The sequence below is a fragment of the Dreissena polymorpha genome, chromosome 9 (assembly GCF_020536995.1).
Source record: "Dreissena polymorpha isolate Duluth1 chromosome 9, UMN_Dpol_1.0, whole genome shotgun sequence".
NCBI classification, from domain to species: Eukaryota; Metazoa; Mollusca; class Bivalvia; order Myida; family Dreissenidae; genus Dreissena; species Dreissena polymorpha.
The window spans coordinates 92,254,622-92,542,979 of record NC_068363.1 but is presented as its reverse complement, the minus strand read 5'-3'; the positions used below and the strand labels follow the sequence as shown (position 1 = coordinate 92,542,979).

The following is a 288,358-nucleotide window of genomic DNA, read 5'->3' as shown; positions in this document are numbered from 1 at the left end:
GTCGGCTTTGCTGATCTGTGTATCGAGGTTCACATCGAGGCTGGTTGTTGTTGTACCTGTTGTTTTTGTCGTTGAACTAACCGTCATCGCGTTGTTGTTTCTGTTGTTGTTGTTGCTGAATCCGTCGTCATTGCGTTATTGTTGCTGGTGTTAAATCTGTAAACATCGTTTTTCTTGGGACATTAAGGTCTTCATTTGGTCAAAAGTCTTTCAAGTTCATAGCTATGGTAGTTCCCCATGATTTCTTTACGGCGCCAGATATATAAGGTTGAAATCCGGATGCTTTATATAAGCACGTCGATAAGATGAACCGCTGCATCATTCCATAGTGTTAGACGTCACAATTATTTTGTACATATTTGCGTCACGCAATGTCTGTTCGAAGATTCTCCGGTGTTGATTTCATCTCAGCAATAAGAACCATGTATTATGCTTTGAGAGCAAAACACAGTGATGTCCCCATGGTATTCGCGTAGTATGGTCTACAATTCGTTGTGGAAGGCGTTGTCAATTTTCATCTGCGTTGTGTTGATATTCTTCTATTAAACCGTTATTCATAATGATGGCACACATTTATAAATATTCCTTAAAATTATTCCTTAATATCGTCATGACAATTTCCTAGAACGTATAAGTAAATACATTCTTTGTTACATCAATTAATCTCGAAACATGCAACTTTTTTTGCCTGAAGTAAATTTTATAATGACATACCTTATCTATTTATACCGTTATCTAAAAGACTATCAATTGCCGTTTACTCTATTTGCTTTGTTGTGAGACAGACTGTTTTCTTTTTATATACAATCAGTATCATTACTTTTATTCCTACCTTTTGATATATCTCAATTTCGGGTCTTAATCTCTAAATTATGAGGATGCCAAGATTTTGATTTACAATCCTGGATATGATATGATCATACGCCGTATTGACAGCCATGCTCATATAAATTAATGCAAAAGATTCGTCTTCCATGCATACAAGCAAATGGCGGGATCTTTTCAGTGAAGCTTAACACGCTTACTGACAGAATTCTCTATGTAACCTAAAGCAAGGGTAGCCGATTAATCGTAGATCCGTGCATCCTTAAACTATAAGGTACATTTATATTAGAAATTTAATGCGCACATATCGTTAGATTTTAACTGCGCTATACGCAACAGAATCAAATTAAATTCTATCCCTAAATTACATAAGACCTTCGATATATGTATATACAACTTTTCCACCAGCTCATACCAATACGCAAATACATTATATACATGTATACATTATCTTTTTTATTGTCTGTCTCACACATTAACCATACTTTCCTATTTTGTTTACATTCATTATTTAGTTATCTTAAACTGCGTTATTATTGTATGTTTTTTGTGCTTTATTTGTACAACTCTAATTACTCATTTATATGCTTGTCCCTATCTCATTTATTTTAATAATAAAACGCTTTTGGGAAATTCATTAAATTTGCTTAATCATCTGTATATCGCAAATTTCTTTATTTATTTTTTAAATAACGTACAATTCTGTTATTTCCTAATTTGTATTTGTACTTTCTTACTTTCTAAATCAAAATAATACAAAATTATGAAAAAATCTTCACACAAAATCCTAAATTATTTGTGCACCTCTTATTTCTTTATTTCTATAATGTCAAAATCTATTTATCACTCTTCAAATTTTGTTTTAAAATGAAACTTTATAAAAAAAACAATTAAAAATTAATTTATTTTATCCTGAAACATGTGCCCGTACATGATTCCATATTCTAATAATACAAAAATTATATCTTTTTTGTCATCCTCTCAATTATCTGTTCCCCTCTACTTTCATTATTTCTAAAACTCATGAAATAATGTAAAATACAAATACTGTATTAATGTATTGTATTCTCAATTCATCAGAATCTTCAGAAAAATGTACTGATCAATGCAAAATATTATTAATTTCATGCTTGCAAAATATCTCCGTACATAATTTCTTATTATTTTTCTTCTTTTCAGCATCTAAGTACGTAACATTCTTTAAAACAATTCTTAAAAAATTCGTTATCATGACGCCTTTTACTTTATATTTCTAACATTATAAATTTTGAAAATCCCTTCCCGTTAGCCATAATTAATGAATAAACTGGCCTCTTAATCAAAGTTTTCCGTTTTCCGTGGCCTCTTGTCACCCGATACGACTCGAGTTAGTCTGTTCAACAGGCCTTAGGTTAACGGAGTTAGCCTGTACGGACAGGCAATGGTATTACCATCATACCATTTGGTATGGGGTTAGCCTGTAAATAACCTGGATAAAAGATCTATAAATAAATAGTTTATTTATAGATAACGAAGGAAAAGGGATTAGGTCACGGTATCTCGATCTCTCGATTATTTATTGAAACAAATGAAGAAAAACGCCCTTTTAGGTCTTGAACTTAATAAATATGTGAAATATGGAATGCAAATATTTATTTTATTCAAGGAATTTAGAACATTTTAAGATTGAATATAATAAATTCTAAACTGAATCCATCTTGTTACCGCGTGGTTTATTTGTAATACCTGTGTACAATAGATTCATAATATTGAAAAACACTATGCATTTGTTAATACATGTAGTTAAATTATATTTAAGTATGCAATAGCAAAAATAATAACAAACAAAAAGTATGAACGTAATATTATTTAATTATTTTTTTTATTATTTACCCATCTATTTATCTTATTATTAATTAAATCCTTCATTTTTCCTTCCATCCGTCCGTCATTTCGTCAATCCGTTAGTTTGTTCGTTTGTGCGTTCGTGCGTGTGTTTATTGTTTGTTGATTGGTTGGTTCGTTTTTTCTTTGTTTCTTTCTTTGGTTCGTTCCTCGGATCGTTCGTTTGTTTGTTCTTTTGTTATTTCGTTCTTTTTTTGGTTTGTTCTTTGGTTAATTCTTTTTTTCGTTTGTTCGTTCGTTCGTTCGTTCGATCATTCATTCGTTCGTTCGTTCATGCATTTATTCATTCATTTATGTATTTATGTTTTAAACATTTTTGTTTTGTTTTTTTATTTTATTTAATTATTCATTCGTTCATTCATTCATTAATCTTTCCATCCCTTCGTCCGTCCGTGTTTTTTCCGTTGCTTTGTTCATTGGTTCCTTCGTTTGTTCATGAGTTCGTTCGTTTGTTCTTCCATCCATCTATCCATCCATCCATCGATCGATCCAACCTTCCTTCCTTCCTTCCTTCCTTCCTTCCTTCCTTCCTTCCTTCCCTCCTTCCCTCCCTCCCTCCCTCCCTCCCTCCCTCCCTCCCTCCCTCCCTCCCTCCCTCCCTCCCTCCCTCCCTCCCTCCCTTTCTCCCTCCGTCCCTCCCTCCGTCCCTCCCTCCTTCCCTACCTCCGTCCCTCCCTCCGTTCCACGCTCCGTTCCTCCCTCAGTTCCTCCCTCCGTCCCTCCCTCCGTCCCTCCCTCCGTCCCTTCCTCCCTCCGTCCCACCCTCCCACTCACACCCTCCCTCCCTCCATTCCTTTCTTCCTTCCTTCCTCCCTCCCTTCCTTCCTCCCTCCCTCCCTTCCATCCATCCAGCCAGCCAGCCAGCCAGCCAGCCAGCCAGTCAGCCAGCCATTTATTCATTCATTCATTTTTTGATGTATTTAATAATTTATTTACTTATTTTGTGTTCAACCTTTTAGCTTTTTTTAGTTTATTAAATGTATTAATTTTCTTTTTAAATATATTGTTGTAACAAACATACAAAATAAAATAAAATTATAAAAAACGTTCTAAATTGAAATAGTGTAAATTACTAAAATTAAATAGAAATAACATCGGTGAAGTACCATGGGTGCTTTTCACAGTATAATACAAGTTTAAACTCTCACAGACGAGAAAAAAATCCAAGGCACGTTGTTAAATAACTTAATAATTTATGCGCAAAGTTGGTTTCTATCACAGCACATACTACATTTGAAATAAACATTCGCTTGAAAGACATCTAATTGGACAGAGATGCAATTATGTACCTTTATAAAATACGATTTTTAGCCTCAACTTATCTGTTGACTTTTAAGTAAGATATAATCTGCCTCCATAGGATGCTTATTGGTTGTTTTATTATTTACTTAATTGTATGTGTCGTCCCCAGTTGTCTCCAGGTGTCTAGAAAATCACTTCTTTGATGTCATCTATACTCTTCAATTAACATGTCAACGGCGCTATTTTCAGACGATTTTTTATTTCAAAATTGGATACCATATTATTTTGGCCATGCTTTCTAAACAAACATGTTTCAAAAATAAAACAGCGGAAGTCTACATTGTGTATTAGCAACCTACTGTGGTGATCCCTTTCTTATCTATTTGAGCGTAAAGTTATCTGATATAGATCAGACATCGGCCGGCTATTAGTCTGACTTAAATTGGTTGTGATCCTAAATCTTATCCATTTGAGCGTCAAGTTCATTCATATAGATCAGACATCGACCAGCTCCGTTATATATAAGTCTGACTTAAATTTTCTGTCGTAAAGTACAGGTTAGATTGTCCAATTAAGAAACGCAAGTAGTCATACATGTGTGATTAGAATGTGTGGAAAGACAACTGCGTCTAAATGAAATACTTAAATACCATATAGTTCAATTTTTGAGAACAGACGTATGCTACATAAATAAAATGCCATATGACTGATATTAGGATGCATTTGACAGTGCTTAATGTAGTTTAAGTTATATGTACGCACACAAGTGTTTAGTTTGATTACACTTTTGCATTCATTTACTTGATACTTCCTATATGGTTTTATTTCCCGCCAAATACTTTAATTAAGTGTTTAAAAGTGCACGGGTAATATGATATGCCCTTTTTAATGATTTATAAATTATATCAGCACGACTTCAAACTGTCATACGTAAATATACAATAAATAAACAAAGAAAGAGTCAAATAAATAACCTGTGGCATTTGTTTTCGCAGTCTCGTATTGTTAAGCAATAGAAATTACAGTTATCATCATTATTAAAAGCGGCTTTATCGTATTTAGGGTCCAATAAACAGGACAATATACAGGGACCTATACAAACAAATGTTTGTATAGGTCCCTGCAATATAGCATGGCACACCGACATCAATCACCCTGTCGGCATGAGATGTCATAAAGTACCCAAGGCACCCTTCCTCCTGCTATGTGACGATATCACCAATCGATTTTTGTAACTTGATTCAACATGCATTTTATTTTAACGTGGCAGCATTAACATAATATGCATTTAATATAATACAGTACAATACGTAAATATACAATAAATAAACAAAGAAAGAGTCAAATAAATAACCTGTGGCATTTGTTTTCGCAGTCTCGTATTGTTAAGCAATAGAAATTACAGTTATCACCATTATTAAAAGCGGCTTTATCGTATTTAGGGTCCAATAAACAGGACAATATACAGGGACCTATACAAACAAATGTTTGTATAGGTCCCTGCAATATAGCATGGCACACCGACATCAATCACCCTGTCGGCATGAGATGTCATAAAGTACCCAAGGCACCCTTCCTCCTGCTATGTGACGATATCACCAATCGATTTTTGTAACTTGATTCAACATGCATTTTATTTTAACGTGGCAGCATTAACATAATATGCATTTAATATAATACAGTACAAATAAAACAAAATATATAAAGAAATGAAATAAAAAATAAAAAATATAAAAATGATGATGATGATAATGATGATCATGTTGTTGTTGTTGTTGTTGATGATGATGATGATGATGATGATGATGATGATGATGATGATGATGATGATGATGATGATGATGATGGCTCGCTCGCTCGCTGACTGACTGAGTGACTTAACCGACTGACTGACTGACTGACTGACTGACTGACTGACTGACTGACTGAAAGAAATTACGAACGAACGAACGAACCAATAAACCAATGAACAAGCCCACGTACACACAAACGGAATGAATAGATAAATAGATAGATCAATAAATAAATAGATGAATGAATAAAGAAAGAAAGAAAGAAATACATGAACGAATGAATAAACGCATAAATGAACGCATGAATGAATGAATAAATAAATAAATACATAAATACATTAAAAAAAATACATTAATACATAAATAAATACATTAATACATAAACAAATGATTGAATGAAACCATGTTATGTTTACAACAATTTGATTATTATTTTTGGTATTTTATACTTAAATATAATTAAACTATAAACAAATCCCTAGTGTTTTCAAAATTATTAATCTATTCACTGTCAGTGTGCAATATATTTAATCTTAAAATGTTCTAAATTCATTGATTAAAATATAAATTTATAACCAATATTTCCATTCTTTATTGGTTTAAGACCTAAAAAGGCGTTTTTCTTCATTATTTTCAATAAATAATCGAGAGATCGAGATACCGTGACCTAATACCTTTTCCTTCGTTATCTATAAATAAACTATTTATTTATAGATCTTTTATCCAGGTTATCTACAGGCTAACCCCATACCAAATGGTATGATGGAAATACCATGGCCTGTCCGTACAGGCTAACTCCGTTAACCTAAGGCCTGTTGAACAGACTAACTCGAGTCGTATCGGGTGCTCTTGTATAGTGGTTTTACTGCCGATTCGACCTGATTGTCACGAGCACCATTAAAATGACTGTGTGACATAGTCTTTAGTTTAAACCTATTTATTTTAGCTCGATTGCATAGAAAGTAATTCCTACTTATTTGAAATGCTCTCGAGTCCGTTTCCTGGGCCTAGAACCAGTACTTGGTGTCTATATGGGAGATCGAAAGAACGCTCCCACAGCGGGGATCGAACCTGTGACCTCCCTAGTCTTTTGACACACATAATAATAATAAACATTATTTCATTACGAGATTTTATTTTTCCTTTTTAGTGTTTCCAATCCATTTGAATTAATTAATACACGTGTAATTATTTTATTGCAAAACGGGATCAATTAGTACATGTGTGTTGTATATGTGCAAAACGAGTTTATTGCGAAACGGGCTGTTATTTCTTTTTTTACATCGCAATGAGACACTGCAACCCGTTTTGAAATAATATTATTGGATTTCTGGGTTAAATTCGCTTAATCATGAACGTGTTTAGATCGCTGTCTATATACATTGTGTGTTTTTATATCATATTTACTCATGAAATTGGTCACTTTCTATGTCTGTTTTTGGTCGAATCTACACCTCTGTCTTATTATATGTATACAAACTCCCTAAATACGACATTTAAATTGTTCTTTTCAGCGTTTCAAATCGATTTGAATCAATAAGTTCATGTTTAATGAGTTAATTGCAAAACGAGTTTAGTGCACAGTGGGTTGTTATACAAAATGCACAGTGCAATAAAACACCGCAACCCGTTTTGCAATCAAAATATGCATTTCCGGGTATTCTTCACTTAATTCCCAAAATTGGTGAACATCACTTCATATATACATTCAACCTTGTTTTATCATATTTACGTTAGAGACGACATTTGAAACTTCCTTTATACCGTTTCAAATCAGTATATATGTTATGATTTAATTTCGAAACGGGTTGTTACACAAAATTCACATTTCAATAAGATAGTTCAACAGGTTTTTCCATACATTATTGCATTTTTGCGTAATCTTAACTTTATTACTTTATACGGGTTGTTACATAGGTCTTCTTCTCTTGATGATTTCAGCAAATGTAACAATTTCTTGTGTATAAGGGCAGTACCAGAACAAGTGTGTTATGTTTTCTATTTAATTATGACAGAAAAGCCATGGACAGTTACTTCAAACAACACAACATAAGGACCAGAGCTCGTACATAAGAAAGTGTTCGCTTATGGTTCCAGTGCAAGGCAATACTGCTAATTGAAAATATACACCCATGAAGTTTCATATTTAAATCTTGTATCGTATCTTAGATATAACTATGAAAAGTTACGTCATACAAAAACAACAAAAGCAAAACAAACTAAAACTATAAAAAAAACAAATGAGAAACTTTCATTAAATATGGTGAAAATACTAAGTATTCTTGTCATCATTGCTTTAGTTTAGAACATAGTACATTTTCAAGAATATTTGTATTCCCTAGATTAAAGCTAAGAGGTGATTACATAGTACGGATTCTAATGTATGGAATACATACACATGACCAACAGCCGTAATAATACTTGTCTTATTTCATATAAAATCTTATAATTAATCGAGGTGATTACATAGTACGGATTCTAATGTATGGAATGCATACACATGTCATACAGCCGTAATAACACTTGTTTTATTTCATCTAAAACATTATAATTAATCGAAGTGATTACATAGTACGAATTTTAATGTATGGAATGCATACACATGTCCTACAGCCGTAATTACACTTGGGTAATTTCATCTTACAAATGTTAATATTAGTAAATCCGGGGCCCGTCTTTACAACGATATAATGACCAGATTAAGTTACGATTGAATATTTGCTTAAAAGTAACAGACATTGATGATAAATATGTGCCTAAACATACGAACATGTGACATTTAAAAAAACATGGAAAGGAATTTTTTTAAATGATATGAACTTAACATAAACTTGTATCGTATTAAACAATCGTACGCTATTTAATTAGGCATTGCAATATTTTTAAGTGAATTACCTCCTTCTTTCGATTGCTCATGTACTGACGTTTCAAGTGCATAATTAGCCTCTCTTTGATCTCAGATACACATGTTACGTCATTTATGTATACTTCGTATTTTTCTGCTAACTCAACCGCTTCTCCTATATCCGTGATTCCCTCGATTTTTGCCAATGTAAGAACGTCCTTGCCGTCAGAAATAAGATTAACCGAGTCCACGCTCAATAACCGTTGCATCTCCATTTTGTGATTTGGCATTTCTGTTTCAATTTTAGCTTTCAACATGTCCACATCAAACTCCGTTTTCCCCTTTTTCTTGTCTCTTGCGTTTGTCGGTATGCGTTTCCCAAGATTTTTTTTATCGAATTATAAATAAATCAAATCAATATTTTATTCCCTTATAAGAAGTGTTTAAATAAATTAATATTATATAGCTTCCACCAATCGCAAAACGAAACACGTAATTTATATATATCTCTTAAATCGTATTGTATAATGTATATTATTATATATCTCTACAGAGTGTGAGTTATGTCCTTACAGAGTTCTAAACCATGTTGATGATCAATGTGTTCGCATCCACTTGTTAAAAGTTATTGGAGCAATCAAATGTCATATTCGATCCTAACGAATCGTTGAAAATTATTTCCGTTGCTTGCTAATACCACGACAATTTAAGAATGAAATCACATAACCATAAAGCCGGTAAAACCGTTTTAAACTTCGTAATAAAACGAGCGCTCTCCTCAGAAAAGCGGCTATTTTGTAAAACGACCGTCGTCGAATGACACTGCTTTTAGTCCAATTAGTTAATGCGACATGGCCCGTTGCTTTCGTATTTAGTTTGAAAGCGGTACAAGGAAAGATCACTTAGTTAGATTAAGGGTTTCTAATGTGAAAGTAGTTTTATAGTTTATTAACGTCTCTTCAATAGACACATTTAACAGCTGTATTCACAAACTAGTTATTAAAAGTGTATTGCCAATCAGTTCAGAGTTATACGAGACAGTTCTCTATCTAAAACATAGGCAGTAAATACTTTACACATAGATATATTTAAATTTTAACTAAAACATAAGCGTAAATTAAAACAAGAGCACCGCCTTGCGGGTGCAGACCGCTCATCTATTTTCCTTTTTAAAGGTGAAGGGACCTATCTCAATACTCCAATAAAAAAAAGATGGAGGGGTGGGGTGAAGAGGGGTGTGAGTGGGTGTGTGTGGTCATTTATTACATTATCTTCCAAAAATAAGAAATAAAAATGAAAAAAATGGGGGGGGGGATTCTTGGGTGGGATATTTGGACGGTCTTTCAAGAATAAAACAATAAAAATAAATATTTTTGTTTTAACCATGTTTCAAAAAAAAAAAAAAAAAAATTGAGGGGGGGGTGTGGTGGGGGGTATAGTGTGAGGGTGTGGTCATTTATAAGATGATCTTTCAAAAATAAAAAAAAATGAAAAAAATACTTTTTGGGGGGGAGGGATTCGGGGGGGGGGCATGGGGGATGGTTTGGGTGGAGTCTATTGTAGTATGTCAGGTAAGAGTTGTTTTGTCAAAGTATCAATCAAATCTGATCATAAATAACGAAGTCATGGCAATTTTAGCAAAACTTTATTATTTGACCTTGAGAGTCATGGTAATTCAAAGGTCAATGTAAAATTCAACTTGCCAGGTACAGTACCCTCATGATTGTATGAAAGTATTTGAAGTTTGAAAGCAATAGCCTTGATACTTTAGAAGTAAAGTGGATGTAAACACAAAATTTAACCACATATTCAAAGTGACTAAGTCAAAAAAGGGCCATAATTCCGTACAAATGACAACCAGATTTATGAAGTGTTCCAAGTCTGAAAGCAATAGCTATGATACTTTAGGAGTAAAGTGGACCAAGGGTTAGGGTTAGTATAAAGGGGCCATAATTCTGTCAAAATGCCAGTCAGAGTAACATAAATGTCTGCACAGACCCCTTATGATGGTTAGTAAGTGTCGCAAGTATGAAAGCAATAGCTTTGATACTTTAGGAATAAAGAGGACCTAAATACAAAACTTAACCAAATTTTCAATTTTCTAAGTATAAAAAGGGCACATAATTCTGTCAAAATGCACAACAGAGTTATCTAACTTTGCCTGCCCAGTCCTCATGATTGTAAGTAAGTGTACCAAGTTTGAATGCAATAGCTTTGATACGTTATGAGAAAAGTGGACCTAAACACAAAACTTAACCGGACGCCGACGCAGACGCCGACGCCGACGCAGACGCCGACGCAGACGCCGACGCCATGACAATAGCTCTTTTTTTTCAAAAAATAGATGAGCTAATAAAATCAACTTAACATCCAGATAGGTCATGAGCTCCAGTCGACAAATTAACAAAAAAAGTGTAGTTTATAAACAGCATGAGAGATTTTCAATATCTAGCTTACATAAGGGACAGATACGCAGATTTTCTGGAATATTCTCATACCTTCCAGCCTCTAATCTAAGTGGAACAGTTCCACATCTTAATTTAGCAAGAACTGATCTATGTCGTAAGGGTCGTGTAGATGTAACATACGTTTCTACAGCAAATGTTTCTTCAACTGTCTTTAAGTTCTGTTTATTACGCACCTTACCAGATGGCCCGACTTCAGCATTAACAGTATTTGCCCATATGCTCACATATTTATGAATGGTGTGGGACGACATTTGTTCACACACATCTGTCAGGATTTTGTCACTGCAGTCATTCAATGGATGTAACAAACAGATAACGTTAAAATGAGTTTAACATTCAAATTGCCAATACTTTCAATTTCTGCTCATTATAACCGAACAGGAAAAATCTTTTTGATTCATTCTACCACTGTCCATATTAACAATTCAACACCAATGGTGTGCAATAGATTTCCACTGTTTAACATGTGGTGGTTGCCAGGCAGTGCCACCCTACAAAGTATTTATAGGTTTTTATCGGCCTGTACTAAGGAAGAATCGAATGCTCGACTTTCTACAGCATTATTAATACACGAAAATGATTTAGTGCCCTAAATGGCCGTACCATGTGAAATTATAGGCCAGGGGTTGTATCATTTAGTTTGGTAAATACTTTATATGACAGACCGCCCGCCGATTAACATTTAGCAATTAGAAGACCAAGGGCTCTGCCAGCACTTTGTGCCACACACTTATCAGTGGCACCATAACCTAAATGCTCATCTAATAATGATACCAAGGTACATGTGCGTGTTCACAACTTGCAGATTGTAGTCACCTCATGTAAATGAGATTGTGTTGTTCTATTTTTACATTTAGGTTTTAAATGCACCATTTGGCTTTTAACAGGATTCACAAACATACAATTGGAGAAACACTATGTATTTAAAACATTTAACATAAATTGCAGATCGTGCTCATTATTGGAGGTAAGAACAAAGCGTCTGCATAAAGTAATATAATCACATCTTTCATTATCACTAATGGGTATTCCTTTGTCCGGGGCTTTAATTGCAACAGCTAGATCGTTCATAAAAAGATTAAAAAGTAGGGTGACAGGCCACAGCCTTGTCGAAGGCCAAATTGAACTTCAAACTCTTCAGTATAGAGGCCATTTACTCGTACATGTGATGTTACATTATCATATAACGATTTGATAGCTGTGACAATTTTGCCATTTACACCTATCACTGTAGTCAACTTATTCCTCAGGATGTCTCTTTTTACGAAATCGTACGCCTTTTTGAAATCAAGAAAGGCACAGAAAATAGACTGCCTTAAACGCTTTCTTGTTTCAACAACATTTGTTAGAGACGACCAATGATTAATTGAACTCCTATTTTTCCGAAAGCCATTTTGCTCATCAACAATGACATCATTATCCTCAGACCATTGTGATATCCTTCCATTTAGAATGGAGCTATACGATGTATACATGTTACTGGATAATGCGATGCCTGTGTAGGACAGTGGGTCTCGTAAATCCGTTGTACTTGACTTAGGAATGGGACTATAATTATTTACCCCTCTCAGATGGTACTATGCCAGAGTTGAAACAAACATTAATAAGAATATGGAAAAAAGAAACAAAGACCTCATTTTAGCACATCTACAGGTATTGAGTCATTAACACATGCTTTGTCACGCTTTGTTTAACCCTTTGCATGCTGGGAAATTTGTCGTCTGCTAAAATGTCTTCTGCTCAATTTCTAAAATTAGCATTTTCTTTGATCTTTTTCAAAGAATATTATCAGAATAGCAAACAGTTTGGATCCTGATGAGACGCCACGTTCTGAGGCGTCTCATCTGGATCCAAACGGTTTGCAAAGGCCTTCAAAATTCGGTTCCCGCACTGAAAGGGTTGATAATGGCCTTCCATACTTCAGATAGAATTAGATTTTCATTTAAATTGTCACAATTTAGTTTGTTCCCAAGATTGCTATTTCCTTACCATAATTGAAAAAGGAGAGAATTGTTTCTGTTGTTAAACAGACAGCTAAAATCATTCTTCCATTTGGACAAAACTATGTCAATAGTATCTGATATAGAGCCATCATCACAGAGAACTTTTAAAATATAGCTTTATTTCTAGACTGAGCAATACCAATTTTTCCAATGGATTTCCCAAATTCCAACTGATTCTCTTCACATTGAGAGGCGAGATTAGTTTGAAATGAGACCCAGTATGCCCGTTTACTTTTCTGAACGTTACGGTCAAAAGCACGTCTTGTCCACAAAGAAGTATTTAAGATGAGTTTTGGCATTGACCTCTTGACAATTTATCCAATCCTTTTCTGCCTTAGATTGGGAATTCCATAAGTTAGACAGTTATTAATTCCACCACAGTTTGCCTATTTTTCTTTTCTCATTATCTTTACTTAAAAGTTTACTAACTTTTTTAATATTATAGTTTGCTGTACATTTCTTTTCCAATAACAGTGCATGTATCATCATAGGCTGAATCAACATCTGTTTGCAATCTGATACTCTGTTCTAATTTAAATCAGTATCATGTAATGACTTGATCACACTGTCTGACGTAAAAAAAATCATTATTTATATTATCTACATTAAATCTATTATACGAGGCATTCAAACCTGATTGATGATATCAGTGCAGCAATTATGTGCATAGAATTGATCATGGCCTTTTAAAATATAAGTCCACGCCAAAATAGAATGATCAGGAATAGATGAGGGTAGAATACCAAACTGAGCACGTAGCCTATTTCAAATGTGTGTGCTTCGTTTGACTTTGAAATCTTGAAACAGATAAATATTATCATGATGAATAATGCAATAATCAACCACTGCACAGCCTTTTATAGATACCGGGGTAAAATCATTTTTAACAAAGTTGAGACCATTTAAAACACACATATTACTGTCAATTAGAAAATCAATAAGTTTATCCATAGGAATTTTTTGTAAAATTGACAACATCTCTCACGACGATCTCATCAACACCAACAATATTATTCTTATACACCCCAATTCTGCTGTTGAAGTCACGACATATACAAACAGTGCCAGAGTTATGATATTCATATACATTAGAAAGCAAAGTGTCATAAAAATCGCAAACATCAATCTGTCTTGTGAAGTTATTTGGTGGCAAGTAACAAACACAAGCATAAAAAGGATAATTAGTACACTTATCATTAAATTCTAACCATAAAACACCTTCATAATGTACGTTATGATGTTTTATTTTATTTATAGACTTTTTGGTGGTTTGGGTTTGGGAAAAAATAAAGGTAGGTTTATCGAGAATGCAATAAAATCTCATTATTAGGTAATGTTTTGATTTAAAAATGCATCTTTGTAACCACGGTGACATTTTTCCGCCTCACAATGGACGCATTAATATAATATGTAGGCATAGTTTGCATTTTATAAACGCTTTTCAACAAATGATAAGGTCGTTTGTGGTTAATTATTTAGTAAAACATACACATAAAGCTAACCAAAGTACCTTCATTATCAAAAGTAGCAATATTTAAATACCCGAATGAAAAAAAACACAGCCTATGTCATGGATGGGTAATGTTTTTAAATAAAATTTAATCTCAATAAAAAACAACACTATACTAAATTTAAATATATCCTATTACATTTCCACGAAAGACGGCGAGTAAGAAAGGGTTGTTCATTATTAAACGACAAATGCAACCTTGTCGCCCAATCCCCGTTTGCGGATATACCGGTGTTTCATGCAAATGTAACAATATCGCGCAATCTTTGTTAGATGTCACACATATCAAATACATCTCAGTATGTAGCGGCGCGGGCTTGGTAAATTTGCAAAACATGTCGAATAATTATATAATTAGTGCTTACAGTATATGAAAATAGAATTGTAAATACTCCTTGTAGAAATCAGTATGCAGAATAGATACTAATGCATTTATTTAGATAAGATATATAATTTGCATGCTGTAGCTTTACCTTTACTTTTTTATTAAGTATTGTTTCATTAACAACACGATTAAAGTCATGTGCTGGTATTTGTTGCGTGCATGATCTTTTTGACACCCGATTTGCGAAAACTGGGTGTAACGCCGTTTAATGTCGCATCGCCGTGTTACGTCGCAAGCTACGAGATTCGTCGCAACGTTGACAATAAATGTCGCAAGAAACGATAATTGTCACAAATCCTACTGACGATATATGTCGCAACTTAAACGATATATGTCGCAAAAATTTCAACTACCGATATATGTCGCAACATTAACGATAAATGCCGCACACCTTTGAAAGTCATGTAAAAAAAAATGTGTGTAACTATTTTGGAAATAAAATATGTTTAAATTAAATACCCGACAAGGTTCATTGGGCCGACTTCCATCAAAATGGTCAGTTTTAATTTAGTATTGTCAAAAATGGTCAGTTGTTGTCAATTTTGACCCAATCAATTCTTATAATTCTTGGCTGGTGTAGCCAGCTGTTGATTTCCCTGTGCTAAATTGACTGCTGCTATCAAGATTGGCCAAAGGTTGTAAGATGTAATAAACCTAACATTAGTACAGCTACACACATAACGATAAAATTGTATTGAATATTGTATGTTAGTTACATGACTGTAGTGCGTGTATCATTTTCTTGGAATGACAACTCGTGTCAGATCGTTTTTAGTCGTTCGCTTGCAAACAACTAAGGTTAACGGCAAGTTTTTCAAGCCAGATTTGTTAGAAATCGAAAATCTGATAAATGCCGCATTCGCGCCGAGAAAGAGTTTGCGGCGCGGTTTATGTTCTTGAACTAGAATCATTTACAAATCGACACATACTATATCGTGTTAAATGGAATAATTTTGAACGGATGGTATATAGAGAAAATAAAAAACAAATATTTTTTTAACTAGACGTGTCGCGGAAGAGTAAGTTTATGAATTGTCCACTATGTGCTACGCCAGTCAAGTGGTTTTCTTTTGCACAGCACAAGTCATTCCGAATCTGATTATATTAATAGATAGATATATATATATATAAAGTCTATGATTTTTGTTCGATTATTGTCCCCTACCGGTGAAACCGGGGGGGGGGGGGACTTATGGTTTGCGCTCTGTGTGTCCGTCAGTATGTCACTCAGTCAGTCAGTCAGTCTGTCACACTTTGCTGGATCCTGCGATAACTTTAAAAGTTCTTAATATTTTTTTCATGAAACTTTAAACATGGATAGATGACAATATTGAGATTATGCACGTCATTTTATTTTGTTCCTAAGTCAACAATTCTGGTTGCTACGACAACAAATAAATAAAAAAATCTGACAATGGTGGAGTTTCATATTGGGGACCATATTTCTTGACAATAGTCTTGTTTATTCCTTAAAAACAAAGCGCATGGGTAAATATACACGTATTATAAAATCGTTAGAACGTGCAATACTAGTTTTATAAAGAAACTTAATAAATAAACGCTTAGCGTTGGCCTAACTATGTTTTGAATGTATAAGAAATACATACATTTACCATAATTAAATGTGTACTTGTTTCAGTAACACACGCTTATTACTTCTGCCAGGCAATACTTTGCTTTCTGTTCAATCAACGTTATGATCAATTTGAGCCCCTTCGCCAGCTTCCAAATTGATATTCGTGTATTATTCATAAAGGCCAAACAGAATACTTATTTCATTATATGAACGCCATTACATTCAGATTTTAACACAGCGTGATGAAAATTGTGTAACTGTGAATTAAGTTCTAGTTTGGCGGCTGTAGATACTATCATTCTTCATTTAACCCGATTAATCTAAACAATTGTGAAAATTAACATAATAAAATATGCACCAGTTATTGGTCTATGTTGTTCAATTGCTGTATGTTTTTATTAGTAATTAAAAGTGGCCTGAAGGCATTTAACAAAATTAACAACAACAACAATAACACTCGATATTATTCAGTTGAACGTTCTAACGTATAGTGCTTTTAGCATAACATTTATCAATGTAAGCATTATGAGTACGATATACATAACATTCTCGGATGGGTGTTGTAATTATTTTAGCACATATCACGAAATTAAAGTGAAACATGAGCTTTGCTCGATAAATATACATGTAATCATGTTTTACTCGAGAAAACTTAGTTCTTTGATAAATTCAATTCGAAGACTCCATGGTTATTGTTTCAATATCATACTTTAAATTATTCCCGGTCTGACGCTTCTATAACATCCGGCTAACAGCGACAACTCTTTGAGTGGATGTGTGGATTTTATTTTAATTAGCTTTGGACTTTACAGCGCTGTTTGCTTAAAGGAATTTCTGTAAGAAATATTCTAAATATAGAAATAAGTATACCAGACACCCCTAATTTTGGAAATAAATTGATCCAATTTATAAGGGTGGGAGAGTCCACTCGGAATAAATGGGTTAAGCGACACTTATTTAGGGATATATTTGCAGTAATTCATTTAAAATCCTTAATCGCAACGCGAGATTAAGTGCAAGAGTAATTTCGGAAGCCACCAACAACCGACCTATAGAAAGAACAAGCGAATGCAAAAATCATTATTACATATAGAAACCGATACCGTTCTATTATTTAGAGCTAAGGACACCGCCCAACATGTTCTTGAATGACTATTTACCGATTGATTAAAAATCATTGATATGATGTTTCCCTTGATTTCCTACAACTATGCAATCGTGCACAGATTGTGACTTTTTATGTTTGTGTGATATAATTAGGCATTAATTTAAGCTCGACATCAATACAGACGTTAAGTTGACAATGTATACAAGTGCGTTATCAATTGTCTGCAAGCATATAAGAAGATGTATTTACCCAGCTCGTACTCCAGTTTAAGTTGTCATAGAAAAAAGATTTTTTCACTTCATACTTAAAAACAATTTTACTGAAAAATGTAAATAAATATTAAAACGCCAGAAATTGTAGCAATTTAAATTTGATGTTAGGATTTCATTACATGGTATAAGTTGTTTGGCTGCTTGTTTTTTACAGGATATAGGCGTTGGAGAAAACTGTTTAGGAATTTATATAACATCCGTTTGTATATCAATATATATCAAGCGTGTTAACAGTGAGTTTTCTTTTGTTTAAACGGTTAAAACGAAAACTAAGGCATTGTTGTTCGTTTTTGTTAGTGAACGACATGTCCATATATAAACCAATGAAATCAATTAGGATTGTGGTGACTTATGTTGCGGATGTTTTTTTATTTCGTAAATGTAAACTGAATCCCACCCATATCTGTACGAGGTGTTAAGCCAGATTTGAATATGTATTTATCAATATTATATATTTATGATAATTTAACAATAGCTAAAATGCACAAATGTGTAAAATGCAATCAAAGCAATAGGTTACCGCACAATCATGAATCACCCATACATATTTTAAATATGTATACGCGCGCGTTCTTTCCATACATGTTGGAGTTGTTTGCCATACTATTTGACTGGTGCTTATATTATTTATACTATCGTTTATCAATTTAATTATGATAACTACATTCATTAAGTTTATATAATATACTTAATTAAATAAACAAACCTTTTATAGTCATATCGTACTGTCGCCATCGTATCATCGCAGTGTCGCCATCGTACTATCGCATTGTCGCCATCTTACTATCGCGTTGTCGTACTGTCGGCATCGTATTATCGCATTGTCGCCATCGTACTATCGCACTGTCGCCATCGTATTATCGCATTGTCGTCATCGTATTATCGCACTATCACATTGTCGCCATCGTACTATCGCACTGTCGCCATCGTATAGTCACACTGTCGTCATCGTATTATCGCAATATCGCATTGTCGCCATCGTACTATCGCACTTGCACCATCGTATTGTCGCCATCGTACTATCGCATTGTCGCCATCGTACTATCGCGTTGTCGCCATCGTACTATCGCATTGTCGCCATCGTATTATTGCGTTGTCGCCATCGTACTATCGCATTGTCGCCATCGTATTATTGCGTTGTCGCCATCGTACTATCGCATTGTCGCCATCGTATTATTGCGTTGTCGCCATCGTACTATCGCATTGTCGCCATCGTACTATCGCGTTGTCGCATTGTCGCCATTGTTCTATCGCATTGTCGCCATCGTACTATCGCGTTATCGCATTGTCGCCATTGTTCTATCGCATTGTCGCCATCGTATTATTGCGTTGTCGCCATCGAACTATCGCATTGTCGCCATCGTACTATCGCACTATCGAATTGTCGCCATCGTACTATCGCACTATCGAATTGTCGCCCTTTGGATTTTAATATGTAACCACGATGGCCCTAACGGTATTCCGTAACAAATCCTTTTACCAAGTACGGGTCTTTGCCTTAAAAAGGTTACTACGTCTTGCCTATGCGTTTGCTCCGACCTATGTATTCCGCATTGGCTTAGGTTATTGCCGTCAAGTTTTTAAGCTTAGACGATTTTGTTGTAGGTATGCAATACCGTTGTCGATGTTACTGTTGCTTGTTGCATGCACCAGTTAATGTACACGAATATTGCGTGAGGTTGTTTACATGGTAGCATTTTTTCCGAACGGACAGATTGTCCTGCTCGAGAAGATTCGAAGACGCGATATTTAATGTGTACATGTTTGTTTCAAATATCGTGTGTGTATCACCCGATCTACTGCATGTATTGTCCTATTCAATAAACCCTTTTTTCTTATAGCATAACAGTCTCCAATATTATTTATCGGTGTTTTGTTTGCCATCTTGTGAGCTTTGTCATTTCGGCTATTACAATTTAGTGTTGCGACTTTGCGGCATCTCTTAGTTTCTTTTTTAGCATTTTGCAATTTTGATTTGAATTTTCATTATAAGGATCCCTTCTATAGTAAATTTCATGCGTTGACTTCCATGCTGGACGCTGTTTCGCCCAGTTTGAACCAAAGCTATCCGCAACGCGTAAAATCGTATGCAATCTTTTACTTCAATGTTTTATGCATCATTTCAACTTTCCCTCACTTTGAGGGTGATAAGGACGACCTTTGCTAATCTTTATATTGAGATCTTTCAACAACAGTTTTACTTCCCCATCGAGTTCACGTCCTCTTTCATGCTGAATTATTTTTGGTTTATTAAATTCTGCAAATATGCGACTCAAATGTTAAGTCATTACATCGGCTGATTTGCTAAGTAAAGCTCGTGACCACACAAACTCTAAACCGGTTTAGACTTAAAGGCTACACTCCACTAAATGATAGCTGAAGAATACTGTAAAAATGACACTCCGAAGATTCCTTAGCAAAATTATAATTTGGGTGTATCATAACGACCTCCATGTTAGAATTGCAAATGATTTGTGTTTTTTTTATGTTGATGCCACATGAAATATGTTATATATATTATAAAATCAAGAAAGAATATTGAATAAGATCGAAATGCTGCAGCTATCAAACATAATCCGCATACAGTAAGTACAAAAAACAAATACGAGTTTATAAACTAAAAACACAGATTTTTCGTTTGTCCGCGCCAAACACTAATTTAATCGTTATGTTTGAATGTTTATTTCAATCGTGATCGATGATCCGTCCTTCACCTTATGTTATTTATCCAACTATTGGTTCCAGGCCTCAGAGTTACCAAATATCTGAAACTGAGAACCGTATTTACCTTGGGCATCTGATCGACATGGAGCTGGACTCGAAATTTCCGATAAACAACCTGATTTTTAACGATTTCGACGTTATAACGCAAACAAAAGGACAAATATGTGTTGTAAGTTGATAAACTCGTATTTGTTTATTGTACTAATGTGGATTATTTTCCATAGCTGGGATATTTCGATAGTTTTACTCTTGTAAAAATCGGCACTGAACGGTCGGTCAGACGAGAGCCGACCATTTCTAAGAGTTCGAGAAGTGTTTTCTGGTAGTTTATGTTAGCAAGTAGCCGTTCGTGGTCATTTTTCGTCACGAGGCAACCTTTCCCAACATAATGGTACATAGTTTACGAAAATCTACCGCAATTTAGGCACTAAATAGCTTAAACATGTACATGTAGGTGATTTTCCTGTGTCAAGAGATACCTACCTTGTATATATATACGTGACCAACACCTGTCATTTAGCAGTTCTTCTTTGTTTTGAAAAGTGCGGAAGTGGAAATCACGTGATATTGGCGCTCACGTGACCCAAAGCGTGTATACGTCACACGTTAATAATAGTTTGAGGATTCCGTTATGTACATGATTAGGTGTCGTATTTTTGATGCTTTTGGCATTTTTTGGCACATTGTTTTTGCGAAAATTAGTATGGAAGAGTTTAATAAGCTTTAGAATGAATCTGACGAAAAGTGATCTATTCTTGTCAGTTGAAAAAACCAAGTTGTTGTGAGAAATATCAACTCGGACGGCTTTAATCAAAAGCACCGTTTACCAAGATTGACATAAAAGTACATTGTATGATATTATTCCCATTATATCGTGATGGTTACGACGTTATTTCCCTCCCCTGACCTGTGCCGTCCGACCATATGAGACCTTAATTGTGCGTTCCCTTATTCCATTGCAAACGAAACATATTTTTCCCATGCGATCGCACATGTAATAAGCATTAATTTTGGTAATACGATGGGTGGACACATTGTAAAGTAAATTTGTCAGGTACTTTGATAATGATTGAAACACTCTTGATGCTTTGGGGCTGATCCTCGTACCAAGTTATGTCAACAGTTTACAGTTTTGTTTAAATTAAGGTATCGCGAGCCACGCGCACTGAGTTAAAGGACGAATACTGTACTGATGAATCGGAGCAGAAGTCAAATCTGCCTCCGGGTTGAATATTATCGATTAGTTCTTTTTGCTTATTTAATACAAAGCGCGTGATAACGAATTGCGTTATTGAGAAAAAACGCTAAAGTATTTTAGTCCGATGGCAGCATTATACTTCTGCAACGACGCCCTTTAACGCTCGCGATACGTTTATTGGCGACGTCGATGGCTTTTATTTGAGATCATGGATGTCGCAACATTTCCGCAAAAAAATGAATAATTACAATATATGCATTCAGTAATTAAAATATATTTCGCCATATATACATGTAAGTGATAGTTTACCGTGCAATAGGAAGGCGATGCAAAGACGATCCTTTTTGCATTTAAGATTTTCATTTTCGCATATAAACATTTTTACAATATGTTGAATACATATAGGAAATAAATAATGAAATCGATCCTGGTCTCGATGTATTAAGGAAAATACTAGATGCGACAATTATACGTTCTTTTTTTCTGAAACATATACTTTTCATGTTAAATGCAGTTTATAATTACAGTTAAATCATTTAGTAAATAGACGGGATTTATGTACCAATTTAAATATTTCGTTTTAAAGACTATTGGCAACGTCTCAAAGATACAAAAAATGAACAACCACAAATATTGCACTCGTGCCATACGTTATGTAGAAATTAAATGTTAGACTCGGATAACAACAAGTAATTTTAAGCGTCATTGTTTATCATTTTTGTTATCGCCTTTCAAAATTAAACTATCTTCTTTAACATTAAAAAACGTAAAAATTCACAAACAAAGCTCATAAGATCACATTTACTTTATGTATATGACTTTGCAAAGATTTTTTATGAAATCAGGGTTCATAAAGGTATGCTAAAGTTACCATGATTTAATCACACGAGCAATCGTTGTATTTTCATGCTCTACTAAATAATTACATCAAAATCAGCATCGCTGTCTTCGTGGTTTTTTTCTAGCAAGTTTGCCAAAATGAAATCCCAGAAAAGGCAACTGCTGGATTAAAGCCTTCATCCTATTAAATCTTACTTGCGAATCGTGTTCTCATCTTGTAGAAACATGTCTAAACTAAATGTTAACCGGATGGACGATCTCATTTTGCTTCCATTTTTTTTAAATAAATAGAATTGTCAAATAAAATGATTGTTAGCAATAAGACTTTCGTACTGTGGCTTACATCTGAACATCTGTACATTCGTGACGTCATGTTTGTGACATCAAAGCTGGTGAGGATCTAGGGTTTTTGAATGGGGGGTGGGGCGTAGGTCAAGTTTAACAGATGGCGGATACTTAAGTAAAAAAATGTTAACCGTTAAACGGTTGATAGTAGCTTATGATATCCAATTTCTTGCGCCGCAGGTATATTTGCAATCGATTTAAAGGCCTTAAATATGCACATTGTAATTTTAGAAAAGCTTTGTTGATTAAGGGAAGGGGTCGAACGCCGCTTCCGCCCTCCTAAAACCGCTCTTGCAAAGATTCCAAATCGTTCAGGGTAGCACCAAATGCCACATATATTTAAAAACTGTGAAGATTTGGAAATAATCTGGTGAAATTAACATAAATGGAATGCAGAAGATGTCATAAATATATTCCGATTTCTATGAAGAGTTGTCGTTTGTACCTAGTTTTTGGCAATGACAACAGTAATGTATATGTTGCTAAAGAGATTTTACAGCTACTGAACTTATCGCCATACAAGAATATTGAGTTGACACAGACCCTAGTGCACGCCTTTCATCAAATTAGATAGGAAATCGGATAGCATGTTCAGTTAGCTGGTAATAACGACCGACAAGAGAACCCGTAATTTCCGGAAGTTTTCATAAAAAGGCATTTTCTTTTGCCAGCCCCATAATTAGCCAAAGAGCTGAAAACAGACATTTAGACCAGAGGTACCGATGCGATCCTGGATCGATGATTCTATCCACGAATATTCGCCTTCTATCACTGATGCAAAGATAGCAAAGCTGTCAGTATCCAGCAAAAATACCGATAAATTCACATTTTGTTCTACCCAGACGGTTCCTGTAAGACTAACCTTATATAACCAACCTTGTCGAACGGCCTTAGACCTAAAACAAAAATTTACAGGCACCCCGCTTTTCCGATTTCCGATCAAATTAAAACAATGATTTTTGTCATTTTTGAATACAGCTTTTTTGGTCGGAAATTAATAAATATGACCGCTTCGGCCGATCTTCACCACAGCTGACAATTATAGACAATACTGACCACAACTGACCTATCCGGACAATAATAACTAAAAACTGACCATTCTGGTTGAAGTCGGTCCAAAGAACCTCGTCGGGTAATCTAGATCTAACCTGAAAGTGTTAGTCAATTTTACTTCAAGTTTCCATTTTTGACATGACATACACAGGTGTGCGACATTTATCGTTAATGTTGCGACATATATTGTCAGTTGAAATATTTGCGATATTTATCGTTAAAATTGCGACATACATCGTCAGTAGGATTTGCGACATGTATCGGTTCTTGCGACATTTATCGTCAACGACACATCTCGTAGCCTGCGACGTATAAAGGCGATGCGCCATTTAACTTCGCTTTAACTACAACCTCACTAATCCGTAATTATTTCTGCTTATAAAACAAAATTGCGAAAAGCACTTAACTTTATGGCATGTCAATTGGATCGGGATCGGTGGGTTTGTTACGAGGAAATGTTAGTTAAATAATATGTTATTTATGTAATCTTTTAGGCGCTGTGCATGTAAAATAATTACCATAACATCTTTAAATGCAGCACATGTAATAAAATAACCACAAATAACCACACATTTACCATGTTTATTTGAAGCTTCTAGGAATGATGCATGCGTGTCTGAATTTATCTGTTTTTAAGTCAGCAATACTTCAGGCCATCAAAATGTAGGTATGTATTTTCTTGCATGTTTAATATGTTCTTTGGGTAAAAATACCGTGGGAAAGAAAACACATTTTTGTATTGCCTTTTAGCAAATGTGAATATTAATAAAATCTCAACCACGGATTGATAAATTTGTCTTAAGGTATTTGGACTGAGTGATGATGGGTTAAAGCCGCTACTGCATATATTCAGGTATGTACCTCGAACTTTGTTGCAAGCGTCTGCTATAAGCATTTGCGACGAAAGCCACGCGTCGGCAGTTATATCCAAATGTGAATAACATTCAGATTCTTTAACTGTTTCACTTACGAGCCTAAACAACAAACTACGGAATATGCAAGTGCAAAATAGTAATACATTAACTAAAAATGGTGCATGTACTGCAGTCATTTAACTAACATACAATATTCAATACGATTTTATCGATCTGTATGTTGCTGTAATAATGTCACAGTTTTATTACATCTTACAACCTTGGCCAATCTTGATAAGAGCAGTCTATGGAAATCAACAGGGAAATCAAACACTGGCTACTTGAGCCAAGAATTATAAGAATTGATTGAGTCAATAATGACCACAACTGACCTTTTCGGACAATACTAACTAAAAACTGACCATTCTGGCGGAACCTCGTCGGGTAATCTAGATCTAACCTTTAAGTTTTAGTCATCTTACTTCAACTTTTCATTTTTACATGACTTACAAAGGTGTGCGACATTTATCGTTAATGTTGCGACATTTTTCGGCAGTTGGCATTTTTGCGACATTTATCGTTAAAGTTGCGACATATATCGTCAGTAGGATTTTCGACATTTTTGTTCCTTGCGACATTTATCGTCAAGGTTGCAACGTATCTCGTAGCCTGCGACATATAACGGCGATACAACATCAAACGGCGCAACAGAGAATACAGAAAATATAGTTTACATGTATTCAGCTCAAAGCCGACATTTACCGGATAAATAGGTATCCCGAATCTAGAACACTTTCAAGATGCCTGGTAAAAATGATACTATGTTATCATATTGATTAAAATAATGTCCTGGTAAATTATAATTACTTGCAAAATAATGAAATATGATATAGACCAGTTCATTGTTATTGTTTTGATTCCGGATTTTCGCGCATGCACTGTGCACTGGTAGGCAAAAGCACTGGTTACAGTAACGCAAACATATGGATAACGACACAAGTTTAGTGAATAAATCGAAAAGAAACTCCGAAAAACAACACATTAATATTGTTTAAAAAAATATCATATTTAGTGCCAAAAGAATGTATTAATACATTAATTGGCATCTTAAAAAAACGCGTCATTAGCAACGCAGTAAAGATGGTCTGAAGACCGAAACACCGACAATTTGACACAAAAAAGAGCTCTATGCATTAGCCGTATTCTTTTTTGCAGAAAAGCTTGAAAAAATACGGATAATTACGCTAGTCAATTGTTCTAAGTGTTTGTATCATTCGAGTGGCTTGTGTGATGATGTATCACACGAGAGGCGGAGCCTCGAGTGTGATGCAAAATAGCACAAGCCACGAGACTATTACAATCTCTTGGGACAATTGACTAGCGTTATATTCCTTTTATTATATACAACAACTAACGAAACAAGTTAACAATTGTATTTTTTACTTTAACAAAACTGACAAAGCAATGACTAAAACGGTACGCCATAGTTTATTTAAGACTCGTATGAATACAGTTTTATGTAAATTAACGTGTTAACATTTGAACCGGGAAAACACAGGTTTCCGACACGCTTACCTTAATGACATCGTTTATCCAATGTTTATAACAATTACGTTGACAACTTTAGTTCAATGTTTATAGCAAAAACGTTGATACGATATGCACTTTCACTAATATTCTTCCATGTCTTTATCGAACCTTAGTATAAACCACATTATTTTATTCTATTCCTATCTAAATTTACATTTATGCATGATAAACACACACTTCGAAATACGTTTTGCATTCGTTCGATGTTTTAAACATATACTGTAGTTAACTGTTAAAAAACAACACGTCCGATATGTCCTTAAATTCCAGAGAGTTTAAATACAACCACTGTGTTTCGTCACAGAAATGACGTCGCGCGATGCACTACGTAATATATATATATTTCGTAATATAAAATAAGGTTTTCTTATTTTCGGTGCGCGTAATGTGACGTCATTAAATGGGTCGAAGAAAGTAGTCCGGCTAGTATGGTCATACAGAATCGGGAAACAGCGAGTAGCATAATATGGGATTAAGCTCAACGATTGATGCAACCTTTTGTTCAAAGCATTAAACAGGTATATAATAGATTACAATAATAATACTTATCATAAAATTATAATTATTAATTGCATGAGTACGCTAGTGTGATAAAAACATTAGTGATATAAATTGTAAGAGGTGCATTTAAAATAAACGTACTACAAAGCCCTATTAAAAGCAAAGTGCACGACGGTATTTACATTTTATTTTAAATTGGATGGGATTTGTTTCGAGAATGACACTATTGAGACATATTAACATACAACTGAAAAACACAACCTCACATGATGCAAATTGAACTGTGGATTCATGCATATTAAAAACTCGTTACTAGTGAGTATGAGTGACAAATATTTCACATTTTAACAAACACATATCTATATACATATTGTTTTTATTTGTTTGAAAATATTATTTACCCGGGTCCCCGTGGGTGTAAAACGCAAATTCTTGTTTGTATGATCCCAAAGAAGAAAGACAAAACACCATCTGATAAATCCACCAACAAAAACCAAAAGATCAATATTGGTATGCCATACATCCGGGGCGCATCAGAAGCTCTGCACAGAACATTCAAGAAATATGGTGTCAACATGTACCATCGACCATATAACTCAATCAGACAACAATTAACTCACGTTCAACTGACCAGCACATCGCTGATTAAGACTATGTGATATAGTCCAAATATTCGAGTAAGCAAATATTGCTCTGAGTTATGGAATTTATTGACTCAAATGTTTCATACTTTTTTTTATAAATTAAAAGGGCTCCTATCTTTTACGGTGTACAATAATCTATATTGGACATGACTTTTAATTTGTAAAATATGTAACACGTCTAATTTAAGCAACTGTTAAGTATGTTGGCTGTAAATGATTCAACCAAATGACTGCGTAATACTACCAGACAGACAATACATGGTGGCATCATCAATTGTTGTGTTTTTTATGACCAGACTGTCAAATGCCCCCCGGTGTGGTTTATGGCATTATGTTATTCCTTAAGTCTTGACAATATCTGACCAAAACGAGATAATCGGTTTATGCAGAACCAAGGGACAATTAAACTCCAGAATGCAAAGGCTTACACGATTTTACGATTTATGCAAACAATCAAATGAAAACAAGTACATAACATGTTTATTTAATGTGTCAACGTGTTAGTTTTTCCAGACAAATACCATAACGGTTATTTTTTTTTATGTTTTCATTCATTTATTTAATATTTTAACAATTTGCAAAACATGGTACATAAAGCATATATTACACATAAAATAAGTTGTATCTGCTTATGGCACAATAAATAGCAAACCTATAATTTAAAATATCATCACAGCTGATAAATCAAGAAAACATAGATATAGGTTTGTAAAAATTCAACAAATTATATAACTTAATATTAAAAATTTGAGACAGTATAATAATAATACAATTATTGGTAAATAAATGTTTTATTTTATGTATGTGCATACTAAAAATTTAAACCATGTCACAAAAATTAAAATACAAGGATAGCACAAAAAAGGAAGTAAATCCTTTTTTCCACTGTGGTCCTTAATAAATTTAATGTAGTCGACCTTGAAACAACAACTAATTAAAACTGTATGAGCAACATGCTAAATTAATCTCAGAGATCATTATCACAGACATGAAGTAAGTATCACATAATTTACATAGCATTACTTTGCACAATTAAAATACAAATAAAACTAGAAAAAAACTCAAATAGTAGCAAGCAGATGGGCTTTGACGGTGTACTTGAAATTGGGGAGGTTCTTAGCTTGTCTTATATGTTGTGGCATTTCATTCCAGAAGGAACAACCTTGATATGCAAATGACCGTTTACCAAAACCTTTAACCTTGGGCAAACAAAATCGTTCAGTGTCTGTGAATGAATCACTGGAAGCACCAACTGACACTCTAACCTAATGATATAATTATGAGCTGAACTCAGTGAAATGAAAAGCTCATTTAGGTAACCTGGTGATCTACCACTGAAGATTTTGGACACATGACACAGCATGATTTGATCAACCCTTTAAGGGACAGGTAACAATTTAAGCTTGACAAAGTGACTTTGATCTATATGAGCCCTGTTTTCAAGATCAAACACAAACCTGATCATTCTGTTCTGGGTGACCTGTAATTTATTCCTAAGTTCCTGAGTCAAGCTGTTATACCAAGTCGAACAACCACAATCAAAATGACACTGGATAAGCGATGTGACCAGTAACCTTTTAGAGTGGGGGTAAAGGAACTTACTTTTCCTGTACAAAAAACTTCAACCTAGCATAAACTTTCTTGATAGTTGACCTGGCCATTGAATCAAACGATAGACTGTGATCAAGAGTGGCCCCAAGATACTTAACATAATCCTTAGCTTCACTAGGATTACCATTGCATACAACATTAAGATTTGGTCCAGACTGTAACCTTGCTTTGGAACAAAACAAAACAGACTCAGTCTTACCCAAATGCAAAGATAGCTTATTACAAATTAAAAATTCACTTCGAACATTCATTTCGGAGCTCAAAACTGATTCAAGTTCAGACCTATCCTTACTAGAGACCAAAATACCAGAATCATCTGCGTACAATAACAACTTATTCTTTACTGCAACAGAAATGTCATTGACGTAGATTAGAAACAACAACGGTACTAGAATAGAGCCATAGGGAACACCACATGCTATCGTTGCTCGAGAAAATTGACTACCAAGGACATCAACAAATTTGTCTTTGTTATAGTTTTTTAAGGATCTTGCTTTCACTATGTTGTGTTTGCCAATAACGGGTTTAGTGACTTTTCTGGTTCAAAATATCATTTGATGCACTAAGTGCACAGTCATTTACACCACTATTAGAAATTTTGTCCTCATCACATACCAATATGAGATCAATAATAGAAGATGGACATACTCGTGTTATATTCTGAATTAATTGCTTCAAACTGAAAAGGTCACACATACTAAATAATGCTTTACACAAAACATGCCTTTTGTTACAAATATTTGTATTAAAGTCTCCTAATAAAATGCCTTCATGTCATTTGAAGATAAAAACACATATTCCAGTGCACTATAAACATTATTATGTGATGGAGGTCTATATATTGCTGCTATAAGAATATGTTTGGTCTTTGGTAATAGCTAATCAATAAAAACTGATTCAAATTCTTGATGATCCATGTCATTCCGGTGGTTGAAGGTAAGGTCACTACGTACGTTGATACACACACCTCCCCCATGACGGTTGCTGTCCTTGCGTGTAATAACATAATTTTCTATTGAGATTTCATTATCTGGCACACTATCGTCCAACCAAGTTTCAGAAAAACACAAAACTGCGGCGTTGGATTGACGAACAAGTAAACGAATTTCGTCCATTTTTAGTATTAAACTGCGAATGTTCAGGTGAAAAATATGTAAGCCTCTCTCTCTAAACGCTGAAAACACATCCGACGTATTGTTTGGAGTACTTGCATTTACTGGTCCAGGACAGGGGTGGATATCTCCACACAAAAGCAAACACATTTTAGTCCAGTACGATAATGAGCTTCTAGAAGAGAAAGTTGCATGTTAAGATTTACCAGCAATGATGGAATGGAACGATGAGATGTTCATAAAATGTATTTTCTCCGAGTAAGAACGAAGAGAGATCTATTGTTTGACCGAAAATGGAGTCATCCGAGTACCACTGCACTTCATGATTGACATGTGTTTGAAAGTTTCTCAGATTAATTATTACTAGAACTACTGTCAAAATGATCTTCGGCATGTTTATTTTTACCTGGAATGTTTATTGTTAACTGCTGTAATTGGTAAATATCAGGATTTTCTGGTTTGTTTACAAATTTTCCTTGTTGTTGTTTCTATGTTACACTACTAAATATGTTGTATTTGGAACTAATGTACCGGTATTTATTGCTTGTTTTCAATGTTATTTGTTTCAGTAAAGAAGAACTACTTGTTGGCTTGTTGAAAAATAAAAGTTAAATATAATCGTTTAAATATAAACGATAACGCTCTATTTCTCTCCAATTGATTGTGTCTTTCTTTTGCCTACCAATGTAGTCCAGATATAAACACGCAGGTGCGCGTGACGTCACGCGTGAACTGGTCTATATGTTAATTTGATGATTTATTTTACCTTGGTGTTTTTACCACGTTAAACTTTAAATCATGTGTATTTGTGTATTATCTTACTCACGTAATTGTCTCACGCGAAACGTTTATTTTTCGAAAATATCGAACCAACGCTTACTTTATGGAAAGTCAGAACTGCATATATTAGCCTCGCGTATCCAACCACGGCGCGGAGATTAGACTGGTTCCGAGCATAGCTTTATATGAAATCAGGGACCTATACAAACAAAGGGATGCGCAACTTCAAGGATCCGAAGAACAAGCTAACGCGTTATTGCAAAAAAACTGAAACGAGACTTGCGATCCAACGAGACTTCGTGCGAAGAGGCAAAATTTCACAGCCGCCATTTTGACAGACCGAAACCGTGAAAAAGCGATTCAGTCAGCGTAACGATTGCCAATTAAACAAGTGTTGCTAACAAAGAAGTATTCATTGCAAAGGTTTGTTTAATTTGAGACATATTATTGTTTTATGTTTTATCGACAATACTTTGTATTAACTAATAAAAACAACGGTGGGTTGTTTCGCCAAAACATGCGAAATAAAACAATGAAACATGATGAGTAAACTGTTCTGCGTTATTACACTTGTATTGACATAAGATAGCGATCGTCTGATTTTATCGTTATACAAATCGGTTTAGTTACAAAACTTAATAAACACAATGTAAAACAAACTGTGATACACATTTTGACCGAAAAAAAAGACATCCGCTTGCTCTAGTCATTATTTCTTTACTAAGAAGCCATTTGAAGGGAGTCTTTTAATAAACTTGTCAAAACAAGCTCCACATTTAATGTATTATCATAGAGTTTGTCAAAATTGTACACTTACCGTCTATGTGTTTAATTCACTTTTATATGTGTTGCTTTTGAAAACATTTCTTATTTGATATATCAGATATGATGAAATTTCAATACACTTGTTTACACTTCAATAATCCGATTAGCGTATGTTAAGGCTTTTTTTTTAAAGGCTCGGTCAAATCAAGCTGTACACTATTCATGTGGGTATTTTCACAAACGTAAAATGTCAGTGCATTATGTGGTGACAATTTTATTTAGATTATTTGACAATTCATAATTTTGTATAAGCTCAAAGACAATACAATTTTTGTCCTTTTGTGTTACCACTATCAATTAGATCAACACATGTCCGAGTTTTTTTCGAATGGCTCAATCAATGCTAGCCCTTTATTAATCATGTAGGTGTATTTACAAACGTTACATGTCAATCCAGTGCGTGGTGCAAACTTTATTTGCCTTTTTTGCAAATTCATAATTTTGTATAAGATAAAAAAACAATACAATTATAGTCATTTTTTTATTTTTTTATGTCGCAGCATTTATCGAAAGGCTCAGTCAATACAAGCCCTATATTAATCATGTTGGTATCTTTACAAGCGTTACATTTCAACCAATTGTGTGGTGCAAATTTAATTTGCATTATTTGAAATTTCATAATTTTGTATTAGCTCAAAAAATTATAAATATTAGTCATTTTTAGCGAACCTGGACACAATATGTTCATGGTGAGCTTTTGTGATCGCCTTTTGTCCGTCGTCCGTCGTGCGTTGTGAGTCGTGCGTATTCAACATTTGCCTTGTTAAAACTCTAGAGGCCACATTTATTGTCAAATCTTCATGAAATTCGGTCAGAAGATTGATCTCAATGATATCTTGGAAGAGTTCGAAAATGGTTATGTTTGCTTGAAAAACATGGCTGCCAGGGGGCGGGGCATTTTTCTCTATATGGCTATATATGGCTATAGTAAAACCTTGTTAACACTCTAGAGGCCACAAATATTGTCCGATCTTCATATAACTTGGTTGGAAGATTCATCCTAATAATATCTTGGACGAGTTCGAACATGATGTCGTTTGATAGAACAACATGGCCACCAGAGGGCGGGGTATTTTTCCTAATATGGCTATAGTAAAACCTTGTTAACACTCTAGAGGCCACATTTATTGTTCGATCATCATGAAACTTGGTCAGATGATTGGTCTTAATATTATCTTGGATGAGTGTGAACGTGGTTCTGGTTGCTTTAAAAACATGGCCACCAGAGGGCGGGGCATTTTTCATAATATGGCTTTATATGGCTATAGTAAAACCTTGTTAACACTCTAGAGGCCACATGTATTGTCCGATCATCATGAAACTTGGTCAGAGGATTGGTCTTAATATTATCTTGGATGAGTACGAAAATGGTTCTGGTTGCTTTAAAAACATGGCCACCAGGGAGCGGGCCATTTGTCCTTATATGGCTATATATGGCTTAAGTAAAACCTTGTTAACACTCTAGAGGCCACCTTTATTGTCCGATCTTCATGAAACCTGGTCAGCAGATTTTTCCCAATGACATTATCCACAAGTTCAAAACTGGTTCTGGTTGCTTGAAAAACATCAAAAGGCTCAGTCAATACCTGCCCAATATTAATCATGTTGGTATCTTTGCAAACGTTACATTTTAGTCCATTGTTTGGTGAATATTTAATTTGCATTATTTGCATATTCATAATTTGTGTCAAAAACAATACAATTTTAGTCATTGGTTTTACTTTGTAACCACTATCAATTTGATCAACATGTGTCGCTGCTTTTTTCAAAAGGCTCAGTCAATATTAGCCCTATATTAATCATGTTGAAAGTTTTGCAAACGTTACACTTCAATGAGTTGTGTGGTGCACATTTAATTTGCATGTATTGCAGAGGCATTATTTTGTATTTTCTCAAAGATAACACAATTTTAGTCGGGTTGTATTGTTCAACCACTATCAGCTGAACAAAGAGAGGCAATTTTACCACTTGTTTGCATATGCAGGTGGTCTTTATATAAGGCTCTGTTCTAAAAAAGCTTTTCCTTCAACTTCTAATCTTTAGTCTTTATATTTACCCATTAATCCTGATTTCTAAATGAAACAATCCCTAACGGTTAAACAAATTCAGTTAGATCAGGGTATGTGCCTTTTTGTGGAGAAGTTGTTTCTAGAACCTCTGTGAGCACTGAATTTTGGGGCATTGACAAACTTTTTAATCTGGCAACATCATGACCTGCAATCGTTTGATAAGCAGCAAATACTCATGTGATATAATAATCTTTAACAGTTAAAGTTGTTTTATCTATAAAATAATTGATTACTTGAGTACTAACGACAGACAAATGAATAGACAAACAAACCTGTGAATCATTTTTTTAAGGTTAAATTAGAATATTTATCTTTTGTTGCAAGAACTTCATTTTGCCTTAATTAATATACTTATATTGCCATACTTCTGTTTTTAAATACATATTGTTTTATATTTTCAGTGCGCTTATAAGAAGAACACAGGGTCTCTTGCGATTTAGACGGAAAGTTTGACCCTGCCAAAGAAAATGTCATGACGCCAGAGAAACTTACGCGTACAAACCCAGGTCATTTCCACATTTAGAACTGATAATGCTTGCAAAACATTGTGGACTTAAAATAGTGCTGATAAACATGGGTGCCAAGATAACTGATACAGATGAAACACCGAAATGTGATTTTTTTTCTTTTCCTGAGACATACCTTGACCATCCCAGCACTAAGATGATGTTACTAAATTAATGTCTACTAGCGGTGGCGACAACAAACTTCACAAACCTTCAGGCTTGCCTAAGACCGAATACAAAAGAAAAGTCAATCTGAATTAGTTTCAAATATTCAATTGATTAAATGAAACTGTTGCATTTTTCACAAATGAATACATTCCAGCAGTGAATATCTCTGCTTAACTCAAAAGTGACATTTAGATCTTTGATCGTGTTAATCAAAAATGTGTTCCCAGAAGTCATGATAAATTTACATTTTCCAAACTTGTTTAAACTTGTTTAAACAAGTTAATTTGGTATTCAATTTTAATGAGCTTTTTTGTGTATTGCTGTAGGATTTAAACAAATCTACTAAATCTACTGCATCACCGTGTCAGCAGGAACCTTAGTCTTTTGTTGTTGAAATAATAAATTAGTTACATGAAATGATTGTTACACATATCCTTAAAATAAGATAATACCAAGTTTACCTATCATGCATGTACTAATGTGTATGTTTCAGTGATATACTGATTTATACTGAGAAATAAAAGATAAACGACTTTTCTGAATTGCCTTGCCTTCAAATTCTGCTGATTTTTTTTTCAATACTTGAATACAAAATCACGTATGTAGACGTGACGAATTCGGATGACGTGTGCCTATATTAGCTATATATTTTTTTGTGTTCTCTTCGAGTACGTGTTCATCCATAGACCGGGAAATACCTTAATTGGGACTTAGGATTCTACAATTTGGTCGCTGTACATTACCGTATAAATAATTGCGCTGTAAGCAAATTGGCATAATGGTCTGTCACGTACACCGACATTGCAGGGACTTGTACTAGTCATTAGTCCAGGAACTCTCAAACACGTGGGTAATGTGTACAGTTAACACTAGATAAAAAAAGTGTAGACGGATAAAATATTTTCACGTACAGTGCCTTTGTTTTAATAACCAAACGACACTAGCAAAATTACGTGTAGATGAGACAAACTGCTTTCATGGTGCAAAAGTCACGTGGCTGTCATGTGTTCTACTAGCACGTATAATCTTATGGTTTGAAAACTCTTGTATGAAACTTTTGACAACTGAAACATTGGCACTAAACGTTAAAAGTTAAAAAGGAAGATTTACGTGCATTAATGGTCACGTGAATGTGACGAATTCAGACGACACGTCACTATCGGCGTGGTGGTCGTTTGTATTCTCTACAAGATTCGGATAGTGAATTGTTCGAGAAAAATCTTGAATCGGACTTTTGGCACTGAACTATGGGCGCAGGACATTGAATAAAATAATAAAAGCGACAATTTGAATGTTTGACCACATACATTGAATGTGTGACCTGTATCTAAATATTCGAAAGTGGTATTTTAGCAAAATATGGTCAATCGGCCTAATCAGTTGAACATTGTTTCAGATTTAAAGACACATGCATCAATAACGGTATATTACCTCAATCGGATACATTCGTAACTTCAATTACATACAAGCGACACGCTTCCATACCAAGATTATTTGCGTTAGTTTGTGTGTGACACTCTAGAAAGTTACATGAAAATCCGCCTATCAAATAAAAAATGATACAACGTCTAAGTGCAGCGTCAGGTAAAACACAATGCAATCAAATTGACGTTCAATAAAAGTTGAATGAAAACCAAAAATGGTAAAGCCTGTTAAATACTATTACAAGGTTGATGAGCCAAAATACTACCATTATTGCGATTCAGATTAAGTGACATGATTCGGAATACCTGACGCAACCCGAGATGCATATTACCACATAGGCTAACGTAAGGTGTTTATTTATTGATTTTCTTTATTAAACTAGTATTGCACGTTCTAAAAAACTTTGATTTTGTAAATTAAGTAGTTAATATTTATAAAAATAGCACATGGTTTAGAATACATGTGTAATTCCCCATGCGTTTTTTTCACGCATAAATAATCGAACAAAAAATCATAGACTATATCTTTATATATAACACAACCTAGAGAGTAATTTTCTGTCGTTTATTTAGCAAAATATATTGTTTACAAGTTTTTATAAAATGAAAAAAAATCTTATCCTGGTAAGCTAAATATTGCGACTTGCTTTGAATATTTAATTTTGTTTAAACTGATAACAAATGTATATTTCCTCAATATATAAAGATAATATTCCAAAACCACTTTTAATCATGGTTACATAACTAAACGCCAATGCATGAGCAATCCTGAATATTAAAATGGCACTACATAAAATTTAAGAATTAACTTAATGTATGCAAGTAAAATATGTAAATTCTCTAGCAACCCTGGGCATAAGACTAAATGGGAATATATAAAAATACTTACTTAAAACTGACCATTGTGATGGAGGTCAGCCCAAAGAACCTCGTCGGGTAATCTAGATCTAACCTAAAAGTTTTAGTCATTTTCACTTCAACTTTTCATTTTAGCATGCCTTACAAAGGTGTAAGCCATTTAAAGGGGCCTTTTCACAGATTTTGTCATTTTTTAACTTATTCATTAAATGCTTTATATCGATAAATGTAAACATTGGATCGTAACAGCTCCAGTAAAAAATCAAGAATAAAATTTAAAAAAGGAAAAGATCATTGCCCGGTCCAGGTTTCGAACCAGTGACCCCTGGAGTCCTGCCAGAGTCCTGAAGTAAAAACGCTTTAACCTACTGAGCTATTCCGCCGAGTACACAGAGTTGACGTATTTTATACATTATATAAGCCATCTTCGTAGTTTCACAAAATTTAACGACAAAAACAGAACTCTCCAAATTATTCAATCGTTTCGCGTTGCAACGCTTTATACTTTTTAGGTTTTAAAATCGTCAAAAGATGCATATAATGGCTATATTAGACCATGGTAAATGTTCAGTATTATTGTTTCCTCACAAATATCATAACTAAAACGAAAATTTGCGAATCTGAAACAACTTTTTTCAATTTTGTCAATTTACCAAAGCGTGAAAAGATCCCTTTAACGTTAATGTTGCGACATGTATGTTGCCATTAACGTTTTAAACAATCTTGTGCCACCAATTATTTGATCTTGCAGCCAGGTTGGCCCTATAAAGTTTGATGTAAAGTTTAACACAACACGTGACACTATGTTTCCATTATTGTGACTGAACACGCACTATTGAAAGTAGTATGTCTTAATTTTCATGACTTAACACGCAATTTTGAAAACTATGTCGAAATTATCATGTCAAAACCTTCATTAACTTTTTTTGTTGATTATCTGCCAATAAAGAACTGACAGTCATTTGATATTGGAGGGGGGGGGCATGTTTAATATGTGTAATAAAGTGATAGAGAAATCATAAGGAGTTTGAAAATGGTATAATCCGAACCTATTATTAAAAGAATGATATTACTTCTATGCAAGAAAAAATAATCAAATACCGTATATTTGAAACATGTCAAGGTTTTTTCTCACAATTCTGGTATTAAGACCTATATATGTCAAATCGGGAAATTTAGGTCTAGTCAATTAACTTTAAATTAGGATTTTTTAAATTTTTATTTATACTCTTTCAATAATTATTGGTTAAACTTAAATAAAACAGACAATACTTATCATTAAGATATAAGTTTAATGATTACTTTTTATTTGAATACCTAACAGCTTTATTATTTAGTATATTATGGTCAAACAATAAACGGGAAATAATAAATGGTATATATCAATGAGCATTTTTACTTAAATTTCACACACACACAAATGTGTTATGAAAATCTTTTTTTTTTAAATCCTAGATGTTAATGTAATGGGGTTTCACCTTAGAACCCATTGTTTCTGTTACGTAAATGTAGAAATGTGTGGTACAAAGCCAAATATAATTGACCATCACACATCGATGTAATTGATCCCTAAAAAAACTCTCCTTTATGTAAATCACAAGCTCATATAAAAAAAACTATTATTTGAAAACAACAACAAGAACATTTATATATAATGCTATTTAGAATTGTTGTGAATGCTGTTAATGCTTCAAATAGTAAAAAACAAATGATTGATTGAAATGTTTGTTGACAATCACGCAATTGGGTTAAACATGCTTCAACTATTGTTTTAATGAAATTAATTTATATTACAAAATATAGTTTAGACATTAAAATCATTTAATTATTAATACTAGAACCGAACAAGCTTCACAAGGCATCATGACAACAATCAATTTAATTTGACGCCTGTTATTATTTTTAAGATTTGTGTATGGTCAGACTATGATCACATTTATTCTTTAACCCTTTGCATGCTGGGAAATTTGTCGTCTGCTAAAATGTCGTCTGCAGAATTTCTAAAATTAGCATTTTCTTCTTTTTTTTTCAAAGAATACTATCAGAATAGCAAACAGTTTGGATCCAGATGAGACGCCACGTTCTGTGGCGTCTCATCTGGATCCAAACTGTTTGCAAAGGCCTTCACAACTCGGTTCCCGCACTGTAAGGGTTAATAGTACAAATTATTTCAACCATGAACTCCACAACTCTTTGATAGTTTGTTTAAGTTGTCGTACTTCTCTGAACCTTGGATGATTTTGACAACAAAGTTGAAGAAAAATCCACATTATTTTTGATAACATAAACACACGAGGCATGAAACGAACTATATGCTTTTTGCTGAAATAAAGTTTAAAACCGAAATCACCGTTATTTTCTGATTTTACATGAACTCGATATGGGTAAAGTCTGCCAATAGAACATTAAAACAAACCAGATTGTAGCGCCGTTAAATCTCGCATCGCCGTTATGGGTCGCAGGCTACGAGATATGTCGCAACTTTTACGTTAAATATCGCACGGAACGATACATGTCGCAAATCATACTCAGGTAATTTGTCGCAACTTTTACAATGAATGTCGCAAAAATTTTGATTGCCGAGATATGTTTCAACATAACGATAAATGTCGTACACCTTTGTTATTCGTGTTAAACATTAAAAATTGAAGTAAAGTGACTAAAACATTAAGGTTAGATCTAGATTACCCGACGCGGTTCTTTGGGCCGATTTCCACCAGAATTGTCAGTTTGTTCGAAACGGTCAGTGGTGGTCAGTATTGACCCAATCAATTCTTATATGTCTTGACTATGAATGTGGATTAGCACTAAAAGAAATGCAAAATAACAAAAGTCCAGGCTCTGATGGTATCACCATTGAGTTTTATAAAATATTTTGGAATGATATCAAAACACATTTAATTAATTCACTAAACTATTCATAAAATAATAAAAACTTAACTACGCTTCAAAAACAAGGTATAATATCACTCATTCCAAAACCTGGAAAAAACTTAGAATCCTTATCGAACTGGCGCCCAATTAGTTTACTAAACAATGATTATAAAATTGCAACTAAAAGTATAGCAAACAGAATTAAAAAATATTACCATCAATCATTTCAAAATCTCAATCTGGTTTCATAAAAGGACGTTACATTGGTGAAAACGTTCGTCTTATCCAAGAATGCATAAACTATTTCAACAATTCAAATAATCCTGGTCTAATATTCTTTGCAGACTTTGAAAAGGCATTTGATTCGCTTGATCACTCATTTATGTTCTCTTGCTTAGAAAATATGAACTTTGGTGAAAGTCTCATTCAACGGGTCAAACTATTCTATACCGATATTAACAGTATAATCATAAACAATGGCTTCTTTTCAAACAGTTTTAACATCGAACGTGGGGTTCGACAAGGATGTCCACTCTCATCATCGCTATTTATTATTTGCATCGAGTATCTATCACATCACATTCAATTAAATAAACACATAAAAGGCATATCACTAGAACCTGACGAAGAAATCAAACTGTCCCTATTTGCTGACGATGCAACTTATTTTTTAAACGACAATTACGATTCTTTCCATAACCTAATAGAGTCGTTAACCCTTTACGGAATGACATCGGGTCTTAAACTAAACAAAAGTAAATGTACTGTGCTACGAGTAGGTAAATTAAAACAAAGTAATGTCCAATATAAAAAAGAAATGAAATTTAATTGGACATCCGATGAAGCCACAACGTTAGGAATTACTTTCACAAATAATGAAAATGATACAGTTCTTAAAAACATACTTCCTAAATTACAGAATTTTAAAAACTGCTTAAAATCATGGCATCACCGTAAACTTACACTAATAGGAAAAAACACAGTATTGAAAACGTTTTCACTTCCTAAATTAATTTATGTATTAACAGTTCTCCCACATCCACAAAATGATGTTATTAACTATATAAAATCAGCAATATTTAATTTCATATGGGACGGTAAGCCTGATAAAATAAAACAAACTCAGTTAATTCAATCCGTAGAAAATGGAGGTATCCAATTAACGAACATTGACTCATTCTTGAAGGCAATCAAATGCAGCTGGGTTAAAAGATACCTAGATAATACCAATACGAGTAAATGGAAATCATTCTACCAGAAAATCCTAAAAAAATATGGTGACTCCTTACTCTTTGAATGTAACATCAGCAATACTATCTTACATGAAATTGCAAACGAAAACATATTTCTGTATGATGTTCTATCAGCATGGAGTGATGTCACTCATAAACTAGAAACCAAAACCAGCAGTAAAACTATTTAATGGAACAATAAAGACATAACTTCAAACAATAAGACGTTTTTCTATAAAGATTGGTTTGAACGAAGCATTAAATATATCGACCAATTATATGACTTCAGAATTAAGGATTTTTACTCTTTTGATGATATATGTTATATATACGGAATACCTTCAAATAATTTCCTGAAGTATTACACACTAATCAAAAGCATACCCATACATATTAAATCTGAAATCAATACAAATAATACACCATGTACTCAAACAAAATTCGTAGAAAACATACTTGGAAGAAAAAACAAAACAAATAAAATATTGTACACACTACAAATTAAAAACCCTACAGAAAACTCCAAAACCCAAAATAAATGGCAAGTCCTTTTCGGAGAACATGAACTTAATTGGAAACACATATTTACCATGCCATATAAAGCAACTGTTGAAAGCACACTGAGAAATTTCCAATATAAATACATCCATAGAATTATAGCTACAAATAAATATCTCTTTAAATGCAAATTATCTAATTCAAATCTGTGTGATTTCTGCAGTGAAAACATCGAAACTATAGAACATCTTTTTTGGGAGTGCAAACAAATCCAGCCTATTTGGAATCAATTAGCATCTTTTCTTGAACAACAGCAACTAAACGTTAAACTATCTTTCTTAAATGTAAGTTTCGGAATTAACTCATTGAAATCAATAGACTGTAATAATATTGTGAATTTTATTCTTATAGTGATGAAAAATTGTATCTTTATTATGAAGTACAAAAAACAAGTACCAAATTTTAATTGTTTTGTCCATAGTCTTAAACTAAAAATCCAGATTGAGAAAGAAATAGCCCTCAGTAATGACAGATTACAAATCTTTGAACAAAAATGGAATCGGATTAAATTCTCATAACGTTTGTCCACTTATATACATTTCACTCTAATGTTAGTTTATCTTTCTAAAATATATATTTATTTATTTTTCTCAATCGTTATAAGATCATTGTGAATGTTCAACAAAACACACAAGTCCAGTATGCTTTCTTCCGACTTTATACAACTCATCATTCTTCATAACTATTCTTCAGTTGTTCTTTTCTTTTCTCTTTAAAAAAATTATATATTAGCATATCTTGTATAACATGTCTGAATTTATTGCTTTGTACAATCACTATGTTGTATGATCATATACATGTATACATTGTATGTATTATATTGAATAAAAAAAAATTATTTCTGGAATTTAAAAATCTAATCTTGTTAGCGTCACATGGATATCGATTATAAATTCGTTTACATTCATAAAAAAAAAATGTCTTGACTCGAGTAGCCAGTTGTTGATTTCCCTGTTCTAAGTGGACTGCTGTTACAAAGATTGGCCAAAGGTTGTAAGATGTGATAAATTTGTAAGATTATTACAGCAACACAAATAACGATAAAATTGTATTAAATATTATTATATGTTAGTAACATGACTGTAACCAGTAGATTATACGTTATATAAACAATACGTAATGTCTGTATTACATTAAAAACAAGGTACAATATTGATAAAATATGATTCAAGATATGAAAGTCTATTGCAAGGAAAATCAACACGACACAAAATAACGAAAAATTAATTTTTATTTTACACTAAATTGAAAAACAACAAATAACTTCATGTTTCTACATATTGCAAGCAATAAGTAGTAAATGAATCCAATAATTACGTAAACAATAAATGTAGACATTATAATCATTTTTAAATAAAATACTGTAAAATAAAAATAAAATGTCCGTGTTGATATGACAAAAACAATTAGTCATTCTTCGTGGATAAATGCATTAATATATATAGAAATAACACGAACTATTTAATTACTGTATTTCCAAAAAACATCGTTTTATGAAAAGCTGTAAAAATAATCGGATTGGTAACACGTAGTGTGTATTCAGATGTAATGTTTTAAGTATATCCATTACTGCAGCTGATCATATAACGCTATGGCATTAATTCCGCAGTTGCCGTCGATACCATATGCCTTCCACCGTGCACCAGCCGCATAAAGTAGATACACGCAGAAATAGCCACACATTTTACCACGAGGAATGCCTTTTAAGTTGACGATTCGCCTAGACCAGTACACTGCCAGAGCCAGATATTGCGATAATCTTTGGAACACTGATGGGCGCTAAAGCAACGTTACCGAACCAACCAGGGCATAGATACACTCTTGGAGGCGGTGTCTTACATACTAAATCTCTAAACATCCTTTTTACCCGTTAGAGGGAGTATCATGACAAAGGGATTAGTTTTAGAACAATATCACCCTCTGGTAAGTGTCCAAGTATTATTAGAGAGTAAGGGCTAGACAGACATGAACTCCTAACCGGACTTATCAATGTAGTGGCACTATCCCTAGTCGACACTATAAAAATCTGCATATTATACAGCTGCGACATCGTTTGCAATGTTATTTTATCACCGTATTCATATTCTGTAGAAATCTGCGACAAATAATATCGGGGTTGCAAAAGTATTGAGTTCCACCAGTTTGCCCCTAAAATCCTATTGCAAAGTACGGGTGTTTGCCTCAAAAAGGTTACTTCCTCTTGTCTAAGCGTTTCTTCCGACCTATGTATTCCATAGCGGCGTAGGTAATAAAAAACGGCTGCAAACTGACAGTTTCCGTTCCCAATAGGGTGCATTATGACGGGCAATCCGATACGATTTTGTTGTAGGTTTGCAATACTGTTTTCGATGTAACCGTTGCTTGTTGGATGCACCAGTTGATGTTCACGAATATTGTGTGAGGTTGCTAACGTTGTACCGTTTTTCTTCCGAACAGGCAGAATGTCCTGCTCGAGCAGATTCTGGGACACGATATTTAATTGTGTAGATGTTTATTTTTAAAGATCGCGTCTGTACCACCCCATCTACTGCCCATATTCTCCTATTTTACAAACATTTTGTCTTTGAGCGTAACGGCACTGAGTCTCCAATAATATAAATCGGTGTGTTGTTTGCCTTCTCTTGAGCTCTGTCGTTTCGCCTATTACACTTTAGTGGTGCGCCTTTTGCGGCATCTCTTAGTTTCTTTGTTAGCAGTTTGCGATTTAGGTTTGCATTGTCATTATAAGAATCCCGTCCATAGTAAAGTTCATGTGGTGACTTCCATGCTAGACATTCTTTTGGGTCATGGTTTAATATACGTTGATACTCTGGTAGCTGTTTTGCCCAATTTATACCAAAGCTATCCGCATGCGTCAAATCGTATGCCAGCTTTGTCTTCAATGTTTATGCATCCTTTCAACTTTCCCCTGTCTTTGGGGGTGATAAGGGCGACTTTTGATATTCTTTATATTGAGAACTTTCAACAACCGTTTTACTTCCCCATCGAACTCACGTCCTCTGGCATGCTGAATTAGTTTTGGTTTACCAATTTCTGCAAATATACGACTCAAATGTTTAGTGATTATATCGGCTGATTTGCAAAGTATAGTTCGTAACCACACACACCGACTAAATACATCCATTACGCTAAGAATGAATTTACACTTTTTGTTATTGTATATAACTGCATGTCTATGCATATCAACCAGATCGATTTAAAGTATATCGTAAACAGAACTGCTGCACACATGCTTTAGAGAGGGGCTTTGTTCGAAAACTTCGCGATTGCCTTCTGATAATTTGGCAGTTTAGAAATAACTTGCTTTATCTTTGCCTCTGAAACTCAAGTATATCTTCGTTTTAACTGATGATATATTTTTCTCACACCAATGCCCTTACTTTTATGGTAACTATTACTTTGCTGCATTTTGATTCACACAAAAGCTCTTTTCCCTTATAGTACAGTCAATTATTTTAAATCGAATAAAAACTCCTATACTCTGTATCAGACATTATCCCGCACGTCCGCCAGCCCTTTGCTAGCGCCATCAAATTCGGCAACAGCAAACATATCAACCTGAAATGCAGCATTAATAATATGTTAGTTAACAACAATAAACTAAAACTCTGTTATAGCTCGCGATACGTTAATTGGCGACGAACGACGACGGCTTTTGATTTTAGTTAATGGATGTCGCAAATTTTCCGCCAGAAAATTGAATAATATATGCGTTTCAAATAATTAAAATATACTTCGCCAACGAAAACTTATATTTCACGGTGAAATAGGCAGGCGATGCAAAAACGATCCTTTTCTGAATTTAAGATTTCTCATTTTCGCATGTAAACTTTTTAGAGTATGTTGAAACCAAAAAAGAAATATATAATGTAATCGGTCCTGGTTTCGATGTTTTAAGGAAATTACTAGTTGCAACAATCATACGTTTTGTTCGGTACATATTCTTTTCATGTTAAATATTTTTATAATATCAATTAAACGATTTAGTAAATAGACGGCATTTTTGTATCATTAGAATATTTCGTTAAAATAATTTTGGCAACGTCTTTAAGTTACAAAAACATGAGCAACCAATAATATTGCACCCGTGTCTTACCTTTTGAATAAACTAAATGTTCGCCTCAGACAACAACAAGTAATTGATTGCGTCATTGTTTTTTTTATTTTTTGTAATTCCAGGCCTTTCAAAATTAAAATGTATTTTTAGCATTAAAAAATACTTTAAAAAGTCAAAATTCACCAAAAAGGCCATGCAAATGACGTTTACTTTAGGTATATGACTTTTTATGAAATCAGGGTATATAAAGGTTAGCTACAGTTACCATGGTTTAATCACGCTAGCAATCGTGTCATACTAAAATCAAACATACAATAATATTTACCTCAAAATCAGCATCGCTGTCTTCATCCAATCAAATTGTAATCGCGAATCGTGTTCGCATCTAGAAGCAAACACCAATTGTCTAAAATATCAACCGGATGGATGATCTAATTTTGCTGCCAATTTTTTTTTAATAAATGGAATCGTCTCTTCAAAATGATTGTTAGCAATAAGACCTTCGTACTGTGATGCCTATGTTGTGACATCAAAGCAGGTGTGGATTCAGGGTTTTTGAATGGGGGTTTGTGGGTTAAGTTTTACAGGTGGGAGATACTTTAGTGAAAAATTGACAACACTAAAACGGTTGATATTAGCTTATTATATCCATTTCCACGAGCCGCAAATATTTTATTTTATTTATTTATTTATTTATTTATTTATTTTATTTTTTTTTTGGGGGGGGGGGTAAAGCAATTATTGGCATTCGATTTTAAGGTCCAAAATATGAACATTTTAATAAAAAAATCTTGGCTTATTTTAGGAGCGGGGACCCACGCCGCTTCGCCCTCCGAAATCCTCCAAAACGACACAGTTGTTTCACCAATGGGAATATTGGAAAATAATCTGTGAAATTAACATAAATGGAATTCAGAAAAATGACTTATTTTCCGATTTCTATGAAGAACTGTCGTTTGTATCTTATTGTTGTCAATATCAACAGTAATGTATGTGACGCTAAAGAGACCTTTTTCAGCTACTGAACATATCGCCGTACAAGAATATTGAATTGACACAGACCCTAGTGCAAACCTTTCTTCGATATAGGTAGGAAAAATCGGATAGCGTGTTCAGTTGACTGGTAATTACGACCGACACGGAGTCCCTACTATCATTTCGGCCTGATTTCTGATGTTGGGTGTAAAGCCGTTCACAGACTAAAGTGAGCTGTATTCGGTGATAATTTGATTATGGGTTTAGTGTCTGATGCATTGCGCAGCTGTATCCGAACGACGAAGAGAACCCGTTATTCCTGGCAGTTTTTATAGAAAGGCCCCATAATTAGCTAAAGAGCTGAGCACAGAGGTTGATACCAGAGGTCCTGTAGCGATCCTGGATCGATGATTTTATCCAAGAATATTCGCCTTCTATCGATTGATATTGATCTATTGATTCAAAGATGGCAAAGCTTACAGTCTCAAGCAGTAATACCGAGGAACTCACATGTTGTTCTACCCAGACAGTTGCTGTAAGATTGACCTTATATAACCAAACTTGTCGAAACGGCCTTAAACCAAAAGCAAAACCTCTCGGGCACCTCGCTCTTCACGATTTTCGACAAATTTAAAACACGGATATTTGTCATTTTTGACTACAACTTAACGTGTTTAGTCGAAAATGAATAAATATGACAGCTTCGGTCCATCTTCACCGTAGCTGACACTTATGGACAATATTGACCACAACTGACCGTTTCGGACAATACTAACTAAAACTGACCATTCTGGTGGAAGTCGGCCCAAAGAATCTCGTCGGGTAATCTAGATCTAACCTTAAAGTTTAAGTCAGTTTTACTTCAACTTTTTATTTGTAACATCACTTACAAAGCTGTTCGACATTATCGTTAATGTTGCAACTTTTATCGGTAGTTGAAATTTTTGCGACATTTATTGTTAAAGTTGCGACAAATATCGTGAGTAGGATTTGCTACATTTATCGTTCCTTGCGACATTTATCGTCAACAATGCGAAAAATCTCGTAGCATACGACATATAACGGCGATGCGACATTTAACGGCGCTACACAGATGCACTACATTCCGTTTCATTTAATACGTAAAATGAAAATTGTCAATGCAACGAAAACAGTAATTGCAGTTTTTTAACAGATAGGGTGTCGGAAGACGCCCCATTAGTTTACCGAGGCAACTTAGTAGGGAAATAGGGCGGTAGTTGGAGGGTAAAGAAGGATCTGATTTTTTAAAGATGGGCGCGACGGAAAAGTGGCGGAATTAGCTACTCACCACCAAGACTGGCAGTGTTGTGACAGGTCCGCAACCAAACTCAACATGCGCAAGGAGTGGGAAGCATGTCTTGAAACTTGAAACTTGCTTATTTGATGAAACGCCTATTTAAGTAATTATATTCAATGGTGTTGTACAAAACATATATATGTAATTGATACATATAGATTGATTGATACTTTTGTGAAGCATTAATTAAAGGATATTTAATCTTAAATTGTGTGATATAAATAAAAATGCTGTAAGAAACTTAAGCAATTAAACAATCCCGGCTACAGTATTCAAAACACAGTAAACGTTTAATATTATGTAATAAATTGATAAAACTACGGTTAAGACAATAATTGTAATGCTATTATGAGCAAATTTTTTGGGAACATAAAGACACTGTTTTTCTTAAACTGAAAGGATATGTAAAAGTATATTTCTGCACTCTGGCTGTCGAATTCCGAAGCAACCGGTCACCTGTCACCCTAACGGACACTTCTTTTAGGTTTTAACCTTATTTGAACTATTGTGACTATACGTCACAAATAGACTGACCAAGTGTGACTAAAAGACACAACTTGAAGGTTATATTACAGTGTGACTTTAAGACACAAAAACACTGCTATACTACCACCATGTGAGTTAAAGACTGGAGAAATCAAACCCCGTCAGGACAACCTTCGAACTCGTAAATTATCATAACTTATAATAAATCTATAACGCCGACTATTTTTAAAATCACAGGTTTTCAAATACAAATAGGTTGTTATAGTCTATGAAGAGAAATGTTTACAAATTCCTTTTGAAAATGTCTATTGAGACTGAAGTTCGGATACTTGATGGTAGGTCATTCAACAGTTTCGGACCAACAACTCCGAAACTACTGTCCATAAAAGTTTTTCTCTTTAACATCATAACATCCGTCATACGAGACTGTAGATCGTAGGTTACGTGCTGGTACTTTTTCTGTTCAAAGTTCTGTGAGGTTTTTTGGCGCGTGACCAACATACCAATTATACACGAAGGTCAGTAATTTGAATGTTATTCTGGCCTTTACTGGTAGCCAGTGTAGAACATACAAAGCATCTTTTGAACTGACATATTTCTGTCGGCCGAGTTCCAATTTGGCACACATGTTGGTTACGTTGCATTTTGTTTATTTCGCATATTGAGCTGTTCTATACAAGATGATATTACAATAACCAAGAAGGGATATTAACATTATTTTAAGGTAGTTGTACATGGCTGTACGGCACTTAATTTTGAAGTGTTCTTTACAATTCAGTGTTTCATCAAAATATGCACCCAAATACCGTATGCATTTTTCTGCTTTAAACGTGTCACCAGCAATATCTATTTCATTAGATTGACATTTATTTAATTGGGTTCTACTACCGAACATGACGAATTCCGTTCTCTATAAATGGCATAGAATCTCTTTGTGTCGAGTTATCAACAGGTAAACACATATTATTGTTGGGAGGCATTTACCGTCCTCCGGACGCAAACAATTACCACTGGACGTTAATAGAACATAACATTGATCAAGCTTTTTCAATCTATTACGATAATATCATCATCACTGGATACGTTAATATGAACGTCCTCAGCCAATCCCCAAATAACATCATAAACCTTATGACATCATAAAACGCTGAACAACTTATCTCCTCACCAACTCACATCACAGAACACTCTCGCTCACTTATCGATCTAATTGTTGTTAAAAATATATTGCATACTATCCAGCTTTATTGCAGACCCTTTTATTCCAAACTTAACTCGTTTTCACTGTCCAGTAGTGGTAGTTCTTCATTTTCATAAGCCCAGAACAGCTCCATTCAAACGACGTATATGGGTCTACGACAGAGGAAACTATGATGATTACAGAGCCGGCCTACGGACGACGGACTGGAAAAGCCTTTTCGACAACGACGACCTAGATGATATTACCGAGAAAATAACAGACACAATCCTATCAATAGCATCCCAAAATATCCCAAACAAAATTAACACAATAAGACCTCATGCTATTTCATGGATGTCAAACCTGATTAGAACTCTTAAAAAAAGGCAAAAACTTCATAAAAAAGTCAAATACGCCAGAAGCATGGTCAAAGGTTTAAACACGCACGAAATGTAGTCACTGAACATATACGTCAGGCAAAACAAAACTATAAAAATAAATTACTTGAGAAATAAAATCAACCTAACACATCTCCTAAAACATTATTTAAAACAACTAAACAACTAACAAACATAACACAATCGAAAACAATACCAACATTATACGACCACAATCACGAGGCAACTGCTGACGATGACAAAGTCGATCTTCTCAACAACTACTTTACCTCTCAGTCAACTGTCGACGATCGAGATCACTATCCTCCACCAAAAAATCGTGTTACGGAATCCTCTTTGAGAAGGCATCACCATTACGACCCAAGACGTTCAAGACGCTAGTTCTCTTCTTGACCCAAGCAAGGCAAGTGGCCCAGACATGGTCAGTCCTATGCTTCTAAAAGAAGGCTTACATGCACTTTCTATACCCCTTTCAACATTTTACAATAATGCTCATGCAGAATTCGCATTTCCATGATTCTTGGAAGCTTGCAAACGTTGCGCCCATCTTCAAAAAATCAGATCCTTCTTAACCCTCCAACTACCGCCCAATTTCCCTACTAAGTTGCCTCGGTAAACTTATGGAGCGCTGCATACAAAAATACATATATACTCGTAATTACCTAACGACAAATAATCTAATAACCCCTTACCAATCTGACTTTATCAAAGGCGACTCGACCGTTAATCAACGTACATGTCTTTACAACGACATATGTCAGGCGATGGACGAGGGCAATGAAGTACGTGCTGTACTCTGCGATATTTCAAAAGCTTTCGACCGAGTCTGGCATTGTGGTCTGATAAAAAAACTTTCGTCTTTTGAAATATGTGACTCTCTACTTTACTATATTATGTCTTACCTGTCAACTCGCAAACAACGCGTTGTGTATGCAAATTCTACATCATCCTGGCGCCATATACAGGCGTCCCTCAAGGCTCCGTCCTTGTCCCCTTATTCTTTCTCGCCTATATTAACGATATCGTATCTGCTGTTTACTCAAACATCATGCTCTTTTCCGACGACACCAGTCTCTAAACTGTTGTAGAAGATCCGATAACTACATCAACTACGCTAAACAACGACCTTGCATCCATACATTACGTGGTCCCGGTCTTGGCTTGTATCGTTTAACCCTGTGAAAACTGAATCTATTATTTTCAGCAGAAAAAGGCGTAAACCACAACACCCACCTTTAATAATGAATTCTCTATATATCGAAGAAGTTGACACCCACAAGCACCTGAATCTTACCCTTTCCTCTGACGCAAAATGGAACGCACATATCTCAATTACTCTGACAAAAGCTTGGCGACTTATCGGTATGCTTAGGTCGCAAAAATTCTTCCTAAACCACACATGTCTCGAAAAAATAATTTTTTCACTTATCCGCCCTACACTGAAATACTCCGATGTTGTCTGGGACAACAGTAGCGAATACCTAAAGCAAGAACTTGAATCTGTTCAAGTGGAAGCTGTCCGTATATGTACAGGTGCAACAAAATATTGCAACATCCAAAAGCTACTGAACGACATCAAATGTGATACAGTCTCGGAAAGAAGGAAGCAACATCGCCTACTTCTTTTTACAAAATGGCACATAGATTATAACCACCCTACATGTCAGATCTAATTCTACATATTAATCAAACCCAATCAGACGGATACAACTTAAGACACATTCACCATGCCAGAGCACGCACGCAAGCATATAGTTTATCTTTCTTACCCGAAACAATACGTGAGTGGAATCAACTGCACATAACAATACAAAATTCACCAGACGTACAATCATTCAAAAACGCGCTAAATAAAGCTAAAAAGGAATCCTCACCTCTTTTTTACTGCGGTTCACGAACTGGACAAATCCTACACACGTCTTCGACTCGACTGAAGCGGTTTGAACCACGATTTATACAGAGGGTCTCTAGTAAACTCCCACTGATGTTTCTGTGGAACTTAAGAAGCAATCGAACACTTTCTCTTAAGATGTCCACATTAAACAAACCTCAGAACCCACTGCTTTGCCGATATACGGTGCCCTATTACTACATATAATCTCTTAAATGGCGTTGATCGATTCTCTCTAGCAGAAAACAACTTCTGTTCCGCGCTGTACAGCGATATTTCATAGCAATGAAACGTTTTGCGACATACGTGTAAACGGCTCTCTCCTGCTCTACAACAGACCGTGTACCAAGTTATCATATAAAATGACGTTTTTGTCTTGTTTGTTTTTTGCCTTCCATTTTAAATACTTCTCTTAGATAATGTCTTCTCCAGCCCTTTTAACATGTAATCTAAACACTTACAGTTCGACTTCTGACCACAATCATTACAGTCGCAACTCAACACAAACAAAAAGGAATTTATATAAGTGTCACATCGACCTTGTTATCCAATCCAAAGCACATTTACTTTTGGTATATGTATATTTCGAATTATGTTTACATGTGTACCGGTACATTTTTACATGCACCATTTGCTTGAAATAAAGTTTAAACTAACAGAATGACAGTTCAATGTAAGGCAAGATATTTTTGCATTTAGACCTTTGAGTGTATTGCATGTCTTTGGGCATGAGAGGTTGTTTAAGTTTGCACCTGAAATGTTTTGTGTGCTGTGTCTTTTTGAAGACGTTACTGTTGGAAATTGTGATGGTAAACGTTGTAGATTAATTAAAATTACTCCACTATTTGTGCCCCATAGACGTAACTCTTGATTACTACCACCTCGGGCACCTCTATTTTTCAAAAGATTGTAATGCTTTAAAACGGTTAACGTTCCTTTGTTTTGAATTGTATGATTTCTTGATACTGCAGATATATCCAGTAAGTATTCTCTATTATATCTTATCAGACGCATTGTGATTGTAAGTATGTTAAACCGTTGAGAAAGTGTTATCACATGAAAATTTTTAATCCGTTGAGAAAGTGTTCACCACTGGTAAAATATTATTCCGTTTATAAGATATTCCCAAAATATTTACACCGATCAAATCGTTTCTACTAACATATCTTTTTTAGCTCGGCCGTTTTAGGAGAAAACCCGATGTATTGCCATAGCCAGCACGTCGTCCGCCGTCCGCCGTCAGCCGTCCGCCGTAGGCGTCGTGCTAAAACCTTAACATTGGCTCTAAAATCAAAGTACTTCCACCAAAAACTTTGAAACTTCATATGTAGATGCACCTTGATGAGTTCTACACGCCACACCCATTTTTGGGTCACTAGGTCAAAGGTAAAGGTCACTGTGACCTCAAATATATAACTTTAACATAGGCTCTAAAGTCAAAGTGCTTCCACCAACAATTTTGAAACTTTATATGTAGATGCACCTTGATGAGTTCTACACGCCACACCCATTTTTGGATCACAAGGTCAAAGGTCAAGGTCACTGTGACCTCTAATATAAAACTTTAACATAGGCTCTAAAATCAAAGTGCTTCCACCTACAACTTTGAAACTTCATATGTAGATGCACCTTGATGAGTTCTACACGCCACATCCATTTTTGGGTCATTAGGTCAAAGGTCAAGGTCACTGTGACCTCGAAAAAAAGATCTGACAAGCTTTCGCAGCCGAGCGTGGCACCCGTTATGCGGTGCTCTTGTTTAAATTAAAGTATTGCATCCGTCAAACATTAATGAATATCACTGACAAAAACCAGATTTATCCTGTCACTGGTATTCTCAAAACAATCTCAAATATTAGAGCACACATTTTTGGTAGCCTACACTTTGGCAAACCATACAACAGCTGTCATATTTTGCTATTTATTGAATGTTTTTTCCAGCATTTTATCGTGCCTTGCTATTAAAATGCAATAAAATATCGAATAAAAACTGTAAATAACATACTTTATATCGCACTTATTTCGAAACACTCCTATAATTATAATCTCTTGAGAACGACTCAAAATATCAACTAGAAATATCGTAAGTTTTCTCGGAAAACATTTTCTATATAGTTTCATGAACACCATTCATCCACGACGCTCTGACATTAGGACGTGGTTTTCTTGAGGTACAGAATTTTCTTCACATAATATTCGTTAAATTCGACAATCTCATAGAGAAAAAAAAACACAACATATTCGCTCTAATGTTTTATTGAACATGTTTGCATTGAGGCACTTTGTTGTTTGTCGACCGTTAAATCATGTATGTAATTGATCACCATCTCATACCGGACGTGTAGCACGTGTGTTGAACAAGGATCCAATTACACATAGCGAACGTTTGCTTTGAAATCAAAATTATCAGATCCAAACAATTGTGTGAGGGGTCTAAAGTCACGACCTGCAACCCTGTTTAAATTACTTGAACATCAAAGGGTCCATATTTAGGGTCCACCGGCATTAAGCAAATATGGGTTCGCAACGGTAATCTGTCATCAGAACTATGAGGTAATAACAAGATGATATATTTATTTATATTTGAATATATTAATTAATCGATTGATAATTATTCAAGAAATCTAGAAAATTGTATAATGGTGTTAGAGGTGCTTGAAGTATTTGGTCGCGTCGCCAGTATATACCGGGTTGTAGTTCTTTCAATGGGGTAGACTACATCGGTACATTCATCATTATGCAGCCTGTCAGGAAATGCAACGCGCCATTCGTTTTTAACATAATTTTCAAATGAAACGCGTTCTGAAAAAAACTGGGCTTAATGCATGTGCTTAAAGTGTCATCCCAGATTAGCCGGTGCAGTCCGCACAGGCTAATCTGGGATGATTTTTTCCATTTTTATGGTAATTTTAGTTTCAAGGAAGTCCCTCCTTACTGAAAATCAAGTTTGGGCGGAAAGTGTCGTGCCTGATTAGCCTGTGCGGACCGCACAGGTTAATCTGGGACGACACTCATCTTTACGCACATGCATTAAGCCCAGTTTTCTCAGAACAAGGCTCAAATAATCCAAATGAACCCATACAATGTATATGAACACTTGGAAACCCGGACTAAATGCACAGTTCACACAGACTAATTAACGACGACACTTTAATCTTTTATTGAATTTTTGTTTCAATAAAAGAATATATATAATTGAATTGAGTTCAAGCGTTTATCTTAATTCGATCGAACAGCTGTTTCGCAGATGTTTCATAAAAGTTCAATCCTAAATAATGCATCCATCCATCTTCTGTGTGGCAGATATTAGCCAAAACTTCATAACAACATACCATTTTACCTTACATATGTGTAACTCAATAGCTAATTCACAGCCATGTTGGAGAGTTTTACTAAAATTTCACGCGTATATACATGACATCGCTTAAACGGTACTGTTGCATGTTTCGTCCATTAGATCAAACTTAAATTAAAATATAAAATAAGCACTAAAGAAATCCTGATACTTCAAATACAAAAAATGTATATCATGAAAGCCATAATAAGAATACTTCCCGTTTGAGATTGATACATTTCAAGCATTTTTGCCACCGTAAATATTTTTTAAGTTTTAACATCCCTTTGCATGGGAACAAAGCGAAGCAATCTCTTATTCATATCTTCTTTCACTTTTATTTCATTTAAATAACAAGACATAGTAAAATGCTGGAAAAAAACATTCAATAAATAGCAAAACATGACAGAGATAAACAACCGTTACGCATAAACATGATGCACAAAGTATTTGCATAATGCATACAAAATGCAAATTGGTATTATAGTCACACCTGCAAGATACTTTGAAATCGTGTCGCTTTTCATATGAATGTATATCAAATGACAGCGTCCTGCATGGAAAAGGAGTACGTGATTATGAGTTGCTGAAAATGAAATACGCAATACTTAAGTCATTGGTGGTATTTAGATGACAAACACATGTGTGTTAGGACTGAACATTTTTACAGCTATGACAGATACCCATTACGTTGAATGTATATTTCGCAGTTTCCCCGTAGGGAAGCATTAAAGACGAACCAACTTTAAAAGTGCATGTTTGAGTCTTAACAGGGTTTAGTGCAAAATTCTTTTAGCGTAGAACTTTGTATTCACTTCAAAAGTCAGTCAACGAATACTTTGCATGTATTTATGTTTTTAAACTTAACCCTTAAAGCGCTGGAGCTGAATTTTAAAGGCCTTTGCAAACAGTTTGGATCCAGATGAGACGCCACAGAACGTGGCGTCTCATCTGGATCCAAACTGTTTGCTATTCTGATAGTATTCTTTGAAAAAAATGAAGAAAATGCTTATTTTACAAATTCAGCAGACGACATTTTAGCAGACGACAAATTTCCCAGCATGCAAAGGGTTAACATACGTATTATAAAAGTGCGTCTTAGTTTGTTCTATAACATCTGGTTAGATGCGATAAATTGTATGTCTTCGGAACTGTGATAGAATGAATGCTTCTCTGAAATACAATACCTTGTTTTTGTGATTTTATAATTCAAAAGGCGTATGTATTTTTTTAACTTATAGAAAAGCAGATCAGGTGTGTACGTTATTTGGCTTGTGAAGTTAAAAATAAGAAAGCGAATATAAAACAAAGTTAATAGAACCACACACGAAGGCATTTGAACAAGATCTAGGCGTGGGGCCAGTAAAAAATATTTTCTCTCGTGTTGTACCACAACTAAGATAACAAGTTAATAATTGCAACAATGGTACTTTTCACTAAATTTGATTATATAAATAAATGCGCAGTATCCTTGCGTACCATATTTACAATGAATAATGCGGATAAATATATCTGTATCAATACAACACAAGTATCCACTATCATTTGTACCCGGTAGTCAATATTAAGACACGTGTTAGATGATACGTTTTCTCATAAATCCATGACATGTGCAGATAATTTCTGGAAAAGGTAGGCCACAGTTTACTTTTAAGAGTAAATAATTAATATTTTATCTATGTGCAAAATCATGTCATAACTTTTTATCCATTGATTTTCTTAATGTCCTATCAAATGAATAACTCTTCACATGTGCCCTGGTTTTTCTCGTCGGGAATTTATCCAGAGCATCGAGCTCATACTTTATGTTGTCAGTATATTCAACTACCTCACGCATATGAGGCCGATCATTTGGGTCCATCTGCAGACAGTTTTCTATTAACGCGCGCGTTTTTACTGTGTAAATATTTACCGTTTGCTCTAAATTTAACATAACGTCCGGTTGAACTCTTTCCGTAAAGTCATAAAGTGTCATCTCCCGTTCCTTCGCAAATACTTTCGGCATGTCGTTATTGGTCAATTCAATTACAAGAAGTCCGAACGCATAAATGTCGGCTGTCGGTTTGTAGACGTCGCCCGTGAGCACTTCTGGTGCCAAATGCACGAAGTCTCCCGAGTAAATGGACTCTCGGTATGTTGGGAACACAGCTTTACGAGGTAGACAGGCACCCGTGAGTCGGACTTCACCGTCTTCGTCCACCTGTAAACACCCATTACATATGCATTAAAACGAACATGTCTGTTTACATATATTCTATCTTTATCTCCAACTTAACTAAACAATAACATTGTCGATTTTTTATGCTGACTGTAATTTACAGCAATTGGGTCAGAGTGTACTTGTTGAAGTCCATGTACATGATGTTTAAGTTTGTTGAAAAGACCAACTTTTCGAAGTTCTGAAAGCATTGAAAGCACACCGTCTCGCATGTATACACATAGTAATTAAGTATTATGACCATTATTTTTGTGTACTTAGCAAGTTCAGTTTACCGTGACTGTGTCTTGCGTGAGTTCCATGTGCACCATGCCTTTGTTGTGCAGATACTCCAGGCCGCTGGCGACCCCAAGCAGAACTTCTGGTATGAGCTCCCGCATGTTCAGGAACGTGGAGGCGAGAGTCTTCCGCAGGGAGCGCAGGTCGCCGTCGTACACGAAAGCCGGGCAGATAGCGTCTGCGTTATGGATTCCGAGGAACTCCGCTACACCCGTATCCTTCCATGTCAGACACCTAGTGCAAATGTACAAACTTGGTGTTATGTAACCGCCATTTTTATTTATGTTCTTACAAAAGAATTGATTAATATGTAAAATGCGTACAGACTCACCTTTTAGTTTTTGTCGTGAATGTATGCACAGAGGAATAGCTTAAATAGTTAATACAATTGTGTTTGTAATCAAAAGGCTGCTGTCGAAATGTAAAATTCCTGTGAGCACAAGCTAAGATGAACATGTAACAATTTGAACACATACCTCAGTCTAGCCACCTCGTTGAGTGTGCACTCAACGCCGGAAGACGGCAGGTACACTCGGATCCCTACTGGCCTCTCCACGCCGTTGCGCACCAGGACGCCACTGTACGTAACTGTCCAGAGTCCCCGGATGTCCCGTCGTTGCGAGGTGTCCAGCCCACCGGAACTAGAGCGCATGAACTCGCAGGCGTTAAAAGGCTTTTTACCATCCTCCGTCTGATCCCGCTGAATCTGAAGTTCACCTCTGGAGAAATCTTCTACTAAGATATAACCTTCGCCATATGTTCGTAAAGATTTACGAAGTTGCTCGATGCCTATCATCGTCTCGATGTACTCCGATTGGTGTTGCCGTTCTGACTCAAGACTGTCCTCAATGTGTCTTAGATAAAGCTGGTTTGAAAGAATCATATCCGGAATCCGTCTTTTAATAGCGTCTAGATAGTCGCGCGGTCTTTCCACTAAATAGTTCGCTATGACCAAAAGAGGCGCATCCGGGCCGTTTTGTGTAAGGCCAAGTTGACTATACATTATCTGAGAGTACTGTTTAGCCACTTTAACAGGGTTGTTTATGAAATCACTTACTTTTATTTTATTCGTGATGTGTTCCAAAACTGCTTTGAAAGGTTTGGTCACGCGAGCCGCCAGTTTTATTGGCAGTTTAGGTTCCGTTAATCTATACTTAAGTTTTATTGGCGTTAAATTGAGCAAGCTTTGTCTTCTAGACTTTGTCAAGGCCGATATTTCACCGTCTGAAGAGTTGGAGGACGAATCGCCACGTATTTCACTCTCAATTCCATCAAGCTCATCTTGCAGAATGTCAAGTTTTGCTTTCACCTCACATGCGATATCGCTCTCTATCCCGTCCACAATCTCCTCCTCGCGCTCCCAGATCTCGATGTATGTCATCAGCCTGTCGAAGAACGCTTCCTGGATCCGCGTTCGTATCCACTGCCAGTCTCCAAGGCCCCCGTCCACATCCGGCACGTCACGTGTCGACCAATTGGAAGTTAAGTACTCCATGCACTTCGGCGTCTTCACCACACTTTTCATTACCTCGTTCAGCTCTCTCGCCTTAGTGTCCACCTTGTCGTTCAGTTCCTGTAGAACCCATTGCGACTTCTTCTGGAGGTTCTGCAGCTTCTTCAACGTCACTTCCGACTTCTCGTTCAGGTCCATGTCCGTCATGTCAAGACGTTTCACGATCGTCCTCAGGTAGTGGTCCGACCGCTTGAGTACCGACTCTATCCATCTAAATAGTAAAGCTTATTATTATTTGATAAGGTTATTCCGGTATATAAGAAAGCAGAATGTATACTCAGCTCTTTTTTTTAAAGAAATACGCTGACCAAATGTTTGTTATTTCATAAAGAACACAGTAACGGCATGCACAACCAGACAATCAAAAGTATTTTAGTATACACAGAATATTGCTACCAAGTATGCAGTACTTTTACTTGTCTACGGACTTTAACGAACGCAAAAATTAACTTTGCCTAGCTCTGGGAAAACGGAACTAAATGCATATGCGTAGTGCAACCCGCCTTTCTTATCTGGGGCGACATTTTCCGTTTCATGATATTTTTCGTTTAAAGAAAGTCTTTTTATATTGAAAATCCAGTTAAGGCGGAGACTGTCGTCCCTAATCAGCCTGTGCGCTATGCATAGGCTACTATGGGGCAACAGTTTACGCACATTCATTAAGCATAGTTACCCAGAGATAGGCTCACTCACTTGTACGAACTCTTGACTCGTTTCTCCAGCGCGGATATGAATAGATCTTTGAGTGCGTCTAACAGCTGTTTGTAGTTGTCGTTGATGTAGTCTGTGTCCGCCTGCACGTCTCGCAGAGCTTTCTCGGTGGAGAAGAACACCACTTGTGACTCGTCAAAACTCGGCCAGCAAGCCGAAAGCTTTTCTGTGGAATATAGGTAGGATAAATTGTCGCATGGTTGTGTTATGTTTATTCCACAACAAGTTGGTATGCACTTTCTCGGGATTAGACCGAAAAAATTGAAGCGAGCGACAAAAATATTATGTTTTCAATGTTCGATATTTTAAATCAGAGTCGAGCGAAAAGCGCAGTTACGACAACAAAAACAGTTTGTTCTTATCAGTTGAACATTTCTTCCAAACGTATTCAAAGCTTAATCAATCACACATTATTAACTATGTAAGTTACTTTGCCTTTGTTGTACACGCATTCAAATGTGATAGAGATTGGTCAAATGTCACCCTGAATGGTTCGGTTTTTATTAACAGCATACAGCAAACAGTAATCGTCGCATAAAACACTTAGTATCATTCATATCCATTTATTCATACCATCCATGGCTTTTTCTACAAAATATATTTTAGAAGAGTATTATTAATAACATATATGTAGAGTATGGTCATGAAAAGCGCGTAAATAAATGGATGCGATAAGACCGCAGTTATCCAAAAAAAACAAATTCCGTTTTCTCCTAAAATATGTTATTATGTTTTAATGGCGGAAAATGGTGGGTGAAAATCTGATACGAGGAGACGATGTATCATAACCGCGACCGCCATCACCAGCAAAACCGACAACACAATCACCAGCACCCACATCATTGTGTCGACTTACCTATTGCGTTCTTCTTCACTTTCTCGAGTTCGTCTTTCGATACAAGATCGACGCGGTTGCAGACGAACAGGGCGGACTTGGGGTCAAAGGTTGTGTGGCGCCCCGTGAGGTCCGATCTTGATCTCTGCTGCTCTATCACGATCTTCAGAAGGTTCAGCAACTGAGGTGAATAAATTGTGGGTGAATTATATTTGCATATGGCTAAGCATCACTGACTTTACATTTATTATAATTATAATATTATCATCATGATCATCGTTATCATTATCCTCCTCCTCCTCATCATCATCATCACCGCCAACCTTATTATCGCCAACATTATCTTCGCTATCATAATCATCATCAACGCCATCACCATTATCCTCATCATATCATCATCATTAACAAAATAATTATCATTATTTTCACCAACAGTATTATAAAATATATCCAATTCATCATATCCAGCATGATCATCATCATTATTCTCAAGTGCAAGTTACAAAAAATCATATATGCTACCCTTTGTGAACTAAATAAACTTGCAATTTTGGTAAATTGTTCATCATATTATCAAAAACAAGGGACACTAACGGTGGACACCTTTGTTCCTTGTTTCTAATTGCACGTTATCACATTCTTCAATGTTATTAAAAAGAAATGCCCCAATGAAGATGCATTTGAGGAATAAGTGACCCGTCGCTCAATGTTGACTTACATAAATGCATCAGTTGTAGGCAGTCATTTTAATGCTCTGCAAGCACGTGCAGCAGATTAAAAAGACGTGTGTTTTTAGGTATGTGTTTATATTTATAAAAGTAAAGTAACGTTAATGATAAAGAAATGTATTACATCTGATCCGAATACCTCAGATTGAAAGCCAGCAGAGGAAGTACTATGTTCAATGATTCTTTTTTATTAAACCCTCGAAGAAAAAGTATAATAAAACGTTCAGGTGTAATTATTTATTATAATTCTAATTTAAGTAATGTCCGGCCCCTCAAAGGGTGTTCTAATGGGTGTTTTTTTCTGCAACTGTGTATGCATCACCTCTGATAAGCCTCGCTGTGACAACAAAAAAGGTGCTCATAAACAAAGATAAGTAAGTAAAAATAAATAAGGCATAGTCTAGGCGTTTAAGATAGAAGTCAACTGATATAATACAAAATTCAATGAGCCATACCCTGTCCTCCTGTACTCCGCCCGCGTTGTCTGTCTTGATGATGTACACGAATCCCCGGATGTGGTGGCTTCCTATGAAGTTCATAAGCTCCGCCTCTAAAAACTCGTTTTCTCCGATTCCTGGGGTATCCACCAACACCAGACCGCCCTGAAAAAACACACAGGGAAGAATATAGTCAAAGGTGTCTGCGGTGTCAACCACAAACCACCCACACTAAAGCAGTGCAAGTCCGCAGCGGAAAATAAACAGTAGAGGTAAGAATCACCGATATCTGGTGTAAACACCACCACAAGCCCGCTCTGAAACAACAAACAGGGGTCGGAGTCAACAAGGTCTAGTCTCTATATCGGGGATTAACATGCCAGGATTCAACAAGGTCTAGTCTCTAAATCGGGTTATAGCAGGCCAGGAGTCAACAAGGTCTAGTCCCTATATCGGGGTATAGCATACCGACGTTCGGAGTCAAAAGGTACATGTATAGTCTCTATATCGAGGTTTAGCAGGCCAAAAGTCCGAGTCAAAAAGGTCTAGTCTCTATATTATTGTATAGCATACCAACATTCCGAGCCAAAAAGGTCTAGTCTCTATATCGGGGTATAGCATACCAACATTCCGAGCCAAAAAGATCTAGTCTCTATATCGGGGTATAGCATACCAACATTCCGAGTCAAAGAGGTATAGTCACTATATGGGGTATAGCATACCAACATTCCGAGTCAAAAAGGTCTAGTCTCTATATCGGGGTATAGCCTGCCAACATTCCTAGTCAAAAAGGTATAGTCTCTATATCGGGGTACAGCATACCAACATTCCGAGTCAAAGAGGTCTAGTCTCTATATCGGGGTAAAACATACCAACATTCCGAGTCAAAAAGGTCTAGTCACTATATCGGGGTACAGCATACCAACATTCCGAGTCAAAAAGGTCTAGTCTCTATATCGGGGTACAGCATACCAACATTCCGAGTCAAAGAGGTCTAGTCTCTATATCGGGGTAAAACATTCCAACATTCCGAGCCAAATAGGTCTAGTCTCTATATCGGGGTACAGCATACCAACATTCCGAGTCAAAAAGGTCTAGTCTCTATATCGGGTTACAGCATACCAACATTCCGAGTCAAAGAGGTCTAGTCTCTATATCGGGGTACAGCATACCAACATTCCGAGTCAAAAAGGTCTAGTCTCTATATCGGGGTACAGCATACCAACATTCCGAGTCAAAAAGATCTAGTCTCTATATCGGGGTAAAGCATACCAACATTCCGAGTCAAAAAGATCTAGTCTCTATATCGGGGTACAGCATGCCAACATTCCGAGTAAAAGAGGTATAGTCACTATATCGGGGTATAGCATACCAACATTCCGAGTAAAAGAGGTATAGTCACTATATCGGGGTATAGCATAACAACATTCCGAGCCAAACAGGTCTAGTCTCTATATCGGGGTAAAGCATACCAACATTCCGAGTCAAAGAGGTGTAGTCTCTATATCAGGGTAAAACATTCCAACATTCCGAGCCAAACAGGTCTAGTCTCTAAATCGGGGAATGACATGCCATCTTCTTCTATGGAGCATATTGAATAGTTTTACAGCTCCCGGAAAACTGCATAAAACTCGTATTTAAATGACACTTATACGCATATGTAATAACATGTAATAACACTCTTAGCATAATTAACTGATGGAACTATTCAAAAAGTATAGAAATGCAACATCATGCAGCATATAATGAAATTTTACGCGTTTTTAAAATAAATAATCTTTTCATTAAAATACCATTCAATTCTTAGTAAACACTTTCCATGAACATAAGACAAAATCCCGGAAACTCTGTTGTTCTTCATAAAAATAAACATGATTTATGATTATGTTAATACTAAGATGTCAAAATCCCCAACTGTCTTGAGAGACAATCCCTGTTTGAATTTTAAAGCTATTTACACCATATGTGCGTAACTTTAAACTTGCGGAATAAAGACGGCATTAATGATGAATCTAATAATGTATCTTAAGATGGTGATGGCGATGATGTTGGCGAAGCAGCTGTTGCAGCTGAGGAGGATGAGGAGATGAATGTGGAGGATGGCGGATTCTATGTAAATTACAAAACAATTAAGAACGCGGAAGAAATGAGAACACAACTATAGGGGAGTGGCTTTCTATTCTGTGTCAAATCGAATTGCACAATAAGTATTCAAATTGTTGGTAAAATGTTCAGAACAGTCACTGTGGATGACATTAACCCCTGTATTTCCGGGTGTAAGCAACCAAAATCAGACGTATTGCGTTTTACAATATGACGTATGTTCAGTCAAGTTAAACTGAGAGTCGAGGACAGGAATCAATGATTGGGTATACGTGTATCGTGAATAAATGATTGGGGTATACATGTTACGTGAATAAATGATTAGGGTTTACATGTAACGTGACTTAATGATTGGGGTATACATGTAACGTGAATAAATGATTGTGGTATACATGTAATGTGAATACATTATTGGGGTTACATGTAACGTGATTTAATGATTGGGGTATACATGTAACGTGAATTAATTATTGGAGTATACATGTAACGTGAATAAATTATTGGGGTTACATGTAACGTGATTTAATGATTGGGGTATACATGTAACGTGAATAAATTATTTGAGTATACATGTAACGTACATTGATGATGGGGGTATACATCTAAGGAGGCCTAAGAAGCACTATCAGTGCAAATCAATCACAGAAAGCAAAGAAATAATAATTATGGACGTATGAATTAATCCATATGAACTACTCCAACATTAAATTAATTACCTGTAGTAACGGAAGTGGTAGATACACCTGCACTTCTCTGACTTCATGACCTTCCCGCTCTATTGCTGTTTTCATGAAAGCTACATTTTTTAGCCTTTCCATGCCCTCGGGGTCAAGGTCGAACTCCTCGCTGGGGCGGTCTGATTTGTAGACGATGCGTGCGTGTCTGTTGCTGTGGTATCGCACCACAGTGATGGTGGATGTTGAACTGTTGTTATGCACTGGCAGGATATCGTGCTCAAACAATAGATTCAGCACGCTGGATTTACCCGCAGAGGTTTCACCTACGAGAAACAAGCTTACGCATGAGAACTTTTCAAACCCCTATACATCAAATTCCATCATCTCGGACTATAAGTTGACAGGAAAGTTTCCAGAAAGCCGACTTGTTGGATATATATAAAAAATTTTGTGCTTGCTTAACGAAACTTATATCCCGTATATAAACTAAGATGTCTGAAAACAGCGAACACGCATAGTGTAGCGACGTCTTGGTATTTATTTTCATTTGATGGTTATTATGATGTTTTATTTGCTTCTCTTTTTTACCGATGTTCGCATGACGAGACTTAATTATATTGTGAAACAGTATTAAAAGCGTCGCACATGCTAATCAGGGACGACATTTAACGCTTTTATTGAATTGTTGGAGGTCTCTTTTCCACGGATATCAGTGTATGCGGGAAGTGTCGTCCTTTATTAGCCTGTGCGGACTTCACGTGCTAATCTGAAACGAAACTTTACGCTCATGCATTAAGTTCACTTTTCCTATACCTAGATGCAGCACATGATCAAACGCTGCGTCTCTAATCGCGAAAAGCATTTATGCACTCTTTATGGTTACTCAGCGATCATATCAATATCAGACACATTAAATCAACATGATAAAGCGTTTTACTTTGATATTTTATTACAGCTTTTAAAATGCATATTGCCGTTCAATGATAACGCATAAATAAGTGGGTCGATTTATGGTAAAGCATTACCACATGATGTCATGGTTGTGCACATGTGCACATATGCACATACTTCCGCATATATTACACCATCGACACTGTCTGCGGAATTAAGCTAATGGCCGCGTTAAAGCCCATCCTCATACAGTACACAGATAACAAACACTACACTTCAGTTATTGTCATTTTTTTTTATTAAAACACAAAAACAATCATAAACAAATCGTGAGACTAATACCGATTTTGTAACAATTTAATAGTTAGTTTTTTGACCTCCGGAAGCTTGTTTCTGGAGTGGTTAACATATTTTCTCTAGCATTTTATCTGGTGAGCTAGTTATTCTAACTCAGTTGACCCATATTGGAACTTGGACTTAACATTATTAAGAAATACATTCTGACAAAGTTTCATGTACATTGGGACAAACATGTTGCTTCTAGAATGGGAACAATTTTGTACAAAACATGACATTGGCCTAGGTTATGTCAAGATAAACATTCTTACAAAGTTTCATAAAGACTGCCACACAAATGGTATCTAGATTGTTAACGAGTTCAAATTTGACGACGAACACCGATATGTGGTTTCACAAAAGCTCATGAAAAGCATTTCGCGCTCAATTGAGCTAAAATATATGACAGTCTCTCATAAGGACCCAACATTTGTTTAAGTACCTGTGCCTCGACGATGGTAACTTTCAAAACTTATGATCTCCAATATCGACAAGTGTTTGCTTTGTAGCGGCTTTCAATGTATTCAATACAAAGAACTTGACAAGTGTTTTCATAATGTATGGTCGCTTATTATGCTATATGAGAATGATTCTTAAGAGTGTATCCTTGTGCAAATTCACAGAAAACGGTGGTACTCAACCGCACGCGGGTAGAGGGGAAATTTAAAAGTTTCAAATATCATTTCAATGCCGTTACAAGGTGAAAAAGAAACTAATTAATTCAACTTCCTAGTTGGGAAGGTTTTAATTTTTCGTAAAATATCGAGGCTTTACATGTGCAAGTGTTAATTCTCTTTTTATTAAAGGGTCGAATGTTTAATTATTGGAAAGATTAATGTCTTATTCATTGACAGCCGATCAAAATAACTAGTTTTGTTTAAATATTTGGCGCATATTTTTGATAGTGTCAGACATTTTTCATAAGAGGTTCACAATTGGTATTTATAAAGGAAGTTTGAGACGGTTTAACAGTAATTATTGAATGAACTACCTTTATTTATTTATTTCATTTTGTTTGGTGGGAAAACACAAGAACCAGCCGATACATTCGTCGGTAATTCATTTGTACAAGACGTTGAAGCGACTTCAGATGACGCTTTTCCAAAAAAAAGAACGTAAGCGTTATTGTTGAAAACACAGGAGGGAATCCCGTATTATATATATGTTAATATAAATATATAATGTTAATTTTTCCTAATAAATTATTTTATTAGCTTTCGAAAACAACCAGTTTGTAGTTGATCCGTTAAAAAGTGTTCGAGTCACATGGTTTACAGTAAAGAAGGTGTAGTTTTACGGCAAATGAAGTTGCACTATATATATATAATACGGAATTCCCTCCTGTGGTTAAAAACAAAAACACATTACTGGTAGCATTCCTGACTAATACAGTTTTGAAATATATTTGTTCGTTTATGGATGATTGATAATCGAAACCGGATTAATATGAGTTATATCGCCGTACATCGATAGTTCAGTAAAACACAAACATATAAGCGTTTACACTAATTTCAGTTGTGTTTTTTTTTCACCACCCTAAGAACAACTTTTTGTACAACATAAACAATTACATTACATACAAAACATGCTGTGCATAATCTGTACAAAGCAGTAAACTTTGCCGAAAATAAAAGCACATGAAAACACGTGGGTGACACGTTTAAATAATGCCCACGCACTGCGGTTAAAGAAGACGTCAAAGCTCAATCAGTATTCGAAAATTACATTATCGTATGAATTTAATCATTTCTAACATCATCTATTTTAACCACAAAGTTTATAAATTAATCAATGGTACCCTTTATTTGTTAGAGCTCTTCGTAGGAGCGTCGTTTTCACAAATCGTATTGTCAAACATCTGTTGTGAAATAGTTTATGTACACACAATCTGATGAAATATCGTCAAACGTGGGTTATTCGTGAATATAATTAGTTATTAGCATTTAAAAAACCAAATGAATTACAAAAAAAAATCAAATGCAAAATCCGCGCGTAAGAGCTAAACTTTCAATCATGTGATGTTTGTTTAAATTGCGAATATATTATTTGAAAAGCATATTGACCGCGTCATACGAAATTATACGGAAAGATCCATTTTCGCAAGACGCGGTTCTATTATTGTCTGTTACGTATACACGATGCGTTAGAGCATCGACAGCTGAAGGAAAAACAGGTGTTAAAAGCCAGGTCACCATACAACTGTGTGTTTTATGATTTACAAGGAATAATTATTTTTAAGTTTCGAAATGCAGAAACTGCAAGTCATAGTCTCAAAAAAAATCGCAACACATGCGAACGAATATACCCCACAACAAGTAACCCACCGCACAAACGCCCAGAAATTCACTTTGTGCACGCACACACATAAACAAATGCACGCCAACGCACATCTGAAGTTAAACTCGCATGAACCCTCCTTCACGCACAGGCGCTCAGAGAGCCGCACTTACAAATTCGTCCACCACTCACCGGCAACAATGAAGAGACACTCGTTTTCCTGAATAGCGGATATATGGTCCCTGCAGTCGGCCTGGAAGTCCCGAGTCGTGCCCTCCCGTCGGAGGTTCTCCTCCACCAGCTCACCGCCGGAGATCCGGGAGCCCGTCCCACTCTCTCCTCCTCCTTGTATAAGTGACGTCAGTGTCGTTATGAACTCTTCAAGCTTCTGTCGGCGATTGGCGTCGTCCTGACTGGCCCTTAACATCGATTTCTCGATCTGGAAATACATGTAGACATCATCATTATCATAGCTGTCGTCACCCTCCTCCTCATCATCATCATCATCATCATAACCATTGTTATTGTTCTTATACAACAACAACAACAACAACATAACCTTTATTAAGCTCAAATCACAAATATAGTGACACATGAGTATTCAGTGACAATGCATCTTTTACAAAGAGTTATTAACAATTGTGACATGGTGTTAAACTTTACATAGAAAATAGAAAAGAGAAAGGGAAGTGGAGATGAAATAAGATATAAGACATAAATTTGAATTGAGTGGGGGAATGATGATGTTGAACTGAGAAATAAACACTTTTTCCTTTGGCCTGAATAACCTGTTTGTTTACATGGATTACTGATACTGACTATACTGTAGTTATGGTTTTTTCCATTCGGTTCTATTTAAAACCTGGTGAATTTGATTGGTTAATTTATTTTTGTCTGCGGCGCTTCACTGATTCGTGTGTAAAGCCTGGAATTAGGTCAGAAATGTGCGTTTTGTTTGTGTTTTCACTGTTTCCTCTGTAAGGAGAGTGTTTCATTTATCCTGGTCTATCGTAGATAAATGACATAAAGTCATGGATGGGTGATGGAGAGGGGGCGGGGGGGGGGATGAGTAGAAGTGCTGCAATAAGTAATAAGTGTCAAGTGTCATTGATTAAAAAACATATTATAAAGTATTCCAGCAAGGTTAACAATAAGCTTGAGATACAAACATGTACATTGCATATAATTTGGCTAGTGCAAGGTTTAAAATATAAATCATAATTTGCTAACAACATTTATGAGTAAATAAGTAATTTGTGACATTGATATTGGTTGCCAGATTAAAAAAATATGCATAAAAATATTTTAAACATGCATAGTGAATGAAGTAAGGTATTCAACATGAACTATGATGTAGTAATACCAATATGTAAGATATGCATTCATCTTATAAAATATTAATTGATTGAGACGAAATGCAAAAAGTACTGCATTAGACAAGATTTTGTTCTCTACATAAATAAATTTATCAACGTGTTAGCGTTAAAATAATATCTTTTGTGGATATGAATTAGTCTTATGAAGTTTAATTGTTGAAATACGATGCTGTCCGGTAATCTTGCGCAGTTAAAGGGACTGTCCAATGGATTATTTTCCTGAATTTAGCAGGCTATTATTTTGATATTAATTAATAACATTCGTTAATTTGAACCATATCCAACTCAACCTTTTGCTAAAAACTACAAAACTAAAGAGCAACAGCCAAATTGTATTACGACTTTTGCGTCTACCTTGGGAAATCCCTTTCTATTTGTATTTCGCGCTTCGTGTCACGTGATTCACACACAAACAAACAAAATGGCGGAGGCTTCGAAATCTACAATGAGCGTACCAGTAAGAAAATATGTTTTTTTGATTTAATCAAATATAATATATTAAGATTCCGATCTTATTTTATTTAATTCAACAAGATGATTTTATCTGCCGTTGAATGTTAGCGGATTGTTGGTCTTTACCTTGCAATTCGACGCTAAATGTCGCTGGTTTACAAATTAGACGATAGTAGACGACTCCAATGCATGAAAATGAGAATCAATTTAACGTATTTTGATTTTATGATTTTCTCGTTTTGACTTTTGAATTTTGTGTTGTTTATTTTGCAATGTACGTGTTACATTAACGTTTAAATTTTGCTAATAGAAGCCAGTGGATTCTTCCACAGTAAATTCGTGCCCAGATCCTAGAGCACAAATAAGTCAGTGTATTATTTATGTTTTTTTATTTAGGCCAAAACAGAGGGAGAGATGAGAAGAAGTAAATGCGTGAGACAGCCATCTAAGAGAATGTTGTTGTATTCTCAGGACACAGATTCAGTAAGTTTATTTTAATGCTCTTGTGTGTACACATTTTAATTATGTGCCAGTTATTCGATAAATTCTCCCACCTGGTCAACCGGAGGGGTATAGTGAATTATGTATATCTATTTGTGACCAGACGAACTAAGAAGAAATAATAATATCACCCTTGTCCGCTCTGTGTTGATAAATGCAGGTTTGACTATAACCCATTATGATTTACAAGTTAGAACTATTATTGTAAAGGCCTGAGAGTTGAACAGTCACCTTGGCTAAGAATAGTAGGACTTTTTGCTTTTTTTTTCACAATATTTAGGTCCGAAATCTGTGGATGTAGGCTGTGGTTGCAAATAACATGTAGTAAATCAAGAAATGCACTATAACTCATGTGATTAGGTCATGACATTGACATCATGATTTTGTCATTTTAGGGTTACTCTTTTTGCTATTATTTATTAGATTTTCTGCATTACTTGGTTTTTTATCAAATGCATGATGTTTTATTTGTTACACTCAGGATTCAAGTCTACAGAAGAGTTAAGGAAAACGTCCTGCCAGAAAGATCCAGAAAGTTGATACATTAGCAACAATAACTAAGTGGTGCTCTTGTCACAGATGCCCACAATACGAGAGAGTGGAAGATCGAGTTTGCTGTGGGATGGTCCCAGAATTATGCTCAAGTCACAGACCTGTGAGTAAGATTCATGTATTATGAGTGTTATAACAAGGACTAAGAAATGGGTCAATAATGTTCTACCATGCAAACCTATTAAATATCCCATCTTAAAAATTAATCCTGCTATAAAGGCAATTTTGTCATGTGGGAAAATCTTTTACTGAATCATTATTGGCTTATTAAAATGAATTTCAGCTAATGCCAACAAAGATGCTAAGTTCTAAGACATTGTGTAGTTGTTTGTCATCTTGCTAATTTATTCAATGCAATTTATGTTTTTACATGAGTAAAGAAAGGATTACTCTTTTTTTGCTTAAAAATTGTTAAGTTTGCATACCATTTCAATATTTTGTACTCCATTGATCCATTGCATTGATACCATCAACACCTTTCCACCCCTTTATATGAGTCGCGTCCTTAGAAATTTGGGCATAATGCATGTGCGTAAAGTGTCGTCCCAGCTTAGCCTGTGCAGTCTGTACAGGCTAATCAGGGATGACACTTTCCGCCTAAATGGGATTTTTGCTAAGAAGAGACATTTTAACGAAAAATGTCATAAAAGCGGAAGGTGTTGCCCCTGATGAGCCTGTGTGGACTGCACAGGCTAATCTGGGACGACACTTTACGCACATGCATTATGTCCAGTTTTCTCAGAACAAGGCTCATATAATCTAGTGTGCTGTCTCACTGACTGCTGATTGGAGTTACATTTGCAAGAAGTTTATTGTAAAATCTGTTACAATTTCTTTGTAGGAGATGACTCTTTCGGTGCTGGATAGGATGACCCTCTACAGTCAGCAGCAGTATCAACAAGATGTGTTTTCCTTTTATGCAGAGACACTAGAAGATGTCAATAAATCTTTCAGACATGCTGCATACAGACAATTTACCATCTTAATGCATGAGTATAACTGTCCCAGCATGTTGTGTTAAATTAATAAGGGAGAAGTTTCCTAGTCCTTAAGGCCAGTATACAGGCTTCGTACCAGGTGAAGGCCCAGTGTTCTAATAATTTTGCATATTTATGCCCCCCTTCGAAGAAGAGGGGGTATATAGTTTTGCACATGTCGGTCCGTCCACCAGATGGTTTCGGGATGATAACTTAAGAACGCTTAGGCCTAGGATCATGAAACTTCATAGGTACATTGATCATGACTGGCAAATAACCCCTATTGATTTTCAGGTCACTAGGTCAAAGGTCAGTGACTCGAAACAGTAAAGCGGTTTCCGGATGATAACTCAAGAATGCATACGCCTAGGATCTTGAAACTTCATAGGTACATTGATCACGACTGGCAGAGGACCCCTTTAGATTTTCCGGTCACAAGGTCAAGGTCACAGTGACTCAAAACAATAAAATGGTTTCCAGCTGATAACTCAAGAATGCTTACGCCTTTTGATCATGAAACTTCATAGCTACATTGATAATGACTGGCAGATGACCCCTTTTGATTTTCAGGTCACTAGGTCAAGGTCACAGTGACTCGAAATAGTAAAATGGTTTCCTGATGATAACTCAAGAATAATTAGGCCTAGGATCAGGAAACGTTATAGGTACATTGATCATGACTGACAGATGACCCCTATTAATTTTCAGGTCACTATGTCAAAGGTCAAGGTCACAGTTACAAAAAACGTATTCACACAATAGCTGCCACTACAACTGACAGCCCATATGGGGGGCATGCATGTTTTACAAACAGCCCTTGTTGCTGTTCTTTTTCATTTATCAGACATAGAACTTTTCTTAGTTTTGATTATTTTTTGTTCTGGCTCCTTTTTTGAAACATTTATATTTATGCAAATCATTTGAGTTATGCTTAATCATTTGGATTTTTCAGTTCTATGCATTTTGTTTTGAAAAATCAATTTGTGTGAAATGTGCTAGTTTATTATTAAAACTTGCACAGCAGTTTTTACATTTGTATGCTTACTTTGGTGTCATTTGAATGAAATGCCACGAGTACTCTGGATTGTAAGATGAAAGAAATAAAAGAAGCAATGACATATTTCTTAAGAATACTATGTAAATAAACTAATTGAAAATCAAAATTCATTTCTTGTATACTTATTTTATTTTCTTGTTTGAACTTAATAGTTTGATTTTTACACTTTTTAGCTCACCTGAACACAATGTGCTCATGGTGACCTTTTGTGATCGCCTTTTGTCCGTCGTGCGGCGTCTACATTTGCCTTGTTAACACTCTACAGCCGTAAAATAAAGATTGGTCTCAAGGATATTTTGGATGAGTTCAAAAATGGTAACGTTTGCTTGAAAAGACCGTTCATTAAAAAACAGTCAATAGTGTATTACCTGTTTTTATTTTTATTTTTTATATCTTTTGCTTTTATTCAATTTTAAGTTTGCATTTTGATTTTTTTATTATGCCCCCCTTCGAAGAAGAGGAGGTATGTTGTTCGCTCATGTCGGTCAGTCGGTCCGTCCGTCCACCGAATGGTTTCCGGATTATAACTCAAGAACACTTACGCCTAGGATCATGAAACTTCATAGGTACATTGATCATGACTGGCAGATGACCCCTATTGATTTTTAGGTCACTAGGTCAAAGGTCAAGGTTACGGTGACTCGCACAGAAAAATGGTTTCCGGATGATAACTCAAGAACGCTTAAGCCTAGGATCATGAAACTTCATAGGTACATTGATCATGACTCGCAGATGACCCCTATTGATTTTCAGGTCACTAGGTCAAAGGTCAAGGTGACTCGACACAGTAAAATAGTTTCCGGATGATAACTCAAGAAAGCTTACGCCTAGGATCATGAAACTTCATAAGTTCATTGATCACGACTCGCAGATGACCCCTATTGATTTTCAGGTGACTAGGTCAAAGGTCAATGTCACAGTGACAAAAAACGTATTCACACAATGGCTGCCACTACAACTGACAGCCCATATGGGGGGCATGCATGTTTTACAAACAGCCCTTGTTTATTTTTATTTGGAGTCATTTTGTTTCACACTTGATATTTGTTAGATTAGGTTTCTTAAAATACATTTTAAACATGACATATGCTAATGCATGATTAAACATTTCGAAATCAATAAAAAAGCAACAAGTTGCTGTTGAAATTAAAAAAAATAGTATCTTATTATTGTTTAACCATGTTTTGTATATTGTGTGCTTTCTTTATGTAGTAACCTGTGCAGACCGTCTACATTTTAGCTCAGCCGATTTTTTCCTATCTATTAAATTGATATAAAATTGAGGTATTTTATTCAGTGTGATATGAACTTGATCCATGCATTGAAGTTTGATTTTTTTTTACAAATTTTGTATTATATTCATCTGGTGTCAGAAAATGGATCGAACTCAATACATGCACATAGAAATGTGACAGGAGTTGAGAACTCATTGAAGTTGGTTCGAGTGTATGATGCTGGCATTTAATTATTTAGGTGATTTGCATTTCAAATGAGTATGGCCATTAAAAAGTATTAAATGTTGATGTGTAAATAGAACACTGAGGCATATCTGGATACACTATCACATTCATAGTATCGATAATTAAAGAGGAAACTACTCTCGAGGTCAATTATAAGAGGCTTAGAGACATTGACTACAATGGTTTATTAAATACAGGTAATAAAGAAGGCAATGAAAAACACATATCGATAATCAAACAAAAAACTAAACATTTTGTAAGAAAAATTGTGTTTTTTACATGTGTAACAAGAAACCGGTGTAGACTGGTGATGCTCCCCAAAAGTGTTTTTTTGTCACAATATTGTAATATATATTCAGATAAAAGGAAACGTCTTAAGGGGCATAACTGTGGACAAAATTATACGATGGATGGATTAAAGCTTCATTGAATTCCGGTCAGTAGTTGGGGAGAAATAGCCTGGACAAGAATTGCACTATATGTACAGTTTATAGAAAATTTCAAAGGGCCATAACTCTGTGAAAAATCATCCGACCAGAACCGGCTGATAATATGCAGATCTCCTGTTGGTAGTGAAGCTTCCCATCAAGTTTCATTGAATTACTGTAATAAGTTGCTGAGAAATAGCTTGGACAAGCATTGCACTATATGTGCAATGGAAAATTTCAAAGGGCCATAACTCTGTGAAAAATCATCGGATGAGAACCGGCTGATAATATGCACATCTCCTCTTGGTAGTGAAGCTTCCCATAAAGTTTCATAGAATTCCAGTCATTAGTTGCTGAGAAATAGCCCGGACAAGAATTGCACTATATGTACAATGGAAAATTTCAAAGGGCCATAACTCTGTGAAAAATCATCTGAAGAGAACCGGCTGATAATATGCACATCTCCTCTTGGTAGTGAAGCTTCCCATAAAGTTTCATTGAATTCCGGTCATTACTTTCTGAGAAATAGCCTGGACAAAAATTGTGCACAGACGGACACACGGACGGACAGACGAAGCGGCAACTATATGCTCCCCCCAAAATAAATTTTGGGGGAGCATAAAAATGTATTGATAAAAAACGCACAACATATAACATAAAAAAAATATTTTATGCTAAATTCAATATTAAAACTTCCTAAAAAATGTAATTGCATTGTACAACCAAGAGCATTCATTATTTATAACATAATGTAAGATTGTACATTTTCAAAACACTTCTAAAATTATATTTACACTAAAGATGTGAAACTTAATAGTTATCTAACAAAGATAACTTCTGCGTCAACTTCAAATGAATATCAAACACGTCTTGGGCAACAATTCATTTTTTCGCTTTTCTCAATCTAGAGACATGCTGATCTCCAAGTATTGATGTAGGTGGAGGGGTGACGGGGGCTATAGTTGACCTTATTCTTTTGGAGTCTTCAGGCAGCTGTTCACATTTGCCACTTATTCATTTCTTGCCTATGGTGAATTCATTTATAACTTCAGTGATCAAACCGGTTATGTATGTTTTTTTCACAGGCCTTGTGCTCCAATTACAAGCAGCTTTTGAGTACACCTTTTTTCTCCTGAAAGATTGTTTTATAACTGACATGATGTTTGAAAAAATGAAATGACAGTTGCTAAAACAAAACAAAAGAATAAAGATCTATAGACAATATATATGCCATAATATAAATTTACTGATTCAGTGCATACTTTGCTGCAGTAGTTCTTTTATGACAGGAGCATTGTTTGCAAAATGTATACTTATTATTCATATCACATGAATGTGTCAAATTTGAGCTTAAATACATCATGTTTGTAAATTCAATTTAATTATTAATAATAAAAACTTTCAATAAGTAATCATAAATCTGTAAATTGATCCGTACAATTCAAAATTTAATAAAAACAGGAAATGTGTTTGTCAGAAACACTATCTCCCCTACTGCGCCACTTTGATTTTTTTTTTTTTATCATTTGGTAGGTTCAGATGAACTCTTTAAAGCTTATTACTTCTCTTGAATTTGTTTTTTTTTACCTTGACCTTGAAGGATTATCTTGACCTTTCACCACTCAAAATGTGCAGCTCCATGAGATACACATGCATGCCAAATATGAAGTTACTATCTTCAATATTGCAAAAGTTATGGCAAAATGTTAAAGTTTGACGCAAACAAACACACAAACCAACATACAGGGCGAAAACAATAATATAAATACCTCTCATTTCCTTCTTTGTCCAACAAAACAGGAGATTCAAGTGTTTTGAATAATCTATTGCTGCTAACTGACACCTGCACAGCTGAAAAAAATAATTTTAGAAATGAAACTCAGAAAATATCATGCAACTCATCATGTGAAAATCTGCCTTTAGGACTTTGATGATGTTACACTAGATATGAACTAATTCAACACCAATGACTTGACATATTCATAATCAGAATTCATTTCTTGATTAACTACTAGTTGTTTAAACATCCTGTGAACAAAAATACAAAAATCCTGTTCATAAATAATTTTACTATCACATGATGAAACAAGAGCACCGCATTACGGGTGCCACGCTAGGCTTCGAAAGCTTGTCATAATTTTTTTTTAGAGGTCACAGGGACATTGACCTTTGACCTTGTGACTGAAAAATGGGTGTGGCGTGTAGAACTCATCAAGGTGAATCCACATTTGAAGTTTCAAAGTTGTAGGTGGAATCACTTTGATTGTAGAGCAAAATGTAAAAGTTTTAGCACGACGCCGGCGGACAACACGACAACGAGCAGCTGGCTGACGACACAACGACGAGCTGGCTATGACAATACCTCGGGTTTTCTCTGAAAACAGCCGAGCTAAAAATATATTCATATTTTAGTCATTCAGGCAGTTTATTACGAGACTTGTCACAAAGGGTACATCATTTTTACACTATTAAAATGTAAATTCTCAAAAAGAAAGAGCATAAATTCCTTTGTTCAATGAATGAGCATGTGTTCATAAAAAAAGAAACACTTTAACAAGTGTATTTTTTAAACATTTAACTTTTTATTTACCTGAAAGCATTTCGCTTTGGTTTGGAGCGTATCAAAAGATGATTGTTGAAGCTCTCTAGTTCAGAAGTAGTTCTGAAATTTAAAAGCATTGTACATTTCTAAAACACATCTTTTATACTAATAAGGGTTTGTGTGTGTGTAAGTCAAATCGTGTTCATTATATAGCAAAATAATTAAGGGAATTTATAGAAAAGTAGCTATGAAACACAAACTGAAAATGAAGAAGACTTACGCATCGATCAATATTTCCATCATTTTCTCGTCCTTTTCAATCCCAGTAGCTTCTTTAACTCTTCTCCATCGATCACACTGAATACCAATGTCTATTATCCTTTCCCTTTTATTACGCCTGTACCTTGCATCTCTTGTTTTTTTTTAGTCTTAGCGCTTGCACTTGTTTTTGTCCGAACCATCTTGAATTCTTTTCGACCGCATATTCGTATTTGTGAAAAGTGATTTTCCAATAAAAATATTGATTTAAATATGAAGTATATTTTATTGGTTTATCAAAAATATTCAATGAAAATCAATTATTTGCTCAACAAGCTAAATCTCTTTCTTTAGAAATAATGTAATTTCTATGCCAAAAATAAATGACAGTACCATGCACCACGTGACTTGTCAGCTGATTTTCAGCTACATTTATTTTTAGGTCAAAAACGTCGAGCGGCGTTTTTGAAATATAATATGGAATTCCCATCCGCTTGGGCTTATGTGTTGGTTTGTGTTATACTTCCTTTAGTCTGCTTTGAGTTTTTATATCCTTAAATCAAAGGCGAAAATCGTTTTTAATATCTAAAACAATAATTTTATATTTTGTTCAGACCATAATCCATTGGACAGTCCCTTTAAGGGTCAATTGGTTTAAAACATGTTCTTTTATAAATTGACAACATAATATCTAAATTTATTATGGAAATAATAAATTGATGTGCTTATTAACACAAAAATATCTGGTTAATTCAGTGAAGAACTGTCCGATTTGATTTCAAAACAAACATGACTCACCTCATTTTCAAATTATCACAGTATCCGGTAATCTTGCGCACTTTCTGTAATGACCTCGTTAAGGCAAAATTGTAGACATATGGTGTCCAATTATTGACAAAAAACATTCCAGAAAAATATTTTTTTTAAATCAGTTTGTAAAACCATTGAAATTAAATGTGGATTTCTAGTGCAGTTTTTGTTCACTACAAATCAAAAAATAATATAGTCACTAGTAATAGTGTACAATTAATAAAAAAAGTACCGGTATGCGTGAAAAAAAATGTTTATGCATAACGGGTTTGCTTTTATTACGATCATGCTTCCATAGTTTACAGAAAATATCAAAACTAGGCCATTGCGCATGCGGAGATCATACCAAATTGGTTTGACAGAATGGCGGGAAATAATGACTACGGGAAATAATGGACTATGTCGGTCTGATGCGATATATTTTCATGGCCAAAAATACCATAACTGATCGGATATTGTGCAATGGAATGCTAAATTACACGTTGGATTTATGAATTCTTATTTTAAAGTATGAAAACGCTAAAGACTGCAGGGAATTCGTGATTCATTTCGAATTTTTCGTAAGTGGGCCAGTGTTTACGATGTATAGGGATGACGCAACCGTCGTTTAAATGTAATGATCGAATTTTATTTTGCATGGAATACGTACCTTTTAAATCCGTTAATTATTAAAAATGTGAAATTCCATCTTGCATCACTAAAGAAAATCATTTGTCGTCTGCGTGATTCGCAAATGCGAAGTGCGCAAGATTACCGGACGCGCAAGATTACCGGACTTAACTGTACATAAAAGATTACAAACATAATTTAACATATACACCAAGTTAAACTTATCAGCTGGTTAATGTTTGAAATAATACTTTTATGAATTTGACCTTGTTGTCAACAGTTCTTAAAATTTTAGCGTATTTGTTCTACAGTAGTAGTATCTTTTTATAAACTTCCTTCTATGTTCATTAAAAAGGGACATATAAGCATGTAGTGAAATTCATCGGCCACATCTCTGCATGTACAATGAGGGCATGTTCTCTCATTTATGTCTTGACTGGTCCATCTACCTGTCTCATTTGGGAAAAATTGATTTCCAGTTCTAAGTTTAATAATTAAGATGATTCATATTTAGTTAATGTGATTAAATATTTCTCTAATTCAATCTTATCCTTAAATATTGTATAGTTTAAGCCTGTTGTTGAGTTTTGAAGTGAGGTATGCCAGGTTTGCTGGTATTGATCAAGTAATATGCCCTTTATAGTGTACTTTATATTTTTATTTTGGATTTGATCTTGATTTAGCCAGATGTCATTTCTGCCAGTTTGTGTGAAGATTTTTTTTTTACGTAATTCATCCATTTAGATTCAAAGTTAGGAAGGTTTAACATGTATTTATATATGAGATATGTTAATTTATCCTGTTTCCCAGTTATTAATCTATTCCAGTATGCAATCATTCTGCATTTTATAGTGAGTTCTGTGGGGTATCTTCCGAATTCTGCGTATATCATATATAGTGGGGTGCTTTTTCTTAGATTGAATTTTTTTTCTGAAATTCATTGTGTATTTTCTCTAGTAAATCAATGCTTTCATAGCCCCAAACCTCTGCTGAATATGTTAATATTGGCAGGATAGTGTTATCAAAATGTTATTGGTAAATTATGGTTATTAATTCTTGAATAGAGTAGGTGCATTGCTTTCCTTGCTTGTTGTGCAAGATGTTTCTTTGCAGTTAGGAAGCATACAATAAAATTCTCCTCATCTCCTCTATACAACAATGACGTTTCATGTTGATATCTTGTCGGGTATCTGAGATATAGCCCTGAAATTTGTGTGTGCGCGTGTTTGCGCGTGTGTGCTTGCGCGCGGGTGTGTGTGTGTGTGTGTGTGTGTGTGTGTGTGTGTGTGTGTGTGTGTGTGTGTGTGTGTGTGTGTGTGTGTGTGTGTGTGTGTGTGTGTGTGTGTGTGTGTGTGTGTGTGTGTGTGTGTGTGTGTGTGTGTGTGTGTGTGTGTGTGTGTGTGTGTGTGTGTGTGTGTGTGTGTGTGTGTGTGTGTGTGTGTGTGTGTGTGTGTGTGTGTGTGTGTGTGTGTGTGTGTGTGTGTGTGTGTGTGTGTGTGTGTGTGTGTGTGTGTGTGTGTGTGTGTGTGTGTGTGTGTGTGTGTGTGTGTGTGTGTGTGTGTGTGTGTGTGTGTGTGTGTGTGTGTGTGTGTGTGTGTGTGCAAATACATTTTTTTGCCATATAGTAATACATACATTCATATAACATTCATGACAAATTCGTGGAACATACACAGCAAGTGATAATAACATACGTATATGGTGTGTATAGCCAAAGAAGTAATAATCCAAGATTTAAATACAACACATCTTTCAAATAAGACAAAAAAAAGAAAAGAAACAAATCCTGTATATACTTAATAGATTAAAGATTCGCATTAATTGATATTAACATAGTTGCAATCATATCCCATTCAAGTTTGATAATTTACATATATAATAATATTATTATTTTACAACAAAAACAAACCAAAAGAAAAAAACATTGGTTAGCTTATAAAAATCAAGTAACACCTGTATGAATGCATATCTTTTTCTATAAATAATATGCACATAAGAAAGATGAAGTAAATAATTGCTGAGTTGCATTATGTGTATTACACAGTTTTATTTCAGATTTAACAAACTGTAGATATGACGAACTATACATATATTAGGTGTTATGATTAATAAAGTAGTTTTAAGGGATGTCTGAAAATGTTTTTACTAATGACCATTTTTTCTATTCTTCTTCTGTTTTATTGTAGTTTTGTATATTTTAAATGTTTGCTTCATGCTATTTACAAGTCGCATTTTTGAGGGATTTCTATTTTTCTTTTGAAAATCAAAAAATGTACCGTTTAATTTCAAGGCACACAAGTCATTTTTTAATTTGTAATCCCAAGTATACGATCTTGACATGTCAGCTGAGTAAGTTAGCTAGGTCTACTTATCTTGATGATTTCAACAGGGAACTTAACAATTTCTTGGGTAAAGGGGCGGTAACAGAACAAGTGTGTTATGTTTTCTATTTCGTTATTACAGAAAAGCCCTGAAAAGTTACGTAAAAAAAACAAGAATGGGACAGAGCTCGTACAAAAGAAAGTGTATGCTTATGGTTCTAGTGCAAGACAATTCTTATCAATGACAAATATACACCCATGAAGTTTCATATAACAATCAATAATATTTGTATTCCCTAGATTAAAGCTTTGAATTAAGCGATGTGATTACTTATTACGGATTCTAATGTAATGAAATGCATACATATTACATACAGCCGTAATAACATTATATATGTCGGACCACGCCTGAGGAATAAAATTCCCCTGGACATTCGGAAATTACAAACAATTGAATTTTTTAAACGGAATCTGAAAACACGGTATTTCTGAGACTTCTAGGCACTATTTTTAACGATAATGAAAAAATGTATTTGTATGTCTACGCACAAAACAAAACTGTGATTACAATTTTAGCTTTTAAATTATAAATACTATCATTAAAGTTTTATATAAAATAATAACTATTATACTATAAGTATTGTAAAATATTTTATATAATATATTTTTTATCTAAGTCATTGTCAATTGATATTTAGCAATAATTATCTATTGGAAAAGGTTATTTGTTCTAGTCATATCAGTTGAACTGTGTTTTAATTATCCTGACGATCTTTCGTTTAACATTGCCAGTTGTTGAAATAAGTTTTATTAGTGTTAGTATTGTTATAAAGTGCTGTATTGTATCAAATGTCATTGTACAACGCCATGAATATTTTTTTTTTAGAAATTGGCGTTTAATCAAATACAAAGTTTCGAGTTTCAAATGTTACTTTTAGTATACATGTATATCCGGGGCCCGTCTTTACAACGATATAATGGCCAGTTTAAGTTACGATTGAATATTTGCTAAAAAGAAACAGACATTTATGATGAATATGTTCCTAAACATACGAACATGTGATATTTAAGATAACATGGAAAAGAATTTAAAAAAAAACTGAAATAAACTTTACACAAACGTGTATCGCATTTTAAAAAATCGTACGATATTTAATAAGACGTGGCCATAGTTTGTTTTTTTGTTTTTTCATTTTTTTTTCTTTCGTAAACATAATACACTTTGCATATAACATAATATGTCAAATATACACATAATTAGTACGTTTGTTTCACAATGTTTTTCTATGTTATGGTACACAGCATTTGTTGAAGACTATGATTGGTATGAATAAAGCATGTGTATTTTGCATATAACATATTATTAAAAATACATACATTGAGCGAAATGTTTCACAAAGTATTTTATAAATTAACACGAAAGACACCATTAGAACAAATCGTAACGTTGTTTGAAATGACGCTATCAACTACAGATGACAAGCGCCTGAAATCTCAATTAGCTATCCTATTGCTGAGATTAGTTTGTTAGTTTTTGAGTGTGCTTATTATAAAATCATCTCTCTATTGTTGTTTGTATGCATGTACATATATTAATATATATATTTATTTATCTATTGTATATATCAATGATGTAAATACATGTTGTAAATGTGTTATGCTCTCAATGAATGGAGGAAATAAAGAATCTATCTATCTATGAAGACAATTGACAGTGACCATAGTTTTAAGTGAATTACCTTCTTCTTCCGATTGCTCAGATACTGACATTTCAAGTGCATAATTAGCCTCTCTTTGATCTCAGTTTCACATGTTACGTCATTTATGAATACTTCATAGTTGTCTGCTAATTCAAAAGCTTCTCCTATATCTGTGATTCCCTCGATTTTTGCCAATGTGAGACCGTCCTCGCCGTCAGAAATGAGGTCATTTAAATCGAAATTAGCCGAGTCCACGCTCAATAATTGTTGCCTCTCCATTTCGCAGTGTGGCATATATGTTTATATTTTATTGTTGAACATGTTTTACACAATCCACATCAAACTCTTTTGCCACTTTTTCTTGTCTCTTTTGTTTGTCGGTGTGTGTGTGTGCGCGCGTTTGTGTCTCCCAAGATTATTTTTTTATCGAACTAAACAAACGTCAAATCGATATTTGTATTGCCTTATGCCAGTGTTTAAATAAATAAATGTTATATAGCGCTCACAAATCGCAAATCGTAACACATACTTAATTTCATAGGTATGCCCAAACAGAGTTCACAAACGTGCTGATGATTTATGTGTTCGCATCCACTTGTTAAAAGCTTTTGGATAAATCAAATGTCTTATTCGATCCAAACGAATCGTTGAAACTTATTTCCGCGGCTTGCTAATACCACAACAATTTAACGATGAGATTTCACAATCATAAAACCGGTAAAACCATGTTTTAACTTCCTAATAAAACGACCGCTGTCCTCAAAAAAGCGGATATTTTGTAAAAGGCCCGTCGTCGAATGGCACTCCTTTCTACCCGAACCGTTAGTTAGCGCGACACGGTCCGGTGCTCTCGAAATAAGTCTAAAAGCGCTACCAGGAAAAGATCAATTCATTTGATCAAGCGTTACTAACTAATGTGAAAGTACGTTATGATGTTTTACTTTATTTATAGGCTTTTTGGTGGTTCGATTGGTTTGGGCAAAAGAGTAGGTGGATGGAGAATGCAATAAAGTCTAATTATTTGGTAATGTTTTGATTTAATAATGCATCTTTGTAATCACGGTGACGTTTTTTCGTCTCGAAATGATATTTATGCATACTTTGTATTTAAATAAACGATTATCAACAAATTATATATGGTATGTTGTGGTTATTTTTTCAGTTAAACATACACGTAAGGCTAATCAAACAACCTTAATTATAAAAAATTAGCAATTCTTAAATGTGTCTTGTTCTGAGAAAATTGGGCTTAATTCATGTGCGTAAAGTGTCGTCCCAGATTAGCCTGTGCAGTCCGCACAGGCTAATCAGGGACGACACTTTCCGCCTAAACTTGATTTTCGGTAAGGAGGGACTTCCTTGAAACTAAAAATACCATTAAAGCGGAAAGTGTCGTCCCTGATTAGCCTGTGCGGACTGCACAGGCTAATCTGGGACGACACTTTACGCACATGAATTAAGCCCAGATTTATCAGAACAAGACACAAATACCCGAATGAAAATAACACAGCCTACGTAATGGGTGTGGAGCGTTTTTAAAAATTAAAATGTAATCTCAATAAAAGACAACATTATACTAAATTTAAATATATCCTATAACATTTTCACGAAAGAAGACGAGTAAGAAAGAGTTGTTAATTGTTTAATGAAAATGCCACCTTACACACCCAATCTTTTCCTATTAACGGATATACCTGTAATTCATGCAAATGTAACAATATCGCTCAATCTTTGTTAGATATCACATATATCAAATACATCATACCTTGTAGCGGTGCGGGCTTGGTTTATTTCCTAATCATGTCGAATAATTATATAATTAGTGCTGACCGTACATAAAAATAGAATTAGTAAATACTCCAAGTAGAAATCAGTATGCAGAACAGATATTAATGGATTTATTTAGCTAAGATTTGTAATTTGCTTGTTGTAGCTTTACGTTTTTCTTTTTTATTTAGTATTGTTTTCTTAACAACACGATTACAGTCATGTGCTGGTATTTGGTGCGGTCATGATCTTTTTGACTCGCGATTTGCGAAAACTGGGCTTCAAGCACATGCTAATCAGGGACGAAACTTTACGCCTAAACTGGATGTTTGCTAAAAAAAGATACTTCCTTTAACCCATGCCTAGCGTCTTGAAAAAAGGCATTGGCAAACAGCGTAGACCCAGATGAGACGCCGCATGATGCGGCGTCTCATCAGGGTCTTTGCTGTTTGCTGAAAGGAGTTTCTGTAAGAAATATTCTAAATATAGAAATTAATATACTAGACATTCCTAATTTTGGAAATCAATTGATCAAATTTAGAAGGATGAGAGAGTCCACTAGGCATAAATGGGTTAAACAAAAGAAAAAAGGAAAGCGTCGTCATAAGAAGATCATAAATCTGCTGCCACCCTCTCCTCGACAATAGCAAAACAAGGAAGTTATTAAGACTTCTTTATTTGTTCTGAAAATCAACGACCTTATATGTATGAAAATCAATACAAAGTTGCAATATAGTCGTGAAAAACATAGATCAATACTCAGCTACATTGGTGTAATCGTACAACAATTTAGAGTAAATAATCATTACGGATATTCAAATATTAAGTTATTTATATCTTTTGATCTTTCTTAATAAAACCTTAACAAGTTGTGTGTACGTTTACCTGAATTTCAAACAAGCATACAGACAAAGGTTCACGGATAGAAATATATTGTAATTTTTGAAGAGCCTCAACGTGTTCATGGTTTTAATGCTTTATTTTTTGTTGAAACCAGAAACCATGATGTAACATTCTACACAATACATTCAACGATGTACGCAAATTATCAAACGCAATCTTTTCTTCCACATGATGGTACAATGGCTAAACACTATGAACAATTTGTGCAAAAACACGTTAGCAGAAAGACGAGAATGAGGAAAAAATAAGACACGTCAGACACGCACACAGACAAATACCATGAAGAGACACGCTCATGCATCTTGACGGATCAAATAACGTCCGTTCTTTTCAACTTAACAAAGTCGGTTTAAATCTCAACGCATTCAACTGGAATGCTTTGTCCACTTAATTTATACAAATTCATTCGAGCCAGCCCTATACCGGAAGAGCTGTCAGTCACGCTGGATAAGGCCATGATAGCTCTTAATAACAGAAAAGATCCAGAAAATTCATTCAAAAATCTAAAACATTTGAGCAACGCTCTGTGAAACGGGGCTTCATGCATGTGCGTAAAGTGTCGTCCGTGTGAAGTCCGCACAGGCTGATCAGGGACACTTTCCGCTTTAATATTTTGTTCCTTTTAATGTTAGTCTGTTCTTAACGAAAATCTAGTGTAGGCGTGTTGTCCATGATTAGCCTGTGCGGACTGTCCGGAAAATATGGGAGGACATTTAACGCACATGTATTAAGCCCCGATTTCACAGAGCACGTTTCATTTCATTAAATCTGGATTGCATCGCCTACAGTATTTATTAACACGATTGAGTTCATTTAGTCGGAAACCCATACTCCCGCCCACACTCATCGCAATGGTTACCTCTCACGTAGGTCCCCGTTGGTTTCAGGACTGAAATCCTTCTGGATCTTGATTGATGTTCGGTTTTCAACTTATATATTTAATATATTTAATGCAAATCATTTAAATTTTGTACACAAATGCGTTGTTTGTGTATGTTTATGGTAAAACGATGTCAAAAAATCAACAATGAAGATTTTAACCCTTAAAGCGCTGGAGCTGAATTTTAAAGGCCTTTGCAAACAGTTTGGATCCAGATGAGACGCCACAGAACGTGGCGTCTCATCTGGATCCAAACTGTTTGCTATTCTGATAGTATTCTTTGAAAAAAAATCGAAGAAAATGCTAATTTTAGAAAATCAACAGACGACATTTTAGCAGACGACAAATTTCCCAGCATGCAAAGGGTTAAATCGTGTAAAATAATCTCAATATTTGAATCGATCGACAGGGATCAAGAAGAGCTGTGCTCGAAACTGCGAAATGGCCAAAGAACAGTCTGTATTAGTTTGCCTGTTTATAACAAACACGAGAACGTTATTCGAAGAAATCGAACCCGGGACCACCCGGTACGTGACTAGCAAACAGGCTAATCAGGGACGCTTTAATGACATTTTTCATTTAAATGAAGTCTCTTCTTAGCAAAAATACAATTTAGGCGGAAAGTGTCGTCCCTGATTAGCCTGTGCGGACTGCGTAGGCTAATCTGGGACGACACTTTACGCACATACATTATGCCCAGTTTTCTCAGAACGCGACTCAAATATTTAAGTACTGCATCATCATATCCTACGTACGTATTTCTTTCCGAAAATCGATCAAGATGTGAACGTTCGCTTAAATACACAGAGGATATGCGTTTGCTGTCGGGGCAAGTACATTCTTTACCTTAGTTAAGTGACAAAATAACTATACAAGAAAACGTGTACATAGTCTTACTTTACAGAGCAAACTAATTCACGGTCTTACCTAGAAAGCAAACCAATTTTCGTGTGGGTTAACCCATTCATGACCAGTGGACTCTCCCATCCTTCTAAATTGGATCAATTTATTTCCAAAATTGGGGATATCTAGTATATTTATTTCTATTTTTAGAATATATCTTACAGAAATTCTTTTAAGCAAACAGCGCAGACCCTGATGAAACGCCGCATCATGCGGCGTCTCATCTGGGTCAACGCTGTTTGCCAAGGCCTTTCTTCTAGACGCTAGGCATAAACGGGTTAAAGAGCAATATGAATATGTGACAGATAACATGAAAATGCACATACAATAGTATGCTTATTTGGTGCGCACAGAACGCTTATTGAGCTACGTCCCTACTCAATGTACCAATTGTATGATAGTTGTACGATACCTTCAAATATTTTGTTTCGCAACACTTCATTCAACATTCCGAAATCAATACGCAACCACCAGTAGAACACGACAAGTATGTGTATTAATTTGCGGGTTACATGTGGCACTGAAACGTATAAACTTGTAACAAAGAAGGGTGTGTTACATTTTCAACGGAATAACTTTTTTATCAGTGCTTTAGAACGAGGAAGTAATTTGAATACAATGTCCTTCAATGTCCTCCATAAACACTATTCTAGGTCACACAAAGCGGACCATAACCGCGTCAAACCGATATTATTATGTATGATATGACAACTCGTGCCAGATCCTATATTTAGCAAATTCTCCTGACAAAAGAATATAATTGCGCAACTCGTACCCGTGCAGATTTAATGCTTCAAGCATGTAAAACCATTGTTAGAGCCAAGGCTTTTTTAACTCAGCATAATTATCTATGGTATGTAAAATGCAATTATCACCGGCGACAATTATTTTGTTTTCTCGTATGGATAACTGTAGCAAACGAAAGACATATTCGCGATATATTAATATGACTGACACATATCTCTGTACAATATTGTTAGAATTCGTTTTGTTATGTTGCCCTTATTGTATACCTTGTATACTTGGGTGTAAATAAAGAGTTGTTCTGTTCTGTTCTATAACCAGAGGCGTATTTAGGTGGGGGGCTAGGGGGCTAAAGCCCCCCCCCCAGCTGGCTGGCTAGATACGATTAAAAAAAATATGAGCCCCGTAAAGTTTCAAACATATCCACTTGTGTATTTCCTGTCATATGCCCCTAATTAAGCCATAAACAGCTGTCGATTTGTGTGATTTAGCTCCCAGGCATGTGTGCAGACGATCTAACCTTCGCCAGCTAGACTGCACGCTTCATTGACTGTCAGTGATAAACTGCGCTATTTGATTCGCTGAAGGAGATAATTCAACAAATGAAATTCATCGATACATTTAGCAATAGGTAAATGTATACAAATGGCTGCCGCATGGGACTTGTGAAAATCAATATTTCAATTTGTAGCAATTAAAGCGATTAGACGAATGCAATAGACAATCATCATTAATTTTTCGGTAATCTTCTTTGATAAATTTAATTGGTATTCAACGCAAGCGCCTTATTCACAGAGCTACGGAGGCGGAGTATGAAACTTAATCATTTTCAAAATGAAACGCCTACATGCAACACTCGAATCCATTTGGAACAAGAAACAAAAAGAATAATGAACCAACTGAAAATGAGTCTGTTGCTGCTATCAAGTACTTTCCAAAAAATGCATGTGTTCAAATTTTACTTTTAATTTATGAAAATAAAATTTGTTGAAAAAAAAAATGAATTCATTAATTATCTTCGATTGCTTTATCTATGCATAGGGACATGGACATTAACATTTGCAATGTTGTACGTGTGTTTGCTCGGAAGCATCCTAGGCGGATGGATCTTCCTGACATCATGTCTGAGTTGTATATTGTAACCAGTGATAGTACTAAGAGATATATGAATTATCAAAATGATCATTTTTGAGAAAGTACAAATATCATAACATTAATTGAATAGTTGTAAGAACATACCTGTGCATAGATTTGTTTGTATTGTTTTGGTTACAAAATGACATAACATTTGATAGAACTTGAAAAAAAGAGTGTTGCTAAAAATGTTATTTGTAAATTTTGTAAAAAGGTTTATGAATGACTTTGCCTTTTTTGACAGTTTTTGAACCACAAGTCTTAACAAGGTATACATAATATGATTGCAACCAAGTTTGATAAATATCCACCCATCCAACAGGGTGACCAAGTAGGATATCCAACAAAATTAAATAGGAGGTCCACCCATCTAACACTGTTAAAAAAATTCTGGTCATAAAGATTATGTCTCCCACCACTTTAGTGGTTTGGGAGACATTTGATTTACCCCTGTGTGTCTGTCTGTCACACTTGAGGTCTGAACTCAAGTTCTTGTTTGTTTTAAATGCACTTTTATCATTCAAAATGCTCATTAGATAGCAAGAAATTGCATCATTTCAAGGTGCCATTTCAAAAAAAATCGACAACAGGAGGGGACACCCCTCCCGCACCCTCCCCATCTGAGCCACCCCTCTGACAAACTTCTGGATACGCCTCTGGTAACAATCCATGAAGGTTTCGGTGGAATATCTGGTATCCATTTATTGGAGCACAGGTTTATTGGAGCACAGGGGTCAGTAGTCCGAAAAAGGAAGCATTCTTTCATGCTTCCGATGTGGTTACGTCGTTGTTTTATGACAAAAAAAACTTCTTTTCATAGAGCTGATATTGTTTTCATGTTTAAATAATTATGGTAGCAATGCATACACATTGACGCTAGTTTTGCAATAGTAGTACATATAAACTGTAGTCAACCCATTTATTCAGACATATACATATTACACTGTTTACTCTGCTAAAAACAGGATAAACTGCACCGGGGCCACATCGAGGCGCCACTTTGTGGGGTAGTCGAATCAACAAAGTTGGCCTTAAGAGCCATTGGATCAATAAGCGGTGACTTTGTCCCAGTGTTTGACTTTGGCCCAGCTTTGAATTTGTCCCAGCTTTGACTTTGCCCTAGCATTGATTTTTACCCAGCTGTGACTTTTCCCTATGTTTGACTTTGCCCCAGCGAAAATGGGATTAATTCGGTTTTTATGCGGGTGTTCCCATATTGGAAATCCTACAATGGTCTACTGTCCCATACGCATCCATCAGGGACATTCCCATATGGGTTAACACGATTGGCCCTACATACAAATAATTTCCGGAAAACTTTGTAAAAGTGGATCATTCAGAAGAAATAAATATATTTGATTAGGTATTTGACTAAGCTGATTAAATCAGTTACGTGCCTGTCTGTAAATTATAATTCTGCACATAATGGTGTTGAATTCAATCCAAATCTGGCCAGTTCGGAGCCCATGTTGGCAACCCGAATGCAATCTTACTAAAAACAACGGTCCTAACGAGGTGCGCGAAATAAAATTCATTTGTATTTATAAAGAAGTATTTTTTATGAATGGACAAACCGATATATAGTTTTTAAGAATACATTACAATGAAATGCATTGGTAAGTAATGAATTATGTCCAGAATTTAAATACATATATAACAAAAACAATAACAGAGATCATGCTTTCGGTGCCGACATTTTGGAAGTCAAATGTCATTTGAATGCAATCAAACGATAAATTGTTGACTTTTTTTTACCAAAGTACTATCATTTTCCAAATTCACAATCGATAACACACACGCATTCTGACATATAAAAAAAAACTTTGCATTTTGTGTAAAAAGCTAAACACCGAAACAAACTGATATTAGTTTTACCAGCTTTTCATGGCAAAGAGTACATCTTGAATGATGAACTTGCTTTATATGTAGTGATCACATATTTATAAAAATTAAAAGTTAAAAATTAGGCTGCCTATATCAGATCACTTACATGGCGTTCTCTGTTTAAGTGCGTCATGCTAAACATATGTAGATGTTTCAATATTCGAATTAAACATAGCAAAGATCATCTGAGTAAGTGCGGAGCGTTTATGAGGTAACAGATTGTTAAAAACAAATGTGTCGCAGTTTAGTTTACCACATTGTATTCTTACGAGTACCCGGGTACATTTAAGTAGTACCCGAGCCGACAATGACCAAACGAGCGACAGTAGCTGACTATTAGCACCAAGAGTCCGCATATCTGGTTGTTTGTGGTCAAAGACGTTGGCTAGTTAAATGCACTTTAGTCTGGTCGTGAGCAGGTCCTTGGTCTAGTGGTAACACTATGGCGCCTGCACCCAATGATCGTAGGTTCGATTGCAAGCTCAACCCTAGCCAAAGTAACCTACTATAACGAAGACATTAAACCGAAATATTGTGCTAATGGTTCTTCACATCGGGCACTTAAAATAACCAGGATTGTCTCGTCAATGAACGGGACGTGACATCTTTTAATCTGACACTACCCCCGTACCCAGCTAAAAGACTTCTAGGCGATGACCAGATATGAGAATCCCGAACTATTCGATACAAATTTACACAAACAAGCATGTACCGTTGCACCAAACGAGCTATTTCCAATTCACATTTGATACAGGCGAATGCAGTTATCAGACCGATTCAGAAGCGCAGCATGGAATCGGCCTACATTGACATTAAGAAAGCATTTGACTTCATAGACCGTGACATGCCACTTCACAAGTTACTGTTGATGGGTATAGAAGGCAACGCCTACGTTAATATTAAGTCAATATATGCGAGCAAGGCGGCAACCATAAAATATAAAGCAAACTGACAAAGTGTTTGACAGCAGACTGGAGAAGCTCAGGGAAATAATTTATCGCCGACGTTATTTCTACCTGCACCAACAACCTTGTAAACAGTAAGCAAAAAATGACATGAGTTTCTGTATAGGAAACACTACCATGTCTATCCCTCTACGCGCAGTCGACATTGTTCTTCTAGCGGACAGTGCATATGATCTGGAATGCATGCTCAACGTTCTACTAACATGGATACTCAGGGACGAGACTATCCGTTTTGACCTCACGTTCTACTAACATGGATACTCAGGGACGAGACTATCCGTCTTGACCTCACGTTCTACTAACATGGATACTCAGGGACGAGACTATCCGCCTTGACCTCACGTTCTACTAACATGGATACTCAGGGACGGGACTATCCGTCTTTCCCTCATGTTCGTTTATAAGGAACTTCCTTTCAACAACAAAATACGAAAAAAAAAAGGTTCGTTAAGCACCGTTTTCCCAGATCGGCGCTCAAATACATTAAAAGGAATGCACTTCAGAAAAGGCTTGACGATGCAAAGCACGTATCAATTTATTGTGACGGCGTCTCAAAGACATTATCCGAATAGTAATATGTCGGCTTGTAAACTTAAACGTGCTTCGCTTATGGAACAGGATAACAACAATCAGCGATGATTTAATCACAAAATGCATACTTGTTTTTGAAACAGACTTTAATTCGAATAAGAATAACTTGTGTAGTGAGAATAAATCCATAATGCATGAAACATCGGTTACCGGTTGGTATAATGATCAGCACACCGTGGATTTAATGAAGTTAAAGCTAAGCTAGTCACGTACGATACGAATATTACTACAGTGCTTCTTTTCAGCATTCACAGAAAAATATGGGTCGTAAACATAACAAAACCTGTTAGATCTACTACGGCACAAATTTGAAACGGAATTCTTCCGCAACGAAATGAAACTGGTCACCACATAAATGAAGTCTTCGTTATGTGCAGTAACAGTAAACTATAATTCATAATGCATTTATGATTCGGAGAAAAAACACTGTAATTACCTGACTAAATATGATTGTACTTAATATGAAATGTATTTTATGTTTTAAAAATGCACTGCCATTTTCTTTATTTGTTCGTTTTCAAATGTAACTACTTAAAAAAAATCTTATTCGCGATGTTAGATAACACAATATTTATAGGTTATTAGACGTTTCACTGTACAATTCGGGGATATATTTGGACGAGCACACAGTTTAAGTCATATTGGACGAGCCGTTAGGCGAGTCCAATATGACTTCAAACTGTGTGCGAGTCCAAATATATCACGTATTGTACAGTTTAAACGTCTAATAATCTTTTTATTCTATATCCCTTTCTAACGCTTTTTTGTTTCTTCTTTAAAATATATTACCAAACCAGCTTTCTGTATTTTTATTTTCATTCACCTGATTACGCAATTTATGACGTATCTCGTGTGACGTCATTTCTCTGACGAAACATACTAGTATAAGCAAGACTTTCTGCATTTTCGGGACAACACTAATCACTATGGACGTGTTTGTGTTTAACAGTAAATTAATCATAATATTTTTTTAAATCATCGAACGAATCCAAAACGTATTTCGGATTGTCTGTTTGTAATGCATAATTGTTAACTTCGATTGGAATAAACAACTCGCTCCGACAGGATTACGAATTCGTAAATCGTGTTTTGGGTCAGAATGGTTAGCATGGAATACAAACGCTTTCAAAGAAAGTGTGGATCTAAATACATTTCGATAAAGGGATGGAAGAACAGAAAATGGAAGGGCATATCATTGAACTGTGTTTCTATAAGCATTGGATTAAAGCTGTCATTGAGGTTAATAAAATAGAGTTTTTGTTTTGCTGTTGCATTTGTTTTTCAATTTCAAACAATAACAATATCACTTGCTGTTGCATTTGTTTTTAATTTCTAACATTTATCTAATTTATTTATTTAAGAAATACAATCTAAATATCGCCCCCGTGAATCGAATATTGTACATTCGGATACTTTTTCTCGGTAACGGCTTTTATCGTTATAAAACAATTGCTTAGTGCACTTGTACTCAACTATCCAATATGGAAAAAATACAGACTTTTTGGATCCAATACCGGAATATATTGGACGGTCACGTGGTACTTATGAAGAATGCCCATTGGATGAATTTATTGGATATAGAATAATGAATGAAATACATCTACGTGTATGTTCTTGTTATTTAGGATGAGTACAAAGGAATATGTGTCAACGAACAATCCAACAAAGAAAGATGTGGACAAGGATGTAAGCAAGTGGCTACGGAAAAAGACAAGTTAATGAGATGGAAATGTTATAAAGAAACTAATTTCAAACATTGCGTCATTACTTTTTTGTCACTGGCAAACAAATACAAACACATGGTAGAAGATTCGTTATTAAAAAGAATATTTGATTCATTATATTTGTATTGCATAGTTTTTATTTATATAATGTATATCAAGGAGCTCGCTATATTTGAGTCGCGCTCTGAGAAAACGGGGCTTAATTCATAAACGTAATGTCGTCCCAGATAAGCTTGTGCAGGCAAATCAGGGACGAAAAATTCCGCCCGAACTGGATTTTCGCTAAGAAGAGATTATTAAATTCCATTTATGTGAAAAAAGTGTTGTCCCTGATAAGCCTTTTTCGAAGAGCGCGGATTATATGTTAATGCTTTTGAAAAGCCAATTGTGTTAATTACTTAATTGCTTTATTGAATGATTCATATAAATATTTGACAGTAAGGAGAATTCGAGTTATAATGATGATAAAAATAATCATTCAGCTAATCATCGTTTAGCTTCTGAAAATTTAAAGGAATACGGTTTCTTTCTGTTCAAATACGTTTTACTTTTGATTGCGCAAACTTCAATGTGGGTGAAATTGGCTTGTTTTTGTTTATAATTATAAAATGTAATATACATTAACCATAAATTGACTTTTCATTTAGTTAAAAAGTAGAACTTGTTCATATAACTTTTTCGCTACACCATACGGGGTATATACAGAATTCCATAATAAAAGTGTTATACCTTTAACGTGTCTCACCTATTAAGAACATATCACATCTATATACTTCGGCATTATAATTAAGTTATTATTTTAGCTGTTCTAATACAAGTGTTGCAATGCTTCCCTTCTGTTATGTGTATGATTCACGTTCCTTGCTCTCTTCATATATGAGGGCTTAACAATAAATATTAAAATCTTGAAATCTTGAAATCGTGTTCTCATGCAGAATGTATAAATCATAATGAAGTTACAGGTCACTGGTGGTAGATACTGTGTTGGTCAATCAGATTGAATTCTGAATTCACGCATTTAACAATAAAAGGCAGAATCTGCTTTAAAAGGAAAGTATATGGGTTACCAATACATGGCGCATTATAATGCGCAAGAGCTTCCTATATAGGTCCTATATGAATCCTATACATATTTTATGAGAGACGGCCCAGTTTGGATCAATCAAGAACCCAACTGCATTTTCAATATGAGTCTAATGAGTCATATGGGACTCAGATAGGTGCCCATTTTGACCCACTTGAGTCCACATGAGTCCAATACAGGTTGTCTTAGCTTGGACCTACCCTTGTTTTCCTGGACTCAGTGTTTCGCTGCTTGATAACGTGAAGCCTCAGACGCTCTATAAACTCGTCCATGTTTTCAAGACCATCGTACGGAACGTTCCTCGCCTCGCACAACTCCATGGCGTCAATGACGTCATTTATACCATCGAAATTGACGTCATAAAGACAGTCGTCGAAAGGTGCTGACATCGTGCCGGCGAGGGGCCTGTGACGGAATTCTCGTGATTCCGACATTGATTCTGTCCGAATTATTGTCACCAGCTTGTAAAGTTATCGTTAAGTACTTGGATATCCAAACTTCAGTGGCGGTTAACTCAGATTCATTTTTAAACCCCGAGTTTAAATATTTGGGAATGGTTAAACCACAATCAAATGTTAATTCCAAAAGATACCAAAAGAAAAGAACACACATTAACACCTATATCGTATAAAACCGCAAGTGGCAAAATAAACATTCGTTTGCATGTTGATGATCAAACGTATCACGTTTACGATCTATTTCATCCACTAGGTCTATGTATGTAATCGTGTTAAGTTGCGGTATGAGATCTAAATATGAATAAGACTTTACCGCATGGGCGTCTTAGGTTGCAAAATCTACCCGCATTCAGACTGTCAGACGAGCAGCGGATTTGTCGAGAGACAGGGGGATATAAACTCGTCCATGTATATCCCCCTGTCATTGAATGAATTCATGGCTCATTTGTTTTTTTAATACTACATGTTTACAGTCAATATAAATATAGCTTTAAAGGAACCTGAGCACACATTCACGAGTCTCAAATATACTTGACATTTATTTAAAGAGCACGTTGTTTAATAATAAGTACCATAACAATCACTGACTAGGATACGCCATGCTAATACAAGTATTTTGGAAACAATGTGTCGTTGATGAAATAAAAATCATAAGAAAATACATGTGTAAATAGCATTATAGAGATCTTATATTTTTTTAACTGTGACAAAAATGTGACACGTGCTTGTTTTATTTATGTCGTTCCCACGAATATGTATCTGGTTCCCACGAATATGTAACTAGTTCCCATGAATTAACCCATTTATGCCCAGTGGACTCTCCCATCCTTCTAAATTGGATCAATTTATTTCTAAAAGTAGGGGTGTCTAGTATATTTATTTCTATATTTAGAATATTCTTTCAGAGATTTCTTTAAGCAAACAGCGCAGACCCAGATGAGACGCCGCATAATGCGGCGTCTCATCTGGGTCTACGCTGTTTGCAATGTCCTTTTTTCAGGACGCTAGGCATGAATGGGTTAATGATAACCTGTCCGCGACTACTAGTAATTAACGGCATATAGAAAATTATGAAATAGTAATATTTGTGCCAGCGTTCTAATCCCTCGAAGGTATATCCCAGATTGAAAAAGCTCACGATTAAGGACGTCCTACATTTGAGAGCCGCGACATGAGAATATGGGTCTTACGCCATTTGTGGCAGGCGCATCTCAAGACCAGCCTCGGCATTCACGCAGTCTGGTCAGCTACCCTGTTTGCTTTAAAGTCACGTAAGATTTCGGGTCGATCTTGAACTACGCTGGTCGTATATGACATAATAGCCATTTATGCATGACGCGCCTCATTGTGTCTCTCACGTTGAGTGCCGCCATGGTTAACCCATTTAGCGTCCAGAAAAAAATGCCCTGGCAAACAGCGTACACCCAGATGAAACGCCGTAAACATGCAGAGCAGAACATAAATATATAACGACGTGTTTATAATACCTTGTCAGTCTTAACCATGTAGTAATTCACATATTGAAAGGTCGTGTGAAGAGCAGGTGATCATACAGAAATAACTAGGGTACATGCAATCTAACGTTATACATGGCAGTAGGTTGGAAAAACTCGCATTTTTACAAAAATGTAAGATTTTATATTAAAGCGATTATTTGTCCAACCTGACATGAACTGTAAGCACGTTAATTTAAAGTGTTTAAATGAATTTACACGCCTAAATGCGTGTCACGGATCTTTAAGACTTCCTGATTCCAACTTGTGACGGTGAAATACTGAGGTGGGCCATTATTTATTAGCATAACTTTATGAAAATAGCACAATTTATACATACACAATTAAGTTTGAAATTATGCAATCTTTCATATGTTTCAAAGTAGGTATATCGTTTAAAACAATTACGTGTAATTTTTATACCATGAAAGTATAAATCTGTAACAAGTTTCTTCTGCATCTTTACATTAGGCTATTGGAATACTAGACCTAAACGTTAGACATATTATTCATAAGTTTCGTGTACAGTGTCCGTTTTTATGGTAATGTTCGTTTACAGAAAGTCTCTTCTTTGTAAAAATCCAGTTAAGGCGGAAAATGTCGTCCGCACAGGCTAATCTAGCGCGACACTTCACGCACATGTATTAAACCCCCTTTTCACAGAGCACGGCTCATATATGTTATGTTTTGGAAGTGTACCATTAAAATTCATGCATCTGATGTCGCCTATGACTGGGCGTCCTTCAGTTTGATGCAATGTCTGGGGACATAATCATAGTCACGCATACACACTAAACATGTGGTAAAGCACTTATGCTTTTATGATAATTATTTGGTGTTTTCACAGTTCATTCATCATTTGTAACACAAGCACCTTGAAGATTGCAATATTTTAATACAAATAAATCTTTAAGGTTTAACCCATTCATGCCTAGCGTTCTGAAAAAAGGACATTGCAAACAGCGTAGACCCAGATGAGACGCCGCATAATGCGGCGTCTCATCTGGGTCTGCGCTGTTTACTAAAAGAAATTTCTGTAAGAAATATTCTAAATATAGAAATAAATATACCAGACACCCCTACTTTTGGAAATAAATTGATCCAATTTAGAACGATGGGAGTGTCCACTGGGCATAAATGGGTTAATGAAAGGCATTCGTGTGAGGTTCTACCCCTTTTTATACATTAGTAAGGCTCGATTGGTCATTGTTGGCTCGGGTATTATTTACATGTATACCGGGTTCACTAAAGTATACTTACATGTACCCCGGGTACGGTAAATATACTAAAACGTACCCGGCCGATATAAAACTGTACCCGAGGTTTATTACCGCCCAAAATCCGATGTCGTTAACGCGCAACCGATGACCGTAATTACGAAACAATTTTTATTTAAAAAGTAACTGCATAACCATACTTTTTGAGTATGAGCTTCAATAATTCTTCCGGAACAAGACGAAATTATTACGCATTGAGCGTAATAAGTCCACACAAAATAGTTCGCATAAACTACTAGCCATTTAACAGAAAGTTAACATACATATGATAATTAAAAAAAATAAAGCCGACAACGACCGATTTAGCGTTAAAATTCCCGGGTACGTTTTAGTATATTTACCGTACCCGGGGTACATGTAAGTCGTACCCGAGCCGACAATGACCAATCGAGCATAAGTAAGGCTTATAAATAATCGAGGAACTCGCTATTTCACCGTCAAGGTTTGCCATCAGGAAGTGTTCACTTACGCCTACTTAATTTTATAATGGTACACTCCCAACTACTTAATGATCCGGAATAAAATTATATGTTTTATACATCAAGATAATCATCCCCCATCTTCCATTGGCTCCAACCAATCCTTTTGAAGCAAACCAAAATGCAATCCACCAAAACAATGCTAGTTTATAATGTTTATGTTATTTTAAAGGTCATAAACTTAATAGAGATTTTTAAATTTTTAAATCACGTTTCGATTACCAATTATCATGCTATTATCATAAATATTTTCGTGGGATTATAAAACAAGAGCACCGCATAACGGGTGCCAACGCTCGGCTGCGAAAATATTTTTTTAGAGGTCACAGTGACTTTGACCTAGTGACCCAAAATTGGGTGTGACGTGATGAACTCACCAAGGTGCATCTACATATGAAGTTTCAAAGTTGTAGGTGGAAGCACTTTGATTTTAGAGCCTATGTTAAAGTTTTATATTGGAGGTCACAGTGATCTTGACCACCTAGTGACCCAAAAATAGGTGCGGAGTGTAGAACTCATCAAGGTGCATAAACATTTAAAGTTTCAAAGTTGTAGGTGGAAGCACTGTGATTTTAGAGCGAATGTTAAGGTTTATGTAAAAGTTTTATATTAGAGGTCACAGTGACATTGACCTTTGACCTAGTGACCCAAAAATGGGTGTGGCATGTAGAACTCATCAAGGTGCATGTACATTTAAAGTTTCAAAGTTGTAGGTGGAAGCACTTTGATTTTAGAGCGAATGTTAAAGTGGCCTTTTCACAGATTTTGGCATATTTTGAAGTTTGTCATTAAATGCTTTATATTGATAAATGTAAAAATTGGATCTTAAAAGCTCCAGTGAAAAATCAAGAATAAAATTAAAAAAATGAAAAACAAGTAGCGGGTATCAAGGTTCGAACCAGTGACCCCCGAAGTCATGGAATTAGTCTGAAGTAAAGACGCATTAGCCCTCTCGGCTATTCCGACTCTCTCGACTTAATACTCAGCTATAAAAATATGCACATATGCGTCCTCAAACTAAGCTTTGAGTCAGACTAAATATTTAACAAGAGGGCATGAAAGGCCCAAAGTCGCTCACCTGAGATTCAAAGAACACAGCCCAAGATGTCATTAGAACAAATGTTCTTACCAACTTTCATGACTAGCGAACACCCCGGCAGCCACGTTTTTCAACAGACCAGAACCATTTTCATTCACATCCAAGATATCATTTAAACAAATATTCTGACAAAGTTTCATGAAGATTCATGAATTAAGCCATATCAGGAAAAATGCCCCCCCCCCTGGTGGCCATGTTTTTTAAGCAACTGGAATCATTTTCGAACTTGTCCAAGATATCATTGGGACAAATCTTCTGACCAGGTTTCACGATGATCGGACAATAATGTGGCTTCTAGAGTGTTAACAAGGTTTTACTATAGCTATTTAAGGAAATATGCCACGCCCCCTTGGTGGCCATGTCTTTCAACCAACCGGTAACATTTTCAAACTCATCCAAGATATCATTGGGGTAAATGTTCTGACCAAGTTTCATGAAGATCGGACAATAAGTGTGGCCTCCAGAGTATTAACAAGATTTTACTATAGCCATATATAGCCATATAAGGAAAATTTCCCGCCCTTTGTCAGCCATGTTTTTGAAGCAAACGTAACCATTTTCAAACTCATCCAAGATATTATTGAGACCAATCTTCTGACCAAATTTCATGAAGATTTGACAATAAATGTGGCCTCCATAGTGTTAACATGATTTTAGTTTAGCCATATATAGCAATTCAATGAAAAATGCCCCGCCCCCTGGTGGCCATGTTTTTCAACCAACTGGCATCATTTTCCAACTCGTCCAACATATTATTTAGATGAATCTTCTTACCAAGTTTGATTAAGATTGGACAACAAATGTGGCCTCTAGAGTGTTAACCAGGGTTTACCTTAGTCATGTATAGCCTATAAGGAACAAGGGACGAAATTGTCACAAAACCAGGTTTTCAATTTGAAAAAAAGTCTGATAAAGGGAGACAACTCATACTGAACTGATTGTTCATAGTTACCCCCCTTGTTTCAAAATAAATTTATTTTAAGTCTTGGGATCTTGACCTTGGAGATATTGACGTAATTCTTTCGTGCGACACACCGTCCAATGATGGTGAACAAATGTGCCAAACGATTTTAAAATCTCACAATGAATGACATAGTTATGGCCCGGACAAGCTCATTTATGGCCATTTTTTACCTTTGAACTCAAAGTGTGACCTTATATGATCTTGGAGATATCAACGTAATTCTTCGCGCGACACACCGTCTAATGATGGTGAACAAATGTGCCAAATAATTTTAAAATCTCACAATGAACGACATGTTATGGCCCGGACAAGCCCGCGAGCCCGCCAGCCCACCGACATTCGCCAATCTAATGACCAGATTTTTCCTTTGGTTAACCTGGTTAAAAATGCCCCGCCCCTTGGCAGCCATGTTTTTCAAGAAAACGTAACCATTTTCGAACTCATCCAAGATATCATTGAGACCAATCTTCTGACGAAATTTCATGACGATTGGACAATAAATGTGGCCTCTAGAGTGTTAACTAGGTTTTACTATAGCCATATAAGGAAAAATGCCCCGCCCCCTGGCGGCCATGTTTTTCAACCAACCCACATCAGACATTATTGGGATGAATCTTCTGACCAAGTTTCATGATGATCAGGCAATAAATGTGGCCACTAGAGTGTTAACAAGATTTTACTAAAGCCATATATAGCCATATTAGGAAAAATGACCCGCCCCTTGGCAGCCATGTATTTTCAAGCAAACGTAACCATTTTCGAACTCATCCAAGATATCATTGAGACCAATCTTCTTACCAAATTCATGAAGATTGGACAATAAATGTGGCCCCTAGAGTGTTAACAAGGCAAATGTTGACGCCACACAACGGACAAAAGGCGATCACAAAGTTCACCATGAGCACGTTGTTGGGAGTTTAAAAAAACGCTGTGAACAAAACTTGAGAATCATGGTCAAACTCATCTCAAAAATTTAAAAAGCTCAAACTTGAGCAGAATATTGACTGAAGTATGTTTGTGATACCTGGCACGTGTGCAATGTACATATCGAACCGTGACTAGAAACAGGCATTTGTTTTGTCCGATCATTGTGTGTATTGCTTGAGTAAGTGCTCGTCGTACTGCTTACGGTCGCCCGAATGAAGGGCGAGTATCATGCTTGCGTAGCATAGGACAAGAAACGATCACCTAAGATCGTCACACGCATGTTGTTCTCAGGTGAGCTACAATAGGGCATCTTCGTGGATCTGGATTTTTACGTTGTAAGGCAGTTCGACATAAGCACAGCAAAATAGCGTGAACTTATTTAATTCCTCTGTAGAACGGTTGATCTAAAGCTGTTTAACTGCACACACACAACAGTTTCCTTTTTTACAGTTTATACCAGGGCTGAGCGCATCAAGGCCAGGCACTGCGGCAGGAATTATGGCAGTGTTGAAGTTTCCGCGGTAGTAAGACAAATGTGGAGTTATCTTTTAATTTATCGTTATAATATGCAAGTTATTTTCTAGCTGGTAACATATTGAGGTCCATGGTCAGGCTGTTGCACTTTTGGGCGTCGAAGCACATTCCGTTGATATTGACACTGTCTTATAATTGCTTAAGGTCTTGCTGTAAGATATCATTGTTATTACGACTTCTGATTGTGCGCGTACATGTATAGTAAGTTTACAATCGTCTGCCAATAGAAGCACGGAGCAGATCCTTTATGTGGCAGAGGGGAAATGTCAAAGGTAGGGCATGGTTTTAAACTTTGATTATGATAAAATACTCACCTATAACCGACTTTGATGTATACCCCACCCCGATCACTGGGATATAAGTCGTTCGTTTACATTCGTAGCAGTATGTAGCCACGGCACATGGGCTTAGTTCCATCACAGGTACCTATGTATACTCTAGGTTGGAGAGCATGCGTGGGATATTTTTTTGCTCAGGAAAATTACGTGGTCATAGCGGGATTGGAACCAGGGTTCCGATTCCTAGACCAGCATCCTATCACTAGACCACGGTCCCTTGGACATTGCTCTAGGGAACACTGTAGTCATGTGTTGCGGTTGTTGCATGTTTGGTTCATCTCCTTACACAACCTTAATGCTCTGTCAGGTATTATTGGGCCAATGGTTGATGCTACCAGTGACGTCATGAGTAATTCTACCAAAATCGCCCTCATTATGTCCCTTGTGTTTAAACCATTTCTGAGAACATCTAAAATGCGTAATTTAAAAGAATTCTGTGTTTCACCTACCATTGTTAATAAATATAATACATTCAAAATATAAGACTGTGTTATCCCATTATATATAGGGATATTTTACTCTTTGATTATAACCACTCTTGCAGTTTTGACATGTCCCCGACAATAGTTGTCTTAACAAATGATTTTTTTTGTCAAATATTCCTCATGTTTTTTGTGTGTGTTTTTTACGGAACAATTTTGAAGACGTATTTAAGCAAATGATTGCTTTTTATTTCAAATGAATAACTAAAACAATTAGAAAAATATGGTTGTTAAAAGAATGTCCTCTAAATTTTACTTCACTACCGTCACAATCACTTATTTTGTAAATTGAATGCATGTCAATCAAAGATATGACGACACACGTGTTGGCTTATGACGTCACAGTCTATGATATTCCATTGGCGCGATACTTTGTATGGTACAGCGGAATGGCGGCCAATGCAAAACAAACTGAAGGTAAGATAGTTTGCCCGTATACTTATTATGATTCACTACCGAACGCTGTATATACATGATGTGAATATTTTTTTTATCTTTTCTGCAATTATTTCATCACTTTAGTTTTGGGGTAAAGTTTTGTAAACATTGAATTACATGCAAATAGTACTGATCAGGATCATTAAGGAGATTGTTGAGCAACAATTTTCACTACCGTCACTATTCACAACCATCACACGTATTTATGTTGCGGTAGTGAACATTATGTGACGGTAGTGAATAATATATCTTTTTCATGACAAATCAAAATACAACATATATTTCAAGCAAGAGATATGACATTAATTTATGAAAATATAAATAAAAGCAATTTTAAATTGTTAATTCACAAAATGTTATAGACCAACCGATCACTATAGTATATATAAGGGATACTAGGGAAGCCACAAAGGTGTAGGTGTTCGCTTTTAGATCGGACATATGATATAATTCTGCAATTGCCTGAAACTTTATATAATTGTTTCGTAAATGAGAATACATGAATAAGAACAAACACTAAACATAATTTTCTGTTATTATAAATCAATAAATTTCAGATAAAAGCTGAAAATAAAACCATTCAAAACACGTACAAAGATGCCTTTGAGTGCCGCCGAAAGGGCAAGAAAATATAGAGAACAATTAAAACAAAACCCAGAATTATATACAAATTACCTTAAGAAAGAAAATGAAAGATACGAAAAAAGAAAAGCAGAGGGAACCATTAAGCTTGTTAGCGAAATGACCAGTCGAGAAAAACGAAGTACGCGTAAAGCATGGCGAGAGAATAAAAAACGCCAGAAACAAAGGCAAAATTTGACAGAATCTCTGACACCACCGTCAACACTGACAACATCTCCGCCGTTTGAAATTAAAGCGAGGCGCGAGTCCAGAAAGGCTGCGTGTTCGAAAAGAAAGATCAGCAGTATACCGCCACGTTGAAAAACTTAAAGTAAAATTGCAAACAAAAACAAGAGAGGCTGAGAGATATAAAACGACTTAAACGTCATGAAATAAATATGTTGGACAAAAACTCACCTCGTACAAAAACAAATCTTCTTTTAAGGGGACAGAAAGTGCACAGCAAAACAAGAAAAACTCGTTTGTTTCACAATGTTCTTATTCGCGGCTTACGAGAAAAATACAAATCGACAAGGGAAAACAAAACAAAACGACTGCTTGACAAAGTATTTTTGAAATCTTTATTAAAGAAGTATCGTGTGAAAAGAATGGCTACACATGAACTAGGAACAAACATGAAACGCTTAAATAGAGCTAGAATCAGAGGAGCATTCACATGAAAAAGAGAGACAGTTATAGGTAAATTGAAGAATTCAGTTGAAGAGTTTCTGTCCCGTGATGATAATAGTAGAATCAAAGCAGGAAAACGCTCAACTATTACATTAAAAAAGTACAATCAGCAAGTGCGTCTTCTTAACGACTCATTAAAGACATTACATGTCAAATATTTGATAGAGACAACTAGCAAGATGTCGTATGCCCTTTTCTGTCGTCTCAAGCCCTTTTTTATAAGACACCCAAAACCCTCAGACAGAGAAACTTGTCAATGCAAACGTCACGAGAATGTGAAATTCAAAGCCGAAAAGCTGAAACAGTTGTCAGTATTAACAACGTCTGATCTAAATGAGATTGCAAATACCATTGTTTGCAGCTCACGACAAAAAGATTGCATGTATAGAGACTGTTTAGTCTGCAAAGACAAGAAAATGCCTTTGAGGAAGGTAAGATAACGGAGTGGTACGAATGGCAGACGAAACATTTCCCAAGGAAAAGTGACGTTGATAAAGAAACCAAAATGGTTACAATGACTGTTAAGGAAAAAGAGAAAGGAGCAATTGGTAACCTCGTTAATGATTTTCAACAAGAGATGGACAAATGTTGCAAGCACCTGTTTAACATTCAAAATCAGTACGAATCTATCAGAAAACTGAAAGAGAAACTAACCAAAAGAGATCTCATTTGTCACATCGATTTTTCTGAAAACTATTCGTGTAAATACAATGAAGAAAACCAAAGCATTCACTTGGGGGCGTCACAGTGTCAGGTTTCTCTTCACACCGGGGTCCTTTACAAAGAAAATGCAATCCAAAGCTTTTGTTCTTTGTCGGACAACCTTAAGCACGGACCTGTCGGGATATGGGCACATCTTAAGCCCGTTTTGAAATATGCAAAAGACAAATATCCTGAAATCCAGAACTTGTACTTTGTAAGTGACGGCCCAACCACCCAGTACAGGTGCAAGGATAACTTTTATCTGCTCAGCACACTTCCATTTGAGGAAGGCTTCAAATGCGATTGGTCGTTCATGGAAGCTGGCCGAGGAAAAGGTGCCCCTGATGGGATTGGGGCAGTTATCAAAAGAGCTGCTGATGGGGCCGTGCTACATGGCGAGGACATTGTAAACGCAGTATCTATGTATGACACACTTACTAAGAAGGGCATTGCTCCGCACCTGTTTCTTATAACGGATGACCAGTTTGAGGAACAAGAAAAAACTGCACCTAAAGATTTACAGGCGGTAAATGGCACCATGAAAATTCACCAGGTAAATATTTATACATAGTTTACAGTTAAAAAATATTAATAATGATAATTATATTAATAATGATAATAATAATAATAATAATAATAATAATAATAATAATAATAATAATAATAATATAAAAATAAATAAATAATAATAATGATAATAATACTAATACTAGTAATAATAATAATGCTTATAATTAGGGACGGGAACGAATACTTGAAATCATATTCGAATATTCGTTTGTCATTATTCGAATATATTCGAATATTCGATTTTTAAACCTTATATTAAAATGTCCGATTTTATGACCGTCCGCAGCAAATTAAAATTCCTGATTGCCACAAATGCAACTATAAATCGTATCTTATGTGCATCTTTGAAAAGTTGGATAGAGTAATATTTATTTGCTTAAGAGCATTGATTATTATGCTCTTCTTTTTAAATAAATACTGTTTAGCTTCATAAGATGTAAGATATTTCAGGAAAACACATTACCGTAATTCTAATTTACTTCAATACTTCTAATTGAATTGGATTACTTTCCATCGATCATATGCATGCTTTTGGTTTCGCTATTTTTTTCTTGAATTAAGAACAACGACGATTTAATTGGTAAAAATTTGAGAAAATAAATTCTGATTAGATAATCATTGATTTGATATATGGATAACGGAATTAAAACATACATGCCAGATCTCGACGGGACCGCGATTTGGGTGATTGTGTCGGCGTCCCGATATAAGACAATATTCGTTTAAACCTTCTATAAGTTCACAAAAAAATCGCTATTCAAGCTATATAAGGCACGGTAAGCTTAATTAATTAAACAACAAGTAGACTTATCAACTATGCAAGAATTAAATTAAATAAAGCTTAACTGAAACATACTTTTAGTGATGGTACGCATATTAATTCGGTAACCTGAAACGAATGTAGTTATCATTTTAAGTCCCCTATATTTAATGCTCAATGGCATGAACATTAAATACATATTAGCTTCTAAAATACAAACTGCAGTTAATTTGATGTTATATGCAAGTGCTTTCGTTCCAACGAATTATTTTATGTGTATTTTACTCATTTCATATCTCAAATATAGAAACTATCTTGAAAACGCAGTGTTGCAAAACGCACATTTTTATTGTTTAAAACATTAAACAAGTGGGATAGATAATAAATTTCGTGAAATTATGTAAAAAGTATGTTTAAGTTTCGTTTTATTGCTGCAAAACGTGCACTGCAATTGCATGAAACTGTATTTACCCGGGATTCGATAATAAATCTTGTGACAACATATATTAAACATTATGTGTTCGTTTCGTCTTAATGCTCCATACTATTGCTACGTTGCACCATACTTCGGCCCATGCGAACTGAATCCGTGTCACTAATGTAACTTTACCAAAATAGTTATATCATCACGATAAATAAATGAGTTTTGCGTTTTAATGCGTAAACATCAAAACCAGACAGATCCTTTTAAAGCCCCATTAACACGCAAAATCAACGAACATTTCGTAAATTATTTCGTAAAATAAAGTGTACCCATAAAAAAATCAGTGTTACTTATAATAGCCAAATTCCAACGATAGATGTGGTCTGGTAACATTGTATCTTGTTAAATCTATTTTACCAGACCACATCTAGCGTTCAAATTTTGGCTAGTGTTTTAAGGAACACTGATTTTTATGGGTTGACTTTATGTTATGAAATAGTTTACGAAATATTCGTTGATTTTGAGTGTTAATGGGGCTTTAAATAATGTCTTGTTCCAAGTTTCTGACTACAACGAGCATGGTGTCCATTACTTATTAGGTAACGAGCACAGGTGGTTAGCGTGTGGCTATGATATTAATTAGTGAAAACATCATTTTGAATGATAAATAATCATATTATAACGAAAAATTAACTTTTCTGAAAAAAAAAATTTCACTATCAAATATATATATAACAAGGTATGCAACTCAAAATCACCCCAAAACGGGGTGCATCGCTTTGAACAGCCATATCTTCATCAATTGTGCAGCGATTTTCACGATCTCGGTCTTATTCAACGCAGAAATGAATTTCCTTTCTGGAAATGTATATGTCTTGCAATATTTTTACAAATGCTGGGTCAACTTTTAAGAAATAACACGATACACAACACGCATGACCCAGTTGACAGTGATCATGTATTCTTTATGAATGAAATCTCCAGTTGTAAAGACACACCTCCGCATTGGACCAATGAAATCACTCGTATGTTTAAAATGTCAGTTAGTTGAAATGTATGTAAACAAAGGTTTCAAACGGCGCTGGACAGTTAGTCTTGATGCAGAATGTAACGACAAGAACGGTTATAATGTTTTTTCATACGTTTTATTGAATTATGGTATCGAACTACATGAACTTTGTAGGGAAGTTGCCCTTTACTCCGTGAAGATTTCAGTCTTAAAGACAGCATGATCACTGTCAACTGGGTCATGCGTGTTGTGTATCGTGTTATTTCTTAAAAGTTGACCCAGCATTTGTAAAAATATTGCAAGACATATACATTTCCAGAAAGGAAATTCATTTCTGCGTTGAATAAGACCGAGATCGTGAAAATCGCTGCAAAATTTATGAAGATATGGCTGTTCAAAGCGATGCACCCCGTTTTGGGGTGATTTTGAGTTGCATACCTTGTTATATATATATTTGATAGTGAAATATTTTTTTTTTCAGAAAAGTTAATTTTTCGTTATAATATGATTATTTATCATTCAAAATGATGTTTTCACTAATTAATATCATAGCCACACGCTAACCACCTGTGGTAACGAGTGACAGCTTTTATTTGCTTTGATTTTATGAAGATTTTCTTCCAATAAGTTCTTAAAACGTCCACCTCTCGGTCACTAAAGGTTTAAGCCCGGTGTTCGCTTATTTCTTTTGGGACAGAGTCAAATGCTGTATTGGACAATGTTCGTCTGACAAATTGCGCGAAAACGACGTCATTTTCAGGATTGCGTTGTTGGTAACCACTGTTTATACAATTGACCGCTGAGGTTAAAAAACCTGTAAAAACACAGATTTTTAAATGTTTATCAATAAACGTTAATGTTTCACATTTCAGAAAATAATTTGTACATATTGCATAACTCTGAATTGTTAGTAAATTGACGATTGGTCCCTCTCCTTATACCCTCCCGTTTGCCAATTATCATCTCGTTCATTGACGACAGCTGTTATCAAAGCAATGACTTAAAATGGAACCCAAAACTGAGACTTTGTACATGTACTTTTTGGAAGTGTCTTTGCATAAAAATAGAATATAAGGTATAGATAAAAACTACTTTAGACGTTTATTCAAATGAAATCAAACATCAGTATGAAAAATATTATTATTGCAAATAAATATGAATTTTAATTAATGTTACGGAAGGGAAAAAATGTAAACATTAATGTGAATTTATTTGATTGTCAGCAATAAATATTGAAATGTTATCGTTGCAGTTGCTATTATACCACAGATAAAGAGTACACGTATTAAATTACACAAATAAATTTATCACTTCTTAAACTTGGATTTTTTATTTTTTCAAAAAGGACATTTTCTGAAAAATGGCTCTCATACTGCTCTAGCTTATGTAGAGGCTTTCTATATAGGATGATATAAAAAGCCCTGCTGAGGTCCAATAAAGTCATGTCTATCTTTGTAGCAGACTGTCACTCGTAGTTGGTGAGGAAGTCAGGGACAGAGGTCAGAAATTGTGTTTCACGGGAACATCCAGTTCGGAAGCCAACGTCTAAGTTAGTAAGGATGCTGTTTTTCTACAGGTATGTAATGTGGTGTTTACAAATGTTACGTTCACTGGTCAATTTGGATAAAAAATATTTGATTGGCGAATATCTGGGCAGCGGGTTAAATTTGAACTAACAAATTCAGCAATAACCTGCAAATAAACATCTGAATTACACACACAAGCACGCACACAAACACGCACGCGCGAGCGCGCACGCACACACACACACACACACACACAAGATAGTTGACAAGGACAGGTCTTCAGATCAAGGTTTGGGATCATGTCCGGTCTTTGAGCTTTAGCAGTGTTGATGTTGCTAAGGATTCAAAATAAGCACTGACAATTGTGAGTTATCTTTTAATAGCAGTAACAATTTATTTTGTTAATATACATTCCAAATTACAAATTCAACAAAACTAAACACAAAGATGGCAAATGAGTTCAGTTTATGTACAGCTGCTACAAATCATGAGTGGAGCCTTCTTCTGACAAAACTGGGTATAATGCATGTGCGTTAATTGTCGTTCCAGACTAGCCTGTGCAGTCCGCACAGTCTAATCTGGGATGACACTTTCCGCCTAAATTGGATTTTTGCTAAGAAGAGACTTCATTTAAACGAAAAATGTCATAAAAGCGGAAAGTGTCGTCCCTGAAAAGCCTGTGCACAGTCTAATCTGGGACCACACTTTAAGCAACTGCATTATGCCCAGTTTTCTCAGAACACGACTCAGTTAATTATAAAACATGTTTACCTTGATCAAACAATAATAACTATTTACTACAAAATATAACAAAATCAAAATGAGACATGTACACTTAAAAATCAAGGCTGATCAACAATATATTTTTTAAGGAAACAAACTGATAGTTTTAATGCACAAATGGTTGGCTTGCCAATGGAAGTTATATTGTTTTTGTACTGTTTAATGAGAACAAAAAATGAAACAAAGTTGATAAAGGATGATTTCAAATGTCGCCTTGCATAACTATAACTATATGTTCATAACCTGCATTTCATAATTTTCTTCACAATATCATCTCAGCCACTTCCAAAACCCAGAAGTTAAATATAGATGACAGTGTTGTTGAACATATCAGTGGGTCATATGAGCAGAGGCATATCTAGGACAATACTTTGTGCTTTACAGAATTGTTCACGGAATGGGGTTCTCTTCATAACAACAAACCAGTATAGACAGAAAATGCCGCATATGCAGAATCCTTTACCACTAAGATAAATATTTACATGCATTTGTAGGCCCTTAATAAGTAAATTTAATTTAAGACATTTTGTACTAGATTCAAGTTTTTAAGGCTGCATTTCCAGTCCTAAGATACTGGTGAGCAGCAAACAGCATAAAACCAGAACAGACTGCAAGTTACTCGAAGGCTGTTCAGGTTTAATGCTGTGTGCACAATTTTCACTTTGCTTCTGAGTGGCAAAGGGCTACACCAAACCAAGCTGATTGCATGAACAACTGCATATGCTGCTGAGTCTATTACAAGTAAGACAAATTTGTTTTACATTTTTCAAGAAATGTATGTATAAATGTACAAATAAATATGTAATAATGGTTTCTTTTTGAATGTGTAATTAAAATTGCATGGACTCAAATAAAAGGCACAATAAAATAGTTCTGCACATATTTTGGCCACAGAGTGTGTAACTGATATGACAATACATGTGAGCCTTGATCTGCAAAATGGGGGTTTAATGCATGTGCGTAATGTGTCATCCAAGATTAGCCTGTGCAGTCCACCAAAACTGGATTTTTGCTAAAAAGAGACTTTCTTTCAATTAAAAATATCATTAAAGCAGAAAGTGTTGTCTGTGATAAGCCAGCACAAACTGCACAGGCTAATCTGGGACGACACTTAAAGCACATGCATTAACGACCATCCCCCGTTTTTTGGACCGCGGCTATAACTAACAATATACACATGTGACCTTAGAGGTAATTAAGACCCCTACATGATAATTATGCTCAGGTATATATGCTCAGGTATATCACATATTACAAGCTTAACAATGGCATAGCATCACATAAGGCCTTTTTTAAGTAACATGTTCATCAATAACCTTATAACATGATATAAACGATGTTATGTAGTATAAGCCAGATGAATAAAGAAAAATAAATATTGAAATGAATCATATATATTATGTAAGATATACCACACATTCTATTATATATTGCCCAACTTCGATCCTATTCCAAACATTGTACAGAAATCAAACACTTCTTGTTGAATTCATTACCTCACTTTGCTTTTAACAATCAACCTTCAATAAATGTTTCTGAAAATGTTTGAAGATCATGGATAGCCGTAAAAAAAGTACTTAAACATTACAGACTATACAGTTAAAGTAAGTTAAACATTAAGAACATGGTAGAGAGCTATTTGTGTGATGAGATGTCCCTGTGCAGACGCTCTAGGTTGAAAGTGCCATCCCTGATTAGCCTGTAAGCAGACTGCACAGGCTACCTAAGCAGACTGCACAGGCTAATCTGGAACAACACTTTTCCAAAATACATTAAGTCCAGTTGTTGTGAGCAAGGTCATTTAAAAGTGTCCAGTCCTGTTCATAACCTCCAATTAACCATAATTACTTCCAGTCCTGTGCATAACCTCCAATTAACCATAATTACTCTAAGTTTTAAGACAGAAAATTTTCAGACACCCCTGTTTGTAGCCAAAATAATTATTGTTTGTGACTCTTTAATTTTGGACATACCGGTAACTAATAGACAAGGGTTTAACCAAAAAGGTGAAACAGTAATTTATACTTAACAGCGGGCAGCGGGGTATTTTACAAGCACGTACCATCATTTGGCAAAACTATTGATGCTATAAACATTTCATAAACGTATATAATCGTCAATGCCATATTAAAAGTGTCTACTCATTTTCGAATACATGTCTTTTTTGTCTCTAAATTTTCAGACACCTGTATTAAAAAAAATTGTATCTAAATTTTTAGACACAGAATTTTTTAAATTATTTTTAAGTATCCGAAAACGTATCGCAATTACGATAATAAAGGATTTTATACAAGAAATAGTATCAGAAGCACTTCAATACATAAACAGAAGAAAAATGTTGCATACATGTATATAAAACAACAACAACAACAGAGTAACCAAATATCACAATAAGGAATCCAATATCACATTCTTGTAGTTTTATAACTAAGTCAATACAAAAACAACACTTGATATATTTACAGGAAATGTACATATATTTATACATTGATATATTGCATACTTATGCTATCAAAAAGCAACTGCTTTGTCATGACTTTAGTAACAAGAGGGCCAAGATGGCCCTAGTTCGCTCACCTGAGAGGAGTCGGTTCATTTAATCTTTACCAAACATCAAACTTGACCTAGATATTGTCCAGACAAACATCCTGGTCAAGTTTCATCATTATTGAACCAAAACTCTGGCGTATGGAGTGTTTTTGTTTTTGTAAGATTTTACCTGGTGACCTATATTTTGAGTTGACCCCCCTTACCAACATCAAACTTTGCTTACAAAAATATTTTGACCAAGATTCATAAAATCTGAAACAAAATTGTGACCTCTAGAGTGTTTACAAGGATTTCGTATAATATAGTGAAAATTTGGACAATCTAAGGGCAATAATTATGGCATTAATTATGTGATTTTGCTCATTATCAAACTTGACTGAGATCTTTCAGCAAATTTCATAAAGAATGCTTGAGAAGTGTGAATGCTAGAGTGTTTACAAACCAAATGTGAACGAACGGACAGCGGACAAAGACCAATTCTAAAACCTCACCTGAGCAATCAGGTGAGCTAAATCTGAAACACCAATCTGAGCCATTTTCCAACTTGTCCGAGAAATCAATAAAACCAATGTATTGACTAAGTTTCACAATGATTAGGCAAAAAATATTACTTCTATAGTTTTTGATCACAAGGTTTCTCTCTAGTCACATAAGGAAAATTGCCCCCCCCCCCTGGCGGCCATGTTTTTTTACAGATCGGTACCATTTGCGAACTCATCTGAGATATATATAAAACCAATCATTTTACCAAGTTTCATGATGATTGGGCAAAAAATGTGCCTTCTAGAGTGGAGTGTTCACAAGCTTTTTTTACTATATAAATATAAGAAAACTCCCCCACCCCCCCCGGCAGCCATGTTATTCAACTGACCGGAACGATTTTTTAACTCAACTCTTGTATCAAGGAAACAAATGTTCTGACCAAATTTCATGAAAATTGGGCCAAAAATGTGACTTCTAGAGTGTTCACATGTGTTCACTATATACATATAGTGAAAAAGGTTTCTTTTTTTTTACCTAGTGACCTAGTTTTTGACCCAGTTTCCAACTCCATCAAGATATCATTGGGACAAATCTTCTTACCAAGTTTCATGAAGATCAGACCAAAAATGTGGCCTCTAGAGTGTTTACAAGGTATCTCTATAGCCAAATAAGGAAAACTGCCCAGCCGACTGGCGGCCATGTTTCTCAACGGACCGGAACCACTCTTGAACTCAACCAACATATCATTAAGACAAACATTTTGACACAGTTACATGAAGATTGGGCATGAAATGTGACTTCTACAGTGTTTACAAGATTTTTCCTTTTTTTGACCTGGTGACCTAGTTTTTGACCCGGCACAACCCAGTTTCGAACTTCACCGAGATTTCATTGGGACAAAGCTTCTGACCAAGTTTCATGAAGATCCGACAATAATTGTGGCTTCTAGAGTGTTTACGAACAAATGTGGACGGACGGACGGACGAACAGGTGACGGACAAAGACCGGTCACAAAAGCTCACCTGAGCAATCAGGTGAGCTTAAAATATAAACACAAATTGAATGAGTAGTAGTTCTGTATTGTTTGGGACAATTTACAGTTATGCTTCAAATGTCAATATGAAAATAAGAGTTTAGTTCCACACATAGCAATCTGCATAAGAGAAGCAGATTTGCAACTTTGTCCACAAAAACATAACCATATCATTTGACCTCAACCAATCTTACCTATTGTTCTGCATTGTAATCATTCAAGTAACAGCCATATTTATAACTACAATATTATCTTCTGCTGTTTAACTACATTTGCAGATATAACAAGGCTATTGTTAAGCAATATGGTCCCTTACCGGCTCCACCTGATTGTCAGAAATTCCAACATTTTCAGAATATTATTATTTTTTGTTGCCTTAGCAACCACAATTTTTGACGTAGGAACAAAATGAAATGATGTGCATAATGCCCATATTGCCATCCATCCATGTTGCAAGTTTCATGAAAAAATATGAAGAACTTTTTAAGTTATCACAGGATCCAGAAAAATGTGACAGACAGACAGACTGACTGACACACTGAGCGCAAACCATAAGTCCCCTCCGGTTTCACTGGTAGGGGACAATAAAGGTACCAGTATAAATACACCTCACTTAATTAGATGCAGTACAGAACCCAATATTCTATTCTGAATGTAGCAGGAACAGCATAAAATTGAAAGAAATTAACATAATAATTATGTCCATTGTGATGTAGTGAAATTTTATTAACGCTTTACCACTTAGATACATATTTTCATGCATTTGAAGTCCCGCAGAAAGTTGAATTTAATTAAGGACCATTCTTAATAGATTCATATTTTAAAGGCTTCATTTCCAACTCTTAGATACTGATGAGCAGCATACAGCATAAAACCTGAACAGACTGCGAGTTACTCGCAGGCTGTTCTTGTTTTATTCTGTTTGCACATTTTCACTTTGCCTCTGAGTTGGAAAGAGTTAAGTCTTTGTGACAAATTCTCACACTAAAAATAACGAAAGTAACTCAATTACAGTGCATAAAATAAAGTCTTAATTCTCATAATCAATAAAATGTCTTTATTTTTTAAATATATTTGTCTTCTATATGTTGCAAATATTGTACATTATACTTTTCTGTGGTTAAAAGAGAAATATCAGTGATATAAAAACAATAATTTACTGTTTTGAACGGTGATAAATAACAGTGAAAGTTATCAATAATTTTCAGTTTTTTGACCTTATATAGTATGTAATTATTCCATCCAAATTGTTCAATTCAACTCTTTTAAAATAGTGAATTTATGGTGAAAAAACATTTAATAGACTACTGGTAGGAACAAATATTTAATGTCACTCGTGAAAAAATTAATTTTTCTGATCACTTGTGTTTGAAACGTGTAATCTACCTAAACCAACAAAGTCCTCTATTTGCTTCTGTTTGGGGAAAACATTTAGAACATGCTGGTAATGATAATGTTTGCGGTACAAACTTTATCTCAAGACAAAAAGTTGCAGAAATTGCATATAACATAATCACATAGAAGCATTAATTATCTGTAATTTTTGGCATAAAGGAAATTCAAACTACATTGAAGTAAACTGAACGTTTCTGACTGACTGATATAAATGATCCTCATTGAGGGAAAACTGGGCTTAATGCATGTGTATAAAGTGTCATGGGAAAACTGGGCTTAATGCATGTGTATAGTGTCATGGGAAAACAGGGCTTAATGCATGTGTATAGTGTCATGGGAAAACAGGGCTTAATGCATGTGTATAAAGTGTCATGGGAAAACTGGGCTTAATGCATGTGTATAAAGTGTCATGGGAAAACTGGGCTTAATGCATGTGTATAAAGTGTCATGAGAAAACTGGGCTTAATGCATGTGTATAAAGTGTCATGGGAAAACTGGGCTTAATGCATGTGTATAAAGTGCCATGGGAAAACTGGGCTTAATGCATGTGTATAAAGTGTCATGGGAAAACTGGGCTTAATGCATGTGTATAAAGTGTCATCTTAGATAGGACAAGGCTTATTGCATGTGTATAAAGTGTCATCTTAGATAGGCCAAGGCTTAATGCATGTGTATAAAGTGTCATCTTAGATAGGCCCAGGCTTAATGCATGTGTATAAAGTGTCATCTTAGATAGGCCCAGGCTTAATGCATGTGTATAAATTGTCATCTTAGATAGGCCCAGGCTTAATGCATGTGTTTAAAGTGTCATGGGAAAACTGGGCTTAATGCATGTGTATTAAGTGTCATGGGAAAACTGGGCTTAATGCATGTGTATAAAGTGTCATGGGAAAACTGGGCTTAATGCATGTGTATAAAGTGTCATCTTAGATAGGCCCAATGCATGTGTATAAAGTGTCATCTTAGATAGGCCCAGGCTAAACTGGGCTTAATGCATGTGTATAAAGTGTCATCTTAGATAGGCCCAGGCTAAACTGGGCTTAATGCATGTGTATAAAGTGTCATCTTAGATAGGCCCAGGCTAAACTGGGCTTAATGCATGTGTACAAAGTGTCATCTTAGATAGGCCCAGGCTAAACTGGGCTTAATGCATGTGTATAAAGTGTCATCTTAGATAGGCCCAGGCTAAACTGGGCTTAATGCATGTGTATAAAGTGTCATCTTAGATAGGCCCAGGCTAAACTGGGCTTAATGCATGTGTATAAAGTGTCATCTTAGATAGGCCCAGGCTAAACTGGGCTTAATGCATGTGTATAAAGTGTCATCTTAGATAGGCCCAGGCTAAACTGGGCTTAATGCATGTGTATAAAGTGTCATCTTAGATAGGCCCAGGCTAAACTGGGCTTAATGCATGTGTATAAAGTGTCATCTTAGATAGGCCCAATGCATGTGTATAAAGTGTCATCTTAAATAGGCCCAGGCTAGTCTGGGACAACACTTTCCGCCTGAACTGGAATTTCATTTAGAGGAGACTTTCTTCAAACAAACAATTCCATAACATTGTAAAGTGTCGTCCATGGCCTATCTGGAATTTCACTTTAAATGCATGCATTTAGCCCAGTTTTCTCAGAATGAGGCCAACATAAAACAAGAGGGCCAAGATGGCCCTAGTTCGCTCACCTGAGAGGAGTCCGCTCATTCAATCTTTACCAAACATCAAACTTGACCAAGTTATTGTCCAGACAAACATCCTAGTCAAGTTTCATCATTATTGAACCAAAACTCTGGCATATGGAGTGTTTTTGTTTTTGTAAGTTTTGACCGGGTGACCTATATTTTGACTTGACCCCCCCTTACCCAACATCAAACTTTGCTTACAAAAATAAATATTATGACCCAGATTCATAAAATCTGAAAAAAAATTGTGACCTCTAGAGTATTTACAAGGATTTTGTATAAAATAATGAAAATATGGACAATCTAAGGTCAATAATTATGGCATTAATTATGTGATATATATAAATCCAATCATTTCACCAGGTTTCATGATGATTGGGCAAAAAATGTGACTTCTAGAGTGTTCACAAGCTTTTTTTACTATATAAATATAAGAAAACTGCCCCCCCCCGGCAGCCATGTTATTCAACTGACCGGAACCATTTTCAAACTCAACTCTCATATCAAAGAAACAAATGTTCTGACCAAATTTCATGAAAATTGGGCCAAAAATGTGACTTCTAGAGTGTTCACATGTTTTCACTATATACATATAGAGAAAAATGCCCCGCCTACTGGCGGCCATATTTTTTCACCGACCTGGACCATTTTCGAACTTGTCTAAAATATCAATACACCAATGTTTTGACCAACTTTCATGATGATTGAGCAAAAATCGTGACTTCTAGAGTGTTTACAAGGTTTCTCTATAGCCAAATAAGGAAAACTGCTCCCCCCCCTTGGAGCCATGTTATTCAACTGACCGGAACCATTTTCGAACTCCACTCTCAAATCAAGGAAACAAATGTTCTGACCAAATTTCATGAAAATTGGGCCAAAAATGTGACTTCTAGAGTGTTCACATGTTTTCACTATATACATATAGAAAAAAATGCCCCGCCCACTGGCGGCCATATTTTTTCACCGACCTGGACCATTTTCAAACTTGTCTGAGATATAAATACAACCAATGTTTTGACCAACTTTCATGATGATTAGGCAAAAATTGTGACTTCTAGAGTGTTTACAAGGTTTCTCTATAGCCAAATAAGGAAAACTGCCCCGCCCACTGGCGGCCATGTTTTTCAACGGACCGGAACCACTTTTGAACTTAACCAACATATCATTAAGACAAACATTTTGACAAAGTTACATAAAGATTGGGCATAAAATGTGACTTCTACAGTGTTTACATGTTTTTTCTTTTTTTGACCTACTGACCTAGTTTTTGACCCGGCACAACCCAGTTTCGAACTCGACCAAGATTTCATCGGGACAAAGCTTCTGACCAAGTTTCATTAAGATGGACAATAAATGTGGCCTCTAGAGTGTTTACGAACAAATGTGGACGGATGGACGGACAGACAACGGACAAAGACCGGTCACAAAAGCTCACCTGAGCAATCAGGTGAGCTAAAATAACTAACCATAAAGTTAAACCTTAAGAACATAGAGACGCATTTTGATGCATTTGTAGTCCCTTGAAAAGTTAAATTTAATAATTATTACTAAAGACCTTTCTAACTAGATTCAAGTTTTAAAGGCTTCATTTCTAACCCTTAGATACTGGTGAGCAGCAAACAGCATAAAACCTGAACAGACTGCAAGTTACTCGCAGGCTGTTCTGGTTTTATGCCGTTTGCACAAAGCCATTTTCACTTTGCTTCTGAGTGGGAAAGGGTTAACAATTGCATCAAATACCACATTGGATATCACAGGGTTCCGAGCAATATAACATCTTTATTTTGTCTCATTTCATTTCCAGGATACAGAATTCACTCAGTTGTATAAAAGCATGTCTGTAAGTACAGCTTTATGATCATCAATTGTGTTTTACTGTAAAAAGATTCAGACACCTAATACACTTGAGCCGCACTCTAGGAAAACAGGGCTTAATGCATAAAGTGTTGTCCCAGATTAAAATGTGTAGTCCACAAACGCTAATCAGGGACTACACTTTCTGCTGTTATGGTATCCAGTTAAGGTGGAAAGTGTCATCCTTGCAGAGTGCACAGTCTAATCTAGGACAACACTTGATGCACATGGATAATGCCCTTTCTAGGACAACACTTAATGCACATGGATAATGCCCTTTCTAGGACAACACTTGATGCACATGGATAATGCCCTTTCTAGGACAACACTTGATGCACGTGGATAATGCCCTGTTTTCCCTACAGGGAGGCTGAAATTGAATGTTCAGGGTAAGGGAAAATATATTTTTATGAGAAATCACAAACTTGCTGTGTAATTGCAAGCCGTTCACCAACTAAAAAGCTCATTTATCCTTAAGCCATTTCATTCCATCACACTAACATTAAGCTTGATTGTTTTAAATTATTCAATAAATAACCTGAAAATTCAACAACTAAACAACACTTAACAAAGCAGAGTACACCTGAAGCTAGTATACAGTATGTTAATCTACTGATAACAAACATATGAACAACACACTTTGAAAACCAGGCTGAATAAGTGGCCCCTTTTATGGAATTATTTTGTATGGAAAGTAACTTCAAATAGAATTCCAGTCTAGGTGGAAAGTGTGGGCCCTGCTATGTGCGGACTGTGGAAAGTGTGGGCCCTGCTATGTGCTAGGTGGAAAGTGTGGGCCCTGCTATGTGCGGACTGTGGAAAGTGTGGGCCCTGCTATGTGAGACTGTGGAAAGTGTGGGCCCTGCTATGTGCGGACTGTGGAAAGTGTGGGCCCTGCTATATGCGGACTAAAGTGTGGGCCCTGCTATGTGCGGACTGTGGAAAGTGTGGGCCCTGCTATGTGCGGACTGCACATGCTTAACTTGGACAACTCTAAATGCACATGCATTAAGCCCAGTTTTCCCAGTCTGCACATGCATTAAGCCCAGTTTTCCCAGTCTGCACATGCATTAAGCCCAGTTTTCCCAGTAATGCACATGCATTAAGCCCAGTTTTCCCAGTCTGCACATGCATTAAGCCCAGTCTGCGGCTCATATAGTTATTTTGACTTCTTGAAAGAATATCTTATGTTAACATTCTATCAATATGCAGAGAAAGTCATGCTTCACGCTAGTAAGGATAACATCCTCAAAATTGACATTATTTTGCAAGATTAAAAAAATCTCGTCTATTTGATTGATTAACTTTTGTTTAGAAACAAAAACTGTTCAGCGCATATATAGAGACAAGTGAAGCAGTCACATCCATCTTTAAATGAATTCCTTAACTTATCATATTTTTTTCTGAATGCTTTGTGCATTAAAGCCCAGAGTCCCAATATCAAGGGAAAAAGGCATTTTTGCAAAATAGTGGATAAAAGAATGCCCGGACAACTGATATTGATAAGCCTATTGTCCCAGGCTACATATCACACTGTCCCTTAAGACGCTGTCCCAGGCTACATATCACACTGTCCCTTAAGACATTGTCCCAGGCTACATATCAAATTGTCCCTTAAGACATTGTCCCCGGCTACATATCAGTCTGTCCCTTAAGACACCAACCAAGGCTACTTATCACACTGTCCCTTAAGACACTTTACCAGGCTAAATATCACACTGTCTCAAAAGACACTGTCCCAGGCTAAATATCACACTTTCTCACAAGATGCTGTCCCAAGCTACATATCACACTTTCTTTCAAGAAACCTCCCAGGCTACATATCACACTTTCTCACAAGAAACTGTCCCAGGCTACATATCACACTGTCTCACAAGACACTCTCATTTACATCTGAATCAGCAAGCAGCACTTCGTCGGATGTTGGGGTTTTACTCTCCCTTTTCCTCTTGTCCTTTTTATCCTTACTTCTACTTCTGCTTCTGCTTTTGTCTTCACTAGACTTCATTTCACTTCCTTTCTCCTCTTTTCTTTCTTTCCTGTCTTTTCTATGCTTTTTGCTCCTATGGCGATGCTTTGTAGGTGATGACACACTTTCACTGTCTCCTTTACTTGGAGACGGGTGTGGGGTGGTGTGTCTACTGCCCTGAATCAGTTCATCCACCCACTGGTCATATTTAGCATTTGATTCTGCACTGTTTTCCCTCTGAGGAGAGTGTTCAACACTAACCGTTACCTCTATCTGTTTGCTTTTATCACTGACTGGCCTTATCTGTGAAACACTTGTCACGTATTGATCATTACTCTTCACAGCTATGGGCTCTATTTCCCAATCAACACTTTTTCTTGTAATTGACACAGAGCCGTACAAATCTGAGTGTACTGATCGACTCATTTGTGATTGCTGTTTACTACGAGCATCATTTCCACCCCCTTCCAGATTTATGTCTTCACCTTCAAGAGCACTGTTATCATAAATAGGAAGAGGTGTTACACGATTTATTGTAAACTGTTTTTGTGATTTCGGACTACTTTTTGGAGTCCCATTAGGCTTTTTAACATATTTCTTTATAGTTCTTGTTGCATTGCCATTTGGTAAGGAAGAATTGTCATGTACACCATTGCCCATAGTGTTACCCACTCCCGACATCTTCATATTGCGATTCTCTATTAGATCAGGATCCTTAATAAATGCCTGACCCTTTGCAAGGTCTATGTCTTTTTCCCATGCCAACTGGGCGGTGATGTTTGTAAATTTCTGATCGTCATCTGTTTCAGACCCGTCCCCGTCCTTACGTGGTCTCCTAGCAACCTTGCGCAGTTTCAGTGGCCCAGATTTGCCTTTATTCTTCTGCTCCTTCAGTTGGAGGATGATTTCATGTCCAAGTTTCTGCAAATAAATTAAAAACATGACCAGCTTATGGTAAATTATGTATGTCTTGAATCATTACCATGAATTTATTATGTATGTCTTGAATCATTACCATGAATTTATTATGTATGTCTTGAATCATTACCATGAATTTATTATGTATGTCTTGAATCATTACCATGAATTTATTATGTATGTCTTGAATCATTACCATGAATTTATTATGAATGTCTTGAATCATTACCATGAATTTATTATGTTTGTCTTGAATCATTACCATGAATTTATTATGTTTGTCTTGAATCATTACCCAGACTGCTGTTTTCAAAACTGTATCATTACTTGTATTTATAAATAAATAAATAACGCTAAATTGAGTTCACATATACCAATTTTTGAAAACTAGGCAAGGTGATCTATTTTAGGACAACTAAGCAAGGTGATCTATTTTAGGACAACTAAGCAAGGTGATCTATTTTAGGACAACTAAGCAAGGTGATCTATTTTAGGACAACTAAGCAAGGTGATCTATTTTAGGACCACACTTAACCAAGATTCAAACATGGCCTTCATATTGTTCAGATAAAGATTTTGACCAAGTTTCACAGAAACTGAGTCATAAATATGGCCTTAGTGTGTCCTCTTTTTTTTTAAAGATTGTACTGGTGACCTAGTTTTGTTTACAAACCTGACACAGATTTTAAGATTTGACCTGGTGACCTAGTTCCTAGTTGCAAATGACCCAGATCTATACTTGGCATAGACATTGTCAAGATAAACACTCTAAGTTTAATAAAGATTGAGTCATAAATGTGGCATCAAGTGTTAACAAGATTTTTCAACGACTTAACCTGGTGACATAGATTTTTGACTCACATAACCCAGATGCAAATTTGGCCTAGATATTGTCTACATAAACATATTGACATCATTCTAATATTTCAATAATTTGTTGTTCTTAAATATTGAGCCTTTTCTCCTATTTAAACAACAGTGACCTTGACACCAAATACAATTCAAAGCAGTTTTGATACAGGGCAGCTTGAACTTAAATATATCCTTTTTTTTATTAATGCATGATTGAGCCAATACCATATTCAACCTCCAAAAACTCCACACTAAATTCAAATGACCAGAACTTGAACATAAAAATTAAGGCAATGAGTATAAAATCACATATCAAGTATACACACTTTAAAACAGAAAAATCAGCAGGAAGTTAAGCTCAATTGGTCATTGTCAGCTCAGGTACTACTTCTATGTACTCCGGGTACTCTTAAGTATTCTTAAATGTACCCCTGGTACATTAAATATACTAACATTTACCGCCAATTAAGACTGTACAAGAGTTATATTCCTACCTAAAATCCAAAATCGCAAAACGAGCTACTGAATACGAAACTAAGTTATCTTTAAACAAAACCTTTCGTAATATGCTTTTTTGGGTATGAGTTTTGATAAATTAGAGGCAATTTTAAAGAATATTAACATAAATATGAACATAATTCATTTTAAAAATGTTGCTGACAACAACAACTTTAGTGTTAGAATTCCCGTGTACATTTCATTTTATTTTCCTTACTCTAGGTACATTGTTGTACATTTAAGTGGTTCCTGAGCCAACGATTACAAATCGAGCGTAAGTTACAACATGGCCTCTACCTTCCAATGTCCGACAGCAATCTTGCGCTGCCTGGCCTTGCTCCTGGGTGAAGTCTTGATGACTACCAGGGCGCGAATCTCTTCTGTTCCCTTGCCGTCCTTGCGCGGTGCAGACAGCTTGATGGAGTAATCCTGGTGGTAGCGGCGCAGCTGCTCACGCGTGAACCCACGCTCCAGAACCACCACAATTTTGGCCCACTGAAGATACAACAAATGAGTTGCATAATATTAAAAGGGGCCCTAGGAAATATCCAAACAGTGTACAAAGGGGCCCTAGGAAATATCCAAACAGTGTAGTCATAGTGTCTGCTAGTGAGAACATGAATACTTGTGTGACCTTGTTTTACTTTACAGCTGACAGTGTAGCTCCATGCCAAACTGCAAAATTACCTATTTTTTGCATGATGCGGTTTACTTTATAAACACAAGACCTTTGACACAAAAATGACTAATACACCTGCATCTTTTTGTCAGGGGAAAGTCATACATGCCAGAATTATTTAGATCCAAAGCGGGACATTCCATAAAAAATTGTCGGGACATTTGACCAAAAAGCAGGACACCTAAAAAGATCTATCATTCCACCTTTACTGTAGTCAGTATAGTACTGTTTTGTAAACTGTTTCAAACAAAGACAAAAACAAACACATTTTCAACATTTATTTCATCACAATACAACTATCGATAGCAATAAGCGACCACTATCTTGAAGACCACCATGGTGTGAATGCCTGATAAAATCAATAATTAGCCGATAAATCGCTGATAAGGTGTCATAAACAACACTGGTACACACGAGAAGTAGAATAGCATTGTTAATCGGAGGCAATAAAGGGATTAGCGGTGGTAAGTGTTAGCGAAACAGAGCTTGAATAGCGAATTATATTGGGAACCTATAGACCTTACATCGTTTTTTACGAATGTCGGGACAAATCGTCTCATATCGGGACGCCAGGACAAAGTGCCCAAAAGCGGGACTGTCCCGCCGAGATCGGGACGTCTGGCATGTATGGGAAAAAAACTCAGGAAAGTTTGGATCACTGGGGAAAATAGTGTCATTAACTTTCTGGTCAAGAAATATTTGATATAATTGCTTAAATCAACATTCATCTCTATAATTGGCTCAGAAAGTAGTCCCAACTTAGATTGTATATGTTGATGACTACATTCTATATCAGTGGCCAAGCTATTTAGTGATCAATCAGTCCTAATTATAGTTAAACCCAAAATCATTTCACCTTGACATTAGTCTTGATGATGAGTGACTGCCTCGTTTCTTATGCACATCACCTCCATTTTAGTCAATTTAAATCCTTAAACCTTTGCCACTTAGATATGTATTTTGACGCATTTGTAGTCCCTTAGAAAGTTAAATTTAATCTAAGACCTTTCTTACTAGATTCAAGTTTTAAAGACTTCATCTCCAACCCTTAGATACTGATGAGCAGCAAACAGCATAAAACCTGAACAGACTGCGAGTTACTCGCAGACTGTTCTGGTTTTATGATGTTTGCACATTATAAAAAAAAAGCCATTTTCACTTTGCTTCTGAGTGGGAAAGGGTTAAATGACTAAATGACACAAAAAATATAAACCAGTCATGAAAAGTGTAAAGTGTTTTGCATAAATGTTTTTAACCTAATGCTCACCTTGTTTTAACCATTTACAGCTTCGATACCCATTTTGATGGGTTTGAAATGCCTTAAAAAATCTAATTATATTAAAGACTTAATATATTCAAGTTTCCAACACTTAGTTTCCAATCCTAAGATACAGATGAGCAGCAAACAGCATAATACTAGAACGACCCGTGAAATAATCTGAAAGCTGTTCTGGTTTTATTCTGGTTGCATACAGCCATTCATACTTTGCTTTTGAGCAGGAAACTCAGAAAATCTTACATACCTGCATGCACCAGATCACAACCCACTTGTTTTCTCCACTCTGACCTGACTATCATAGACCGGTACCTACCTGTTTCCTCCACTCCTTCTCTGACTTGACTATCACAGACTGTTACCTACCTGTTTCCTTCACTCCTTCTTTGACTTATTGATCACAGACTGGTACCTACCTGTTTCCTCCACTCCTTCTCTGACTTGACTATCACAGACTGGTACATACCTGTTTCCTCCACCACAGATTGGTACATACTTGTTTCCTCCACTCCTTCTATGACTTGACTAGAAATTCAAAATCATTTTTCTATGTTTCTTTAGAAAATTGATTTTGAATTTCTACTGGATGCGAGATGTAGGATCTGTATCAGAACATAATTGTTTATTCAACCATAACGTTTTTTTATGCAACACCATGTTTTTTATGAATATATTAATATGAATACATTATGTTATGTGATCTGTGTTGAACAAGGACCATAAAGGTTTATTTCAACTGTGTAAATATGTATATGTATTTGTTGAAATAAAAGTTCTCTCTCTACATACCTGCTTCCTCCACTCCTTCTCTGACTTGACTATCACAGACTGGTACCTACCTATTTCATCCACTCCTTTTCTAACCTGACTATCACAGACTGGCTAGTACCTACCTGTTTCATCCACTCATTCTTTGACTTGACTATCACAGACTGGTACCTACCTGTTTCCTCCACTCCTTCTCTGACTTGACTATCACAGACTGGTACCTACATGTTTCCTCCACTCTTTCTCTGACTTTACTATAACAGACTGGTACCTACCTGTTTCCTCCACTCCTTCTCTGACTTGACTATCACAGACTGGTATGTGTTTCCCATCATGGCAATCAACATGTTCAGCAGCAAGATGGGAACAAGAATCATGAACACTGCAAACACGATCTTCGTCAGCGGGGCGTACCGTGTTAGGTCAAAATCATGGTACTGTAAGAAAAGCAATTCAACTTTTATTAAAGGTATGTGTAATAGGGCAAAAGGTCATCATGAGGGCTCGAATGTTTCATGGTCTGGGAAAACTGGGCTTCATGCTGGTGCCTTATGTGTTATTCCAAATCAGCCTGCACATTTAGCACAGGCTTATCTGTGATAACACTCTCAACCTTCACAGGATTGTTGTTAAGAAGAGACTTCCTTTAAATGAAAATGTCAATTAAAGCAGAAAGTTTTGTCCCTGAAGTGCCTGTGTGGACTGCACAGGTTAATCTCATATTACACTTTTCCCACATAAATTAAGTCCTATCCAGATAGCATTGACTCTGTAAACAAGGTCACAGGACAGTTCAAGGTCTGAATTGTTGGCACAACTTTGAACCCTTGTGACAAATGTACAGTTTTTGTGACAGTAACTACGTTTTATGATTATTACCATTGATAACTTTTATTTGAAATACAAGTTTGGTAAGTACAAAAGCTAGCACTCATTATGTTTGTTGCATCCACTTAAAATTTAATAAACACAACAAACGCTTTAACAAACCACAAACAAATTCTGCAAAGGAACCAACAACAACACAATGTAATTAAATACATGGAATAATTAGCTGTCAAACAAGTTCATAATGTTCTAATGCCACAGATGAAGACAGGATCAACCATATCGCTCAGTGATTCACATTACATAAACAGGAAAATCTATGTAGAGAACTATTACCTAACACAAATTTTGTTTGTGTTTTAATTTTTTAAACATAGACACCAAGGTTTAAACAAATCAACAAACATTTCAAATTCTCTACAGATTTTCTATGTACAGATATCATATGCTAACAATGCACAAGTGTGCTGGGACACCCACACAACATTGAAACAAGAATGCACTCCAAACATAGAACAAACAGAACATAAAAGGCACAGATACACAACATGCCGTGCTCTGTGAAAAAGGGGTTTAATGCATGTGTGTAGTGTCTCCCCAAATTAGCCTGTGCAGTCCACATAGGCTAATCAGGGACGACACTTTCCGTTTTTATTATAATTTTTGTTTCAAGAAAGTCTGTTCTTTGCTAAAATCAAGTTAAAGCGGAAAGTTTCATCCCTGATTAGCCTGTGTGGACTGCACAGGCTAATCTGGGATGAAACTTTACACACATTCATTTAACCCCCATTTTCATAGCGCACGGCAAATATGCATTCAGTTTTGATAAAACACATATCACATATAGACAAATTTAAAATCCTTGGTAACTATTGGATAATTTTTATTTAAACACCGTGGTAATATGGGAATACTTTAATTTATGCTAACTAATACAGTTATATACCTCGTCCTGAATGGGAATTAAATATCATTTAAGAATAAATAAAAATCATTTAACAAAATAAATCAATCAAATACACCAGTAATAATTACTTAAATATTGTACGTTATCTTGCAAACATCATGACAAATTAACAGACAAAAACAGGAGCAAACAAAAGATGTGTTTGTCAGAAACACAATGCCCCCTATTGCGCCGCTTTGAAATAATTTATTACTTTTTTTGACCTTGAAGGATTACCTTGACCTTGAACTTACACCACTCCAAATGTGCAGCTTCATGTGAACGCCGCTTTGATTTTGATTTTTTTTTTTACCTTTGACCTTGAAGGATGACCTTGACCTTGAACTTCCACCACTCAAAATGTGCAGCTTCATGAGATACACATGCATGCCAAATATCAAGTTGCTATCTTCAATATTGAAAAAGTTATGGCCAATGTTAAAGTTTCCGGACGGACAGACGCCATATATTTGACATTTGACCTTGAAGGATGGCCTTCACCTTCACCTTTCACCACTCAAAATGTTCAGCTCGCTGAGATTTACATGCATGCCAAAAATCAAGTTGCTATCTTCAATAGTGAAAAAGTTATGGCCAATGTTAAAGTTTTTGGACGGACGAACAGCACCATATATATTAGACATTTGACCTTAAAGGATGACCTTGACTTGAACTTCCACCACTCAAAATGTGCAGCTTCATGAGATACACATGTATGCCAAATATCATTGGTTTCTATCTGCAAAAGTTATGGCCAATGTTAAAGTTTTTTTTCAGAGGGACAGACAGACTGACAAACACACATACTGACATACATGTACTGACTGACGGACAGTTCAACTGCTATATGCCACCCTACCGGGGTCATAAAAATTATTTGTTTTATTTTCTTTATTTTCCTTTGATGTTTAACATTTTGGAGTCTTTAAAAATCAGCACTTCATCTTGTTTAGATATCTTAAGGTCCAATTGATATATTTGTGTTTTAAAATATTAAAAAACACACAAACAAAACGTTCATTCATCATGTGTCATGCAGTTACATGTTGACCAAAATGTAACCAGTGAAATACCTACTTATATTAACACTTACTTGTTGGTAGATTATCCGAGTCATGAAAGATTTACAATCAATCCTCTTTATTTATTAATAATTGGAACCACAATTTAAATCTAAAGAAATCCTTCTTTTATTAACCCATTTATGCCTCATGTATTTTCCCATCCTTCTAAATTGGATCAATTTATTTCCAAAATTAGGGATGTCTAGTATATTTATTTCTATATTAAGAATATTTCTTACAGAAATTCCTTTAAAAGCAAACTGATGAGATGCCGCATCATGCGGTGTCTCATCTGGGTCTACGCTGTTTACCAAGGCTTTTTTCTAGATGCTAGGCATAAATGGTAGATTATCAGAGTCATGAAAGAGACACACTCAATCATCATTATTAGTAAGTAATTGGATCCACTTTTTTTGATTCTTAATAAAATCCATTTTTTAGCAATATTACAGCCAAATATTACCCCCATCCCCTTTTTAAGTCTAATAAACATGTCACTGGGAACATTGCTGGCAAACGTTCATGCAAATTAAACATATATAAAGCCTTATTTTATCACATTGTTCAATACAATACACAAATTCTCAAGTTTTTAATGCACACAAAATTAAATCTACTTTAAACTTTGAAAGGTTATTCAAGGTCATTTCAAAGAGAATCTACCAATGAAACACTAGAAAAGAAGTCACATGACTTGGTACCTGACTACTACTGGCCCTGCCTAGCTGCAATGCACAAAGACAAAAACAAATGATGACGTACACAAACAGAAATGTGATAATATGTCACCATAAACCTGAATCACAAATGACTGAAACAAATTGTGATGTAACATTTGTGTCATTATTACATACTGAGCTACTATTAGAACACAAGGGCAACAAGGTCTGAGGTTGCATGTCTGAGACATCTCGAAACTTAACTTTAATGTGAATATTCTGCGATATTTTATTAAAATTGTGTTTTTTTTGCGTAGCTGTTAAACCCAGCTTTTCACCTTAGCTGACCTTTGCAAGCAACCAATCAATTTGAATGTAAAATTTCCCGCCCGTAGACCTGAACTTTTTTAATTAGAAAACATGCAATCTTCAAACAGTTTTCACATTTACATTAGTATCTTATTCATTCAACTTTCTATTTTTGGGAATTAAAGGATAATTAAAAGGGATACTACAGTGCGTATAGCAACGATGTTAAATGGGTTTTCAGCATGAAAAAGTTTTATATCTTATTAAAAGAGATTGGGATTAAGAGATAAAAAACAGTTTTAAACTAAATTCTCTACATCAATACAGTTTAGTTTGGGCCCCTTTAATATATTTAGAAGATTCAATGTGCGGGAACAAAAACTGTCACGTGACCACAAATGCGAACGATCACGGCTATTTTGCGGACAAAACGTCAATCGAAGGTATGTTTTCTTATATTTTCTCCGTTTTAGCGGAACACATGTTACAATGCCTTGATGCACCGTACGCAGTGCGAATTCTACTTTTCATTGATGCATTGCTCATATTTTTAGGTATAATAAATTTTGAGAACATTCAAAGACAAATATCGAACTCGACGATGCAGACGACCACACATCTTGTTTTTGTGTGTGTTTCTCTTTTAAAAGACCATGTTGTCAATGTTTAACTATACGAAACAGACCAAAAGAACAGCTTTGAGATCTAACTAGTTTTTAAAAAGTTATTTACATTGTCTATAGTATAAGTATAAGGGGAAAAATAAATGTGCGAACGACCACACTTGAAAAACGTTTGCGAACGACCACACTTGAAATTTAAATTTATGCGAACGACCACACTTAATTATTTAACACTCGTTTTGTTTAGTACCTTTGTGTACTTTAGTTTATAGAATATTCATGCATATAACAATACATTTTTCATTATAGACCATTTATATACCGTACGAGACGATCGCATAATATCATCTGCTGGAGAAGTCCAAGGATTTACCACCACAGTGTGACCAGAACTATGCGGCATGCGTATCTAGATCCAGAGCAGTCGTTACTGATATTATGATCAAGTAAGTTAGCTAGACTAATTGTGGGCTATAAAAAACTTCGTTTCGTTTATCCCAATAGTACATATATCCTAAATTCCGATCATTATGACAAAATAAATATCAAATGGAAACCACGTGGATTGTTTAACTTCGAAATAGTCTAGCAATGTTTCAACTTTGAAAAATATTTTTAAGTTCTTAAATAAAGCACATAATTAAATACAAACCATATAAATTTGTTTCAATATATTTTATTTTAATATTTGCGCTAACTAATGTTTAAAATAATCATGCTCAATATGGTATGTAATCTTACAGGGATCATTTTTTTGGTCATCGAAAAGGGAGTAAGAAGAAAGGCGGAACTGTTGGTACAGACAGAAATTCTCTACAAAAAGGCGTCCTTGGTGTTAGGTGGGAAAAAGCTAGAAGAAATGAATCCAAAATGCTGGTTACTTCTTAAATGGGCTTAACAGACGTTATCTAACTTTCTTTGTGTTTTGTGTACTATATTGGAACAGCAAAACGGTGAATTCGAATGTAAATAATATAGATTATATACCAGCTAATGACATATTCATTTAAAGGTTAATACTTATACGAACATTTACCAACTGAATGTGCATTTTTTCTACATATTGTAAACCTATCCCATGCTTTAGTGGCGTTTGTGGATACGCAACTTAATGTTTAACTTGTTATAAGTGTTAATATATGCATATTAAATTTCATAAATGAGATGGAAGTCTTATGAAATATGCAGTTATTAACAATGGTGTTGAATGGTGAAATGAGTGGAAATTGACATTTGTATCCTTTCTGTCACAAAACTGTATATTATTTTTATTTACCACAAACAATTTTCAGATCAACAATTTATTATAAAAATAATCAAAGACAAAGATTTAAGTGCGGATATTTGCAAACATAAAACTGTCAGTCTAAAATGTATAATTATCTTTTCCTGAACACATTATCACAGAACATAAAAATAATAAACGTTTGACTAGAAAGGTTTATATTATGCAACTCATTTCTACTTCAATTGAGCATAACAAATTGTATAAACTATTTTAATGAATCTACAACATCGTTATCGTTAACGCATAAAAAACATTTACAAACAAAACTTGAACTAAAGAACAAGGTTTTTATAGATGATTTGTCAAAAGCACCAATTTATAACAAATACTATGGCACTAGAAACAAGAGGGCCAAGATGGCCCTAGTTCGCTCACCTGAGGAGAGTCGGTTCATTCAACCTTTACCAAATTCACACTTGACCTAGATATTGTCCAGACAAACATCCTGGTCAAGTTTCATCATTATTTCATCTGCGAGTCATGATCAATGTACCTATGAAGTTTCATGATCCTAGGCGTAAGCATTCTCGAGTTATCATCCGGAAACCATTTTTCTAAGTTGAGTCACCGTGACCTTGACAGCCATTGTATGAATACGTTTTTTGGCACAGTGACCTTGACCTTTGACTTAGTGACCTGATAATCAATAGGGGTCATCTGCGAGTCATGATCAATATACCTATGAAGTTTCATGAACCTAGGCATAAGCGTTGAGTTATCATCCAGAAACCATTTTACTATTTCAGGTCACTGTGACCTTGACCTTTGACCTAGTGACCTAAAGATTCATAGGGGTCATCTTCGAGTCATGATCAAAGTACCTATGAAGTTTCATGATCCTAGGCATAAGCATTCTTGAGTTATCATCTGGAAACCATTTTACTATTTCTGGTCACCGTGACCTTGACCTTTGACCTAGTGACCTGAAAATCAATAGGGGTCATCATGATCAATGTACCTATGAAGTTTCATGATCCTAGGCCTAAGCGTTCTTGAGTTATCATCTGGAAACCATTTTACTATTTCAGGTCATCATGACCTTGACCTTTGACCTAGTGACCTGAAAATCGATAGGGGTCATCTACGAGTTAATTTTTATGTACCTATGAAGTTTCATGATCCTAGGCCTAAGCATTCTTGAGTTATCATCCGGAAACCATTTTACTATTTCGGGTCATCGTGACCTTGACCTTTGACCTAGTGACCTGAAAATCGATAGGGTTTATATGCGAGTCATGATCAATGTATCTATGAAGTTTCATGATCCTAGGCATAAGCGTTCTTGAGTTATCATCCGGAAACCATTTTACTATTTCGGGTCATCGTGACCTAGACCTTTGACCTAGTGACCTGAAAATCAATAGGGGTCATCTGCGAGTCATGATCAATGTACCTATTTAGTTTCATGATCATTGGCATAAGCGCTCTTGAGTTATCATCCGGAAACCATCTGGTGGACGGACGGACCGACATGAGCAAAACAATATACCCCCTCTTCTTCGGGACCATTTTTTAACTCAACTCTCGTATCAAGGAAACAAATGTTCTGCTGAGCAAATTTCATGAAAATTGGGCCAAAAATGTGACTTCTACTGTGTTCACATGTTTTCACTATATACATATAGAGAAAAATGCCCCGCCCACTGGCGGCCATGTTTTTTCACCGATCCCAACCATTTTCAAACTCGTCCAAGATATCAATAAAACCAATGTTTTTACCAACTTTCATGATGATTGGGCAAAAATTGTGACTTCTAGAGTATTTACAAGGTTTCTCTATAGCCAAAAAGGGAAAACTGCCACTATATACATATAGAGAAAAATGCCCCGCCCACTGGCGGCCATGTTTTTCACCGATCTCAACCATTTTTGAACTCGTCCAAGACATCAATTGAACCAATGTTTTGACCAACTTTCATGATGATTGGGTAAAAATTGTGACTTCTAGAGTGTTTACAAGGTTTCTCTACAGCCAAATAAGGAAAACTGCCCCGCCCACGGGCGGCCATGTTTTTCAATGGATCAGAACCACTTTTGAACTCAACCAAGATATCATTAAGACAACCATTTTGAGAAAGTTAATGAAGATTGGGCATGAAATGAGACTTCTACAGTGTTTAGAAGGTTTTTCTTTTTTTTGACCTAGTGACCTTGTTTTTGACCGGACCCAACCCAGTTTCGAACTCGGCCAATAATTCATTGGGACAAAGCTTCTGACCAAGTTTCATGAAGATAGGACAAGAAATGTGGCCTCTAGTGTGTTAACGAGCAAATGTTAACGAACTGACGGACGGACATATGACGGACAAAGACCGGTCACAAAAGCTCACCCCCCGAAATGGCTCCTTTAAAGCAGGCGAAAAACAATGTTGATGCCAAAATTGTGTTCGGACTGCACATTGATCACACACAATGATTAGGTGTTAGATGTAAATATTCGAATTAGTCGCCTAGTTTCATGGAGCATTACTCTGAATAAATGGACATATCAACGGTTACCCCCTCTATACAAACATATATAAAAAACAATGATTGTAAGGTATATACCACAAAAGGCAATACTATGTGGATGGAATCGTTAAAAAATATAAGAGCTAAAATATTGTTTAACCAAAACATCCTCTATTTGATTAAAACTCACGCTTATGGAATCCAATTGCATCACATCACAGTATACAATAAGCATATTTACAAGTCCGGTATCTTCAATGCGCTTGGAGGTATTGCCATGCACACTTAATTACTATACGCTACAACAATGTTGCCGCAGTCGCTAAAATATCACATGGACAACTTTGTCTAATTATATAAATATATATGCTATTAAGTGACTATCAACAAGAGATCTACTTTTTAAGCAATAATTTAAATATTTTTTTAAACTTTATAAGCCCCCAATTAGTCCATATAAAATAGTGTTGCATCCACAAAAATAACGTCTTGCACTTCACTTCTACAAATTGTCTGCCCATTTTCCCGCCACATGTGCTTCTGCAGGTCAGCATTTGTAGGACATGGCTTACTGCACTTGATACACACATACTGACGGTAATAAAACCTTCAGTTTTAATCGCTATAACAACAAACACAGGTATTAATAAAAATGTTTGGTCGTCTGCATCATCGAGTTCGATATTTGTCTTTGAATGTTCTCAGAAAGTATACTACCTAAAAATATGAGCAATACATCAATGAAAAGTAGAATTCACACTGCGTACGGTGCACCAAGTCATTGTAACATGTGTTCTGCTAAAACGGAGAAAATATAAGAAAACATACCTTCGATTGACGTTTTGTCGGCAAAATAGCCGTGGTCGTTCGCATTTGTGGTCACGTGACAGTTTTTGTTCCCGCACATTGAGATTATCAGCGCCAGTTTGTTTGTACTTAAAGGCTGTGTTCTCACATTTAATAATTACTACTATATTGTATTCTGGGCACTCGTATAGCTAAGATCATATAAGTATTGTTGTTCAATACCCTGATATATGCTTTGACATAAATATGTTTGTTTTTTAAATTGACTGGTAAACATGTAAATGTATGAAGCTTTAAACAAGCCTTTGTTTCAGCAGTGGATTGTTACCTCACTTAAATGCATTGCATTCCTACCGGCAAGGTATCAAGGTCAGTTTGCAGTCAGTAACAAAAACCGTTATATAAACGCAATTGCGTTTATAAGGTGAACTTGAAGTTTAATTTGATCAGAAAGATATTAAATGAAGATATTCAGCAATATTATTATGGTACATTAATAATAGATTCTTTTAGTGTTTTCAACAATAGCATGACAAGTACCAGTTCTGATTAATTTAATAAGAAATATTCCATCATATAGACCAATTTATTAAGAATTAGCGCGATGATTCAGGATACTATTAATAATCGAATCAAATAACAATTTCCAACAAACCACTAAAACAGGTCTGTAGAATAACACAGGTTTAAATATTTCAAATATGTATGGATGATTCATGTGTTGCCTGCTGACCAATATGCTTCAATTTATTGTCATTCTTGGTTTGTTTTTCTATTTTGTAAATATAGATATCTGATCATTAATATCTAATAAAGTGAAATTAGCCATGAAATCTGGCGCAACACCCCGTAATTGATTTGTCTTTGATGAAGCTAAGAACTGCGCAGATAAAAGGCATTCACTTCCTTGATCTCATAGATATAACTTTTGATCGTTCATCAACACCGACCACAATCAACGCCATATATATATATTTAATATATATCTGGTTACTCTGTATGCATACATGAAATATATGCCCAGCAGTTAAGGAGAAGAAATGGTAAAAAGTTAACAAACTCAAGGACTTATTGACAGTTAACTGACATCACAGTATCCTAAAACCTCCCCTTGAGCACTCAGAGCTCAGGTGAGCTAATAAGGGAAACAACTAACACATACTATTTGTTTTCATCTGTCAAGACCTTCCGAACAGCCCTGAGGTTCTATGAGTCAAATGTAACACTTTCCCACATAAATAGGTTATGTGAAGCGTTTGTAGTCCCTTAGAAAGTTACATTTTATTAAAAACCTTCTTACTAAATTCAAGTTTTAAAGGCTTCGTTTCCAACCCCTTGATACTGATTAGCAGCAAAAAGCATAAAACCTGAACAGACTGTGAGTTACTTGCAGGCTGTTCTAGTTTTATGCTGGTTGCAAAAGCCATTTCACTTTGCTTCTTATGGGGGGAAATGGTTTACCATTTTTAGGACTTGAAACTTTTTTGTTATTTATAACGAACATTTGTGGCAATCATTTCATGATTTCTAATTTTCAGAAGAAAGTAATTCATGTTTCTCTAGTCTAGTTTTATTATTATTTAAATCACACAACACATAATTTGATGTGTGTTTGAGGTTTCATAGGAAGGTTTAAACAAAGTGGTATAAGTGGTATAAGTCAATTATTCAAGAATAATGTGTAAACCTACGGTATTTCAAAAACAGGATCAAAATTTAATTTCCACTCAGAAACTATTCTGGAGTTTTTATTTTAAAAATCTATTTTTAGCTCTGGTGACCTACATAATTATGCAACAGACTGGATCAATTAAAAACAAGACTATTGCCAAGCAATATATGTCCCCTACCGGCTCACAATTGTCAGACTTTTTAAAATATATTATTTGTTGCCATAGCAACCATAATTTTTGATGTAGGAACAAAATGAAATAACATGCATTATCTCCATATTGCCATCTGTCCGTATTTAAAGTTTTCACGAAAAAATATGAAGAACTTTCTGGATCGCTAGATCCAGAAAAGTGTGACAGACTGACAGACACACAGAGCGCAAACCATAAGTCCCCTCCGGCGAAACTGGTAGGGGACAAAAACTTTGAAATCGCCCATGGATCATTCCTGTGAAGTTTTGTTTAAATCTGTAAAAGAGTTAGGAGAAGTTGTTTGAAGAAAAATATGTAGTAAGGGCGCACCTCAGACAAGCACTGACAGACAATGGACATAGTGGTATTTGTAAGCTCATGATGAGCTACTTGTGCCCAGGTGATAAACAACTAATATCACGTATGGTATTACAATAAATAATTATGGTATGGACTATAAATAAGCTCTGTAACAACAACATTCTGAGCAAACTAAATTATTTTAACACAGATGGGAATGTGGTCATGATTTAAAACTGCTGCAAAAAAACAACAAGAATATTTATATTGTTTTAATGTGTTTATTTATTGTGTTAAAATATTTAACATTTTCTTGAGTTATTACAAATAAAAGAGAAATGCTCTGAATCTTCATCCATTACAAGCAGGTATTCCTTTTTGGTATTTGAAAACTTGTTTGGTATGTGAACACTTGTTTAGCATTTGAATGCTTGTTTGACCTGTTAACACTTGTTTAGCATGTGAAAACTTGTTAAGCATATGAATGCTTGTTTGACCTGTTAACACTTGTTTAGCATGTGAAAACTTGTTTGGTATGTGAACACTTGTTTGGCATGTGAATGCTTGTTTAGCATGTGAAAACTTGTTTGGTATGTGAACACTTGTTTAGCATGTGAATGCTTGTTTGAAACATAAACACTTGTTTAGCATGTGAATGCTTGTTTGACCTGTTAACACTTGTTTAGCATGTGAATGCTTGTTTGACCTGTTAACACTTGTTTAGCATGTGAATGCTTGTTTGAAATATAAACACTTGTTTAGCATGTGAAAACTTGTTTAGCATATGAATGCTGGTTTGACCTGTTAACACTTGATTAGCATGTGAATACTTGTTTGGCATGTTAATGCTTGTTTAGCATGTGAACACTTGTTTAGCATGTGAAAACTTGCTAAGCATGTGAACACTTGTTTAGCACGTGGATGCTTGTTTTACACATCAACACTTGTTTAGCATGTGAATGCTTGTTTGACCTGTTAACACTTGTTTAGCATGTGCATACTTGTTTGACCTGTTAACACTTGTTTAGCATGTGAATGCTTGTTTTACACATCAACACTTGTTTAGCATGTGAATGCTTGATTGACCTGTTAACACTTGTTAAGCATGTGAATGCTTGTTTTACACATCAACACTTGTTTAGCATGTGAATGCTTGATTGACCTGTTAACACTTGTTTAGCATGTGAATGCTTGTTTGACCTGTTAACACTTGTTTAGCATGTGAATGCTTGTTTGACCTGTTAACACTTGTTTAGCATGTGAATGCTTGTTTGACCTGTTAACACGTGTTTAGCATGTGAAAAATTGTTTGACCTGTAACCACTTGTTTAGCATGTGAATGCTTGTTTGACCTGTTTACACTTGTTTAGCATGTGAATGTTTATTTGACCTGTTAACACTTGTTAAGCATGTGAATGCATGTTTGACCTGTTAACACTTGATTAGCATGTGAATGCTTGTTTGACCTGTTAACACTTGTTTAGCATGTGAATCTTGTTTGACCTGTTAACACTTGTTTAGCATGTGAATGCTAAAACTTGTCATGCATGTGAACACTTGTTTGACACGAGTGTGACCTTTTGTGTGGTACTCATGTGAACACGTATTCAATATGCATGTGAACCATTGTTTAGCATACAAACCGAATTGCTCAATCATATTATTTTATTAAATATAATGTGTGTTTGAAATAATGAACCATTAAAACAATTTTTTAACAGGAATATGATTCACAGATATTCCTTTTGTCGGTATATTTGTCTTCTACATTACTGTTAACCTGTATTTCCACGTATAGAGTTTGTGTGTTTATTTCATCACCAATATTTATCAAGTCTTACCTTGAACTCGCCCAAGGTCATTTGGAAGAGAGTCATAATGGTGGACGGTAGATCTTTGAAACTTTCTTGATTTATGTCCCGAAACAAGCAATAAAAACCTGGAAAATACCAAAAAAGAGGATTATATAGCGTTTATAACACGGGATGTCTTTATTGTAAGGTACTGACTGACAATACAGGAAGCTTAAAGATTAAATATAAAATTAATATTTGATAAGTATATAATTTTTAATTGTGGTGAAATCTGATAAAAAGAGGGAAAGTTGTAAACATGCCATTTTTAAACAATTCAATGGTCATTAAATTACGATATTCAGATGTCATTGGGACTTACAGTTAACATATTAATACAAAGATTTTAGCAATCATTTTTCTTAAAAATTGGATTGTAACTAAATTTGTCATACAATGTTAAATGAGACGGGCGCCAGATGTTCAACATGAGGTTACCTTGAGTAAATCCAATGAGGAATATGAGATAGATGATGCCGAATCTTAGCAGATCTCCCTTGCACATGCGAAATATCATGGTGACAAATGGGCCTGTTAGTTTCACACTCCTGTTAAATACACACAAAACACACAGTCTGTTAAACACTGTTATATATAGCACAATCAACACAATGGTCAACTTTACTTTTAGATAAAACAAGCAAATTTGTTGAATTGATATCCCCCGCCAATACAGACTGTATGATTCTGGACACAAAAATATTATTTTTGACTCAAAAAAGCATTTTTTTCAAGATACAAAGGGCCATAACTCTGTTATTACCCGATGGCATACAATGCCATTTGGCGTGCGTCATCATCTTATCCATACACTACGTCTAGCGCAATTTCTGCCATCCAACGTGGAAAATCACCATGATCTGAAGGTGTTTCCATCATGATAGATCGCGTTGTCAGTGGCTGAACACTGCGGGCATTATCGGGAAATTGATCTCACGGTGGACCACCATGATCGCGGTGGATCACCGCGGCCTCTGTGTGCGGTGAAATACAGGTAAATGTGAATGAACATGTATATTTCGATATTGAAGTCGGTATAATTTTTGCAAAGTTTATACATTGTAACTTGATTGTTAACAATCGTCATTATTTTCTATTGTTTACCCTTTGACATGTCGTACATCGAGCGTGATGTACTTTATGTTTTGTTTCTACCGTTTCTGCGTGAAGATTTACTTGTTGTTTATTTAAAGAATTGTTTGTTTTTGTTAAAAGTTTGGAAATGCTTTCTCGTTTGTACACGTATAGCTTGCGGTATCCGGACAAACGGCACCCGGACAATTGGCACCCTATTTAAAGTCCCCGGTCATAGCTATATATATGGACAGAATCGTTGCGATAACAAGTACCATCTCCGTGTATTGTGGTGTTTTCAAATTATATATTGTATACATGTACATATATTTTGTTTGGATAATGGTGAGGTTGATCGGCCGGGCTTGTTGTAATACATCAGATGCACCGGTTTTAATTTTAAATCGATTCACGCTTGTAATTGATTAAAACAACTGACAACGGTTAAACGTTTCGTTAACAAAATTTTCAAATTCGGAACATTTAAAAATCGGTGAAACGAAACGTATTTGTAAATTGTGACGACACATAGAAGTAATTACGGGGATAATAAGTTGATAGCGATTACATAATTATTTCATCAAGCAATGTTCAACGTAATCTAATTGCAGAAAACAAACAGCGTGAAAAACAAAACCAGCCAACAATATTTGCGGCGATTTTCAATAATGACGATTAAATGATAATTTGCAAAAAATAATGAAGAGCGAACAGTTACCGATAATTGGTAAAGCACGGGAGATAAAAGAAATTTTCCGAAATGTATCACTTCTGTCGGACACTGATTGAGAAAAACGCTCTAGGCCACGATGTCGCACAAGTTAATTGACGCTGTATGACAATACACAGGGTCAAGTGTGTACACAGTAATCTCGATACCGATTTTGCCTGCTTGATGGCCTGATTTGCACGCGTTTTGCACTCTCCGGAAAACTTGTAGAGGCAAACTTTTGTTTATGTTGTCGGATAAAATAATCTTCATTTTTTCTTGTCAATTTTAAGAAATATTAATGCAGCATCAACATACTAACACAATATCGTGTAAAGAGAAAAATAATGCATTTAATGTCAACCGTACTTTCGTTTGACAACGGATTATTTTAATTTCCTGCAACGATATCTATTCATCGACACACGAACACTAAATCCGATCTTAATAAAAAAGACAGTTCTGCTCGGTAAAATATCGTGTATATTTTTTTTATAAACAACTGGTAACAAGATGACCTGTTAATTCTGTTCAGCTCAATTGTCTTTGATATTTGTAAATTGTTTAGAGGTGTTATTAAACCGATTAGAAGATAACGTTAATCAATCCACACGTATATTATGTCACTATTATGTATTGTGCTGTAACATTGTATTATGTTTATGCAAGAAAATTTTGGACTTCGACTTGGTTTGATAACACAGTTTGTTGACGGGATTTATGAATCATCTCTTTCACCAAAGCAATTAGCAAATTAGACGAATTAGTTCAACAACCCGGTCGACAGATTTACAGGGTGCCGACTGTCCGCGTATGCAAAAAAACACTAGGTGCCGATTGTCCGGGTGCCGTTTGTCCAGATACCGCAAGCTATACGTGCAAAAACGAGAAAGCATTTGTCACAAACGACAAAGCATTTCAGAAATTTTAACAAAAACAAACAATTCTTTAAATAAACAACAAGTATATCTTCACGCAGAAACTGTAGAAACAAAACATAAAGTACATCACGCTCGATGTACAACATGTCAAATGATTCTGGAACTAGGGTAAACAATAGAAAATAATGACGATTGTTAACAATCAAGTTACAATGTATACACATGTACATACAAATGTAACAAAACATTCTAGAACTTTGCAAAAATTATACGGTCTGCAATATTGAAATATACATGTTCATTCACATTTACCTGTATTTCACCGCGAACCACCGAGGCCGCGGTGGTCCGCCGCGATCATGGTGGTCCACCGTGAGATCAATTTCCCGATAACGCAGAGACTGACACCGCAATTGGCCTTGGCGAAATCACCGTGTTCAACGGTGTATTGTGATAAGATAGAACTTGTCAACTCTGGGCTGAATCACGGTGATGTGATATTGATGGCAGAAATCTCACTAGACGTAGTGTATATATACTCATACCAAGTTTCAATGAAATCCGCCAAAGCACTTTCAAGATATGGCTTCGTACACACAAAAAAAGCATTTTTTCAAGATACAAAAGGCCATAACTCTGTTATTAACTGATGGTGTACAATTCCATTTGGCATGCATCATCCTCTTATCCATATACATACTCATACCAAGTTTCAATGAAATCCGCCAAAGCACTTCCAAGAAATGGCTCCGGACGGACGGAAAGACGGACGGACGGACAACGCCAAAACAATATCCCTCCGCCTATGGCGGGGGATAATAAAGAAAATGTAGGATCAATGCTATGCTGAAGTCAAATATATGGTTTCATGTAACTAATTCAAGCTTTACCATAACTAGAAATAAGTCACACTGATGCCCCTGCAAATCATGATGTTTGGACACAGACAAATCAACTATTCATTCTATAGTTTACAAAAACAAAAAGGTTCATAATTCAGTCAAAACTGGTTGCAGTCAAAAGTATTTTCTTAACCATAATCTACAGTTTTAAGGTCATTAAGATGTTATAATTTAACCCATTTATGCCTAGCTTCTAGAAAAAAGGCCTTGGCAAACATAGTAGACCCAGATGAGACGACGCATGATGCGGCGTCTCATCAGGGTCTGCGCTGTTTGCTTAAAGGAATTTCTGTAAGAAATATTCTAAAAATAGAAATACATATACTAGACATCCCTAATTTTGGAAATAAATTGATCCACTTTAGAAGGATGGGAGAGAACATTAGGCATAAATGGGTTAAGCAAAATCTACCAAGCAGTTATGGGAGTTAAATACACAATTTCTGGGACCAAGATATTCCATAGCCAGGAAAAACAGACAAAAGGCCTTAATTCTGCCACAAATATACCAGCAAAAGGTCTTTTATTTCATCTTCCACACAGTAATGTCATTCAACTGTCATTCAAAAACTTTGGCAAGATCCATGTAGATATATGGATATATTAAAAACACAAGCTTTAAAACGTTAATAAAAGACAAAGGGGCATAATTCTGCAAAAATTTGTTGCAGCCGAAATTTGTATTTCATTTATAGATCATCTGCACATCAGGGTCCTTCAACTCTGAAAGTTTCAGCAAGATCCATCCAATAATAATTTAACAATAACAATTTTGAATGTCTCCCACCCTGGAGGCATAAAAACAACAAAACATTATTTAAATGAGAGTCTCAAAACTGATGATGCGTTTTTTCATAGAAATATAAGTTATTGCTATACGTATTACAGTTACAATGATTTATTATTATTTGTTTTGTTATAATTGTCAAAATATATTCAATAGAATAATCACCAATGCTCTATGATTTAGGTCTGACACTATAAAAATTCATTATTTAAAAGTGCTTCATACAAACAATACTCAGTGCATCATATATTGTGCACAAAAACAAAATTCCTCCTTATTTTATATAAGAGGCCTGCTATGACCCTTAAAATGAGTTCCCATACAGAAATTGCTGAACAAGACATTCTTTTAAAAGTATACCATGGGCATATAAAACTGAAACTGACCTTGAAGATAGAATTTGTTTAATCACAAGAGATTTGTTTGTCAGACACACAATGCCCCCTGTTGCGCCGCTTTGAAGCTATATATTTGACCTTTGACTTTGAAGGATGACCTTGACCTTTCACTACTCATGAGATACACATGCATGCCAAATATCAAGTTGTTATCTTCAATATTGAAAAAATTATTGCCAAACTTTAACCAACTTGAAGGTTAAAGTTTTGGGACACACACAATGAATGACAGACAGACAGGCCAAAAACAATATGCCCCCGATCTTTCAATCCGGGGGCATAAAAATAAATTATAATTGTTCATCTTGTAATTAATCTAAATAGCAGCCAGTAAAAAGACTACTATTGCACCTTTTATTTTCTAAACACTTTTAGAACAGAATGCCAACCAGAACTTAATTAAAGGCCATAATTTCAAAAGTAATTGAGCATTGTTCTGAGAAAACTGGGCTTAATGCATGTTTGTAAAGTGTCATCCCAGATTAGCCTGTGCAGTCCACACATGCTAATCAGGAACGACACTTTCCGCTTTTATGGTATTTTTAGTTTCAAGGAAGATCCTCCTTACCGAAAATAAAGTTTTGGCGGAAAGTGTTGTCCCTGATTAGCCTGTGCAGACTGCACAGGCTAATCTGGGACGGCACTTTGCGCACATGCATTAAGCCCAGTTTTCTCAGAACGTGACTCAATTTAATTACACTTAAATAGACCTAAATGGTCAGGTCAATGTGTCTAGCTCAACCTAAAAAATAATTGTGTGCAGGCTACATCTTTTATCCAGTTTTAAAACTGAATGCTGAAAAATCTAACATTAAACATATTAATTGCTTTACATGTTGCACGTGGTTAAACTGGTTAAACTGGTAGGGTATTGCACAATTGCAGGTAGGTGTGTTCTCATCAAATTCTTGTGAACATCATGGTTTTGATAGAAGCATGTTGTAAGTACTTATCAAAAACAACACATCTGACCCGCATCATACAAAAACGGGTCTTATACCATAATTGGCCAGTGAAGCTTAACCCATTCATGCCTAGCGTCCTGAAAAAAGAACATTGCAAACAGCGTAAACCCAGATGAGACGCCGCGTCTCATCTGGGTCTACGCTATTTGCTTAAAGGAATTTCTGTAAGAGTTGTTCTAAATATAGAAATAAATATACTAGACATCCCTAATTTTGAAAATAAATTGATCCAATTTAGAAGGATGGGAGAGTCCACTAGGCATAAATGGGTTAAGCTGAGACTGTGCAGTCTGGTCAGGAGCTACACTGTCAGCTTATGAGACCCCAAAACGTGTGACGTCAAACAAGACAGTGTAGCTCCTTACCAGATTAAGCTAGTGTGCAGGCTTGTATAAGCTGTGCTGGCCCCATATGGCTTAATAGTTTATACCTATTCTTGCATGACGCAGGTCATTTAAAGGGTCTTTGTACACAATACAAATTAAATTCTCTCTCTTATAAGATTTACATACATTTTCTATAATGTGACCTTTTAACGCATTAAGTCAACAACCTCTTTTTGTTAAAGTATCAAGTATGTTAATTTTTTGAAAACATGATAAATATTACTGAGAATTTGTAAAAGTATACTGAAATAGAAATACTCTGGACATATTTTTTTGTTAAGAAATAAAAAGATAGATAATTTTCCGTTTTAGTGGAATGCAACCTAAGCACAATTAACCCAATTCTATCAAAATGACAGAAAGTATCTACATCAAGCTGCTGTTTGCAAATGCAGTGCATGTAAATACCTAAGGAAAACCCAATTAAAAATATCACATAGATAATGGCTGTTCGAAACATGTCAGCTCTGATCATTAAGTTCATCATCACTATCATTGGCCCAACGCTTTGATTGAACCTGTAAAACAAAGAGGAATGTCTCCTGCTAGAGTACCAAAATGTATTCTTTATATGTGTCTTGTTCTGAGAAAATAAAATTCTGAGCTTAATTCATGTGTGTAAAGTGTCGTCCCAGATTAGCCTGTGCAGTCCGCACAGGCTAATCAGAGACGACACTTTCCGCCTTAACTGGATTTTCATGTAGAAGAGACTTCCTTTAAACGAAAAATACCAAAAAGCGGAAAGTGTCGGCCCTGATTACCCTGTGCGGACTGCACAGGCTAATCTGGGACGACACTTTACGCACATGCATTATGCCCGTTTTCTCAGAACGAGACTCATATGATTGAGAATGCACCAACTGTTGGATTGAATAGCATTTCATATCTTACCGCATTTACCCAAAATCCCAATAACAAAGCACTTTTTTTTATTCCAGACTTTTCCTATACTCATACCAATCACTAAGAAGAAACCTTTGCTCATTTCTCAAATTAAAATTTTTCTGTATTTGAATCATATACAAAATATGTTCATCACTATAAGTCTTAGCTATCAACTTAAAAGTTGTGTTAAAAAACAACAACAACAACAATGAACATCAAAACTTCCAATGCAGCCAACAAACTTTAAACAGTTCTTTGAAAATATTTGATTACAATATGGATAATTATCAAGAATTTAATAACTTAACTAACAAACAGTACATATTTAACTTAAGTAAAACGTTATTTCACAATATCAGATTTCAGTATGGATAATTTTCAATATTTTTGTACATCCATTCTGCACAATCTGCAAATATTTATTGCAGAAAAAAGTTAAACAATATCAAATATTGAAATGGATAATTATCAATATTATCAAAATCTTTTCTACACAATCAGCACATACATTTGTACAAAATGAATAATGGGAGGAAACTCTAACATTTAAGTCACTGTTTTATAATTCTTCTTCTTAATGTGCAAGGAAAATAGATCTTCATGCCTGTGTATAAAGTCTTGTTCCAGATTAGAATGTGCACAAACATGAATATCCAGTATTCACTGTACAAACATGCGTTATACACTGTTTTTTTCCAAAGTACAATTCATACATATTATTGAGGAAATTTTTTATTTAACATTCTTGTTAAAATCATATAAATCAATATGACATTAAAAGGAAATTAGTTCAACAAAAAAATAATGAAAAAACAAGGGACAAAATTGTCACAAAACCAGGTTTTCATTGTGAAAAAAAAATCTGATAAAGGGAGAAAACTCAAACTGAACTTTTGAAATGAACAAACAAAATTAACCCCCTTTGTAAGTTTGTTTAAAAAAAAAATCTATTTTTAGTCGTGGCGACCTTGACATTGGAGATATTGACGTGATTCTTTAATGCGACACACCATCCCATGATGGTGAACAAATGTGCCAAATGATTTTAAAATCTCACAATGAATGACATAGTTATGGCCAGGACAAGCTAATTTATGGCCATTTTTGACCTTTGAACTCAAAGTGTGACCTTGACCTTGGAGATATCGACGTAATTATTTCGCGCGACACACCGTCCAATGATGGTGAACGAATGTGCCAAATGATTTTAAAATCTGACAATGAACGACATAGTTATGGCCCGGACAAGCTTGTTCCGCCCGCCCGCCAGCCCGCCCGCATTCGCCAATCTAATAACCAGTTTTTTCCTTCGGAAAACCTGGTTAATAAAAATCTACATCAAAATGCAGTAAACATTTTGCTTAGAATGTCTACAAAGGTTTATGAACTGTTTCCATAAAATGACTATTTCAAATAAGAAACGATTAAAACTAAATTCCAACAACCAAACAGTCTTGAAATAGAATTCTTAAATGCCATCAATTACAGTCTAGTTGAAATAATTTTTCCCTCACTGCTATAAAGCAATATAAAGCAACAAGCTTGTTAGTGTCCATAGATAAACACACACATAATTCAGTTACATTAACCTTTTACCACTTACAAACGTATTTAAACAAGTTTTGCATATCCAGGGGTTTTTCAGCACTGTCTGCGCCTCCGGGTAACGGAGGCATTCCCAAAGCAAACGGACCCGTTCCCAATAGAATTTGATTGAATTTTTTCCAATTCCAAAAAATAAAATCTTCCAAAATCGTAGAAAGTAAACATAATTTATATCGAAAAAGTGACTTCCCTTCATTCGCGACGTAATAAAGCCTTTAGTGACACAGATTTTTTGGTGTATTTGCCGGATGCATTTACTCTCAGCGATGACGTTCAAACTGTTCCGCATTATACAAGAGTATATAGAGCCGCACAATACACATTCTATACCATATCTGTAGACGCTTATTTTCAATCATGGCTTCGCACAATAGTAAATATTACATTAAAAAAACACAAAAAATAGACGCTAAAGGATGTGTAACGATATCATCGATGTTTTCGAAATGCTCAGAATCAGAATCCAGGGCCGTCAATCACAAAATCGGCAAATGAATGCTCAGAGCCTTGTAAGAAAGTTGTAGTTCAATCGTCATTTAATACATTAAAGTATGAAATGAAATACCCATGGCTCTATTTTAGCTCGGCCAAAAATGTTGCTGTAACTTGTGTTTGGGCAGTGTTTGTTTTGCATGTGTTTATATAAAGAAAATTGTTAAACCACAGACTTATTTAAGCATGATTAATTCATTTTAATTTTCCCAAAATGAGCCGTTTCACGAAAAAAAAATCCCAAAATGGGCAATTTTGTCGATAAAAAATTCCCAATTTGGTCAGACTCCTTTTCCCAAAGTATGCAGAAAAACCCCTGATATCTGAAGTTTGGCTATTGCTTTCACTTATTCAAACATGACAAATACCCCAGCAACATTTTGTCACGTTTGATCAAGGGCATGCAAGGATGTGAGGATCACTGGGCATTAACAAAGCATATAACATATCTGCACTACATTGTAAAGTGTCCTCCCAGATTAGCCTGTGAAGTCTGCACAGGCTTATGTGGAACAACACTTTCCACCATAAATTGATCTTTTTAAAGAGGAGACTTTGATTAAACCAAAAATACCTTGCGAAGAAGAGCAGAAAGAACCAGGAGCCTGGGACAGCCATGATGAGAAGAACGTCTTCAACCTGGTTGTGACCGGAGAACCGGAACGGGATACACAGCAATATCAACAGGCATGAGATCATGAACACCGTCTGGGCAGGGGCGTGGCCCTGTGAATGAGAGGGTAGAGGAAGGATAAATGAGATCATGAACACCGTCTGGGCGGGGGCGTGGTCCTGTGAATGAGAGGGTAGAGGAAGGATAAAAGGCATGAGATCATGAACACAGTCTGGGCGGGGGCGTGGCCCTGTGAATGAGGGTAGAGGAAGGATAAAAGGCATGAGATCATGAACACCGTCTGGGTGGGGGGCGTGGTCCTGTGAATGAGAGGGTAGGGGAAGGATAAAAGGCATGAGATCATGAACACCGTCTGGGCGGAGGCGTGGCCCTGTGAATGAGAGGGTAGAGGAAGGATAAAAGATGTGGCCCTGTGAATGAGAGGGAAAAGGAATGATAAAAGATGTGGCCCTGTGAATGAGAGGGTAGAGGAAGGATAAAAGATGTGGCCCTGTGAATGAGAGGGTAGAGGAAGGATAAAAGATGTGGCCCTGTGAATGAGAGGGTAGAGGAAGGATAAAAGATGTGGCCCTGTGAATGAGAGGGTAGAGGAAGGATAAAAGATGTGGCCCTGTGAATGAGAGGGTAGAGGAAGGATAAAAGATGTGGCCCTGTGAATGAGAGGGTAGAGGAAGGATAAACGATGTGGCCCTGTGAATGAGAGGGTAGAGGAAGGATAAAAGATGTGGCCCTGGGAATGAGAGGGTAGAGGAAGGATAAAAGATGTGGCCCTGTGAATGAGAGGGTAGAGGAAGGATAAAAGATGTGGCCCTATGAATGAGAGGGTAGAGGAAGGATAAAAGATGTGGCCCTGTGAATGAGAGGGTAGAGGAAGGTAAAAGATGTGGCCCTATGAATGAAAGGGTAGAGGAAGGATAAAAGATGTGGCCCTGTGAATGAGAGGGTAGAGGAAGGATAAAAGATATCAGCCTCGCTCTGAGAAAAGAGGGTTTAATGCATGTGCGTAAAGTGTCGTCCCAGATTGGCCTGTGCAGTCTGCCCAGCCTTATCAGGCACGACACTTTCCACTTTTATGATATCTTTCGTTTAAAAAAAAGTCTCTTCTTAGCAAAAATCAAGTATAGGCAAAAAGTGTCATCCCTGATTAGCCTGTGTGGACTTCACAGGCTAATCTGGAATGAAACTCTACACACAAGCATCAAACCCCTATTTCCAGTTGTAATACCCCATATAGCCAACTCTGCATAATTTTACAACGCCTCAACATTTGAATACTCCATAATCTTGCTATAATAACGAGCTTTGTTCTTGAAAAATCTGGCTAAATAAATGTGCGTAAAACGTTCCCCAAGATTAGCTCATGCAGTCTGAAAAGGCTAATCAGGAACAATACTTTCCGCCTTTATGCAGTTTTATGTTAAACAGAAGGTCCCTTCTTTATAAAAATTCAGTCAAGGCCGAAAGTGGCAGCCCTGATTAGACCATGCAGAGAGGCGTATCTGGGACGATACTTTACGTTGATCCATATTCCCAAAGCGCTCGTCATATAAATATACATAACTTTGTTAACCTATTGCTAAACCACATAAAGACTTGCACAACTTAAAGTGCATTGTTATATTCCATTATATGGCAAGAATGTTTAAAAGTACCCACTTATGAGGAATGAGGAAAAAGAGTAACAATAGTTGTCTGTAAATGTGCATCAGTATCATAACATGTTCATGCCAAATGACCTTGAGGCTTGATTTGCCAATAGATAGAGGACTGTTTTTAGTTTAAAATACACTATGTTTTATATAAATTTATAAAATTCATAGGCATGTTTTGGGGTTTACTCGACTACTTACACAGTTTTTTATGAAGGCCAAGGGACCTTGGGCCCCTATTTCTATGATATCATGCCCTTCACTCTATTACTTACACAGTTTTTTATGAAGGCCAAGGGACCTTGGGCCCCTATTTCTATGATATCAAGCCCTTCACTCTATTACTTACACAGTTTTTTATGAAGGCCAAGGGGCCTTGGGCCCCTATTTCTATGATATCTAGGATCAGGTATCCTATACAGAAGAGGCACACAACAATCTCCGCTGTAAACCGGATCTGAAATGGAATAAAATGAAATCTTTAGTTTGGAGAGTTAACAAATACAATTTTACAACATACATGCCCGACGTCCCAATCTCGGCGGGAAAGTACCACTCTTTGGGTGTTTGTCCCAGTGTAGATATACGAGACAATTTGTCCCAACCTTGTAAAAAACAATGTTCGGTCTACAAATCACAATAAAATTGGCTATTCAAGCTCTGTTTGGATTAAATTTAACATCACATCCCTTTATGGCCCCTATTAACAAACCATTTCTAGTACTCGAGTGCACCAGTGTTGTTTTGACAAATTATCATTTTTTTTAAATGGGTCCACAGTTCAAAGATACTTTTACGCGTTTTTCTGTGTTTTATACACTCTGAGGCTAAAAAACTGTGTTATACACTCTGAGGCTAAAAAACTGTGTTATACCCTATGAGGTTAAAAAACTGTCAAAAAAACGATTTTGTATATAAAACAAATTGAACTCTGACAGAAACACCTTGATGCTTCACATAAATGTCCTTACGTTTTCGACTGCTGTAGTTTGTACATATAGCATCAATCCAAAATAATGGTTAAAGGACAAATGGTTGAAAAAAGCAACAGTGCATGATTTACACATGTTAAATGGGGGCCTCTGTCCCATAATTGATTGTTTTAGGTGTCTCTCTTATTGGTCAAATGTCTGAACATTTTTTATGGAATGTCCTGATTTGGAACTGAAAAATTCTGGCATGCATGTTATATCAATTTATAAACTTAATCTTTAAGATAATGTGTATGTGAGTTGTGTTTCATTATCCCATGTGTGTTTTTTATTCAGAATCTAACAAAACCTTCCTTTCTTCAAATGATGAAAATCAAATTGCTTTTAAAAACAAGAGTTCTCTCCATAGGATGATATATGCACCCAATAAACCCTTTGATAGAAGTTATGAGCATTTGTCGGCACCTAAACGCATATTTGGAAACCTAAACGTGGACCCTAAGTTCAAGGTCAGGGTCAAAGGGGTCAACATTTTTGTGCGTATGGAAAGGCCTTTTCATTATACACATACATACCAAATATGAATGTAACATCTGAAGCGACATAGAAGTTATGAGCATTTTTGGAAACCTAAACGCAAAGTAGGACAGACAGAGGGACAAAGCGATCACTATATGCCCTCCTTCAGGGGCATGCAAATATTCTACACAAGCGGTACATAAAGGGTTCAGTTATCAATATTGTTGGATACATTTTGGCCACCCTATTGTTCATGCACAGGCTCATCTAGGATGACACTTTACTCACATGCATTGAGACCTAATTTCCTCAACTAGACTATAAGTGTCCAGAGCACTCACCCCATCCTCATAGGACCTAAATGTGTTGAGGTTTTCTGGAGGTCGAAGGTACACGGCTGTGCTTATCATAGCCAGGTGGATAAAGGCCAGGACCAGGCGATGGATAAAACGTTTCTGTGAATAACGCAGTAAATATTTATGGGAAATATTTGAATACAGGCAAAAGATGAACCGCATCTGTGAATAACACATGATATATTAACAGAAAATTATTGAATACAGGGCAATTTTAATGTTTTTAGTAAATGGTTGATGGAATACAAAAATATCTTGTAAGTTGGATAATTGATCAATATGAAATGACTGAAATTCTGTTTAAATAATGACAATACACTTAAACAAACATCCCATAATTCTGATTGCAATGTGACATAGGTCAGTTACTTACATAAAAAGTATATGCATTGGCAAAGCTTTTCTTAGTTACATGAGTTGTATGACTAAAGTACTGCTAAAGATCCCTTGCTCTGGAAAAAGTGGATTGACTGCATGTGCATTAAATCATCCGCCTTAAATCAAACTTGATTTTCACTGAGAAGAGACTTCCTTTTAACACAAAATACCATTAAAGTGGAAAGTGTCATCCCAGATTATCTGGGATGATGCTTTAAGAACATGCATTAAGCCACATTTTTCCAGATTGAAGCTCAAACATGGGGAAAACTCCGCCTTGACTATGCACCCTTGCAAATGTCTTCCACTTCTCATCGAGGAGCTGCCTCATGACTCCGCCCTCCAACATCTCCAGGTGTTCATCCTCCTCCCCGTTGATCACGATCATCAGCGCAGAGTTGAAGTCTGTAATCAAGGAGCCATACTCACAGATGAACAGACACAGGCTAGCAATTTAACCCATATGCCTAGTGGACTCTCCCATCCTTCTAAATTGGATCAATTTATTTCTAAAATTAGGGATGTCTAGTATATCAATTTCTATATTTAGAATATTTCTTACAGAAGTTCCTTTAAGCAAGCAGCGCAGACCCAGATGAGACGCCGCATTATGCGGCGTCTCATCTGGGTCTACGATGTTTGCAATGTCCTTTTTTCAAGACGCTAGGCATAAATGGGTTAATTATGAATTCTAGAGTTGTGGAATAGAAGACTTTTTAAAACCAAATTCATGTCTTTAGCCTGTGTGATTAGCAAATTTCTACCCAATTTAATCTCTTACCATATCAAACTGCGTTAAACGTATACTTGTTTTTGCATGCAGAAACATTATTTTTATATTTGAACGTTAATACATACACCCAAATCAATACAGAACATGTACACATTCTTAAAAACAAACCAAGACGTAAATATTTAAATATCTAAGTAACAGACTCAAATATGTAGTCAGCAATCTAAATAAAACAGTGTGCGATATATAACAAAAATATGTAATACACAATAAATCCATTAATTAAGTTCTCAATATTCCCAAAATAGTTCATCAACTACATCTTCTTTTATACAGATGATACACAAAATAATTAAAAGATGTTACTTCTGCTTCAAACATGAGTTTTGTCCCCTAATCTGAATGAGTATTACACCAAAAGACAAAGGTCAACAAGTCTTAATAAGGCTAAAATATGGTATTTGTTTCCACTATCATATCCAAACAAGAGCTGTGTTTGTGAAACACAATGCCCCCTACTGCGCAGCTTTGAAGCCATATATTTGACCTTTGACCTTGAGATATGACCTTGACCTTTCACCACTCACAATGAGCAGCTCCATGAGATACACATGCAAGCCAAATATCAAGTTGCTACCTTCAATATTGCAAAAGTTATGACCAAGGTTAAATGTTTTGGGACAGAATGACATACAGACAAACAGACAGACAGACAGACAAAAACAATATACCCCCGATCATTCGATCCAGGGGCATAAAAATTAGGATATCTCAGAGTTTTTTTGTTAACCAAGTAACTTTCCAGTTTCATAGTAAATTCAATGACACAAATCTTCTAGATCTCCAGATGGATCCTTGGCCTCCACACATTGCCTCTGTTTGTGATTATTAGAGTCAAGTTTGAACATTCCTTGACCTTGAGTGTCATGACTGACTGAAAGCTTGAACATTCTTGACTTTGAGTGTCATAACTGGCTGAAAGCTTGAACATTCCTTGACCTTGAGTGTCATAACTGGCTGAAAGCTTTAACATTCTTGACCTTGAGTGTCATGACTGACTGAATGCTTGAACACCCCTTGACCTTGAGTGTCATGACTGTCTGAAAGCTTTAACATTCTTGACCTTGAGTGTCACGACTGACTGAATGCTTGAACATTCCTTGACCTTGAGTGTCATGACTGGCTGAAAGCTTTAACATTCCTTGACCTTGAGTGTCATGACTGACTGAATGCTTGAACATCCCTTGACCTTGAGTGTCATGTCTGACTGAATGCTTGAACATTCCTTGACCTTGAGTGTCATGACTGGCTGAAAGCTTTAACATTCCTTGACCTTGAGTGTCATGACTGACTGAATGCTTGAACATTCCTTGACCTTGAGTGTCATGACTGGCTGAAAGCTTTAACATTCCTTGACCTTGAGTGTCATGACTGGCTGAAAGCTTTAACATTCCTTGACCATGAGTGTCATGACTGCCTGAAAGCTTGAACATTCCTTGACCTTGAGTGTCATGACTGGCTGAAAGCTTTAACATTCCTTGACCTTGACTTGTGTGCACACTCTCATCAGGGACCACACATTCTGCTTTATGGAAATGTTTGTTTAAAGGTAATTTCTTAGAATTCTGAAGTTTTTTTAAGCAGAAAGTGCTCTCCCTTAAAAGCCTGTGTAGACTGCACAAGCATATCTGAGACTAAACTTTAGGCACATGCTATAAGTCTGGTCATAGACTAGCTGATATCATTCATGCTATAAGTCTGGTCATAGACTAGCTGATATCATTCATGCTATAAGTCTGGTCATAGACTAGCTGATATCATTCATGCTATAAGTCTGGTCATAGACAGGCTGATATCATTCATGCTATAAGTCTGGTCATAGACTAGCTGATATCATTCATGCTATAAGTCTGGTCATAGACTAGCTGATATCATTCATGCTATAAGTCTGGTTATAGACAGGCTGATATCATTTTAATATCAAAAATCTTTGCTGGAATAGTTTCCACCAAATTGATCATAATTGGAACTAGATGGATTGTGTGTACTTGTTCTGTGCAGTTTTTATATATATTAAGAAGACAACTTGATTGGTTATATTATTAATTTATTAATTCTACAAGGTATTTAGGGCTAAAGTAAATGGGTTTGTTTGTTACATACTTGGCTCTCCATTGGGCTTGATGGAGTCAATTTCAGTCAAGGGGTACATAGAGCACGCCACATTACTGTACCGCCACATGTCCTGAAACAACAACAATATAATTTATTCATGGATTGCTATACTGTTGTACCGCCACATGTCCTGAAACAACAACAATACCATTAATACATGGAATGCTATACTGCTGTACAGCCACATGCCATCAAATAAAGCAAGAACATTGATATGAAGGCAAACTAAATTGCTGTATATCAACATGTCATCTTATTAAGCAAGAATGTGATATGAAGGCAGGTATAACAACGTCATCAAATAAAGCAAGAATATTAATTCAAGGCAGTCTTCAATGCTGCACCATCAGATATCACGAAATAGAACAATACAAATACCTAAGGCAGTTTATGATGCTGTACTACAACATGCAATGAAATAAAACAAGACCATTCATTCAAGGCGTCTACAATGCTCTACCACAACATGCAATGAAATAAAACAAGATCATTAATTCAAGGCAGTGTACAATGCTCTACTACAACATGCAATGACATAAAACAATACCATTAATTCAAGGCAGTCTACAATGCTATACCACAACATGCCATGAAATAAAACAAGACCATTAATTCAAGGCAGTCTACACTGCTATACCACATTATGCCATGAAATAAAACAAAACCATTACATCAAGGCAGTCTACAATGCTCAGAACATTTCATGAAATAAAACAATACCATTAATTCAAGGCAGTCTACAATGCTATACCACAACATGCCATGAAATAAAACAAGACCATTAATTCAAGGCAGTCTACAATGCTATACCACAACATGCCATGAAATGAAACAAGACCATTAATTCAAGGCAGTCTACACTGCTATACCCATGCAATTAAATAAAACAAGATCATTAATTCAAGGCAGTCTACAATGCTATACCACAACATGCAATGAAATAAAACAAGATCATTAATTCAAGGCAGTCTACAATGCTAATACCACAACATGCCATGAAATAAAACAAAACCATTAATTCAAGACAGTCTACAATGCTATACCACAACATGCCATTAAATAAAACAAAACCATTAATTCAAGGTACATGTAGTCTGCAATGCTCTACCACAACATGCAATTGAATAAAACAAGACCATTATTTCAAGGCATTGTACAATTCTTTACCACAACACAAAATGAAATAAAAACAAGACCATTAATTCAATGCAGACTACAATGATCTTCTTCAGCATACAATGAAATAAAACAAGACCATTGATTTACTTTCTTTGTTTAAATATGTTACAGGACTTAATGTACTGTATTGGGTCATAGCTGTAAGCTTTGCAAGGGTTTAGTACTATTAACTGTGTTTACCTGCCCTTCAGCTATTGTACAGTATCTTCCCGACAACCCTACATCACAGATATCAATAACCAGTAAAACTGTAGACTTTTACTCAAGTAGACATCATTGTAAAGGGAAGCAGCAGGGATGATCGATCAATCATATCGCAATCAATTTAGCCTTGTTCTGGGTAAACTAAGCTTAATTATTAAGTTATGGCTTAAAGGGGCCTTTTCACAGATTTTGGCATATTTTGAAGTTTGTCATAAATTGCTTTATATTGATAAATGTAAGCATTGGATCTTAAAAGCTCTAGTAAAAAATCAAAAATAAAATTTAAAAAAGGAAAAAAAGTAGCCGGTACCAGGGCTCGAACCAGTGATCCCCGGAGTCCTGGAGTAAGTCTGAAGTAAAAACGCATTAACCCTCTCCGCTATTCCGCCGGGTATACACAGTTTAAGTATTATATACTTTATATAAGCAATCTTCGTAGTTTCGTAAATTTAAACGACAACAACAGATCTCTCCAAATTATTCAATTGTTTGGCGTTGCAACGCTTTATAATTTTTAGGTTTTCAAATCGTCAAAAGATACACATAATGGCTATATTGGACTATGGTAAATGTTCAATAATACTGTTTCCTCACAAATATCATAACTAAAATGAAAATTTGCGAATCTGAAACAACTTTTTTCAATTTTGTCAATTTACCAAACCGTGAAAAGATCCCTTTAATTTTACATTAACATTTTCCGTCTAAAATGGAATTTCCTTTGAAGATAATTCCTATAGACAAAGCATTCCATCAAAGTGGAAAGTGTTATCCCTGATAAGCCAGTGCAAACTGAACAGTCTAATCTGGGACAACACTTTACGCCCATGCATTAAGCCCAGTATTCCCACAAAGTGGCTCAATTGTTGGCCCAGTATTACCACTTGAAGACAGATAGCTCAAACATTAACTGGCACACATGAAACACTTGAGGTAAGCCATGAACTACCTGCTAGCAATATCTCCATGGTAAACATATTTCAGTACAAAATTCAAAATACAACTCCATAGAGTGACCGATGGTAACTGAATGAGATTGTGTTATGTCAATGTCATCTCGCTATCCGCTCTATGAGTTGAATCTTAGCAAAAACAATGTTAAAAAACTTTTTTCAATTTTTATAATAACTGCAAGCATATAAAATATTGCCAAATTTAAGTAAAAAACAACACAATTATTCCCAATACAAAAAGCACCATTCCCAAAATGGTGTAAAAAACACTTCATGGTCTCTAACATTGATATTATGCATGCATTAATTACACAGAGTAGTATCTAATGCTAAACTGCAAGCATGTACGTTAGTATGAATGTCACAGCATGACCCATAATTTTGCTTTGTGTACAAAGAATTGTTTCTAATAGGTAATTTAGAGACATGGCAAACGACTCTTTACATATACAATGAGGCCATTCTGTCTTACAAATGGTACAAATTTACAGGACAGTTGTCAATTTCACCAATCCAATCTAAGTCTTCAATACATAACTACACTATACGTAGGAAGATGACAATGGGCGGTCAGTCTTGCATATTAGATTTCCTCACCAGACTTTACTTGACAATTTTTGGAAACCTTGTGGCCCTTTGCCATGGTAATGATTATAAACTTCAGTGTGTTTTATCACCATTTTGGGCATTGGGTCGGGTCCCTTTGGATTAGGAAAAATCACATGGTTTTGACTTAAATTCTGAAATAAGAATTGTATTGTTGTTTTTTGCTAACAAATACTTTAACCCATTTATGCCTAGCGTCCTGAAAAAAGGACATTGCAAACAGCGTAGACCCAGATGAAACGCCGCATTATGCGGCGTCTCATCTGGGTCTGCGCTGTTTGCTTAGAGGAATTTCTGTAAGAAATATTCTAAATATAGAAATTAATATACTAGACATCACTAATTTTAGAAATAAATTGATCCAATTTAAAAAGATAAGAGAGTCCACTAGGCATAAATGGGTTAAATTTAGAAAAAAAGTGGGATCAATATTATATTGACTAAGGTTCAACTTATAGAGCTAGATGTGAGATGAACTTTAAAAGATTCTGATAAACCTTGAGAAGTATTTCCTCTAAGATTCTGTGAATGTTAATATTGATCTGTTATTGTATGAGCGAAATAGTTATTGTTAGGAATGTAATTTTATGCATTCCTCCCACAAAACATGGTTCATTTGTTCCATTTTATGTGAGAAACCACAAATATCTCATAAACTTCAGCTGCATGTTGCCTGAGTATTCGCTTTCTCAACGGCTGTAAAATGGTCCAATGATTTTGTCCAACAGGCAGGGTGCAATTTTATCTCCACAAGCAGGAGAGTTAATGAATTGAGCTTCTTGGGTTTTGCAGTAAATACATGGAAATTATTTCCACACTATCAACTGCATTTAACTGCCCATGCTTGGTGGAGTGTAGCCTAATCAATATTGTCCAATCGATGCTGTGCGATTGATTTCGGATGGGAGGCTTTGATTAAGTAACTGAGGAAGCCACACTATTGAATTTAAGATTACACGTTGATTTATTGCTTGGCCATGCTGACATTTGAAACTTCAATACAACAATAAACACAGGCTGTTCTTTTAATCCTGGCAGTATGATTTTTAATTACTTATTAAATGGTTTGGAAAGTGTCATGCTGATATATTTAGTAAGAATTGCTTCTTTCTTCTATTTCACTTCAGAGTATGTCCTCTGATAATGATATAATGGAAATTTATTGTGCAACAATTGATAGAAATAGATGTACCAGGTTACAAGCTTGCTTTCAGTTAATTACACAGTAACCAACAGTTAACATTTGGGTCCAGAACAGCATTTGCTTTATCAGTTTATCTAAATTTCTTGTCAATTGTTTTAACAAGAGGGCCAAGATGGCTCTAGTTCGCTCACCTTAGAGGAGTCGGTTCATTCAATCTGTACCAAATGTCAAACTTGACCTAGATATTGTCCAGACAAACATCCTGGTCAAGTTTCATCATTATTTCATCTGCGAGTCATGATCAATGTACCTATGAAATTTCATGATCCTAGGCGTAAGCATTCTTGAGTTATCATCCGGAAACCATTTTTCTACGTTGAGTCACCGTGACCTTGACAGCCATTGTGTGAATACGTTTTTGGGAACTGTGTGAAGGAAACAAATGTTCTGAGCAAATTTAATAAAAATTGGGCCAAAAATGTGACTTCTACTGTGTTCACATGTTTTCACTATATACATAAAGAGAAAATTGCCCCGCCCACTGGCGGCCATGTTTTTTCAACGATCCCAACCATTTTCAAACTCTTCCGAGATATCAATAAAACCAATGTTTTGACCAATTTTCATGATGATTGGGCAAAAATTGTGACTTCTTGAGTGTTTACAAGGTTTCTCTATAGCCAAATAGGGAAAACTGCCACTATATACATATAGAGAAAAATGCCCCGCCCACTGGCAGCCATGTTTTTTCATCGATCTCGACCATTTTCGAACTCGTCCGAGACATCAATTGAACCAATGTTTTGACCAACTTTCATGATGATTGGGCAAAAATTGTGACTTCTGGAGTGTTTACAAGGTTTCTCTAATATGGAAAACTGCCCCACCCACTGGCGGCCATGTTTTTCAACGGATCTGAACCACTTTTGAACACAACCAAGATATTATTAAGACAAACATTTTGAAAAAGTTACATGAAGATTGGGCATGAAATATGACTTTTACAGTGTTTACAAGGTTTTTCTCTTTTTTTGACCTAGTGACCTAGTTTTTGACCTGGCACAACCCAGTTTCAAACTCGGCCGAGATTTCATTGGAACAAAGCTTCTGATCAAGTTTCATGAAGATGGGACAAGAAATGTGGCCTCTTGAGTGTTTACGAGCAAATGTTAATGGACGGACGGACAGACGGACATACGACGGACAAAGACCGGTCACAAAAGCTCACCTGAGCAATCAGGTGAGCTAAAAATCTTAAATTGACGTTGAATATTTTCTGACGTACTTACAATTATTGTACATGTATATGAACATATAATGATGACGGATAATAAGTTTTTTAATCAAGGTAAAGAACATCTTATTTATTTTGTTTTCACCTTCTTCAACAATAAATGTTTCATTCCTTCCATAAAACATGGCTAACATGTCAATACTTCTATAGCTTATTATATAAATCATGCCATGAACTACATATCAATACTTTTTTTTTAATCCACTACCAAGTGACCTGTAGCTGAATTTATGTAATTATCTATACATATTGATTTCCAAGTTGCTAATTATACATTAGAACAAATCATTATTACTAGGGATCATTTCAGGCATCGAATACCTATATCGGTATTTGAATACTCGCAAATCCATTCAATCGAATACCCGAGTATTTGCATTAACCTTTTTCCCACATAGATACGTATAATCCCGACTCTATCGATTCCTCCATACATACGTATTATCACGGTTCTATTGATTACCGCATGCATACGACTTTTAATGACTCTATTGATTACTCCATTATCCTGTATAATCACGACTCCCATTTTCAAGATGAAAATCTTGCTTAAATTAACAATTTAAGTGTTAAAGAATTGCATAAACTCATTCGGCTGCCATTTTTCTAAAATGTCCAGTAAACAGCAGGGTTTCTATTTAAAGTTATGATGCAACTGACGTCCAATCGATACAGGTGTATTACAATTGAACATGCGTAAATCACGTTCCAGGATGTGCAAGCATCGGGTACTTTGTAATGTTAAAATAATAGGCCAATCTACAAGCGTATTTAATTTTAGAAGCGTTTTCCGAAAATGTATTTATAATATTCTGAAACAAGAGCACAGCATAACGGTTGCCAACGCTCGGCTGCGGGTGCATTTTTTAACAAAAGCACCGCCTTGCGGGTGCAGACCGCTAATCTTATTTTCTTTTTAAAGGTGTAGGGGCCTATCTCAATTTCAATCACAAAGGAGGGAGGGGTGGAGTGTAGAGGGGTGTATTTAAAAAAGATTTGTGTTTTTTAACCATGTTTGAAAAAAACGAGATGTATTCGTCAGAAACACAATGCCCCCTATTGCGCCGCTTTGAATTTCTTTTTTGACCTTTAACCTTAAAGGATGACCTTGACCATGAACTTCCACCACTCAAAATGTGCAGCTTTATGAGAAGGCCGCTTTGAAATAAAAAAAATTGACCTTTGACCTTGAAGGATGACCTTGACCTTGCACTACCACCACTCAAAATGTGAAGCTTCATGAGAACGCCGCTTTGAAATAAATAAAAAAATTTACCTTGAAGGATGACCTTGACCTTGAACTTCCACCACTCAAAATGTGCAGCTTCATGATAACGCCGCTTTGAATTTTTTTTTGACCTTTGACCTTGAAAGATGACCTTGACATTGAAGGATGACCTTGAACTTTCACCACTCAAAATGTGCAGCTTCATGAGAACGCCACTTTGAATTTATTTTTTTTGACCTTTGACCTTGAAGGATGACCTTGACCTTGAAGGATGACCTTGACCTTGAACTTCCACCACTCAAAATGTGCAGCTTCATGAGAACGCTGCTTTGAAATTATTTTTTTTTTACCTTGAAGGATAACCTTGACCTTGAACTTCCACCACTCAAAATGTGCAGCTTTATGAGATACACATGCATGCCAAATGTCAAGTTGCTATCTTCAATATTAAAAAAGTTATGGCCAATGTTAAAGTTTTTGGACGGACAGACGCCATATATTTGATATTTGACCTTGAAGGATGACCTTGACCTTGACCTTTCACCACTCAAAATGTTTAGCTCCATGAGATACACATGCATGCCAAATATCAAGTTGCTATCTTCAATATTGAAAAAGTTATGTCCAATGTTAAAGTTTTCGGACGGACAGACGCCATAAATTTGACATTTGACCTTGAAGGATGACCTTGACCTTTCACCACTCAAAATGTGCAGCTTCATGAGATACACATGCATGCCAAATATCAAGTTGCTATCTTCAATAGTGAAAAAGTTATGGCCAATGTTAAAGTTTTTTTGGACGGACAGACAGACAGACTGACTGACATACTGACGGACAGTTCAACTGCTATATGCCACCCTACCGGGAGCATAAAAATTATTTTTTTGGGGTGGGGGGTGGGGGGGGGGTTATAGTGTGAGGGTGTGGTGGTCATTAATTAGATGATCTTTAAAAAAAAACAAGAGGGCCTGAAAGGCCCAAGGTATCCCCCGCAACATATGCTTTGTTTGAGGATGGGTGCAAATTGGACGGATGAACATAATGATAGATGGACGGACGGAGGACAATAACACAAATGAAATCCGCCAAAGCACTTCCAAGATATGGCTCCGGACACAAAAGTGCTGGACGGACAGCCGGACGGACGGACAACGCCATAACAATATCCCTCCGCTTCTGGCGCGGGAATATATTCATACCAAGTTTCAAAGAAATCCGCCAAAGCGCTTCCAAGATATGGCTCCGGACACAAAAATGCCTATAGTAAAAAGCATTTTTTCAAGATACAAAGGGCCATAAGTCTGTTTTTAACAGATGGTGTACAATGCCATTTGGCGTGCATCATCCTCTTATGCATATATATACTCATACCAAGTTTAAATGAAATCCGCCAAAGCACTTCCAAGATATGGCTCCGGACACAAAAGTGCCTATAGTAAAAAGCATTTTTTCAAGATACAAAGGGCCATAAGTCTGTTTTTAACAGATGGTGTACAATGTCATTTGGCGTGCATCATCCTCTTATGCATATATATATACTCAAACCAAGTTTCAATGAAATCCGCCAAAGAACTTCCAAGATATGGCTCCGGACACTAAAAAGCATTTTTTCAAGATACAAAGGGCCATAAGTCTGTTTTTAACAGATGGTGTACAATGCCATTTGGCGTGCATCATCCTCTTATGCATATATATACTCATACCAAGTTTAAATGAAATCCACCAAAGAACTTCCAAGATATGGCTCCGGACACAAAAGTGCCGGACGGACGGACAACGCCAAAACAATATCCCTCCGCCTCTGGCAGGGGATAAAAAATTCGAAAATTGGGGGGGGGGGAATTGAGGGGGATTCGGGGGGGGGGGGGGGGATGGTTTGGGTACAGTCTATTGTGGTATGTCAGGTAAGAGTTGTTTTGTCAAAGTATCAATCAAATCTAATCATAAATAAAGAAGTTTTGGCAATTTTAGCAAAATTTAATAATTTGACCTTGAGAGTCAAGGTCATTCAAAGGTCAAGGTAAAATTCAACTTGCCAAGTACAGTACCCTAATGATAGCATGAAAGTATTTGAAGTTTGAAAGCAATAGCCTTGATAATTTAGAAGTCAAGTGGATCTAAACACAAAATGTAACCATATATTCAAAGTAACTAAGTCAAAACCGGGTCATAATTCCGTAAAAATGACAACCAGAGTTATGCTACTCGTCCTTTACTGTCCCCTTATGATAGTTTGCGAGTGTTCCAAGTATGAAAGCAATATCTATGATACTTAAGGGGTAAAGTGGACCAAAACACAAAACTTAACCAAATTTTCAAGTATAAAGGGCCCATTATTCCGTCAAAATGCCAGTCAGATTTACATAACTTTGCCTGCACAGTCCCCTTACGATAGTTAGTAAGTGTTGCAAGTATGAAAGCAATAGCTTTAATACTTTAGGAAAAAAGTGGACCTAAACACAAACTTAACCAAATTTTCAATTTTCTAAGTATAAAAAGGGCACATAATTCTGTCAAAATGCCAGTCAGAGTTACATAACTTTGCCTGCACAGTCCCCTTATGATAGTTAGTAAGTGTTGCAAGTATGAAAGCAATAGCTTTGATACTTACGGAATAAAATGGACCTAAACACAAAACTTAACCAAAATTTTCAATTTTCTAAGTATAAAAAGGGCACATAATTCTGTCAAAATGCAAGCCAGAGTTATCAAACTTTGCCTTCCCAGTTCTCTCATGATAGTAAGTAAGTGTACCAAGTTTGAATGCAATAGCATTGATACTTTATGAGAAAAGTGGACATAAACGCAAAACTTAACCGAAGGCCGACGCCAAAGTGATGACAATAGCTCATAATTTTTTTTCAAAAAATAGATGAGCTAATAAACAAATGTTTAATAGGGAGTGTTATATTAATAGGTATCAAGCAATTACACCAAAGTCATGTACCTTTAACAAAAATCAAGCCAAGGGAACGTCTTGTATGCACATTTTGATCTTAATCCTTAAAAACTGTTCAATCAAGAGTGAAATGTAAAACTGCTGCATCAAATATAAGAATATTAAGCACTTACAACAGTTTCAGACTTGATTATAAACATATGATTCGGTCTTGAGAAAACTATTTTAATGCAAGTGCCTAAAGTATTCTCACTAATTAGCCTACGCAGTCTGCACAGGCTGACCTGGGACTGCCTTTTCCACCTAGACTAAATTGTTTTCAGAAAATACTTCCTTTAAACAAAAACATAAAACCAGAAAGTGCTGTCACAAATTAGCCTGTGCTGACTGCACTTTACGCACATGCATGAAGACCATTTTTTCAAGACAGACCTATATCAATTCAAGACATCAAATCAATGATTGAACATAATTAACCTGTTCTATTATATCATATACCATATGAGACAACAGATCAATGATTGAACCTGTTTTCTATATCATAAACCATATGAGACAACAGATCAATGATTGGACCTGTTTTCTATATCATATACCATATGAGACAACAGATCAATGATTGAACATGTTTTCTATATCATATACCATATGAGACAACAGATCAATGATTGAACCTGTTTTCTATATCATATACCATATGAGCCTAGCTCATGGCAGGGCTTCAAGTGTTGTCTAAGGTTAGCCTGTGCAGTATGTAGGCAACACTTTCTGCCTAAATTGATTTTTTCCTTCAGTAGAATTCCATAAAACAAATTTTTTCCATATAAGCAAAACGCGTAATCCCTGATCAGGGACAACACTTTATGCACATGCATTAAGTCCTGTTTTCCCAGAGCAAAGCCGACCTTTGACTGCATACTCACAATACAGTGTTGCCGACCTTTGACTGCATACTCACAATACAGTGTATTTCTAGTGACCTTTGACTGCATACTCACAATACAGTGTATTTCTAGTGACCTTTGACTGCATACTCACAATACAGTGTTGCCGACTATGACTGCATACTCACAATACAGTGTTGCCGACCTTTGACTGCATACTCACAATACAGTGTATTTCTAGTGACCTTTGACTGCATACTCACAATACAGTGTTGCCGACCTTTGACTGCATACTCACAATACAGTGTTGCCGACCTTTGACTGCATACTCACAATACAGTGTATTTGTAGTGACCTTTGACTGCATACTCACAATACAGTGTATTTCTATTGACCTTTGACTGCATACTCACAATACAGTGTATTTCTAGACTGCATACTCACAATACAGTGTATTTCTAGACTGCATACTCACAATACAGTGTATTTCTAGAATGTCCTTGAAGAGCTTGTGGCGACCTAGTTTACTGGCAAGGGTGAGTGGCGTTAGGTTGGCATGGTTACGGATCCCCCGGTCGGCGCACTTCTTGTGATGCTTCACCATGTACTTGTACATCTCCTACAAAAATAGAATAATGTCATATAATCTTTAATTTATGCAAATAAAGTGTCATCCCAGATTAGCCTGTGCAGTCTGCCTTTCTGCCTAAAGTGGATTTTCCTTAAGAAGAGACTTCCCCTAAAAAACAAGAGCTGTGTTTGTGAAACACAATGCCCCCTACAGCTCTTTGAAGCCATATATTTTACCTTTGACCTTGAAGGATGACCTTGACCTTTCACCACTCAAAATGTGCAGCTCCATGAGATACTCATGCATGCAAAATATCAAGTTTCTATCTTCAATATTGAAAAAGTTATGACCAAGGTTAAAGTTTTGGGACAGAATGACAGTCAGACACACAGACAGACAGGTCAAAAACAATATAACCCCAATCATTTGATCCGGGGGCATACAAATTCTATATTAGCCGAAGGTATTGTTCCTGATTAGCCTGTGCGGAATGCAGAGGTTAATCTGGGAAACACTTAACATACATCTATATTTTTGGACACACCAATTTTTTGGACACCAATTTCATTTTCAAAAACCTGTCTTAGGGTTCTTTCTGATAAGGATGGAGAACATAAATGAAACCACTTTTTATCTCAGTTTTTAGATTGATGAACCACTTTTTATCTCAGTTTTTAGATTGATGAACCACTTTTTATCTCAGTTTTTAGATTGATGAACCACTTTCTATCTCAGTTTTTAGATTGATGAACCACTTTAAAAAAAAAAGAGATGTGTTTATCAGAAACACAATGCCCCCTACTGCCCCACTTTGAAGCCATATATTTTACCTTTGACCTTGAAGGATGACATTGTCCTTGACCTTTCACCACTCAAAATATGCAACTCCATGAGGTACACATCCATGCCAAATATCAAGTTGCTATCTTCAATATTGCAAAAGTTATGACCAAGGTTAAAGTTTTGGGACAGAATGACAGAGTGACAGAATGACAGAGAGACAGGCCAAAAAACAATATGCTCCCAATTATTCGATCTGGGGGCATAAAAAGTATTGACCCTCCATGTTGTTGCTTAAATGAAACCGAAATCACTGAGCTTTTGGACAACTTCTGTTATTGATGTAATAAAATACATGATTCCATTTTTATTCTTTTCTTAAAAAATTATTATAGGAAATTACATATGTTTGGTCACCATCCCACTTACATTTTTCACGTAATATGTTTCAATTTAAAATATGATTTGTGGAGACCACATATATGGATGAAAATTGACCCACATATATGGATGTGATTTTACCCATATTTTAACACTCACATCAGCAATTACCATCCACCATATTTTAAATTACAATTTTTACAAGTAGTGGCAGTGATTTTCCTTAATTTCAGTAACAATCTTTGTGCAAATTAATGATTGCACAATATCAATGCCAATCAGGAAGTTGCTGTGATCTTTATTTAATTTAATAATCAAAACTTAGATAACTGTTATATATCAATCGGGAAGTTGCTTTGAAACAACTATGTATATAATCAAACGAGGATATAATGTTATCAGACTTATCAATAGGAATGAAAGATGGTGATTGTTTGCAATTTACCTAGGTCACGTTTCTAGCTAGGTCACAAAACATGTACTATTTTAACTCAATTGACTTTTAGTTAAAATATAATCTAAAGTATTTGTATGTAAAGTAGAAGAAAACATTTTCCAGATGTAAAATCAACAAACAAGTTTCTTATAAATAAAGAAACAAGAGCTGTCACCATAGGATGACATATGCCCCCTATAAACGCTTTGATAGAAGTTATAAGCATTTTTCGAAACCTAAACGCAGATTTCGAAACCTAAATGCGTATGGAAAGGCCTTGTCCATATACACATGCATACCAAATATGAAGGTTATATCTCAAGGGACATAGAAGTTATGAGCATTTTTCTAAAACTAAACGCAGATTTCAAAACCTAAACGCGGACCCCAAGTTCAAGATCAAGGTCACAGGGGCAAAATTGTTTGTGCGTATGGAAAAGCCTTGTCCATATACACATGCATACTAAATATGAAAATTATATCTCAATCGACATAGAAGTTATGAGCATTTTTCGAAACCTAAACGCAGATTGCGAAACCTAAACGCCGACCCTAAGTTCAAGACCAAGGTCACAGGGGTCAAAAGTTTTGTGCGTATGGAAAGGCCTTGTCCATATACACATGCATACCAAATATGAAGGTTATATCTCAAGGGACATAGAAGTTATGAGCATTTTGAGAAACCTAAACGCAAAGTGTGACGGAAGGAGAGACGGACATACAGTCCGATCACTATATGCCCTCCTTGGGGGGCATAAAAAAGAGTAAATGCCCGTCAAACAATATCAAGCCAACTGTCAAGACTGCATAAAAATGATTCAGCCTCTGGGAACAATGAGCTTAATACATGAATGTAAAGTATCTTCCCAGATTTGCTGACCCACTCTACACAGGCTAATAAAGAACACAACTTTCTACCTACATTGGATTTTTATTTAGAAGAGACTTCCTTTGAAAATGTTTCCATAAAAGCAGAAAGTGTCTGATAAGCATTCCTCACAGGCTTATCAAAGACGTTACTTTACACCCACACTTCACCAAGTAATCAAAGACGTTACTTTACACCCACACTTCACCAAGTAATCAAAGACGTTACTTTACACCCACACTTCACCAAGTAATCAAAGACGTTACTTTACACACACACACTACACCAAGTAATCAAAGACGTTACTTTACACCCACACTTCACCAAGTTTTCCCAGATACCTGCTTACTTATTTTACAAGCTGCTCCATGCTCTAATTTTACTTTTGACCCTTAAGTTTGATCTTGACCTCTGCAATAAGGGAGCACAACTTGCACATGATACGCCTTCTCCACAATGTGCATATTTGTTGTAAAAGTTAAAGTTGAATGATGAATGATAAGGTCACATCCCAGACAAGCTGTGTGATGCCAAAATATGACGTTTCAAGCCTAAGTGTGACCTTTACCTTTGAAGTAGGGAGACATGTCTTACATGAGATACATCTTCTCCATTTGATGAATACTTATGGCAATTTCTTAACAATTTAGCCTTGCTCTGGGAAATCCAGGCCTAATGAATTTGTGTAAAGTGCCTTTCCAGATTAGCATGTGCAGTCTGCATTTTCTACTTTAATGGAATTTTCCTGTAACAGGTGAAAATCCAGTGAAATCAAATATAGGGGGGAAAGTGTCATCCCTGATTAGCTGGTGCAGACTGCACATGTTGATCTGGGACAGCACTTTAGGCACATGCGTTTAGACAGGTTTTCCAAGAGCAATCAGGACAAGCTTGTATAGCCAGCATACCGCCTGGTCCGAGATGACGGCCATGTGGAGCGCGGTGTTTCCAAACGAGTCCTGTAGATTGGGGTCTGCGCCGTTGTCAATGAGGTAGTCATAAATGTCCATATAGCCAAAACACACCGCAAACGCCAGCGGGTATTCTCCGTAATATGCATAGCCTGGAAGTGAAATTGTCAAAGCTTTGCACAACTGGATTTAATATTGCTGTAGAAATTTTATTTGATATTTAATCACTTGCAAAAAACTAGTTTACTTTACAAACTTAAAACATCTTATTAACACAGACCAACAAACTGAAAGACTTACCGAATGAATTTGATAAAATCACTCTCACACTTCAGAGTTGTAACCCCTTTTATAGCTGAAAATGACTTTTTTGCTCACCTGAACACAATGTTCTTATTGTGAGCTTTTAAGGGGGAGGGGGGTATTACCACCCACCCACGAAAATACCTTGATAGTTGGTTTCCTTAGTAAGGCCCAACTTCTGGTCCTCTGGAAGAAAGAAGCGTCCCGTGGCCCTCTGGTTGATGTAGGCCCCGTTAGACACAAGGAGCTTCACGGACTCAAAGTCACCGTACACGGTCGCAATGTGGAGACAACTCTCACCTGGAACAGAGTGAACAATCAGTGTTAGAGATAAACATTGCCATAGTGGAAGCCAGAAAGGAATTTAAAACTGAGCCTTTTTATAAATGAAACTTTCTAAGGGACTACAAATGCTTAAAAAGATTATCTAAGTGGCTATTGGTTAAGTGTCGTGCCAGATTAGAATGAGCAGTCCATACAAACTAATCAAGGACATGACTTTCAGCCTAAACTGGACCTTCATTAAGAAGAGACTTCCTATAAATGAAGAAATCTATAAAAGCAGAAAGTGTCCTTCCTGATAAGCCTGTGAGGACTGCACTGGCTGATCTGTGACAAAACTCGTCCCCGCACATGTATTACACCCTCCAAGAGCGAGACTCAATTAGCCTTGTTTGTACATATGATGTGATGGCAATCTGGGACCTCAATTAGCCTTGTTTGTACATATGATGTGATGGCAATCTGAGACCTCAATTAGCCTTGTTTGTACATATGATGTGATGGCAATCTGGGACCTCAATTAGCCTTGTTTATAGATATGATGTTATGGCAATCTGGGACCTCAATTAGCCTTGTTTGTACATATGATGTGATGGCAATCTGGGACCTCAATTAGCCTTGTTTGTACATATGATGTTATGGCAATCTGGGGCCTCAATTAGCCTTGTTTGTACATATGATGTGATGGCAATCTGGGACCTCAATTAGCCTTGTTTGTACATATGATGTGATGGCAATTTGGGACCTCAATTAGCCTTGTTTGTAGATATGATGTGATGGCAATCTGGGACCTCAATTAGCCTTGTTTGTAGATATGATGTGATGGCAATCTGGGACCTCAATTAGCCTTGTTTGTACATATGATGTGATGGCAATCTGGGACCTCAATTAGCCTTGTTTGTACATATGATGTGAAGGCAATCTGGGACCTCAATTAGCCTTGTTTGTACATATGATGTGATGGCAATCTGGGACCTCAATTAGCCTTGTTTGTACATATGATGTGATGGCAATCTGGGATCTCAATTAGCCATGTTTGTAGATATGATGTGATGGCAATCTGGGACCTCAATTAGCCTTGTTTGTAGATATGATGTGATGGCAATCTGGGACCTCAATTAGCCTTGTTTGTACATATGATGTGATGGCAATCTGGGACCTCAATTAGCCTTGTTTGTACATATGATGTGATGGCAATCTGGGACCTCAATTAGCCTTGTTTGTAGATATGATGTGATGGCAATCTGGGACCTCAATTAGCCTTGTTTGTAGATATGATGTGATGGCAATCTGGGACCTCAATTAGCCTTGTTTGTACATATGATGGGATGGCAATCTGGGACCTCAATTAGCCTTGTTTGTAGATATGATGGGATGGCAATCTGGGACCTCAATTAGCCTTGTTTGTACATATGATGTGATGGCAATCTGGGACCTTAAATAGCCTTGTTTGTACATATGATGTGATGGCAATCTGGGACCTCAATAAGCCTTGTTTGTAGATATGATGTGATGGCAATCTGGGACCTCAATTAGCCTTGTTTGTACATATGATGTGATGGCAATCTGGGACCTCAATTAGCCTTGTTTGTAGATATGATGTGATGGCAATCTGGGACCTCAATTAGCCTTGTTTGTGTACATATGATGTGATGGCAATCTGGGACCTCAATTAGCCTTGTTTGTACAAATACACATTTAGCATGGGACATGGCTTAGCTAATGAAAAACTAGTATGCCATACAAGGTAAGATAAAGCAATGTGTATTCTGTGCATAAATGTATTTCCAAACTAATGCATCCATCATCAAGGGACAAATTGTTACTGGGCTGGACACAATTAAAGGAAGATGACTCATCAAAGCAGATAGCAATGCACACAAAGATACTGTATCAGAAAATGATAACGAAATAATTGTTTAAAACTCATATAGAATTGTTTAAATCTCGTACACATGTGCTTTTTCGTTTATCTGATTATCTAATATGGGTACATTGGAATCATATGATGATCAAGCAATCAATTTCATATGATATTCATTTTCACCATATCACTGCTGAATGTTGAATTGAAGAGTTATGCAACCCTGCGAAATTAGAAGTAAAAAAAATCAGTCTTTTAAGTAGATCTCATAGCTCCATACAAAGCGACAACATGCAGTATTCTGGGAGATACAAGGGTTCTGACTCGGTTCTGGATTACTGCTGTTCACCATGCGAAGAGATAGACGAGAACACACTTCACGAGGCAGATGTTTATTGCAAAAACTGTGTGAAATTTTTCTGCGGGGACTGTAGTAAACCCCATGCTCAACTTTACAAGTCACACGACACCTATGGGCAAGAGAATTTGAGTAACTGGCCGGTTCCAAAGGCAAAGGCAGACCTTCTACAAAAGTGCCAGGTACACAGGAACAAGAAGTTGAAGCACTTCTGCAGTGGCCACAATGAACTGTGCTGTAGTGCATGTGTTCTGCAAAATCACCGGTATGTTTAAACTCTTATCAAATATCAATTGAGCCATGTCATGCGAAAATGGGTCTAATGACATTTGTAGCTACTGGAGACTTAGACTAGTCTGTGCATCTGCGCCATACATGCCATACGTCCCGGATTGTCTGGGACAGTCCCGGAAATAAAGAACTTGTCCCGCTGTCCCGGAAATCTGTCAAATGTCCCGGAATTTACAAAATCCATATATACATGTACCTTATCTTAGGCTTAACTGCACCTCGAATCTGTGTATATCTGAAGCGTCTCCATGACAATGCCTACCCGAATAGGCAGACTACGCTACGTGTCAAAATCGATCAATTAACAGGGGTCCTGTTATCATATCGATTGTCTCACGTTCGCGGTCAAACCGAAAAAGGGGCATTGTTTAATGTGGTTGTTAATTGACTTTAATCTACTACTTGTTCTAAACTCCCAGTACACATAAGGTTAAAAAAAATGACGATCTACCGGTACTGTTTTGTTGAATTTATTTTATTGTGATTGGTGGTATGTATTGTGAATTGATTTGATTTGATGTCTAACGGTACTGTATTGTGGTATTTTTTATTATATAAATGTTATAAATGAATAAAGGCGTATCAACAACTACGCGTTACACACCAGTCTTAATAACAATAACACAGTGACGTCACCATCTATGTTTAGTACGCTTACACTGAAAACACGTGGCTTGTATCTAGTAATGGAAGTAGCAATGTTTAATTTGACGTTAATAGATCAAGTGTATTTCGGATAGGCTTTCGAACATTTGCAATTAACGATGCGAAACAAAAAAAAACGTACCAAAAATGCATATGTCTATAAATATCGCTACATTTTATACATGTCCCGGAAAATCGGCAAAAGTCTCGGACAATTTAACTCAATGTCCCGGAATTGGTCTGAAAAATTATGGCATGTATGATCTGCGCAGCCTAGTCAGGAGTTACCCTTCCCACAAATGAGACCACAAAACCTTGTGTGACTTTACAATGGACAAATGAGCTTCTTACAATACTGAACCAATGTCCAAGTTGGTCTATAGTCACGCCTATGGAATAAGACCTATTTTTCCATAATGACTTGGCTGAATTTACTTCACATTGGGCACATCTTCCTTTAGCCTGTTATATTTCCTAATTTAATCCTGTATCTGTCAGTAATAAAAGTATTAAATATGATGTCTTGTTATATTTTAAATTCTGAATATAAAATATTGTTTACCTCCAATTAATTTGATCAACACAACAGAGGTAAAGGGACTTTTGTTAAGATCTCACCATGTTGAACTTTCAGATTACTGTTAAATAAATATGGGTATAATGATTATCCACTAATACATATATATTGGTCAAGTTAAACTTGATGGCAAAATCAGACTTACCTATGAACATGACAGACGGACAAGTGCAAGATATCACCACCAAACCTACAACTAGGGGACATAAAAACTACAACTAATGAAATTATCCTTTTCAGGCTATGTATGGATGTTGCATTAATCTCCACGTTAGCTAAAAAGACCAAAGAAGGAGACATTCAACAACTCTTATTAAACTTAACAACAACTCAAAAGCATCTAAATGATCTGCAAAATGCTGGAGAGTCCAACATCAAATTCGTAGACATTCTATACGAGATAAGCTTGCAGGAAATACATGACTGTCGACAGAAAATTGACGCAATTTTAGATAAGTTAGAAGAGACCGCAAAAAAGGAACTTAAAGACATGAGGAACAAAATAACAGCCTCTGTCACAGCCAATGTAGAGACCTTCATCGGGCTGCAGGAGGACTTACAAACATTCTGTGAGGCCGTCAAGGACACTGCAAAAAAAGGCAAGGAGGAACTAAGATTTATAGCCGGTAAGAAGTGCCTGGAAATGTTACAGCAGTATGACGCACACCTGAAGAAGTATTCTGTAACGTTTGAAAGTACAATCACATTTCATCCTTTTACTGGAATAGAACAGTGGTTGTCCAAACTGCCAGGTCTAGGTAAGATTGAACACAGCAGCATGGAGAAACAGACAATTTTGAGACAGCAAGACCAGGTCATCTCTGTGAAAGGGAAGCATGAGTATAATGTGAGACTGGGAAGTGACTCCCATGAAAGATCCAGCATCATGTCTCTCTGTTGTCTGCCAGATGGGCATGTGCTCCTTTCTGATCGAGACAGTCAGAGATTGAAACTTCTGGACAAAAGCTTCAAGATAGTGGCCCACTGTGATGTGTCCGTCGCTCCAGGGGATATATGTTTGGTCACTCCAGAGCAGGTCAGTATTTTTATCACTATTACAGGAATAGGGCTAAGGCCTCTGACATGGGACCAATCTGGCAGTTATGACTAAAATTGGGGAAATTGGTTTGATGGGTTAAAGCTAAAAAATACTTAAAATTGAGAATAAGCCTTTTCAATATAATATTTATATATCTAAGGTTCAACTTATAGAGCTGGATAGAGAATAGAGAGATATGAACTTAATGTTGAATTATTTTTTTATAAACAATACTTTGGTAAACCTTCATTTGGGAATTTTAGGCATTCAATTGGGAAAAAATATACCTTTTTAAGATTGGGAATGGGTCAAAATTTCTGCCCAAATTTGAAATACAAACAAAACACACTGCAGGTTGTGGTAACTGTACATGATGGCTACACACAAATGATCCAGTTTATCTCGGTGAACAATTCGCAGCTGGTGAAGGGGACCAAGATTCCCCTGCAACAAAGATGCACTGGTATGGCCCACCACCAAGGCGACATGTACATCACAGCTGAAACAGGGCTGTACCACTACACACTTAATGGGAAATTAGTGAAAAAACTCTACGAGGATATCTTGGGTAATAATGTAATTAATTAATTTAAATTCCAGGTTTTGGTTTCACAACTTTTATTTTACATAAAGAATATATAGCTTAACTTGTTGAACCCCATCATGTTAAAATTGTTCTTGCCATATGCAGTCACGTCAAAGATGCCTGCTACATAGTCATGCATGGTTTTATGCTCTTATTAACAAGGGTAGCTCCTGACTAGACTGCTCGGGCTGGAGCTACCTAGGCTGAATATGTACACAGCGCCTGTATCTTTTGCATAACCTGAAATCATTATAAGTCTTGCTTTGGATGTTAGATTAAAAATCTACACCAAATAATTCTTCTAGGTTTTGCTTAAAAACTTTTTTGGTTTTATTAAAAATACAGTGTGGAAATGTGCAGTGAGTCCAAATGGAGACCGCATTTACATCACCAAAAAAGGCCAGGGCAAGATCCTCACGCTGGCCAAAAACGGAACAGTCCTCTCCACTATCAGTGGCCCTGAACTTCAAGAGCCATGTATCTACGTCACTAATGCTGGACAGGTGCTGGTGTGTGAATTCTCCACCCACATCATCATGCAGTTGGACAGAGATGGTACCAGGAAGCTTGCTACATTGGCTACACAAACAGACGGATTGAAGCACCCAGTCTCACTCTGCTTCAACAGGAACACTGACTCTGTAATTGTGGGACAGTACAGAAATACTATCGTGGTTTTTAAAGTTAAATGAACTGCAGCAGTCATGGGAATATCATATTAGCCCACAAAGCACAACATTCTTGTTCTGTTTCATGAAAGAAAGAAAATACGCCTTGATCTGGAAAAAGGAGACTCAATGTATATGTGTAATGTGTCGTCCCAGATTAGCCTGTGCCGTCTGCATAGGCTTATCAGGGACAACGCTTTCTTCTTTTACTGTATTTTTCATTTAAAGGAAGTCTCTTCTTAGCCAAAATCCAGTTTTGGCCAAAAGTATTGTCCCTGATTGGCCTATGGTAATCTGGGATGACACTTATCACTCATCAATTTAGCCCAGTTTTAACAGACTGAGGCTCATATGAATCAAAGAACATGAGCAAATCAGCTGTATTTCAAACTTACTGGTGCAGGCCTTAGGGGCATCTGCTGTATTTCAAACTTACTGGTGCAGGACTTAGGGGCTAATCTGCTGTATTCAAAACTTACTGGTGCACGATTTAGGGGCTTTTGCTGTATTCAAAACTTACTGGTGCAGGATCTAGGGACTTCTGCTGTAATCAAAACTTACTGGTGCAAGATTTAGGGGCTTCAGCTGTATTCAGAACTTAGTGGTGCAGGACTTAGGGGCTTCTGCTGTATTCAAAACTTACTGGTGCAGGATTTAGGGGCTTCTGCTGTGTCAAAAGCTTACTGGTGCAGGATTTAGGGGCTTCAGCTGTTTTTAAAACTTACTGATGCAGGATTTAGGGGCTTCTGCTGTATTCAAACTTACTGGTGCAGGATTTAGGGGCTTCAGCTGTATTTCAACTTACTTGTGCAGGACTCAGGGGCTTCAGTTCATTTCTATCACTGCTGAAAGCTACTGCCTTGGACCGCACGTTTTGTTAAGATTTGTTGCACAAATTTCTTTTGCAAGTATGCTTGGCTATGTGCAAAAGTTTAAGTTATTGTGGTCTCAATATTATATTGATACTCATCCACATATGTTTGCTAAATCATTGTTATGAGCATTCCATGGACCAAAAGACTGAATTGTCTATGATAATTTGCATAAAACCAGTTGATTGCTATTGAAAGGACCTCAATGGGTGATAATTTTAGTCCTGTACTGAGAAAACTGGGCATTATGCATGTGCGTCAAGTGTCATCCCAGATTAGCCTGTGCAGTATGCACAGGCTAATCAGGGACGACACTTCCCGCCCAAATTGAATTTTTGCTAAGAAGAGACTTCATTTAAACAAAAATGTCATAAAAGGCAAAAGTGTCATCCCTGATAAGCCTATGCGGACTGCACAGGCTAAACTGGGACAACACTTTAGGCACATGCAATAAGCCCATTTTTCTCATAACACGACTCATTTATAACATTTGTACATTTTGTAAAGAATATATGATCTTATTACACAATTAACAGTTTATCCTTAAAATAAAAAATCAATTATTTGTGCACTTCCATAACTGGTTATTTCTGTTTTATCTTATGTTTATTTAAACCTTTACCACAAAATATCATCAATATACTTCAATAAAAATTAACACCTGGATGAGAAAGTTAAAGATGGTATTTTAAGTCAATATTACTATTAAATGGTGTGCATCATGGGATAGTCAGTATCAATATTTGCTGTCAAACATTAGAACAATGGCCAAACATTGCACATATACCAATAGAATGATGTCAAACTATTACTTGCATTAGCTATCAGCTACCATCCCAATCAATATTTAAACCTTTTCATGTTGATGATAGCAATATACACAGAGCACAGTTATTATGCCTACTGATGAACATTATGTGTGGATAGCATTTAAAGGCTTCATTGAAATAGTTTAATATCAAAGGTCGAATAACCATCCCAACAAATATTTGAAATTAATTGTGGAACCTTTGGTATATTGATGATATCCGTATTCATATTGGTATATCCGTATTCATAACTATTCTGTTTGATTTGGAATTTTCTCCTTTTTTCTAAAAAACATCCATCAAAAGACACCAAAAAATACATATTAACCTTTTTTTTTGCTTAAGGAAACCACAAGGTCAAAATATATAAAAATTAGCATATCTTGTATAACATGTCTGAACATTATTGTTGCTTCATGGTTTCACCTTGTTTCATGATCATATACATGTATACTTTGTATGTCTTATATTGAATATAAAAAAAATATACAGAGGGCATATGCCCACCTATCAAAATTATGTATGAACAGCATTTAAAGTTTTTTTTTGAATAGTTTAATATTAAAGGTCAAATAACCAGCCCAAAGCTGGTGACTTGTATATATCTGCTATCTTATTTTTATACAGATAAGTTAATAGTGGTTATATAATACCAATAGCAAGTTCATTGTTTATACAAAAGTTTATTTATTTAATATATTAAATAAATGTAACAATATTTGATTGGGTCAACAAGAATTTTTATACATTTGTTCATCACATTTAAGTCAAGAACATACAATTTCAAACTGTGGGTGCAATTTTGAATAAATGAAAGCTTGTCAGATTATTTTTTTTTAGAGGCCACAGTGACCTTGACCTTTGACCTAGTGACCCAAAAATGGGTGTGGCGTGTTGAACTCATCAAGGTGCATCTACATATGAAGTTTCAAAGTTGTAGGTGGAAGCACTTTGCTGTTGGAGCAAAATGTCAAGGTTTTAGCGCGGCGCGGACGGCAGACTGCGGACGGCAGACAGCAGACGACGAGCTGGCTATGACAATACCTCGGGTTTTCTCCGAAAACAGCCAAGCTAAAAATAAATAATTTAAACAAATAAAACCCATAAAAGAGGACTGTCATCACTGATTAGCCAGCACAGACTGCACAGGCTAGTCTGGAACCATACTTTCCACAGTTATGTGCATTAAGTCTGGCTCAGCACAGACTGCACAGGTTAGTCTGGAACCATACTTTCCACAGTTATGTGTATTAAGTCTGGCTCAACACAGACTGCACAGGCTAGTCTGAAACCATACTTTCCACAGTTATGTGTATTAAGTCTGGCTCAACACAGACTGCACAGGCTAGTCTGGAACCATACTTTCCACAGTTATGTGTATTAAGTCTGGCTCAACACAGACTGCACAGGCTAGTCTGGAACCATACTTTCCACAGTTATGTGTATTAAGTCTGGCTTAGCACAGACTGCACAGGCTAGTCTGAAACCATACTTTCCACAGTTATGTGTATTAAGTCTGGCTCAGCACAGACTGCACAGGCTAGTCTGGAACCATACTTTCCACAGTTATGTGTATTAAGTCTGGCTCAACACAGACTGCACAGGCTAGTCTGGAACCATACTTTCCACAGTTATGTGTATTAAGTCTGGCTCAGCACAGACTGCACAGGCTAGTCTGGAACCATACTTTCCACAGTCATGTGTATTAAGTCTGGCTCAACACAGACTGCACAGGCTAGTCTGGAACCATACTTTCCACAGTTATGTGTATTAAGTCTGGCTCAACACAGACTGCACAGGCTAGTCTGGAACCATACTTTCCACAGTCATGTGCATTAAGTCTGGCTTAGCACAGACTGCACAGGCTAGTCTGGAACCATACTTTCCACAGTTATGTGCATTAAGTCTGGTTCAACACAGACTGCACAGGCTAGTCTGGAACCATACTTTCAACAGTTATGTGCATTAAGTCTGGCTCAGCGCAGACTGCACAGGCTAGTCTGGAACCATACTTTCCACAGTTATGTGCAATAAGTCTGGCTCAGCACAGACTGCACAGGCTAATCTGAAACCATACTTTCCACAGTTATGTGCAATAAGTCTGGCTCAGCACAGACTGCACAGGCTAGTCTGGAACCATACTTTCCACAGTCATGTGCATTAAGTCTGGCTTAGCACAGACTGCACAGGCTAGTCTGAAACCATACTTTCCACAGTTATGTGTATTAAGTCTGGCTTAGCACAGACTGCACAGGCTAGTCTGAAACCATACTTTCCACAGTCATGTGTATTAAGTCTGGCTCAGCACAGACTGCACAGGCTAGTCTGGATACATACTTTCCACAGTTATGTGCATTAAGTCTGGCTCAGCACAGACTGCACAGGCTAGTCTGGAACCATACTTTCCACAGTCATGTGCATTAAGTCTGGCTTAGCACAGACTGCACAGGCTAGTCTGGAACCATACTTTCCACAGTTATGTGCATTAAGTCTGGCTCAGCACAGACTGCACAGGCTAGTCTGGAACCATACTGTCATCCCTGATTAGCCAGCACAGACTGCACAGGCTAGTCTGGAACCATACTGTCATCCCTGATTAGCCAGCACAGACTGCACAGGCTAGTCTGGAACCATACTTTCCACAGTTATGTGCATTAAGTCTGGCTTAGCACAGACTGCACAGGCTAGTCTGGAACCATACTTTCCACAGTCATGTGCATTAAGTCTGGCTTAGCACAGACTGCACAGGCTAGTCGTGAACCATACTTTCCACAGTTATGTGCATTAAGTCTGGCTCAGCACAGACTGCACAGGCTAGTCTGGAACCATACTTTCCACAGTCATGTGCATTAAGTCTGGCTTAGCACAGACTGCACAGGCTAGTCTGGAACCATACTTTCCACAGTTATGTGCATTAAGTCTGGCTCAGCACAGACTGCACAGGCTAGTCTGGAACCATACTGTCATCCCTGATTAGCCAGCACAGACTGCACAGGCTAGTCTGGAACCATACTGTCATCCCTGATTAGCCAGCACAGACTGCACAGGCTAGTCTGGAACCATACTTTCCACAGTTATGTGCATTAAGTCTGGCTCAACACAGACTGCACAGGCTAGTCTGGAACCATACTTTACACAGTCATGTGCATTAAGTCTGGCTTAGCACAGACTGCACAGGCTAGTCTGGAACCATACTTTCCACAGTGATGTGTATTAAGTCTGGCTCAGCACAGACTGCACAGGCTAGTCTGGAACCATACTTTACACAGTTATGTGTATTAAGTCTGGCTCAACACAGACTGCACAGGCTAGTCTGGATACATACTTTCCACAGTTATGTGCATTAAGTCTGGCTCAACACAGACTGCACAGGCTAGTCTGGAACCATACTTTCCACAGTTATGTGCATTAAGTCTGGCTTAGCACAGACTGCACAAGCTAGTCTGGAACCATACTTTCCACAGTCATGTGCATTAAGTCTGGCTTAGCACAGACTGCACAGGCTAGTCTGAAACCATACTTTCCACAGTTATGTGTATTAAGTCTGGCTCAACACAGACTGCACAGGCTAGTCTGGAACCATACTTTCCACAGTTATGTGTATTAAGTCTGGCTCAACACAGACTGCACAGGCTAGTCTGGAACCATACTTTCCACAGTTATGTGTATTAAGTCTGGCTCAGCACAGACTGCACAGGCTAGTCTGGAACCATACTTTCCACAGTTATGTGTATTAAGTCTGGCTCAGCGCAGACTGCACAGGCTAGTCTGAAACCATACTTTCCACAGTCATGTGCATTAAGTCTGGCTTAGCACAGACTGCACAGGCTAGTCTGAAACCATACTTTCCACAGTTATGTGCATTAAGTCTGGCTTAGCACAGACTGCACAGGCTAGTCTGAAACCATACTTTCCACAGTCATGTGCATTAAGTCTGGCTCAGCACAGACTGCACAGGCTAGTCTGGAACCATACTTTCCACAGTTATGTGCATTAAGTCTGGCTCAACACAGACTGCACAGGCTAGTCTGGAACCATACTTTCCACAGTCATGTGCATTAAGTCTGGCTCAACACAGACTGCACAGGCTAGTCTGGAACCATACTTTACACAGTCATGTGCATTAAGTCTGGCTCAGCGCAGACTGCACAGGCTAGTCTGGAACCATACTTTCCACAGTCATGTGCATTAAGTCTGGCTCAGCGCAGACTGCACAGGCTAGTCTGGAACCATACTTTCCACAGTTATGTGTATTAAGTCTGGCTCAACACAGACTGCACAGGCTAGTCTGGAACCATACTTTCCACAGTTATGTGCATTAAGTCTGGCTTAGCACAGACTGCACAGGCTAGTCTGGAACCATACTTTCCACAGTTATGTGTATTAAGTCTGGCTTAGCACAGACTGCACAGGCTAGTCTGGAACCATACTTTCCACAGTTATGTGCATTAAGTCTGGCTTAGCACAGACTGCACAGGCTAGTCTGGATACATACTTTCCACAGTTATGTGCATTAAGTCTGGCTCAGCACAGACTGCACAGGCTAATCTGAAACCATACTTTCCACAGTTATGTGCATTAAGTCTGGCTTAGCACAGACTGCACAGGCTAGTCTGGAACCATACTTTCCACAGTTATGTGCATTAAGTCTGGCTTAGCACAGACTGCACAGGCTAGTCTGGAACCATACTTTCCACAGTTATGTGCATTAAGTCTGGCTCAACACAGACTGCACAGGCTAGTCTGGATACATACTTTCCACAGTTATGTGCATTAAGTCTGGCTCAGCGCAGACTGCACAGGCTAGTCTGGAACCATACTTTCCACAGTTATGTGCATTAAGTCTGGCTCAGCGCATACTGCACAGGCTAGTCTGGAACCATACTGTCATCCCTGATTAGCCAGCACAGACTGCACAGGCTAGTCTGGAACCATACTTTACACAGTCATGTGCATTAAGTCTGGCTTAGCACAGACTGCACAGGCTAGTCTGGAACCATACTTTCCACAGTTATGTGCATTAAGTCTGGCTCAGCACAGACTGCACAGGCTAGTCTGGAACCAAACTTTCCACAGTTATGTGTATTAAGTCTGGCTCAACACAGACTGCACAGGCTAGTCTGGAACCATACTTTCCACAGTTATGTGCATTAAGTCTGGCTCAACACAGACTGCACAGGCTAGTCTGGAACCATACTTTACACAGTTATGTGCATTAAGTCTGGCTTAGCACAAACTGCACAGGCTAGTCTGGATACATACTTTCCACAGTTATGTGCATTAAGTCTGGCTCAGCACAGACTGCACAGGCTAATCTGAAACCATACTTTCCACAGTTATGTGCATTAAGTCTGGCTCAACACAGACTGCACAGGCTAGTCTGGATACATACTTTCCACAGTTATGTGCATTAAGTCTGGCTCAGCGCAGACTGCACAGGCTAGTCTGGAACCATACTTTCCACAGTTATGTGCATTAAGTCTGGCTCAGCGCATACTGCACAGGCTAGTCTGGAACCATACTGTCATCCCTGATTAGCCAGCACAGACTGCACAGGCTAGTCTGGAACCATACTTTACACAGTCATGTGCATTAAGTCTGGCTTAGCACAGACTGCACAGGCTAGTCTGGAACCATACTTTCCACAGTTATGTGCATTAAGTCTGGCTCAACACAGACTGCACAGGCTAGTCTGGAACCATACTTTCCACAGTTATGTGCATTAAGTCTGGCTCAGCACAGACTGCACAGGCTAGTCTGGAACCATACTTTCCACAGTTATGTGTATTAAGTCTGGCTCAACACAGACTGCACAGGCTAGTCTGGAACCATACTTTCCACAGTTATGTGTATTAAGTCTGGCTCAGCACAGACTGCACAGGCTAGTCTGGAACCATACTTTCCACAGTTATGTGTATTAAGTCTGGCTCAACACAGACTGTACAGGCTAGTCTGAAACCATACTTTCCACAGTTATGTGCATTAAGTCTGGCTCAGCACAGACTGCACAGGCTAGTCTGGAACCATACTTTCCACAGTCATGTGTATTAAGTCTGGCTCAGCACAGACTGCACAGGCTAGTCTGGAACCATACTTTCCACAGTTATGTGCATTAAGTCTGGCTTAGCACAGACTGCACAGGCTAGTCTGGAACCATACTTTCCACAGTTATGTGTATTAAGTCTGGCTTTCCAAGAGCAGGGCTCAACAAGAGCTGTCACCGTAGGATGACTTATGCTTCCTATAAACGCTTGATAGAAGTTATGAGCTTTTTTCGAAACCTAAACGCGGATTTCGAAACCTAAACACGGACCCTTAGTTCAAGGTCAAGGTCACAGGGGTCAAAATGTTTGTGCGTATGGAAAGGCCTTGTCCATAAACACATGCATACAAAATATGAAGGTTATATCTCAAGGGACATAGTAGAAGTTATGAGCATTTTTCGGAACCTAAACACAGATTTCGAAACCTAGACGCGGACCCTAAGTTCAACGTCAAGGTCACAGGGGTAAAATTTTGTGTGCGTATGGATAGGCCTTGTCCATATACACATGCATACCCAATATGAAGGTTATATCTGAAGGGACATAAAAGTTTTTTCGAAACCTAAACGCAAAGTGTGACTGAAAGACGGACAGACAGACGGACGGACAGTCCAATCACTATATGCCCTCCTATCGGGGGCATAAAAACTTAGATACCATTGTTCAAGTTCAATCACTATTGTATAACACAAGCTTATTTAATCTATTTTTAATCTTGCAAAAGTTATGGCAAAATGTTAAAGTTAAAGCAAACAAACACACAAACCAACCAACCAACCAACCAACCATTACCAACAGACAGGGAAAAAACAATATGTCCCCCACTATAGTGGTGGGGGACATAAAAAATCCCTATCTACCGACCCTGTGCTTTTTTCTCTTTTTTTGGCCCAAAATGGCACATAATGAATTCATCTTACAGAGTACAATTCTTTCCGTGAAATCATTGAACATTACCAACTAAATATGCAAATCTACTGCCCTAATATATACCAACAAATTGAGTATGCGACATGGCTTAACAAATAAAAAACTAGTAAGCAATACAAGGTAAGATAAAAAAATGTGAATTCTGTGCATAAATGTATTTCCAAACTAATGCATCCATCATCAAGGGACAAATTGTCACTGGGCTGGACACAATTAAAGGAAGATGACAGAATAAAGCAGACAACAATGCACACATAGATACTGTATGAGAAAATGATAACGAAATAATAGTTTAAACCTCATACAAAATTGTTTTAACCTAGTACACATCGGATTTTTTGTTTATCTGATTATCTAATATGCGTACATTGGAATCATATGATGATCAAGCAATCAAGTTCAAATTGTATTAATTTTCACTATATCGCTGCTGCATGTTGAACAGAAGAGTTATGCAATACTGCGGAATTATAAGTAGAAATAACAGTCTTTTAAGTAGATCTCATAGCTCCATACAAAGCGACAACATGGCAATACCGGTGCAGTCTGGGAGATACAAGGGTTCTGACTCGGTTCTGGATTACTGCTGTTCTCCATGCGAAGAGATAGACAAGAACTCACTTCACGAGGCAGACGTTTATTGCAAAAACTGTGTGAAGTTTTTCTGCGGGGACTGTAGTAAACCCCATGCTCAACTCTACAAGTCACACAACACCTTTGAGCGAGAGGATATTAGTAACTGGCCAGTTCCAAAGGCAAAGGCAGACCTTCTACAAAAGTGCCATGTACACAAGAACAAGAAGTTAAAGCACTTCTGCAGTGGCCACAACGAACTGTGCTGTAGTGCATGCGTTCTGCAAAATCACCGGTATGTTTTACCTCTAATAAAATATCATTTGAGCCATGTCATCCTAAAATGGGTCGAATACCATTTGCAGCCAGTAGAGACTTAAACTTGTCTGTGCATCTGAGCATTCTAGTCAGGAGCTATACCCTTCCCACAAATGAGACCATGCTTGTGTGACTTTATAGTGGACAAAGAAGCTTCTTACAATACTGAACAAGTTGGTCTGTACCTACGTTGGCCGCCTATGGCATAAGACCTATTTTTCCATAATGACTTGGCTGAATTTACTTAACATAAGGCAAATCTTCCTATTGCCTGTTTTCTTTCCGAATTTAAACCTGTATTTTTCTGTAATAAAGTATTAAATATGCTATCTGATTATTTATTATAGACTGAATATAAAACATGATTTACCTCCAGTTAATTTGATCAACACTTAATTATATATAAAAAAACATAGGTAAAGGTACTCCTGTTAAGATCACACAATAGTGAACTTTCAGATTACTGTGTGTCTTGTTCTGAGAAAACTGGGCTTAATTCATGTGAGTAAAGTGTCGTCCCAGATTAGCCTGTGCAGTCTGCACAGGCTAATCAGGGACAACACTTTCCGCTTTTATGGTATTTTTAGTTTCAAGGAAGTCCCTCCTTACCGAAAATCAAGTTTTGGCGGAAAGTGTCGTCCCTGATTAGCCTGTGCGGACTGCACAGGCTAATCTGGGACGACACTTTACGCACATGCATTAAGCCCAGACTTACATATGAACGTGACAGACGGACAAGACCAAGAAAATTCTACCAAACCTACAACTAGGGTCGTAAAACTACAAATAATGAAATTATCCTTTTCAGGCAATGTAAGGATGTTGCATTAATATCCACATTAGCTAAAGAGAACAAAGATGGAGACATTCAACCACTCTTATTAAACTTAACAGCAACTCTAAAGCATCTAAATAATCTGCAAAATGCTGGAGAGTCCAACATCAAATTCATAGACATTCTATACGAGATAAGCTTACAAGAAATATGTAACTTGCGACAGATAATTAATGCAGTATTAGATAAGCTAGAACAGAACTCAAAGAGGGAACTTGAAGAAATGAGGAAAAAAATAACAGCCAACCTCACAGATGATGTAGAGACCTTCACCAGACTTCAGGATGACTTACAAAGGTTCTGTGAAGCAGTACAGGACACTGCGAAAAAGGGTAAGGAAGAACTACGATTTATAGCCGGTAAGAAGTGCCTTGAAAAGTTACAGCAGTATGATGCCTATCTGATGCAGCATTCTGTTACGTTTGAAAGTACAATCACATTTCATCGCTTTATTGAAATAGAAAAGTACTTGTCCACACTGCCAGGTCTAGGTACGATTGTACAAGGTAGCACTGAGAAACCCACAATGCTGATACAGCAAGATCAGGTCATCTCTGTGAAAGGGAAGCACGAGTATAATGCGAGACTAGAAACTGACTCGCATGAAAGATCTAGCATTACAGCCGTCTGTTGTCTGCCAAGTGGACAGGTGCTTCTTTCCGATCGGGACAGTCAGAGATTGAAACTTCTGGACAAAAGCTACAACATAGTGGGCCACTTTGACCTGTCAGTATCTCCAGGGGATATATGTTTGGTTACTCCAGAGCAGGTGGTGGTAACAGTACATGATGGCCATACACAAATGATACAGTTTATCTCTGTGACCAACAGGCAGATGGTGAAGGGTACCAAGATTCCATTGCAGCAAAGGTGTACTGGTATTGCCCACCACCAAGGGGACCTGTATGTCGCTGCGGAAACAGCACTGTACCAATACACTCTTACTGGGAAATTAGTGAAGAAAATCTACGAAGATATCTCAGGTAATAACGTAATTGTTTAATTTAAATTCTCTGTTTGCGTCACACAACTGTTTTGATATAACAAGCCATAAAGTCTTACATTGACACAAATAATATACAGCTTAACCCTATAGAGCCACATCCTGCAAAAATGGGTCTTATGCCATATGCTGTTTGCATAAATCCAAACAAGCCCGCTATATTGCTATAAAGTCAAACATGGTTTCTTCATCTCATAAGCAGACAGGGACACTTCAGAACTGTGCAGGCTGGACTGGAGCAACGCTGGCAGCATTTGTCTTGAGATACATTTTTGCATGAAGTGGGCTTATTTATTTTCTTAACTTTTCATACACAATAGTTATGTCCTCTGCATTTCCTGACATCATAAGTCCTTCCTTGAATAACAGGAATTAATTCCACCTCAAAGATTTTCCTTAACATTTTTTTTGTTTCTCTAAACATTACAGTATGGAAATGTGCTGTGAGTCCAAATGGAGACAGAATTTATGTTACTAAAAAAGGCCAGGGCAAGATCCTCACGCTGGCCAAAGATGGAACAGTCCTCTCCACCTTCAGTAGCCCTGAACTTCAAGAGCCATGTGTCTATGTCGCAAATGCTGGGCAGGTGCTGTTATGTGACTTCTACACCCATTTTATCATACAGGTTGACAGAGAGGGTACCAGGAAACTGGCCACTCATGCTTCACAAGCCGACGGAATGAAGCACCCAGTGTCTGTCTGCTTTAACAGGAACACTGACTCTGTCATTGTTGGACAATACAAAAATACTATCGTGGTTTTTAAAGTTAAATGAACTGCAGCAGTCATGGGAATATCATATTTGCCCACAAAGCACAACATTTTTGTTCTGTTTGATGAAAGAAAGAAAATAAGCCTTCATCTGGGAAAAATGGGGCTCAATGGCACGAGTCATCCCAAATTAGCCTGTGCAGTCTGCATAGGCTAATCAGGGACAACGATTTTTTCTTTTACTATATTTTTTGGTTTAAAGGAAGTCTCTTCTTAGCCAAAATACAGAAAGTATTGTCCTTGATTAGCCTGTAGGGACTGCACAGGCTCATCTGGGATGACACTTTACACTCATGAATTAAGCCCAGTTTCAACAGACTGAGGCTCATATGAATCAAAGAACATGAGCAAATCAGCTGTATTTCAAACTTACTGGTGCAGGACTTAGGGGCTAATCTGCTGTATTCAAAACTTACTGGTGCACGATTTAGGGGCTTTTGCTGCATTCAAAACTTACTGGTGCAGGATCTAGGGACTTCTGCTGAAATAAAAACTTACTGGTGCATGATTAAGGGGCTTCTGCTGTATTCAAAACTTACTGGTGCAAGATTTAGGGGCTTCAGTTGTATTTAGAACTTACTGGTGCAGGACTTAGCGGCACCTGCTGTATTTCAAACTTACTGGTGCAGGACTTAGGGGCACCTGCTGTATTTCAAACTTACTGGTGCAGGACTTAGGGGCACCTGCTGTATTTCAAACTTACTGGTGCAGGATTTACGGGCATCAGCTGTATTTCAAACTTACTGGTGCAGGACTTAGGGGCTTTTGCTGTTTTTCAAACTTACTGTTGCAGGACTTAGGGGCTTATGCTGTATTTCAAACTTACTGGTGCAGGACTTAGGGGCATCAGCTGTATTTCAAACTTACTGGTGCAGGACTTAGGGGCATCAGCTGTATTTCAAACTTACTGGTGCAGGACTTAGGGGCATCAGCTGTATTTTAAACTTACTGGTGCAGGACTTAGGGGCATCAGCTGTATTTCAAACTTACTGGTGCAGGACTTAGAGGCTTATGCTGCATTTCAAAACTTACTGGTGCAGGACTTAGGGGCTTGTGCTGTTTTTCAAACTTACTGTTGCAGGACTTAGGGGCTTATGCTGTATTTCAAACTTACTGGTGCAGGACTTAGGGGCCTCTTCTGTATTTCAAACTTACTGGTGCAGGACTTAGGGGCTTATGCTGCATTTCAAAACTTACTGGTGCAGGACTTAGGGGCTTCTGCTATATTCAAAACTTACTGGTGCAGGATTTAGGGGCTTCAGCTGTATTTTAAACTTACTGATGCAGGACTTAGGGGCATCAGCTGTATTTCAAACTTACTGGTGCAGGACTTAGGGGCATCAGCTTTATTTGAAACTTACTGGTGCAGGACTTAGGGACATCAGCTGTATTTCAAACTTACTGGTGCAGGACTTTGGGGCATCAGCTGTATTTCAAACTTACTGGTGCAGGACTTAGGGGCATCAGCTGTATTTCAAACTTACTGGTGCAGGACTTAGGGGCATCAGCTTTATTTCAAACTTACTGGTGCAGGACTTAGGGACATCAGCTGTATTTCAAACTTACTGGTGCAGGACTTAGGGACATCAGCTGTATTTCAAACTTACTGGTGCAGGATTTAGGGGCTTCAGCTGTATTTTAAACTTACTGGTGCAGGACTTAGGGGCTTCTGCTGTATTAAAAACTTACTGGTGCAGGACTCAGGGGCTTCAGTTCATTTCTATCACTGCTGAAAGCTACTGCCTTGGACCGCACATTTTGTTTGGATTTGTTGCAAAAATGTCTTTAGCAAGTATGTTTGGCTATGTGCAAAAGTTTTAGTTATTGTGGTCTCAATATTATGTTGATACTCATCCACTATTTTTTGCTAAGTCATTGTTTTGAGCATTCCATGTACCATAAGATTAAATGAGTCGCGTTCTGAAAAAACTGGGCATAATGCATGCGCGTAAAGTGTCGTCCCAGATTAGCTAGTGCAGTCCGCACAGGCTAACCAGGGACCACACTTTCTGCCTAAATTGAAATTTTGCTAAGAAGAGACTTCATTGTAAGGAAAAATGTCATAAAAGCGGAGAGTGTCGTCCCTGATTAGCCTGTGCAGACTGCACAGGCTAATCTGGGACGACACTTGACGCACATGCATTTTGCCCAATTTTCACTGAACAAGACACAAATTGTCCATGATAATTTATATAAAACCAGTTGATTGCTATTGAAAGGACCTAAATGGGTGATACATTTATAACATTTGAACATTTTGTAAAGAATATATGATCTTAAAACACAATTAACCATTTATCATTAAAATAAAAAAATCAGTTATTTGTGTTTTTCCATATCTAGTTATCTGTGCTTAATTTTATTTTTATTTAACATTTCCCACATAATATCATCAAGGTAATAACGCAATAAAAACAAGAGCACTGCATAACGGGTGCCAATGCTCGGCTATGGGTGCAGTTTTCAACAAGAAACCGTCGCGGAGACGGGTGATGCTCCACAAAGGGTTTTTTTGTTACAATATTGCACTATATATTCAGATCAAAGGAAACATCTTGAGGGCACAGTAGTTAGGGGAACAATATTTTTTTTATAGAAAATTTCATAACTCTATGAAAAATCATCCGACTAGAACCCGCTGATAATATGCCAGGGCTATAGATAACTTTTGGGGTATACTGGGTAATTCACCCCCTGTTTTTGACAACAATAGGGTTTTTGTTAATTCAATAGTTTTAGCAAAAATTTTCACCCCCTACTTTTGAGCTTAATTGGGTTTTTCACCTCCGTTTTTTTAACTACAGTGAGTAATTTAGGGAATGACATATATAACATAATAGAACTCTACTAAGGTTACTATATTATTTATGCAAATGGAATTCATAAATGTACCTGTTCATAACAACAAACAATTACTGAATTTCTGATCAAAGTTATTCGTTTTTGCGTTGAATAAGACTGATTTCATGAAACTCGCTGCCTAATTGATGTCTGTTCAAAGTGATGCAGCCCGTTTTTCGGGTCATTTTGTGTTGAATACCTTGAAAATTAAAGTAGAAATTGGACGGGTCTATGAATAATTACAATACTACCCCAAAGATTGATAATCGCTGGAAAGACTGCCTTCTTTGCTTCACAGGACGGCATATTAACTATGCGGTACATTTTTGTACGGAAAATAACCAGTCTAAAATATACGCCCAGTGTTCGTAAGAATTGTGTTTCGTTACGCAAGGTTTTTTAGGGGAATTACGTTATTATATTTGTATTTGCGTTTTTGTACGCTTTATTTTGAATTGTATTACGTTTTTGGTTATTTTAATTACGTAATAACGCAAGTACGCTTGTAATCTATAGCCCTGATATGCACATCTCCTCTTGGTAGTGAAGCTTTCCATAAAGTTTCATTGAATTCCAGTCATTAGTTGCTGTGAAATAGCCCGGACAAAAATTGTGCACGGACGGACAGACAGACAGACGCAAACACCGACAGACGAAGCGGCGACTATATGCTCCCCCCAAAATAAATTGTGGGAGCATAATAAATGAAAGCTTTACAACAAATTTTTTTTTTTTTTTTTTTTTTTTTTTTAGAGGTCACAGTGACCTTTGACCCATAAATTGGTGTGGCGTATAGAACTCATCAAGGTGCATCTACATGTAAAGTTTCAAAGTTCTAGGTGGAAGCACTTTGATTTTAGAGCCAATGTTAAGGTTTTAGCAGGACGCCTACGGGGGACGACAGACGACAAGCTGGCTATGACAATACCTAGGGTTTCCTCAAAAAACGCCAAGCTAATAAATGTGTGGAAGAGAAAGTTTAAAATGGCATTGTAAGTCGATACAACTGTAAAATGGTTTACAGCATGGTATAGTCAGTATCAATATTTGCTGTCAAACATTAAAACAATGGCCAAACATTGAACATATACCAATAGAATGATGTCAAACTATTACTTGCATTAGCTATCAGGCTATAGACACACATATCAAGACCTCTAACCACTGAATGGACAAATATTTGAACTTAATTTTGAAACCTTTGGCATATTGATGATAGCAATATGCACGTGGGCAGTTATTATGCCTACCAGTGAACATTAAATATAGATATCATTTTAGGCTTCATTGAAATAGTTTAATATCAAAGGTAGAATTACCATTCCAATCAATATTTGAATGTATTTTGAAACCTTTGGCATAATGATAATAACAATATACACCAGCGCATTTATTATGCCTACTAATGAACATTATGTGTGGATAGCATTTAAAGGCTTTATTGAAATAGTTCAATATCAAAGGTCGAATTACCATCCAAACAAATATTTGAAATGAATTGTGAAACCTTTGGTACATTGATGATATCAATGTACATAGAGGGCATATGCCCACCTATCAAAATTATGTATAAACAGCATTTAAAGGTTTTGGAATAGTTTAACCCTTACAGTGCGGGAACCGAGTTGTGAAGGCCTTTGCAAACAGTTTGGATCCAGATGAGACGCCACAGAACGTGGCGTCTCATCTGGATCCAAACTGTTTGCTATTCTGATAGTATTCTTTGAAAAAAAATCAAAGAAAATGCTAATTTTAGAAATTCAGCAGACGACATTTTAGCAGACGACAAATTTCCCAGCACGCAAAGGGTTAATATTCAAGATCAAATAACCAGCCCAACACATGACTTTTATGTACCTGCTATCTGATTTTTATACAGATAAATTAATAGTGGTTATAATAATTTCAATAGTCAGTTCGTTGTATATGCAAAATTTAATTAATATATACAATAAATTTAACAATATTTGATTGAAAGATTAATTATGCAATTGATTATCACATTCAAGTCAAGTTGAAACAAGAGATGTGTTTGTCAGAAACACAATGCCCCCTAATGTGCCGCTTTTTTTTATACCTTTGACCTTGAAGGATGACCTTGACCTTTCACCACTCAAAATATGCAGCTCCATGAGATACACATGTATGCCAAATATCAAGTTGCTATGTTCAATATTTCAAAAGTTATGGCAAAACTTAACTGTAAGGTTAAAGTTTTGGGACGGAATGACAGACAGAAAGACATGCCAAAAACAATATACCCCCGATCATTCGATTTGGGAAAAATGTGTCTCAAACTGTCAAATGGGGAAAAAATGTGTCGTACACTGTCCAATTGGGGGAAAATATGTCACACACCGTGAAAAATTGTGAAAAAATAAGTTGCCAAGTGTCTAAAAATGTGAAAAAATGAGTAGCAAACTATCCTAAATTGTGAAAAAATGAGTAGCAAACTGTCCTTAATTGTGAAAAAATGAGTAGCAAACTGTCCTAAATTGTGAAAAAATGAGTCGCCAACTTTCCGCAAATTGTGAAAAAATGAGATGGAAACTTTCTTTAATTGTGAAAATTAAGTCATGAACTTCTGAAAATTGTAAAAATTGAGTCGCAAACTATTCAAATTTGTGAAAAAAAAGGCCATTCTCTAAGATAGAAAAAAGCATGTTTGTTGTCAAACATTTGTTTATATCTGATTTGAAAACTCATGTAAATATTTGTGTCAAGATTATTCACCGATTGTAAGCAAACATTAATGGTGGACATTAAACAATTGCTGTAAATATGCATTCAATAAAACTGGAAAATGTAGAAATCATGGGATAAGTCTGAAGATTACCAAAAACATAAACATCCATGAACAAAAGATATATCAGTACCCTCGATAAGCAGCTGACATTTACTCAATTTAATTACTGCATGGGAAGGGCTGCAGAGCTTAAAAAATTACCAGTTTTCACAATAGGTATTATTTTTAAGTGAAACAAGAAGTTCTTCTACTACTTATCTGTTTCACAGAGGCAATGTATAGTAACTGTTAAATGTTTTACTGCACTGATGGTGGACATAAATCAATTATGTGGGGACTGGGGATGGTTGAATACGTCTTGAACATTTACCTTAGGGTGATGACAAAATTATTTAAACATACAATGTTATTCCTTGAAACACATAAAAGTAGGATTTCCAAAAACTTTTTTGTAGAAAAAGCAAACAGACTGACCTTCTAATTTAGTTCTTCCTATAAACACCCTGTTAACAAGGGAATAACAAAATACTTTTTCTGAATTGTATATGCCCACGTTTCAAATGAGCCTAATTTGGGTTTAATGCATGTGCTAAAAAGTGTCATCTCAGTTAGCCTGTGCAGTCTGCACAGGCAGCCTGTGCAGTCTGCACCGGCACAACCCTTTCAACCAAAAATGGATTTTTCTTCATAAGAGACTTCCTATAAAATACAAATACTATAAAAGCTTAAAGAATTGTCCCTGACAAGCCTGTGAAGACTGCAGAGGCTAATCTAGGACAACAATTTAAGCACATGCATGAAACCTAACTTTGCCACACAGAGGCCAGGGCCCTCAATCTATCAAATCTGCCGCCGAAATTCGGCGGCAGCCCCACACCTGAAATTTTTTTTCCCCCAAAAAAATGATTTTTTCCCTCTGAGAAAATGATTTTTTTTTAAATCGATGATTTATAGTTGTCTGACTAATTGACTGTTTTTCGTGCACTGAACTATCTACGCTTTATATGCTTATTTCATTCTAATGGAATTGGTGGTATGTAACCTTAATCGATTAGACCCTCAATAAAACATTGAAAAAAAAACACCAAGACCATCAAGAACGGCTGGAAGGTGAAGGTCAAAACAAAGAACAGCCGGAAGGTGAAGGTCAAAACAACATCATGTCTCATATCAGCAGGTCTTATCGTAAAAAAAAATCAACAGTAAAACATTCGCCAAATGTAAAAAAAATTGATCTGTTCAAGCAACAGTCCCTTGCCCAGTCAGATGCAGATGCATTTTGTTCCACTTGTACTACTAGTCACGATGCTAGTGTAATGCCATGTCAAGTTCCGAGATCGCAGAGGCACTCCCTGACTCTGGTGATATGGCCTCGGTATGATATAACAATTTTTAAACAAGAGCACCGCTGTGCGGGTGCAGACCGCTCATCTATTTTTCTTTCTAAAGGTGAAGGGAACTATCTTAATATTGGGTGGGGTCTAGGGGGGTTTAGTGTGAGGGTGTGGTCATGTGGTCATTTATAAGATAATCTTTCAAAAAAACAAAAAAAAAAAAACAAATTGGGGGGGGGGGGGGGATTTGGGGGGGGGGGGGGCATGGGTGATGGTTTGGGTGGAGTCTATTGTAGTATGTCATGTAAGAGTTGTTTTGTCAAAGTGTCAATCAAATCTGATCATAAATAACGAAGTCATGGCAATTATTGCAAAATTTAATTATTTGACCTTGAGAGTCAAGGTCATATAAAGGTCAAGGTAAAATTCAACTTGCCAGGTACAGTACCCTCATGATAGTATGAAAGTATTTGAAGTTTGAAAGCAATAGCCTTGATACTTTAGATGTGGATGTAAACACAAAATTTAACCATATGTTCAAAGGTACTTTGTAAAAAAAAGGGCCATAATTCTGTCAAAATGACAACCATATTTATGCTTATGATAATTTGTGAGTGTTCCAAGTCTGAAAGCAATAGCTATGATACTTTAAGAGTAAAGCGGCCCAAAACACAAAACATAACAAAATTTTCAATTTTCTAAGAATAAAGGGGCCATAATTCTGTCAAATTGACAGTCAGAGTTACATAACTTTGCCTGCACAGTCCCCTTATGATAGTAAGTAAGTGTCGGAAGTATGAAAGCAATAGTTTTGATACTTAGGAATAAAGTGGACCTAAACACAAAACTTAACCAAATTTTCAATTTTCTAAGTATAAAAAGGGAACATAATTCTGTCAAAATGCATGCCAGAGTTATCTAACTTTGCCTGCTCAGTCCCCTCATGATAGTAAGTAAGTGTACCAAGTTTGAATGCAATAGCTTTGATACTTTATGAGAAAAGTGGACCTAAACACAAAACTTAACCGGACGCCGACGGCAAGGTGATGACAAAGCTCTTTTTTTTTCCCCAAAAAATAAATGAGCTAAAAAGCATGGATTTTTTGTTTTAAATAATTTTAAGAAACAATATTTAGAATAGTAAACTGCTTTGATAAAGAGGTCCTATTCTTGCATTTTTTGTTGTAAAGTAAGTTTGCTTTGAAAAATTCCCCCATTTACAAAAAAATCCCCCTCCTAAGGGCTGCAGACCCCTTCCCCCAAAGTAGTGTGGGGGCGCTGGAGGCTCATCTGAAAAGTACAAGATTCAGAAAGCCCAGTTTTCCCAAAACAAGGCTAAAACACCAAACTTACCGAAATACTCGTCAGCTTCATAGATGTCCAAGGCCAGCTTGGGGTACATGTTAAGGAGTATCTTAGCGGTCTCAGTGTGCTCAGCGCTGTCCATCAGGTAGAGCATGTGCAGTGGGGTCTCGCCCACCCCGCCCCTCTTCATGAGGTCCCAACACATCTCGTGGGCCACCACCTTGTTCAGCTTGTCTTTTGTCTGCTCCTCCCACTCAGCCAGTAGCTCTGTGTCTGACTTCGTCTCCCACACTGTGGAGCCCTGCGAATAAGTAGTTAACAAACTTTTTTTTACTAGAACAAAGCCAAACAATCAAAACTATGAAAAATGATAGAAACCGGGTAAAAGTATAAAAACTAAATACTCAAAAAAGATCTGGGTATAAAAAAATTGTCCAAGCTAAATAAAGAAATGTGGAAGGGGTATTCAAATGTGTAAAAATAACTCTCATAGGATAAAATAAGCAAAAAGAAATAAAATTGCAGATGTTTTTAAATTGGGTTAAATACTCTTTAATAGCTGAAATAAATGACATTTTTGCAAAATGGATGAAACTTGGTGATTTTCAAACTTGGCTGAAGCAATCAATGAGGAAAGCAATCAGTATTGATAGAAAGACATTACTGCACTTTTTCATTATTGACAGTACAAACACATTATTTAAATTTACCAGTACTGTTAGAAAGCTGTAATGTACTGTTAACAAGATGTAATGTTGAGTTCAAATAGATCCAAATAGTGCAGAATGTGCAGCATAATCTATTCATCCTTTCACATTACAGACTATGCCTTCAGAAAGTCAATTGAGCAACAAATCAATTATTTTCTAACTCTGTTAAAATGATAATGAAATCAAATTGTCTCAAATTACAGCGGCTTTATATGATTTAAGTGAAAACATTTTATATCTTCAATCTTAAACCTACATGTGACTTTAAATAAATAAAATGACTTTTGTAATAATGATGTGTTACTAGTACCATCAATTAATATTTTTTCACTTTGGTGAAAATCAAAAAGAACAATTAATTGTCAGTTCAAGCCAAAAACGACACATTAAGGCCATCCTTAAAAAATAGTTTTTTTGGCATAACCCGACCCAGGTAAATTTTGGTGGGTAGGTAGGTAGGGATTTTATTATTTTTTAGTATTTTTTTTTTTCTGACATTGAACTCCGACATATATCAAACTGAAAGGTAATTATCAAATAAAGCTCCAAGTCTTCTGACTCTGGTAAAGATTTTTCTGCACCGTCCGTATCACCGCACGTGTATTCGTAAGTCTATTTTTTCAATAAAGAACTTCAAAAATATAATATAATCAACGAAAAATACTCTATCTGAAAACGACAGTCCGAAAAATTGTACGCATTTTGCACATGAAACAAAATGTGCATATCGTTTGACTTCAGAAAATGAAAACAAGTAACCTTGCAAATACGTAATTAATATACTATTTGGTTGACATATTACTTTACAATAGCATAGTTTGTGAGTAAAAAAACAACAAAGTAATTATAACATTTTAATTTCAATCAAGAACAGAAAGGTGCAACATCTTTGACATGTAACTAATTATTTAATTATCATCCTTTAATTCAGATCGATAGTCTGTAGAAATTTGTAAAGTGATCAGCTTAAAAATAATTTATTGAGTGTTACGCTTCTTTTCATTTGCTTATTTTTTATACAACTTTTGCCATCGGCCGATTTTTTGTAGGCAGACGACAATATCAACTGTGTATTCCATTATCTGCGCATAAATGACCCAATATTACCCGATAGCGAACTCAATGTTGATTGGCCAGCTTCCATATGCACTTCAAATTGTTCATGGAAACAAACAGAAAAATAGTTTTAAAAAACACTCCGGATTAAAATGGCTGATGTTTTCAATGAAATTTAACGAGATTTAAGCATATTTCCAAATTATATTTTTCTTGAGCCAAATTTGCTATACTTTCTCAAATGGCAAACGACAGCGAGAGCCCTGTAATAGTGAGCATTTATTCCAATAATAACACGTTCGCAATGCTCGCGTCGTTCACCATTTGAGTCATTTGCGAAAATATTGAGAATTTGGCACAAGAAAAATCTAAATTGCGAAATTCTAGTAAAATTTTGTTGAAAACATCCGCCATTTTAATCCGGACTGGTTTTCTATATTTGTCTCTTTGTTTCAATGAAAGTGTTCGCAATTAGAACAGTTAACGAAACCCGGTCTGTACCCCATTAGACATTGCTTGACCTTATTGTTAATGAAGTGCAAATGGTAGCTGGCCAATCAGCATTGAGCTCGCTTACACATGACATGACATTGTCGAATGAAGCGTGAGGACGGGTGGAGCTATCGGATAATATTGGGTCATTCATGCGCAGATGTATAATTTAAATACACATTTAATATCGCCGTCTGCCTCCAAAATGGCGACTGGTCGGAAAGTCGTATAAAGAGATAAGCAAATGAAACAAAAACGTGACAATACCCGTCAATAAATATTTCTAAGCCGACCACTTTCTATCTTTCTACCGAATATTTACCGATCTGAATTAAAGAGTGATAATTAAATAATTAGTTATATGCCAATAATATTACACATCTCTGCCGATTGCCGAATTGAATTGAATGGTGATAATTAATTAATTTGTTGTTTTACTCCCAAACTATCCTGAACGACAGCAGCGTATTTTAATTAAAGGGATACGAGAAAAACAGGAGCGGTTTATTGTCTTTTAAGTCTTATTAATCGCATTTGCATATGTCAAATAAATAGGTGACTCAAATAAATACCGGTACGCGTTTTGTTCATTGCTATTCTAGATATCCTTGAAAGAGCATTCAATTAAATGACGCAAATAACCAAAAAGGATAAAAAGCGGAAAGGAAAAATTTAGCGGACAGAATTTTCGGCGAGCAAAAAAAAATTTTTTTTGGAAAGTAACATAAAAAAATTCAGTCGGGCGGATTTTAGTGGGTCGGTCGGGTTATGCCAAACAAAAGAATTTTTAAGGATGGCCTTATTTGTATTTGTTGCATAACAAATTTTTGGTATGAACAAAATTAATTTGCACAGAATACAATGGGGAGATTTTCCAACAGAACACATGAGTTATATACAAGAATGCATATTCTACTGTACAAATGTCACAGGACCAAGTTGTATTTCTCCGTTTTGTATGTGTTGTGAAGCCCGTTTTATTAATTTCACTACATCAACAAACCCCCATTACTGTACTAGCCCAGTTTCCTTGTGCACCTTTTGCCACGTATTCGCCAGTTTGAATATAGGTTACAAACCAGCTAGATCTAGCCATGGTCTTGTATTATATTCACTAAGTTACTAATTTTCCAGGTTAGTACTCATTCATTTTCATATCATCTCATTTTTCATTAATGTATGTGCATCATTTCATAAATGTATGTGCATCATTTGATTTGTATTGTGCATCATTTGATTTGCATTGTGCATCATTTGATTTGTATTGTGCATCATTTGATTTGCATTGTGCATCATTTGATTTGTATTGTACATCATTTGATTTGTATTGTGCATCATTTGAATTGTATTGTGCATAATTTGATTTGCATTGTCAGGGCTCAACATTAATGGTTTTCCTATTGCCCCTGGCGAGAAAAAGTTGGGTCCGGGCAAGTGATTTTATAATCTAGTTGCCCGCCCAGGCAAGAGCAAATAAGAACAAAGAGCATTTAATTTAGACTTTAATTGCTGTGATCATTTTGTTAAATGTGCAAAAATAAAAAAGGTGTTGTGGTGTATCATTTTGATCTTTATTAAAAAATATGAGGTTTACAGTTAATGTGATATTTCATGTTTGGGCAAGTGGCTTTATGTTCAGGGCAAGTAGATTTTCTAAGTACTTGCCCGGCAGGGCAAGTTGGTGTTTTGGTTAATGTTGAGCCCTGATTGTGCATCATTTGATTTGCATTGTGCATCATTTGATTTGTATTGTGCATCATTTGATTTGTATTGTGCATCATTTGAATTGTATTGTGCATAATTTGATTTGCATTGTGCATCATTTGATTTGCATTGTGCATCATTTGATTTGTATTGTGCATCATTTGATTTGTATTGTGCATCATTTGATTTGGATTGTGCATCATTTTGTGTTATATTCACTGCTCTATACATTTTCCAGAGTGACCTGTTACACAAACAAAAAAAGTTTGGAATTGTATCAACTTTGTTGATCTTTTGGTACTATTTCTTCTGAACTTTTAATCATCATGCTATTCATAAACATCTTGTATACGGTATTTGATTAAAGCTTAAAAAGGACATTTAGCCCATAAACTGGACCCAACAAACTGTTTTCATTGCACACCGTTGATAAATTGCTAGTCTTGACATGCAAAATTACTGCAAGTATGAAAGCAATAACTTCGATACTTAAGGAATAAAGTGGACCTAAACACAAAACTTAACCAAAATGTTCAATTTTCTAAGTATAAAAAGGGCACATAATTCTGTCAAAATGCAAGCCAGAGTTATCTAACTTTGCCAGCCCAGTCCCCTCATGATAGTAAGTAAGTGTACCAAGTTTGAATGCAATAGCATTGATACTTTATGAGAAAAGTGGACCTAAACGCAAAACTTAACCGGACGCCGACTCCGACGCCAAGGTGATGACAATAGCTCATATTTTTTCCCAAAAAACAGATGAGCTAAAATGATTTTGTATGTCAAGTAACAAATGAGTAATTCAAATGCAGACAAATGTGTGTTGATTTTCCTCAGAAATTTACTCTTTCACTTTTGCAAGATTTTCAGAAAATAATTAGAACATGCTGCACTCAATTTAAATATAAATTTACCTGTCGCTTGGTCTTATAATTAGATAAGAACAAGATGCGTTTGTGAAACACAATGTCCCCCTATATGACGTTTGACCTTGAAGGATGACCTTGACCTTGACCCTTCACCACTCAAAATGTGCAGCTCCAAGAGATACACATGCATTTCAAATATAAAATTGCTAGCTTCAATATTGCAGAAGTGACATTACATGAGCAATTTTGACCGATATATTTGACCTTGAAGGATGACCTTGACCTTTCACCACTCAAAATGTGCAGCTCCATGAGATACACATGCATGCCAAATATCAAGTTGCTAGCTTCAATATTGCAAAAGTATTCATAAAATAAGCGATTTGGGCCACATATATTTGACCTCTGACCTTGAAAGATGACCTTGACCTTTCACCACTCAAAATGTGCAGCTCCATGAGATACACATGCATGCCAAATATCAAGTTGCTATCTTCAATATTTCAAAAGTATTCATAAAATAAGCGATTTGGGCCACATATATTTGACCTCTGACCTTGAAGGATGACCTTGACCTTGACCTTTCACCACTCAAAATGTGCAGCTCCATGAGATACACATGCATGCCAAGTATCAAGTTGCTATCTTCAATATTGCAAAAGTATTCATAAAATGAGCGATTTTGGCCACATATATTTGACCTCTGACCTTGAAGGATGACCTTGACCTTTTACCACTCAAAATGTGAAGCTCCATGAGATACACATGCATGCCAAATATCAAGTTGCTATCTTCAATATTGCAAAAGTATTCATAAAATGAGCGATTTTGGCCACATATATTTGACCTCTGACCTTGAAGGATGACCTTGACCTTTCACCACTCAAAATGTGCAGCTCCATGAGATACACATGCATGCCAAATATCAAGTTGCTATATTCAATATAGCAAAAGTTATTGCAAAATGTTAAAGTTGGCGCAAACCAACCAACCAACAGACCAACCAACCAACAGACCAACCAACCAACAGACCAACCAACAGACAGGGCAAAAACAATATGTCCCCCACTACTATAGTGGGGGACATAAAAATGCCAAATGCGTGCACATCGCGTTATGATATACGCATGTTCAGTTAGAAAGAGTCATATACCTTACGTCACTTTATGAAAAATAGATCTTACTAACACAGTGCCGCGGAGCGTTTACTTCTGAAAAACGGCAAAAGTTTATCTTAAAAAAAACAAGAGCTGTCACCATAGGATGACATATGCCCCCTATAAACGCTTTGATAGAAGTTATGAGCATTTTTCGAAACCTAAACACAGATTTCGAAACCTAAACGCAAACCCTAAGTTCAAGGTCAAGGTCACAGTGGTCAAAATTATTGTGTGTATGGAAAGGCCTTGTCCATTGTCCATATACACATGCATACCACATATGAAGGTTATATCTCAAGGGACATAGAAGTTATGAGCATTTTTCGAAACCTAAATGCAAAGTGTGACGGACAGACAGACGGACGGACGGACAGACTGACGGACAGTGCGATCACTATATGCCTCCTTTGGGTGCATAAAAAAATATTAGCCAAAATTGCTTTCAGAATTGTAAGTACTTTGTATTTAGTGTACATTACCAAGCGTAGTGAGTTCAGAATGCCAGGGGGCCATATGTCTCGCCAATTATAAGTGAATATCCTGATTTTGACCTTAAGGAATATTGCATGTTTGTATCGAACAGGCTCATAAGTCACAATTACTATAGTTGAAAACAATTTTAATAAGAAATTAGAAATAAATTACTAACTTTGAAGACTTAAAATCTTGGTTATAAATTATAAAACAAATATTAAAGCAAACAGAATGTGAACTTTATGCCCTGGGATGATTTCAGTGAATGGCATTGTAATCTGCAAATGAAAAGATAGGTAGTGCTTCAAATTTGAATAGAATACTAAAATATACCACCCGGCCCTTGTCAAGCTTGGGTTTAAAATCAAACCTAATAGTTGGGTTTAAAATCAAACGTAATAGTTTTGCACTGGAGCAACTGCCAGACAAGCAAACACAGCTATCAAGTAGTGGAGGTTATACAATGTCTGCTGGCTAATTTGAAAATAAATATTCATTTTTAATGTTTACACATAATGATATTAATGACAAGGGAAACTCTAGAAGATTGAAATGTTTTGGTGGAAACAGTGGCCTGTTAAACAAATTACTGATAACAGCTCTTCAAAATATCTCAGCATTTCCATCCAATTAAAAAATACAACAATTTTCACTGGCTTGCACTTAAAAGCTATTTCTTATAAAAATATTCTTCATCTCAGATCCTTGCATGATTACATTTGACTTGTGGACTCTACATTAATATAGACATGATTACATACTTACATGAGCATAATAATTAACTAAATAACTTTTTGTATCAAATTGAGTCAGTGTGCCTCCTTTGTGACCTGTACAGGCTTTTGGGGCAAAATTCTCAATGACAAAAAAATATGGGATGTGCTCTGTGAAAATGGCGTTTAATGCATGCGGGTAAAGTGTCATCCCAGATTAGCCTGTGCAGTCTGCACAGGCTAATCAGGGACGACATCTAACGCCTAAACTTGATTTTTGCTAAGAAGAGACTGCTGCAGTCTTGAAAAAAAATCATTAAAGTGAAAAGTGTCATCCCTGATTAGCCTGTGCACAGGCTAGTCTGGGACAACATTTAATGTACATGAGAGGCTAGTCTGGGACGACATTTTATGTAAATGCATTAAACCCCATTAAGTCGCCGTGGTGTAATGGATATGGTGTCCGCCTAGCGACCGGGAGGTCACGGGTTCGATCCCCACCGTGGGAACGTTCTTGAGATCTTCCCCAAAGACACCAAGTACTGGTTCTAGGCCCAGGAAACGGACTCGAGAGCGTTTATATAAGCCTTAGGCTTTCGATGCAATCGAGCTAAAATAAATAGGTTTAAACTAAACTAAACCCCATTTTCGCAGAGTAAGGCTCAATTATTTTTTAGATTAAAAGTTAGGCTGCCTTAAATACCCAATTTAAGGTTTCCAGAAGAAAAAAAGGTTTTTAATAAATCGTAACATTCAGTTTAGCTGCCTATCCAGTTCATTAATTTTTAGTTAGTTTATTATTAAAAATACTTTCACTCTCAATTTGCAAGTATCAGTACATGTAAGCAAAAAAACGCACGCATTTCTAAACTTTTAATCTAAACAGCGCAATTTTGTCGGATGCAAAGGCCCTTTTCCCAAGATGAGAAAAAATAACACTGATGAGTATTGATCTTTACATTGTTCTTCAACAAGTGAATAAAAACTACATTTCATAACAGCTATCATTTGAAAAAACTTGAAATAGATCAGAAAACAATAAACAAAATTGATATGACAATATCCATTGTATAGCTCCACTGTACTGTTAAGGTGATCAATGAAATACCAATTTAATAAATACCAGTTTCTGGACTAGAGAAAAACAGGGCTCTTATGTAAATATTATGTTTGTATCCAAATAAACAATCACAACAAATCAACAAAAAAAATCAGTTTTACCTTTTCATGTTTTTACAATCTATGTCTGCAAAGAGCAAAGTTCTTGCAAAAGAAATTGATCACAAGCCTTGTTCTGGGAAAACTGGGCTAAATGCATTTGCATAGAGTGTAACCCCTGATAAGCCTATTCAGTCAGTACAGGTTAATCAAGGATGACACTTTCCGCCTAAATTGGATTTTCATTCAGAAGTGACTTACTTTAATCAAAACACCATAACTATAAAAGCAGAAAGTAATTTATTAATTTAGTTTAAATCTATTCATTAATATTGCTCAATTGCATCGAAAGCCTGAAGCTTATTGAACTCTCTTGAGTCCGTTTTCTGGGCCTAGAGCCAGTGCTTGGTGTCTTTTGGGGAAATCTGAAGTGTGCTCCCACAGTGGGGATCGAACCCATGACCTCCCAGTCCCTAGGCGGACACTAAATCCATTACACCACAGTGACAGCACAGGCTAATCTGAGACCACACTTTAAACTCTAGCATTAAGCCCAATTTTTTCCACAATGCTGTTCAATGGATCACAGTAAAGGCATAATATCTAACAATAAAATAAGTTAGCATGTTAAATGTTATGGTTTATGAACATGATTTGTTGAAAAAAAAATTAACTGGTGTCTTTTGAGTATAGCTGGATAAGAATGACTAGCACAGGTACAATAATTAACGAAGCAAAAGATTTCATGATAAACAAGCGATGTGTTTGTGAAACACTATGTCCCATATATATGACCTTTGACCTTGAAGGATGACCTTGACCTTTCACCACTCAAAATGTGTAGCTCCATGAAATACACATGCATGTCAAATATCAAGTTGCTAGCTTAAAATTTGCAAAAGTGACATTAAATGAGTGATTTTGACCCATATATTTGACCTTTGACATTGAAGGATGAACTCGACCTTTCACCACTCAAATTGTGCAGCTCCAATTGTGCATGCCAAATATCAAGTTGCTATCTTCAATATTGCAAAAGTTATGGCAAATGTTAAAGTTGGGGCAAACAAACAAACCAACAAACTAACCAACAGACAGGACAAAAACAATATGTCCCCCACTATAGTGGCGGGGACATAAAAATTATCCCTATAACATCATTATCTTAAAATGAAAGGGCTTTTTCTCACCATTTTGGAAATGTTACCTTTACAAGTGATATTGGTTTGTATGCTAATTTATGTGGGGTACAAGTACAGACGGTATAAAAACAACCAGCCTGTGTACCAGAATAAAAGTAACCTAAAATCTGTTGTTAACATGCATATACTCTTCTGACACATGTGCACATAACTATTAAGTCATTTGTTTCTCGGTATAAGTTGTCTGTTCCAAATAAAATTAGAACACGCTCTGTGATTTTGCTTTAAATGCTGCCCTTGTATTCTTTTATCAATGGAACAAATTCGATTAAAATGGGTTAAAAGTAAATCTTCTCAAATAAAACAGATTTTATTTGTTTAAAGTAATTTTATTTGTTCATATTAATTATTAAAGTGAGTTGATCTTTTTCAGGACTCAATTCATCCCTTGGTGCACACAACTTTTTTTACGTTGTAATAAGCACATGTGTCACATGAATTCTCACAATTTCATATTAACAAATGATTTTATGTCATTAAAATTTGATTAACAAAGGACAGTTGATTTAGTTATTTTAATCTACTTTAAAAAAGCTTTATTTCAATAAATATATTTTCAGACCCTCTCAATCGTGACGAAACAAAATTAAAGGTTTCAAACTGTATTTTATTTTTACATGCTGCATGTGAAAGCTGAACTTGTATAAACTATATTTCAGCTGAGTTCTGTGTAATTTTTATAAAGATGTTACATCACGATATTATTTTAATATATTACCATGAATCAATATAAACATAATTATTAACCTTTGGTCTTTATTTCTGTGTTTTTTTCTCATGTTAATCATCTGTAAACATCAAAATAATGGATTATGTTGATAGTGTCAAACCACCATCTTGAAATTATGGGTTCTGATTGGCTGTCCCTATTTCAAGATTAGCATGCTATTAACAGCCTTAAAGGGGCCTTTTCACGTTTGGGTAAATTGACAAAATTGGAAAAAGTTGTTTCAGATTCGCAAATTTAAGTTTTAGTTATGATATTTGTGAGGAAACAGTAATACTGAAAATTTACCATGCTCTAAAATAGCCATTATATGCATCTTTTGACAATTTAAAAACCAGAAAATTATAAAGCGTTGCAACGCAAAACAAATTAATAATTTGGAGGGTTCTGTTGTTGCCGTCATATTTTGGGAAACTACGAGGATTGCTTATATAAAGTATAAAATACGGCTGGTTGTATGTTCGGAGGGATGGTGGAGTGGTCTAAGTCGTAGGCTTTTACTCCAGGACTCCAGGGGTCAGTGGTTTGAGTCCTGCTGAGGGTTACCTTTTTTTCTTTTTTTAATTTTATTCTTGATTTTTACTGGAGCTTATTATATCCAATGTTTATATTTATAAATATAAAGCATTTAATGACAAACTTCAAAACATGCCAAAATCTGTGAAAAGGCCCCTTAAAAACTGACATTGCAGGGAAGGTTAATTTCTTGTGAATAAATGTCAACAGATGATGTATCATGGAAAATACACATAATTTTGTGTGTGTGTGTTACTAAGAAACACTATACGAACAATAAATATAGGAGGAAATATTTGATAAGAACGTATCGAGTGATGTTGAATTTCTATTTTACCTGTTTGGGCATTTTTTATCAGCAAAATGATGGTGACTGTGTCAAAACTTTTTTTGTAACAAACCGCATCATGTGCAAACTTTCTATCAAAGAAATATCATGCGATCTTTATACCAACAACTCAAGAAGAACCTACCTTATAGGTTGAAACTAGGGCTGTCACGATACGCCGTGAGCGTACCGCGGTATATCGTGGTACGGCAACACTGTATCGCGGTACGTACCGCGATATTTTACAGAATATGTATCTGTGAAGAAAACAGCAGAATAACAAGTTTTACAAACTTTATTAAACTCAATAATCAGAAAACACTGGTATCATAGTATGACTAGAAACTATAAAAGAAACTGTAATAAACTTGATAGAAGTAGTCATTGTTATTGTTCGCGTCTTTTTCTAAAATGTCCGCCATGTTGTTTACAATAGCTGTGACTACGATCTGTGTAAATCGAACGCTTCAAGGGAATGTTCAAAATGCGGAGTCAGCGGGCCCAGTATTGAAAATCCGTAGCGTTCTGACTCTTCCTCGACTTATTCAGAATCTTAAGATAACATGATTCGGAAGTGCAATGCTTTGAACGATCGATATACTAAAGAAAGAAAATAACAAATAGAATAAACATCTTTTGGATAATTATGAACTTATTTGCAAGGGAAATCTGTCCCTAATTTCAAAAAAGGTACGGACCCACACATCGCCGTATTTTAAACGTGAAAGTTAAACATCTACAAGTGGAAGCGCTTGCTTGACCTGGATATTAACGGATTATTTATTTAGCCCTTTTGAATCGCTTCTACATTTTTCAAAACGATATCTATATCAAAATAATTATGTTATGTATTTATATATCTGTGCTAATATAATAATATTAAAAAAACCGGTGCGGCAACACCGTACCGCGGTGCGATTTTTTTCACGACATGCACCGCGATATACCGATATACCGGTGAATCGTGACAGCCCTAGTTGAAACACTATCAATATATTTTGTATGTGAAATAGCACATCTCATGGTATTTTTCTGCATTATTTTTAAGATAAATATTACAATTGGCAAAACGTATTGAGCAGTTAATTTAAAACACATTTTTTAGTTATTTGAATAGAATACATCACTGTCAATTACGGACAAAACTGTTTACCCAAGTTTAACAAACTGAGAATCCTCAGGGATAGAAACTAAGTTTTTACAGTAAGTTGCCCCTGGAAAAGAATAAGGAACCCAGAAAAAAGTACATTTTTATTTATTTATACTTACTTTAAGAAAACAAAATCAGATAACAATAAAACATGGCTTACTTAATTCATTATGACCTTTTTTGAGCCTAAATCGTCATTTTTTATATGGAAAAATAAAATAACAAACTAATGTGGCAAATTGTACAATCTTTTATAAAAAGCTAGTTGCCCAGTCCAACTTTCAACTTTAGAAATTGATTTAATTAGGTCATTCCTGGCAAACGGGAACCACTAATTTCTATCCCTGATAAATTAAAACAAAACACAAGAGATGTGTTTGTCAGATTAAACACAATGCCCCCTAATGCGCAGCTTTTTCTTTTTTTTTTACCTTTGACCTTGAAGTATGACCTTGACCTTGACATTTCTCCACTCAAAATGTGAAGCTCCATGAGATACACATGCATGCCAAATATCAAGTTGCTATGTCCAATATTTCAAGTTATTGCAAAACTTTACTGTAAGGTTTTGGGACAGACAGACAGACAGACAGACAGACAGACAGACAGACAGACAGACAGACAGACAGACAGACAGACAGACAGACAGACAGACAGACAGACAGACAGACAGACAGACAGACAGACAGACAGACAGACAGGCCAAAAACAATATACCCCCCGATCTATCGATACGGGGGCATAAAAACAAAATCAGAGGAGGTAATCATGTAATAGTCAAGATCGCGATGTCCATGCCGAGACAGTTATTTTTCACAGTTTTTTTACCCTTTATTACTTTAATTGAACTTTGTAATTTTGATGCTCACTCTCTAGCCATATCAGCAAAAAAGGTTCTAAGCATTTATTTCGAATTAAAATTCGCTTTATATCTAAACTACTCCCTGCAAATTTTTTTAATGGTGCTGGTAATAGGCAATCCGTCTTAGACATTTTGCCGCGAGTTAAGTCAAGATATAGAGCGAATATTTATCAGAAATTCAGGCTAGTAACTTTCTTGCTGATATGGCTGGAAAGTGAGCGGCATTTAAACGTTTAATACATGTAATACAGGGTATAAAACAGCCAAAACTACTTACCTCGGCATGGACGTCGCCATCTTGACTATCACGCGATTACCCCTCTGTAAAAGACATATAACACGATTCATCCTCACCGTTTTAGAAGCTTCTTTAGACCGATACCACTTGATGTATTCCAGTTTGGTCACATGGGCTCCTTTACCCCCATTGTACAAGTACGGCGCTATTTCTTTGCGGGCAATCTCTTGTACAGCAACCACACCGCCTTTCCTGTACGCGTTGATGAGCTTACCTCCCCTGGAGAGGTCGGCAAACTTATACAGAGGGTTCCTCTCCATCTCCTTGTTTTGCTCCTGCCACGCGGAGTCTTTATCCTCCTCCTCAAACCTTCTCAAAATATTTCCCATGATGATTTGTTTTTAACAAACACCAACCTTAAAGAACTTTAATAACAGGTTTTTCCCCTGTGTTATTTAATTCCATCTTTCCAAGGAACAACACTGTAAGGTAACACTATTTTTGGCACCACCATACCTTTTCAATAAATTCCATGTTCAGCTAAACAAATACTTTGTCTTTCTTTCCCCTAAACTTTAATAATACAGCCAATAGATATAAAGCACTTACAAACAATTAATCCTCTTTTTCAAAGTTAAATCTCTGGTAAATGCTTATTGTGTACAAAGCCAGCACATTCAAAATTCAATATCAGATTTATTATCACTACACTACACATAAAGCGTTTATTTAAAGTCAAGTAATGAATCGGAAAGAATTTTCGATTTTTAAACAGTAATTCGGGTCAGTAAGTGGTCAATTATCTATTTGATAATTTCACAAGACGAGGTTCTCCCTAGTGTTTCATTCCTATCTGACAAACACTGATAACTCTTGCTAACCAGGTATAAATCCATTTCAAATGCTTGTCAAACTGAACTGGTGTCATGACTTAATTTTTGAAATGTGAAACCTAACCATTCTAAATTGCTCCATGCATTACACATCAACACTTCATAAGGAAGAAAAGTTGCCCAAATAACATGAACCTTAACTATTTCTACACTTTTAATCCACATTCAGACGTTTTACCCTGCAATTCTGCTGTAGTCATTTTACCAATGCTCTAATCGAACAACGCTGTCTCAGATTTCCAATATGTATTTACTGGCAGTGTTTAGCTTAATCAACTTTTCCAACTGAAAGCGTCTCGTTTTCAATGTCACATCAATATTGCCAGCCAGCTGTTGCTGTGTGCAGTTGTTTTCATTTCCAGGCAGAAGAAAGGCACAAATATTGGCAACCAAAGAGTCCTAACCTGCAAATACAGATATATCAGGTGACAACAGAGCAATCACCGACTTGCAGATACAATTTTTTTGTTTTTAAGTTACACTAGCATAAGACAAACTTAGAAAAGGAAACTTTGAATTTCCTTGCGCTAATGGTCAAGATGAGAACATCATTAACGTTAAACAAAATTTGAAACTCAATATATACAGAACACCTAACTCTCCAAACCGTAACTAAGTATTATGTTTTTAGTTCAAACCTATTTATTTAAGCTTGACTGCATCAAAAACCCAAACCTTATTGAAACACTCTCGAGTCTATATACTTTGTGGAACCAGTACTTGATGTCTTTTGAAGAACACTAAAGAATGCTCCCATAGTGGGGATCTAACCCTGACCTCCAGGTCCCTAGGCAAGAATAATATACACCATGGCGATCTGTATTACATTAAAAAATTAACAAGAGCACCGCCTTGCGGGTGCAGACCGCTCATCTATTTTCTTTTTAAAGGTGAAGGGACTCTCAATTTCAATCACAAAGGAGGGAGGGGTGGAGTGAAGAGTGGTGTATAGTGTGGGGGTGTGGTCATTTATTACAATATCTTCCAAAAATGCGGAAAAAAAATGCAAAAAAAATGCAAAAAAAAAAAATCGGGGGTGGAGGGGGTGGGGGGATGGGGATTCTTGGGTGCGATGGTTGGACGGTATTAAAAATAAAATAAAAAAAATAATATTTGTGTTTTTTAACCGTCTCAAAAAAAAATTATTGGGGGGATGGGGTGGGGGTTATAGTGTGAGGGTGTGGTGGTCATTTGTGAGATGATCTTAAAAAAAAAAAAAAAATTGGGGGGGTGGGGGGGGATTCTGGGGGGGGGGGGGGGGGGGTTTGGGTGGAGGCTATTGTGGTATGTCAGGTAAGAGTTGTTTTGTCAAAGTATCAATCAAATCTTATCATAAATAAAGAAGTTATGGCAATTTTAGCAAAATTTAATAATTTGACCTCAAATTGGCTTGAGAGTCAAGGTCATTCAAAGTTCAAGGTAAAATTCAACTTGCCAGGTACAGTAACCTCATGATAGCATGAAAGTATTTGAAGTTTGAAAGCAATAGCCTTGATACTTTAGAAGTAAAGTGGATCGAAACACACAATTTAACCATATATTCAAAGTTACTAAGTCAAAAAAGGGCCATCATTCTGTCAAAATGACAACCAGAGTTATGCAACTTGTCCTTTTACTGTTCCCTTATGATAGTTTGCGAGTGTTCCAAGTATGAAAGCAATATCTATGATACTTTAGGGGTACAGTGAACCAAAACACAAAACTTAACAAAATTTTCAATTTTCTAAGTATAAAGGGCCCATAATTCCGTCCAAATGCCAGTCAGAGTTACATCACTTTGCCTGCACAGTCCCCTTATGATAGTTAATAAGTGTTGCAAGTATGAAAGCAATAGCTTTGATACTGTAGGAATAAAGTGGACCTAAACACAAAACTTAACCAAATTTTCAATTTTATAAGTATAAAAAGGGCACATAATTTTGTCAAAATGCCAGTCAGAGTAGTTACATAACTTTGCCTGCCCAGTCCCCTTATGATAGTTAGTAAGTGTTGCAAGTATGAAAGCAAAAGCTTTGATACTTATGGAATAAAATGGACCTAAACACAAAACTTAACCAAAATTTTCAATTTTCTAAGTATAAAAAGGGCACATAATTCTGTCAAAATGCACGCCAGAGTTATCTAACTTTGCCTGCCCAGTCCCCTAATAATAGGAAGTAAGTGTACCAAGTTTGAATGCAATAGCATTGATACTTTCTGAGAAAAGTGGATTTAAACGCAAAACTTAACCGGACGCCGACGCCAAGGTGATGACAATAGCTCATAATTTTTTTTCAAAAAATAGATGAGCTAAAAATGAACATATATTCTTTTGTCTCAATATTATAAGCGCTCAGTAATTAGTTTTAAATAATTGAAATTAATATAAAGTTGTCTGTTTGAGTTATCTCACATGCAATAAAATATAAGTGCAAGTGGGGAATGAAATTTACTTTAAGCTCATATGAACCCTTTTTTATGCTACCCCATGGAGACCATCATGGAAAGAAAGCTCTACGGCAGTCTGGAGAACACCTTTTACTGCCAAGTAAAACAGGAGGGCCCCTTTCACAGCCAAGTAAAACTTGAAAACACCTTTCAGAGCCAAGTCAAACTGGAGGACCCCTTTCAGAGCCAAGTAAAACTGGGGTACCCCTTTCAAAGCCAAGTAAAACTGGAGGACCCCTTTCACAGCCAAGTAAAACTGGAGGACCCCTTTCACAGCCAAGCAAAACTGGAAAACCCCTTTCAGAGCCAAGAAAAACTGGAGAATCCCTTTCACAGCAAAGTAAAACTGGAGGACCCCTTTAAGAGCCAAGTAAAACTGGAGGACCACTTTCAGAGCCAAGTAAAACTGGAGAACCCCTTTCAGAGCCAAGTAAAACTGGAGTACCCCTTTCACAGCCAAGTAAAACTGGAAAACCCCTTTCACAGCCAAGTTAAACTGGAGATTACCTTTCACGGCCAAGTAAAACTGGAGAAACCCTTTCAGACCCAAGTGAAACTGGAGAATCCCTTTCACAGCCAAGTAAAACGGGAGAAACCCTTTCAGAGCCAAGTAAACCTGGAGAACCCATTTCAGAGCAAATTAAAACTGGAGGACCCCTTTCACAGCTAAGCCAAACTGGAGAACCAATTTCAGAGCCAAGTAAAACTGGAGGACCTTTTTCAGTGCAAAGTAAAATGGGAGGACCCCTTTTACATCCAAGTAAAACTGGAGAATCCCTTTCAGAGCCAAGTAAAACTGGAGGACCCCTTTCAGAGCCAAGTAAAATTGGAGACCCCCTTTCAGAGCCAAGAAAAACTGGAGGACCCCTCTCAGAGCCAAGTAAAACTGGAGGACCCCTTTCAGAGCCAAGTAAAACTGGAGGACCCCTTTAAGAGCCAAGTAAAACTGGAGGCCCCCTTTCACAGTCAAGTAAAACAGGAGTACCCCTTTCAAAGCTAAGTAAAGCTAGAGGACCCCTTTTACAGCCAAGTAAAACTGGAGAACACTTTCAGATTCAAGTAAAAATGGAGGACCCCTTTCACAGCCAAGTAAAACTGGAGGACCCCTTTCAGAGCCAAGTGAAACTGGAGGACCCCTTTCACTGCCAAGTAAAACTGGAGAACCCCTTTCAGAGCCAAGTGAAACTGGAGGACCACTTTCACTGCCAAGTAAAACTGAAGAACCCCTTTCAGGGTCAAGTAAAATGGGAGGACTTCTTCAGAACCAAGTAAAACTGGAGGACCGCTTTCATAGCCAAGCCAAACTGGAGAACCCCTTTCAGTGCCAAGTAAAACAGGTGGACCCCTTTCACAGCCAAGTAAAATTGGAAAACCCCTTTCAGAGCCAAGTAAAACTGGAGAACCCTTTTCAAAGCCAAGTAAAACTGGAGAACCCCTTTCACAGCCAAGTAAAACTGGAGAACCCCTTTCACAGCCAAGTAAAACTGGAGGACTTCTTCAGAACCAAGTTCAAATGGAGGACCCCTTTTCAGAGCAAAATAAAACTGGAGGACCGCCTTTCATAGCCAAGTAAAACCAACTTGATTACTAATCATGTTTTCACTCATGGCTTCAGATCTTGAAACTTTAACCAAGTTGAACAGAAAATGCTACAAATTTGGCTGAATTGATTGAATAAATTTGCCCGCTAGAAAAAATCCTATACCGCTTTAAATCCATAGGTGGGTGTGTGTATACAATTCACCTGGTTTAATTTAAAAACAAGCTTAAATAGATTATAGGTTATCAGAAACTAAGAACAATGTAAATAAACTTTGTTTAATCTTGCAATCAATACAATATGCACTAGTGGTTTACAGTTGATAAAAGTATGGAAGTGGGCCAAATATTTGGTCAGGAAGCATGCCACCTTCAGAACATATTGTTATATCTGCTAATGTCAGAGTTCATGACTGGCTGTGTAATAGGGAATGACATTAGAGATGACATTAGCATGCCACCCTCAGAACATATTGTTATATCTGCTAATGTCAGAGTTCATGAATGTCTGTGTTATAGGGAATGACATAAAAGATGACATAAGCATGCCACCCACAGAACATATTGTTATCTACTACGGTCAGAGTTCATGACTGGCTGTGTTTTAGGGAATGACATTAGAGATGACATTAGCATGCCACCCTCAGAACATATTGTTATATCTTCTACGGTCATAGTTCATGAATGTCTGTGTTATAGGGAATGACATAAAAGATGACATTAGCATGCCACCCACAGAACATATTGTTATCTACTACGGTCAGAGTTCATTAATGGCTGTGTTATAGGGAATGCCATAAGAGATGACATTAGCATGCCACCTTCAGAACATATTGTTATATCTACTATGAGTTCATGAAGGGTGTGTAATATAGGGAATGCCATAAGAGATGACCAGCATCAACCAGAAGGAACATATAAACAAAGCAAAACAATAAACATGACCAAAATCACTTTTCTAAAGAAAGATTGAAATATTAAAACAAATGAAAAGGGATTTTAATGCATGTATGAAAAGTGTCGTCCCATATTAGCCTGTACATGCAGTTTGCACAGGCATATCAGGGACAACACTTCCACTTAAACTTTATTTGTCTTAAGAAGAGACTTTCCTTTAAACAAAAAACATCTTAAAAACAGAAAGTGTCGTCCCTAATTCGCCTTTGCAGACTGCACAGGCTTATCTGGGTCGTCAATTTACGCACATAGAGTTATCCCCCTTTTCACAGAGCATGGCCCAAATTTAAGTTTTAATTTTGTTATTTATTCAATAACTTAAAGAACAACATATGACACAGCCTAGTGACAAAACTGAAATATTAATTAAAAATAATATTCAATTCCTTCCTGTAATTATGGAAATTTAAGTTAATGACCTTTGACCTTGAATTATGACCTTAACAACACTTTTTTTGGCGTAGCTGTTAAACCCAGCTTATCACCTATACTGACTTTTGTAAGCGTCCAATGAAATTTGAATACATTACCCACCAGAAGGCAAGAAACTTGTTCAAAGAGAAACATCAGTCACCTGTCTACAACAGTTTTAACTCTTTCAGTGCTGGAACCGAATTTTGAAGGCCTTTGCAAACAGTTTGGATCCAGATGAGATGCCACAGAACGTGGCGTCTCATCAGGATCCAAACTGTTTGCTATTCTGATAGTATTCTTTGAAAAAAATCGAAGAAATGGCTAATTTAAGAAATTCAGCAGACAACATTTTAGCAGATGACAAATTTCCCAGCATGCAAAGGGTTAAGGTTGGACTGTATATAGCTATGCAGAGATGTGCAGTACTAGCAAGCAAACATTAGCGTTATTTTCAAGGTACAGAAAAGGGAGTATTTATTCTGCTAAACTGCAGATCATTGTTATGGAACTTGGTCAATCATCACATACAATGACCGTGAACACACGTGTGAATATTAAACTGAATTCCAGTCATAGGGATATGAAGATATGCGTTTGCCTTAACCCAATTTTTATGAACAAAAAATGGGAATTATTCTGGGCTATATGACAATGCTTCTGAACACCCCTGTGTATTTTCAACAAGGTTTGCAAGTCTATCTTAACATTGATCTCACAAAATCCAAACACATGGGTGAGTTTTAAATTATTTAGCACCTTTATATACTTAAATAATGCATTTCTTTCAGGCCAATGGCTTTAAGAATAACCCATATTGGAAATATTTAAAGCCAGAGTGGTCCTAAAATATTTGTACAATCAATTATCCTCCATAATACAATTTTTTAAACAAACAGAAATGTTTAATTTGTAACAAGGTAAAGTGATACCCTGCCAATATTTAGTGTTTTATTCAAGCCAATTGTGGACCGAAATCTAGTACCATTCCCTAATCATTCCCTTATGGTGACCTTATTTTTTTTTTACAAAACCTATTCTGAGAAAAGCATTTACTTGATAGAGAAATTTTTCATCCAAGAAAGTGTCTGCTTTACATAAAATATCATATTCCAAGCAACATTTTTTAATATTTATATTACATTATTTGTAGTATAAATAATGATGTTTTTTTAATTTGACTAAATAAGCTTACCACATAGTTAAGCACCAGTGACAAGGATTTTAAGTAAAAAAGCATACCCATTTCACCATGGGTGGACCTTTCTATTAGCGGTAATAAACACAAAAATTATGTCATGTATTCAATTATATCTCAGACAAGTAAGCGAACCATCTTATGATCTATGTGTTTTACAGGAACAGGCAACCATGGCCAAAACACCAACTTTGATGAAAGTCTTTTTTTGGGGGGGAAAAAATATACAATATACAATGGCTTTGGGGAATGAAAAATACTGTGGTAGATTGGAAATTTAGAGAAAAATGCATGATTTTAAGGAAATTTCTGTAGAGGAAAGGGCCTTTTTGGTTAAGGGGAAGAAACAAAGGCCTCTTGCGAAGAAGGTTTTTTGGCCCTGGCAACACAACACAATTCTAACCTAATTAGTACTTGCTGCATAATCATATCATAAGCTTACACTTTGATTATCATCAGAATATGGCAGTATTATTAGAGATGAATGAATCAAAGGAAAACAAGTTAATTCAAGAGCACACAGGTAGAATTAAAGTATTTAGCTACTATGGAAACTACGGAGCGTATATTGACAGGAGTTGAAATGAGTATTTGACCCTTACTGTAGTCAATTCAAATTTATGGAAAAACTAATCATCCGATTTTACTGGTTTATACGTTATCTTGTTGCTTATTAATTCCCCTTTCAAAATAAATATAACTTTTAGTATATTTCCATTGTTATTAATGGATGTATAGCGAGTTAAACACGAGCAATACACATTTTATGTTTTACCCACGCGCGTTTAACCTTATTGATACTTTGTTACGTAACCAGTAACTATTGATTTGCGTACATCAAAGCGCCGAGGTTATACACTTTGATGTACCCACTAACGTCTTTTTTCTAATTTTACTTTTATTTCTTGGCCGATTTTGACAAATTATATATCATTAGAAAGCCTACAGTCGTAGTTTTCAGATATATAAATATATATGAAGTTTTACTTCTAATTTGGGCAGCCCGGCGAGTTATAACTTTAACTTTTGCAAATATCATACCGTTTTAGAATCTATATTTAAGGTAAACATGGTTGTACTTTATACAGATTTGTAACGTTTATATAAGAAGTTCAGTTTTTAAAACTACATCTTGCTTAGGAGAATAGAATTCTTTATACGATAGAAAAAAAATGGGTTTAAAAAAGAAAGTATATAAGGAATGACTTTGTACGAAAGTAGCTCGCAGTCATAACGCTCTGAACTGATGCTACGGTCTCGGCGATTATGCTTTTGTTTAGATACCGACCATTAAATTTCCGTTGCCAGGATTATGATATTTTTTATTGAATATTTTGTTCACGAAACATATCAATAAATCTTACTATTAATGAAGCTTAATAAATTACGATTTCAGCTCTTGTTTATAACACTGAAAGGGTGATAATTTTATACGAGACCTCGTATATAGTGGACCCTCTTGATATTTTCAGCTAATTGCACACTTCAAATAAAATGGGTGTGAAAAACATTTGTTTGTTGTTTATTGTCAAAGAGGTAATTATGTATAATGATAAGAAAGGTGATGTACCTTACATTATCAATTAATTGAACTTATTTAGAGATTCTTGAAAATCACGATCTTGTTAAGTTTGACAAAGGTAGATTGTTTTTACTCCATTACATGTTTGTTATAATCATTTTTGATTTTAGCTGTAATTAATACAAAAATAGAGAGGCAATTGTTTGAAGCTTTGACACCTTGATTAAGCCTCATCAGGGGTGTGAGTGCTTGATTGTAATACCTATTAATGGCATGCTCCCAACCAGCTCTTGCTTATAACACAGACGGGGTGTTAATTTTATTACGAGACAGCGTATATAGCGGACCCTCTTGATATTTTTCGGCTTTGCATACTTCAAATAAAATGGGTTTCAAAACATTCATCGTTTGTTGTTTCTTTTAAAAGAGGTTATTATGTATAATTATATGAAACGTTATTTACCTTAAATTATCAAGTAATTAAAATTATTTAAAGATTCTTGAAAATCCCGGCCGAAAAATATCAAGAGGGTCCGCTATATACGCTGTCTCGTAATAAAATTAACACCCTGTCTGTGTTATTAACAAGAGCTGAAATCGTTAATTTATTAAGCTTCATTAATAATTAGCTTTATTGATATGTTTCGTGAACAAAATATTTCAATATATTCCATAAAAAATATAATAATCATGACAAAGGAAATTAAATGGCCGGTATCTAAACAAAAGCATAATCGCCAAGACCGTAACATCAGTTCTCTGCGTTAGGACCGCGCGATACTTTCGTACAAAGTCATTCCTTACTTAATTTCATTTTTAAAACACTTTCTTTTCTATGGTATACAGAATTCTATTCTCCTAAGCAAGGTGTTATTTTTAAAACTGAACTCCAAATATAAACGCTACAAATTGGTATAAAGTACAAACATGTCAACCGTAAATCGAGACTCTAAAACGGTGAGATATTTGCAAAAGTTAAAGTTTTAACTCGTCGGGCTGCACAAATGAGAAGAAAAACATAATATATATTTATATATCTGAAAACTACGTAACGTAGGCTTTCTAATGATATATATAATTTGTCAAAATCTGCCAAGAAATGAAAGTATAATTTTAAAAAAGACGCAAGTGGGTACATCAAATGTATAACCTCGGCGCTTCGATGTACGCTAATCGATAGCTACTGGTTATGTAACAAAGTATCGACAAGCTATTTGCCGATACGGTCCCGTTTCATATCCGTCTCATCTAGAGTCTGTTTGGAAACTTATAATATTTGAGGATTAAACCATATTACTTGTGGTTGTACTTTGGATTTAATCCTTATTAAAAAAGAGTAAGTCATATCATTCTAAATTAATCTGTTTGAAATACAAATGTGCTTTGTCTGACCACTTTAAAATGTTAATACCGATTAAAGAATGTCATGACCTATTGCAAATATAAGTAAACAAGCACTCAAGAGAATGTAAACTTCTATATCAAAAGGGTTAGGAAAAAATACATAAATATTTTGCTTTCTGGATGAATAAAACTTAAAAAAATTAGATTAGATTTTATTTCATTAAGGGTGCCATGGTCTATTCAGACAGGCTTTTATAGTATGATAAAATAATTTAGCGGCACTCTGTGAAAAGTGCATCTGCCTGTCTGCACAGGCTAATCTGAGACGACACTTTCTGCGTAAACTCAATTTTTGTTAAGAAGAGACTTTCTTTAAACAAAAAATATCATAAAAGTTTGTAATCAATTGCTTGTAAAAAAATGTTCGAACCAAAGTTCTTTTTTCCTATTAAATAAATAAAAGCATTTATATAAGATAATAACACTTGCAAGCTTCATCAACATAAAATGCAACTCAGATCAATTCTTCTCTTACAAAGTAAACAGAATTTTAAATCAGATTGAATTTCCCCCCTGAATTCAGATTAAACATTAATTATTGTCATTTCTTTATCACCCAGTTGGGCTGAACAGTACTGCTTACACTTAACCCATTTATGCCTGGAGTCTAGAAAAAAGGCCTTGGCAAACAGGGTAGACCCAGATGAGATGCCCCATGATGCTTAAAGAAATTTCTGTAAGAAATATTCTTTATATAAAAATAAATATACTAGACATCCCTAATTTTGGAAATAAATTGATCCAATAAGGCAATTTAGAAGGATGGGAGAGTCCAATAGCTTAAATGGGTTAAACAATCAACAATCAAGTTTTTTTGATTATTTTTGTGTGTGTCTACTGCTTTCCACAAGGTCCGAGATAACTTTTGAAAATGTCTGACAATACAATGAAGTAAATGAGCAACTAATGTCACATATCTCTTCAAAGTTCACTTGTAAAATAGCTGCCAGTTTATTGAATAAAGTAGTATTAAAACTGATAAGATAGAAACACCAAATAAGTTATTAATTACCCTGTGTTTATTTAATGGTTTAAATAATCTCTTCAAGTAGATTAACATATGATGCAGAGCACAAAACACATAAACTACAATGACAAAAATTCTTTCCAGCATAATAACATGTGTCCTCTAATGAAACCACAAAACCTTGTGTGACTTGAAAGCGGACAAGGAAATGCCTCACAAGAATATGCAAACACTCAGGTTAGACTGGAGCTTCACTTCCAGGATATGCCATAATACCAATTATCACAGGAGGCAGGTCAAATCATAACAACTGTGCTCAAAAGCTCAACTTGAGCAAAGACAATTTGAAATACCTGAGATTTTTTCAATATTGCATGATTTTAAATTGGTCACATTAGCGGCCAGCTAAATTTACAGAGCTCACGCTAATGTTACAGACCATATTTTGTAAATCAGTATGTGCTTAGAAGCCTTAACTACGGTATGGAAAGACAACCACTGCCTGTTGCAGTAGACGACAAATGCCATTCTCCTAGCAGAGCTGTTCGTCGTGCCTCAACATACATGTGAATGTGATGAACCCAGTATATTTGCCTATTTAGTTCACCACTGGCACACTGCAGAGGGTTTATATGACTAATAGTGTTTAAAAGCTTGTAAAGACGAGATTGGCCAGTCTAGTGTTTATCATTGAAATCTGTACATATTGGCTGCTTTCAGGGAAAATGGGGCTTAATGCATGTCAATAAGATTGCAATGCGCACAAGCTAATCAAGGACGACATTTTACAACAGCGAACACCTACAGTCCTTTCAGCGCTTTGATTTATATATTGATCCCTGAATGGTGTTCCTACCCTTAGGAGTCACAAGCCATATTTATATGATCCTAGTCTACAAATTTCCTGTGATATTGTGTTCCTGTGATATTGTGTTGTCTAAGTTTCTTTTTACAATCCCTTGTGATCTAAATATCTTAACCCTTAAAGCGCTGGAGCCGAATTTTAAAGGCCTTTGCAAACAGTTTGGATCCAGATGAGACGCCACAGAACGTGGCATCTCATCTGGATCCAAACTGTTTGCTATTCTGATAGTATTCTTTGAAAAAAAATGAAGAAATGCTTATTTTAGAAATTCAGCAGACGACATTTTAGCAGAAGACAAATTACCCAGCATGCAAAGGGTTAATAACATTGGAGAAGCTTCTACTTTCCTCCTTTACCCCTTAGATACGTATGTTTACGCATTTGTAGTCCCTTAGAAAGTTACATTTATGTTAAGACCTAATTCTTACTAGATTCAAGTTGTTAAGGCTTCATCTCCAAACCTTAGATACTGATGAGCAGCAAATAGCATAAAACCTGTAAGCCAACGGCCAGTATATTTCACTCCGAGAGTTATATTTAAACTGAAAACAACAGTCACCCGTCAGTCGTTTCGAGGTGCGAAAATTATGAACACAAACTAAACAGGTGCACGTAACAATAAGAATGTGTATTAGAAGCAATTCTTGGCTGCATTCAGAACGACTAAGCATGAGAGCAGGACAAAGTCAATAGATCTTTATAGCTGAGGTGTTAAAAACAACACTAAGCTCGCGAGTGTTGTTGTAAAAAGCCGATAACAGGATTAGTGATCCTCTTGTTCAGGAAAAATATACATTGAATTGCAACTTTTCTAACTAACTAAAAAAAAATTTACAAGATTTTAGCGTCTTTTGTTTTGAATTAGAACGATACAGTTACCGTATGCCATACTTTTGGTTTATGACAGTGAATCTGCTTTTATATTTGTTTGGATGTGACATCAATGACACGTGACAATCTTTACTTAAAAATACATCCCAATGAATGTAATACAAATTCTCCAATTTACTGAATGAACGAGATGCATGAGTAAATATAAACTATTTATGTTATTATGCTTAGGCCCAGTTATCGGCAATGAGCCTTTGTTTGTTACTGTATGCGAATGAATGGATGGGGTAAGGATGTGGCAATACTGTAACCAACTGATCATCCATCTAAAAAGTGGTGATTGGAGAAAAGCGGTCACTCGTCAACAACGGTCACTTAGGCCATTTCCCTTGACTGACCGCTGTTCTCAGTTTTGACTGTACAGACAAAAATTGAAGTCGGTCAAAGTGATCTCTTGAATATTGTTTGGAAACAAAATGGTTTACAGATTGACCTTCTATCAGACAGACTGAATTCAGCTCAATATACCTTCAATGCTGAGCAACATTACCCCCATCTCCTGAAAGGGGTCGTAGCACTATTATTTTAATGATTTTTTTTTTACAGAACATACATATTTATTTAACTAAATTTCCTGAATTCTTAAAAACCCATTAATACTGAAAATCAATAAATATTTCATACAATATCTCAAAAAATAAAGTTCACACATAAAAAAATCAATGTTCCTTATAGCAACAGCCAAAATTTCAAAGCTTGATGTGGTCTGGTAACATAGATTGAACACAATACAATTTTTTTATTGTTTGTGTCACAATATATTGCATGTAAATTTCCAGCTAGGATATCTGAACATCTACGAACGTTTACAAGCAAATCTGAGATTGGCTTCCCGCAGCTTTGGAAGCACTAGGTAGTTCTCAAGAATACACTGTTATTCCGACGCAGCCCGAAGCCAGTCTCGCGTTGGCTCGTTATTCCGACGCAGCCCGAAGCCAGTCTCGCGTTGGCTCGTAAATGTTTTAATATCGTGGCCGAAAATTAACATGGAATATGCTGTCCCACAAACAATAAAAACAGCATTTTGTATCTAATTCTTTTTTACCATACCATAATTATCTAGCGTTGAATTTTGGCTGTTGCTATAATGAATGCTGATTTTTTGTAGGTATAAACTATATTTTACAAAATATTTGTTGATTTTGAGCATTCATGTTACTATAAAATTACTTAAATCCTGAAAGTGTCAACAATGTAACACTGGTTTGTGGCAAAAGTACTTTTTAAGAATGATTCAGAAGAATGTGACCTGTCTCTGACACTCACAGATAGAATGACGTCTACAATTTCTATATCCCTTCATCTTTAAGCAAGAAATAAATAGCAGGTATTTTATGTATTTTTCAATAAAGTTGAAAAGTGATATATTTAACATCACTGACATGGTAAATATTTGTTTTAAAGGTATAAAAACTCAGAGTGAAACCATGCAGCATATTGCTTGTGTTTATTTACGGATGTTGTAAAAATTAATAAAAATAAACTCATAACACCTCTGCAGCAATAAACCAATGTATTGTACAGCTATAAGCTATATAAGACTATAAGCAACGACAATAAGCGATTCAGTAAGTGCATTGTAGCTCTCCTCAATCTCCAACACCTGTCATATTTATAATTAACACCCCCACAACCATTCGGCCAAGGTTAACATTGACAGAATCAATTGAATAACACTCAATAACTCCTCAAAACAGATTACAGTACTTAAATGAAATAAGGCTTCTTCAACAAGATCAAAATGTTCTAATTAGTTGCTTGAACCCTTCATTATAAGCTTTCATTAAAACTGCAAAACCACATTGTCAATACCAGATTACACAACCTTCGAAGGCCTATTGATTTTAAGACAATTTGAAGCCTGGGTATTGACAAAACAATCATTCAAATAGATTTCATTAGCATCCATGGTAAAGCAGAGCTTGAAACTAAGGTGTGTTTGCTCAGATAAATAACAGATATTGGCATCTTTCAGAACTGTAACTAGCAACATTGCAAACTGTAAACAAACTTTCAGAATCCAAGAATGTCATCAAATGTGGTAAGGGAAGCAACAAATGTGGTAAGGGAAGCAACCAATATGGTAAGGGAAGCAACCAATGTGGTAAGGGAAGCAACCAATGTGGTAAGGGAAGCAACCAATGTGGTAAGGAAAGCAACCAAGTTACTGAGAGGTAAAATATCATTCATTCCAATACTAATGCTCAACAACAATTAGCCAATAGTTGTTAACCCTTCTAAGCATTAAACACTGGTCATCCGGAAACTTCAATATACAGATGACAATTTGATAGCAGAGACAAATAAAAGCCAGACATGAGGTAAAACACCCCTGGTAGGGTAGAACATAGCAGTCAAACTTTGTCCTTATGTCTGTCAGTTTGTATAGAGTGGCATATAGTAGTCACACTCTGCCCTTCTGTCTTTAAGTTTGTATAGGGTGGCATATAGCAGTCACACTCTGTCTTTCTGTCTGTCAGTTTGTATAGAGTGGCATATAGTAGTCACACTCTGCCCTTCTGTCTTTAAGTTTGTATAGGGTGGCATATAGCAGTCACACTCTGTCTTTCTGTCTGTCAGTTTGTATAGAGTGGCATATAGCAGTCACACTCTGCCCTTCTGTATTTTAGTTTGTATAGGATGGCATATGGTCACACTCTCTGTCCTTCTGTCCTTCAGTCTTTATAGGGTGGCATATAGCAGTCACACTCTGTCCTTCTGTCAGTCAGTCTGTATAGGGTGGCATATAGCAGTCACACTCTCTGTCCTTCTGTCCTTCAGTCTTTATAGGGTAGCATATAGCAGTCACACTCTCTCTTCTTCTGTCTGTCAGTCTGTATAGGGTGACATATAGCAGTCACACTCTGCTCTTCTGTCTGTCAGTCTGTATAGGGTGGCATATAGCTGTCCCACTCTGTCCTTCTGTCCGTCAGTTTGTATAGGGTGGCAAATAGCAGTCACACTCTGCTCTTCTGTCTGTCAGTCTTTATAGGGTTGCATATAGCAGTCACACTCTGTCCTTTTATCTGTCAGTCTGTATAGGGTGGCATAAAGCAGTCACACTCTGTCCTTCTGTCTGTCAGTCTGTATAGGGTAGCATATAGCAGTCACACTCTGTCCTTCTGTCTGTGAGTCTGTATAGGTTGGCATATAGCAGTTACACTCTGTCCTTCTGTATGTCAGTCTGTATAGGGTGGCATATAGCAGTCACACTCTGTCCTTCTGTCTGTCAGTCTGTATAGGGTGTCATATAGCAGTCACACCCTGTCCTTCTGTCTGTCAGTCTGAATAGGGTAGCATATAGCAGTCACACTCTGTCCTTCTGTCTGTCAGTCTGTATAGGGTGGCATATAGCAGTCACACTCTGTCCGTCTATCTGTCAGTCTGTATAGGGTGGCATATAGCAGTCACACTCTGTCCTTCTGTCTGTCAGTCTGTATAGGGTGGCATATAGCAGTCACACTCTGTCCGTCTATCTGTCAGTCTGTATAGGGTGGCATATAGCAGTCACACTCTGCCCTTCTGTCTGTCAGTCTGTATAGGGTGGAATATAGCAGTCACACTCTGTCTTTCTGTCCGTCAGTCTGTATAGGATGGCATATAGCAGTCACACTCTGTCCTTCTGTCTTTCAGTCTATATACGGTAGCAAATAGCAGATACACTCTCTGTCCTTCTGTCCGTCAGTTTGTATTGGGTGGCATATGGCAGTCACACTCTCTGTCCTTCTGTCCGTCAGACTGTTTAGGGTGGCATATAGCTGTCCCACTCTGTCCTTCTGTCTGTCAGACTGTATAGGGTGGCATATAGCAGTCAAACTCTTGTCCTACTGTCTGTCAGTTTGTATTGGGGGGCATATAGCAGTCACACTCTCTGTCCTTCTGTCTGTAAGTCTGTATAGGGTAGCATATAGCAGTCACACTCTCTCTCCTTCTCACCGTCAGTCTGTATAGGGTGGCATATAGCGGTCACACTCTGTCCTTCTGTCTGGCAGTCTGTATAGGGTGGCATATAGCAGTCACACTCTGCTCTTCTGTCTGTCAGTCTTCATAGGGATGCATATAGCAGTCACACTCTGTCCTTCTATCTGTCAGTCTGTATAAGGTGGCATATAGCAGTCACACTCTGTCTTTCTGTCTGTCAGTCTTTATATGGTGGCATATTGCAGTCACATTCTGTCCTTCTATTGGTTAGTCTGTATAGGGTGGCATATAGCAGTCACACTCTGTCCTTCTGTCCGTCAGTCTTTATAGGGTGGCATATAGCAGTCACACTCTGTCTTTCTGTCCGTAGGTTTGTATTGGGTGGCATATAGCAGTCACACTCTCTCTCCTTCTCACCGTCAGTCTGTATAGGGTGGCATATAGCAGTCACACTCTGTCCTTCTGTCTGGCAGTCTGTATAGGGTGGCATATAGCAGTCACACTCTGCTCTTCTGTCTGTCAGTCTTCATAGGGATGCATATAGCAGTCACACTCTGTCCTTCTATCTGTCAGTCTGTACACTGCAACTCCAATATATCACGGTCCGTTATATCGCGTTGTCCAATATATCGCGAATCGGCTATGGCTCCCAAAAATCTGACGAGCGTAATCCTTAAATAAAATGTTTTTATCTGAGAATTTGATGCATTAAAATCCAATTCAAGCAAGTATTTTTCCCTTTTTTTCACCAACTTTAATCCAACAGTCATAGTCCAGTTTTGACCAGATTGTTTGCTTACATTGTACACCACATTAACACCTGTGTACTGCGATAAACAAAAGACCCATTTGTCAAACATGACAGGTCATTTCGGGTGTTACAATTCTCTATTGAATTTGCTTTGAACTGCCGAAACGCACCAGTGCACACATGAAGGTGTAAACAATTATAACAGTAAATGTCACAAGTCAATACTGACCTATCTCAACAATCTGTGTGCGTTAGATACAGTATACAAGATAGATCAGTTAGTCACAATGCTCTACTATTAAACCCCATGCTGTGCATGCTTTTCATGAGAAATGAATGACGTCATTTTGTACATGGGTCTAATTTGTGCATGCTTTCTTGAACAATAAAACTCGGCAATGTTTTTCGGATTAAAAATTTAATTATACGCATTTGAAAATACTTACATGGAATAATGTTTTGTGTTATACCAATTAATGACATGGATATAACACAAACTTGAATAAGGTTGGTAAATAGCGTGTTTTGAGATTGCATAATGATGCTAATGTATACATATACATGCATACATAAACTGACAATTTATATCGCGCGCCGGATATATCACGGTCGCGATCTTTGGACCCCTTCAACCGCGATATATTGGAGTTGCAGTGTATAAGGTGGCATATAGCAGTCACACTCTGTCTTTCTGTCTGTCAGTCTTTATATGGTGGCATATTGCAGTCACATTCTGTCCTTCTATTGGTTAGTCTGTATAGGGTGGCATATAGCAGTCACACTCTGTCCTTCTGTCCGTCAGTCTTTATAGGGTGGCATATAGCAGTCACACTCTGTCTTTCTGTCCGTAGGTTTGTATTGGGTGGCATATAGCAGTCACACTCTCTGTCCTTTTGTCCGTCAGTCTTTATAGGGTGGCATATAGCAGTCACACTCTGTCCTTCTGTCCATCGGTTTGTATTGGTCAGTCTGTCTGTCAGGCTGTATAGGTTGGCATAAAGCAGTCACACTCTCTCTCCTATTGTCTGTTAGTTTGTATAGGGTAGCATATAGCAGTAACACTCTGTCCTTCTGTCCGTTAAGTCAAAATATGGTGGCATATAGCAGTCACACTCTGCCCTTCTGTCTGTCAGTCTGTATAGGGTGGCATATAGCAGTCACACTCTGTCCTTCTGTCTGTTAGTCTGTGTAGGTAGGCATATAGCAGTCACACTCTCTCTACTTCTGTCCGTTAGTCTGTGTAGGGTAGCATATAGCAGTCACACTCTGTCCTTCTGTCCATAAGTGTGTGTAGGATGGCATATAGCAGTCACACTCTGACCTTCTGTCCGTCAGTTTGTAGTGGGGGGAATATAGCAGTCACACTCTCTATCCTTCTGTCTGTCAGTCTGTTTAGGGTAGTATATAGCAGTCACACTCTCTCTCCTTCTCTCTGTCAGTCTGTATAGGGTGGCATATAGCAGTCACACTCTGTCCTTCTGTCTGGCAGTCTGTATAGGATGGCATATAGCAGTCACACTCTGTCCTCCTATCTGTCAGTCTGTATAGGGTGGCGTATAGCAGTCACACTATGTCCTTCTGTCTGTCAGTCTGTATAGGGTAGCAAATATCAGTCACACTCTCTGTCCTTCTGTCTGTCAGTCTGTATAGGGTGGCATATAGCAGTCACACTTCTGTCCTTCTGTCCGTCAGACTGTAAAGGGTGGCATATAGCAGTCACACTCTGTCCTTCTGTCTGACAGTCTGTAAAGGGTGGCATATAGCAGTCACACTCTGTCCTTCTGTCCTTCAGTCTGTAGGGTTGCATATAGCAATAACACGCTGTTCTACTGTCCGCTAGACTGTATAGGGTGGCATATAGCAGTCACACTCTATCCTTCTGTCCGTTAGTCTGTATAGGGTGGCATATAGCAGTCACACTCTGCTCTTCTGTCCTTCAGTCTGTAGGGTTGCACATAGAAGTCACACTCTCTGTCCTTCTGTCTTTCAGTCTGTATAGGGTGGCATATAGCAGTCACACTCTGTCCTACTGTTTGTCAGTCTTTTTAGGGTGGCATATAGCAGTCACACTCTGTCCTTCTGTCCGGCAGTCTTTATAGGGTGGCATATAGCAGTCACACTCTGTCCTTCTGTCCTTCAGTCTGTAGGGTGGCATATAGCAGTCACACTATGTTCTTCTGTCCGTTAGTCTGTATAGGGTGGCATATAGCAGTCACACTCTGTCCTTCTGTTCTTCTGTCTGTAGGGTGGTATATAGCAGTCACACTCTGTTCTTCTGTACGACAGTCTGTATAGGAAGGCATATAGCAGTCACATTCTGTCCTTCTGTCCATTAGTCTGTATAGGGTGGTATATAGCAGTCACACTCTCTGTCCTTCTGTCTGTCAGTCTTTATAGGGTGGCATATAGCAGTCACACTCTGTCCTTCTGTCCGACAGTCTGTATAGGGTGGCATATAGCAGTCAAACTCTGTCCTTCTGTCCGTTGGTTTGTATTGGGTGGCATATAGCAGTCACACTCTGTCCTTCTGTCTGTCAGTCTGTATAGGGTGGTATATAGCAGTCACACTCTCTCTCTTTCTGTCTGTTAGTTTGTATAGGGTGGCATATAGCAATAACACTCTGTCCTTCTGTCCGTTAGTCTGTGTAGCGTGGCATATAGCAGTCACACTCTCTCTCCTTCTGTCCGATAGTCTGTATAGGGTAGCATTTAGCAGTCACACTCTGTTCTTCAGTTTGTCAGTCTGTATAGGCTGGCATATAGCAGACACACTCTGCCCTTCTGTCCGTTAGTGTGTGTAGGGTGGCATATAGCAGTCACACTCTGTCCTTCTGTCTGTCAGTCTGTATAGAGTGGCATATAGCAGTCACACTCTGTCCATCTGTCCGTTAGTCTGTATAGGGTGGCATATAGCAGTCACACTCTGGCCTTCTGTCCTTCAGTCTGTAGGGTGGCATATAGCAGTCACACTCTGTCCTTCTGTACAAAGGTCTGTATAGGGTGGCATATAGCAGTCACACTCTGTCCTTCTGTCTGTTAGTCTTTAAAGGGTGGCATATAGCAGTCACACTCTCTGTCCTTCTGTCTGTAAGTCTTTATAGGGTGGCATATAGCAGTCACACTTTGCCCTTCTGTCAGACAGTCTGTATAGGGTGGCATATAGCAGTCACACTCTGTCCTTCCGTCTGTCGGTTTGTTTTGGGTGGCATATAGCAGTCACACTCTGTCCTTCTGTCTGTCAGTCTGTATAGGGTGGCATATAGCAGTCACACTTTCTCTCCTTCTGTCTGTTAGTTTGTATAGGGTGGCATATAGCAGAAACACTCTGTCCTTCTGTCCTTTAGTCTGTATATGGTGGCATATAGCAGTCACACTCTGCCCATCTGTCTGTCCGTCTGTATAGGATGGCATATAGCAGTCACACTCTGTCCTGTCTGTCAGTCTGTATAGGGTGGCATATAGCAGTCACATTCTCTCTCCTTCTGTCCGTTAGCCTGTATAGGGTGGCATATAGCAGTCACACTCTCTCTCCTTCTGTCTGTAAGTCTGTGTACGGTAGCATATAGCAGTCACACTCTGTCCTTCTGTTTGTCAGTCTGTATAGGGTGGGATATAGCAGTCACACTCTGCCCTTCTGTCCATTAGTGTGTGTAGGGTGGCATATAGCAGTCACACTCTGTCCTTCTGTTTGTTAGTCTGTATAGGTTGGCATATAGCAGTCACACTCTGTCCTTCTGTCTGTCAATCTGTATAGGGTTGCATATAGTAGTCACACTCTGTCCTTATGTCTGTCAGTCTGTATAGGGTGGCATATAGCAGACACACTCTGCCCTTCTGTCTGTCAGTCTGTAAAGGGTGGCATATAGCAGTCACACTCTGTCCTTCTGTCTGTCAGTCTGTATAGGGTAGCATATAGCAGTCACACTCTCTCTCTTTCTGTCAGTTAGTCTGTGTAGGGTGGCATATAGCAGTCACACTCTTTCTCCTTCTGTCCGTTAGTCTGTGTAGGGTAGCATATAGCAGTCACACTCTGTCCTTCTGTTTGTCAGTCTGTATAGGGTGGCATATAGCAGACACACTCTGCCCTTCTGTCCGTTAGTTTGTGTAGGGTGGCATATAGCAGTCATACTCTGTCCTTCTGTCTGTCAGTCTTTATCGGGTGGCATATAGCAGTCACACTCTCTCCTTCTGTCTGTCAGTCTGTATAGCGTGGCATATAGCAGTCACACCCTGTCCTTCTGTCCGTCAGTCTTTATAGGGTGGCATATAGCAGTCACACTCTGTGACCTTCTGTCCTTCAGTCTGTAGGGTGGCATATAGCAGTCACACTCTGTCCTTCTGTACGACAGTCTGTATAGGGTGGCATATAGCAGTCACACTCTGTCCTTCTGTCGGTTAGTCTGTATAGGGTGGCATATAGCAGTAACACTCTCTGTCCTTCTGTCCGTCAGTCTTTATAGGGTGGCATATTGCAGTCACACTCTGTCCTTCTGTCTGACAGTCTTTATAGGGTGGCATATAGCAGTCACACTCTGTCCTTCTGTCCATCGGTTTGTTTTGGGTGGTATATAGCAGTCACACTCTGTCCTTCTGTCTGTCAGTCTGTATAGGGAGGCATATAGCATTCACACTCTCTCTCCTTCTGTCCGTCAGTTAGTATAGGGTGGCATATAGCAGTAACACTCTGTCCTTCTGTCCGTTAGTCTGTATATTGTGGCATATAGCAGTCACACTCTCTCTCCTTCTGTCTGTCAGTCTGTATAGGGTGGCATATAGCATTCACACTCTCTCTCCTTCTGTCTGTCAGTCTGTATAGGGTGGCATATAGCAGTCACACTCAGTCCTTCTGTCTGTCAGTCTGTATAGGTAAGTATATAGCAGTCACACTCTCTCTCCTTCTGTCCGTTAGTCTGTGTAGGGTGGCATATAGCAGTCACACTCTCTCCTTCAGTTCGTTAGTCTGTGTAGGGTAGCATATAGCAGTCACACTCTGTCCTTCTGTTTGTAAGTCTGTATAGGGTGGGATATAGCAGTCACACTCTGTCCTTCTGTCCGTTAGTTTGTATAGGGTGGCATATAGCAGTCACACTCTGTCCTTCTGTCTGTCAGTCTTTATAGGGTGGCATATAGCAGTCACACTCTGTCCATCTGTCTGTCAGTCTGTATAGGGTTGCATATAGCAGTCACACTCTGTCCTTCTATCTGACAGTCTTTATAGGGTGGCTAATAGCAGTCACACTCTCTCTCCTTCTGTCCATTAGTCTCTGTAGGGTAGCATTTAGCAGTCACACTCTGTTCATCAGTTTGTCAGTCTGTATAGGGTGGCATATAGCAGTCACACTCTGTCCTGTCTGTCAGTCTGTATAGGGTGGCATATAGCAGTCACATTCTCTCTCCTTCTGTCCGTTAGCCTGAATAGGGTGGCATATAGCAGTCACACTCTCTCTCCTTCTGTCCGTAAGTCTGTGTACGGTAGCATATAGCAGTCACACTCTGTCCTTCTGTTTGTTAGTCTGTATAGGGTGGCATAAAGCAGTCACACTCTGCCCTTCTGTCCAGTAGTGTGTGTAGGGTGGCATATAGCAGTCACACTCTGTCCTTCTGTTTGTTAGTCTGTATAGGTTGGCATTTAGCAGTCACACTCTGTCCTTCTGTCTGTCAATCTGTATAGGGTTGCATATAGTAGTCACACTCTGCCCTTCTGTCTGTCAGTCTGTAAAGGGTGTCATATAGCAGTCACACTCTGTCCTTCTGTCTGTCAGTCTGTATAGGGTAGCATATAGCAGTCACACTCTCTCTCCTTCTGTCAGTTTGTCTGTGTAGGGTGGCATATAGCAGTCACACTCTCTCTCCTTCTGTCCGTTAGTCTGTATAGGGTAGCATATAGCAGTCACACTCTGTCCTTCTGTTTGTCAGTCTGTATAGGGTGGCATATAGCAGACACACTCTGCCCTTCTGTCCGTTAGTTTGTGTAGGGTGGCATATAGCAGTCATACTCTGTCCTTCTGTCCGTCAGTCTTTATCGGGTGGCATATAGCAGTCACATTCTCTCCTTCTGTCTGTCAGCCTGTATAGCGTGGCATATAGCAGTCACACTCTGTCCTTCTGTCCGGCAGTCTTTATAGGGTGGTATACAGTCCAACCCCTCTTAAGCAGCCAGTCAAGGGAAACAGCCAAATTGGCTGCTTAAGCGGGGTGGCCTCTTAAGAGGGGGTTGGGTCATAGGGAGTCTGGAGTTGTTGAGTGCATGGCCAACTGTTCAATTTTTGTATAAACAAAATGGTAAATATGTGTACATGTACTAAACAATGTATAGACTTAAAATAAATTTATTTCTTCCTTTCTAAAATCACCTATTAGACAACATTTTCTTTCTAAAAAATATTCTATTCATCTTTCTAATCATCATCAATATCATCATCATCAAAATCAAGTCAATGAAAAAAAATCATTTTCATGATTCATTGTTTACACAATGCACGTTGTATGGCCGCAATGCACTTAAGATGGGAACAGTTGTGAATCAGTTATGCGTGAATAACTCCCGTGTCACTATAAATCGATAATTTAATCGGTTTATTGCAGTTTTATGGCTTTGAATACCTACCGCACGAATTGGTCCTGACAGTGATCTCCTTCACGATAAAATCGTGGCCAGTTACTTAAGAGACTGATAATAGCAACCGGGTGTTATCCTCCTGGTAATCGTGCTTTTCATGCATAATATTATAAAAAAGTTTTTTCGCCGCGTTAAGGGTTTTATCAAAATTAATATTGAAATCATTGTTAATATAAAACAACTATAAATGGTTTTTTTTAGTCCCAAATGAGAATAATAATTTGTAATCCGAAACACACTCCTGATTGTTTAATGTTAACGAGACGTTTACAAATTCTAGCATCGTGTATTTCCTTTGTCCCGACAAAAGCGCGCGAAAATTATGCACCAATGTACAATGTCACGCCATACCGATGGTTCGAAAGCATGCATGTATTGATTTTTGGATAAAAACTTTGTAGCACAGAGAACATGTAGATCAGTTGATTTCGGTTAAAAGTTTTGTTGTTCTTTTTAACTTTAAATTAGCCGATAATTGTCATAAATGTGTGCTTGAAATAGTATGAGCTACAAATAATAAATTATAAATTAAGAATCTCCTTTCCAGTAATAAAAGGTGATATTCGCACGTGCGGAAATAAAAAGATCAAACGGTTGCATATTGCTTTTAACCCGATAACCCGATAATCTGCCACTAATTAATTGCAATTTGCAAACTGGCTGTCAAAATGTTCATACATCACGCTTCAGTACTACAGAGCCTAAACCGCAGACTGGAAGTAAGTATCGATTTTTTCGCCGTTGCGTCCGTGTAGTTTTGCCAATGTACATGACTGACTTACTTGCGCATGACCACTCATATGGGGGGAATTTAACATTTGGGATGCAAAATTGCTGGCCGCTGGCCGGAGAAACGGGGTTACCGCTTAAGAGGAGTGCATTATATAGTGTTAATCGACAGTCGCGGCGCAGACCGGCCGCCTACACGGGGTGACCGGAGATGAGGGGTGACCGGAAGTAGGGGTTGGACTGTATAGCAATCACACTCTGTGACCTTCTGTCCTTCAGTCTGTAGGGTGGCATATAGCAGTCACACTCTGTCCTTCTGTACGACAGTCTGTATAAGGTGGCATATAGCAGTCACACTCTGTCCTTTTGTCGGTTAGTCTGTATAGGGTGGCATATAGCAGTCACAATCTCTGTCCTTCTGTCCGTCAGTCTTTATAGGGTGGCATATTGCAGTCACACTCTGTCCTTCTGTCTGACAGTCTTTATAGGGTGGCATATAGCAGTCAGACTCTGTCCTTCTGTCCATCGGTTTGTATTGGGTGGTATATAGCAGTCACACTCTGTCCTTCTGTCTGTCAGTCTGTATAGGGAGGCAAATAGCATTCACACTCTCTCTCCTTCTGTCCGTCAGTTTGTATAGGGTGGCATATAGCAGTAACACTCTGTCCTTCTGTCCGTTAGTCTGTATATTGTGGCATATAGCAGTCACACTCTCTCTCCTTCTGTCTGTCAGTCTGTATAGGGTGGCATATAGCATTCACACTCTCTCTCCTTCTGTCTGTCAGTCTGTATAGGGTGGCATATAGCAGTCACACTCTGTCCTTCTGTCTGTCAGTCTGTATAGGGTGGCATATAGCAGTCACACTCTCTCTCCTTCTGTCTGTCAGTCTGTATAGGGTGGCATATAGCATTCACACTCTCTCTCCTTCTGTCTGTCAGTCTGTATAGGGTGGCATATAGCAGTCACACTCTCTCTCCTTCTGTCCGTTAGTCTGTGTAGGGTGGCATATAGCAGTCACATTCTCTCCTTCAGTTCGTTAGTCTGTGTAGGGTAGCATATAGCAGTCACACTCTCTCTCCTTCTGTCCGTTAGTCTGTGTAGGGTGGCATATAGCAGTCACATGCTCTCCTTCAGTTCGTTAGTCTGTGTAGGGTAGCATATAGCAGTCACACTCTGTCCTTCTGTTTGTCAGTCTGTATAGGGTGGGATATAGCAGTCACACTCTGCCCTTCTGTCCATTAGTTTGTATAGGGTGGCATATAGCAGTCACACTCTGTCCTTCTGTCTGTCAGTCTTTATAGGGTGGCATATAGCAGTCACACTCTGTCCATCTGTCTGTCAAACTGTATAGGGTTGCATATAGCAGTCACACTCTGTCCTTCTATCTGTCAGTCTTTATAGGGTGGCATATAGCAGTAACACTCTGCCCTTCTGTCTGTCAATTTGTATAGGGTGGCATATAGCAGTCACACTCTGTCCGTCTATCTGTCAGTCTGTATAGGGTGGCATATAGCAGTCACACTCTGCCCTTCTGTCTGTCAGTTTGTATAGGGTGGCATACAGCAGTCACACTCTGTCTTTCTATCTGTCAGTCTTTATAGGGTGGCATATAGCAGTCACACTCTTTGTCCTTCTGTCAGTCTGTATAGCGTGGCATATAGCAGTCACACTCTGTCCTTCTGTCCGTCAGTCTTTATAGGGTGGCATATAGCAGTCACACTCTGTCCTTCTGTCCTTCAGTCTGTAGGGTGGCATATAGCAGTCACATTCTGTCCTTCTGTACGACAGTCTGTATAGGGTGGCATATAGCAGTCACACTCTGTCCTTCTTTCTGTCAGTCTGTATAGGGTGGCATATAGCAGTCACACTCTGTCCTTCTGTCTGTCAGTCTTTATAGGGTGGCATATAGCAGTCACACTCTGTCCATCTGTCTGTCAGTCTGTATAGGGTGGCATATAGCAGTCACACTCTGTCCTTCTGTCTGTCAGTCTGTATAGCGTGGCATATAGCAGTCAGACTCTGTCCTTCTGTCTGTTAGTCTGTATAGGGTAGCATATAGCAGTCACACTCTCTGTCCGTCTGTCCGTCAGTTTGTATTGGGTGGCATATGGCAGTCACACTCTCTGTCTTTCTGTCTGTCAGACTGTATGGGTGGCATATAGCTGCCCCACTCTGTCCTTCTGTCCATCAGTCTTTATAGGGTGGCATATAGCAGTCACACTCTGTCCTTCTGTCTGACAGTCTGTATAGGGTGGCAAATAGCAGTCACACTCTGTCCTTCTGTCCATTGGTTTGTATTGGGTGGCATATAGCAGTCACCCTCTGTCCTTCTGTCTGTCAGTCTGTATAGGGTGGCATATAGCAGTCACACTCTCTCTCCTTCTCTCCGTCAGTTTGTATAGGGTGGCATATAGCAGTCACACTCTGTCCTTCTGTCCGTTAGTCTTAATATTGTGGCATATAGCAGCCACACTCTGCTCTTCTGTCTGTCAGTCTGTATAGGGAAGTATATAGCAGTCACACTCTCTCTCCTTCTGTCTGTTAGTCTGTATAGGGTGGCATATAGCAGTCACACTCTGTCCTTCTGTCCGTCAGTTTGTATAGGGTGGCATATAGCAGTCACACTCTGTCCTTCTATCTGTCAGTCTGAATAGGGTGGCATATAGCAGTCACACTTTATGTTCTTCTGTCCGTCAGTTTGTATAGGGTGGCATATAGCAGACACTCTGCTCTTCTGTCTGTCAGTTTGTATAGGGTGGCATATAGCAGTCACACTCTCTGTCCTTATGTCTGTCAGTCTGTAGGGTGGCATATAGCAGTCACACTCTGTCCTTCTGTCTGTCAGTCTGTATAGGGTGGCATATAGCATTCACACTCAGTCTGTATAGGGTAGGGCTTTCCACAGGCCATTAAACGATCCCTCGCCTCGGCGCTTGAATTTCGAAATCAGAGTCCCTGGGGCGCTTGCAATTTTCCGATCAGTGTATTTTTCAGTAAGAGAAAGTGGAGATTGTCATACAAAATGAAGGTTTCTCTATCAGTGTATCAATATTCCCTGTTTTAAAAGAGCACTTGGTACCTACTTTCACAAGTAATCGCCATAAACACCACATGGGGTAGTGGATAATCCACTGATAAGACACGCGTATCGATTATTCTAGCCACATTACACAGCAATTTAAATGCTGACATGGATGTATTAGGTAACTTTCTAGTCATCAAACTGTGATGTTCATCGTCCAATCGGTTACGCGATTGCTTATGAGGGCGGGGTCAACTAGCGACCATTATTTTTGATTGATGTCTGGCACGAAGTAAGAGTTTATCGCAGCTTGATTAGCATGAAGTTAAACCATTTACGTAATATAAAACCGGTAACTAGTACAGTACAGTACATTAAAGACGGTTTAGGGCATCATCATCACAGCTTTTTACTGCAAACAAGTGTAACCTATGACTCATAATTAATACGAGAAATTAATTGCAAGTGGTAAACAATTAATAACTTATAGCAAGTAAGTTGTGCAAATAACTCCCGGGTATAATTATGCGATACCAATTTTATTCCAGTACATGTATATTTCATCATGTCCATTTATAGAACTGATTCACCTCGTTTTTCTGACATTTATTCAACACGTAATGCGCTTTAACAAATTTTCGTTTAATTAATTACGCACACTTGTAAATGTTTTGTCCGATAATCAATACTTAGAAGACTGATGATGGCAAACGGCCGTATTCCTCATGGACAACGTGAATTTCATGCATACTTCCGTCAAAACATTTATTCGACTCTTAAAGTGTTTAAACAAATTATCGTTGAATTCATAACGCAACTGTTAATATTTGTTGAAATCTCTAGACTCAAATGGGAATAATTAAATTTGTAATCCGAAACCCATTCCGTAGGTCGATGTTAACGCATTTTTAATCCGAAACTCACTTCTGAATGCAAATGTTACCGCAACGTTAAAATATTCTTGCTTCAAATTAGCAGTGGAAATTTATTTTGTGTCGAATCTTGTTCTCAATTAAAAAGAGCACGAAAATTATGCAGCATGTACAACGTCACGTCATGTGTATTGTGTGTGTATTGAGCGTTTTAACAAGCACACAACATGTCAGGCGATTGACGCATGTTCAGAGGCAATATTTCATCAAATCTATAGTCACTTAAAATTTATTTGATACTATAGAAAAATGGCAAGGTTTGTGTTAAAGAAATAATTGAGAGCTTTTCTCGTAAATATTTACCAGAAAGTGATTTATAAAAATGGAATAAAGGGGATTATCGGGTAATAAATAGAAACTTAAAAAGAAGTAAGTATACAGTAATAGAGTCGGGTTGAAACGGATGTATTGGGGAATCGTTGAGTCGGGATTTTACTATCTGTGCAGGAAAGTTTAAAAACAATTAAACAATATAAAAAATATATTTTTTTTTAAAAATGACTGGGGGATTTTCTTGAAGAGTCATAGCGCACCAAATGACGTCTTTTGACGCTGTTTTTCTTTGAGTTATAACACACCACAGAACTTCAATTGACACATTAAATTTTTAAAAAATCAACGTCGGGAGGGGTGTCACCCCTATCAGCCCCGGGGCGCCTGACAAAAATCCTGTGGAAAGCACTGTAGGGTGGCTTATAGCAGTCACACTCTGTCCTTATGTCTGTCAGTCTGTATAGGGTGGCATTATAGCAGTCACACTCTGTCCATCTGTCTGTCAGTCTGTATAGGGTGGCATATAGCAGTCACACTCTGTCCTTCTGTCTGTCAGTCTGTATAGGGTGGCATTATAGCAGTCACACTCTGTCCTTCTGTCTGTTAGTCTGTATAGGGTAGCATATAGCAGTCACACTCTGTCCTTCTGTCTGTTAGTCTGTATAGGGTAGCATATAGCAGTCACACTCTGTCCTTCTTTCCGTTAGTCTGTATAGGGTGCCATATAGCAGTCACACTCTGTCCTTCTGTCTGTCAGTCTGTATAGGGTAGCATATAGCAGTCACACTCTGTCCTTCTGTCTGTTAGTCTGTGTAGGGTAGCATTTAGCAGTCACACTCTGTCCTTCTTTCCGTTAGTCTGTACAGGGTGGCATATAGCAGTCACACTCTGTCCTTCTGTCTGTCAGTCTGTATAGGGTGGCATTATAGCAGTCACACTCTGTCCATCTCTCTGTCAGTCTGTATAGGGTAGCATATAGCAGTCACACTCTGTCCTTCTGTCTGTCAGTCTCATATCAGTTTCTGAAGAAAAAAATAAGGGGTGGGGGGGGGGGCATGCCCCCGTACCCCCCTAGATCTGGTCTCACTCTCAGCCACTTAAGAACTTTGACAGGCATGGCAATGTGTTTCACAAACACAGGTCTTGTTTCAAATTTATACCGCAGAACCATTAACTTTTGAGACACGGGACATATTGGAGTTAGTAAATGTATTTTAAAGAAAGTACATTTTTGCCACAAAATTAGAAAATTCCATCATAAACTGCTTGAACTAGATGCTCAAAACCCATTGCAAAAAAATAAAAATAGATCTACTTAGAAATATTGCGAGTTTTTGCTTATCTAGCATGTACAGTAGTTACTATGCTTCAAATTCTAAAATTTTGATAGTATTCCATGAAATATGAAAAAATTTAGATTTCGTTTTAACAGGTGGCATGCACGGTAAACACTTTGATTACCGATAAAGGAAGCATTGAATAACAAATAACGAAGAAAATTGAATAACTAAGAAAATTGAATAACGAATAATGAAGAAATTCAGCAACTGAATCTCTTGTACTGAAGATGTCGAGTTCTAGCCTGATCGACAACAAGTAGGTCACAGGTGTTGTGTATCCTGTTATTTCTTAAAATTTGACCCAGCATTTGTAGAAATCTTGCAAGATATGTACATTTTCAGAAAGGAAATTCATCTTTGTGTGAAAAGTTGGTGAAAATCACTGCACAACTTATGAAGTTATTACTGTTCAAAGCGATGCACCCCGTTTTCGGGTCATTTTGAATTGAATACCTTGTTATATAATATGTATTTGATAGTGATTTTTTTTTCCAGAAAAATCGATTTTTTCGTTATAATTTAATTATCTATCATTCAAAATGATGTTTTAACTAATTATTATCATAGCCACATGCTAACCACCTGTGCTTATTATATGTATAATTATGATTCAATTCTTTCAGTCTATATATGATATAACCACCTAATTGTGAGTGGACTTCCAATTTGAATGTTTGTTTAGGTTTTTCTTAACCCATTCATGCCTAGCGTCCTGAAAAAAGGACATTGCAAACAGCGTAGACCCAGATGAGACGCCGCATAATGCGGCGTCTCATCTGGGTCTGCACTGTTTGCTTAAAGAAATTTCTGTAAGAAATATTCTAAATATAGAAATAAATATACCAGACACCCCTACTTTTGGAAATAAATTGATCCAATTTAGAAGGATGGGAGAGTCCACTGGGCATAAATGGGTTAATTAGGATGGCTCATACAAAACTTCAACACATTTTAAAATTTATATGCAAATAATCAAACTTCATTAGCAGTATAAGGACAATTATGCCAAAACATAAAGTAAACAGAAGCATTTCGATGTTTTGACCTCTTTTAAGGGAAGTAATTCAATATAGTGAGAAGTTGTTTTTAGTGAAGAGTTTGCTTCCTTTGTCAATGTTTGCACACACTGAGATACAGAATGTAGTATTTGCATATTTTATGCATTAGTAGGAGTAGATTTTCTACAAGTCAAGCATTTCGTTCAATATGATATATTACACTTTAATTATGTATATTTTAAGGATTATTAATGAAGATAAACATAAATATTATGTACATTTAAGAAACATACATTAAGGATGTTGCTTTTCATAGGAAATGTTTACATATTTGATAGTGATTTTTTTTTTCAAGAAAAAAGCGATTTTTCATTATAATTGGATTATTTATCATTCAAAATGATGTTTTCACTAATTATTATCATAGCCACATGCAGATTTAGATAGCATCTATTTAAATCTGCTATGTAAGCATGCTGAAGGATTTTTCTAGTTCCAAAAATCAATCTATAAACAATTTTTCTCAATAAATCATAAAAAACAACATAATTATACTTATAGGCCAATAAATAACTTTTTTTGTAACACACTGCATTGTCAAAGGAGTATTTCAACATTTTAACATTTAACCAGTATATATTAACTCTTACAATTTCATTATTTCACAGGCTTATTTTTTCCCAAAGGACATGAAAGGCATTTTTCCCCCAAAAAAAGCTCAGGCTTTTAATCAGTTAAAGTGACACAATTATCATTAGACACATGCCAGGCACATAACACAATAATAATAAAATATATTACAGACAGTCATGCATGCCCCACAACATATGTTCGGAAACATACTTATCCACTTTAATAATCTACAGTGGAGAAAAATCAAAGGACCATAATTTAACCCTTTCAGTGCGGGAACCGAATTTTAAAGGCCTTTGCAAACAGTTTGGATCCAGATGAGACGCCACAGAACGTGGCGTCTCATCTGGATCCAAACTGTTTGCTATTCTGATAGTATTCTTTGAAAAAAAATGAAGAAAATGCTTATTTTACAAATTCAGCAGACAACATTTTAGCAGACGACAAATTTCCCAGCATGCAAAGGGTTAATAGCCCAAACTGGTGACAGCAAACAATTCTATTGCAATCATCATGTACACATTCTGGTCGGATAGCTTTGAAATTTTCAGCATATTCAGCCACAGCAATGGAAGAGGATTTGAAAACACAAAATATGGGGAATAAAAGAATATATCCCATAGAAGAAAACAGATAAAGGGCCATAATTCTGCCAAAATTTGTAGCATCAGAAAATCTTTTCTTTATGAGGTCATTCAACTGTGAAAGTTTCAGCGAGACAGTTAAAGAAGATTTGAAAACATAAGTAAAGCGGACATTTGGAAGTACATAGTTTTTCCACATGCATAGTCCTCATCATGCTAATGTGTTGTGGGAAAGAGAATTTTTGTTCTGTTTGTTGCACATATATCCTTCTTGAAGCCAAACTTTGTCAATTGAATGCATACCTAATTTCAGTTTTAACAACGATCAAGTTAAACATTAAGCAGTGATTTTTTATTTGTTACAGTCTGTGCCATTTGGATTGGAAAAATTAGCGCGATAAAACCATGATATGGTAAAATTAGCGTGATAAAACCATGATATGGTAAAATTAGCGCGATAAAACCATGATATGGTAAAATTAGCGTGATAAACCATGAAATTGGGAAAAAATGAAGCATTATAAATATGATTATAAGTAACAGAATTAAACATTTGTTAAGTGCATGTTTGACAGCATTTTTATAATATAAAGTGCTGCTTTAATTACTTCTAACATTATGAAGACAATGTTTAATTAATACCCTTTCACATGCATATTGAACTAGAAATAATCTATAGATTCTTAAATTCACCATTTGTGTCTTGTTCTGTGAAAACTGGGCTTAATTCATGTGCGTAAAGTGTCGTCCCAGATTAGCCTGTGCAGTCCGCACAGACTAATCAGGGACGACACTTCCGCTTTAATGGTATTTTTAGTTTCAAGGAAGTCCCTCCTTACAGAAAATCAAGTTTAGGCGGAAAGTGTTGTCCCTGATTAGACTGTGCGGACTGCACAGGCTAATCAGGGACGACACTTTACGCACATGAATTAAGCCCAGTTTTCTCAGAACAAGACACATTTAATCATAATCTCTCTAAGAGTATTAAAATGATATCATGGGCATCTTACAGTTTATAGGTGTCTATCACCACCTTTGTTTATTTTTGGTGTTTTCACTTCATGTACACTTATATTTGTTACTGCAGCATCAACAAACTAAAACAATATCCCGGAAAGAGAAAAATAATGCATTTGAATATCAACTGTACTTTCGTTTTGATAAATGACGACAGAAATGATTCAATTTACGATGTGATTCTTAATCTAGTCTAAGTGCAGATTCGTTCATACGACACAAAGACACTTGTTTGTTTTACGGATCATTTCTGCTTAGAGGACTCAGGGTGAGTAATGTAAAATATCGAATATAATACATATTTTTATAAACAACTGGTAGCAAGATGAGTTGCAGATAGTTGGTCAGTAACCACATTTTAACTAACTCTTTTGACCTGTTAATTCTTTTCAGCTCAATTCAACAGTGAAAAATGCCTATAATATCACTTTAAGTTTAATACAGTATATTTTTTTTAATTAAATATCATATGGGGAAAACATTAACAAATATTAACAAACAAGCTTTAGTGTTCTTGTTGTGTTAATGATATATTAAACGGAGTTAAATAATTATAAATTTGATTTGTTAACCTTTCAATATATGTATTGCATTTGACATTCTTAGTTCCATGCTATTTCAGTGAACTGTACAGCGTGACAAACATAATAAAGCAGAATATGCATATGAATCTGATTATACACAGATCCACTAACATATAAATCAAAGCATGTTTGTCTCTTTCCATTTTTAAACGATACTCATCTTAAATGCTTTAACTTTAAGGAACACTGATACAGCAAAAACTTATCAACGTTTACCTGTCTAAAGCACAAACTAATGCAAATGGTATAGTTACATTAAAGCAAGAAATAATTGCTTTTTATTTACTTTGTTATTCTTTCGAATGCCTATCCACCACATTGAGAAACTGTCGTAATGTTGCCGACTAAAAGTGTCGCTATCGGTTAGGTGGCAGTACACCAATCTTTTGCACATCGTGAATTTGATGTAACAAGTGGATAACGCTGTCGAACAGATGTAGAATATTTACATGTACACTGTTCCAAATTTCAAAATGAATATGTCAGCAAGAATAGTGTATTGAAACATTGTTGATTATTTTTAGGGTGCATGCAAAGGATAAATCTGTAGGCTGACATTCAGATAAATTTATTGTGTTTTTGAAGTTTATTCATCACTTTCCTTAATTGGTAATAAATGACGTCTGTTTAGTGATGCACACATAACCGGTGCGCAAAACTGTGATTGTGTTTATGAAAGGGTACATAAAACAAGAAATATCTTTAAAAAAGATATACGGCGTTGATTGTGGTCGATGTTTATGAACGATCAAAAGTTATCTCCATGAGATAAAAAGTAGCGGATGCCTTTTTTCTGCCCAGTTCTTAGCTACATCATAAGCAAATCAATTACGGGGTGTTGCGCCAGATTTCGTGGCTTATTTTGCTTTATGTGATATTATTGCTCAGATATCTATATTTACAGAATAGAAAAACACAACATGAAAATAAACGAGTGCATATAGGTCAGCCGGCAATACTCGAATCTTATTTAATTGAATAATTATAGTATAGTGAATTATTGTGCTCATGCTTAATAAACTGGTCTAAATGGATAAAAATTTCTAATTAATTTTATCAAAATTGGTCCTTATCATGCAAATGTTGAAACCATATTAAAAATCGATGATTGACATACCACAATAATATCGCCGAATATCTTTATTTAGTATCTTTCTGATCAAAACAGACTTCAAGTGCACAAAGTTTACGAGACGGCTTTTATATAAAGATTTCTGCAACTGACCGCAAACTGACCTTGATACCTTGCGGATTGAATGCAATGCATTACAGTCACTACGTTATTGTCAGTAAGACCACTGTAACACAATGATCGCAACCCCTTCTGTGAACTCCGGTGATGAACTGTATATAAACTCTGACTTTCACAAATGGCCGCTTTTGCGCTGGTAATTCTCTGAAAATAAAAGGTGAACGCACAAACTGTATTTATTTGGAAAATTGATTGTAAAACTGTTCTATCTATTGAGCCTTTTCATTAGAGATAAAATTGTTTCATGCAGTAAAACAGTGTTACAAAGACGCGGATATGTTTCCAATGTTCTGGTGTTATACTCAAATCAGCCAATGGAATAAATGAAGTGTATTCATTCGTACCTAGCCGCGGGAAATTTTATTTGAGTATTATTGGACACTTACAAAGGTCAAGTCAGGGTGAAAAGCTGGCTTAATACAACTTACGCCGAAAAATTATGTACTCCCAGAGCCACCATAACAAAAATTATAAAAGGCTCTGGGAGTACATTTATGTGGACTACAAGTAGACTGAACTCCAATTTCCAACACTGGTTTCCGTGACACACATTCACTGTGCAGATTTCTAATAAATAAAACGTAGTCTTTAGCATTAATTGACACATGCATTAAATTATTCCCTAATAAGAATAATAATGATATCCGTTGTTAATGTCAATGTTATTATCATTTACGCCGTTCATGGTAATTTCTCTTCTGCTTGCTGCTATCTTGGACAATGACATAAAAACAGACGTGCTCAAACATGATACATTGAGTATTGCTGGTATCCTTCCCAATATAGAGATGTGTGGATAGCAACGTAAAATTGTATATATTCGGCTACATTTGCAAACCAATACATAACATAGTTGTCGTTCGGCGACAACTCAACACCAGGCATTGAAAATATACTTGACCGCTCGAATTTGCAAGAGAAGTTGATGATCAGGAAAGTAAAGTTTGTTAAATACTTGACCGACTGGACGAGTGCTGTAATATTTTTGTTTAGAATAACATTGCCAACAGCAATGTATTATTTTTATTAGTAATTTATAGTTATAATTAAAATATAATTAAAATATAAAACATAATATAAATCATAGATCACAACATATTTCATTCTTTCAGGATGGCATCTCAAATTAAAAACACTTGAAAGGCGTGTCGACCTAGGCTTGTATATGATTTTTCTCCTGATTAGCCATGCATGAGGACATTGAAAAGTGTTTTAATATTATTAAATGTAAAATAAATCTCACTATAACATCAATGGAAATGCATTTCAAATATACATGTACTATTCAGGGGTGGCGAAATCTCAAAAAAACTATACTTGTCCACGGACAACCATTTAGGAAATTTAACTTGTCCGTTGCTGAACTACACTTGTCCGTTAATGTTTATATAAATTATATGATTACATGTATAATGTAAAACAATGTGGAATATACCAAAATGAGTATGATTTGCTTATAGTTGTATTTCAATAGTACATTCATTATAGCAGTATATAATAAACAATATTAAGACTTTCTAAAACTTTTAATCTTGCAAAGCTATTGTTATTAAAATATGTGTTGAACATAAGTACATCGTAATCTTAACCAATTAAACTAGTCCAATATGTCGACCTCATCAGACTGAGGCTCTGCGCCGCTACTGGTAGCAATTTGATTATCATCAACGGGTAACCATTGAAAATCTGTGAGCCACGTTTCTTGAAAAGTTCTGGTGCGTTTACTTAGATCATATTTTTTATCATAATCTTTCTTAGTTTTTTTGGGAGGTGGACTGCTCAAAGCTTAGGGTTTCTGCTCCGTTGTTGAAGACATTTTTACCATTAAAGTCGTCTAAAATAACAAGGTAGACCGTGTTTTGATTATCTTACTTTGATACTTTTTATTTCCGTCTGATGATAAAAATTAAGAAACCAGTCTGTACACTGTCTAACAGTCGGGCCAAATGTTTAAAATGCGGCATGCTCTTGGTCTCTTATAGAATAAGGGAGATCACTGCAAAGGAGAGTGCCCGTATTTTAGCTTGATTGCTCCGCAAATAGCACTGACAATGTTATCGCATGTCAACATCCGGTTTTGTAAAACTTAATTACGACTTTAATACAATGTATTTTTTTGTATACCTGGACCCGACTTTTAAAAAACTTGTTGTCCACGGACAACTTAATTGAAAAAAATCAGTTGCCCAGACAAGCAAATGTACGACTCGGGCAACTCGGACATTTGATTTCGCCACCCCTGCTATTAATTTTGAAATACAACAATGTTGTTTTACATTGCGCAAAGCTTGATGACAATCAAAGGTGGGACAATATCACACACCTATATGTTATTATTCACACACCTTTCCAGCTACATATTACTACTGGGACAAAACACCTACCCCTTTTTAACACAAATATCATTGGCACGAAACAGCAGTGTGACAAAACTTCTAGAAACCATCAAAAATACCCAATTTGACAAAACAATTATTATTACAAGCCTACATCTGTATGTGTGTAAAGCAAAAAGTACCTATGATATAACAAAAATCAGATCTAAAAACACTGCAAGAGTAGTTCAATTTATAATTCGCAGAGAAAAAAACATAAAAAAAATACACTGCCCTCCTTCATTATTGAATTCATCTGCTTTCTTCGTAACTGAACTATAATTTATATCGTGTAAGTACCTATTATTGAACAGCACCTATTATCAGACGTTTTGTTTTGGTTCTGTATGCACATGCGCAAAAGTGCGCATGACGTCACATCGATAAACAAATGGTCGTACATGAAGTCCATGACCTACTTGCCTAATTAGCTTGAAACAAATGCAACGAAAACAGGTTAAATAAAGGAATGCATTTACTGTTATTTAAACGGTTTAATGTGTTTTTTCCTATTTAGTTTTGAATGCATTATAACAAGAGCTGTCAGAAGACAGCGGGTTCGACTATTCGAGTGCTTGACAGTATAACGTAAGCCCTCAGGGCCCCCACACTACTTTGGGGGAAGGGTCCGCAGCCCTTAGGAGGGGGAATTTTCGCGGCGTTTCCCTTTTTGGGGGATTTTTTTACTTACTATCTCATTATTTCATCTGTACATGTTTGCACTATATTCAATGCATTTTTCATAATTTAGTATGTTTGAAAATTTTAAATTGAAATAGAATTGAGATATAATAATCATGAGACACATCTTTCTATTAAAAAAATTTATTTTTTTTTTTTTTTAAGGGGGAATTTTCCCCCCCCCCACAGGGGAAAAAAGTATACTTTTCAGGTGGGGGACTGCCACCGGAATTCGGCGGCAGATTTGATAGATTGAGGGCCCTGGCCCTCATGGAGAAATAGTTCATATTCAATAAGGTCAAGGTAATATAGTCATATTCTAAGTGGAAGAGGATAATAATTGAAACATATTGATCGCTTAAGTTTTAAAGAAGTTACTTTATAGACAATTCTGAGTTCAGGTATATTTTCCACAAGCTATTGAACATTTGTAAAGACATAAAACAAACTAATAAGATTTTATTTCAAGTTTGATAGCAAGCTAGATAGCTTGGGTGGGATGGTTGGACTGTCCTTTAAAAATAACAAATAAACATTCCAACGCTCACGGGAACGGGAACGCCGATGCCGGGGTGAGTAGGATAGCTCCACTATATATATTTCATATATAATAATCAAGCTAAAAAAAAGCATTTACACACCAAAAAGCATATTTCTGTTTGCAATTTTGATTGCAGCAGACGCAGATTTTTCGCCGGGTCCGGGTCACATTATTGTCATGTGACTTCTTATATACTGGAGTAGTATATATGAACTGTCCTGTAATAGGTCACGTTTACATCTGCCGCAATTTTGTTTTGTCAATAACCTGGGAATCATTGTTATGAATTCTTGAAGGATATTTGCTGGAAAACTTTACAGAAAAGTTATTAAATGATTGAAATGTTAGTCATTTGTTTTTGTTATTTTAATTTTTTCAATTTTAACGTACTTTCTTAGGTATTCGATAACTAGTTCGTCCACTATATAACAAGTTCGCTGAAGTTCATTCAGTCTCACAAATGTAACATTGAACGCAAAGAAAGACTTATTGGCATGGGAGCAACAAAAAAGCTTGATATCCACAAAGGGCCCAATTAAGGCAATTTGTTCTGCTTAAGTTTCCTTAGCTCATGAAAGTACAGTTGGTCAACCAGTTCCGCATGATCAGAAGTGAGTTCCGATTAATTTGTATTTAATTTTCCATAACGCCCTAATAAAAACAAATTACTAAGTGTCTCAGGTATACATTAGAGACAGGAATAAATTAACAAAGTTTTAACAAGAAAGCTTTGTAATATGCTTTTACAGGGGGGATAAATGCAGCAAAAAGTTAACTGAAACTGATTGAATGAGTTATGTTTTGAAATGTGCATATGGATAAAGAAGGCTTTATTATTTTAAAATAAACGTTTTTCTGATTGAAAACAAAAGCCATTACAATGTTATGAAATTCTAAGTCTGTAAGATGAATTATTTTTAATTATTTTCCGAAGGGTGAACTTTAAGTGGCTATTTTTGACAAAAAAACTGCATATGTTGTCTGGCCTAACCTGTTATTATACAAAATAAATTTCACCCTTTATTTTTACATCTCATCACATTGACACTAAATCCCGAAATAAATTAGCTAAAGAAACTTCAGCGTACAGTTTATATAGTATTGACAGACCTGTACGCTGAAGCTAACCCCGTATCGAAAGTCAACCAGAGTCGTAACATATTTATGTCACGCTATAAATCAAAGAAAGCTCATTTTCTTGGATACATTTCTACATATATTGGTGAATGAATATAAATTACTGCATCGAGGAATATTTTAAGGTTCAAATGTTTCAAATGCATCTTACAATAGATGAAAATAACTCTCATCAGTCTGAAATTAACAATTTTGACGCCATTGTCGCTTTGTCACGTGACGAGTTTTCATTTGGATACTTTTGGATAAACCTTGACATATTATGCTGAAATTGTAAACATTACTTTTGTTTTCTGAAATCTATTATTTGTGATTAACATAGATTATAAGACTGATTTCATTGTGAATCAGGTAGTTTTAAATAATATTTACTTTGACTTTGTATTGACACTACAATTTGTTTACAAAATAAGCCAGAATAATTAAAATACCGGGAAATGTCATTCTGAATTTGAAAACACTTGAGCACATGGTTTGTTACTAAAAATAGAAATAACGTCATATGACTGTGAAATCTCGGGAGATTCGCATTTCAAGAAAGTCTGTCACATTGATGTTTTTCTCGATATGTAAGAGCAGAATAGATACATTTTAAATGTTTAAGATAGTATTTTGTGAAAAAAATATGTCAGTTAAATGCGAAAAATGTCAATCTTTTCAATCAAGTGGTTGATTTGGGCCAACAACTGCATTTAAAAGCTGTTTTGGACCGGTCTGTGTTAACTGTCAACTTTTCGGGAATTTCTGGTTGACTTTTCTAATGGGGTTGGTCCATAACTATAAAGTCGCGCCTGTCAAAAATCATAAAAAGCGACATTTAAAGTTATGGAAGCCAGAACTAGAAATAAATTAGTGTGGTAAAAAGAATTAACGTTTTTGCCGGGTGATTCTAGATAACCTGGTTGACTTAAGTTTTGTTAAATCTATAATTAACAGAACATTAATGGTTTCTTGTAAGACCCATTACAGTGTGCATAGTTATCATACATATGTTGCAATCAATCATGTATGTTCTGTGACATTTTCTATGAGATGAAATAAAATGAAGTAAAAACTTACCAAAAATCAAAATTCAATATTAACACTTTGTCGCTATGTATCACGTGATATAAACTATTTTTTGACCGGATGCAACAGGTGCTCCTAAGGGAGTTGACTCCTTTTACCTAAAATTATACTAAAACACGTCTCTATCCATTAATTTATTCAGACAGTTGGTACCCGCCCTGCTCAACCTGTGATAAGGACTAGATGTTCAAGAAATCAGATTGCTCGTGGTTAGCTATATTGATTTAACTCGTATTTATCTATAGTCCCTAAGAACTGTGTGTTATTCGCCAACAATCAAGATAAATGTTTGAATATTTCTTAAAGAAACCAGACTGGTATTTTTCAGTTTTGAAGATTAGATATATGATTATTTCTTTTAAAAAAAACAGACTGTTACATAATCAGTTTTCAATATAATGTAGGTCAATGTATTATATTGGATATAATATCATGCTCTCTGACAGATTTTGAAGCTTCACTTGATTCACTTGTAGCGAATAATTACATTTATTTTTTTGGTATATATTTGTTTATTGAAATAAACACAAATGTACGTGTACCAGTGGCACATTTATGTTCATGCATATTTGTATTTGATTGTTGTCATTATGTTCACGCATATTTGTATTTGATTGTTGTCATTATGTTCATGCATATTTGTATTTGATTGTTGTCATTATGTTCATGCATATTTGTATTTGATTGTTGTCATTAGAATAACGTCATGCTAAATCAGCTATTGAACGTTTACTTGTTGAACGTTTACTTGTTGACTAAATACTTGTTTTCACGTTTATTTTTTAAGCATTGTGGATGCTTTTCATGTTAAACTCCGCGTATAATAGCAAATCCTCTAGTTATACATTTTCGTGACCTAAATGACTCGTGAATACCGTTATATAGAGAATAACAGGTTACTGCCTGATCTTTTTGTAATATATCAGGTAAGGCTTATAATCATATAGCGGCGAGGCTTGTCGAGCCGTTATTTTATTTGTGCCGAACCTGATATTACAAAAAGATTGAACAAGAACGTGTTTTTCTGTTAATCATACCTCTACGTCCCCGATTTTAAAGAAATAATGAAAAAATCGCAAAAATCTGCAGTTTTAGCGGGAAAGAATATGACCTTTGTCGTTTGACGTGTTAAAAATGACGTCACGAGCACGTGCGATTAACATTTGTAAAAAAAATGTTTTTTGCTGTTTTGTGTTGCAATTTGTGTTTAAAATATATTACACCTTGGTAGCAAGATGTTCTGTTGAATCTGGTTCGATTTTACTTAAAATGATTACTTTTTAGTTGATTCCGAGTAATATTACCATCCTCCACACATGACTGAGATAACAACTTCCTGTTAACCATGATATAAAACAATATATAAGGCAAATGCTATAGCAGGCAGATATCTATGCGGTGGTATGATAAAAACAAGAGATTGCCAAGCAATATGGTCCCCTACCGGTGAAACTCCACCATTGTCAGTAAATTGTTGTTTTTTTCATTTGTTGCCGTAGCAACCACTATTTTTTACACGTCGGAACAAAATGAATTGACATGCATTATCTCCATATTGCCATCTGTCCATGTTTCAAGTTTCATGAAAAATATGAAGAACTTTTTAAGTTATCGCAGGAACCAGAAAAGTGTGACGGACTGACAGACTGACAGACTGATGTACAGAGCGCAAGCCATAAGTACCCTCCGGTTTCACCGATAGGGGACAATAAATTTTCTCAAATTAACGTAATACAACATGGCGGATTAAGTGAATGAATGATATTCAGGAAATAACAACAATATTAGCGTTGATAAATTGATATATTTAACTGTATTAATTAATTTAAATCAATATATAAATGTAACGTTACGAATATTTGGGAAATTATTGAATAAATATAATAATCTTTTCTTTTTTTCAAACCTGTATTTTGACTAAGGTAACTGGACCACGCACACAACTGGGCATAACAGACACACAAATTTTTGTGTCGCGAGGCCGAAAGTCCTCGCTTTCATATTATAATTCACAAACATTTGAAAACGTCGTGTTGAGTTAAACAAGCAAAAATAAAATGCAAAGAAATCTGAAATGGAGTTATGTACGTTTATTACGTTTCAAAGACTACGTTACATAAAATATCATTTTCTATTGTTCAATAGAAATCATGTATGCTATTGTGAATTTATCTACTATGATTCTTTGTTTTAATAACATTGTGTGCAACTGTTTTGATGGGGGTAAAGACCTAGTAGTACTACCAACTGACCAACCATCTGAAAACAGCGGTCACCTGTCTACATCGGTATCTTTGGTCATTTTCAATTGATTGGCCGATGATTTCAGGTTTCACTGTGTTGTGTATACGACATTATATCTCGAGCTGCAACAAAATCAATACTAAAATAAAAAAGGCTATGAAATGCAAAAGACTGAATATTGTCATACTTAATTATTCAAGATAACTAATTGCTCTGAAGCGGAATCCAAGCAACGCGCTAACTGGGCATAGCATTTACCATACGAACTGGTGCCCTTATCAGACTTACATTAGCTCATTTGTTAAGTACGACTAATGTCGTGGATAAATTTTGACACAACAGGCGTTATCTGAACAGGGATTGCTATCGCCTGCTTTTGTATGTGCGATTTTTGCTGCGTCATGCGAAAATGGGTCTCATGCAGGCGCTACCCAGTAATAATACGATACAATTTGGTATGACTTCATAAGGGACTGGGTAGCTGCTCATGACTGCGCGAATATGGCATAAGACCGACTTTCGCTAGACGCTGCACATTTTTCGTTTGCTAAGCAGTCTTTAACTATGTTATGCGTAATTATCATTATTATTAGTATTACTAGTTTATTACGTTGTTTGATTATTTTAGGTAAATCAGTATACCGTGATTGACTATAAGTAATTACAAAGAGAGTTGCATGTTCAAAGAAAGATATGCCAGATATGTTATTAACTAGCCTTTATATACTATTAAAGTCTTTGAACAAAACAGTTATAATTTTTACAACAAAATTACAGGCTATTTATACTGTTTGCAATATATATATTGCAAAACATTCGTGCTTTTGTTTTGAGAGTTTGCTATAGCAATTCTATGAATCGAGGAATTTAAAAAAAAACAGTGAAAGAAAAAAAATGAAGTTGGTTTGCAGTGGGTTATTGATCATTTATTGATATCTTAAATGTTAGTACATTTTTAACCCATGTAATAAAAATACTTTTACTAGTAACCAATATATAACCATGCACTATTCGATGTAATGTGAAAATGCCATTGTTACAACATTATTAGAAATAAACCAATACACACGCATTTGCTTTACTGTTTTCATTTTATAATTGAATACTTACGTGTTGAAAAGGGTAATAGTAGACTAAAAAGGGTAGTTATTGACGAGTATACATTTTAGTATACATTTTAACTAGGATTTAACATGTTATCAATTGCAAATCCTTCAGTAAGTATATGGGGATAATTAAACTCGAGAATCGTTATCAGGATATAGTTTTTTAATGAACAATCAATAGTCTTTTATTTTATGCAAAACTCAATTGCACTGTTGATAACAATTGAAAAGCTAGAAAGTGCAAATACAATGCAATGCTGTCTACACTTCCGCCAGTTTACTAAGCGCTTTAGACATGACATGATGTTTGCACGATATTTGACTGCATACTGGTAAATAAATACACATAATGTTCTGAGGCGTTACGATCAAGTGACAACTACAGACACGTTCATTTCATGGGACCTTTTAGGCGGTATGCAAACATAAGTAGTTTCTGTTTTTCTATTAAGATTGTGGATGGTATAGTCCAGGCCAGTTTTGAGACATACAAGTAAATGATGAAAAGCAATTCTTTTCAATTTGATTCATAGACTTCTGGCATAAACCTCGTCGCAGTGATTCTTAGTAACAAAATTAAACGCAGAAAATCATTGTCAAAAGGCGTTGGAAAGCAAAGCTTTGAATTTACAGATCTGTATATTAATAATGATAATGCAAGTTTTATCAATAATATTTTACACTGGAATCGGAAAAAGAACTTAATGTTTATTAATAAGTTGAAACTTCATCTCAATCAGCAGTAACCTAATTTCGCGCAGGCCTTCATTTATTGCTAGTATTGTATCATTATTACAAATGTCTTCAAATAAAATGATCAAAACAAACCAATAAAGAAACTAAAGAAAAACGTCTCAAACGTCTCACAGTTGTTACCTACACATTTTGGTTCCAAATCTAGAACGATTTTCTGTTCAATTTTTAAGTCATTTAATTCAGATACATGCATTGTTCTGCAACAGTCATAATTAAGTATTTAGTTATGAATATCACACGTAAACAATAGTAAAAATAACGATATAATAGCACAAATAATTTTATCCACAATCATAACATGGTGTGTAATGATGTCGGGGTTTAACACGACCTACAGTGCGTACGGAATAAGTTGAATCTATGCGCGGAACGTTTGTTACCATCTTCATAAAAGTAAAGATATATCAATAAAAGGAAAAGTAAAATAAAAATAGAATCTAGTGCATAAAATGCCAATAAAACTGGATGTATACGATTTTCGTGAATGTATTAATTGTGTATCAGCATCTCATCTTCGCCTGTGGTCCCGTCTGGTACAAAGGCCGCGAACCAGCTTACTGCAGGCGTCTCGGTTCTGGGCGAGTCTCTCCAGCTGCCCAAATGTTTGGCCCATCTGCTAAGCATCTGCATCCAGGTCACGGCGCCAGAAGTTTCTAGGCCGCCCTCTCTTCCTTTTCCATTGGGTGTTCCATGTGAGAGATTGCCTTGTCGTATTGGATGCAGGCTTGCGAAGGGTGTTGCCTATCCACTGCAAATGTCTAATTGAATAATTTCTTCCTCACCTGGCTTCTGCTTCGTTGTTCTCCATAATTTTTCGTTGGAAATCTTGTCTGGCCAGTAAATCTTGAGGATCGTCCTGAAGCCAGTATTGATGAAGACCTGTATTTTTTTATGTTGGTGAAGTGGTTCTCCAGATCTCTTCTGCATATAGTATTGGCTTCACTATGGTATTGAAGAGCCTTATCTTGGTGATGATGTCGAGTTCCCAGATATTCTTCAGCTGATGGAAGGCTGCCCATGCTTTACCAATGCGGGTTCTGACATCTGCATCCGTTCCTCCTTGGTTGTCCAGAATGCTGCCGAGATAGGTGAAGCTGTCAACATCCTCCTGCGTCGCGCCTTGGACTGTGATAGGTGTGTTATTGGATGCTTTGGTCTTGAACAACTTGCTCTTCCCTCTGTTAATGGTGATGCCCAGTCTAGCTGAGTTGTCCGCTACCATGTTTGTCTTTTTTCTGCATCTGATGTCGGGTGTGTGAGAGAAGAGCCAGATCATCGGCAAAGTCTATGTCTTCCAACTTTTTCCTGAGTGTCCACTGATTTCCATATTGATTCTTTTCCGTCGGTGTATTCATTACACAGTCTATGACCAGCAGGAACAGGAAAGGTGAGCGTAAGCAGACTTGCCTAAATCCGATTCTCACATCGGAGGCCACCGTGAGCTGTCTGGCATGAACGATTTTACAGGACATCCCTTCATAACACTTCCTGATGATGTTGCTGATCATTCCTGGCACTCCTTAGTGACTCAGAAGTCTGCAAAGGGACTCCCGGTCAAAACTGTCGTACGCCTTTTCATATGCGATGAATTCGACATACAGGGACGAATTCCACTCAATGCATTGTTCCGGAATTTTGCATATGGTTGCTTTCTGATCCGTGCACGATCTTTCTTTTTGAAAGCCATCTTGTTGTTAATGGAGATGCATGTCTACTGCGGCTTTCACTCGGTTGAGAAGGCTGTAATTAAACACCTTGCCTGGGATGGAAAACAGCGTGACTCTCGGTAGATGGAGCAGGAACTGAGGTCGCCTTTTTGGGGGAGCTTGATGAGGTAACCCTCTTTCTACTCTGTTGGAATTTCTTCTTCTTCCCATATTTAGCTGAAGATTTGGTGTAGTAGCTCCACACTAGAATCCACGTCAGCCTTAAGCGGTTCTGCGTGTATGCTGTCAGGTCCTGCAGATTTGCCGATTTCCAATTGCTTGATGGCGCTACTTATCTTTTCCTTTGTGGAACTGCAGCACTTGATTGACAGATCGCTTGTAGCAGGCAGAATTTCCGGTGGGTTCGCAGGAGCTGGCCTGTGGTGTAGTACCTGGAAGTGCTCAATCCACCTCTTCTTCGTCATTTGTTATTACTCCTCCATTTTTGTCCTTACTGGCCTCTCTGGCTTGGCAAACTTTCCTGCTAATCTCTTGGTGATGGAGTACAGATCTCAAGTTCTGTTATGATAGACTACCTCTTCCGCTTCTGTTGCAAGCGCGCTACGTAGTTCCGCTTGTCTGCTTTAATACTTCGCTTGACGCTACTATTTGCTTTGGTGTAATGTTCTTGTGCTTTCACTTTTGCGGCCCATGTTCTACCATTGTTGACACTTGCCTTCAATTTGTTAAAGCGTCTCTGTTGATATCCACTCCTTGTGGGTGTAAGACTTATAGCCCAGTACTTCTTGGCATGTTGAAGTCACTGCTACTTTCACTGCTCTATAATCTCTTCTTCAAGCTGCTCCTCTAGGACCTAGAACTTGTTGGAGAGAGAGACCGTGAACTCTTCTTGCTTCCAGGTGTCTTTCAGTGTAGCAGTGTTGTAACGTTGGCGTTGGCTGGGCACCCTTGTACAACTATTCTTCTACTTCGTTTAAATCGGGCGACAAGAAAATGATGGTCTGAAGCCACGTCAGCTCCTTGCTTGGCATGTTCATCCTGAAGAGACGGACGAAACTTAAATGCGATGCACATGTGGTCGATCTGGTTCTCCGTTGAAAGGTCTGGTGACACCAACATTGCCTTGTATATCCTTCTGTGATGGAAAACACTTCCTCTGATGACCAGGTTACTTGTGGCGCACAGGTCGGCGAATCTCTCCCCAGTGTTGTTCATCTCACCTAAACCCGTGCTTCCCCATTATCTCGTCGTATCATCGGTTGTCATTGCCGATCAATGTCCTCCAATTAGAATGATAATGTTTATCTTTGGTCTGTCTTGAATTATGATTGACAGTCTGTTGTCAAGTCAAGTCAAGTAAATTTTATTTAAAGTCGGCAAGAGTAAATAACATAAAACATAAGCTATACTTAGCTTTTGAACCGACATTATTGTAAAAGTTGTCCTTCTCGTCCACTTCATTGTCGTTCGTCGGGGCGTAGCACTGGATTATGTCCACGTTGATCCTCTCCTTCTTTGCACGTAAAGAGGCCGTCATGATCCGTTGTCCGTGCAACTCCCACCCGATTAGCGCTCTGTGTGCTGACTTGGAAATCATCAGGGCTACTCCCTGTGCGTGTGCTGCATCCTCCTACTCATGCCCCGAGAACAATAGTGACTCACTGGAAGTATTTCGCTTCTGCCCAGAGCCGGTCCATTGTGACTCACTGATCCCTAGGATGGCGAGGTTGAACTACCTCATCACTGCGGCCATTCATGCTGTCTTCCCGGTCTCTTACATGGTTGGGACATTCCATGTACCTATGGTGGCTGTGGTCCTGGTGGTGATGATGGTCTTTGGTCTTATGGCTTCCAGTTGACACTGGCTTTCACCGTCATGCGTCATACGTCCTCCAGCTGGAGGTCCATCCAGGTCCATGATGTCTGTTGTTATTCTGTTAGACGCTTATGTAGCAATAACGTTTCAACAGCGTAGCGTAGCTAGCCCTACACCTAACCCTCCCCTTTTCCAGCGCGGGCTGGGGATCGTCCTTGGCGGAGTTATGAATTGTGTATGGGTTTAAATTATTAAACCGACATAAACTTGTATTACCGATCTTGTTCAATATTTGTTTTTAAATATTTTTTTATTGAGTGCGCTCATTTTATTCCTGGATGAATACGTTATATAATAATGACAATTGAAGTTTTTAAGAGTTCGCAGTCATGCATTGTCTCACTGTACGATATACGACGGAGTTTATTACCGTACCATATATCTTGCCGTATATTCGGACCGGTTTGTACGAGATCGCACATAAAAGCACTGTCACATCGTAAACATCGTAAATAAGCAATAATATGATTATAGGTGCTACCTAATTTACGGGCAAAAGCTTTTTAAGTTTTTTTGATAACCATGTATCAGGGTTCGACACTAAGGCACGTCCGACAGACATTGTCTAGTAAGATCGGTGGTCGGGCTAGTAAAACTGCGGGCTAGCTTGTCCGACTGGTCGTACATAAAAAATCTATACTAATTCATGTAACTGTTACTAATTGCTGTGAAAACCTTTATTTTTAATGGGTAAAATTACTCTCGTATCCGTTATTTACATTATAACAAAACTAGTGTATATAAATAAACGCGGAGCATTCACATGATTCATCGTAGCTAAAGAAACTTCAGCGTACAGTTTATATAGTATTGGCAGACCTGTACGCTGAAGCTAACCCCGTATCGAAAGTCAACCAGAGTCATAACATATTTATGTCACGCTATAAATCAAAGAAAGCTCATTTTCTTGGATACATTTCTACATATATTGGTGAATGAATATAAAATACTGCATCGGGGATTATTTTAAGGTTCAAATGTTTTAAATGCATCTTACAATATACGAAAATAACTCTCATCAGTCTGAAATTCACAATTTTGACGCCATTGTCGCTTTGTCACGTGGCGAGTTTTCATTTGGATACTTTCGGATCGACCTTGACATTATTTGCTGAAATTGTAAACATTACTTTCGTTTTCTGAAATCTATTATTTGTGATAAACAACTTACGTCTGGTGGATTATAAGACTGATTTTAGTGTGAATCAGGTAGTTTTAAATAATATTTAGTTTGAGTTTGTATTTAAACTACAATTTGTTTACAAAACAAGCCAGAATAATCTGAATTTGAAAACACTTGAGCACATGGTATGTTACTAAAAATAGAAATAACGTCATATGACCGTGAAATCTCGGGAGATTCGCATTTCAAGTAAGTCTGTCACATCGCTGTTTTTCTCGATATGTAAAAGCAGAATAGATACATTTTAAATGTTAAAGATAGTATTTTGTGAAAGATTATATCAGTTAAATGTGAAAAATGTCAATCTTTCCGATCAAGTGGTTGATTTGGGACAATAACTGCATTTAAAAACTGTTTTGGACCGGTCTTTATTAACTGTCAACTTTTCGGGAATTTTTGGTTGACTTTCCTAATGGGGTTGGTCCATAACTATAAAGTCGCGCCAGTCAAAAATCATAAAAAGCAACATTTAAAGTTATGGTAGCCAGAACTAGATTCATCGCTATTTTTAGACACAAAGGAGAGCTTCCTGCAGAAATTGCTTGTTTCCATTGGTCAAGGGGTCATGCATATTAATGATTTTTTGCAGTGTTGTAAAACTGAAGAGCATGATTTTATGACTTCTATCGAAAATCGGTATCGTCAATGTAAACATTTTTGCGTAGCAGACAAGAGAATGTAATTTAAAGAATGGCTTTGTTCAAGTTCGGCTTTTCGTCCGACAAATCAGTAAATAAAAAAGAATCCGACGCTTAAACTGACATGAAACTTTAATATGAAGAAACAAGAAAACGTCAATTGTATCCTAGATGGAAAATCGAGTCAGCTCCCATGGCTTGACTTTGACGAAGAAAAGCAAAAAAAGAGTTTTATTTTATTGTTGGTTCATTAATCCGCTCGAACTGACAAGTGACATATTGCTCGAGAAATTTGTGTGACTTCGCGGGTCTTTCGTACGACTTCATTTCGGATTTCATATGTGGTGATCGGACATATTTGTTACAACCGTCTTACTGAGTGAAGGTAATTTGTTTGCTTTCATAATTGACCAGTGTAAGCCAAGCCATGTAAATGTTTTTTGGGGAAAATTCAAAGCTGTCATTCAACTAGTTCTGGCTACCATAACTTTAAACGTCGCTTTTTATGATATTTGACTGGCTAGACATTAATGTTATGGACCAACTCCATTAGGAAATTCAACCAGAAATTCCCGAAAAGTTGACAGTTAACAAAGACCAGTCCAAAACAGCTTTTAAATGCAGTTATTGGCCCAAATCAACCACTTAATCTGAAAGATTGACATTTCACATTTAACTGATATATTCTTTCACAAAATACTATCTTAAACATTTAAAATTTATCTTTTCTGCTCTAACATATCTATGCGACAGACATGATTGAAATGCGAATCTCCCGAGATTTCATATTATGTTATTTCTATTTTTAGTAACATACCATGTGCTCAAGTGTTTTCAAATTCAGAAATGAAATTTCCCGGTATTTTAAATTATTCTTGCTTGTTTTTTTTTAACAAATTGAAGTGTAAATACAAACTCAAAGTAAAAATTATTTAAAATTACCAAATTCACTTTGAAATCAGTGTTTTAATCCACCAGACATAAGTTGTTAATCACAAATAATAGATTTCAGAAAACGAAAGTAATGTTTATAATTTCCGCAAAAAATTTCAAGGTAGATCCTCGTTGTAACTCGTCATGTTACAAAGCAACAATGGCGTCAAAATTGTGAATTTCAGGCTGATGAGTGTTATTTACATCTATTGAAACATTTGAACCTTAAAATATGCCCCGATGCAGTAGTTTATATTCATTCACCAATATATAAAGAAATGTATCCAAGAAAATGAACTTTTTTTGATCTATAACATGACATAAATATGTTACGACTCTGGTTGACTTTCGATATGGGAATCGCTTCAGCGTACAGGTCTGTCAATACTATATAAACTGTACACTGAAGTTTCTTTAGCTATCAATCAACCCATTCATAAATGCAAATTAAAAAAAAAACTGCCTAATGATTCCTATTTGCAGATTCCGAATTTAAATACTTTATTATCAAATAAAAATTGTAAATCAAAGTGCAATATTTATGGTAATTTTTTTTTTAGTTGTGTGTTCTTAAAGAGTCGTGGTAATTGAGATCGCGTGAAATTATCTGATAGAACGTTCCCACATTATGCAGTTGTTACCGAAAAACAGTTATGACCAGATCACCATCATTATGCTGATCAAAAATGTGACAAAACAGGTTAATTTTGTAATTCATCAGAGCTCCTATAAACTGTTTCCTCTTTTATAAGTTCCTAAGTAGATCTAATACAAAATCTTTTATTTTGAGTACTTTCCATTCTACATCGTCTGTTGACATTTTTTCACAAGAATTAACCTCTGCAAGGTAATTTTTTAGGATATTTATAAGGGATGGCAAAATTATTCAAATATTCGATTGAATGGTCAGTATTCGAATAACAGAATTGATATTCGCGTATTCTCACTTTTTTTCAAACCTAATTGCACTTATATTTAATGACCTGCAAGCCGCTTACTAATTGGCACCCGAAATCATTTGGGATTAACATGTTTGATGTGATGTTCTTCGTGTCAAGCTGATAACGCAGCCCGTATCAGCGTTGATTGCGCAATCCAATACCGTCTTTATCCTAATAAACGCGCCCGGGCGCGATGCAAATCACAAAGGGGGCGCATTTATTTCACCCCCCCCCCTTTAGTTATAATATGAACTGACACGTAAAATGTGTTTACCAGTATTTGCGCAAAATTCCAAGTTCATTGAGAAATCATAAACATATCACAATTAGTTTTACCAGAATACTGCACCCCATTATCATTCTGTTTCTACCTCGGCATCGATCCGCCAAATCACGCCGCGTCTTGACACGCCGCGATTTGCAGAGGAGAAATATGTACAAATATTAATTGTATACTGTAACAAATGTTAAATAATTTTCAAATTAACAAATAAAAGAATTTAAAATTAACGAATATAAGAAACAGATACAGATAATACCCTGTTATTCTTATCGCAATTGTTTTAACATTTCGTCAGCTTCTCTGCATACTTCAGTTAGTTAGTGTGGGCGCCAAAGTGTAGGCTGCCAAAATTTGTGCTTTCATATTTCGGATTATTTTGAGAATACCAGTGACAGGAAAAATGTGATTTTTGTCAGTGGTATTCATTAATGTTTGACGGATGCAATACTTAATTTATCTTTAAAAAAAGATATGCTAAAAGTAGAATATTAGTAGAAACTATTTGATCTGTGTTAATATTTTGGGAATATTTAATCAACGGATTAATATTTTCCCTGTGGTGAACACTTTCTCAACGGATTAACATACTTGCAATCACAATGTATCTGATTAGATATAATAGGGACCAATTATTGGATTTATCTGCAGTGTCGAGAAATCATACAATACCAAACAAAGGAACGTTAACCATTTTAAAGCAATACAATCTTTTGAAATATAGAGTTACCCGAGGCGGTAGAGATCAAGAGTTACGTGTATGGGACACAAATAGTGGAGTAAATTTAAATAATCTACAAAGTTTACCATCACAAATTACAACTGTAACATCTTTGAAAAGACACAGCACACAAAACATTTCAGATGCAAACGTAAACAACCTCTCATACCCAAAGAAATGCAATACACTAAATGGTCTAAACGAAAAAATATCTTGCCTTACATTGAACTGTCATTCTGTTGTCAGAAACAAAGATGTTTTGATTGGTCAATATCTGAGCGAAGAAAAAATCGACTTTGCCGTATTCACAGAAACCTGGTTCTCAGATGAAAAGCAACACCAACTTGATACCTCAGACTTAAATCAAAATGGTTATACAATGAGTACTGTAAATCGTTCAAATAGAACAGGCGGCGGCGGGCTTTAACTTGTCGGACTGGGGTTACTGTACGAAAAGTGTCAAGTAGTAATACCCGGACATTTGAACATGGTATATGGCAACTGATTCTCAAAAACATTACAATTAATGTAATTGGCGTTTACAGACCACAATCATTAGAGACTGAACATCAATTTTTAACAGAATTTTTTGAATTCATGGAGGAAATTGTTCCCAACTATTCAAATCTTATGATTCTTGGAGATTTCAACTTGCATGTTAACAAAACTAACAGTGTTGTGACTGAATTTAAGAATTCTCTTGTAGCAATGGGTTTGGAACAACATGTTAATTTCAGCATACACACAGAGGGAAATACACTCGACCTAGTAATCTCTGAGGCTACAAATGGTATTGAAATCAATTCATGTGAACCAGGCCCTTTCTTTTCGGACCATTGTGTAGTTAAAGTCGTTACCAAAGTACAAAAAGAAAAAATCAAGAGTCAAACAATAAAATTTCGAAATTTTAAAAACATAGACCACTCAGCATTTACTAACGACCTCAATGAAATGTCAATTACAGCAGACAAAGTAGACACTTTTGTAGAGCAATTTGAAGATGAAATCTGTAGAATTCTTGATAAACACGCTCCATACATTGAGAAAAACAAAATATGTCGTGCACCAAAACCATGGTTAAATGAAAACATTCTTGAACTAAAACGCAAAACACGCAAACTGGAACGCATGTGGAGAAAATACAAACAACCAGACCAATATGAACTTTTCAAAAATGCCAGAAATAAATACACTTTCGAGTTGAATGCAGAGAAGCAACGATCGCTTAGTCAAAAAGTAATTGATTTTCACGGAGATTCTAAAAAACTCTACAGGTTTGTATCAGAATTAACAGGAAAAAATACTGATAACCCTATGCCGGAAGGTGAAAGTGACACCGCCATAGCTGAAAATTTTGCCGATCACTTCCTGGATAAAATTAACAAAATTCGAGATGCCCTTGCAAGTTTTGAACAATTCACACCCGATTACAAGGAAGTGCCATGTTTCGGTATGTTCGAGGAGCTAACCCAAGATGAAGTGAAAAAGATCATCAATCATCTTCAAACAAAATCATGCGAACTAGATGCATTGCCAACAAGAGTACTAAAATCATTTTTAAACGAGTTACTACCGTTCGTGACAAAATTGGTTAATCTCTCTCTGAGTCAAGGAGTTTTTCCTTCAAAATTTAAACAGGCAATAGTAAGACCACTTCTTAAGAAAATTGGACTAGACCTGAGTTATGCCAACTATAGACCAGTGAGCAACTTATCATTTCTATCGAAAGTGATTGAAAAGGCTGCTCTGTTTAGTCTCAATATACACGTAAATGAAAACAATCTCCTTCCAAAAAATCAGTCAGCCTACAGACAATTCCATTCTTGTGAATCTGCTTAACTTAGACTAGTCAATGATATACTCGAAGGTATGGAAGAACAAGAGGTTACAGCACTTATCGCCATTGATTTGAGTGCTGCCTTTGATACAGTCGATCATGATATTTTACTAGATGTGTTGCAAAAACAATACGGTGCATGTGGCACGGCACTAAACTGGATAGACTCGTATCTTCGTCCAAGAAGCTGTCGCATAAGTGTTAATTCAGCTTTATTGGCGGCACGTTTTTTGGAGTGTAGTGTCCCCCAGGGTAGTTGTCTTGGTCCATGGCTCTACCTGACGTACGCTGGAACACTGTTTGATGTCGTTCCTCCCTCCATCACAGTCTACGGTTTTGCAGACGACTACACCGCAAACAAGCGATTCAAACCTACATCTTCTTCTGTTAAAAGAACTGCCATTCAAGAACTTGAAAGTTGTGCACTCGTTATTAACAACTGGATGAACGAGAATAAACTGAAAATGAACGCATCAAAAACGGAATTCATTATGTAGTAGACCCCAATTAAATAAATGTCAATCTAAAGAAATAGATATTGCTGGTGACACTGTTAAAGCAGAAAAATGCATACGGTATTTGGGTGCATATATAGACGAAACACTAAATTTTAAAGAACACATCAAAATTAAGTGCCGTACAGCCATGTACAACTACCTTAAAATCAAAAACATAAGGAAATACTTAACAAAAGAAGCAACAGAAATACTCGTTTTGTCTTTGGTAATATCCCATCTAGATTATTGTAATCTCATCTTGTATGGAACAGCTCAATGCGAAATAAACAAAATGCAACGTATCCAAAACATGTGTGCCAAATTGGTACTAGGCCGACAAAAATATGACAGTTCAAAAGATGCCTTGTATGAACTACACTGGCTACCAGAAAAGGCTAGGATAACATTAAAATTACTGAACTTCATGTATAATTGTTCTGTTGGTAACGCACCAAAATACCTTACAGAACTTTTAAAAGAAAAAGTACCAGCACGTAACCTACGATCTACCGTCTTGCATGACGGATGTTATGATGTGAAACGCACAAAGAGAAAAACTTTCATGGACAGGAGTTTCGGAGTTGTTGGTCCGAAACTGTGGAATGACCTTCCATCAAGCATCGGGACTTCCGCATCAATAAACATTTTCAAAAGGAATTTGAAAACATTTCTCTTCAGAGACTTTTACAACCTATTTTAATGGGAATACCTGTGATTTAAAAAAATAATCGAGACTCAGTTGTACGGGCTTATTGTTCACTAGGACTCATAGGACCAAGCAATTGAAGAATTGTGCGGGCTTCTTTGCTCGAAAAGGATATTTATTGTACAAGTGACTGGTAACCAAGAATCATTAGGGCTTCTTTGCTCAATGATTGAATAACATCAACCAGCTGCCTTTTAGTCATGCTTAGGCCTTCTAGTTGTGTCTTATAGTCACACTGTAATTTTAACCTTCAAGTTGTGTCTTGTAGTCACACTTGGTCAGTCTATTTGTGACTTGTAGTCACGATAGTTCAAATAAGGTTAAAACCCAAAAGAAGTGTCCTTAAGTATGACAGGTGACCGGTAGCTGTGGGATCCGACAGCCAGAGAGCAGAAATATCCTTTTACGTATCCTTTTAGTTAATGAAAAACAGTGTCTTTATGTTGCCAAATATTTGCTTATATTATCATTATTATTATTGTCTTAACTCTAGTTATATCAATTTATTACATAATATTTTACTTTTACTGTGTTTTAATAGTGTAGCCGGTATTGTTTTATTGCTTAAGTTCCTTATAGCATTCTTATTTATATCACACATTTTAAGATCATTAATCCTTTAACTAATGCTGCATAATATTATCAATACCTCTTATCTTTTATCAATTTTATGTACATATATATGTTTTGTACAACGCCATTGAATATAATTATATAAATAGGCGTTTCATCAAATTAGCAAGTTTTCTTCATACAGTTACCATCGTGTCATCTGTCAAAACCATGTAGGTCAGTAACCATATGGAAGAAATTTACACAGTTTAATCTCGGAAACGAGACTTGCTTTAGACATCGAAAAAACGATATCTATTTGCATAAGATCGAGTTGCTAAAATACACAGACGACAAAAATATAAATAATGTTGCCCATCTGAATAAAATCAAATGTTGGTTTATTTTTTAAATGATTACTTTCACTTCGTCCCGATTTTCAGAAAATGACTTGTGTTCATGTGCATCTAAATTTAAATTTACAAATTGCTTCTGGTGATGAACTGCATGTTCAGTGGGAATACCGCAGTCCCGATTTGACTGCTATTTAAGTTGTTGGGCGTTGCAGACAAATATGAACTGTATACGACACTTAATTGTGTGCAGTCAGTATACAATAAATAATTGTGTCAATAATGAAGGAACTAAAACAGCGTAATGGTAACGATACAGCGTGTTTGAAATATATTTTATTAAGAGGAAATGTCAATGCCAAGAAATTCGTGAGATACCCCGGTAATTTAGTTGAAATTCACAACAAAATTTTTATTGGAAATTAAAATTAAGGATCTTTATTGATACATTCCTAAAGTATCAAAGATATTGATACATTCCTAAAGTATCAAAGATATTGCTTTCATACTTGCAACACTTACTAACTATCATAAGGGGACTGTGCAGGCAAAGTTATGTAACTCTGACTAGCGTTTTGACGGAATTATGGGCCCTTTATACTTAGAAAATTGAAAATTTGGTTAAGTTTTGTGTTTTGGTCCACTTTACCCCTAAAGTATCATAGATATTGGTTTCATACTTGGAACACTCGCAAACTATCATAAGGGGACAGAAAAGGACAAGTTGCATAACTCTGGTTTTCATATTTATGGATTTTTGGCCCTTTTGACTTAGTAACTTTAAATATACATGGTTAAATTTTGTGTTTAGATCCACTTTACTTCTAAAGTATCAAGGCTATTGCTCTCAAACTTCAAATACTTTCATGCTATCATGAGGGTACTGTACGTGGCAAGTTGAATTTTACCTTGACGTTTGAATGACCTTGACTCTCAAGGTCAAATTATTAAATTTTGCTAAAATTGCCATAACTTCTTTATTTATGATTAGATTTGATTGATACTTTGACAAAACAACTCTTACCTGACAAACCACAATAGACTTCACCCAAACCATCCCCCAGGCCCCCCCCCCCCCCGAATCCCCCCCCACATATATAGACGAAACACTAAATTTTAAAGAACACATCAAAATTAAGTGCCGTACAGCCATGTACAACTACCTTAAAATCAAAAACATAAGGAAATACTTAACAAAAGAAGCAACAGAAATACTCGTTTTGTCTTTGGTAATATCCCATCTAGATTATTGTAATCTCATCTTGTATGGAACAGCTCAATGCGAAATAAACAAAATGCAACGTATCCAAAACATGTGTGCCAAATTGGTACTAGGCCGACAAAAATATGACAGTTCAAAAGATGCCTTGTATGAACTACACTGGCTACCAGAAAAGGCTAGGATAACATTAAAATTACTGAACTTCATGTATAATTGTTCTGTTGGTAACGCACCAAAATACCTTACAGAACTTTTAAAAGAAAAAGTACCAGCACGTAACCTACGATCTACCGTCTTGCATGACGGATGTTATGATGTGAAACGCACAAAGAGAAAAACTTTCATGGACAGGAGTTTCGGAGTTGTTGGTCCGAAACTGTGGAATGACCTTCCATCAAGCATCGGGACTTCCGCATCAATAAACATTTTCAAAAGGAATTTGAAAACATTTCTCTTCAGAGACTTTTACAACCTATTTTAATGGGAATACCTGTGATTTAAAAAAATAATCGAGACTCAGTTGTACGGGCTTATTGTTCACTAGGACTCATAGGACCAAGCAATTGAAGAATTGTGCGGGCTTCTTTGCTCGAAAAGGATATTTATTGTACAAGTGACTGGTAACCAAGAATCATTAGGGCTTCTTTGCTCAATGATTGAATAACATCAACCAGCTGCCTTTTAGTCATGCTTAGGCCTTCTAGTTGTGTCTTATAGTCACACTGTAATTTTAACCTTCAAGTTGTGTCTTGTAGTCACACTTGGTCAGTCTATTTGTGACTTGTAGTCACGATAGTTCAAATAAGGTTAAAACCCAAAAGAAGTGTCCTTAAGTATGACAGGTGACCGGTAGCTGTGGGATCCGACAGCCAGAGAGCAGAAATATCCTTTTACGTATCCTTTTAGTTAATGAAAAACAGTGTCTTTATGTTGCCAAATATTTGCTTATATTATCATTATTATTATTGTCTTAACTCTAGTTATATCAATTTATTACATAATATTTTACTTTTACTGTGTTTTAATAGTGTAGCCGGTATTGTTTTATTGCTTAAGTTCCTTATAGCATTCTTATTTATATCACACATTTTAAGATCATTAATCCTTTAACTAATGCTGCATAATATTATCAATACCTCTTATCTTTTATCAATTTTATGTACATATATATGTTTTGTACAACGCCATTGAATATAATTATATAAATAGGCGTTTCATCAAATTAGCAAGTTTTCTTCATACAGTTACCATCGTGTCATCTGTCAAAACCATGTAGGTCAGTAACCATATGGAAGAAATTTACACAGTTTAATCTCGGAAACGAGACTTGCTTTAGACATCGAAAAAACGATATCTATTTGCATAAGATCGAGTTGCTAAAATACACAGACGACAAAAATATAAATAATGTTGCCCATCTGAATAAAATCAAATGTTGGTTTATTTTTTAAATGATTACTTTCACTTCGTCCCGATTTTCAGAAAATGACTTGTGTTCATGTGCATCTAAATTTAAATTTACAAATTGCTTCTGGTGATGAACTGCATGTTCAGTGGGAATACCGCAGTCCCGATTTGACTGCTATTTAAGTTGTTGGGCGTTGCAGACAAATATGAACTGTATACGACACTTAATTGTGTGCAGTCAGTATACAATAAATAATTGTGTCAATAATGAAGGAACTAAAACAGCGTAATGGTAACGATACAGCGTGTTTGAAATATATTTTATTAAGAGGAAATGTCAATGCCAAGAAATTCGTGAGATACCCCGGTAATTTAGTTGAAATTCACAACAAAAATTTTATTGGAAATTAAAATTAAGGATCTCAATGGTGCACCCGCTATGAAATGTTTATTCACAAATGAATACACTCATGCCAATTTAAGCGCGCTTTTTCAGAACGAAGAAATTCATTTAATTCACGTGCACTATGTATATGTGGCTAGAATTTCTAGCCGAAAATAGCTGTACACGACGAGTGCAAACCATGTCAGTTACGCATGTTGTGATACAACTGTCCTGATTGGGCGCTTATTTCATCAAATCTTTAAATAGAAGCATATGCAGAAATTGAGCACTTTAATCATCAATATTAACCAGAATTTGCTTTTAAAAATGGAAATCGGGCATATGCGGGATTATCAAGTAATGGATAAAGACGGGAGAAGTAGCATGTACATGTATGCGATTAAGACAGTTGAAACGTATGTATCGGGGAATCGAGAAACCCGGGAAAATACGATTATTACAATCAGTTATGAGTTCTCTATGGCTTCAAACTGTAAATTGCCTTATCAAACAAGCAATTATCACTCCTCCAGGTGCAGTATCCTACAGCTAGGTGCGAACATGGGTTTGTTTTATATGCGACATTTAAGAAGACAGAAAAAACTATCATGGTGTGAAATACATGTTAAAATTTGAAAACAACAACGCTAACAATCCCATATTGTTCTACAGACAAATTAATTTTATTTTTCGGGGAGGGGATGTGATACTACTCCAGCAGCTGGAGTTTCACTTCTTTATATTGTAATCAGTTTCTATCCAAGGTAAATTATAGATAATAAGAGTGTTCGCGGAGTGTCACATCACCAACAATTTCCTCGGCATCATGCCAAGGTGTCGTTCGATGAACAGACGTGGCAACCAGATGGTCGATGCCGAGTCAACTCCGTGAGCACTTGATGTCGTCAAACTCCGCAGATCGCGGAATTTGTTGGTTTTGCGTGTACTGTACCTTGTTGATAAAAAAAGAATTTCCGTCAATAAAATGCAATTACTTTACCCCTTAGCAGCCGAGAAAAGGGGGCGCTATTATTTTGATCACTCCTTCATTTTATTTTACGATAGGGGCGCGTTTATTAGGGCGGGAGCGTTTATTAGGATAAAGAATGTATACACCTTCTTAGAAAGGCCCCGAACTGTTGTTTGTCAATGGGGTGCCAATAAACGGCTTCAATTGATTGGCGAATAATAATTAAGTTTCTGTGATCACAGTATGAACAGCCACTAAAATGTGTGAGTTACTCAAATTGAACAATGCAATATACACATTCTAAGAAAGGGCCCGAACGGTTGTTTGTCAATTAGGTGCCAATTAAGGGCTTCAATTGACTGGCGAATAATAATTTAGTTTATCATTTATAAACATACATTATACCGTTATTTTAAAATTTCAAATAAAAATAACATTCTATGACCTGATGTTTTTCCTTATATTTGTTCTTGAATATTTGGTGTACTTTGCATGCCTAAGTGATATGTTTCTTTATATTAACGTACATGCTATCGTTACTTTAAAATTTAAAATAAAAATAAAATTCTACGACATGATGTTTTTCCTTCTTTTTGTGCCCGATAACAGTATTGGTCATAGTATTAGCCAACAACGATACAATTATTCGATAGCACCGTTAATAAACAGCCTCGTATACAGCAAACGGATATCATTTAAAAAACAATGGAAGTTAACAACGAACAAGTTTCACTCTTTTCTGATATATTTCGCCTAAATACGCCTTTTCAAAGTTTGTTTTTACAATAAGGCTACATTTTCTTTCTATTTCTCAACACAACAATTGTATGTTCAATAGTATTTCTGTGTAAATTTATATTTAATATCCCTACTGGATAGGAAACTGAGTAATAGAAGTTAAATCAATCCAGCCGTTTTATGCGAATATTCGAATATTCGATTGAATGGATTTCCCAGGGACTCAATGGTTTTAAATCTATGGGTCCCAGAGAACAAGTATGAACAAGTACAATGAAACTGCATAGGTAAATTGATCATGACTCGCAGATGACCCCTATTGATTTTCAGGTCACTAGGTCAAAGGTCAAGATCACGGTGAATCAAACCAGTTAAATGGTTTCTGGATGATAACTCAAGATAACTTACGCCTAGGATCGTGAAACTTCATAGGTACATTGATCATGACTCGCAGATGACCCCAATTGGTTTTCAGGTCACTTGGTCAAAGGTCAAGGTCACGGTGACTCGAACCAGTAAAATGGTTTCCAGATGATAACTCGAGAATCTATGAGCAGAAGAAAAACATAGTGGATCAGGGTATTTCAACATTTTAATGACATCACATGGCTGTCGCAATTAAACAGGAAACTTTAAAAGGCAACTCAGCAGTTTTATTACTAGATTATTTTCAAGACTTAAACAGGCAATTAAACAGGAAACTTTAAAAGGATACCCAACAGTTTTATGACTAGATCACTTCATTATCCATACATCATGTAAATAGTAATTTAAGACTAGTCCATATTGAAAGCTCAGCAGACAACAATTGTAAATTTAAGTGAAGAAATGGCTTCAAATGGTGCAAATTTCAAAATGGAGAAAATGTCTTTACAAAGCAGGCTTCTTCAGGGAATACAACCTTCTATCTTTCTGTACTTTCCAGAACTTAACTGCTTCTGTTAAGTCAAGTTCACCATTTTGAAATTTGACCATCGTCAGTTTATGCTGGGTTTCTTTAGATAGCCTACACCTTGCTTGGTGAGGATTCTGTTTTGAGCAGAACATTTTTAGCGCCTCCATTGTACATCACATTCACGCATGTGTTGTCACACTTAATTGTGCGACAAACAATAACCCCACTAGACCATTATAATAGATGAGCAATTCACGTCAATACTGACATATCTCAATGACTGTAGCCATTCAGATGCAGCGTAATTAACATAAAAAAGTTTCCACTTTAAAACAAAGCACTACCAGTTTTTAGCTCATCTTTTTTTTGAGAAAAAAAAAAGAGCTATTGTCATTACCTTGGCGTCAGTGTCCGGTTAAGTTTTGCGTTTATGTCCACTTTTCTCATAAAGTATCAATGCTATTGCATTCAAACTTGGTACACTTACTTACTAACATGAGGGGACTGAGCAGGCAAAGTTAGATAACTCTGGTGTGCATTTTGACAGAATTATGTGCCCTTTTTATACTTAGAAGATTGACAATTTGGTGTTTATGTCCATTTTATTCCTTAAGTATTAAAGCTATTGCTTTCATACTTGCAACACTTACTAACTATCATAAGGGGACTGTGCAGGCAAAGTTATGTAACTCTAACTGGCATTTTGACAAAATTATGTACCCTTTTTATACTTAGAAAATTGAAAATTTGGTAAAGTTTTGTGTTTAGGTCCACTTTATTCCTAAAGTATCAAAGATATTGCTTTCATACTTGCAACACTTACTAACTATCATAAGGGGACTGTGCAGGCAAAGTTATGTAACTCTGACTAGCGTTTTGACGGAATTATGGGCCCTTTATACTTAGAAAATTGAAAATTTGGTTAAGTTTTGTGTTTTGGTCCACTTTACCCCTAAAGTATCATAGATATTGGTTTCATACTTGGAACACTCGCAAACTATCATAAGGGGACAGAAAAGGACAAGTTGCATAACTCTGGTTTTCATATTTATGGATTTTTGGCCCTTTTGACTTAGTAACTTTAAATATACATGGTTAAATTTTGTGTTTAGATCCACTTTACTTCTAAAGTATCAAGGCTATTGCTCTCAAACTTCAAATACTTTCATGCTATCATGAGGGTACTGTACGTGGCAAGTTGAATTTTACCTTGACGTTTGAATGACCTTGACTCTCAAGGTCAAATTATTAAATTTTGCTAAAATTGCCATAACTTCTTTATTTATGATTAGATTTGATTGATACTTTGACAAAACAACTCTTACCTGACAAACCACAATAGACTTCACCCAAACCATCCCCCAGGCCCCCCCCCCCCCGAATCCCCCCCCACATTTTTTTTTTAAAGATCATCTAATCAATGACCACCACACCTTCACACTATACCCCCCAACCCAACCCCCCCCCCCCAAAAAAAAAAAAAAAAGAAATTAAAAGCTCAGGCTATCCCTGAGGAAGAATTACATGATTTCTTATTTTCGCATGTTTTACATGTGAAATGCACAAGGATTGTTAATTTGTTGCTAGAGAAAAACAAAATTGTCAGAAAAATATAGTGCTATGCAACCCATGCTCCGTATCATAATGACGCTTCCTATTGTTAAATACAAAATTAAGCTTTCCAATGACCAGGATTATTGATTGCGCAATAGTAAAATGGCGTCCATTTTTGGTCGAGTTGCAAGTTTTTTGGTCTTAACTTCTTTCTTTCTCTGTTCTCGAAATATTTTTCAGTATTCAGTATAATTTATACATTTTTATGCCCGCCTTGGTAGAAGAGGGGGTATATTGTTTTGCTCATGTCAGTCGGTCGGTCCGTCCACCAGATGGTTTCCGGATGATAACTCAAGAACGCTTACGCCAAGGATCATGAAACTGCATAGGTAAATTGATCATGACTCGCAGATGACCCCTATTGATTTTAAGGTCACTAGGTCAAAGGTCAAGATCACGGTGAATCAAACCAGTTAAATGGTTTCTGGATGATAACTCAAGAACACTTACGCCTAGGATCGTGAAACTTCATAGGTACATTGATCATGACTCGCAGATGACCCCTATTGGTTTTCAGGTCACTAGGTCAAAGGTCAAGGTAACGGTGACTCGAACCAGTAAAATGGTTTCCAGATGATAACTCAAGAACGCTTATGCCTAGGATCATGAAACTTCATAGGTACATTGATCATTTCAGGTTGTTTTTTTTTACCTGAGCTCCTGGGTTTTGACGCTTAAAAATTACAGAAGACCCTTGTTTGACTCGTGAGAAAATTATGTCATGCGTCACATTTGACCCGGGGGAATATACCGACTTGTGTCAACGAGATCAAAAGTTGTTAAGACAAGCGACAATTGGCTTGGGGCTGAGTATCCCTTTTGGTCGACACTAACCGTTATCGCCCGCAGCGCCCTCACACTACTTTGGGGGAAGGGGTCCACAGCCCTTAGGAGGGGGAATTTTTTTGTAAATGGGGGAATTTTATTAAAAAAAACATCAACCGTGTTTAACTGTTATAACATATATTTCTATATATGTTACTGTCTATAGGGCAGAAAGGTGGAGTCAATCTAATGACTATATAACAGTAATCTAATTTAAATGTGTGTTGGTAGGTAGGCTTTTTTTCTTGCCACAACACTCAATGAGAATGTCATTATTTTCAGGTATCAGCAGTGTGAAATGCATGACGACATAGTACTAACTTTCAGATATAGTTCTTAATAAGAAGATGTTTGATCCATATTGTCTTTCACTGTAAATTATTGTACAAATAAATATTCTTTGAAAACTAAAGACTGCATTTTAAATAAAGCATTTATTGACTTGAATAAATGTAAATGAAATAAAGCATTAACAAATATAACAGTTCTGAAAGATTCAGACGCTTTCCGCAGTTGCGTAAATTTTGGACATACAATTCAGACGCGGACTTTGTAACAGAAAAAGCTTTTGTCTTTATCTGTAAATTACTGTACAAATAAATATTCTTTGAAAACTGAAGACTGCATTTTGAATAAAGCATGTATTGATTAGATTGAATGTCAATGAAACAAAACATTAACAAAAATAACAATTCTGAACGATTCAAACGCTTTCCGCAGTTACGTAAATTTCGGACATTAAATTCGGATGCGGATTTTATAAAAAAAATAATTTTTGAGTCGCCGGTTAAAAAACAGGATCGGTCGGGTAACTGGAAACAAGACTTCTTTTCTGTTAGGACTATATTGGACAAAGCTATATAACGGACCGTGATATATTGGAGTCAATTTTCAACTGTAAATTGGCTATTTTTTTAAGGATTTTTTTTTTTGAGAAATCTAGCAATGACCAATGAAAATACTGCTTGTTTGATGACGCGTAATAAATGTTCAATTATTTATCATAGTGTTTGTTTTCAGCTGTTTGCGGTAAAGACATGTATTAAACCCACCGAAACAGAATGAATTCACCCGCGTCAGTTTTAATAATATCCAATATAAAATAATAACACTTATATCCACAAAACACTGTAAAGCATATTTTGAGAAATACTTCCACAAAATGTCAGAATGTATTTCCAAAGCTGAATACACCAAACCCTGTTTTACTTCATATTTGCTCCGTCACATTGCACGCTTTGCATCAGAGTTGCTTAAAATAATCATTGAACCGGTAACTGACCTCGTGGCAAAGTTATGCTGCATGTGCTAATTAATTATAACATAGTCGTCATAATTGACAATTTGAGACGGTATAGAAAAACGGTGTGTTTGTCGCACGTCTTCAGTGAAGATGGCACATGAAATAAATAAACAAGGATTTGAGCCGTCCAGGGTCGTAATTGACATGACGCCGCATGTCATTCAAATCCTTATCTAAGAATTGATATACAAATCAGCGATCGATTAATCGGGCGCGCGAGTTAGCAACGAACTATCCGCCATTTCCTAGACAAGCTATGTCTAGGTTCACTTTTATTTCAACAAGTTTCTTTTGTTTTCCTCTTTAAAAAAACGTAGATTAAAATGGTAAAACGTTGTCAATGGGGATTATGTAACTCGAAAATCGAATCCTGTCAGATTAGTTGGTGGCATTGAATTTATATCGTTTTCAAAGCTGAACAGAGATCTTGAGAAGTGTAAGAGATGGATTAATGCAAGCGGTTGACAGAACGTCAACACTGTCAAAGACAATTACAATATCTTATTATCGAATCTACTAGCAGATTTAAATAGTTTATGTTATCGATCTGATCATGACATAATAGTTCATGTTTTTATAAGTTTTGTCAGTAACTAGGTGATAAATATAAGCAAGGTTCATCTGCATTACTTTAAGAGAAGTAAAACCCAGCATGAAGCCTAATTCATGCCGTTTTATTACTCTGATAGTAATGCACTTTATTGTCATTATACATGTTATTTGAAGGTGACACGTGATATCTTATCTTAATAACGGTATCTACACATGTGCAGACATGTGTCACCAATGAACGCTTTTAATCCACACTTGGAGATCGAATGCCTAGTTCTCATTTTTTCAAACGAGTTTCGTTTATTTTGTTTAAAAAAAACGGAAATTCAAAAAAAGGCAAAACGGTGTAAATAGGGATTATGTAACTCTGACATTCGGTAACCAGAAAGATTTCCAACGCGGAAATGTGGTCTTGACAAGAGCGAATGGAAGTTTCTAATGTGTAGAATTACCGAGATCCCCCTTGTAGAACATTTATTTATTTAAAAAACTGGAAATGTCATATAAGCAATAACTAAGAATTATTAAGTATGAATTATATCACGTGTGCATGTAAAATAATAGAGAATATTGGTACCCACTTTGCGTTACTTAACGAAATCCTCGTTATTAATCGAGTTTTTGTATGTGTCAGAAACAATTGAAAACCATTTTATGTTACTATTTTAATAAATTCGTTTCGATAAATGCCATTGTATAAGAGTTATTATTACTGATATAACCAATAAATGCGGTTACTTGGGGGAAGTCGGTACCTGCGCGTGCGTCTGATACTGGTAGCTTTATTAAGTAGCCTGACTGAGTTTTCCTTCATTCAACGCTAATTTATATCAGACAATGACCAAACTGATTGTGTTGGTATCCAGACAAGCGCTCCTACGGACAATCGCTCCTACGCTAAATTTGACAGGGCGGACAGTCGCTCCTGCGATGTTTTGACAGGGCGGACAGTCGCTCCTACGATGTTTTGACAGGGCGGACAGTCGCTCCTACATTATTTTTTCCAACCCGGACAATCGCTCGTACATTTTTTTGTCAACCCGGACAGTCGCTCCTACATTATTTTGACTCCACGGCAAAATGTAGTATGCGCCGATCAAAGGCTATCACCTATAATTAACCGACAATTAAAATTACCGACTTGTTAAAAGTAAGCAGATTCAACATGGAACATTCGATCCTGCATTACATTTATTGGAATAGGTGCCATTTTGCGAATGGAATAAACATGAAAACCGCATAGATGAAATGTTGTTCTTTATTTCATTTGTATTTATGGTATGACATTTACATGGCATTTATAATCATATATACCCACAAAATACGCAAACGAAAGCGCATACAAACGAAAGAAAACACATGTGTACATTTATACACACAGGAATGGTTTCCTAACTCAAGAACACTTAAGCATAGAATCATGAAACTTCATAGGTACATTGATCATGACTTGCAGGTGACCCCTATTGATTTTCAGGTCACTGGGTCAAAGGTCAAGGTCACTGTGACTCTACACAGAAAAATGGTTTCCGGATGATAACTCAAGAACGCTTATGCCAAGGATCATGAAACTTCATAGGTACATTGATCATGACTCCCAGATGACCCCTATTGATTTTCAGGTCACTAGATCAAAGGTCAAGGTCATGGTGACTCGAACCAGTAAAATGGTTTCCGGATGATAAGTCAAGAACGCTTACGCCTAGGATCATGAAACTTCATAGGTACATTTATCATGACTTGCAGATGACCCCTTTTGATTTTCAGGTCACTAGGTCAAAGGTCAAGGTCACGGTGACTGCAACCAGTAAAATGGTTTCCGGATAATAACTCGAGAATGCTTATGCCTAGGATCATGAAACTTCATAGGTACATTGATCATGACTCGCAGATGACCCCTATTGACTTTCAGGTCACTAGGTCAAAGGTCAAGGTCACAGTGACTTAACACAGTAAAATGGTTTCAAGTTGATAACTCAAGAACGTTTACGCCTAGGATCATGAAACTTCATTTGTTTGATTGAATAACAATATTGATTAAATTCAAAGTGATATTATGCGCATCTAACAGTATATGCTATGTTTATAGGTGTCTATTGCAACTGTTGTTTATTTTTGGTGTTTTTACTTCATATACACTTATGTTTGTTAATGCAGCATCATTATACTAAAACAATATCCCAGAAAGAGAAAAATAATGCACTTGAATATCAACCGTACTTTCGTTTTGACAACTGACAACAGAAATGATTCGATGTAAGATGTGAATCTAAATTTAGATTTAGTGCAGATTCTTTCATACAAAACAAAGACACAATTTTTTTTACGTGTTATCAAACTAATTTAAGTTTGGATTGATTAACGTTATCTGCTAATTGGTTTAATAACCAAAGGATATTGACTAGAAATTTTAATTAGTCTTTTTTGCTTTTATTCAGAGCATCAAAAACATAAATTCTAAGCAAAAATGCCATCAATTATCTGTTTTACCTGAGCACATTTTATAGTCTGAAAATAACTTCATTTACACATTTAAAAATATTCCAAGAAAAATAACACATTAACCCTTTCAGGGCTGGAACCGAGTTTTAAAGGCCTTTGCAAACAGTTTGGATCGAGATGAGAGATCTAAACTGTTTGCTATTTTGATAGTATTCTTTGAAAATGCTAATTTTAGAAATTCAGCAGAAGACATTTTGCAGACGGCAGATTTTCCAGCATGCAAAGGGTTTAGTCAGTATGTTAAGCCACACATCTTGCCCTTCAGCCCAAAAACAGAAGTGTTCATTTTGTCATTCTTTGTAGTGAAGCTTGTTTGTTTACCGATCTTACATCTATCTATCAATATTAAAATACTTAACAGATCCCTCACAGTTGTGTAGTATATATGGTGTCTGCATAGCGATTGGGAGGTCAAGAGTTCCATCCCCACAGTGGGAGTGTTTCTTTAAATTTCCCCCATAGACTTAAGTACTGGTTCTAGTCACAGAAAATTGACTCTAGTGCATTTCAAATAAGCCTCTATGCAATTGAGCTAAAATAAATAGGTTTAAACTAACAAAACCGTATTTCATCAAAAACAATATTATATGTTTGTTGTCTAAAACATAGTTGTACTCACTTTTAACTGTACTAAAATCTTTTTTTATAAATCTTTCCCACTGGGAAGCAAAGTGAAAATAGCTTGTGCGACCAGCATTAAATAGTAACAGCCTGCGAATAACTCGCAGTTTGTTCAGGTTCATTGTGTTAGGGTTGGAAATTAAGCCTTTAAAACTTTTGAAACCATTAAGAAAAGTCTATTATTTTGTTTGACTACAAACAAGTCAAAATGCGTGTCTGAGTGGTAAAGGGTTTACTAGTATTGAAACATCATTTCGTGAAGTCAACGTCCTAATAGTGGAACAGTGACACCTTGATTGCTGCACTTATTGGCCAGTGATAGGATGTTGGTTAAGTGATTGCCACTTGTCAACGTAAAATTAGGACCAAAGTGTTCACACTCTTGTCACAAAGTGGTGTGGTGTTTGTACTAGATTGTGATCTAATAATTATTAATTAGACAATAGTTGACAGGAATACTCCACTGGCAGTCTAATTCAAATGAGTGTATCTAAACTGTACTGTTCTTCATAAGCATTTAGTTTAATGATTATTTATAGATGATAAAAGTACAGTTAAGCTTCATATATATGTAGACAATTGTAAACACTGTATCACAGAACAGCAGATCGCAAGACTTGTTGTAAAATAAGCATAAAATCATTGCGACATGATAACCGTTAAACTTAACCATGTGAAACTAGTCTATTCTTGAAATCCACTTGTTTTTATCCTGTGAATAATTATCATAAGATAAAATTGATTTAATTTTGTTGTTCGTAAAGGAAAAATTACATGTATGAAATTTATTTCATGGTGTGAAGATTTTGAAGGCACTTGTTTTTTAGCTCGGCTGTTTTCAGAGAAAACCCAAGGTATTGTCAAAGCCAGCTCGTCGTTTCCGCTGTCACGCCGTCGTTGTCCGCTAAAACCTGAACATTTTGTTAAGGTTTTGAACATTGCTTCTAAAATAAAAGTGCTTCCACCTACAACATTGAAACTTCATATGTAGCTGCACCTTGATGAGTTTTACACACCACACCCATTTTTGGGTCACTAGGTCAAAGATCAAGGTCACTGTGACCTCTAAAAAAAAATAAAAAAAATTGACAAACTTTCATTTATTCAAAACTGCACCCGCAGCCGAGTATTGGCACCCGTTATGCGGTGCTCTTGTTAATATTTAGATCACTGCAAATTCAAAACAGATATATAAACAAAACCCAATAATATATTTCAATACAGATATTGAAGATAGGTAAAACTTATGTTTGCAAGTATTAACATATATATAATAGTTTTTTAAATTTTATTTCAGTTCACACTTGTCTCTTGAGTTTTGGAGACATTTGAGGCGTCAGGATGTCTGCTTTGAGCAAAACGGACCCCACATCATACTCGAACCCTACAGAATGCTTGGTGGAGCACATACATCTGGACCTCAAGATCAACTTTGACAGACACACCCTGTCAGGATCTGCAGTCCTTTCTATAAAAAAGATCAATCCAGAAACTGACCTGGTAAGTGTTAAGTATTTTGGTTAACCCATTAATGCCTAGTGGACTCTCCATTATCCTTCTAAATTGGATCAATTTATTTCCAAAATTAGGGATGTCTAGCATATTTATTTCTATATTGAGAATATTTCTTACAGAAATTCCTTTAAGCAAATAGCGCAGACCCAGATGAGACGCCGCATCATGTGGCGTCTCATCTGGGTCTACGCTGTTTGCCAAGGCCTTTTTTCTAGACGCTAGGCTTAATTGATTTAAGACGGATGGTGGGCATCCAAAGAATATTATCTTTCAATAAATTGTTCCTTAAAATAGAAGACAAAATCCTTTTGTTTGAATTTGTTAACGGTCACCTTACCTGATTGTTTGTTTAAACTTTAAAAGAAACTGGTTATTGTTATAATATTTTTCTTACCAAGTTGGTGTGACCTTGGAAATAGAGAAAACAAAACTGTTAAACAAAAAATACCTTGTTTATTCCTTATTGCATGTTAAGCAAATGAACAGTTGTTTTTAACCAGGTTTTCCGAAGGAAAAAACTGGTTATTAGATTGGCGAATGCGGGCGGGCTGGCTGGCTGGCTGGCGGGCTGGCGGAATAAGCTTGTCCGGGCCATAACTATGTCGTTCATTGTCAGATTTTAAAATCATTTGGCACATTTGTTCACCATCATTGGACGGTGTGTTGCGCGAAATAATTACGTCGATATCTCCAAGGTCAAGGTCACACTTTGAGTTCAAAGGTCAAAAATGGCCATAAACGAGCTTGTCCGAGCCATAACTATGTCGTTCATCGTCAGATTTTACAATCATTTGGCACATTTGTTCACCATCATTGGACGGTGTGTCGCGCGAAATAATTACGTCGATATCTCCAAGGTCAGCTTACACTTTGAGTTCAAAGGTCAAAAATGGCCATAAATGAGCTTGTCCTGGCCATAACTATGTCATTCATTGTGAGATTTTAAAATCATTTGGCACATTTGTTCACCATCATGGGACGGTGTGTCCCACAAAAGAATCACGTCAATATCTCCAATGTCAAGGTCGCCACGACTAAAAATAGATTTAAAAAAAAAAAAAAACTTACAAAGGGGGTTAATTTTTTTTGGTCATTTCAAAAGTTCAGTTTGAGTTTTCTCCCTTTATCAGATTTTTTTTTCACAATGAAAACCTGGTTTTGTGACAATTTTGTCCCTTGTTTAAATAAATAAAATACATTACAATTGGACAATTGTGAATTCATTATTGTCCCCTACCGGTGAAACCGGAGGGGACTTACGGTCTGCGCTCTGTGTGTCCGTCAGTCAGTCAGTCTGTCACACTTTTGTTGATCCTGCAATAACTTTAAAAGTTCTTTTTTTCATGAAACTTGAAACATGGATAGATGGCAATATGGAGATTATGCAGATCATTTCATTTTGTTCCTTCATCAAAAATTCTGGTTGCTATGGCAACAAATCTATAAATAAATCAATAAAAAAATTCCCAGTTTTCTCAGAGCACGACACAATTGATAAAGCCAAATAACTGTTTAGTCTAGGACTTTGAGTAAGGCAATTAAGCGCAGTGGTTTCAATTTGCTTTTTAAATTTTGGCAAACATAAATAAAAAATTTAATAAGATTTTCACACTTGTGTGTTGAAAGTCATGAGGGACATAAAGCCAAAGTAAAGTGGAGCAGGTTGCATCACCCTGCTAGCTTTTAATCTTGCCCTATGTATATTATAATAGTATCAATTTGATAATAATACCGGCTGATATAAGCTCTGGAAAAGGTAGCTTTTTGCATGGGTGGAAAGTCAGGCTTTTTCCGCTCCATTTTGGGAAAACGCCACACTGGAATTTTGGGAATTTTGCGTCGTGAAAACCCCCATTTTGGGAAAAAAATTAATCGCAAAATTTGCTCAATTGGGAAAGATTATCGCATGTACATAGTGTTTCTTATATTTCAAAGAAGCCGTTTACTGGTAAATAACGACTTTTTTGATAACTTATTATTAAAATTTTAACAAAATATTATGAACATGTGTGATAAGTGCACGTTTTTTAATCTGAATTTGGGGAAAAGGCCTGGTCTTTTTTTAGGTGAAAAAAATTGCGCGAAGCGCCGGATTTTGAGGAAAATAAGGAAAGTCTTAAATAATCATTAACATATTTTATTGTTTTTAAAAACAAATTCAATGCAACAGATAATTAAATTATGCAATACTTTCTACACCGGATCAGGTTAACTTACATATTTAAAGGTTAAAAAAAAAAAAAAATGTTTTTTTTTTTTTGGAATTGGGAATTTTTTTTTTCAATTGGGAAAAAAACAACCAGATTTGCATTGGGAATGGGGCCGAATTTCGGACCGTGGCATAGGGCGGAAAAAGCCTGAAAGTAATGTCCCTGATTAGCCTGTGCAATTCGCGCATGCTAACAGGGACAACTCTTAAAACTTTTCAGTCAATGCGGAAAGTTTCATCTTTGATTAGCCCGTGTTGGACAACATTTTCCTCACGTGTTTTAAGCTCGGTTTTTCCTAGAGCGGGCCCAATTATTTTAGCAGCGATAATCAGGCATTGTGTTTTGTTTCAGATTCTAGACACTAGGGACCTTACTATATTTTCAATAAAGAACAATGAGTCAAAGGAGCCACTCGAGTATACACTGAATGAACCAGACGGTTGTTTTGGGTCAAAACTCACTATACAGCTTCCAGAATTAGAATTTTTCAGGTAATTAATTTACAAAGTCTCTTCTAAGAGTCTTGATGGATAATATTAATTCAGATGATTTTCTACGTCAAATTGGTAAATAATGGTGACGTGATAAAATGGTAGTTTGTATTACTTGTTTTGTTCGTCTCTTAATCCACTTTCACTTGTTTAGATACTATTAAGAAATTAATAAATAACAGCAAGTTTATGTATGTTGATGGAAAATAGAACATGAAGTGAGTTAACTATTGAATTTAAATGGTCAATTTTTAGCGAGGCTGTTTTTGGAGAAAATACGAGGTATTGTCATAGTCTGCTCGTCGTCCGCCGTCATGCGTCGTGCTAAAACCTGTACACTGGCTCTAAAATCAAAGTGCTTCCACTTACAACTTTGAAACTTCATATGTAGATGAAACTTGATGAGTTCTACACGCCACACCCATTTTGGGTCAGTAGGTCAAAGGTCAAGGTCACTGACCTCTAAAAAAAAAAAATTCTTACAAGCTTTCGCAGCCGAGCGTGGCACCAGTTATGCGGTGCTTGTTTAAGTCTTATTACCCAGTATACATGTGAGCCTTGCTCTGGCATAATGTGTGTAAAGTGTTGTCCCAGATTAGCCTGTGCAGTATTAGCTGGCTGTGTGTAAAGTGTTGTCCCAGATTAGCCTGTGCAGTATTAGCTTGCTATGTGTAAAGTGTTGTCCCAGATTTGCCTGTGCAGTATTAGCTTGCTATGTGTAAAGTGTTGTCCCAGATTAGCCTGGGCAGTATTAGCTTGCTATGTGTAAAGTGTTGTCCCAGATTAGCCTGTGCAGTATTAGCTGGCTATGTGTAAAGTGTTGTCCCAGATTAGCCTGTGCAGTATTAGCTTGCTATGTGTAAAGTGTTGTCCCAGATTTGCCTGTGCAGTATTAGCTGACTATGTTTAAAGTGTTGTCCCAGATTTGCCTGTGCAGTATTAGCTGGCTATGTGTAAAGTGTTGTCCCAGATTAGCCTGTGCAGTATTAGATGGCTATGTGTAAAGTGTTGTCCCAGATTAGCCTGTGCAGTATTAGCTTGCTATGTGTAAAGTGTTGTCCCAGATTTGCCTGTGCAGTTTTAGCTGACTATGTGTAAAGTGTTGTCCCAGATTAGCCTGTGCAGTATTAGCTGGCTATGTGGAAAGTGTTGTCCCAGATTAGCCTGTGCAGTATTAGCTTGCTATGTGTAAAGTGTTGTCCCAGATTTGCCTGTGCAGTATTAGCTGACTATGTGTAAAGTGTTGTCCCAGATTTGCCTGTGCAGTATTAGCTGGCTATGTGTAAAGTGTTGTCCCAGATTAGCCTGTGCAGTATTAGCTGGCTATGTGTAAAGTGTTGTCCCAGATTAGCCTGTGCAGTATTAGCTGGCTATGTGGAAAGTGTTGTCCCAGATTAGCCTGTGCAGTATTAGCTGGCTATGTGGAAAGTGTTGTCCCAGATTAGCCTGTGCAGTATTAGCTTGCTATGTGTAAAGTGTTGTCCCAGATTTGCCTGTGCAGTATTAGCTGACTATGTGTAAAGTGTTGTCCCAGATTTGCCTGTGCAGTATTAGCTGGCTATGTGTAAAGTGTTGTCCCAGATTAGCCTGTGCAGTATTAGCTGGCTATGTGTAAAGTGTTGTCCCAGATTAGCCTGTGCAGTATTAGCTGGCTATGTGGAAAGTGTT

At 36.4% G+C, this 288,358-nt stretch overlaps 6 protein-coding genes and 3 long non-coding RNA genes across 15 annotated transcripts in view; 5 read left to right on the top strand and 4 right to left on the bottom strand.

Annotated features, from left to right (window-relative positions):
- Positions 1–55,650: 55,650 nt before the first annotated feature.
- Positions 55,651–96,759, bottom strand: LOC127844925 (uncharacterized). 2 transcript variants are annotated; one of them, XM_052375478.1, is made up of 9 exons: positions 96,145–96,759; positions 68,514–68,760; positions 64,857–65,140; positions 62,056–62,202; positions 60,894–61,053; positions 60,020–60,203; positions 58,290–59,537; positions 57,810–58,047; positions 55,651–57,516 (listed from the first exon to the last, which is right to left on the bottom strand). In XM_052375478.1, the coding sequence occupies exons 1-9, from the start codon at positions 96,376–96,378 to the stop codon at positions 57,010–57,012; spliced, it is 3,249 nt and encodes a 1,082-aa protein (XP_052231438.1). In that variant the 5' UTR covers positions 96,379–96,759; the 3' UTR covers positions 55,651–57,009. The 2 variants fall into 2 exon arrangements, with proteins under 2 accessions (XP_052231438.1, XP_052231437.1); XM_052375477.1 differs by lacking the exon at positions 96,145–96,759 and adding an exon at positions 83,405–84,098.
- Positions 69,966–74,415, top strand: LOC127844926 (uncharacterized). The gene is made up of 5 exons (XR_008032972.1): positions 69,966–70,154; positions 70,547–70,633; positions 71,133–71,306; positions 72,045–72,909; positions 74,012–74,415. It is a non-coding gene; the product is annotated as an uncharacterized LOC127844926 (long non-coding RNA).
- Positions 74,864–78,484, bottom strand: LOC127844927 (uncharacterized). The gene is made up of 4 exons (XR_008032973.1): positions 77,948–78,484; positions 77,716–77,787; positions 76,895–76,976; positions 74,864–76,257 (listed from the first exon to the last, which is right to left on the bottom strand). It is a non-coding gene; the product is annotated as an uncharacterized LOC127844927 (long non-coding RNA).
- Positions 96,760–104,344: 7,585 nt separating the features above from the next.
- Positions 104,345–123,739, top strand: LOC127844992 (uncharacterized). 2 transcript variants are annotated; one of them, XM_052375600.1, is made up of 4 exons: positions 104,345–104,412; positions 104,991–106,999; positions 110,668–110,785; positions 123,289–123,739. In XM_052375600.1, the coding sequence occupies exons 2-3, from the start codon at positions 106,250–106,252 to the stop codon at positions 110,689–110,691; spliced, it is 774 nt and encodes a 257-aa protein (XP_052231560.1). In that variant the 5' UTR covers positions 104,345–104,412; positions 104,991–106,249; the 3' UTR covers positions 110,692–110,785; positions 123,289–123,739. The 2 variants fall into 2 exon arrangements, with proteins under 2 accessions (XP_052231560.1, XP_052231561.1); XM_052375601.1 differs by having other exon boundaries at positions 104,364–104,472.
- On the bottom strand, positions 111,098–253,185 carry LOC127844985 (transient receptor potential cation channel subfamily V member 5-like). Of its 2 annotated transcripts, XM_052375585.1 has the most exons (18): positions 253,142–253,185; positions 247,333–247,492; positions 211,735–212,915; positions 198,308–198,560; positions 171,712–171,867; positions 171,262–171,416; positions 167,793–167,936; positions 156,912–156,993; positions 154,305–154,420; positions 153,623–153,736; positions 152,180–152,287; positions 150,122–150,273; positions 140,902–141,011; positions 140,452–140,549; positions 131,010–131,033; positions 127,746–127,907; positions 125,045–125,242; positions 111,098–123,400 (listed from the first exon to the last, which is right to left on the bottom strand). In XM_052375585.1, exons 3-18 carry the CDS (start codon positions 212,005–212,007, stop codon positions 122,381–122,383), a joined length of 3,165 nt encoding a protein of 1,054 aa, XP_052231545.1. In that variant the 5' UTR covers positions 212,008–212,915; positions 247,333–247,492; positions 253,142–253,185; the 3' UTR covers positions 111,098–122,380. The 2 variants fall into 2 exon arrangements, with proteins under 2 accessions (XP_052231545.1, XP_052231546.1); XM_052375586.1 differs by lacking the exon at positions 131,010–131,033.
- LOC127844996 (uncharacterized) lies at positions 171,914–173,434 on the bottom strand. The gene is made up of 3 exons (XR_008032997.1): positions 173,377–173,434; positions 172,963–173,054; positions 171,914–172,916 (listed from the first exon to the last, which is right to left on the bottom strand). It is a non-coding gene; the product is annotated as an uncharacterized LOC127844996 (long non-coding RNA).
- LOC127844990 (uncharacterized) lies at positions 173,878–180,077 on the top strand. Of its 2 annotated transcripts, none has more exons than XM_052375598.1 (4): positions 173,878–174,336; positions 175,825–176,620; positions 177,044–177,191; positions 177,555–180,077. In XM_052375598.1, exons 1-4 carry the CDS (start codon positions 174,005–174,007, stop codon positions 177,899–177,901), a joined length of 1,623 nt encoding a protein of 540 aa, XP_052231558.1. In that variant the 5' UTR covers positions 173,878–174,004; the 3' UTR covers positions 177,902–180,077. The 2 variants fall into 2 exon arrangements, with proteins under 2 accessions (XP_052231558.1, XP_052231557.1); XM_052375597.1 differs by having other exon boundaries at positions 173,880–174,336; positions 176,978–177,191; positions 177,555–180,045.
- Positions 186,893–190,533, top strand: LOC127844989 (uncharacterized). Its single transcript, XM_052375596.1, has 3 exons — positions 186,893–187,400; positions 188,232–189,241; positions 189,691–190,533. Exons 1-3 carry the CDS (start codon positions 186,967–186,969, stop codon positions 190,035–190,037), a joined length of 1,791 nt encoding a protein of 596 aa, XP_052231556.1. The 5' UTR covers positions 186,893–186,966; the 3' UTR covers positions 190,038–190,533.
- A 7,989-nt stretch (positions 253,186–261,174) lies between the features above and the next one.
- Positions 261,175–288,358, top strand: part of LOC127844988 (leukotriene A-4 hydrolase-like) — a 98,381-nt gene continuing 71,197 nt past the window's right edge. Inside the window, exons 1-3 of one of the 3 annotated variants that reach the window (XM_052375595.1) lie at positions 261,175–261,201; positions 283,772–283,974; positions 286,551–286,690. In XM_052375595.1, the coding sequence (XP_052231555.1) occupies positions 283,816–283,974; positions 286,551–286,690 (299 nt within the window). In that variant the 5' untranslated portion in view covers positions 261,175–261,201; positions 283,772–283,815. Of the gene's footprint in view, positions 261,248–283,771; positions 283,975–286,550; positions 286,691–288,358 lie in introns of all 3 variants that reach the window. The other 2 variants (XM_052375592.1, XM_052375593.1) reach the window with 2 other exon arrangements.

Excerpts from the sequence above, each read along its gene's own strand:
- LOC127844925 (XM_052375477.1), bottom strand. The coding sequence starts at position 83,659 with ATGCCACACTGCGAAATGGAGAGGCAACAATTATTGAGCGTGGACTCG. Across the intron at positions 68,761-83,404 it reads TGAGCAATCGGAAGAAGAAG|ATCGAGAAATCGATGTTAAG; the intron begins GTAATTCACTTA and ends ATGTATTTCCAG. Across the intron at positions 62,203-64,856 it reads TACCACTTCCGTTACTACAG|GGCGGTCTGGTGTTGGTGGA; the intron begins GTAATTAATTTA and ends GTGTTTTTTCAG.
- LOC127844992 (XM_052375600.1), top strand. The coding sequence starts at position 106,250 with ATGGTTACAATGACTGTTAAGGAAAAAGAGAAAGGAGCAATTGGTAAC. Across the intron at positions 107,000-110,667 it reads GCACCATGAAAATTCACCAG|CAGACTGTCACTCGTAGTTG; the intron begins GTAAATATTTAT and ends CTATCTTTGTAG.
- LOC127844990 (XM_052375597.1), top strand. The coding sequence starts at position 174,005 with ATGCAGTATTCTGGGAGATACAAGGGTTCTGACTCGGTTCTGGATTAC. Across the intron at positions 174,337-175,824 it reads TGTGTTCTGCAAAATCACCG|GCTATGTATGGATGTTGCAT; the intron begins GTATGTTTAAAC and ends TATCCTTTTCAG. Across the intron at positions 176,621-176,977 it reads GTTTGGTCACTCCAGAGCAG|GTTGTGGTAACTGTACATGA; the intron begins GTCAGTATTTTT and ends AACACACTGCAG.
- LOC127844989 (XM_052375596.1), top strand. The coding sequence starts at position 186,967 with ATGTTGAACAGAAGAGTTATGCAATACTGCGGAATTATAAGTAGAAAT. Across the intron at positions 187,401-188,231 it reads TGCGTTCTGCAAAATCACCG|GCAATGTAAGGATGTTGCAT; the intron begins GTATGTTTTACC and ends TATCCTTTTCAG. Across the intron at positions 189,242-189,690 it reads AATCTACGAAGATATCTCAG|TATGGAAATGTGCTGTGAGT; the intron begins GTAATAACGTAA and ends TAAACATTACAG.
- LOC127844985 (XM_052375585.1), bottom strand. The coding sequence starts at position 212,007 with ATGGGAAATATTTTGAGAAGGTTTGAGGAGGAGGATAAAGACTCCGCG. Across the intron at positions 152,288-153,622 it reads TTAGGTCCTATGAGGATGGG|ATCCGGTTTACAGCGGAGAT; the intron begins GTGAGTGCTCTG and ends ATTCCATTTCAG. Across the intron at positions 140,550-140,901 it reads CCTCATTGGATTTACTCAAG|GTTTTTATTGCTTGTTTCGG; the intron begins GTAACCTCATGT and ends GGTATTTTCCAG.